General features: G+C 38.8%; 6 protein-coding genes across 52 annotated transcripts in view; 3 read left to right on the top strand and 3 right to left on the bottom strand.

The window, feature by feature from the left end:
• The window catches only part of LRIT2 (leucine rich repeat, Ig-like and transmembrane domains 2), a 24,051-nt gene extending 15,330 nt beyond the window's left edge, over positions 1 to 8,721 (bottom strand). The window contains exons 1-2 of the mRNA XM_074284869.1: positions 8,600 to 8,721; positions 3,218 to 3,684 (exon numbers count right to left, since the gene is read on the bottom strand). Coding sequence (XP_074140970.1) covers positions 3,218 to 3,684; positions 8,600 to 8,721 — 589 coding nt within the window. The remainder of the gene's footprint in view (positions 1 to 3,217; positions 3,685 to 8,599) is intronic.
• A 10,155-nt stretch (positions 8,722 to 18,876) lies between these two features.
• Positions 18,877 to 27,755, bottom strand: TMEM202 (transmembrane protein 202). The gene is made up of 5 exons (XM_074296230.1): positions 27,596 to 27,755; positions 27,020 to 27,275; positions 21,481 to 21,627; positions 20,485 to 20,616; positions 18,877 to 19,925 (listed from the first exon to the last, which is right to left on the bottom strand). The coding sequence occupies exons 1-5, from the start codon at positions 27,746 to 27,748 to the stop codon at positions 19,696 to 19,698; spliced, it is 918 nt and encodes a 305-aa protein (XP_074152331.1). The 5' UTR covers positions 27,749 to 27,755; the 3' UTR covers positions 18,877 to 19,695.
• A 3,372-nt stretch (positions 27,756 to 31,127) lies between these two features.
• HEXA (hexosaminidase subunit alpha) lies at positions 31,128 to 48,651 on the top strand. 2 transcript variants are annotated; one of them, XM_074296228.1, is made up of 14 exons: positions 31,128 to 31,538; positions 36,561 to 36,650; positions 37,627 to 37,692; positions 39,134 to 39,180; positions 40,162 to 40,272; positions 40,845 to 40,946; positions 41,471 to 41,603; positions 42,290 to 42,470; positions 43,519 to 43,602; positions 44,068 to 44,140; positions 45,607 to 45,790; positions 46,065 to 46,155; positions 47,128 to 47,232; positions 48,236 to 48,651. In XM_074296228.1, exons 1-14 carry the CDS (start codon positions 31,256 to 31,258, stop codon positions 48,315 to 48,317), a joined length of 1,632 nt encoding a protein of 543 aa, XP_074152329.1. In that variant the 5' UTR covers positions 31,128 to 31,255; the 3' UTR covers positions 48,318 to 48,651. The 2 variants fall into 2 exon arrangements, with proteins under 2 accessions (XP_074152329.1, XP_074152330.1); XM_074296229.1 differs by lacking the exon at positions 39,134 to 39,180 and having other exon boundaries at positions 31,444 to 31,538.
• Positions 48,652 to 90,425: 41,774 nt separating this feature from the next.
• Positions 90,426 to 189,383, top strand: CELF6 (CUGBP Elav-like family member 6). 27 transcript variants are annotated; one of them, XR_012487113.1, is made up of 14 exons: positions 90,426 to 90,945; positions 107,256 to 107,338; positions 168,490 to 168,538; positions 171,610 to 171,738; positions 172,085 to 172,164; positions 172,434 to 172,631; positions 172,878 to 173,019; positions 173,405 to 173,554; positions 173,791 to 173,853; positions 174,245 to 174,325; positions 174,678 to 174,821; positions 176,846 to 176,998; positions 177,812 to 177,891; positions 188,515 to 189,383. XR_012487113.1 is itself a non-coding variant. In XM_074296205.1 (13 exons), the coding sequence occupies exons 1-12, from the start codon at positions 90,627 to 90,629 to the stop codon at positions 176,971 to 176,973; spliced, it is 1,566 nt and encodes a 521-aa protein (XP_074152306.1). In that variant the 5' UTR covers positions 90,426 to 90,626; the 3' UTR covers positions 176,974 to 176,998; positions 188,794 to 189,383. The 27 variants fall into 27 exon arrangements, 26 of the variants coding, with proteins under 26 accessions (XP_074152306.1, XP_074152304.1, XP_074152305.1 ...); XM_074296205.1 differs by lacking the exon at positions 177,812 to 177,891 and having other exon boundaries at positions 188,794 to 189,383; XM_074296203.1 differs by lacking the exon at positions 177,812 to 177,891.
• A 12,357-nt stretch (positions 189,384 to 201,740) lies between these two features.
• PARP6 (poly(ADP-ribose) polymerase family member 6) lies at positions 201,741 to 227,166 on the bottom strand. 14 transcript variants are annotated; one of them, XM_074296180.1, is made up of 23 exons: positions 226,543 to 227,120; positions 222,072 to 222,262; positions 221,435 to 221,512; positions 220,674 to 220,768; positions 220,127 to 220,187; positions 219,723 to 219,813; positions 219,241 to 219,307; positions 218,190 to 218,339; positions 216,842 to 217,052; positions 216,190 to 216,243; positions 214,140 to 214,235; positions 213,609 to 213,701; positions 213,333 to 213,458; positions 212,131 to 212,196; positions 211,043 to 211,110; positions 209,382 to 209,430; positions 208,988 to 209,100; positions 207,531 to 207,669; positions 206,595 to 206,664; positions 203,775 to 203,854; positions 202,809 to 202,872; positions 202,467 to 202,551; positions 201,741 to 202,137 (listed from the first exon to the last, which is right to left on the bottom strand). In XM_074296180.1, exons 2-23 carry the CDS (start codon positions 222,072 to 222,074, stop codon positions 202,035 to 202,037), a joined length of 1,962 nt encoding a protein of 653 aa, XP_074152281.1. In that variant the 5' UTR covers positions 222,075 to 222,262; positions 226,543 to 227,120; the 3' UTR covers positions 201,741 to 202,034. The 14 variants fall into 14 exon arrangements, 11 of the variants coding, with proteins under 11 accessions (XP_074152281.1, XP_074152286.1, XP_074152285.1 ...); XM_074296185.1 differs by having other exon boundaries at positions 216,902 to 217,052; XM_074296184.1 differs by having other exon boundaries at positions 208,988 to 209,097; positions 226,543 to 227,116.
• Positions 227,167 to 240,618: 13,452 nt separating this feature from the next.
• Positions 240,619 to 269,230, top strand: PKM (pyruvate kinase M1/2). Of its 7 annotated transcripts, none has more exons than XM_074296192.1 (12): positions 240,619 to 240,744; positions 251,183 to 251,299; positions 254,429 to 254,589; positions 255,293 to 255,384; positions 257,648 to 257,779; positions 258,069 to 258,255; positions 258,856 to 259,126; positions 260,288 to 260,464; positions 261,118 to 261,298; positions 264,258 to 264,424; positions 267,374 to 267,555; positions 268,241 to 269,230. In XM_074296192.1, exons 3-12 carry the CDS (start codon positions 254,430 to 254,432, stop codon positions 268,345 to 268,347), a joined length of 1,656 nt encoding a protein of 551 aa, XP_074152293.1. In that variant the 5' UTR covers positions 240,619 to 240,744; positions 251,183 to 251,299; position 254,429; the 3' UTR covers positions 268,348 to 269,230. The 7 variants fall into 7 exon arrangements, with proteins under 7 accessions (XP_074152293.1, XP_074152294.1, XP_074152300.1 ...); XM_074296193.1 differs by having other exon boundaries at positions 240,623 to 240,744; positions 260,288 to 260,438; positions 261,146 to 261,298; XM_074296199.1 differs by having other exon boundaries at positions 240,623 to 240,744; positions 260,288 to 260,438; positions 261,146 to 261,298; positions 267,374 to 267,603; positions 268,183 to 269,230.
• Positions 269,231 to 270,095: the final 865 nt, after the last annotated feature.

The raw sequence follows: 270,095 nt of genomic DNA, 5'->3' as shown, positions 1-270,095 counted from the left end.
AATGTATTTGTTGAGGGACAACTAGGTGATGCAGTAGATAGAGCATCAGCCCTAAAGTCAGGAGGAATTGAGTTCAAATTTGATCTCAGACACTTAACACTTCCTGGTTATGTGACCCTGGGCAAGTCACTTAACCCCAATTGCCTCAGGGGGAAAAAAAAAAGAAAGAGAGAGAGAGAGAGAGAGAGAGAGAGAGAGAGAGAGAGAGAGAGAGAGAGAGAGAGAGAGAATGTGTTTGTTAAATGGCCATATGAGATTAGGGTTGATTTTAGTCTGTGGAATATGTGTGTGTGTAAATATGTAAAAACATATACACATGTGTATGTATAAATGACGATGTAAATTCTATATAAAATATACATATGAAAATATTATTATATAGAGTATTATAAAAGAGTGAAGTTTTAAGCTTTATTAGCATGTGTGGGCACACAGACACACACATCACCCTACCTTCAACCCATCAACCCAAACCTTCACAGCACAAATTTTTATTCTTGGAGGAAATCAAATTAAAATCGACATTATAAGTAGACTTAAGAGGGAAAAGAATCTTGATATGGCAACATCCTAACTAAAGAGTTCAAGAGGAAGCGAGAAGTGGGGAATGTTTTGTCTTCATGATGGTAGTTGATGTTAGAGGCTGATAGGACATAAATGAGAGCTCATCTATCAATGATTAAAATAACCTCGGTCTGCTCTCTTGCCAACAGTTTCCCTGGGACACTGCTCCTCTGCCAGCCAGGGATCTCACATATCACCTTTTCACCATTTTCCAGAGGTGACTCTTCATGGAACCCAGTAGCTATGGTTTTACAAATATCATGGTCTAACCCATTGAGCTAACTAGCCCAAACACGGAAACAAGAAGTGACTGAAAAGAACCAACATTCCTCCCTAATACTTTTGTGCTCAAACTGACCCAAGCAAGAAGAGAAAACTGAAGCAAAAATGGATAAAGTAATCCACCAGGGTCACACAGGTAATAAGTGGCAAAACTGGTCTTTAAACCCTGTGAGAGGGTATAAATTAACATTCCAGAGTAAGAACTAGTGATAAGAAAAGTCATAATGACTATAGAATTGTGGGTCTAAATCAAGCTGTTTTTCTTTCTGTTTGACTTTTTCTATCACAAAGTCATTTCTACAAATCCTACCCCTAAACCACTCAAGGCTGGTCTGTGTCTTCCATTATGAAAGTTTGTTGCATTCAGAAGTATTAAAGGTGCAGCCTAGCATTTCCTAATTCTTAGGGTCATATCCACAGATCTGACCTCTAGGTCCCAACTTCTTAAATTGTGGTTTGCAATTCCATATGGGGTATCGGAACTGAATGTAGGAGCTGTGAAATTGTGCATTATTTCCAGTAAATGTTTGATGCATATGACCATATTATATACCTACATACCCAAGAGAAGTGAAAAATTTCTCAGGTAAAAGAAGTCACAAGTAGGAAAAGTTTAAGAAGCCGTGATCTAGGTCACATACTAGAGCAACTGACCCTTTTCAACATGTTCTTTGACGCTTCTTTCTTCCTGGTTACTCCAGCACAAACTATAATCTCCTTCCTCCAAATACCTCCAGTACAGTGATTCAAGCTCCCTAAATTAATTTAGCACTTATTAATAGATTCTTGGAGAAGCCAGTGGCACAATGGCTAGAACACCAGCCTTGGACTCAGAAGGGAGAGAGAGAGAGAGAGAGAGAGAGAGAGAGAGAGAGAGAGAGAGAGAGAGAGAGAGAGAGAGAGAGAGAGAGAGAGAAAGAGAGAAAGGAAGAAAGGAAGAAAGAAAGAAGAAAAAAGAAAGAAAAAAGAAAAGAAGAAAGAAAGAAAGAAAGAAAGAAAGAAAGAAAGAAAGAAAGAAAGAAAGAAAGAAAGAAAGAAAGAAAGAAAGAAGAAAGAAGAAGAAAGAAGAAAAGAAAGAAAGAAAGAAAGAAAGAAAGAAAGAAAGAAAGAAAGAAAGGAAGAAAGAAGGAAGGAAGAAGGAAGGAAGGAAGGAAGGAAGGAAGGAAGGAAGGAAGGAAGGAAGGAAGGAAGGAAGGAAGGAAGAAAGAAAGAAAGAAAGAAGAAAGAAAGAAAGAAAGAAAGAAAGGAAGAAAGAAAGAAAGAAAGAAAGAAAGAAAGAAAGAAAGAAAGAAAGAAAGAAAGAAAGAAAGAAAGAAATAAAGAAAGAAAGAAAGAAGAAAGAAAGAAGAAAGAAAGAAAGAAAGAAAGAAAGAAAGAAAGAAAGAAAGAAAGAAGAAAGAAAGAAAGAAAGAAAGAAAGAAAGAAAGATTGTGGAGGAAAGGAGAAAAGGAGAGAAGGAAAGAAGGAGAGGGGAGCAAAGGAAGAAAGGAAGGAAGAGAAAAGAGATAGCTTCTATGAGACTCCATTCTCTAACTAGATTGAAGCCTGTTAAGATTGACTCTCTGATAGTGCTATAATAGAAAGGCTACTGGTTTAGGAGTAAGGGAACCTAGGTTGAAATACGAGCCCTGCACAGGCAGTAAATATACCACTGGTGTGACCTTGGACAGGCCAGTTACTTCTGAGCCTCACTTGTCAAAATAAAGGAATCAGACTAAATCATTTCTGCAAGCCCCTTCTAATTCTAAATCCCATAAGCCTGTGAATGAGAGGGATGCTTTCCAAGAGATGACGTGATGTAGGGAGAAAAACATCTCAAGTCAAAGTTCCTGCACTCGGTTAAATAGCTGTATGACTCCCTTAATCACTCTGGGACTCAAGTTCTTCCTCTGAAAAGTGAAGGCTTTTGGTCTAAGTCAAAGGCTCTTAACCTGAGGTCTGTGAACTTTAAAAAAAAAAAAAAAAGTGATAGCTATATTTCAATACAGCTGTTTTGCTTTGTAATATTGTGTATTTTATGTTATGTATTTAATAGCACTTCACCCAGCTGTCAAGAGAGTTAATGACCTACTATAAGTTAGGAAGTCTGAGACCTCCAAGTCCTTTTTCTTATTCTAACTTGTATGAGCAGTGATTTTGTTGTATGTTCTGCCCGCATCCCCCGAAGCACCTGGTATAGAGACATTCAGTGATAGGTGCTTTATACAGATATGGCAGTGGACTAATTAAGAAAGAGCTTCCTGAATTTGTTCATTTATCAAGGGCCTACCCAGCACAATGTGTTTTCCTATCCTTTCATGTGTTTGAAAAGCCCTGAGAGCCTCTGGATGTTATTCTCAGGAGCTGAGCCAGACAACTCGACTTCTCTTACCCAGGATGATCTTGGAGTTATCATTGGGGGAGAAAGGACCAGCCTGTAGGTGAGACCAGGTGGTGAGGAGCTGCTGGGGGAGATGCATCAGTTGATTGCTGGAGAGGTCCAGGAAAGTAAGGTTCCTTACATAGCGAGCAGCTTCTGCAGATACAGCTGAGAGGCGGTTCCCATGCAGATCCAGCAGACACAGCTGTGGAGTATCCCCCAGAGCTCCCCAGGGAAAGGATACCAAGTGATTCCCAGGGAGGCGCAGCTCTCGAAGGCTCCACAGGCCCCGCAGCATGATAGAGCTGACACTGGTCATGGAGTTATAGGGCAGCCACAGGTACTCAAGGCGAGTGAGCTGCTGGAGGGTATCACCTGGCACTCTCCTGATAGCTGTCTTCTCTATGCGGAGCTTGGAGGTGTCCGATGGGATCATCATGGGAGGAAGGGTCATCTCAGGGTCATTGCATATGACCACCCTAAGTCAGATATGAAAGAGAAGGCCAAAATACCAACATTTAGTGGTAATCCTGTGCCATTTAGTTTCATATGCCATCTTAATTTTGTATACTATTGCCTCCAGCTTCCAATGATACAGCTAATATTTTATACTCAAACTCATATTTTTCTCATAAGTCTATACAAGTATAAATAGTCTCAACCATTCAATAAACTCCACAAAAAAAATTATAAAGTACTTACTATTTGGTAACTGGGTAGGATTCAAATAAATAGCATAAAAATCTTTCCCTCAAGGAGCAAATAGTCCCTCTAGAACTAACAGAATCAAAACTCTCAGAGGTATAAAGGACATCCAAGGACATTTATCTTGTCCAAATCTCACCTGTATAGAAAGCCTTCCACAGCAGCCTTCAAAAAATCTTGACAACCTCCCAAGAAGAAGAAATCACCACCTCCAGAGGACCATTCTACTTTTGAACAGCTCCAAATATTGGAAACTCTTCCTATCATTGATCTAAGATCTGCCTCTCTGTCATATCTGGCCATTCTCAGTTCAGTCTCCTAAGGCCAAACAGAATAAACTAAATCCCTTTTTCCACATGGGACCCTCCAAATACTTGAAGACAGCTATTATGTCATCCCTAACTTCCCTTCTTCCACACAAGCATCACCATCTCCTTTGGCCAACCCTTTCATTGCATTCTGGTCACTTTCTTTTGAATGCTGTCCAGACCTAAAATATATTGGCACAAGGCTGATTTGAGAAAACCCTAGGCTGACTTACATGAACTAATGCTGAGTGAAGTGAACAGAATCAGGAGATCATTGTGCACAGTAACAGTAAGATTATGTGATAAGCAATTATGAAAGACTTAACTGTTCTCAGTAATGCAGTGATCCAAGACAATTCAAATAGATTTAGGATGGGAAATGCCATCCAAATCCAGAGAGAGAACAATGGAGACTGAATGTAAATATCTTTATATATATATACTTCTTTTTCTCATGATTTTCCCTTTGATTCTGATTTTTCTTTCCCAATATGACTGATATGAAAATATATTTTAAATGCTTGTACATGTATTATCTAGATCAGATTTCTTGGTTTTTTTAGAAGGAAGGAGGGAAGGAGAAAATAACGGAACTCAAAATTTTACCAAAATAAATGCTGAAAAATAGCTTTACATGTAATTGAAAAAAAACCACTATTGGTTCTTTTTTTTTAAAAAGAATTACTGGAGTTCAGGATGAATGAGATAAAAATGTTTATTGAGTTCTTATTGTGTGCAAAATACTGTATCAAATGGCATTGATTTTTTATTTTTCCTGAGGCTGGGGTTAAGTGACTTGCCCAGGGTCACACAGGTAGGAAGTGTTAAGTGTCTGAGACCAGATTTGAACTCGGGTCCTCCTGAATTCAAGGCTGGTGCTCTATCTACTTCGCCACCTAGCTGCCCCCAATTTTTATTTTCTTAATTAACTAACTATGCTTAAAATCTTTTACCTGGAAAAAAATAATAAAATATGTTAACCCAATGCAGTCCATGGGTAGTCTGATCAAGTACATCAAGATTTTCACCTCAATCCTTAAGCACAAGATCTGAGTTGTATATATTGTATACACAGTAGATAATAAGTTTTATTGGATGAAGTTAGAAATGAATTTGTTTAAGATGTATACATGAAAAGGTGAATAATGATAAGATAATATTTAAACAACTGCCACTATGCTAAATGTTAAGTGAGTAGAACAGATAAGGTATCCTATAGGAACACCAAAGAAAAAGAAACCATTGTAGATTACAAATCTTGAAGCTGTCATTATTCTCTGTGCTTTCTCCTTTGAATCCTTTCCTAAATTGCAGCCATGTCACTTTTCAATCCTCCATCAACTGTATAATTCTCAAGAGTCACTATGCTCATATACATATTGTAGATTTCCATATCTTAGCTTTTGTTATAAAAACATAAAATCCAGCTAGGAGTAGACACAGATTTTAATTTTGGTTCTGGCAATAATCAGTTGTTTACTTTTCTGGGTCTTAATTCACTTCTCTATAAAAAGGTGTTGAACTTAGTGATTTATGTTGACCACATTCCCTTCTCCTAGAAATATTGTTTACCTCTGGTATCCATGGCACTTCTCTTTCTTGACTCTTGTTCCATCTGCCAAATTACTCTTTCTTAGTCTTCTTGGTTGGGTCATCATCCTCTCATCCACTGGATGTGGAGGTTTCTCCCAAGGTTCTGTTTTCTCTCTACCTCTTCTCCCTTGGCCATCTCATCATCTACAATAGGCTTACTCATCATCTCAAATGATTCCCACGTAAATATATTCAATTCTAAACTTTCTGCTTAACTCCAGTCTCTCATTACCAATTGCCTGTTGAATATCTCTAGCTAGACATCCTTTAGTCAAACTCAACACGTCTAAATGAATATTCCATTAGCAAGGATCTGACCATGTCATTCCCCTACTCAAAAATTTTCTCTAGGACATTTAAAATCCTATGTAAGGTGTTATTCACCTTCCTTTCCTGTCTTGCTTTAAATACTCTCAGGGATGTGTTAGTAAATGCTTAACAATCATCTCTCAAAAGGAGGGGATACTATTTGCATCTTTTAAATTTAATGTGAATTAAGATTTCCTTCATCACCTTCTTAAGTCTAGAAATTAAAAAAAACATAAACCAAACCATGATGTATAGTATTTGCCAATTTCTAATATGTATTTCTTGGAAAGAGTTTGAGCTCACTCTAGCACACCACTCCCTTTCATGTAGTCTTAGTTCTAACCAAATTGGCCTATTAACTATTCTCCATGTATAACATTCCACCTTCCTGAGCACCTTTGTACAAAATAGTTCCTTTGAGTTTAGAATGTTCTTTCTCCTCACTTCCCTCTCTCAGTCCAAATTTCCTTCAAAGCCTTTCTTGATATCCTTAGCTAATAATTTCTCCCCTTGAAACCGTTTTATACACACACTTTGTATTTACTTATCTGTATCCAGATTGCAACTCCCTGTCATCAGAAGACTATAAACAACTTGAGGGCAAGGCCTATTCCATTTTTCTTTATTTATTGTCTTCAGCATAGCGCTTTGCACATACACTAAATATTGTTGGTTGGATTGAATTGCATCAAACTAAAATCTTCTGCATATAAAATTCTGTAATCATAAAATTCCATGAAGGAAATGTCTCAGTCACGCTTCCCTAAACACCGAAGTATAATGGAAAAAACTGGGCTCAAAATCAGACTTAGTCCCAGTTCCTTCAACTCACTCTGTGACTATGAGCAAATTATTTAGTAGCTTTCAGCCTTGTTTTATTTATCTATAAAATAAGAATTAAGAAATATTTGACATGGCTAGCTCATCTTAAGTGTTCTATGTAAATATGAATGCTCAAGAGATGCAGCTTTTTGTATCTTCCAAGGGTTCACATTTGCTCATTATGGCTAACCCTTTGCAGCAAATGAATCAAAGGTTTCTTGTAAGTAGCCAGCTGTGTGCTTTTCCCTGGCCTTTCCCAGTCCATGCTGGGAAGAGTCTCAACATCATAGCTACAATTCCCCACCCCCTTCCTTTAGTTCCCCTCCCTGGTAATTTCCAGGACTTTGAAAAGAGAGGATAGTAGAGGTTTCCTAGTCCTTCCAATAATTTCCCTAAAGCAAATTAGTTCCCAAAGGACTTATATGTATAAGCAGTAGGAATTGCTATCATCAGAGCATAACTAGCAATTTTGGATCTTTAGGCAAACAGCACTATGTGCCAACTCAAATCAACAGGAAGACAGAGATTCCAGGATATGGGAGGGAGAAGGAAAAATAGTTTGATTCTCTGCTGTAGTCAATAAGAATACCAAAGCTTTATTTGTGATGTTCTAGCAAATGTTTAATTAAAGAAAATTACAGTTTAGTTTCATAGTAAAAATGAGGGTATTAGCTGAGAAATGGAATTGTCCCAAAATGGAGCAGGCTGCCTCCTGAGTGAGCTCTCAATCACTGGAAGCATTTAAGCAGAGGCTAGCTGGCCATCTGTTCAGAAAACCACTGTACAGTAGATTACTCTATGGACTGAATGGGTGAGAGACTGGACAGATCACCTCAAATACAGCTCCTGAATTTTGACATCTATGATTTATGATATTTCCTTTACTTTCCTTGCTTGAGTCGTTGATACATGTTAAAATACAATCTCAGGTCTCCAGACTATGTAGAATGTTCCTCTCAGAATATTTCTTCCTGATTGCTTCACCTGTTTTCTCCATGGACTGTATTTATGGGAGTATTTTGGAAATATAGAGATTTTTCCATGGTACCCAAGCTAAGGATGCCCAGGTTAGGGAGAGAAGAGGAGAGAAGGAAAGACTGTTCCCCTATCAAAGGGCAAAGAAAAGATCCAGATGCTTTGCTGTGTTCTAATCAGAGTCCCATTTTTGCTCAGGTCCAGGGTTCTCATATATTTGATCACACAGATGGGAGCAAGAGGGAACAAGCATTTATCAAGCATCTTCTATCTGCCAGACACTGTGCTAAGTACTTTAAAAATAGTACCTCATTTGATCACCATGAAATATGATTATCATGAAATGCTTTCTAACACCTAAAAAAGGGTGGTAGGGTCTCCCACATGAAATCAAAGATTATAGGATTTAGAGCTACAAGGGAGCTTGGAAACTTAAGAGTCTAACAACCCCTTTGTTTTATGAATGAGGAGAATGAGAACCCGAGTGATTAAGTCATTTACCCAAGGTCACAACAGAACTAAACAGAGCCAAACCTTGAACCTATCTCTATGCAAATCCACTTGGTAAAAGGAACACAACCTAGAAAGGAGGGGTCCCTCTAGTCCATCTTTTCCCAGACATAGAGCCCTCATTCTGAGAAATGAAATTAGGTATTAGAGCAGCGCCTGACATCCCACTTACCTGTTTTTGGTGCCATCGCTGAGGCTATGCAGGCTACAGGTACACTGGGAAGGACAGGAGCCAAGTGCTTGGGGAAGCTCCCTGAGAGCCAAACACCAGAGCACTCCCATGGCCACCCACATGGCTCCAGACTCCCAGACTCAGGCTGGAACAGAGGGGCCTTTTTCCCCCTATCGGATCTTCCCCTAGGTCGCTCCCATCCCTTGAACTCACAGTCCTTTCAGGCCAGCTCTTGCAGCTTCCCTTCCCCCTCCCTCCTGGCTGCCTGATACCATCGGATAAAAGGATAGGCTGTGGATTAAGGAGAGGAACTGGAGCTATTTTCATGTGGGTGCTTATTGCTTCCTGGAATATCCCAACTATGAGGAGGGGGGGTCCCTCCTCCAGCAAACTATTTCAAACAGAGATCCCCAAAGAGATTTGAAGGAGGCAAGTAGAGGGTCACTGGTTTCAGGGTTCCCCAAGAAGGAAAACATGGCATCATAGAACTTAAAGCTGGAAGGAGCTTTTAAGATCACCTAGTTCATCCTTTTTATTTTGCAAAATAATCATTCCAAAGTTTAGAAAGGAGAAATGACTTGTCCATAAAAATGCAGAGTGCTTTCCAAGGCTGGAAACTTGCACAAGTGCATAGAGATGGTGGGTCAAACAACTGCTACTAGTCCAATTTGGCTAGAACAGAGATGAAAAGGAATACTCATAAATAAGTTGGGAAGCAGGTTGGAGCCACATGGTAGGCCAGATCAAGCAGATTCCATTTTATCTTGGAGGTAATAGAGAATCACTTAAAGATTTTAAATCACTTAATTCAATGCAAAAAAAAATGATTAAGTATCTAGTAGGTATAGAGTCTTCTGCTATGAACTAAGGATTTAAAATTTTGAAGAGATATAACCAATGTTTTCCTACCAAACCTAGAATATTTTAAATAAAATTCTCCTAACTGGTGAGAGAATGTTGACACAGCATTATAGAGAATGGTGGAATTAGCATTAGAGTTTTGAATAGAAAAGTCATAGAATAAAATAATAGAATAGAATAGAAGACAGGCAAAGATATATTGACCAATAGACAGATAAATGGCCTCAACTCCCTTTAGAACTGACTTCAGGGAGATGAAAGAGAAAGACACTCTTTCACACATGTAGAGGAAGCCAGCTCTTCAATATGTCATTGATGTCTATATTGCCTCCCTAAAAAACTTTGGGAAATTTTCCATTGCATGAAGTCAGGGTCTCTTCATTCACTGATGGCCACAATATCTAGAACACCTAGAGAAAGTGTCTTGTGATATCTTCATTCCAACATTCACCTTGATTGATAAAGATGGCTTCATCTAAATAGTAAACCTCCCTGGCAGAATCATTGAGATCTACACCTAGATCTCTATACCTATTCAACATGGGAGGGTGTCCTACCACAAGCCACAGCTGTATATAGGGAAAACACATTCTACTGAATTCACAAGTTCTTAAGACCTTTCCTCCTGATATAAGACATTGGAAATGTTTTTCATATGACAAAAACGTTTTGCTTTATAAAGAAGAAAGAAATGAAATAAATAGACTTCATCAGACACTCATTAGGATATTATTCAAGCAAGACCTGGCCACAGAGACTAAGAGCTCTTCAAGTGTTTAGGGATCAGAAATATTAGTGTAAACAAGGTATCCTCTGTACTTCATATAGTGCTTTGCACACATTAAGTGCTTATTAAGTGTTTCTTGATGTACAAATTATAACTTCTTCAGGGCAGAGATGTGTCTATAACTTGGATTTCTAGCCAAGCCTAGAGCATTTTGCATGAAATTGTGAAGATGTCCATCAATTGGGGAATAGCTGAACAAGTTGTGGTAGAGGAATGTGATGGAATACTATTGTGCTATAAGAAATGATGAGCAAGCTGTGTAACCCTGGGCAAGTCACTTATCCCCAATTGCCTTAGGAAGGAAGGAAGGAAGGAAGGAAGGAAGGAAGGAAGGAAGGAAGGAAGGAAGGAAGGAAGGAAGGAAGGAAGGAAGGAAGGAAGGAAGGAAGGAAGGAAGGAAGGAAGAAGGAAAGAAGGAAAGAAGGAAAAGAAGAAAGGAAGGAAGAAAGAAAGGAAGGAAGGAAGAAAGAAAAGAAAGAAAGAAAGAAAGAAAGAAAGAAAGAAAGAAAGAAAGAAAGAAAGAAAGAAAGAAAGAAAGAAAGAAAGAAAGAAAGAAAAGAGAAAGAAAGAAAGAAAGAAAGAAAGAAAGAAAGAAAGAAAGAAAGAAAGAAAGAAAGAAAGAAAGAAAGAAAGAAAGAAAGAAAGAAAGAAAGAAAGAAAGAAAGAAAGAAAGAAAGAAAGAAAGAAAGAAAGAAAGAAAGAAAGAAAGAAAGAAAGAAAGAAAGAAAGAAAGAAAGAAAGAAAGAAGGAAGGAAGGAAGGAGGGAAGGAAGGAAGGAAGGAGGGAAGGAAGGAAGGAGGGAAGGAAAGAAGGAGGAAAGGAAAGAAAGAAAAAAGGAAAAGAAAAAAGGGAAGGAAGGAAAGAAAGAAGGAAGAAAGGAAGGAAGGAAGGAAGGAAAAAATGTTGAGTAGGTGGATTTCAGAAAAGCCTGGAAAGATTTACATGAACTGATGCTGAGTGAAGGGAGCAGAACATTGTAGACAGTAAGAGCAACATTGTATAACGCTCAACTTTCATACTTAACTCAGATCTGAGCAGTACAATGACCTAAGACAGCTCCAAAGATTTGTGAATGGAAATTGCTATCCATATCCATTAGAAAAAACTGTGGAGTCTAAATGAAGAGTGTAGCGTACTATTTTCACTTTTTTTGTTGTTTTTTGTTTTCTTTTCTTTTGGTTTTTCCCTTTTGTTCCGATTCTTCTTTCACAACATGATCAATGTGGAATTATGTTTAAAAGGATTTTATATGTATAACCTATATCAGATCACTTGCTGTCTTGGGGAGAGGGGAATAAAGGAAAAAAAGTTGGAATTCAAAATCTCACAAAAATGAATATTGAAAACTATCTTTATATATAATTGGAAAAAATAAAATACTGTTAAGTGGGGGGAAAAGTAAGAGAGGGAACAAAAGAGTAATGAAAGAAAAGAGAGGCAAGAGTGGGAGCTGGACCTTCTACAAACACAGAACTCAAGACTAGACAGAAAATGGCAAAGAAATCTGCAAGTTGTATTTTCTGTAAAATGAAATGGGAGCTAAAAGTGAAATTAGAAGCAAGGCCAGAATAGGTCTGGAAACCAAAACTACTTTGGTGAATTCATTCAAAATCTGTAGTTGGAAATAATTTTATTTTATAGTTTAATCTCAATATGAAATACCTTTATTGCTAAAGATTCTTTTATTTTTGTTCACTATTCTCAAATTTCTTCTCTTCAGTTTTATATTTGTCATAATATGATTCATTTTAAATTTTACATCATGGTTGTATTTAACCTTTTTTTTTTCTTTTCAGCCTTACATGCCTTTCTGTGTTAATCTTTTGTATATTTTTTTTTCAGAATGAAGGGTATTTATTTTTTTTTTTTTTGAGTCTAGGTCTACCTATCTCACCCAAGAGGTAAATGTGGTAACCAAATATCCTGATTCCCACTGCTGATCTGTTTCCATCCTGTAAGAGCTCTCCTTGACTTAGGCAGCTTGGTGGTCCCCATTTGCAAAGGCTCAACCTACTGGTTCCAAAATAATATATCACCTTTAGCACTTCTACCTCTTGGAGACCCTAAAGAGATCCCTCATTCTCAGCCATTCTAGGAATAGAAACAAAATGTGCTATCATCCCTGGACTCTATCTTATTATCATAGAACAACATGAGTATCTTTTTTGTTTACACTTCAGTCTCTTGATTTGGAATGCAATAGTAATTAATAAATCCTAGAACGATACCTATTTCTTTCTTTAAGCACTATAATATTTTAAACATTTTTTATGATTCCAAAAATAGGTTTGAGGGAGGGGTGTTTTATTTTTTTAAAACATTGCAAAACAGCAAACAACACCTCCCAGAAAAACCTTGCTGTACCAGGCCCAAGACTGCAAAGACAGACCAATAAAATACCAACTTTCCAAAGAAAGACCAATAACATAATCTCTCTAGAGACTGATCAAAATAATGTTGCCATTCTAAGGACAGAAAAATACTTCCTCTTTAAGAACTGACCAACAAGAAACAGTTCTCAAATGACCAACTCCTAATGCTGGGCTACAAATGCTACTATATATCCAGATTATTATATCTGGGAAGTCACTTCAGTTCTCTTGATATCAGTCTCCTCATCAGTAAAATTAGATGTTTGGCTTATGTCAGGAGTTTTTAATCTAGGGTATGGAAACTTGGTTTTGGGGTTGTTGTTTTTTCCAATATTTTGGTAGCTGCATTTCAAATAATTGATTTTCTTTGCAATTCTACATATTTTATGTATATAAAAATATCATTTTGAGAGTGGGTCCATTGTTGTCTTTGTCCTCCATTCTCAAAGAGAACCATGACTTCAGGAACATTATGCCATGATTTGCAAGTGAATTGGATTTAAGTGAGGGAGGTCTGTGCAAAGTCACCAGTCTCACTTTCTACTTTGCAGCCATCCAGATCCAGTGGCAAGATATTGATCAGGACCACTAAAGGCCAGGATCTCCCTTGCATCTGGATCCATAGACACTCCTAGATTGCAAAAACAGGTCCAGAATCCAGAAAAGAGGAAAATCAGTGAGGACTTTAGTGATGTGGATCTCCCTGGAAAGATAGGACCTAAAAATGGGTTTCCAAATGCCCAGTCCAATGCTCATGCCATACTATCTCCCTGCCTCTCTTTTAGGGCTCACCTCAATTAGGATAACTCATAAGGGGGCATGTGAAATTGATAGAGACATTGCATGACAATTATGAACTTTTTTCCCCTTTAGGTAGTACAATTATCAAAGTACTTACTATATTCCATAAATCCTGAAGGACTCAATGTTTCAGTAATATGATATAGAAATGATCCAGGATTATTTCCAGAGTTTATTCCCTTTTTGGGATCACTGCACATAATGCTATCTGAGCAACAGAATAACTACATTGCCTCCACCCAAGCTCTGAGCATATCCATCATTTTTCCTGGGCCTCATCTTTCCTATCTGTAGAATAGGGATAATAATTCTCACTTTACCTTGATCCTCACAGAATTATTACAAGAATTAAATAAGATACAATTTTAAAAATAACCCAGTCTAAAAAGAAAATGTAAATACATAAATGATTTGACTACAAATGATGAAGCATTTCTAGGCACAAAAATTACAATATGATGCCCCTATTTCATGAAAGACAACATGAAATAGGGGAATGAAAACTGGTCTTCTGTTCTTCATGTCATTGTCATTGTCCTTAATGTATTGAGAATAGTATGATGATTCAATAAGAATATATGTGTGTGTATTTATTTCATGAACTTAGAACCTCGTATCAGATCAAAGTCCATTGCTATTCTATAAGTGCAGGAAGTGATAATAGGAATTATTCCCATCTCATGACCAAAAGCAACAAGGCACAGTGAATAATGTCCTGGGCATGGAGTCAAAAATATCAGGGGTCAAATTCTATCACCTATCCTTACTAGCTAGGCAACTCCAGGAAAGTCACTTCATTTCTATGTGTGTCAATGCTCCGTGACCTATTATACCTATGTAGAAAGACCTACATAGATATTTTGCAATATGCAATGGAAAATCAAGTTTCCATGCTGGGATTCCTTCCATTCTAGTGCACAATGGTCAGTGACCAAGAGCTATAATTGGATGGGTTTCAATGGTAGAAGCCTACTTGTTTTGAAAGAGGACAGAAAGTAGAAGAAGTATCAAGTGTGTTCTGTTTCATCCCAGAGATCAAAAACCAGGTGCAATGAGTGGATTGAAAAAAGGCAATTTCATCTTGAAAAGTTTTCTGACAACCAGAGCTAACCAAGTGAACTGGGAGATCTTGAAAAGTGTTGAGTGATCCCTCCTCAGAGGCCTTCCAAAAGAAGTTGGACACGCATTTGACCAATTATGTTATAGTGAGATTCTTTTTGTGTATCAGTTGGATTACATGGCCACCGAGGTCCCTTTCAATTCTCCAATTTGGTGATTCTGGAATGACACAACTACAGAGTTCCCATTCTGATAAAAGTCTGAAGCATCATATAAATTAGGTAACATCTGTAGCTAGGATATGGGTTATGAGGCTGAAGGTCTAGAGACAGAAATCTGTGGAGACCAAAAGCAGGATTAAAAACCTGCATTCTCTAGGGTTTGGAGTCAGACTGAAAGGATCTAGTAAAAAACAAAGAATTCTCTCAATTTGTTGCAGTATCACGCAGATACATGCATGTTTTAAGATCAGCCAAGTATTTTTTAGCTTCCTCTGGGTCCAATCCACCTAAATAGCTTTTATTGACAATCCTCTCATTTGTTTCTTGGCAACATCTGCCTCTAAGCATCAGACTTGACCCTGACTTCTCACTGATGTTATCTCTATAAAAGTCTAGTGAATTCCCAGGACTGCAGAAATAACTCTTGTTTAAAGCCCTTTTTTTTCTCCTCCCTTTCCAGTGAAATATAGATTCATTTTATTCTGGCTGCACAACTCAGCCCTAATTCTTTATTAATGTGACCCTTGGACACTTGTTCTTAATCCTCTGCCCAATAGGGATAAAATGAATCAGAGTTTTTTTCTCTATTCCCATAAATAGCATATTATCAATTCAGTGAGTGTTTTCTTTCTGATCCTTCTGCTAAAGAGATGCTTTATGCAGTGGACATGTGAGTATTCCTCAGTTTGTCTCAGAGGATATCAGCATTTACAGGGCATAGAAGAAAAATAATAAGATCTAGGATTTTCTGTAGCAGCCTTTGTGCGTGGATATGAAGTATATTTGACAGGGAAGTTAGTCCTAGTATCCTGAAAAAGAAAAAGAAATTTAAGAGGGAGTGAAAAGTTAAAGAATGGGTAAGGAAGATTGTAAAATGGAAGTTAGTGTCCTGAAAAAGAGAAAGAAATCTAAGAGGCAGTGAAAAGTTAGGGAATGGCTTAAGGCAGACTGTAAAATGGCATCCTATGCTCTGACCAATGGCTTTGAAGAATTTGAAGCATATGCCTTCCCCACTCCCCTCATGGGAGAGGGTAAATATAGAAGGATATGATGGTGGTGCAAAATCGGGAGCAACAGGAAAAAATAAGGGCTTTGTTCTGATCACCAACCAACAGAGGCGAAAAAAAAATACAATATTTAAATTGAAAATCTCTTCACCTCTCTTGGGTCTTGGTTTTCTTATATGTGAAATGAAAAGGATAAATTATATCCCTTTTCATGCCATGGCCCCTTTCTCAGTATAACATTTTTAAATTATTGAAAGAAATGTTCAGTTTCAACTGGAGGTGAGTAAAAATAAAAAATAGAACTTTTTCCTCATCTAAATTCATAGACCTTTGAAATCTATCCATCATATAATCTTTAAATAAACTAGCCATTGTTGCTCAGTCATTTTAATTGTATCCCACTCTTTGTGACCCTTTTTGGGGTTCTCTTGGCAAAGATGCTGGAGTGGTTTGCCATTTTCTTCTCCAGCTCATTTTATAGATGAGGAAATTGAAGCAGTTAAGTGACTTGCCCAGGATCACACAACTAGTATGTTTCTGAGACCAAATTTGAACCTAGGAAATGAGTTTTCCTGACTCCAGGCCCAGCACTCTATCCACTATGTTGACACCTAGATGTCCCTGTACATACTTTGTGTTCCAGGGAAAGAAATGTTAAGGACATAATTTTTAAAAATAAGTAAATGGAGGAAATTATTATGAGATTTAAGATTGCATGGTCCTTAGAAATCCAAGGAATGGCATTGTCTTGGGAGGGTCTTTGCTTTTTGGCACAAGGGGAGGATTAAAGAGTCTAACCAGCCCCCAAAGAAAATAATGATCCCTTAGGGGCATCTCTTGGGTCATAGATTTTGAATATGTTTCAAGACTTTATTAACTAATAGGACTAAGAAGTAAGAGCCAATTTTACTTCCTCTTCATCTAACTACAAATTAATCAGGAGAACTTGGAGTAGGTCATCTCTAAGGTTTGGCTGGTAAATTATGGTCTGAATGCAGATAAGAAAGCTTAATTAAGCTGAATCCAATACAGGTGTCCTCAGTGGCTATCTTGAATAGTCTGCTTCTAACTCTGTTTTTTGTAAACTGTTGAATGACTTAGGAGTATCGTTTTTGTTCTAATATTATTTCTAAATTATCAGACTGAGACTCAACCCAAAACAAAGGGAATCTCAAGGACCATCTACTCCAACCCATCCTTGAATAAAAATCCTCTCTTTTAACATTTCTGACACCTCTTTAGCCTAGATCCTGAATGATGATCACTTTCCACTGACCCAGAAGCATGACAAAACATGCCAATTTCTCAAAATTTGTGGGCATAGTTATTTAACTCCAGGATGCTTTCCAGATATCCAGAAGAGTAAAATAGGTCCATTTCTCTTGATTTACCAAATTCAGAAGGAATTTACAATCCTAGACATGTTTGAGTAGGTGATTTGGAAGCATCTGAATATCAGGGATGACCTCATTTGCTCTACTTTAACCTAGGCACAAACAGGATGAGTGTCACTCCCTTAAAGTCTTCAGTGGTTCACTGTTACCTGTAAATTAAAGTACAAAACCTTCAGCATGGCATTTAAATCCCTCTATGATATAGTTCTCATTTATCTTTCCCCTTTTATTCCATGTTACTCTTTCATACTCTCTCGGTTTTAATCCAACTCACTCGCTCTCTGTTTCTCTGTATATGACATTCTATCTTGAGTTTGTAACTTGCCACAAATCTGTTTCTATGTCTAGATGTACTCCCTCCTTATTGCCTTCTCTTAGAATCCCACTTTCCTCCAAAGTACAGCTAAGTCTGCTGGCAACCTTTCCCTATCAGCCCTGATCTTAATGTTCATTCCCTCTTAAAATTATATTATGGAATTTATATTGTATCTTTTCTCTACTGAATTAGGTCCGCTTGCTACAGCTGAAGACTCCAGGTGAGTTCCTACTTTTACTACAAAAGACTCAGAATGAATGTTTAACTCAGTGTATGCAGTAGGGAAAGAGGAAAGGAGGAAATCTACTCCCAGCGACATGTATTTCAAGAATATGTTGTACAGCTAACCAAGTCTTCAGGACAACTAGATAAGATGCTACAATTATCCAATTGGCTAGATTGAAGTGATGGGATAGCAGGTCCAGAGATGTCTTCACAGCTTTCCCTTTTTGTTGGGAAAATTCCTGATTTGGCACTTGAGAGGTGGACTTCCTTAACAGAATCATTATTATGGCTTGTGGGAAACAAGGTATCTGCTTTTCCCATTTCCAAATCTATGCTTAGAGATTTTTAAGCCTAATAGTTGGTTGAGGAGTGAGCCGTATATAGAATTGGATTGTTTCCCAGTTAACCACTGTAGTGTAATAAAGGTGATGGGATCTTATCTATGATCCTAAGTGCAAGAGAGTGTTTGAGCCCACACAGATCTATGGAGTTTAGAGAAATGACTCCTTCAGAATTGAAATCAAATCCTATCTTCTGAAGAAATCATACCGAGTTCCCTCCAAATAGTAGTGCTTCTCTTTTAGATTACCTTCCATCTCTCTGTATGTATCTCTTATAAATACATTTATTTGCACACTGACTCCCCCTGTGATTGTTAACTCTTGAGGGCTGAAGCTGGGACTGGGTGATTGTCAGCAACTCTCAGCTGTCACAATTGCCTGGGTTCATGATCACTATTTGTGTGAAGTAAGTGCTGGGACACTTCCTGGCTCCCAAGGAACCTGCCGAACTTAGGGGTAAAGTCCCAGATCAGAGGCAGATTAATAGCCGCAGGGATAGCACACACACACATGCACACTCACACATACCCACACCATGCAGAAGAAAAGGAGATAAAGGTGACCCCAAGGAAGGAGGAAACAGAGCAAGATGTGTGTGGGTATGTGTGGATAGGGGTAGGAAAATATGTGAATACACTGCTCCAATATAGATTAAATCTGTGTGGTATGTTTTTGCAGATGCTCCTGTTATGTGGGTAGATCTGCTCAGCTGGCAGAGACAGGGTCAAAGGCAGCAAAGAGTGAGCAGGCGCTCAGAACACGGCCCTCAGCAAATTTCCCTTCTGGGTGGAGGCTCCATGCAAGATTAATAATGGAAAACCAACAGTTAGAGAAGTGATCACAAGCAAATAATAATCCACAGCTCCATAATGAAAGACTTTCTATAATACAAATAGCAAGAAATTTCAAGCCTTTTATAATCAATATTCTTCCCCTATCTCCAGGGTTGGTTATGTTACACATAATAGGCCCTTCATAAAAGATTGCTGAATTGAAAGAGGGTAAGGATCAATCTCATTTTCTTTGAGGAATCTAAATTATTAAGTGTTTTGTCCATAGTCACACAAGAAATTTCAACTTTTCACATGAGATCTTATTTTTATGTGCTAGAAATTCAGAAAGTCACATCGTTTTATTTTTGTTTTGCTATTTAAAAAATTTTTTTAATTTAATATTTAAAAAGTCATAAAGGAAGATGAGAACTAACCTTACTTAGCAGGGATTCTAGGACTATACTTCCCTGTCTCCCTAAAATGAGCTGTCTCTGAGGACCACTAGGAAGAAATGAGTATTCCCAGCCAACCATATCTACATACTCTTCCTCCCCATCCAACCTATATTATGACCATTAGCATCTCTTGAAATTTCTTGGTCCTCACTCCATATCTATTACCAGTCTCCACCATTCATGGCCCTGAACATTTTATCTTTGGGATAATCTTTGCTCTAATAATTTGCTTCTTGACCAATAAAGTATAGTAACCTTAGGCAATACAAATGCTATTTCATAAACATTAATGTTATCTTTTTCAGTGGGTTACAATCTGGGGTAAGATCTTTCTTTGTGACCTCAGAGTTATTTCTAATACAATCATCCTTCCAAACAGCCCCAGTTGTAAAGGGAATAGAGTATCTCTCACATCTTGGCCCCATTCCTCCACCCTTACGTCCTATCTCTAAGGTAAACTAGAATTGTATTTTCCTATCCTTATTTATTTTGGTGGCTTTGTGGCATCCTTATTCTCCAAAGAGGGTACTATGGACTCTAGTTCCACTATTGGGTCCACAACCATCTCAGATTCTGGCTCTTCCTCTTCTCTTGCTGATGTTGGCCACATCTTTGGATTAATCCCTAATCTTCTCCTTGTTAGGAGAATTTCATTGGCATCCGTATCAGAGGGCAAAACCCCAAAGGTTTTGTAGTTAAAGAAGGAGATGACTCCTAAAAAAAAAAAAGAAAGAGAGAAAAGTCAGTGGTGGTGGGTTGCACTCAATATTAGTTATAGGTGAAGAAAAGGGACTTCACAGGACCTCTGGACTGCTTTGTTACCATGAATTTTTTTTTCATTTCTGGGAATTGTGTGCCCAATTTGAAGGATCTAAAGATGAAATACTGAAAAACTCTGTGGAACTCCACTGAAACTCTGCTTCCTCTTATATAAAATGGTCACTTGGGATCTATACCTGTTTTTTGTAAAGGATCATTTATTAACATGATACAAAGGACTTGAGAATCACAGAATTTTTTTCTCCCTGCACAGGGAAGACCCACAGCAAGACCATCCCTCAGGACAGGGGATATAGGGTTAAGCATCTAGTGCATCTCCTTCATCTGATCAAGGAGGAAACTGAGGGCCAGAAGGTCACCAAGGTGCCCATGCTAAGGCCAGGTCGCTTTGCTTCTAAGGCATTGACCTCCCAGGCTACCACTAGGTGCTAACCCTCCCCAGAAGGGTTTCCCTTTTCTCTCCCTTTGCCCCTTCACTTCAGCTTTAACTCACCAGCCACAATGTAGAAGAAACTACCCCACCAGTTGAAGTGGAAGATCCATAGGTAAGATGACCCCATCTTGTAGGTAGTGTACTTTTTGACTTGCATCAGAAAAAGCACAAGGCAGAAAAACAGACTGGTTCCTAGAAGAAGAGCATAAGGATTACCCTTTGGAGCTACTGTCCGGCCATCTCTCACCCCTTCCTCCTGCCCTCCACCCCAGCCTAATGTCTCTGTGTCCCGTACTAGGGGTTGGCTGTATAGAAAAACCCAAGGAAACCAGAAGGCATAGCAGTGGCAGTAGACTTGGAGATGATCGGGTCTGGGGGCCAACGCCAGCTCTCTGCAATATACTGGCTGTGAGACCTTGGATTAGTCATCTATTCTTTTTAGACCTCCCTTATCCAGCTCTGACCTGAGGGTAGCAGCACCTGCTCTCCTTGTCCCATGGTTTGTCTCTTTTAAAGAGATTTGTGGATTTAAAACACTTTACAGATGGAAGGGATTCGTATAATGGGGCAAGGCAAATCTCTGTGTCAGAAAGCTCATAGAACTTTGGTTTGTCAGTGCAGGGAGGGACCAGAGAGGTTTTCTAGTTCAACATTCAAAACTGAGCTCAGGAGGAGCTGAGGGACTTGCCTGAGTTATTTACAGCATATTTGCAACTACAACACAGCCCAGGGCTTCTTCCCTTACATTTATTATCTCCAGGAAACTTTCCTGCCTTCACTATGACCAGAAATGGCCTTCCTGGAGTCTGAGATTTCACCATTAAATTTTCAATTTTTTTTTTTGGAAGGAACATTGTCCTCTACAGAATCCTATTTTACCATTCCAATGCCTCCATCTCTGAGCCAGGGCTAAATAATTTGTGAATGAGGTTGTTAGGGGAACCTGGGACCTAGAAAAGGCAGTTATAGCAAAGAGGGGCACAGAAAAAAGGGCCAAAATTCACAGAGGACTTCATAGTTTTGCCAGAGGCTTAGCTGGCTGGCATGGGTCTGTACCTGAAATCAAAGAGAGGATGGCTACCTCTCGATCCAAATGAGCAGTGGGCTCTTTCCCATGCCGGCAGGAGGTGAGGACCCAGCCGAGGAGAATGAAGGCAGAGAGGGCAGAGAGGAGGAAAAAGATCCTGGAGATCTGGAGGTAGTCTACAGAGTGAAGCAGAAAGCAAGAAGCCAGGCTGGAGACTGAGGGCAGGAGGCAGGAGACAGCCTGCCCCAAGGATGTGTGGGGGCCAGGGAAGAGAAGGGCTAAGGAGGACAAGGGCTAGCTCGACTCCGAGCCAGAGTAAATGGCCACTACAAGGTGTGAACTCAGGAACATCACCAAAGTTCTCCAGCATTCTCCCAAATGCTCATTAATGCCTAAAATTCCAATAATGCACTCAAAATTTGGAGAAAATTATAAAAGCATGCATACTTCTGGGAAGGGAAGCATTCTGATAAAGCCTCACATTAAGTCATGTGAAGAGGGTGACTATAAAGTAAGGAGACTGGCATTTCCGGGAGCCTGACAGAGTAAACTGGTCCTCCACAAGAATTGACCTTGCTTGGCACTAGCTGGTCACAACATGCTCCAATTAGGCTGCCATGGTTTAAATATTTAGGGAATTAACTCTTATTTGGTAATCGCCTTCAGATCCAGAAACTTTTTGATATGACACTCCCATAGTCACTAATATTCTAAGCATGAATTTAATTTTTAGAAATGTCTCTAAATAAGGAAGCACTAACTTTGGTGATGAAAGTAATCAAACAGGGTAATTTCATTTCTAATTTGTTTCAGACATACTATACTGTGAGCTGGAAGCATTACCATAGTGAGAAAAATCAACCTCTAGACTATTTTTTTTGGGGGGGTCATAGATAAATGAATGAAAAATAATCATACAATCTAAATGAGAGGAGGGGAAGGTCAGAGTAGTAAAAACAAGTTAAAGTTGGGACAAAACAGGAGTCCTCTGGGACAGTCAGAGAACATGTCTTAGAAGAAAGGTATCAGGACCAGAATTTGCCCCAATTGGGAATAAGATGCAAATAACACTGATTAGAATGCATGTGTGCCTAAGTAAGAAACGTAATATCTCTTTTGTCACTTGAGGAGGGAGGGATCTCGATTAGCAGGGGGATCAGGGAAGGCTTTATGGAGGAAATGGCATCTGAGTTTGACCAAGCCCAAGATGTCAGAATAAGAAGCAACAAACAGCATAATCTAGATCCCCCACAACTGGTTCAATAACAATCTAAGAAGAATGCTATGTCAAGGAGTGATTGGGAAATACAAGGAAACATCACAGTGGATCATCTTAATAGTCTCAGTTCACAAATTCCATCTACAGATAAGTGACCAGGATGAAAACTGGGAACAGAATTTGAGGGACAGAGGCAGATTAAGACAAAGTTCCCAGAGCCGTGAGTTAGGTCAGCAGAGTCTTAACCAAGGGCCCAGGCCAACAGCAAGGGTGGGAAATTGGGGCCAGGCTGGGGGGAAGGGGGAATCTACCAAAGGGGCTTCTAGAAAAGACTCACCAACTCCCTAGCATGGGAGTAGGAAGCAGAAAAGGCAGGTTTTGCACCTGGTCCCTTAACAAGGAGTGCAGAGGAGAAATCACCCAGAGGGGCTAGCATTTCAGGCTCAGCCTACAAAGCTCCCAACAATACCAACAGACAACTCTGGTAAAAGGTAAAAGGAAGAAAAAAAAATAGGCTTTTGATCACTGAAAAACTAAAATTTAATTTTGAAAAGTGAATTGGGCCTTAACAGAAGGAAGGCCTATGGATGCATAAAGAGATAAATGAAGGTGGAAGAAGCTAGGGAATGGTGAAGAGCTATTAGAAGAGTAGATGAAATAGAGGAATGTAATTAGGATGAGCCCTTGGAAAGAAAACAGCTTGTAAAGAACACTGAAAGTTAGACGAGAGGCAGTTGGGTAATCAAAACATTAAAGAGATAACTTTGGCAAGACTACGAAGGATAGATTAGAAAGAGAAGAGATTGGAAGCAGGAGAACCACTGGAGATTATTACAATGTGATGGGATCTAAAAAAGGAGGGAGGGAGTGGGAGTCGGAGAGGAAAGAGAGAAATGTAAGAAGAATTATGAAGGTAGAATTGATTCCTTTTAGCAAGAAAAATAGAGAAATGGGGATGAGTAGTGAGGAGTATCTATCACTTTGAACCTGATCCCTGGAAACAATGGGGATCCCATCAATAGAACTAGAGTAGGGGAAAGAAAATAGATTTTAAAAGAGAAATTAGCTTAGTTTGGGATATAATGAGAAATTAGCTTAGTTTGGGATATAATGATCATGAGATTAGAGCTGAACAAGATTTTAGAGACCATTAAGACCAATTCCCTCTTTTATAAATAAGGAAACTGAATGACGTACATGAAGGGTAAGTGCCTTGCCAGGGATCAAATAGCTCATGAGGGTCTGAGGCAGGATTTGAACAGGTCATCCTCACACACAGGAATCTAAACCATTGGATCATCTTGCTGTCTGGAAATTCAGTCGTATGTCCATGTGAAGATGAAGCACAAGGGATGGAGCTCAAGATTACTCTGGGATAGTGGTGAAATAGGGCATAACATTCTAAACTCTCCAGATTTCCCCCACAAACAAGACAAAATTGCACCTCAGGGCAAACAGAATAGCAAAAACAAGTTAGAAATGGAGCAAAACAGAAGTCCTTCTGAGACAATCAAAGAGCATCTCTTAGAAGAAAGGTATCAGGACCAGAGTTTGGTCCATGTGAATTATAAACACCTCCAGGTGAATTCCTCTGAAATGGCAAGCTGTAAGCCCTGGGGTTAGATGGGATGGAGATAGCCTCCACCCCAGCCTCAAGAACTTTCACCTCCCCCTTATATATACAAACACATGTATACATATACACATATACATACACATATATTGCATGTATATGTACATATGTGTATATATACATTATATTCATATAATATACATGTAAACAATACAAGAAAAGAAAGATTTATGTAAAAAAAAAAAAAAAGTCAACCAACTAAAACAGGAGATCCAAAATCTTAAGGAAGAAAATTAGAATTGGGCAAAAAGAACTAGTGAAGTTGTGAGACCAAGAAAGAATAAAAACAAAATATAAAAGAACAAAAAAAAAAATTTAATAGAAGAAAATGTGAGACATCGCATAAGAAAAACAGATCTGTAGACACATCAAGAAGAGAAAAAAAAAAAAAAAAAGACTAACTTGACTGCCTGACAGCTACTACTAAAAAATAAAGAATCTTTAAATAATAATATAAGAAATAATTAAAGAAAATTGTTGGGGGCAGCTAGATGCAATAGATAGAGCATCAACCCAGAAGTCAGGAGGATCTGAGTTCAAATTCAGCTTCAGACATTTAACACTTACTAGCTATGTGACCTCAGGCAGGTCACTTAACCCTATTTACCTCACACCCAAAAAAAAAAAAAAAAAAAAATTCCTAAAGTGTTAGAACAAGAATGGGAATGTAGAAACAGAAAAAATCCACCACTTATAGGAATATCATAGTTAAACTTCAATTCTCAGATCAAGAAAGAAAGGAAAAAATTCTAATATGACAGAATCATTCAAGACCTAGCAGTGGCTACATTAAAAGACTTTCGGTCTTGGAATATTATATATTGAAGAGCAAAAGAACTAAGATTATGGAAAAAATTTCAAAGCCAGCAAAGTTAAGCATGAACCTAAGCAAAAAAAAAAAAAAAAAAAAAAAAATTTAAGGAAATTCAATGAACTTCCAGATTTTCAGGATTACATGGCAAAAAGACTTGAACTTAATAGAATATTTGAAATATAAGGTCCAAGAGAAATATAAGGCATACACCAAAGATTAATTTCAAAGAACTCAAGAAGGACAAACTGTTTTATACATGGAAATATAAGCCATGTGTCTAAGATTGCCATTAGCAAATGGGTAGTTCAAAAGAAAGATTGGGATAGAACTGAATATGATATGATTCTAAAAAGAAAAACTATGTAGGAAAAGGTAAAAAGAATAATTAATTAGGTTATATGAATGAGATATAAAAGCAAGAACTGACACAGAAGAATTGGATGGGGAAAGAGGGATGGTAGTTCTAGAATACTACTCATATCAGGAATGGGTTAAAGAAGGAACAATACATGCACATATATGTATAAAAGTCTTCTAAATTTGTGAAGAAATAAGAGGGAGAAATAGAATAAGAAGGGTACAGAAGGGTTTGAAGATAAATAAGAATGAGATAAAGAGGTGGGCAAGCATTGGAGGGGAAGATGAGGGAGGGATTCTTGGGGTAGAGATTGGGGGAGGCTAAGTAATATCTATGCAAAATATCCAGTAGGAGTAAAGCAGAAGAATCATCAGGAATAGAAAATAAGAGATATATAACAACAATGATTAGTAGAATTTCTTATGGAAAAAAGTGGGGTAATAATCATTGGTCTCACAAAGTTAAAGCTAAAATATGTTTAATCAAAAGAGAAGTTTTATTATATAACAAATATAATAAGAGGATTTTCAACTTTGAAAGTATTCCTTACACAAGTAAGAATATATTGTGACACATCCCTGCTATAAAAAGCTGAAAACAAATGGAGTGTCCATCAGTTAGGCAATAGATGAATAAACTGTGATCTATGAACATAAAGGAACATTAGTGTCTTATAAGAAATAACACATATAAAGAATTGAAAGAAACATAGAAAATTGATATGAATGGATGCAAAGTGAAGCAAACATAATTAAATAACAGTCTCCCAAACCACTGCAATAATGTAGCTGATAGTAACACTAATATAAAGTTGAAAGCCAAGTAAGGACCAATCTTGACCCCAAAAAAAAAAAAAGGATGAGGAACCACCTCCCTACTTTTTCCAAACAGGTGGGAAACTATCCATTGTCAAATATAATCAGTGTCCCATGGTTTCTCTTTGTGATAAGGGAGAGCTTATTAAGGGGACAGGTATATCCCAAAATGACTGTTGTAAAAATAAAAAGCGTCAAAAAAGCTTATTCTTGAAAAGCATGAACTTCACAAACCAGTCTCATTACTTTACAACTCATAAATAGTTGATATCAGATCTTTTCCTAATAGCAGGTGAGAAGAGATCAAAACAGAAAGAAAAAAAAAATTACCTGAAAGGCATAAAGGACTATTCTAGAGGGGCAGAAGGGACATATGGGAAGAGAGATCATAGATTACAGCTTGGAAGGATCTTCAGAAGTCATCAATTCCATCCTCCTCCTCAGGAAATTGAGACCCAGAAAGTCTAAGGGGCATCAATCTGTCACTAGCCATTTGAATCCAGGTCTTCCTTACACAACATCAATCACTCTACTCACTGCCCATGCTGCCTTCTGAGATAAATGTGGCCATTTTCACAATCTGAAGAAGAAAAATGCTGCACATTGAGGAGAAGGAATGGGAAAACGTTAGAAGGGGCAATGAGGGAGAAGGAAAGAAGGGCTCTGCTGTTATTGGGGATTATCGGGGTGTTGGGTTAGGGGCCAGAGAAAACTCTGGGGAAAACTCACAGGGTGGGCTGGGCACGTGGCTCCAGCAGAGCTGGTGTTCACACAGAGTCCAGAGTCCCGCGTGGAGCTCAAGGCCATTCTTGGCCAGGAGGAACGTCACCCAAGGCATCGGGGAGATGCAGAGGAGCAGGACTAAAGTGAACGCACACAACCCAGTACAGCATGTGCGAATATAAATATGGGTCTGCTTCATGAAGTGCTGCTGCTGCCATGGGGACAACAAGGCAACCCAGTGGTTTTGGGCGGGTAGAATTGGCTGTGGAAGTGAACATCACTGAGAATGACTCATCCCTTCACTCAAATAAAATCAACCCCCCACATACCCCCATCAAGACACAGCTCCTACATCCTACAGAACAGGGCCGTTCTCAGAAACCTATGAGACTCCAGGATCCCAAGGCTTCCCATGAGTGGTTGTCTCTTACAAACCTTTATCCACCCCCTTATTCTATGACAAAGATAAAAATTGTCTCTTATGAGGAAAAAAAATAATCATCAGAGCAACCCAACCTCTATCAGCTTCTGCCCAATTTCAACTTCCCTCAAAGCAAGCACCTTCCCCAAAGGGCTTTCTACCTTCTGGTAGGAGAGATCTCCTTTAACCTTCTGAACCCGAGGATTGTGGAAGGTCAGGACTTTGGGTCCCATTAGCTCTTTTGTGGTTAGCTCAGGGCCTGCCATTGCATCTTCTAACTGACACGGAACCTGTCTGGGAGCAGAGCCGAGCATGGGTGAAAGTTCTCTCTTCCCTCTCCAGAACCATGCACACCTTAAGCTAATAGAACTCACATATCCAATCCTTAGTTCATGTTCCCACATTTACCATCCAAAGGTTACTATCTATTACACTGGTCTATAAACCTTTATCCTCCTGATCTCCCAAGTCATTTTATAAGGGACTTCCTTAATTCCAGAAATTCTTCTCATTTCTTGCCTCAGATTTTTTTAAAAGTACAGAGAGAGATTATTTCTAAAAATTCATAAAAAAGAATGAGTCTACCTGTTTTGCCTTCCAAACAACATAATGCTTGTGAAGCACTTAGTACAATGTCTGGCACATAGTACATAGTTAAAAAAGAAAATTCTCCTTTCCTCCCCCCTTCCCCTTAGTTTCTAGGCAGAACTGGCAGCCCTTGTGCTAAGTTTGACTTCTTCTCATGGCTCCTTTGAAACTGATTCTTTTAGTCCACCAGAATCACATAAGCACAGTCTCTCCTATTGGAAGGGATTTCAGAGGTAATGGAGTTATAACTTATAACAACAAGAACATCTCCTACAATATACCTCCCCCCCATGCAGACCCCCCAGTGAGTGGGCACTCACTACTTCAAGGTAGCCAATGCCAAGTCTGGACCCCAATGATTAGAATCTATCCCTATCCTCTAATCCTCTGGTTGGGTCCTCAGTGTATTTCGTGTGTGTGTGTGTGTGTGTGTGTGTGTGTGTGTGTGTGTGTGTGTGTGTACACACACACACACACACACACACACACACACACATATATATACAGAGAGTGAGAATAAATAAAAGTAATTGAGGAGGAGATAAGTAGCATTTGGAGACATTAGGAAAGAGGAGATGGCACTTGGTATATATATTTTTATATATATATATATATATATATATATATATATATATATATATATATTTTTTTTTTTTTTTTAAGCAATTGGGGTTAAGTGACTTGCCCAGGATCATATAGCTAGGAAGTGTTAAGTGTCTGAGGCTAGATTTGAATGCAGTTTCTCCTACCATCAGAGCTGGTACTCTATTGTGCCACCTCGCTGCCTTGTTTGGGTTATATCTTGAAGAAAAGTGATTCTATGAAGCAGAAATTAGAAAGGAGTAAATTCTAGGCACAGGCAACTGCTAGCACAAATCAGATATTATATTTATATCTCCTGGATAATAAGTAAGAGCTAGAATGATTGCATGCAATTCATTCTGCTGAGTGGACTGAAAAGGAGTTTTGACTACTCTACAGTTAAATCATGAGAGTATACAGCACAAATATTATGTTTGGATCCATCTGTAAAGGTAGTTGGTCCTTTAAGAGGAACTTTAGAAACCTTTTCTTCAAGAATCTATCGTCAATTATGTAACAGTCTGGTTATCTTTAATGGAGACCCGTGTGTAAAATTTGGAGCCATGGCTAATAAAATTTGCCACTCTGGGATGGTTTCACAGCACACATTAATTTGTGCATTAGTATAAAAGGTGTATATCTTGTCAGGTCTTATCCCAGATAATTGTACTGCTCTCTTAATGGCCTTTAATAAGATTCTAGCCACAAGCACTGGGTAAGGAGTAAGGCTTTGTTCTGGTTGTGCTGGGAGGTTCACCCACTCTATCACACTGTCTCCCTGGTGGACAGCTGTGGGTGCCTCTTGTGTAGCAAAACTGATATTTCCAAGGGTTTTTAAGTGACTCTTTCAGCTACATTGGATAAAGCCAGTTCAGTTTCTCTTAAAGCTTCTTGTGCTTCTTTTGTAAGCTGGCATGGTGAATTTAAAGCACTGTCTCCCCTTAAAATGTCATATAATGGTTGCAACCGATAAGCAGTGAAACCTAACACTGGACACATCCATTGGATATCTCCTATCAATTTCTGGAAGTCATTTAAGGAGTCTAGCTTCTCTGTTCTTAAGGAGAGTTTTTGTGCTGTGAGCACTTTAGGGTATGCTTCATATCCTAAATATTGAAAAGGAGCTTGTCTTTTAATCTTTTCTGGAGCTATGTTTGGGTTGCTTTGTGGAGAATGGATTGGAATAGAGACTTAAGGCAGTAAGAGCGATGAGGACACTGGAATGTGTGGGCTATTCAGGAACGTCTCTGGTGTGAGGCCTTGCCCTTTTAGGGCTGCTCATCTACCTTTAGTATCCATCTAATTCACCCAACTCTCATTTGAGGCTCCAAGAAACTTCAGTAGCATTTGCAGAGAGACGATAATTAGACTCATGAAATCTGATCAGAACCTGAAGAACAGCCCTTGGACATGAGACCAACTGTTATTGCCCCTCCTCAGAAGCAATGAGAGTTTGGAAATGCTAGCAGTGTCCAAAGTATCAGACTGGATTTAAACAATGATGCAAATGGGCCATTGGCAAAGATCCGCCGAAGTAGCGGAGAAAGGCCTGGTCCAGCACGGAGGAGTCGGAAGCTGAAGGAGGCTTCCAGGCCAGTGATGGATCATACTCATAATCTGAGTCATTCTATGGGTTTAGGGAGGCTCCGCATTACCAATCAATCAATAAGCAGGAATTCTCACCATTCCTTTCTTTCGCCATTCCTACTCTCCAGAATTTTCTTCTTTGTATCCCAGGGATGCTCTTAGCCAGGAATTCTTTCCTCTCATCGCTAAATCTGCGGTCAGGGTCATGACGTCATGGGTGTCCCGAGCATTCGCTCCAAACCACTCCGCTGTCTCGGCCAAGAAAACCCCAAATGGGAGTCGGGGGAGCTGGACATTACGGAAAAATGACTGACCCGCAGCGGAAAGACTGTGACTGTCTCATTTCGCTAAACCCCTTTTTATCCGCTTCCTATCGCAAGAAGTGGGGAAGAAGTTTGTGTTTTAGGTCTGCTTCATATTAATGTCTCTGACCACAGACCTCGTACGAGATGCGAGGATCGCAATTCTTCAGAAGGTCGTGACCCTCTTTCCTTTTTTTTCTCTGCTCCAGGAGCGGCTGTAGCCAACAAAGAATCCATCCCGTGGCCGGAACACTTCTGGCTCCAGGACAAGTGCCCCTCGTTCCTAGTGCAGTGCCGGGGAAACACGGGAAAGATAAATATAAACAATGGTTATTTATTAAGTGCATTTTGTTATTGTTGTTACATCCTGCTCAACTTTTCTTCATCCCGTTTGGGGCCACTTTGCCATGACAACAAGGTCAAGTTCATGGCCAGATGCCAGACCCTGATGGTCCCTGATATCGGCGTCAGTGCAAAGGTCCCTGTGATGAGGAACTAAACTTATTTATTTCCTATGAAAAGCACAAGAGAAGCAGGTGAGGAGACTGCCCCACCTCCAGCTGGAGACTGAGCAGAGGGGCGGGGCCCAGGCGGCGCGCAGGCGCAGTCGTCCAAGCGCCATCCAATCCGTGGCTAAGCTTGCCGGGATAGTCATCTGACCTCGGCACTCATGTGACTCTCCCAGCTCCTGGCGGGTGACTGAAAGTCTGAGGGGCTCCGGTGTCTCCCGCACTGTCTCTCCCAGTGGGCGCCCGCTCCGTGATGGCCGGGCCGGGGCGAGCGGGGGTCCCGCCGCCGCTGCTGCTGCTGCCCCTGCTGGCTGTCCGGACGCTGGCCGCGCAGTCAGAGGCCTACGTCTGGCCATGGCCGCAGGAGATCTCCGTGTCTCCCAACGTGACTTTCGCCTTGAACCCCGGCCTCTTCCGCTTCCAGTACTCCGACTCCTCGGCGGTGCGGAGCGGCTGCTCCGTGCTCGACCAGGCCTTTCTCCGCTACCTCGGCGTCATCTTCGGGCCCGGGCCCTGGCTCTCCCGCCGCCAGCCAGGTGAGCCGGGGACACTCGCCCCTTGCCCTCGGGTCAGCGCCCCGGCCCGCTAGCCCCTCCCCCTTCAGATGTCCGATACGGGTCGTCTGTCAGTTAGCGATACTGTGTGATAAACGCGGGGGACGTAAAAAAGAAACCAGAGACCGCCCCTGGGGGACTTCCGCCAAACAGTCCCACCCTAGCTACGGGCCCCAGCCCGAATGCACACTTCCCTGAGACCCGGACTCTTGCAGACTTCGGGGTTAGCGCCCTCTTCTGCCCCAAAGTTCTGTTCTCTGCTTCTTCAGTCCCTTCCCCATGTCCTCCGCCCAGAAAGACTGGCCCATCGCCTCAGGGGGTACTCTCCAGGCTACTTCTGCCTAGCAGAAGCCGAAGCGTTCTACCAGATAACTTTGGGGGACACGACTTTTAGGGGACCCTTTTTATTGGTCAAGCTCCGAGCGCCTGGGTCTTGCTTGCTTGTTGGTCCCAAGGTAATTTACAGCATTGACAATTACCAAACCTTTTGTTCTAATTTTTCCCCTCCTTCCCCCTCCCTCAGATGGCAGGTCGACCAATACATGTTACATATGTTAACGTATAAATTAAATACAATGTATGTATATATGTCCAAACAGTTGTTTTGCTGTACAAAAAGAATCGGACTTTGAAATAGTGTACAATTAGTCTGTGAAGGAAATAAAAAATGCAGGTTGATAAAAATAGAGGGATTGAGAATTCTATGTAGTGGTTCATAATCATGTCCTAGGGTTCTTTCCCTGGGTGTAGCTGGTTCAGTCATGACGGGACTTTGAATGAAGAGGTGTTAGTTTGTCAGAGAAAGTAGCTGGCATCCTAACGCTTACACTGACTAGGTAAATTTCTAGTGTTAAAACCCTACCCGGGACTTTGTTTAGAGAGGTGACATTTATGAATGTAGAGGAAAAAAAATTCTATTTTACAACTCCTAATAATTAACTATCATTAAATTAAAGTAAATATGAACCATAAAATTTTACAGGTAACATTACTAAAATTAAACATTACTAAAACTAATTTGATACTGATGAAAGGTATTAAAGGTAATGGAGTTCAAAAGAGACTTTGTAATAAGGTCAAGAGAACATTAACTTTTTGGGATATGAAAAATTCAAACATTAAGAACCAACTAGATCAATTTTCATAAAATGGGATTTATACAACTAACCACTTAGGCTACAAGTATTCCTCTTCCCTTTGACCTCTTAGCCCCCAGTGAAAAAGTATAACATACAAGCAGATACATTGTGATAAGTTTGCCAAGTAGCATAATTTGTAGTTGAGAGGGAAAACAGGCACTAGATAAATGTTTGCAAGGTTTTAGATTGAATAGTATTTCTTCTAATTACAGTTTTCCCCCTTTCCATCATTCACCCAGATGGAAAAGTTACTTAACTGTGAAATGCTACATTGTATCCTTCCTACCTACACATGAAATAAAGTGAAGTTAAAAGCTTACTTCACTTCCTATGCTATCCATTTCATTTATTAATTACTTGTTTCTCAGAAAACCATGAAAACTGATTTTAATGAGAATAATGAAGACATTGAAGCAAACGGTTCTCTAGAAAATCATAAAGTCATAATAGTGCTCAAAGGGATCTTGAAAATTCTTAAATCCCTAATTTTACAAATGTACAGACTACGATCCAAAGACGTGATTTTTTCCAAGGTCACAAGATAATACGTAGCAGAAGTAGGGATTCACATGAGACTGTTTGGTTTCCAGGGTCAGCACTTTTTCCAGTATAATATATTGCTATGACTGTTTCTACTAATTTTCCTTTTGAATATAATTCTTATGTTAGTTTTCTTCTAATCTTGCAAAAGCAGCTGTCTATTTCTGCAAAAATTTAATTGAATCAGCCAAGAAAAAAAAATATTTCAATAATTTCCAAGTAAAATACAAGTAGTTAATCAAAGCAATTGCATGATCATTAAGGTATTATAATCTCAAAAGAAAAAACATGATAATAGTTGTAATAGGTTAGACAGTCCTCTGAAACCAGTCCACCATCTAGTTTGTCTTTGTTCTTTGCTCTTCTGACTTATGAGTTTGCCACTCTTGTCAATCCCAGATGAAAGTTATTTCATGAAATGGCAGTTGAGACAAAAAGAAATACACCTTCCTCAGAAAACCATTGTAAGGGCCTCTAGGTGGCACAGTGGATAGAGCACCAGTTCTGAAGTCAGGAGGAGCTGAGTTCAAATCCAGCCTCAGATATTTAATACTTCCTAGCTGTGTGACTCTGGGCAAGTCATTTAACCCCAATTGCCTCAGCAAAAAAGAAAGACATTGTAACGCCTTCCATATAATCAAAGAAAATTACTGTGGTAGAAATGTTAAAAATACAACTTGATACTTATCACTTATACAAATAGTTCACTAAGAGGCTAACATGTAGTCCAATTTCCTTATCAGTGGTACCCACATTTATAACAAGCCATTTAGTTAATGCTCCATTGAGCTAATTCTAGATTACAAAAGAAAAAGAAGTACCATTTGGGCCTTAGCTATTCTGTTTTCTGGATGTCATCCATATCCTGCTATCCTCTTATTGGCTATATTCTCCAAGCTCTTGGAGAAGTAGAGAGATTTGGAAGTCCAATCCCTAGGCTTCCTCTCCAATCATTTGTTTTCTACCTTCCATATGCTATTTTGAATTTAGTACCTTTTTTCATTGGTCTTTTCCCCAGGGAAGATGGATTGTTTAGTACCTAGCAAAAGAGAGTAGTTGAGAGAAGAGGAATATTTTGTTTTGCTATTCTTCTGACCCATCACCTCCAGCTATATCTTAAATTAGAGATTAAGCATTTCATGAGTGTGATCCTTGACTCATCTTCCCATTGTTCTTGTACTGCCTGATTCCTTATATGCTTTCCTATGGTTTAATCTATTCCATTCTATATTCAGTGAAACTCCCCCACATCTTTCTTCATTAGCCATCTACTAGCCAAAGACTTCTGGGAGCCAAAAATGGCTTGTTGTGTCAAGTCTTTACCCTTTCTTTATCTTTTAGCCAGCCCAACCTATCTTCATTTGCTTTGGGCAGTATCTTTCTTTCTCTAGTTTCTGTAAGTACCTGTCGCCTATTTATAATATGATTGGTATGGGACTAATTATCTTCTACAATACTGTTTTATTTAGTTGGTTCCACAAAACCATGAAAAATAATAACAATTGCTGACATTTATCTTGTACTTTACCATTTACAAAACACCTTATTGTATTCTTTTTTAGTCCTCACAGCAACTCCATAAAGGGTTATACAAGTAATTGTATTTTACAACTGAAGAAATTAAAGCCCCCAAAAGTTGAAATTTGTCCACTGTTAGCTATAGAGCCAGGAATGAAACACAGACCCTCTGACTTCAGATTCACTGTTTTTTTTTCAAATTAATGACATAAGCCAGCACTGTTTACTCTTGTAGTTAAATGGGGCATGGCAAATTTAGGCAAAATCCTTTTCCTACTATCTTCTGAGTAAAATGCTTTTGTGTCAGATATCCTGTATTTATATGTGTATGTGTATAAATCTCTTCAACCCCACCCCTGTCACTATAAATTCATATATATGTATGTGTGTATATATGTATCTGTTCAACCCCACCCCTGCTACTATAAATTTCCTGAGAGCCGATTCAGTCGTTTTTATTATAAGGCCCTGTGCTGCTCTCAATCTGTGAACCTTACCTGAAAAAAATCTAGAAACTAGAAAAGGGAAGCTCAATGAAAGCAGAAACAGAAGTGATATACTACCCTGACAACCCCTCAATAGAAAGAGGTGCTTAAAGGGTTTGGGAAAACAAATCATAAACCAAAAATGGAAGTGTAATATGGTATGTGATAGGAAACCTTCAATAAACCAAACATTCCCTGGAGTCCCCTATCTGGCAAAAGCAGAGCAACTAATATTTCACAATTTGCCTAGTAATAATTTCATCCTTCAAAAGGTAGTGAAAGCACCAAAGAGAATTCCTACTATGGACCTGATCTCATCAAGGAAAAATTGCTTGTTGGAATGGAAATGATGAAAGCAACATGGGGAAATGACCACTCAATTTTAGGATTTGTGATAGACAAGCAAAATTCTAATTAAATTTGGAGAAAGTCACTTTCATAGAGGTCAGAGAAAAGATAGATCGGGATTCCCTTGGATTAAAATTTAGTAGAGAAAATAAACTTTAGGTGTTATGTACAGGGATATATGTCCTACCTCACAAATGAAATTCTGAAAATAGAAAGAGGAATTATTCCAATTTGAAGAAAAAAAAATTTGTCAAAATATACAATATGAATGTACAAGAAACTCATTAACAAACTTAGATTTTTTTTCAAAGATACTAGAAAAAGCAATGTGTGTGTGTGTGTGTGTGTGTAAGTAAAATCATGACTAACAATAAACAATATAAGAAACAAACATATACAGCAATACCGCTATGGGGGTAGCATCAACACTTAAGAGTTTCTTGACTGGGGAATCCCATTCACAAACTAGAAGCCTACAGGCCTGAGCTAGTCACAACAAAACAAATAAGACCCCTGCTAGAGAAATTTCCTTCCAGACCCACCTGTGAATTAACATCATAATTGACATTTGTTTAAGTGCTTTAAAGTCCACAAAATACTTAATGAATTCTCTGAGTATATGTAAAAACTACATAGCTAACAGGATAAAAAGAATAAGTGCATACATCTGATCAGTGAATAATAAGCATGGTCCAAGACTAGGTGCTGCTCTTTTATTGAGGAACATGAGCTCCTTATTGAGCAATGTGTGCCTGGGTGGTAGGTCTCTTAATCTCCCTAAACCTCATATTTCCTCATCTATAAAAAATGAGGATATTAAATTAGATGATCCCCCGTGTGACCTTTGGCAAGTCACTTAACCCCAATTTCCTCAGAAAGAAAAAAAAAAAAAAATAGACGGCCCCAAAGACCCTTCCTATTATATATATTATGTTGGTGGAGGTGAGATTCCCGAATTTCTTCTCTCTTTGCAGGACTGAAGCAAACAGTGAAGAATTCTTTGGAAGTCTTTGTGAATGTCCCTGGATGTGACCAATTTCCAGAAATGAATTCTGTGGAGAATTGTAAGCACAGCCTTGGGTTATAGCTCTTTTTTGTGAATGTGAAAGTTTGACAGCTCACCCCTGCCCCTAAAGGATTTCCCCAACTATTGAACCAGCTAGCCATTCCCCAAGAAGATCTTGAAGCACTAGAGGTGCCACAGCAGGTTCAGGGCAGGGAAGTGTGTCAAGGCTACAAAGTATATCCTTACAGTCTTCAAAGGTTTACGTCACATGCTTATAGTCTTAAATACCAAAGACCCAATGGGTAGTGGACTTAGATGCTACATGAGGTTTAGGCTTAGTCTTCCTGTGCAGAAGAACTGTAGCAGAGAGTTTCAGGCTCACTCAAATGAAATTATTTTTTGTAAAGTAATGGCAAAGTCTATGTAATGCCTCTGAGCCTTAGGAGTGTTTTCAGTTCCTAAATTAAGCAAAAAGACCTGATCTCCCATTAAACAGCACCCTGTGTTGAAGAAGAAGTGAATTGGAAAGGTGGAGACCGAGGTGATTGGAGATAGCATGAGAGCACATTCTCAACCCCTGTCATCTATTATAATATTAAGCCTTTTTATATTCCATGATGAGGTTTAGTAGGAACAGTGTGTCCACAGAGGAAATTAAGGAATTATTAAGCATCAGAACTTGTCAAAGACAATGGAAATTAGAATAGAGCTTACAATTACACACACATACACCTCTGCCACTTACTCTCCCGAGGCTATCTGAAACTGTTGTAGCAGATATTTACAATTTGGGGCTAAATATTTCTTTTGCCCATTCTTGTGACACCATCTTGTTTCAGTTTCCCAAATGCCATGATCCTACCATGCCCCCCAAAAGTTCCCAAAAGCCCAGATGCTGGTCCATAACTGCCAGCACTAGAAGCTTCACCTTGAAAAACAAAACTGGTTTTATTTTCATTTAAGACTGGCGTATAAAGTTCAGTTTTTCCAAGCCCTAACACTGCAGACTTTTTTTTTTTTTGTTTTCATTTCAGACACCTTGACCCTCAGTGATCAACAGTTCATCCTGAAAGCTCATACTGTCTGGGGAGCTCTCAGAGGTAATGGTATAGGGGCTCACATGAGATGGAAGGTTAAGGGATTAGATGACCTAGGTTTTTCATTGATTTGTTCTCATGGGAATTTCTCTAAACCTGACTGCTAGGTCTGGTGTTGGGAGGCTTTGAAATGAAGGCCTTGTAAAAGTAAAGCAGATGAGCCAGCTCTCCTCAGGGAACCAAATGATAAATCCACAGGTTTCCTGTCTGTTGAGATGTGTTCCTTTGTGTACAAAAATCAGACACCATAGTAGCGGTTTCTCTTCTAGAAAAACTTTTTATGGAAACAATTGAGGATTGTTTGGATGGAGGAAGCCTTAGTAATAGTGAGATAATAAAAACCCATTTATATGAGCTAATATGTACAAAAGTTCCAGAGCACATACAGTTCAGTAGTGCCACCATTATTACCTCCTTTTTACAGATTAGAAAACTAATTAGCTGTGACCATGCCAGTCTGGAAGCATAGAATGAGCCTCGTAACACTGAATCCAGTACTTTCTCAGGGTGCCAGGAAGAAAGGCCCTTTACAAGAATTCCAAAAGAGTTCCTACTCTTTACAAGAAGCCACCTGGAGGCTTACCTCCCATGACTTGGAGAAACTGGGCCTTATAATGCCTCTGATGTGATTCTTCTTAAATCTCTGGGTGAGAAACAAACATCTTTTTTAGTTGATTTGAGAAGAAAAATAAATATATAGTGAAAAACAAGACTTCTAAATCTATGGCATTAAAGAAACTAAGTGATCTTAACTCAGAGTCATTCAATGTATATGTACATTTCCTATTTAGATGCAAGATCTGACACTAGGCATTATAGGAGATAAAGAAGTGAAGAATACATATAGTTCCTAATCATCTCACAAGGATCCCTTTTAGCTCTAAAAATCTATCCTTTTAGTTCCCCAAAGAGGCAGTTTTTTATTACCTTCTTCCTCTTAGCTGCCTTCTTCTTTCTTCACTAAGAGCTCAGATCTGGGAACTTACAGAAATTCCAGGCAATACAAAACTTTCTAAGGTGGCCAGCCTTACAGGCTAAAGAAAAAATATTAGCTGGCTACCAGATCTGCATAAGGGAGAGGCTACAGGCAAGAGCTGGAGCCTTTTAGAGACCTTCCCAGTGTCCTGTCCCCCACAAGCATTCGGTGACAGATGGTGTCTGACAAAGAAAAAGTAGATAAAAGGAATGGATAGATGTCTTTTGTTTCAGTTAACTTTTCTCAATTATCTCACTATGGATCAACCAAATATCCCCAAAATACATTAGAAATGCTTCTTGAATTCTTTCTCCCTGAATTTTCAAGGAAAAATGAGCATTGATCTTGCCTATCTCTCTTTCTTTGCTCACGCATCATACCCTGCAACCACCAGGCATCATTTTAGGTTGGGGCAGTTTCTTCCCTCACTTCCCCCAGACCTCACCCTGCCCCTCTGGTTCTCCACAGGCCTAGAGACTTTTAGCCAGCTCATTTGGAGATCCGCAGAGGGCATGGTGAGTGTGTGTCCCAAGTGACTGAAGGAAGTTTACAGTATAATACCTTTTTTCTGTCATAAGTTCTCTCTGGATGTCAAAAGTGGTATAAGACATTCCTGGCTAGCTAGGATTTGGGAGGAAATACAAAGGTTGGGGATGTGGTTGGATTGTGACTTAAGGTTCCCTGGTTGATAGAATGAGGTTGCATAAAATAACTAGAGTTCACTTGCACCCTAGAACATAATAAGCCATGTCAGCTAAAGAAAATAGAAATGAAAGCATTCAAAAATAAATTTTAAAACTAGAGTGCTGTTTTGCATGATGGTAATTTTTGTATAACCTACATCAAGTTGCTTGCTTTCTCAAGGAAGAAAAGAATTTGGAATTGAAAATTACCAAAAAAATAATAATAATTAAGATAGAGCACCAGCCTTGGACTCCCAAGGATCTGAGTTCAAATTTAGCTTCATACCCTTGACACTAACTGTGTAACCCTGGACAAGCCACTTAAACTCCTCCTCTCTCTCCCCAAAAAAAGTATAAAAATTTTGTTTACATGTAATTGAACAAAATAAATTTTATATAAGCTTTTTTTTTAATAGAGTGAAAAGCTAAATAGTGAATCAGCTTTTTTTGTATGTGGCCTTTGAGTACAGGGTATAGCTTTGTAGTGATTGTTCCCTGGAGACAGTTCACAGGATGTAGGTTTTAGGGCCCCATGGATATATCCCTGGAAAATTTCAGATATTAGTACTTATGGGATAGTCAGCCAATGAACATTAAGTTCCTATTATGTGTCAAGCCCTATACTAAGCATTGGAGATAGAAAGCACCACAAAGTGAATCAGTCTATTAGAGGGACCATGGAAAGACCAGGAAGGTCAGGAATGTGTTATTGTCCAAAAGGGGTTTGCATTTAGCCACTGTCAACAAATTTCTTAGACTTTGGGAATAGGAAATGAGTGTCATTGACTAAACTTTCATGTTTTTTCTGCTCAGTTCTATGTCAAGCAGACCAAAATTGTAGACTTTCCTCGATTCCCTTTCCGAGGCTTATTGCTGGATACGTCTCGACATTACCTCCCACTGCAGAGCATCCTGGAGACACTGGTATGAAATTATAATTCTCCACTTCAGGACACCAAGGAATTAATGTGGCAAGCTTTAACTCCTCTTCCTAAGACATTCTATTTTACGATTCTTTACTGATCCCAGAGAGGTGACCTACCTGGAAAACTTCAGAGTAAAGAAAGGACAAAATTCAGACTTTGGTGTCCATTAGGTTCCATGTTCAGATCATTGAGAAAAAGTGTCAAGTTTGAGATCAATCAGAACTTGAAGAGTCTGATCCTGACAGAAATATCTACTTGACTGACCAGATTTTGGTTGGGTTTTCATATGTAGAAAAACTTCTCTTTGCCCATTTGGGCCAAGCTGGTTCTTTCCAAGTCTCCTTTAGATGGTATTTATTTCAGTGTTACAAAGTCATAAAGTCACCTGCTTTGACCATAAAAGAGAGGGCTCTAGAAACATAAAATACTGGAATCTAGCGGCAAGAAGCTGTATTTTCACACTTCTCTCCAACTTTAGGGGGAGTAGAGAGGCGTTATCTTTGGATGTTTGTGTGTCTTGAATCTTACCATGGAAGGAAGGGATAAGTTTATGTATGTTCTGCCCTCCAGGATGTCATGGCATATAACAAATTGAACGTCTTCCACTGGCACATAGTTGATGACCCTTCTTTTCCATATGAGAGTATGACTTTCCCTGAGCTTAGCAGAAAGGTATGTATGTTTTTTCTTGGTCTCTCTATACTTGTGAGTGGGAGGCACCTGGCTTCTTTGCAGGCTGCTGCTAGTGGGAACAGGGACCACATAAGAGCCACATATAGCTTTGATTAGTGAGGAAAGGACTGGACTGCACCTTCAAGTCCTCCCTCTGTGTTTTTGGACTACATTTCATTTTTCTGATTCTCGGTTTCCTTATGTTTTTAAAGGTACCAATAATCCCTGCTCACCTCACAGAAATGTGAGAGCCTAAAAAAATAAACACTTTGGAAAAGATCAGGAACAATAAGGATATGAGATATTATTTTAATTGATTTTGTCACTAACCAGTGACTCTTCTCTATTGTCCTATTTGGCATTCTTGTCTTGAGTACAAAGCCTGGGGAAGACCCCACGATCCTGTCCAACTTGTGCTGCTCAGGCAGTTATAGTGAGGATGGACTAAACCTATGTGCTGAATATTGGGAGTTCATCTTCCTCTACTGGTGAGAGTATGAGAACGGACTGTTTGTGTCTTTCAGGGATCCTACAATTCTGCCACTCACATCTACACAATTGGGGATGTAAAGAGGGTCATTGAATATGCCCGAATGCGAGGCATCAGAGTCATAGCAGAATTTGACACACCTGGGCACACTTTGTCTTGGGGAAAAGGTAAGAAAGAGAAGGAGGAAAATCAGGAGGAAGCCAATGTCTTCTTTTAGGATCTTCCTTTGGCAGCATCTCTTTAACATGTAACCCATAGACAAAAACATACCACACTCCAGTTTTTCTTCTTGAGAATAGCCGATTTTTCTGATGCTTTTTCCCACTTGGGAAATTGGAAGGGCAAAAGAAAAAGATAGGGAAGAAATTTGAAATTTATTTGGATTTGGATTCATAAAAGTCTCCTGATGCTGCTAGCAAAGCCCACTTGGATTTCCTTACTTAACTGAAGCTTTGATCCCTTTCAGAATTCTCAATTCAGTTCTCAAAAGAGGAGCTATGGAATGTAGATTATATCCTAACATTCTTTTCTAAGAACCCAATAGATTTGGACCTCTTAGGAAGGAAAAAGGGAAATGAATAACCATGTATCAAGCACCGACTATGTGCTGGGCACCAGGCTTAGCACTTTACAAACATCTTATTTGGAGAAAAGCAACAGGTGAATTTAGTGCCCCATAATGTAAGTCCTAAATAGGTTCTGATTTCCTGCTTAAGGTAGAAATAAGCTATTGCAATACAGTCTCAAATCGTTAATCAGTAGAACTATTCTCAGGCTAGACCTGGTATTAAGTCTATTACTGTGGGGGGATGATTATTTCTGTCTGACTGTGTATGTGTCTCTCTTGGACTAGGTGTTCCTGGACTGCTGACTCCTTGCTACTCAGGCAGCACTCCTTCTGGCACTTTTGGCCCAGTAAATCCCATCCTCAACAGCACCTATGAGTTCATGGCTTCATTCTTCCAGGAGATCAGCTCAGTTTTTCCTGACTTTTACCTTCACCTTGGAGGGGATGAGGTTGATTTCACATGTTGGTATGAGCTCTCAGTTTATCCCCATTTCCCTTTTGATTTAGAGTCAAGAATCTGGAGTTCTTAGAGGGGGAAGGGGTGTGTGTGTGTGTGTGTGTGTGTGTGTGTGTGTGTGTGTGTGTGTGTGTGTGTCTAGACCGGGGATTGAGAGTAGAAAAGAAGGAAATAGAAGACTGCCTAGATTCTCTATTCAGCCTTATACTCTTCCCCAATCCAGTACCTTCATTTTACTCTAGTTTACCTTTGTCTCAGTCCTCTTCTACCCTCTACAAATCTTAGAGCAAGAGAGATCAAGCAAGGTATTAATGAAGCTTCCTTCTCCCATTCCTAATGCTTTGCTAACCAAAAAGGAGCAAAAAAGATCTATTATTAGTATAGTTGAGATAAAAGATCTAACAAAAGCCATTGCATATTTCAAAACAATGTTATAGGATTTAAGAGAACCAAAAGGAGAGCACTAGTTGGAAAGCAGTCAGGAAAAGTTCTGAGGAAGAGATTTCAAATGGGGCCTTGCAGGGGAAGTAGAATTTGGATGGTGGTGGGAGACAGGCATTCCAGATTCAATGAATTCTGAAAAAAAAAGTAAAAGAAGGCATGAACATTACTGAGAAGTAGCTTGAGAGTCTGAGGATCTAGGCTTGAATCTCAGATCAGCCACATAATACTCATATAGGGCAAGTCACCATCTCCCAGGGTTTTATTTGCTTCATCTTTAAAAGAGGGAGTGGGACTAGATAGTCTTAGGTCCCTTCAGTCTCTTAACAGCATCTGATCCTCCCTTGTGAAAGTTAGGGAAAACTGGAAAGGTTGGTGAAGTCCTGTTTGAGAAGATCTTAAATGCTGTGCTGAAAAAGGCTGGCCAAAGACTTTGGGCACAAGACCAGGACATATTTCTCCTGCAATCTTCACTTCAGGGCTAGTGGTTGCTTTTTGGTTCTCTTTCAGACTGGAGAGAGAAGTAGCAGGAAATTAGGTGACTGTTCCCTATCTCCCCAGGGTTCTGAAGTCCTGGATATGTAAGAATGGGAGAAATTAGTCTTCTTTCTTGCAGGCAATCTAATCCAGATATTAAGGCTTTCATGAAGGAAAGAGGTTTTGACTGCTTTGAGGAATTGGAATCTTTCTACATTCAAAAGTAAGGATGGGGATAAGTTTACCTGAATAGGAAATTGGAATATGGGAGCAGGGGAGAATGGTCCCGGACCCTCCTACACACTGTGTAGTACCGTTCTTTACTTTAAAATATATAGTGTCTCCTAATATAAATTACATTTTCTAGTCTTTACCCAGTTGAAAATGAAAAATCCTGCTACTTTCACCGCTCCCCCATCCAGTAAAGCAATTCACCCAGGCTCTGCCTCTCACCATCTTCCCAAGCAGTTCCCTCTTCCACTCCAACACATTATTGGCCTAACCTGAAGCAAGGAGAGAAAGTTGTGTGTTGTGTAGCTCAGATTTCATAGGAGACCTTTTCCTCCATTGTCCAAAAATGAAATCCCAGGATGCTGGGTATCGGGAACTCCAGCCATCCACAGGATTGTGGCCTATTCTTCACCTGTTGCAGCTTCCAACTGGATTTGTTGATTTCTCTCTTCCTCAGGCTACTGAACATTGTATCTTCCTATAGAAAGGGCTACATAGTGTGGCAGGAGGTGTTTGACAATAATGTGAAGGTAAGAGAAGTATTGTGAAGGAGAAAGAAGGAACAGTTTGCTGTCTTGATCCTATAAACCTTGGGCAGGTGTTGGTGGTCCTATCATTCCAGCCCTTCATGCCCCTTGCTGCTCCCCAGGAGTACTAGGGGCCCAAAAGGCTCTGCAGAGAGGAGGCCTTAACTTCCATTTCAGTACTACCACTAGGGCCCAAAAGGCTCTGCAGAGAGGAGGCCTTAACTTCCATTTCAGCACTACCACTACAGGGTTGATTTTCCCCAGATGCCCTGGAGTTCATTTTTAATGGGTCAAAGAGAAGACCTGGAAACCTTTCCCATGAAGGAATCTGCCCCACTTTACTTTCTCCTAAGGTTTTTCTAGAGGTGAGATTCCATTTGACCTAAACCTTGGATTTCAGAAAAGTGGAACAGCATTTCTGCCTCCTTTTCCATCTACTCCTTCCCAACTTGAAGGACTTTCTGTCCTTGCAGAGCCCCTCAGAGTTGCTGTGCTTTGCTTCTTGCAACTGAGACCAAGGTTTCCGATATCTTCAGAGATCAATAAGTGATGTAGTGAATAGCGTTGAATTCTGCACTTAGGTTCAGGCATACCTGAATTCAAATCCAGCCTCAGAGATTTCTAGCTGTGTGACTCTGGGAAAGTCACTTATCCATTCATCTTCAGTTTTCTCATCGGTGAAATTTGGGTGATAATTTTAGCACCTGCATCACAGGATTGTTGTGAGCATAAAGTAAGATAACATTTAAAACACTAAATGTGAGCTACTGTTTTTATTGTTATTATTATTATTCTCACAAAGCCAGTCGGTTAAAGTTCTCTGTTTAGCCCAGAGAGATGGCCACCTATCTTCAGGAGCATTTGGAAACACTTGGACATTTGGGCTACCCCATGGTAGGGGCACACCCTTTAACTTTTTCCTGGCTCTCTTGTTCTGGGTGCAGTTGGCCTGGCTCCTTGGCCTTTAATTTTGTTTCTTGAACTCCATCACCACTACCACCTGCCTTCTTTCCCCACACACCCTTGCCCAAGTTCTAGACAGGAGGAGGGACAAAAAAATGTGGTTCAGAGTCCAGTGCCTTCTATAATCCTGCCTTTCTCCTCCAGCCCCAGGCCAGTACACAGGGGCTCCTCAGCACTGGGAGAATGAGGAGTGCTTCAATGACCCTGGGTCTGAGATTTGGGAACGAGAGATGCCTTACCCTCTCTGTCGGCTGACAGAGGCCCAGGGCACCCTGGAACTCAGGCCTCAGGAGGTACTCAAATACGACCCTTTCTTGTGGTTCTACAAGGAGGGGTAGAGGTAGGGACAACAAGGACATTGAATAGGTCCCATTTTTTTTTTTTTTTTTTTTTTTAACGGTTCAGCCCGCGTGAGGCCATTAGTTCTGGTGAAAGTGCTGAAGCTCTTTCCCCTGGCATCAGGTATCCTTCGCTCCTAACCCACCTTATTTTGTTCCTTGTCACAGCTGAAACCAGATACCGTGGTGCATGTCTGGAAAGAAACGAAACCTTTACCATACACCTTGGAGATGGAGAATGTCACCAAGGCAGGGTTCCGTGCCTTGTTGTCTGCACCCTGGTACCTGAACCGCATCTCCTACGGGCAGGACTGGCAGGAAATCTACATGGTGGAACCCCTGGACTTTAAAGGTTCGAGGGTGTGGAAGGGAGGATGTAGGCCCCTCCTTCTCTGTGCCAGTCCCTGGAATTGACCCACAAAAGAAAATCTGAATAATGGGAGTTCAGAGGGTTTGATCCTGAAAGGAGTTTAGGAAGTAAAATCTTTAGTCTTTCTTGGAGCTGACCACAAATACATCTTTTCATCATGCCCTGATATTTGGAGCTGTTAAATAACACTTCCTCCTGCTGGACTTGTCCTGAGTCCCTGGTATTACCTTCATGATGCCAGCTTGTGTTCCCTCAGGCAGCCCTGAGCAGAAGTCTCTGGTGATTGGAGGCGAAGCCTGCATGTGGGGCGAATACGTGGACGAGACAAATCTGACCCCCAGACTCTGGTAAGCAGCAGGTGGGCAGCGGAACTGGTCAGAGGAAGGAAGGAAATAATGGAGGCAGTAAAGAACAGCTAGCAACAAAGCAGGAGAGAGATGGAGCCCAGCACAGCAGAAGCCATGGCTTCCAACTGGTCTACGCAGACCCAGAGTTATTTCTGATGTCCTCCGGATATTTTTTTTCTCCTCCCCTCATCTTCTGGCCCAATGGCCACACCAAGTGTTAGCCTCATGATCCCTTCAGTTTGTATAATCTCTCGTGTTAGTCTCATCCAGGGCTGGTAGTTAAGATAGAGAGTGCACTTTATTTTTTCCATGAAGACGGGGTACCAAGGGCATAAGTCAGTTGCCGAGGGTCAGGCCCTGGGCACTCACTACCTTTTGCTTTTCCCTGCCACTCCCAAAGTCTGGGGCATCATGTCTCATGCCCACTTAGCCTGCCCTCAGCTACAGCTACCTGCTGCTGACCCCAGAGCCATGTTCCACCTCTCTCATCCCTGCCTGTGCTCCGTGACCCCAAGAGGGAAACATCTTAATGCAGGAGAAAGGTCATGGATTCTGAAAACAGGAGATCTGGGTTCAAATCCCACCTCTGGCTGTCTGATCTTGGCAACTCCCTTGAATTCCTTCATTTCAGTTTCCTCATCCATATTATGCGATGGCCTTTGATGTCCCTCTCCATGATTCTCTAAAAACCCAATATGCCATTTATTCCAAGACCCTTTTCACAATTGTAGCCTTCTTAGGGAGAGAGAGAGAGAGAGAAAGAGGGAGAGGGAGAAGGAGAGGGAGAGGGGGGGCAGGATTTGTTAGATGAAATCACCAAGTCTAAGTCACAGTATGGTAGTGATTCAGCCATCAGACTCTCATCCCCAGCACTTTCCCAGGCATATCCACTTACCCTTTTCCTGCCCCAATCACGTCTTCCCAGCCCAAATAAGAAATCTGACCAGGGGCTGGATCTATGTCCCCATCCAGGCCCAGGGGAGGAGCTGTGGCAGAGAGGCTTTGGAGCAGCCAGTCCGTAAGGAACTTGGATTTGGCATATGACCGACTGGCCTACTTCCGGTGTGAGCTGCTCAGGTAGGAGGGGCAGGGATTGTGCTCTAGATTGTTATTTCCAGCTTTCTCCAAGGCAAATTATTGTGGGATTGGGAAGATGATATTTGTAAATTTGCCTTTTTAACTTTGGCTTAAGTCTAATGATATGGATTAGGCATAGTATCCAAACTCCTTAGAGCTTTTTTGCGGTCTATGCAGTCTTTCTCATTAAACATTGTTAAGTTTAGCTGTTTCTAAGAATTTTTATAGAAGGAGAGAGGTTCCTTAAAGCCAAGAGCTAGACTACAGTAATTTGTTCTCTCCTGAATTGATTGCACACCTAGCTAGACACATGATCATTGTAGAAAGCTCACTGAGTTAGGAGTAAGATTGGAGAATCCAATCCAACTGCTGTGATTATGAGCACTTAACTCGTCCCTGAGCCTGTTTTTCACCAAATGAAACAAGGTGATTAGACTAGATCTTTTAGGTCTTTCAGCTTTAAAATTCTCTGAATCTTTTGTATCTGATACTGAGGCCCTAAGATTTTAGATCACCAAGCCACTAGAATCTGTGGCCCCCAACTTGGGTTAGTTGTGTACCCTCCTGCTCAAAGCTGAGACTTGTAGTGCCCAGAGATGTAGGGGATGACTCAGGCTGGCCTAAGGTTGTCCATGGTGTAACCCCTGACCTCTCCATCCCAAAGCCCTGGTTGTGAGCCCATACCTTCCCATTTCCTGTGCCTCCAATGCCTTCCCTAAACTGGAGCTCTGAGAATCTTCGACTTGCTTCCATCCTTAGCCTAAGTGCTCTGACCTCTAAGCCTAGATAGGGCTCAGTCAGTCCTAAAATTACCTTGTTCTTTCTTTGTGTACATGTTGTATCCAACAGTAGAATGTGAGTTTCTTGAGAACAGGAACTGTTTTAGGTTCCCCAGGCTGTTGCACATAGGCACATAACAAGTGATTTTCTGTCAGTTTCTCCCCATCCCTAGCTCTATCCTCTCCTTCCCATGACCTGCTTTCTCCTTTTTGTCTTCTTACAGACGAGGTATCCAGGCCCAGCCTCTCTATGTAGGCTACTGTGAGCATGAAAATTTCCATGGAATGGAGCAAAATCATCCTTGAACTCACCCTAGATGTGTTGATTACTCAGGAAACTTGGGTCATGTCAAGCTGGCTCTCTAGCTTAACCCAAGTGGTGAGCAAACCTCCATGTGCATGCCTGAGGACCCCCTGGTGGGGAGGGGGCTGGAGGTTGTGCTGTGATTCAAGTCCATTAAAGAATTATGTGACAAACTGCTTTTGTGAGCCCACAACTGTGACTGACTCACCAAACAATCATCGTAACTCCAGTCAATACAGCAGCAGTTCCTACTATTTCTCCTCCAATCCCAGGAAAGCATTTAACAGTACTTGCATTTGAGTGGTTTGATGCTCCAAATAAATCTCCTGAACTTTAGCAGTCCTCTACCTAGTTTTTGTACTATCACTGTCCAAAGGCTAACCCCTGAGACAAAGGAACTTCAAGAACTCTGGGTAATCTCTAGGGAGAGGAAGGGACAGTGGTTAAAGGATCCCAGGCTCCTGAAGAACCACAGGACCTCAAGTGTGTCCCTGATACATGCTGTAGCAGATGTGCCCACAGCCCACAAGCCTAGGGCTTGCCTGACAACCCAGTAAAATAGGTAACACTCCAACCAAAAAGAATCTTAGCCCCCTGCCTATCAGAATGCCTTCAGTTTTACCATTAAAGATTAAGCCTTTTCAAAATGCAAGTTATCTTTGATAGAGATGTACAGAGTTAAGGTCTGAATATCTGGTAAGATTCCAGTTTTGGAATTTGTCTCAGCTGAAATGTGGCAACTCCAGTATAAAGTCTAATCTTGAAGGCAGACTTACTTGACTTTCCAGTGCAAGGCATTAGGGTGATATATTGGGTGATTGAATATTTCACTCTCTTCTGTCCTGGAAGTGCCCAAGTATGAGGCTTTTAGTGAAGACTTTTAATGGGCCTGAGCTTGGGAAGAAGAGGAAAGGGGTAGCATTTGGCCTCTGGAGAGAGACCAGCATAGATGAGACGGGAAACCCTTGTTCAAAAAGATGAAACCACCTTTAGTTGTTGGCTATGGAGTGCCTAATGAATAGTAGGGAGGTCAAAGAAAGCAATTCCTCCTTCGGTGGCTGGGGGGCAGCATCTGCCCAGCCTGAATCTTCCATCAGTCTCAGGACCTTAGAGGAATGAAAAGGGTGGGGGAGAGGGACTAGAGGTGGGAATGGAGTCAGTGAGAATGCTAGAATGCTAGTGATCCCTGAGCTCATACTTAAGGCTCTAATCCTGCCTCTGCCCCTTACTAAGACTTAGATGAAGATAAGATAAGGCCCCTTAGTGTCTTTGGTCAGGGGTAAACGCTCCAGCCCATCAGAAGTAGCTCTACAAGTATTTGTATTTGAAGGATTTCCCATAGAAGAGGATTAGGAAATGCTTGGATCAGAATCCTTGACTTGCTCCTCTGAGACCTTGGGAAAGGCACTTTCCAGACCAGATTTGCAGAGACAGCCATCTCCCGGCCAGGCATGTTCATGGGCTGGCCCCCTCACTTGGAATTCTCTCCCTCAACTCTGCCTCCTGGCCTCCTTGCAGGTCGTGGCTTCTCACCTGATAAGGCCCTGCCAAGCTCCCTTCCTGCTAGTGCCTTCTCCCCAAGGTTTCTCTCCCAACTTCTCCTGTTTGTGCAAAGTCATTTACCTGCTGCTTCCCGCATTAGACTCAGGTAGAGGCTGCTTTTTACCTTTATGATGGCAGTGCTTAGCAGTATTCTTGGCACAGATGGTGCTTAATTAATGCTGCTTTCCGTGACAGGCCTGAGCACAAAGGGGCATGAAAGCTAGAAATGGATTGGACCCCTTGGGCCCGAAGGCAGAAAAGCCTCCTTCCAATTCCCAGCCCAACAGGGCTGACTACAGACAGGGGAAAGGGACTATCTCCAAAGGGATTGCTCTTATTCCCAGAGATGCCCGTATGTCGGGGCCGGGCATCAGGATCAGTGTCATTGATCTCTGCCCATTAGATCTGAGTTCCCTTATATTTAGCTGCCTTCTGAAGGGCAGCCAGTAGGGGGCAGTGCCACTCCAGACATCCCACAGCCCCATTATGGGGGCCAGGGGACGAGCAGCTTAGACCGTTCTTTCTAGCCTTAGAAGGAACATGAAAGTGATGGGTGCTGTTAAATTTGGAAGTCATCAGACTTCCGAGGCAAGACCCTGACAAGCAGGCTTCTGACCTTTGCCTAACAGCCAAGGAGAATCCACAAGCCTCGGGATCCCACCCTAACCCAAAGATCCCTGCCTCCAGGTGCTCTCATACTCCCTCACTCCTTATACTCGGCTATTCCATCCCCACCCCTGGGCCATGGTAACCATCCGGGTCTACTCTGGGAAGGGAGGAAGCCCCAGTGAACACAAGGATCTCTGGCCATCTCAGAGCCGCTCACCTTCAGGCCCAGGTGCTAGAGATCTAGAGAGGGAAGGTCTAGGAGGAGAAGAGAGGCTCCAGCTGGGTGGGCAAGGGCAGGGGGCCTCCTGTGGCGCTCAGGATCAGAATAACTTCCATGAGAGAGGACCCCGAGTATCCTCAGTAGTGAGGAAAGCAGAGAAAATGCCGGGTGCGGGAACCATCATTTCTAAATCCAATTTCCTTTTCATGTACCCAAAGGGTATTGTACATTCTGTGTTAATGACTACAATATTTTTTTTTTAATTTCAAAAGCCCTCACTGATTCCTATCTGACTCTCACATCATCCCTGGCAAATTGTACGCTATGGTAAATGAAAAATAAACAGTCTGGAAAGAGTCTGATCAAAGCACCGATGCATACAAGCAGCCGAGCATACAGGGAAATGCTCCAGTCCCTTATCTAGAGGAGACACTTTTAATAAATGTTAATAAATAAATTGAGAAATATCTACAAAGGGTGGGGGAGAGGGACTAGAGGTGGGAATGGAGTCAGTGAGAATGCTAGAATGCTAGTGATTCCTGAGCTCATACTTAAGGCTCTAATCCTGCCTTTGCCCCTTACTAAGACTTAGATGAAGATAAGGCCCCTTTGGGTCTTTGGTCACGGGTAAACGCTCCAGCCCATCTGAAGTAGCTCTACAAATAGATAACCTACCTGCTTTTACACTACCTGAAATTCCACTACTAATTACTTATTTTGAGAGGGGGAGTTTGGGAAGGTTGGAGGATTTTTTTGGTGGGGGAGAGAGGAGTCTCTAAAAGTTCTTTATTAGAGTATAAATTGCTCTTGATCAGAGAAAAGGAAGGAACCTAAAACCAAGCCTGTGCTGGAGCCAGCTTGGACAGGCCTGAGAGAGCTACCTAATTGAAGATTTTTTTCAGTATGAGCATTTACATCTCAGAAATTGGCAATCACTACAAATCAGAGCTTTATTTATGGCTTTCTTGATTGTCTAAAATTAAAGAAGTGATGGAGAAAAATATCAGTAATGCATATTAAATATAAAAGTGACATTTGATTATTTTTTCAGAGAACTAGTTGTTAAACATTTACCAACAGACCCTTCCCTTCAGCTATTACCAGCCAAATGTGCTGGGTCAGTAAAAGTATCTTTGATCTGAATTTAGAAACAAAGGACCTAGATTAAAATTCTAGTCCGGCCGTACTTTCCAGTTGTGTCACCTTGAAAGGAAAAAAACTAGCAAGTATTTAAGTGCCCGACACTTTACAAAAATTATCTCATTTGTTCTTCACTATGATGCTAGAAAGTAAGTACTGTTATTATTCCTACTTTACAGATAAAGAAACTGAGGCAAACAGGGGTTGTGATTTCCCAGGGACAAGTGCCATCTAGCTTACTCTACCAAATCTCCCTGGGTTTGTTTCCTCATGTATAAAAGGGATGGGGGTGATCTCTAAAGTCCCTCCTAGCTCTGTCTATAAACCTGTGTAAAGCTACTTTTTTTTTTTTCATTTTAATGCATTATACTAATATTTAATATCAGTAGTCCTCACCCAATGCTTCACGAATACCAGGAATTAATGGTCAACAATTTCCTAGCTTCACAATCTTTTTGATGTCTTCCTGCCATCCTGGGAGAAAAACTCCACACACCTGAGTGGCCAAACCAGTATACTGCACTTAATTTGGGGAGAGATAAGGAGGTGGAAGTCACAGAGACCACTACTGACATGTTTACTAAGGTTGTCCTGAAAAGCAAACTAAAGCCAAAAAAATGGCCCAAGCAGACATGGCCCATTATCAGCAGCTCTAATTAGCCATCATTTTAAAGGCTCCACCATTGCCATTGTGGTGGCCTTGAGGAATTTATCTGATTACTGAAACTATCTCAGGAAGATACATAGGAATGGAAAGGGCTGGAAATGGAGCTGTGAAGTTGGTGGCTGAACTTCTCCAAAGACCCCCATCCCTCTTCTTTTTCTCCTTTGGCAGGACTAACTCCCAGCTGATTGAACACAGGCCTATTATACTTCAAGGGCCTTTCCACTGTGATTTTCTCTAATTTCTCTTGATTGTAGCTTGTTTATACATAGCTATTAGTCTTCCCCATTAGACTGTGATCTCCTTGAGAGCAGGGACTCTTTTGGTCTTTCTTTGTATCCCTTAAGATACTTAGCACAAAATGATCAACTATGAAAGTCGTGATTCTTCTCAGAAGTTCAGTGATTCAAAAGAATCCCAAAAGACTTTGGACAGAAAATGTCATCTGACTAAGAAAGAACTAAGGAGACTGAATATAAATCAACACATACTATGTTCACTTCTTTGTTCTGTTTTTTTTTTTTTTTTAATCCCTCCCATGGTTTTTCCTGTTTGCTTTGATTTTTCTCTCCCAACATAATTCGTAAAGCAGTATGTATTAAAAATAAATAAAGTTGTTTTTTTTTTTTTTTTTAAAGGAGATACTTAGCACAAAGCCTGGCACATAGTAGGTGTTTAATAAATTAAACTACTCATCTCCTAGAGTTCAAATCCAATCTCCAAGCCCTTAGCAAATTACATAATCCTATTTGTCTCAGTTTCCTCCTCTGTAAATGGGCTGGAGAAGGAAATGGCAAATCCCTCTAATAATATCTGCTAAGAAAACTCTAGGACAAGGCTGAAATTGGAACAACTGAATACCAACAACAAACCACTTAGTTAAGAGGACAGTTCTAGGCCTCCATTCTAATCAGCATTAAAAACAGAATGAAAAGTAAATAGCCCAACTAGAAAAAAATGAAGCAATATTTACATTCTCTTGAAATCACTTTTTTATATTATTTTGTTTAATTGAGGGGTTCTTTTTGAGGAAGAGGGCTTTTGTTGGGATTTGGGATTATTTATATTTTTGTATCTGTTTATATTGCCTTTAGTTCTTGTTCATATAAATGAATACTTATGTGTCAATAAAAGTTGGGATGAAAATGTATTTGTAAAAATGTCTTAAAAGTAAAAATGAAATTGCAAGATCATTCCCACCCCAGAATCTGGCAGAATTATGATCCAAAATAGATTTTCCCAAGGGTCTTTTCCTTTCCACATTTTGTTCTCTGGGTCCTTGAAAATGATAACTCTATAATGATTTTTTGTGAACTGAACTAATTTGCCTATTCAGAAAAGAAACAAAATGCAAGGCTATGCTGAGACAGAAAGAGATATGATAAAAGACAATCTTTCCGTGGGAAAGTAGAAGTGCCAATAATAGCCTGGGATTAAAAATATGTAGACAGGACTGAAGGCAAGAGCTGGAGGAGGCTTGGAGAGTGCCAGGAGGACACATGGGCTCCCTCTGAGGGCCTAGATAAGATGTTTGCAGAAGGAATGGAGAGGAGGGGAGAGATGGGAGACTCTCGAGATAGAGTCAATAATAAATGATCATTTTGGAAAGAGCATTCAAGATGGCCACCAAGAATCTAAATTTAAATTCTAACTCTACCATTTACCTGCAACATGATGTTAGGCAAGTCATTATCCACTCTGATCTCCGGTTTCTCGTCTGTAAAAGGGGTTGGACTAAATGGTCCCTAAGGTCCCTCCAGCTATAAGTCCAGAAGATCAGAATCAAATATGATGAGATTAGGAACCTGAGAGGATAATGGCACCATCCACATGGACATGTTCAGAGGCCACTGGAATCAGAGCAAAGTGTCATTCTCAAGTAGGCCAGAAGGGGTACATCAAGTCCCGGAGAAGGGATTCTGAGCTTAGTGAATCATGGAGACAATGCAGGGCTAGGTCCAAATACTTCATCTAGGAACAGTTACGTAAATCTGGAGACTGTCTACTAAATACCAATTTGTTTCCTTGTGTACATTACACTTTCTCAGTTTCTTACAGCCCCATATAAATATATATAGTGGATAGGTGGGTGTATGTACACATATTTCCCCTTGTGAATAAAACCCTTTTCCCCCAAAAAAAAAATTGTATATGTGTGGAACCCTAAGCAAGAAGGGAAATAGGAAATAGCAGGAAAAAAAGGACATGCAATAAGCCAATGGGTACAACAGATCTCAGAACTCAAAGAGCCAAGCAGATATGGGGAACAAAAGGTTGAGCTAGAGTTTAGATAGAATTGGACTGGATGACTCTTAAAGTCTCTCCTATTTCTAAACTTATGATAGTATGATATCCTCCAAGCCAAGGGCTAGTATTTGGAAAGCTGTCCTGTAATGTAGGGTCTTATCCTTCAAAGGGGTGATGGATTTCTTTTTTAAAAAAAATGGTAGTGGGAGAAAGAAACTGCTAAAAAGGACCTTAGTTAACCCAATGACACCTCCCTTTCCCTATCTCCAGACTGCACCCTAAACTTAGCTACAATGAAACCTGTAAGCTCAATGAGACCAATAACAAACAAGTATGAAAGAATCAGAGCTGATTAACTGATGGATTACTACTCAGGCCTTTCCCCTTCAGAAACAGGAAGCTCTATGGTCACAAGAAGGAATTTGAGGAAGGGGCTCATAGTTTTCTAACTAATACAGTTTTGGGACTCCAGGCCCAGACAAAAGTTACTATGCTACCTTTGTTTTCTTTTTGGATTCCCTAAATAACCCACTTACTCTTTTTCTTCCCCCATCATCACTAACTACTGTCTCTAAAGAGTTTTCTTCCCCTGGTCAAAATGAGATAATGTTTGTAAAGCACAGTATCAAGCACATAGGTAAGTGTTTAACAAAAAATTATTCCTTTCCCTTATTCCCTAATCCTATGGCTGTTCTAGAAAGTAAACATTTTCAGCAAACTAATATCCTTAGTAGTTCATTGGAGTTTGTTGAAGTATTTACCGGTAGAAGCTAGTAAGAGAGGAAGACTAATGTAATAAAATATATATACATATATATATATATATATATATATTATCTTAGGTTATGGAGGTGGTTTGAAATTCCTAAAATGGGCTTACAATGTTTGTTCTGAATCACAAAGAGCACTTATGTTCTTTTGACACAGTCAGAATCTGAATCATGGAATCTCCCATTTGGATGAGACCTCGGAGGTCATAAAACCAATAAGGCCTTAAACTAGAATCTTCTGAAGGACATTCTCCAGTGGACTCACATGTCCTTCGTTTGAAGACCTCTAATATTCACTTTGACAGAAATCAAGATCAAATATTGGAAATAGGAAGTATATACAAGAAAGAGAAAATGTACTCTATTTTCATTGGAATGGGAAAGAGTGAAATCATTGAGCCTTTCAATTATCATCTTCTCTAAAATAGGAAAGGATATTCAGGGTTCCTCCCTGAAGGAGGTTCTTAGAGGAACTGAACTTTTACAATTAGGTTTAGGATTTCCTTCAAAGTTTCACATAAGGATCATACATAATGAGCTGATTCCAAGGACCACATACTTATACTAGACATGGTGGGCTAGAAATAAGTAAGGAAGAATACATACAAAACAACTGCAGGCACTTTGCGAGAGAAGACACTAACAGTGAGAGGATCAAAAAGGGCTTCATTTAAAAGTTAGTATTTGGAAAGTGAGCTACAGAGGGACTCTGTGAGGCAGAAGTAAGAAAAGAGTACATTTCAGGTCTGAGGAATAGCCAGAGGAAAAATAAGAAATAGAGTGAAATGATAGAGTGCCATCTGTGGAGAACAGTTAAGTTAGTTCACCTGGACTATGGTATGTGAGAAATGGAAAATATAGAATGATCCAAGAAACAGAGGAAGAGGGTTATGAAGGGGCTTTAGAGCCAAACAGTAGAGTTTATCCTATTTTATCCTGTTTCTCCCTAATGAGAGATTCTCTGTCTCACTCTGCCCCACAAATTATTCCAAACTTTCCCTCCCTATATCCTCTCTGAACTTCAGTCCTGAAGTACCAGATGCCCTTGGAGATTTCAGTCTAGATGTCCCAGAGATAGCATAAATTAACTTATCTAAAACTCATCCAAATTTCCCAATTTCAAAGACACCATCATTCTTAAAGTCTCCTGGTTTTGTCTTAATACTCTCCTTCACTGCAAATATCCAATAAGTTTCCAGATCTTGCCATTTCTATCTACAACATCTCTCTGATCCAACTCTCTCTGCTCACATAGCTTTGAATCAGGCTCAGGTCCTTATCATCTCTCTCCTGGATAATGGCAGCAAATCCCTGATCAGTTTTCCTAACTCCAGCCTCTCACCATTCCAATGCTTCCTTCATACACTGAATGCAAGCTAGATATGACCTTGTCCCTCCCCAGCTCAATTCTTGTAATTCCTTATATAATTCCTTATTGTCTCTAGGGTTATATATAAACTTCTTTGTTTGACTTTTAAAGCCCTTTACAACCAGACTTCAAACTAACTTTCTGATCTTCTCCATTATTCCTCTCTCCATACTATGATCTGACTTTCTCTGTCCCTCATACAATACATACTATCTCCAGTCTCCTTGTCCTTGCGACCCTTTCATTTCTGGAATTCAGTCTGTCCTTGCCTTTACCTCATTAAATTCTTCTCTTTCCTGAAAAAGCTGTTCTAGCATGATTTTCAATAGTTAAGCTTTTTTTTTCTTCCCAAATACAGATGTCTTCCTCCCTATCTTTTTTGTTTCTATTTATTATTTATGTGTATTTTTTTTGTCTCTTCCATTACAATGTAAACTCTGTGAGTGTAGACAGGTAGAAGGGAATAAATGTTTTTAAACTCTAAGCACGTTACAAATATTATCTCATTTTATCCTAACAACAACCTTATGAGGGAGATTTTCCTCATTTGCAGTTGAGGAAACTGAGGCAGAGTTAAGTGACATGCCCAGGGTCACATAATTAATATAGGCTGGATTTGAACTCTGGTCTTCCAGACTCTAGATCCAGAACTCTATTTCCTTCACCATTTGGCTGTATTTGAAACCCATCACTTAGCACAATGCCTGTCACATCAGTAGAGGTTTAATAAATGCTTGTTGATTAATCAAGCTTGTACTTGAGGCTGAAGGAGGATTAAGATCAGGAAGCCAGGAGGACATTTATTGTCCCCAAAAGCCAAGTATAGAATTCTTGAGAAAAAAGGGGTGCCAGAAGTCATCCAGACCAGCCCATGCCCAAAGGTGCCTTTTTCAAAATCCTCACTAAGTGGTCTTCCAGTCTTTGCTTTGGGCCTCATGCCTTTTCCTTGCTTTAGGATGGCCAGGTTAAATAGATTGTCCTTTTCTCTTATGGATTTTATCTCTCTTTTTCTTATATCTCTGTGGGTCTCTGTCTTTCCCTATATTTCCTCCATTTTACCCATGGCCCCCCTTATCCACCTCTGTTCATTTTTCTTTTTTGTCTTGGTCCCTAGGTTTCTCTCTCTCTCACACTTCTCAAAATGAGAATTAGGAGTAAAAGGAGTACTTTTCTGCTTATGTTGTCAACCTCCTGCCATCCCTATCCCTCCAAAAACCCAATTTTCACAGATGGTATTAACTCCCCCCCCCCAGACTCTTTTCACATTTGGCTGGAAACAGAAGGGAGCTGTGCCCTAGACTAGATTCATCAGATGCAGAGATGTTAAACATTTCACAGTGAGCACCCATGAATTAGAGTATGCATGAATGTATTCATTCCTCTGCTTCCTAAATCTCAGATCCTAACAATCCTCATCATGGGAAAATATGGACCTCCAGTTCCCTCCTTTGCAATATATAGCAAAACTCCAGCTGTGGGCATCTGGGGACCTCGAGGAGGAAAGAAGAGGTACATGAGCATCTGAACCTTCTATTTCCAAGTCAGAGCGTCCAGACTCTGATCTTGGGTGCAGAAAGAAAATCCCTGCTTTTCGAGAGACTTTTCCATTGGGGATTCCCCTCCTGGAGCAGTTGTGTTTTTGCTTAATCTTCCTAAGGTGCCCATTTTCTATGATTGGCTACCCTGTGGAGGATACAGAAAAAAAGGTCTTCACCTTCCTGATGAACATAGCCTAGTTGGAAAGATATATTATGAATATGAGAGAAATGACAATGTGTAGCAGTAGAGCCAGCCTGAAAATCAAGAAGCTCTAGTCTAGTGTGTGAGCTCTGAGTGTGAATCACGGGGAGCCACTTAATCTCTCAATGCTCTAGGCAAACCCTCTTTGGCTACAAATTGCAAAAAAAAATTAAGTGCTCACCTGCACTGATAAGATCAGTTCTGTTTATCATTGAAATCATAGATCTAGTTTTTATTTCCTATGCCTACCTACAAATATGTAGTAAATAGCTCTTAAAAGTACTCCTATGATGTCTCTTCATGGAATAGAGATGACCCTGGGTCATCTTGAAGGTGATACTATCTAAGTATAAGCTCTAGAAGGTCCTACAAGGCTGGAAAGGCTTTGAGCACAGGCCCATTGATGGATTGCTTACATTTGTCATCTGATGACAAACTCAAAAGGAGAAGGCTGGCCACCAGGTGATGAATATTTCCCAAGACCATTTACTAAAGGCATGAAGGAATCACAATCTGGTTTAATGGAGACAATACCTTTACTAGCTCTTTTTGATTATTGAATTATTCAGTAAGTGACAAGCAAATCATTAAATGCATTTTGTACAATAAGAGCTGCTAGAAGGAAGAGATCTCTATAGAAAGGAATGGTGTAGGGTGACAGCATGGGGGAGGTAGATCTGAGTTGGCCCTTGAAGAATGAATAGAATTTGGAATAGAGATGGTGGAAAATGCAGTGGAGTGGAGGAGGGCAACCGACATTATGAGTAATGTTATGGAGGAGGAAATGAGTAATGAGCATGATACCTGAATGGGAAGGAGATTTGGGGTGGAGGATGGGGGAAAGAAAGGCAAGGAAACAATTTGAGCAATCTTCCTTTGTTTTCAAAAGGCACTACCTCTGCAAAGTACCTAATCCCTCATCCTGGCACTTCAATGATGAAGGTAGCGGCTCTCTCAGAGTGTTTCCCACTAAATATATCCTGAATGGAATGGAATTTACGCTTTTAATTATGTTCCTATGCCCAAGTCTCTGAACTCTTCTGCCCCGATTGTTTGTGGCAAACACTGTATAGGGAGGAAAGAAATTGAGTATCGCTGTTAGAAATACCACTGGATCTGAATTCAAAGGATCTGGATTCAATTTCTACCTCACTTATTTACTAGCTTTTAGATTAAATTCATTTGTCTGGGCTTCAGTTTTCTTAACTGTCAGATAAGAAGTTTGGACTTAAATGCCACTCCTCTCTCCCCACGGGGTAACTGTCAAATGAGAGGTTTGGATTAGATGTCCTCCCCTTCTAGCACTATGATTTCTATATCTTCAGTGAAGTACTGATGATGACAGCAGGAGACCACAAAGTAAATCATTCTCTTCAAACAGAAGAGAAGCTAAATACCTACATTCCAGCCTAGGGATCTATCATTTTAAATGTAATGATATGATTTAGGAACACTTCCATTCCTCCCCTAGAAATTCATGATTGTTGAAATTTTCATGAGAATCTGGAGTAAATGGCAAAAATAGAATTAGGGTTAGAATTTCAGCCTTTGGACTTGGTCATTTATTGGACTTAGAAGATGTCAATCATATGGTGCTAGATAGAAAGACAAAAAACTTGAGTTTAAATCTTGTTCCTTCTACTTACTGTTTGTTAGTTTGGGTAAGTAACTAAAATAACCTGATCCTCAGTTTGTTCATCTATTAATGAACAGATGATCTCTGGTGTCCAAATGACCTCTAAATTCCATGTTCCTCTGATCTCTGTTATGAAAAAAAAAAAAAAAAAAGACTCATGCTATCTTTATGGACAGATGGAATACTATGCCTTTATGATAGTACAATTGTGTGGAGTTTAAACTGATTGAATGATTGGACCAAAGGAAGTCTTTAGTGGGCCAGTGTTGACTTGGAGTGCCACAGATAAGTCCCTAGTCCTATGCTGTAAATATATTTAATCAGTGATTTGGATAGAAGACCAAGCAACAATGAGGGGCCAAACTGAATATGAAGAAATGTAATAAGGATAGAGCTAAACTACTGCTAAACCTATGCCCTAAAAAAAAAAAAAGTTCAAAGAAAGAAGAAAACATCTTATATATACAAAAATATTTATAGCAGCTTGTTTTGTGATGTCAAAAACATGAAAATTAAAAGGATACCCATCAGTTGGAGAATGACTTAGCAAATTGTAGTAGGTGAATATCATGAGATATTTTTGTTCTGTAAAGGAATAAGGAAATTGATTACTTCAATCATGGAAAAAACTTGTATGAATTGATGCAAAATAAAATAAGCAGAAACAATATATAATATAATTATTAAAATAAATAATTTTGAAGACTTTTACAACATGATGAAGAATGAAATAAGCAGAATTGGGAGAACAATTTATGCAATAACAATACAATGAAGACAATTTTGAAAGTTTGAACTATTGTAATGGTGAGCAAGATAGAGATTAGAGAGTATTTAATAATTTATTAAGTGGAGAGATATGCCGGGATCAGATGGATCCATGGTTTGGTCCCAGGGCTGAATGAGACTATCATCTCCAAGAATCCAGACAACAGAGTTCTCAATGACCTGTATACACATGGTTCAGATATAGGGGTAGAGGAGGAGGGGCAAAGTCAGGATGCTGAGAGTGGGATTCTGACAAGAGTGGGGGGTGACCCTCTGGAGAAGGGGATGACATAATAGGGGGAAGCACCCCCGGACATGGGGAGAGGCATCTGATATTCTGATAGCTTGGGATGGGGCAAGGCATTCTGATATTCTAAAACATAAGATCTTTTATCCTTATCAAATATTCTGATAAAGAGGGAGAGGTGGTTTTGCAGGACAGAGAAGCAGGGAAACTGAGTCAGGACTGGGTCAGGATAATTAGGGAAACTGAGAACTGTGGCATAACACTATAATCAATGCAATAACTGTCAATGATTCCAAAGGACTGATATTGAAATATGCTATCATCTAAAAGGTGATTCAGTTTGCAAATACATACACATATGTATGTATATGTAAATCTATATGTACATATGTATAGACACAAAGCTGTGTGCACATAAACATCCTATGTATGTACTTTTTTGCATGGCCAATAAGGGAATTGTTTTTTGTTACCTCAATTTGCTTTTCTTTTTTCCTTTCCCAATGGAATGAGAGATAGAAGAAAGAGAAAATAAAACTGTTAATAAAAACCTTCTAATTTAAAAAGAATTTTAATCAGGATAAATGTAAAGTCCCATGCTTGAACTCAAATAATCAATTTTCTAAATGCAGGTGATGGGAGGTATGGTTAGACAACAACTTTATTCGGTTTAATGGACTACAACAAATTCACCATAACAGAAAACAATCCAAAAAGCTATTACTATCCTAGACTGGTTTGAGAAGTCAGTTGTGCAAAATGAGAAGGGTGGTAGCCGTGCTGTATTACTTGGTAAGAAATGGAGAGGCCATGATATATTAGGAAGGGTCCAGAAGACTGTGACCAATAAAGGAATTGAAAACCATGTCATACAAAGAACAATGGAAAGTACTGGGAATGCTTAACCTAAAGAAAACTTAAGGAAAGGTGTGTTTAAATATTTGAAGGATACAGCTTGTTCTACTTGGCCCTCAGAGACAAAACTAGGAATAAGTTAAAATTATAGAGATAAATGTAATTGAAACTGCCTCAAATCCTTCCGGGGATAGTGGGTGTCTTCTCTTCAAAGGTTCTCTAGAGAAGCAACGTGACCTAGGTTGTTGACATGCTGTAAAAGACATTCTTGTTCAAGTATGGCTTTTGAGATCCTTTCTAGTCTGAGTTTTCATGATCCTGAGAAAATGAGCTGAGAGTTGGAAGTGTCCCTCAGACAGGAAACAGGAACTAAGTTGGCAGTCAAAAGAAAGCAAGAGTTTGAAATAGGAAAAGAGGAGAATTTACTTCTGGCTGGGGATGGAAAGTGATTCCCTACAGAAAAGCTAAAAACAAATTGGAAAATATAGAAACAAATCAGAGCAAAAGAAAGACTTTTTATCAACCACAGAAACAACCAGGAGGGATCAAAGATATTACAATTCTATGGCCATTTCCTTGACCTACTGAAAGCTCTGGGATCAGAAAGAGGGGAAGTAAAGGGAATAGCCTATCCTATGTGCTTTTTTTTCAACTATAACCTCATTTGACAATAAGATGACCTAATCAGGATTGATGATCATATGGCCTATTGGCAATTTTGCTGGCTTTAGAATCAGATTTGACTTTAGGCATGTCTGTAGGTGACATCATTTGTAAAATAGGTTGGGGGGGGGGGGGGAGAGGAATTGATTCAGGGCTGAGCTTTCAATAATTTCTCCTTGTATAGTAATTTAATTTTTTTGGTTTTGTTTTGTTTTTGGTTTTGTTTTTTTTTTAAATCTTAGTTTATTTGCACCATTTTTCTTTTGAACTTTTAAAAAATTTCTAAATTTAGCCCCAGGGAAGCAGACTTTTCTACTTATTGGTCCTAACAAGTTAGAAAAGGAATGTTTTGATAACTATGCTATCTCTGAAGCCTGAAAAAGCCCAAGGGACTGGGAAAAAATATATGTTTAATTGTATATATGTACATTTTTACATTACCAATTTTACAAATTAGAATACACATCTCATATTTTTTCAAGACAACCCTATAAAAAGGGGTACAGTTGAGAATAATGAGACTCAGCAAAGTTAAGATTTCACTATGAAAAGAGGAGGAAATCTAGCAGATCTTTCCAAAACATCAAGACTAGAAGTTTTCCATGATGTGAAGTCTGGAGTTCTGAGAGAAGAAAGGAGAACCATAAAAGATGGCACGCTTTCCTGTCTGTATGTTCATTTTGTCACAGGAGATATCCCAGGAAAGTTGAATTTAGCAAGGAGAACATAAGAAGTTGGCAGAAATTAGCTAGGTATTTCCTCGATCCTGGAGACCTCCATTACTCCCAGATTCTTCCCAATGAAACTATCTTTTCCCTTCTCAAATCTTCCAGCAACATTTTCCCTGCATTTCTCTTTGTTCCCACCACTATCACTTATCACACACAGATAAGTATAGCTTTTGCTCATCTATGAATACAAATTCTCCCTCTCCTCCCACTAGCTGATTGTAAACTCCTCCAGGACAAAGATTGTATCTTTCTGTCTTTGGTACTGGACACAGTACAGTAACTTCTAGGTATTTAATAAAATATTGGATTGAAATTAGCTCTTTGCTTTGCCTCTTTTAAAAAGGCTGTGACCACAGGTGCCAGGTTTTGAGTCCAAAATCCAATTATAAGACTGAGTAAAAAAAAAAGAGAGAGTGAGTTGAATTTTGATGGTGTCCATGAAAACATGGGGTTCATTCACCCTTTTCTCTCCGGGGATGTTTTGGAGTCTCTTGGCAGGCAATCTGAAGTCACAAGATATCTTTCCGTCTCTTTTCCAGACAAATTCTGTCTCTATCTCTGTGTCTCTTGTCTCTCTGTATGTCTCTTAATGTATATGTATGTATGTATATATGGATTTGTCTATATGTGTCTCTGTCTTTCTCTTTGCATCTGTCTCTGTTTCTGTCTTTCCTGCTGTCTCTGTCTGTGTCTCTGTCTCACTGCAGAAGTGGGGACTGAACTGTGGAAAGCTTCAAAGCTGATCCCCTCCCCCCTCACCACTCCATTTGCCAGCGTCTGAAGCTGTCAGAGAAAGGAGCATGTCGGGAAGAAGGCCTCAAAAATGAGGGGAAAAAGAGATGTGGGGAGGGATTAAAAATGAGTATGGAAAAGAAAGGTGCTAGTAGGGAGTGAAGGGTGCTGATGCTGAAGGGTGCGGGAAGTGCCCTGGGAGATAAGAGGTGAGAACTCTCCAGGGAGGGAGGAGATACTCTGGAGGGTGAGGGAGAGCTCCGAAAGGTGAAAGGTTGGGAATTAAGGGGATGGGGGGGGCGAGGGGGAGAGGCTACTCGGAAGACACGGGATACTCAGGAGTAAGAAGGGGGTGCTCTAGAGATATCAGGAGCTGGAGAGACGCAGGGGAGGTGAGAGGCTTGCTCAAAAGAGGTGTCGTGTTCGGATAATTCGAGGTGGACACTGAGGGTGTCCACTAGGGTGTAGCCCCCCCTTCCCCGCCTCCACTTAGCCCTGCCCACGGCCACGACGTAGAGCTCTCCCCTCTGCTCCCCTCTGCCTTCGCCCCTGCAGCAGCAGCAGCTTTCCAGGTAGTAGTGCCCCATCCTCCACTCCGGCTCAACCCCAAGCCAGCTGCTGGGAGGATCTCCCCGGTAGGTAAGCCTGGGCTCGTCGGGGAAGGGGCGCGACCACCAGACACCCAGGGAAAGGGGGAGAGGATGGACCTGGGGAGGGAAGACAGGGTGACTGGCTACAGGTGGGTGTGGTTGTGGCCCCGCCCCAGCTCCTCCATTGGCTGGTACCCCAGTGTTCTAAGAGGGGAGGGGTCTTTGCTTGGCTGTTTGAGTCCCCGAGTCCACAAAGCGAAATGTCTCCTGCGTCAAACTGCGCCCCCACATATTCCCTCTCCCCCGCTCACTCTCTACCCTTCCCCCAGCCCTGATATCCATTCCTGGGGCCCAGCTCCTCCCCCTACTCGCCGGGGATGGGAACGGGGCTGGGGGGAAGGGGAGAGGTGACAGAGGAGGGAGGGGAAGGGGATAGTCCTTCGGCCAAGAGAGTCTTTGGGGAATAGAGGTTCTCGGGCTGGGGTCAGGGATTCGGGCCTCAGCGGTGAAAGGGTATGATGCTGAGTGGCTGATCGGGGAACCTCGGGGGTCCCTCAGACTGGGAACTGCAGCAGGTGGCATCTGGAAGCTGAAGGGGATAGGTTGGGGCAGGGGCGGGGAGAGACAATGGAGGGACTTAGAGACCCTCCTGGGTGGGCGGATGACGGACTTTGAGAAGCTGCTGTGGCCCTCGGTCCCTTTCCCACGATGGTGAGCAAGTCGTGTATGTGTATGTGGCTCCCGTGAGTGTCTGTGGATATATTTGTGTGGTGCAGGTGTATGGGTATTTGTGTTTGGGTGTAATTGCACAGGAGACAATTAAGACCGCTCTTATTTCCCGGGCACCTATTTGGAAGGCGAGAGCCTTGTCTCCTTATATTTGCTCTTCTTGGTAGAAGGTATCGCCCTGTATTTGTGTACCCAGTGGCTGGCATAGAGGAGGCGATTGATAAGTGCTTGCTGCTTCATTCAAAGTAAATAGAAGCATCCTAAGGAAGACCTGGAAAAGAGATGTAGCTGTCCACGTTTATCATTCGCCTCCTCCTATGTCTGACTCTTGGGAGTGTCAAGGAAGATGCCCTGTCTAGCTGTCCCCTTCTAAGTCCACCCCATGTGGGCCAGTTGGGTGAGTGGATCTAGGCTCTTTGGCCAGGCAGGAGGCCAAAGCTGTTGGCTGGCTGCCTGGTCCAGCCCAGGGACCCTGAAGCTGTAGAGAAAGGGAGGCAGGCCAAACACCAAGCCTGTTACATAACCTGGCTCCTGGACTGTCTCTGGGTGTGTCTCTATGAGTGCTGGAGAGGAGAGGAAGCAATGTGTTAAAAGAAATTAGAAAATGCAGAGTCAAAGAAAATGATAATATTTGTCTAAAAGTCCATTATTATTTTTTTCCCAGACCCTTAAATGTCAAAAGTCAGATTAGAGATGCAATCAACAAAGTCTGGGAGGAAGGGAAGAAACAATCTAAGAACAGGAAAAATTGGAACCTCCCAACTTCAGTTTGGTACACATTACCTTTGAGGTTGTAGTCAATAAGCTGATGTCTCCTTGTGTACATTAATTTATGTTTTCCATATAAAATCACTAGTCCTTCCCTGCCTTGGAAACACTTCAAGGTCAAACAGATCCAGAGAAACAGTATTTTTTTTTTTAAGGAAAGCACTCCCATTAGAAAAGAAACATTTTCCCCAGAAATCCCTATGGCCTTCCAGCCCTGGAGGTAGCCCCCAAACATTGGCCACAACAGGGCAAAGCAGTGGCACAAGAACCCAGTTATAGATCTTGACAAAGCCACATATGAATACATGTGGGCAAAGTTGCACACATGGCTTACCCCAGCTTGATGTAAAAGAGGCTTCTATTGATTAATAAGAATACAAGCTAACATTTATACATCACTTCAAAGTTTACAAAGGATTTCATGTAGATTTCCTCATTTGATTCTCAAAGCTTTTTGAAGGGAGGAAATTGTGTATACATTTATTATTATTCCCATTTTACAGATAGGAAGTTGACTAAACAGGCAGAAATCAGAGTATTGCCAATTTGAATTTATTATTGATCCTCATAGACCAAGTCTTTATAAATAAGAGGCCCTAAAGGGTTAAAAGAAATAAATTTGTCCCTGGTTCCAAGTCTAAACTGAGGGCTTGAGGGGAATTGAAAAAAAGTAGCTGAGCTAGTCTATGGCTGCCTGCAGGAGGTAAGTTATCTTCAGAATGGGAAGAAGAAAAGCATGTTCAGAATTGGTTAGGCTAAACTGGGAAGACCCATTGCTAAAATCAAAGAGGGAAGTAAGTAAATTGTATATATTGGTTTCTCTTGGTTAGAACAGAATCTTATTACAATGGAGGAAGAAAGATAAGGATGAAGAAGCCAAATGCCAAATCTTGGTCAAAGCTGGTAAATCTATCCTCTTTCCCTATAGCAGCCCAGACAGGTCAGGGCCTTATCAATAAGTCAGTCTTATGGATGGGCTCCCAGACTGCAGTCCCCAGAGCTGCCCCTTTTCCATCCCTTCCTAGCAGCTACCCCTTGTTCTTCCCTTTTTGGTCTCCCACAGGTCCCTGCTTTGATGAAGGCCTTTGGTCCTTTCCCCCCACAATATTAACTCTAAACACAACTCCCCATAACTTGAGTGAGAGCTCATTGGCTCCAAGACCCCATTAAAATTCTGTCTAAACAATCCTTTGGCATATAACCTGGCCAAAGGTGCTCTGGGTCCATCCCTTCCCCTGGGGACAATATTCTAAAGGAGAGGAGGGGGAACCCAAGTACAGACCCTATGACTACATGGACTGCCAAATGCCCAACCCTACCACCTGGAAAGAGGGAGATACTGTGATCTCAGGAGCAACAGGCAGCATCTGTTCCCATCTGCCCAATTTACATGGGGAACCTTATTGACTGAGAAGGAAATCTTGGATTAAAACCAAGTGCTGGATCAGCCATCTGCCCAGAGCATAGAGCCCAAAGTTGGAAACAGACACACATAAAGGACCATATCAACAAAATCCCTTATAGACTAAAGTGTCTACTATATGCAGGCACACAGGTATTTAGCTGCAAATGCACTGATTCTGCTCTATCATGTCTCCTATCTGAGGAGAGTTAGCCTTTATAATTGCTGGGAAATTTTTCTTATCACATGATTCTACTTGGAACTTATAACTTTTAGACAGCAACAATATTAAGAACTGCATAGAAATACAATGATATTTCATTTGAATATCACAAAAAACCAGGAAGATAGGTATGTACTACAGACTTTTTTTTTTTTTTGTTTGTCCCCAAAGACCTGTAATTTCATTAATATAGGAAACTCTTGGTGAGGAAAGCCAGCCCACCAAAGCAGACTGGCCCACTTAAAAACGTATTGTTTTTGAGAACTACCTGGAACATAGAGTGGTTAGTGATTTGCCCACGGTCACTTAGTCTATGTCAGAGGGGGACTTGAACCAGGTCTTTCTAAAATAAACCCTATGCCATCAGATTTCCCCTCTGCTGGTCATAGGCATCGAGGGCTAGCCAGGAAGTCAGGAACATCTGGATGCAACTGTGATTCTGAATAAATCATTTAACTGCTAAGTAGCCTCAAAAATTCTCCAGAACTATAAATTGTGGAGGCAATACTGCCATTTATGGGTAGAGGGATCTCTCTACAGCAATGAAATCATAGATACGGTCTCACAATAATTTATAGACAATAAAATTGAAGTCGGAGAAGGTATGTTGTCTATGATCACACAATAAAGAGCACAGGTGAAGTCTAGCCTAGATCTTTGATTCAACATCCCAAGAAGGGGCTGTATGACTTTGGGGTAAGAGAAATTTTTATGAGTGGAAAGTGGGAAGAGAGAAAGCATTGTTACCTCCCCAATCAATCAGATCCATCTCTAGGAGCTCAGAACTCTCTTGTCTACTGTTCCATCCAATACCTTCACAAAAGGGTCCACGATGCAGGGTCCCCCTCCCCAATTTTAATGTTTTTGTTGTTCTGTCATGTCCAACTCTTTGTGAGCCTATATTTGGCATTTTCTTGCCAGAGACACTAGAGTGGTTTGCCCTTTGTTTCTCCAGTTTACTTTCTAGGTGAGGAAACTGAAGCAAACAGAGTTAAATGATGTGCCCAGGTAGGAAGTGTCTGAGGTCAGATTTGAACTCATGAAGATGAGTCTTCCTGACTCCAGAGCTGGCACCCTATCCTCTGTGCTGCCCAGCTGCCTTTGTACAAGTGCCATCGTTCTTGAGAAGGAAAAGTATTAAAGGCATAATTAAGAAAATAATGAAGGAAATTGTTGTGAAGTTTAATTCAAAATCACAAGATGTGACATAACCTCTAAATATTCCAGGTAGTTTGTGGGAGTGAGGTCTGGTCTTTAAATGCAATAATTTAGTTATTAAGATGCTAGGCGATGTATTTCAAACCTATAATGCAGGGTAGGAGAAAGCACTGAAGTTATACAATAGCTGTACAGGTTAAGGGATATCTAAAAAGCTAAAAGGGTCCTACAAGAATAGGGAGAAGGCAGAGATCTAAAGAGAGATGACTTGAGAAATCTTTGTTGCTTACCCTCAGATTAACAGACACAGTTTGAATGATTTTTATGGCCTCTGGTAGGGGGCAAGAAAGGGGTGGCAAATGGAGGGAGAAATGGATCCTTAAAATTTTGTTTCTGGGAGGTGTTCTGTCACAGGACCCTGAAACCTAGGAAGCAACATCAAGTATTACCAGGGTCAGCAGCAGTGTATTTCCATAGTTTAGGATGAAATATTTAATAAGTTAAAGTTTAATAAAGCTTAATTGGAGTGAATGAAAAAATAATGGCTCTAATTTCCTCAGAAGTAATTGAGTTCAGAATGATACCTTTTCCACCCTGAGGTGAGGGGACATAGCCCAAAAAAACCCTAGTTTTCTGTTTTTCAGGTTTGAAGGGGGGTGGGGGGAGGGAGGCACACATTGCCAAGCCTTAAATGAACACTAACTTCATTGCTCTCCCCCCTTCTTTTTCCCTCCTCTTCCTTAAGACTCATCTATTCTATAAAGCTTTCCCTATTAATCTTATCCAGTGGAAATCTTTCATGAATTTCTGTAGCATTTAGTGATACAGCCTGGACCACATTATCTCCCACTTGATTTTATGTCCCCTTAAAATTGTTTTCTAGCTATTTCATGCCATTAAGTCTCAAGGGCAGAATGCATCTTTCTTATCTTGTAACTTCTGACTCTATGAATCTTCCTTCCTGTCTACTCACAAGCCAAGTGGTCATTCTGATTCTGCTTGGAGACCTCCAAGTGTATGTGTTGGGGGCCCACTAACCCTCAAAGCAGCCCATTCATTAAACTTTTGGACAGCTCTGATTGTTAGGAAATTTTTCCTGACATAATAGCCTCAAGTTGTCTCTTGACAACTTTAATCCTTTGTTCCAGGTTCTACCCTCTAAGGCAAGCAGAAAAGGTGTTAATCTCTCCACAATATGACAGACTTCCAAATAACTGAAAATGTCTATATATCCTTTCTTAATTAATATTCTCTTCTTCAAGCCTAACATCCCCAAATCTTTCATCTACTCTTTATATAACATGCTTGACAGTCCCTTAATTACCCAGGTCACCTTCTTTTGGACATACTTCTCTTAAAATTAAGCAAATGTAAATTACACCAACATAATCAAGAATATAATGAATCAAGGTACTCCTAAAACAAATGTAAATTATCTGGGAGTTATTCATCATTTTACATTTAGCTCCACCCTTTTTGATACAATGGGAGTTAGTTCTACTAGTGTCTGATTAAAGTGATATTTAAGGAGGATTAATCTGAGAATAGAAGCCTGAGATAGATTGGAAGGCAAAATATGGAAATCAAGGAGTCTAGTCCAATTAAAAGATTACTGTGAAAGTTCAGGCAGAAGGTAATGTATGAAGGCATAAACTATAATAGTGACCAATGGAACAGAATGAATTTCAAAAACATAATGAAAGTAGAACTTCCAGTTATGGGTAGAATGATGTTAACATTATCAGAAGCACAGAGACCAGAATAGAGAACCAGCTTGGACAGATGAACAGAACCAATCACATTTGAGACAATGACCAAAATTGTAAAATTATTTTTGTAAAGAATGTGAAAAGAGAGATAAGGCCCAATATGAGCTAGTTTACCATAAATTCTACCAATAAAAATGTTGGGTTTCATTTTGTTTTGTTTATTTTGTTGGGGTCAAGAAAGGAAGATCAAGGAAGGAACCTTTCCCGGTCAGAGAAGGGTAGGAATATGATAATGAATAATGAAGATAATTATAGAAATACTTAATTCCAATTTTGTTTTTTTTCTCACCAGAGATTGATCATTAGACTCAAAAAGAATATAACAAAAATGCTTTATAAGCAATCGAAATTCAAGACAAATAAGATTATTCTGAGATCCTCTAGTTGCTCTCTCTGAGCAAAAGTCACTTGGCCCACAAAAATTACACTCCTGGGTATGGGAAAAAACTGTAGGTTTCATTGGTGAGAATAGAACAAACTCCTGAAAATTTTCAAAGAGAGAGAGAGGTTTTTTTCCTTTAAAACTAGAGACCATGAATTTAATATTCTAATAAAATTTTAGGATGGATTACTAAAGGCACATTTTGCAATAACTCAAAAGGAAAGATGGTGCTCTCTAATAGCCAAACTAGAATTATTAATAATAAGAAATTCCATAAAACTCAAGGAGCTAAAAGATAGAAATGCCTCATATGTATCAAAATATTAGTAGCAATACTTTTTGTATTAAAAACTGGAAAGAAAGTAGATGCCTTTGATTGAGAAATGGGTAGATAAATAATTGCCAATAAAATAAATAAATGATAGTACATGAACATAATGGAATATGTCCTATAAAAAACAATGAATATGAAGAATTTTAAGAAGAATAGGAAGACTTACATGAATTGATGCAGAGCAAAATAAATAGAACTAGAAAAACAATGTTCATAATTATTACAATAATGTAAATGGGGAGAAATAAGCAAAAAAAAAAAAAAAAAAAAAATCCAAACACTTGAATTCTATGCAATTATAATTACCAAGGAGCCTGGCCTAGACAAGAGTTGAGAAAATACACCTCCCTCTTTTCTTTCAAAAGAAGAAAGACTAGATATGGAATGTTGCATATGCTAAGACTGATGTGTTGATTGGTTTTTCTGAACTACTTTTTTCTGTATTGTTTGTTATGAGAAATGGCTCCCTAAGTGAAATAAAGGAAGATATATATTTTTTTAATGAAGGCAATGTAAAGACCAAACATAGCACTTAAAAAAAATTTAAACACTGTATGATAAATGATGTGCATTGTCTTTTGACAGGATTATGAAGATCAAGAGAATGCCAAGGACAGAGTATATATGGATTTTAGCAAAGCATTTTGCCAAATTCCTTCAGTGATATCTTAGTGGAAAAGATGGAGAGATAGGGACTGTGTGATAATCAAATTAGATGGACATAGAACTGGTTGAAGGACAGGATCCAAAGAATGGTAGTTAATTGAACATTATAATCTTGGAGGAATGTCTCTAGTGGAATACCCCCAAAATCTGTCCTCGCCCTGGGTATTTTAAGCATTTTTGTCAATTATTTGAATAAAAATATTCAATATTTAACAAATTTTTGAATGCCAGAAAACTGGCAAGGAGAATTAATAAATTGAATGATAAAATTAGGATCCAAGAAAAATGTAACAGACTGAAACAGTGGACTAAAAAATCTAAGATGAAATTTAATAAAGAGAAAATGAAAAGTCCTTCCTTTAGTAGTTGTTGTTGTGTTTTAAATCTACCATATAAGTACAGAATCAGGCAGAAAATGGGGGTTGGGACAGAGATAAGGAAGAAGGTAGATGTGGCTAGAAGGCATTTTATGTAACAAAAAAGATTTAAGCTTTCCATTGGTCTGTTAATTCAATATAAGCCAAATGTATGATATAACAGCCAAAAAAAGCATAGGCTTTTGTGAGCTTAAGCTACATTAATAAAAATAATGTTTTGAGCAAGAGAACTGGTATTTTTCCTGTATTCTGTCTTAGACCCCATCTGGAGTATTGTATCCAGTTTAAGCTCCCACATTTTAGAAGGGATATTAACAAGAGTGAGAAGAAAATACTAATAAAAATATTAACAAGATAGGGATAAGGATCAGGCCTCTGATTTTATTAGTATAGGGAGCATTCAGGTGAGGGAACTTCCTCTACCAATGCAACTCAATACCTTCACTGCAACTAACAATCTCGAAGAGATCCCTCAGTTCAATAAGCAATTAATTTTCCAGGGTCCCACAATCAGGATGTGTCAGAAACAGGATCTGAACCCAAGCCTTCCTGATCAGCTCCCATATTGATCCAAAACCTAACTAAATAAATACAGAGCCAAATATATAACGTAATCTCTGTGCAGGAGAGAATATAATTTGAAAGAAACTAAAGAATCACTTTTTAAGAACTATTTCTTAATAAAGTCTACTCTACTTTAAAAATTCACAAAAAATGTCCATCCAGCAGCCATGTAAAAATCTCCAGTGAAAGAGAACCTTCTACTACTACCAAAGGCAGATCATTACATTTCAGGGCTGCTTTAATTGTTAGAAAGTTGTTCTGGGCCATGTCTAACTTAGGCCAGTGGTTCAGATACAGGATAAGAAGTTTCCTTTATCAAGGATATGAAACATTAGTTCAAATAGCCACAACTGCCTCTATCCCCAGATGAGCCATATGAGTTCAAAGGCTGAAACCATCTTGAAGATGATTTCATTGTCTGCAAGAGGCAACCATTGCTCCACTGACAAAAGTTCTGATATCTAATATCTGCCTTTCTGCTACTTCCATCCATGGCACCTTCTAGAGCCAAGCAAACAGACCAAATCTCTCTTCATATGAGAGGTCTTCAAATACTTACAGACTGATTTTTATCTCCTCATGGGTAAACATCCTCATTTCCTAGAATCAGTCCATATATATACATATATATATATATATATATATATATATATAAACTCTCTAATCCCTTCAACATTCTGCTGGCTTATAACAATCTCTGTATATGTGGCCCCCAGAACTAGAGATTAGGGGGCCACAGCCTCTGGATGTGATCTAACCAGAAGAGATAACAATCCATCACTTCCCTCATTTTGTCCATTACTTTTTTTTTTTTTTAATTTACCTAAGATTACATTAGCTTTAGGGGCTCTTATGTCACCCTATGGCTTCATATGGATCTTAGGGTCAGCTATACTTATGCAGCTTATTTTTTTAATCCAAGTATAAGACTTCACATTTGTCCCTATTAGATTTCATTTTACTCATTTTAGCTCATTGTTCTAGACTGTCAAGTTATATTTGGATCCTGATTTTGTCATCCAATGTGTTAGCTATCTCTTTCTACTTAATGTCATATGGAATTTTGATAAGCATTCCCCAAAATGAAAAATATCACAGATGGTACTATTACCCAAAAAAGGCAACTGAGAAGACATCAGCAACTACGAACCCATATGCTGGCTTTCTCATCTCTAAAAAGTCTTTATGAGAATTATCCTTATGCATATGGAAGATTTTCTTGATGAAAATATTAGAATGGAACAGAATGGCTTTCACATATGATGTTCCACAGCAGATCACATCTTTGCAGCTACACAATTGATTGAGAGGTGTAGAGAACACAGGATATAACTATTTTTTGACTACCAACTTGATAAAGACATAACAGCTCTCCTCTAACAAAGAATATTCTGCTTTTATGATAATATCATAAAGAAGATCTTAATAGATAGAACCCTAGAAGCCACCTTATACAATAATCTCCTCTGATTATAAACATCAAATAGAGTGTAAAACAGGAAAACAGATGCTTGCTCAAGATGTTTGGGAGAATCATGGAGAATAGATAAAGTCTAAATGGAAGAATAATTTCAAATAGATAGTGAGGTTCTTCAGATGCTCCTTTTTGCAGATAACATGCTAATTGCATCAAACCTTAAAATACAATCAGGCCATTTTGATGAGATTTATTATGATTCAAAAATATCAACCTACCAATCCACAATGGGGTAAAAACAAGAGGATAAAGAATGAATATTGTCTAGATTATAAGATGTGATTGAATGGGCAGATCAAGATCACTGCCCCTTCCTGGGTCACTGCTTTGTCATGGTGGAGGAGTTTGTGTAGCTCAATGAAACTCTGAACTGGGCCATACAAGGTAACCTAAGATGGATAGGTCACACTGACAAAAGATGATCCACTGGAAAAAAAATGTCAAACCACTCCATTATCATTGTTAATAAAAACCTATGGATAGTATTAAAATTAGCCTGGCGTGCTATAGTCTATGGGGTCACAAAGAGTCAGATATAACTAAACAACTGAGCAAGAACAACAAAGCACTATAGAAGAACAATACCTTGATCAAGAATTGAAGGGGAAAAAAGGTAGATTTTATCCCAGTTGGGAAATTATAGAACCTCAAAATAAGAAGGAATCTCACAGGCTATTTAGTCAAATCCATACTTAAATAAGTTTTCTCTACTATGTACCAAGCAAATGATAATGCAGGTTTTCTTTGAATACCTATAGTACAGAGAACCCACTACCTCCTGAGGAAGCTTGTTTCACTTTTAGATAGTTCTAATTATTGGGATGTTTTGCCTTTTATTAAGATTAAATTGCCTCTTGCCAATTTCCAGCCATTTCTCCTAGTTTTGTCTTCTTTAACCAAGCAGAGTAAGTCATCCTTATTCTATGTTCTACCCTATCAAATACTTAGAGACAACTATTATGTTCCCTTTCTGTTCAGTCTTTTCTTCTCAATATCTCCAGTTGCTTCATTTGATTCTTGTATGATATGATCTCAAAGTCTTTCAAACATGGTAGTTGCTCTTTTCAAGATACTCTATAGTTTTTCAGTGTCTGCCCTAAACAATGACACCTCAAATAAAACACAATATTCCGAGCAAAGTCTACCAAAGACAAAGCTTATGAGTTCTATGATCTTCCTAGTCTTTAGTAGGATACCTCCCCTAAAACAACCTAAGATCTAATTAGCTTTATCAATTGCTATGTCACACAAAGTTGACTCATATTAAACTCTTAGTTAATTCACTAAAATGTCCAGATCTTTTTTGGACAAATTGCTATTTCACTTGGATTTGCCAAATTGGATTTTTTTTTTAACCCCACATGTAAGATTTTACATTTATTCCTATAAAAATTAACCTTATTTTGTTGGTTGGAAGCTAGGTGGCACAGTAGAGAAGACCTGGATTCAAATTCAGCCTCAAACACTTATTACTAGTATGGTGTCGGGCTAATTTCTACATTTAATAAGCATGCCATTCTTTACCTTTATCCCTAGCCATTGATTAAAAAATGTTAAAAATCAGAGGACCACGAACAGATCTCTGGAACTCCACACTTGAGAGCCTTTTCTGGATAATCAATTGTTAATAGTCAAATTGTAAATGATTGCTTTTTAGATAAAGTCATTCTATCAACTTTGAATCTCCCTAATCATGCTGTAATTGAACTCTTTCCATATTTTATATAAGAATAATATGAAAGACTTTGTAAATTACTTTTTCAAAATCTAAGTAAATTATATCTGATCTACCAGTTTAGTAAACAAATTTTTTTTAAAAAGGAATAAAATTTTATTATGATGTGTACTTAATCTTTTTTGTGATCATTATTTATTAAAACTAGATGTTTATTAACTATCACTTTGACCATTTTAGTATTTTGTCAGAAATTCCTTTTTAAAAATCAGTACATTTCCCCTTTCCTATTCTCTACTAAAAGGTCTATTTTTAAAATGTATTTCACAAATTTTATTTTGACAAGTCAATTGCTCACTAATAAATATACCCATAGTATGTTACATTAATCACATTCATAGTGTAGGTCTGGAGCAGACCAGTCACCACAAGTCCTCATTTGCCAGCTTCAGCTATAGGATCAATGGTTTCAAAGTTGAACAAAATAGGAATACAATTAGTTTATCAAATAACTGGAAGCCAGTGAGCCAACCATTGTAGCAAAGTTCTATCAAGCCACAGCTTACTTAATAAGAGTCATCATCAAAAAAATAATATGGCTCTGTTGGATTGGAGTTGGCACTTTTGATTTGGGAGGACTCAAGTATCAACCAAAGGAAGAAAATCTATTTTAACCTGTCATTTGGAAACAACATTGACCACTATATTTGACTGAATTCTTATTGCTTTCAATATTGTCTTCCATTATATTGCTGTAATCATTGCGGAAGAAATAAGTCTGTAGCTCAGATCTCACAAAATTAGGATGCTTGGGTCCAGGTCCTTCCTATAAGTCAACAATCTTCTCTAGGAAATTCTTGGATTCTGAAAATTGTAGACTAAGTCTACATTGGTAGAGGCAATTTCTTCACTGAAAGTTCCCTGGGCCAATAAACTCAAAATCCTGGGATGTGTGTATGTATATGTGTCTGTTTTAAAATCACTATGTTGTTCAGTTTTTTTTTTCATTTTATCAGTTCAAATAAGTTTTCCCATGCTTCTCTGAATTCATCATATTTGTCATTCTTTATATTATTACTTTTATTATAGTGCACTGAGACATGTCAAAATAATAGGTTGCTAGACTTAGAATCAAAAAGACCCAAATTCAAATCCCAACTTTCACATTTATAACCTTTATGATATTAACCAAGTCACTTGATCTCTCTTATCCTCATCTATAAAACGGGGTTATATCTATGTAGCCTACCTCACAGGACTTTTGTGAAATTCAAACGAAATAATGCATCTAAAATGCTTTGCAAATCTTAACTTTCAATATAAATGTTTATATAAATTTTCTTATAACTGTAAGTTATCATAATAATATTCCATTGCATTCACATACCACAGTTTAATTTGCCTATTCTTAAATAATGAGCCACAAAATTTTTTTCTAATGTTTTTACTATGAAAAATAGTGCTGCTATGAGTACTTTGGTACATGTAAAATTTTCCTGTCACTACCTTCTTTGTGGTATAAACCCAGTAATAGAGTCTCTGGATCAAAGGATAGGGATTGTTTAGTAATTTTTCTCACAAAATTCCAAATGGTTTTTGAGAACAGTTGGACCAATTCACAGCTCTACTGACAGTGTATTAGTAGTGCCTTTCTCCCCACGGTTTCTCCCACATTTACAATTTTCATATTTTTACCATATTTCCAACTTGATAGGTGTGAAGTAATATCTCAAAATTATTTTAATTTTCATTTCTCCTATATTGGTGATTTGGAGCAATTTTCAAGGAATGTTTTCATTTCTCTCTTTCTTGTTTTTTTTTGTTTTGTTTTTGCACACTGCTCATATCCTTTGATCAGTTATCTACTGGGAAATAATTCTTAAGGTTTGTATCAATTACCTATAGATTTTTGTATACAAAGATGTTTGATACAAAGATTTTTTTCCCAAGTCAATCTTTTCTTTCTTTCTAGTCATATTGATTTTATTCATGTGAAAACTTTTTGACATTACATAATTGAAATTGTGTCTCTGTTTTTCATAATCTCTTTTATCCTTTGGGTGGTTATGAGATTTTCCCTTAAAAGAGTTTTGAAAGATATGGTTTTCCATTCTGTTTATGGCCTTTTATATTTAGATCTTTATTTGTTTCTTATGAATCATGATACATGGAATGAAGTGTTAATATAAACCTATCTTCTACCAAACTGCCATCTAGTTTTCCTAGTAATTCTTCCCCACTATTTTATGTTACTGGATTTATGAAAAACTAGGCTGCTGTACTTGTGTTTCAATTTACTGCTTTTCTAGTCTTTTTTTTCCCTTTTTTGTGCTTAATTTATTTCATTATTTCCCCTAGAGTTGTTGAAAATTTTTCCTTCTCATATGAATATTGTTTTTATTTCATAGGTCTCTAATGTATTCTGTTGAGTTTGACTGAAATAGTGCTAGATCTGAATATTAGGTAGTATCATCATATTTATTATTAAATTAACATGAGCCAGCCATAAACATTGAAGGCCTTTTTTTTTTTTCTGCAAACAGTGGTTAAAAACTACATTTATGTAAGACCCATATGCCTTTGTCAATTAAGTCCAAGAGATATTTTGCATTCACATTATAGTTTTTTTCAAAGGAATTTATCTTTTTCTCCCAACTTTTGTTCTGATTGGTTTTGTGGTGTTCTGATACTTTGCTAAAGCTAAGCTAACCCTATTAATTTCTATTTTGATGAGGTAGGATCTTCTAAGTAAATCAACATATCCTCTAAAAATAAGAATAAAAATGTCTCCACTTTGCCAATGCTTATCTTTTACTATAGTTAGCATTAGTAGGACTATGTCAAATAATAGTTAAGAGGGATCATTCTTCCTTTACCCATGAATTTACTTCCAACTTCCAGCAATTCTGCATTACAAATAATGCTTGTTCTTGGTTTTAGATAAGTATTTTTTCGTTATATTAAGGAAATACTTTTACATTCCTATTTTAACAGAAATGAATTATGTATTTTGTGGAATATTGTATCCATCTATTAACATAATCATGTGGTTGTTTAAGCTATTTTTATGTTTAATTATGTGAAACAATTTTCTAATAGTGAACTATTACTGCATCCCTAGCATAAATCAAATTTGAGCATGCTGAATATTTTTATGTATTTCTAAATTCTCTTAAAATCCCATTTGTTTGCATCAAAATCCATTAATAATGTTGATTTATAATTGTCTTTCTCTTTTTTGTCTTTCCATGGTTTGGTTATCAGGGACATATTTGTCTCATATAAAGAGTTTGGTAAAATACCTTCTCTCTTTGTATTTGAATCTATATGATCTTTTAAAATTTCCTGACAGTCCTTGGCAGTCATATCTACTAGTTTGTTCAGTACTCAAGGATATAGATCATTTGAGTTTAACAAATCAAGGGCACCTGAATGCTTTCTTATTATCTCCTAAGTTATCTTAGATATCATTCCTCTATTCGGCCATTTTTGTACTGTCCTTCTCAATCCAGAGATCATTTCCTTGGCAGAAAAAAACAGAAGGAAAATAACAAATAAGTATTATCTCCAGTGATTCATTGTCACTATCCTGGTCTTCCAAGGATTATTCCTATCCCTATTTTGAATATTTTATTTTTCCTAATAATATATTTTAAAATCTTCAAATCTTTTAAAATTATATTCATCCTTCCTTAACAGTCTGACTTAATTCTGAGTTACGGCATTTTTAATACCAATTTTGTGATACCTTGACATAGGATCATCATCCACTACTTATCTTTGTTTACATTTTCCCTACATCCACATAATTTTCTCCTTGCCACAAAAGCTTACTTTTAAACTCAAGTATTCTCCTGATAATATGATATACTTGCAAAGCATTGAACACTTTAATCTCCAGAAAATCAATATTACATATAACTCAAACATTAATGGAAACATGTAAGGTGAGTAGGATACAGGATATTACCAATAATAACTTTCACAGGGGAGGCAGCACAGGAGACACAATCAATGGTATATGTGAATAGAAAAGGTAAGCTGATCATGTTTCCAGGACAAGAGATAATAAATAGACAGCACAAATATTGCACTGGTATTTACAAAAAGTTGAAATCCTAGAAATCCTCTAGCATTTTTGATAGATCCTTGATTAAATTTATGGAAAGAGATAAAGAAGGATTGAATACAATGAGATGGTATGTAAAAGTTATAGTCTGTACTGGTGGAAAGAATGCTTACATCCATGGGATCAGATATGTATTAGAATATCAAAGCATTAACTCATTACAGCGTATCCTCAAGAGAGTGAACACGATGGTGAGGAGACCCATTAGGGTCAGTTGAAAAAATGGAGGGTGTTTAGCTGGAGGAGAGGAGTTTATGCAGTGTCATAAAGACATGCCTTGTTATAGTAGATGGATTAGACTTATTCCACGTGAGTCCTGGAGAACAGAACTAGGATTAATATAGAAGGTATGATGAAGAAAACAGATTTTTATTTCAACATAACCAAAACTTTTCTCAAGGTCAGCTACCACACTGATAGTAAATTATTTAACTTGAAAAAGCTAAAATCTAAGACTAAAGTGAAGGGAAAGTTGGAACATGATTTTTTAAATTTACAGATGACTATGTATTCTGAATGAATGAATCAATTTTCTGCTGTTTGTGCTAATTTTGACCAAGCAATTAACAGCAAGAAAAAGCAGGTTTTCCACTAGCCATCACCACGCCACCATATGTAGAACCATTGGTTACAGCAAACAGAGAAATATTGAGTGCTTTGGACAAGTTCACTTTCCTTGTCAGTATACTTTCCAGGAATGTCCACTTAGTTGAGCTTGATGAACACATAGATGAGGATGATTGCTAGAGCTCATTCACTGTTTGGGAGGCTCCAAAAGAAAGTGTTAGAAAGAAGAGGTAATAGACTGCCTACCAAACTGAATATCTACAAAGTTTTTGTGATAAGTATGTCTGTGAAACCTGAACAATATACCAGCACCATGCTGGGAAACTGAATCATTTCCATTGGAATTGTCTTAGGAAGATGCTGAGGATCACCTGGCAGGATAAGATACCAGACACTGAGGTCCTTTCTCAAGCTAACCTGCCAAACATTCAAACTCTAATGCAAAGAGCTTAACTCTGATGAGCTGGAAATCAAATAAAGAAAGCACTCACATGGAGGTTAGAAGAAGCAGTACAAGAACACTCTCAAGATCTCTCTAAAGAACTTTAGAATGAATTATGTGGCATAGGAGACACTGACAAAGAGGAGTTCTATGTTCTATGAGCAAAGCATAATTAAAGTAGCTCAAAAGAAGTGTGAGATGTGCACATTTAGAAATATCTTCAATTCAAATGTTCACATGGACAATTTGTGCCCAATCTGTGGTAGTGTTTTCTGAGCTCATCTTGGTCTGATTAACCATAATCGGGCACAGTGTACCTTGATTCCAATATAATGATATCATTTTGGTCCTCTTCAAGAATGAAGGATAATAACCATGAGTTATATTATATAATTTGCAGTCCCTTCCAACACTAAAATTCTATGATTCCAAGAGATTTTAGTTTATAAATAAATTAAATATGTAAATCATGTTTAACAAAAATGTTTTTATATGTAACTGGGGAAAATAAAATTTTTTTTTTAAATTTAAAGAAAAAACAAATTAAAAAAAAGACATAGATTCTCTCCATCTGAGCTATGGTCTCTCAATTTCTTAGTGATGAGAATCATGTCCTATTTTAAGCTGGGATATTATTGTTCAACTTTCACATATTTAATAAACACATTTGCAATCATTCACCAAAAAAGTCTAAAATATAGAGTCATAAGATCTTAAGTCAATACAGCATAAAGGTTATTAGTAACATACTCAAAGCATAAACAAATACAGAGGTGGCAAAAATCTAGACTTGTTGTGCAAGGAACTCCAAATAGAAACCACAATGTTTAATCTCAAATCAAGTACTTAATGCTTATTAAGTATACCTACTATATACCAGGCATTGTCCTAGAATCTGGGAGTACAAATATATTGTCTACCCTAAAGAATCTTGCATAATAGGGACAACAAGATGGCACAGTGGATAGAGCACCAGCCCTGAAGTCAGGAGGACCTGAATTCAAATTCAATCTCAGACATTTAATATTTACTAGCTGTGTGACCCTGGGTAAGTCACTTAACCCCAATTGCATCACCAAAAAAAAAAAAAAAAAAAAAAAGAATCTTGAATAATAATGAGAAAATCTCAAGTACATATATAAGTTCATACAGAATAAAAATAGTCAAATATGAAAAATCATAAGAGGGAGAGCACTAGCAATTGAGGGAAATGAGAAAAGATTTCAAAGAATAGAAAGATTCTATAAGACAGGAGTGAAGAGGAAATCCATTCAGGCATGTGTCAGCTAACGCAAAGGTATGGAGATGAGAAATGGAAGGTTATACACAAAAAACAGATAAAAAGACTAGTTTGGCTATATCTCATTGTAGGAATGGGAGTAAAATATAGTAATTCTGGGAGGAAACAATGGAGTAAGGTCAGGAAGGTTTTTAAAAACTAAATATCAGAGTTCATATCTTATTTGAGAGGCAATAGGGAAACATTAGAACTTAGTGAGTAGATCAGATCTATGCTAAAGGAAATCACATTGGTAGCAGTGTAGGGAGAAATTTTGGCAAAGAGTCAAGTTAAGAAATCATTTCAACAATCTAGGCAGAATATGATACTAAGAGGGTAGCCAAGTGAGTAAAGAGAAAGAGTTGAATGAAAGAAAAGCAAGATTTGACAAGTAAACGTATATATGCAATGAGGAAAAATGAGGAGTCAAACATAATGCCAAAATTATGGATTTAGCATTTCTGCCTTTGACAAAAATAAAGAAGTTTGGAAGGGAATAGACTTAGTGGGATGAGATCTATTTTGATCAGGGTTGAGTTCAGGATATCTCCAGGACATTCAGAGAAATATCCAAAATTGGTGCAATAGAATGAGGATTCAGAGAAACTGGGACTTGATATATAGCCCCATGAATCCTCAGCATAGAGGAAGCTAGAGAAAGAGAAGTATTGGGTATGTAGGATAGAACCTGGTTAGTCAGTAAGTAAATAAGAGAGATATAGATGATAAACCAACAAAGGATACTGAGAAATGGTTAGACAGGTTGGGGAAAACCAGAAGAGACCTGTATCATGAAAACTTAGAGAGGAGAGAATATCCAAAAGTATATGTTGAATGCTGTTGTTGGTGTTCATCCTTCATTTTGGAAGAGGATCAATGACAGGTGATGTCTTGATGTCTTGACTTGAAAGTGAATTGTATTTAAGTGAGGTAGAGCTGTACAAAGTCATCAGACTCACTGCTTCCTCCAGAGTCATCAGAGTTCAGTGGCAAGATGTAGGTCAAAATAACTGGAGATATCCCCCTTTGTTGAAAGTATTAGAAAAGTAAAGAATAAGAACTGGGGGAAAAAAATCACATTTCACAATCATTGGTAGCATTAGGAAAAGCAGTTTTAATCAAGCGATGAAGTTAGAAGCTACATTGTAAAGGGTTGAGAAATAAGTGAGAAGAAATGAAGTGGAAACAACTAATGTACACAGCATCTTTTAGAAATTTGATTGAGAAAGAGAAATAATATACAGGAAGAAAGTTTAAGGAACTAATAGGATCTAGTGAAAGTATTTTAAGGATGAGGGAGATTTGGGTATTTGGAGGCATGTTTAACAGCAAATAGGTGCTGAATCAATCCACTGTATCAAGAGAGGGGTTAACAGAATTTACAGTTAAATTGCTTGTTCAAATGACTCCAACCTTCCCTAGTTTTAAAAATTATCCAATCATAAGGCAGAAGCTACTTCCACTGCCCAGCAATGGAACAAGAAGGAGTACAGGAAGGTTAATGGAGACAGAGCTGAGCAGGAGTTGAGATTATTCTGTTGTGATTAAGTGCAGGTTTTTCCTAAAATCACCCTTTTGGTGCTGTCCAGGAACAATCTCAGGAAAAGGGAGAGCACTTAACCAAGGTAAATCAACTTTCCTTCTTTCTTAGTGAGTCCTGCTTTTCCTAGGCACCAGCTGACAAGAGCACCATGTTCCTTCATGGAATTCAAGATGAAACAGCTCTGAGTTTGGGTTCTGTTGATCACTTCTGCTGATTCCAGTCATCACTTCTGCAGCCTGAAATAATTGAGAGCCAAGAGCTGACCAGGGTAAAGAGGAAAGACATTCAATTAGGCTATCTGCCAATAAACATTTGTTGAATTTAGTTCAATCTATTGGGAGATTCAAATCAGTGAATTGGATGGGTTATTGGAAGTAATGAAGAAAGGAGCGTTTGATGGATATGTGTGGGAAAGCAAAAGGACACTAGGTGTATTTGCAGAGGCAGACATATGTGATCACATAGATACAGAGGCACAGAGACACACTTGGAACAATCATAGTTTGGCCCTTGATTCTCAGAATTTAGAAACTAAAAGGTATCTAGTTCCGTTTGTAAATATGAACTATTTTTTTTAACTAATGTGTAAATAAGTGAATCCTGGATTCTATGACACTCAGTTGTCTAATCATTTCACTAATGAGAAACTTATCCTTATTGAGTTCTGCCAACACCCTGTTGATCCCTAATATTAACGTCAAATTTGCCTCACCAACAGCATGAGATGCTTATGACTCTAAGCATCTATTCCTCTTAAGCAGGCAGCTCACATTTAAGGCTGACAGAATACTTTCCTCCCTTCAAACCTGTGAGGCAAAAAGTATATGATCATTATTTTCATTTTACAGATAGATTAACTGAGGCTTAGAGCTTGTTATGGAGTTGTCCTATATTATTCAACTAGTTCCATCTCATCTAGGGATGAGACATAAGCCTAGATTCTTTTTTTTTTATTCCAAGTGGGGTTTATTCAATAAGAAGGAAACAACTTGGTGTAGTGGATTAAGTATTTGGTTTTTAATCAAGAATTATTGTTGTTGAGAAATTTTTCAGTCATGTCTGACTCTTCCTGACTCTGTTTGGGGTTTTTTTGGCAAGACACTGCAGTGATTTGCTATTTCCTTTAAAAAAAACTGATCAATGAATTCTTTGCCAGCCAGGTTAGAGTAAGTTCACTGACATCATGAGGTGTTCTGGAGAGTTTTACAGCTGAGGAAAGTGAGGTTAAAAGGGTTGTGACTTGCCCTAGGCAAGGGCCTAGCTAATTAGTGTCTGGGGCCAGATTTTGACTCAAGCCTTCTTGACTACAGACTTAGCACACAATCCACTGTACCATAATCAGGAATGCTTAGATTTAAATTCCCTATCTGAGATGTCAGCTATATGAACTTGGGCAAATCACAGCTTCTATGTACCTCAAAGTATAAACAGAATTTATCTACAAAATCATAGACAAGTTGCTATTTGGATAAGAGAAGGTATTTCCACTCCAGAAGTTCCCTATGCTACTGAAAGTATAGATTGTTGAGTGCTCTTGAATTCCTGATGAGTACAATTTTACAAAAATGTTTCTATGGAATTATAAGTAATTGAAACCATAAAAAAAGTCTACCCAGGTCACCATGGATGGTTTTATTTCTTACCAAACCTAGTTTAAGATAGCTACATTAAATCATCAGGTCCCTCCCCAAAGCCTTGCCTTAAAAAGCTTCTCAAAGGAAAGTAGCTACCAAATTATCTAAAGCAATACTCCAGAATACCTCATGATACCATGGAACTTACCCTAATCTGGCATCCTGCATAGAATTCAATGATTAGCTTTTTAGACCTGCTTCAAACCTCAGCCAATCTGAATAACTGAAAATTTTTGATTGAAGTCTGGCACTCCAGCTACATATCTTTAGTAAATTAGTAATTTACTAACTCATCATCCCTTCTGTCAGGAAAAATATGGAAACATAATATCAAGAGAAAAAATGATTCATGTTCCTATGGAGCTTTAAGCCCTAGAGAAATACCTTCCTCATAATAACCTTATATGAATTTCCATTACTATTTTACTGATGAGGAAACTGAGGCTCAGAGAGGTGAAATGTGTTGCCATGATAAGACAACTTAGAAGGAGCAGGATTCAAACTTAAGTCTCCTAAAAGATTCCAGGACTATATCTAGGACTGATATATGACCTTTCAACAGTCTTTCTATCTACCAGAATGAATCCTGAATCTCCCACTCATTACACACATACAAAAAGGCATAGTCCCAGTGACATGGTCTTCCCCAAAAAGGACCATGTGGTCACCTGGTCTCATGCAAAGTCACACACTCAACGTTAGTGGTAAAGGGGACAGGGAGGTCAGTGATATATTTTTACCTTAAGGGAATATTTTGGTTTCCAGTGAACATTACACAGCCTCTCAAGTGAATATAAGATATATAGTTATAACAAGACACAGCATACAGTGATAGACAAACATGGTTCCTTACACACAATCTAAATTGAGACTGTTCAAATTGAGATCCAGGGAAGATAGACAATTGAGAGGAATGAGACAATCCCATGAAGATTAGCTGAAAGTCAGAAAGACCCGCCCAAAAAAATAGCTATGTATAGAGAACAAATTTAGTGAAAATTCCTTTCTATGCCCCCCTTTCTGTCTCTTCAGAAGAAAAAGATACTCAAAGCAAGAGAATTAAAGTCAAAAAGAGATGGATTTAAATCCCATTTTAGCTTTATTTAAATGTTTGATACTCAAAAAAGTCAATTAACATCTTTAAGCCTCAGTTTCCATATCTGTAAAATGATAGTAATAATATGAGATACATCATAGGATGATGTGAAGATCAAATAATATATAAAATGATTTGTAAACTTTTTTTAAAACAATACATAAATGTGAACTATTTTTATAACATTATATCCATCTAAGCAATTTATTTGATTAACAATGAAATCTACATATCCCATTATGGAACGGTAATCCACTGGACAAAGCTCTGAATTTGGAGGGCCTAAACTCTAATCCTGCATCATTTATTATCTAAATTACCTCGAGCAAGTTATATAACCTCCCTGGGACTCATTAAGGAATAGGAAGAGATGACTGAGGTCCATTTCATGTCTAAATCTAGGATTCTGTGGTCCTTCCTGCACCCATTCTAGCATCTGGGGACTTTGATTTTTTTTTTTTTTGAAGGAATAAGGGGAAAGAGAATAAATGTGAGGGGTTAAATGAAGAATTGGAATCGAGTGGTGGGTGGGCACAAAGGAGTAAAGATGTGGTGGGCTGAGAAGAGAAAACTTTGCAAAAAGACAGGGGCAGCCTACCCCAATCATGAAATCCAAGATGCTTTACACATATCTTAAGAAAGTAGACCCCAGGTTTAAGGATTTAGAGCTAAGGGAGACCTCAGAGGTTGACTGAGCCAACCCTCTCATTTTACAGATAAAGAAACTAAGCCTTGGGACTTGTGTGACTTGCCCATGGTTAACCAGGTATTAAGCATTAAATGCAGGTCCTCTGGCCCTACTCTGCTATCCTGCCTATCTCTATCCCATAACTTACTATATCCCACTTTCTCTTTTTTAGGGAGCCTTGACTCCAAAAGGTCCTACTTTCCAGCATTATCTAGGGGAGCCTTTTACAATGTATCTCAATTTATCCTGTGATCTATCTGGGCCAATTCTTTTCTCATGAGTACTGTAATTTCTTTCAAGCATTTTGCCTTAATGTTCCACTGAATCTTCTTTTTACATCCAGATGTGATTATTGGGACAGTTTTCAACTTTCCCAGGAAATTCCTTAATAAGAGAGTAAGAAAAGGGCTAAATAGAATGAACAACTGGTCAAGGACTCCAGAAGCTTGGGAAACAGATCTCTCTTGGTGTACTCTTTCCTTAAAGCAGGGGTTCTCAAACTATGGCCTGCGGGCCAGATGCGGCCCCTCTGAGGATGTTCTTTTGTGGCCCCGCCGGTTATGCCAAATGGGCTGAGGGGCGGAGACAAAGTGTGAGCTTTTGTTTTTACTATAGTCCAGCCCTCCAACAGTCTGAGGGACAGTGAACTGGCCCCCTATTTAAAAAGTTTGAGGACCACTAAGCAGCTACCTGGCGCTCCCAATTTTATGGACAGTGGGTACACACAACCTAATCTCTTCTAGATTCAGACTAATTTCTCTCATCTCTGGATGTGGAGGGCGGAGCTAATTATCAAATTAGAAGGTCTTAAGAGAGTCATGTAGTCTATAAACCTTAGGATCTGACAATAGATCAGTCTCATCTTCCTCAATTCTTTCTTCTTCCCCTCACAGAGACTGACAGAATACCAAGGGCTCAGTATAGCCTATTGCTAGGATTAGAAACACAGCTCACAAGCCCATGAGCTATGGATAGGGTTCAGGCTAGCCTCTCTTTATATAAATAACAATGTATCTAATGTTAATGACATGCATTTTCTCACGTGAAGTATAGGGGCCCAGAATTATAGAACATGAAGCTTGCAATCACTGAGTCTAAGCAGTGTCTTGAAGAAATTCTCACTACCACAAATGTTGCAAATGCAACATATACAGTTTCTTCTTGAAGACTAATGAGGAAGGAAGATTCCCAGTCTTTTAAAGGCAGACCATTCACATCATGATCTCTCTAATTGTTAAGTTTTCCTTACATCAGATCTAAATTTACTTCTTTGCAGCTTCTACTTTTTGGTCCTGGTTCTGTCCTCTTGGGCTAAAAGAAGGAGTCTAATCAAACCTCCACAAAACAGCCTTAAATTACTTTTAGTCCGCTATCATGTACCCCCCCCCCAGAATTCCCTAGTTTGAACATAACCAGTTCTTATAGGACATCAACTCAAGGCCTTTCATCTATGTAGAATGTGAATTCTAACACCTGTTCATACACCTGTGGGTGAGTCTCTGAACACAGTACTATGATTATATCTGTTTGTGTGTATCTGTTATGTGTGATATGTGTTTTTTTTTCCAGTAAATCAGTAAACAAGCATTTATTAAACACTTACTGCATGCCAGACATTGGGATGAGCACTAGATACAAAGAAAGGTTTGTGTGTCGCCACCAAAGATCATTCGACATGTTCCTGCTTCCCTTTAGAAGTTAACATTTTTACTGCCTTCTCCATAGCAACCGTTAAACCCAGTCTATTCTTTCCCCTTTTTCCTTTGCCTCAGTTTCTCACTTCTGTCTGCCCTAATCAGCAGATCCCAGAACTTTTTATCGAATAGATGCTGTGGCCACTTCTCTGTCTTGGGCGTTTCTGCTCTGAGATGCTGCTCTTTTCCTCCTGAGCATCCCCCTGTCCCAGGTAAACGCCCCTAGGAAACGGCCCCTTCCCCTGGATTTGTTAAGACTCCCTGGGTTCCATGGGCTCGGGCCCATTCATCTCCGCCCCTCGCGCTAAAATTCAGTCTACTAGTTTGGAGATTTTGTCATCTGGAAGTTCCTGGCAAATGAAGGGGAACCCACAGGTGACTGTGAATGTAAGAGATGGATCTCCAAAGCAAGGCGACCGCACGGAGAGCAAAAAGCCAGCGCCGTGTGCGCTGGGCCCGCCCCGCGGGGCTGCGTGACTCGGTGGGACCGTCCCCGGAGACGTGCAGGTTGTTATTCCTCCTGAAGCAGAGAACGTGCAAACGGGGACCGCTCCCACTCTGCCGATGTCCCCTCGCCCCCCAGGGCACACCACCACGTACACACACGACACTGTCACAGCACTCACGAAGCACTCACAAGCTCTCTACGCACACCGCCCTCCTCCCCTCCCCGCGCTTCTGTTGCCATAGCAAGCGTCGCGCCCAGGCGGCTCCCCTCCCCATACCTCCTCTTCCCCACCTCCCCACCCGCCTCCCCCGCCCCGCCCCGGACCTGGCCCCTGCCAGCTTCCCTTCTGATTGGACGAAGCTCCCTCATTATGCTAATCGCTTGCGTTAGGGTCCGGGGCCAGCAGGTGTTGACGTCATCAGGCACTGTGGCAGCGGCAGCTGCGCTGAGGGAGGGAGGGGGGTGGGGGGAGGAGGGAGGAGGGGAGGAGGCGGGGAGGACTAAGAGCGAGCGAGCGACAGAGAGAGAAGAGGAGGAGAGGGGGGCTCGGAGAGAGCACGGGAAGGGAGCTGGGGGAGAGGAAAGGAGCCAGAGAGAGAAAGCGAACACAGCGGGACCCGCCCCCCTTTTCCTCTTGCCCCCCCCGCCCCCCGCAGCGAGGGCAGCAGGACCCGGTGGGCGGGCGTGTGGCCCCCGGGCAGCTGGGGGGGTGGGGGGCGGGGTCGGGGAGGGGGGAGGGGGGACATGGCCGCGGTGCCCAACGGAGTATCGGCGCCGCCAGCCGGCCCCGGCCCCGGCTTCAGCACCACGGACAGCGGCGGCGGCGGCGGCGGTGGTGGCGGTGGTGGCGGCGGCGGCGGGGGCTCGGGCAGGATGACCGGGCTCAGCCCTGGGCACGGCCCCGGCCCCGTGATCCCCATGAAGGACCACGACGCCATCAAGCTGTTTGTGGGGCAGATTCCCCGGAACCTGGACGAGAAGGATCTCAAGCCCCTGTTTGAGGAGTTCGGCAAAATCTACGAGCTGACGGTGCTGAAGGACAGGTTCACGGGTGTGCACAAAGGTGGGCTGCCGAAACGGACCCCGACTCATTCCGGAGCCCCCCACATCAGACCTCCAACCTCCCCCAACTCCAGCTCCCTCACCACCCTGCCCACCCTCCACTCCAGACGCCGGACATCCACCACCCCAAACCCCGAACTTCCCATTCCGTTCCTCGGATCACACCCACTCCAGAACCCGTCCCCCACACTCCGGACGTCCTACACGTGATCCCTCACCCCACTGCCGTTACTGACACCCTGGAAACCCCGTCCCCTTTCTCAGGCCTTGGAGCCCTCGAGGCTCTCCAAATCTTGCCTGCACCCTCCACGCTGGATTCCACAACCCCCAAAAGTCTCTGCTGAATACCCTGTAACCGGGTTCCCTAAATCCAGAAGCCCATACTCAACCTTATTCTAGCACCCCTTTGGATCTTGCCACTCTCTAACCCCGCAGCCTGTTCTCATCTCCGGTCCTAATATCATTACTTAGTATCTTAACCCTTCCTTCCGAATACCCCAAACCCTGTTTGAAATCCAAGTACAAACCATTTCCCCGAATATCTTGAACTTCAATTTGAGACAGTTTCTTTGATTCTCAGACCCCAACTCCAATTCCTTCAGTCCAGGCCCTAAACTTCCTCTTCCAAACAAAACATGAAGATGACAATTTCCAAAACCCAAGGCTCCCACTTTCAGATTGATGGGGCCTAACCTAACTAACCCTTTGCTTCCCAATGCCTTTTTTTTTTCTTTTTTTTTTAAGTTTAAGTTCCAATCCCCTTTCAGGACCCATACATACTCCTGACTGAACCCCCAAAAGCCCTTTGCCCAATGTCCTCAGACTCCAATTTGGAACACTGATCTGTCAACTCCACCCCCTACTGCCTTCTTAATCCCAACTCTATCAACTGTCCCCAACTTCCCTTAAGCCTACTTCACTCACTCATACTTGCTTTTATCTTCTAATCCAGTCCTTGAATGCCTCCCTTATCCCCCCTTCTCTATTCCTCTTGTGCTTTCTTCCCTGCACCCCCCCCTTGCTCCTCCTTCTGCACCTTCTAAATCCTCTTTATCTCTCCCTGATTCTCCCTCTCCCCTCCCCCACTTCCCTCAGAAACTCATCTGGAGGCTGGATTTGGGGCTGGGAAAAGTGGAAGGAGTTAGCCTGAGTGGTTTTGATTGAGAAAGGGGGTGAGCTTAAAGAGAAAGCAGATCGTCTGTGTCTTCAGACACCTGCTCATCTGCTAGTCACACCTAATGCCATTTCCTCTCCCCCCCCCCAACTCCTTTCCTGACCCATCCACAGACTCCTGGGAACTCAGCTGGAATGGGTTGGGAGAGGGGGCTGGGGCTGTCTTGCTGGCCACACCCCTTCATCTGGGTGGGGTATGTGGGAGGGAGGGAGGTGGCTTGTTTACATCCAGGGAAAAAGTCAGCCCAGGGAAGTGACAGGAAACAAGTTCGAGAAGCCAGCGCAACACTGAAACCGAAGAGAGGGCCTAGAATCTGGGAGGCATGTTGTTGGCATCTGCAGCCTTTGAGTTCTGTTGTTATTGTGGGAGGGAACCTATAACACTTCCTAATCATTTTCTTCAGATAACATTTAAAGTGGAAATGTTTTGAGTTATTTTTCTCTGAAAAGCCCAAGAGAAAAGAGGCTAAAGGGTGATAGTTGAGCCAAGAGCAAAGGAATCTTTGATATAGAAGTTGTACCTAAGAGCCCCCTACTCTACACCTTCCCCCTGCTCTATTTAGGCATCTTCTCTTGGGAGGAAAGCTTCCCTTAGTGAGAAGATTCCTGAGAAGTAGCAGTGATTTCAGGACAGAACAGGAAAGGGACATCTCTCACTTTCCTTTCCTCCCAAGGAAGCGACTTCCCCTTTCTGTGCTGCCCTAGGTTCCAAAGAAAAAATAATAATACTGTGCAATAGGACAAACCCCTCCTCATCCAAGCCAAATTCCTTCTAAAAGCCACCATATAGCTATATGACCCTCTGCCTATCTTCCTGTCCATCTATACCTTCTTTCTTCTTTCCCATTCTTCCCCCTTCCCTCCATTCATCCATACTTAACAGTTTTCATCTATCAATCCATTTAATTCTTTCTGCCTATCCATTCCTATTTCCCTCCATCTATCTCTCTGTCTGAGTCTCTTCCATTTGGCTATCTTTCTATCCATTTTTCAATATGCCCAATTATCTTGCTATCTAGCAGTACTTTCAGCTTGTGTTTCTGGCTGACTCACTATATATCTATCTATTGGTCTGCTTCCTTAACTGACTATCTGGCTATCTGTCTTATGAATCCACCTGTCCATATCTGTTTCTCTGTCACAGACACAGACACAGACACACACACACACACACACACACACACACACACACACACACACAGCCTTCTTTTCCAAAAGGGAACTTAATGTCTAGAAGTCCTGATGAAACTTAAATTCAAGAGCTTGCTTCAATCAAAACATAGGAAAAACCCTTTGCTTTTAAAATGTTAAAGGGGGCCATTGAATCTTTTCTGATATCTGAGATAATGATCATGGAGGTAGCTAATACACATTTGATTAGGACTAGGGATTCAAATAGTATTAGACCTAAAGTTCATTGGTCAAGCAGACTAATGTAGGGGAGCTTTGTCTGGGAAGATCTTGCCTGACAGACTCATTCAAAGGGACCTCTTGAAATCCTCATCTTTCAAGAACCAAAACCCTTACTAATTTTCTCTTAGCCCCTGAAGTAAAATGGTTATATAAGGAAAGCATCATGGTATAGCAGAAGAAAGTAACCTAAGAGTGAGGATTTCTGGACTCTGGCATTGGTTTGACCACTCCTTTGCCATATCATCTTGAGTGTGTAACTTCTCTCTCAGTTTTCTCACCTATAAAATAGAAATCATAATCTATTGCCTTTCTTTCTCAGGAAAACTAAGCTTATTAAAGGTAAATTGGGCTTTTACTAATTTTTCATATTTCATATGAAAAGCATTTTGAAGAATGGCAAAAGACTGTGTGAATGTCAGTTATTACTCTTATTAAGAGCTGTGCAGTCTCAGGCACATCTTTTTTTCTTTCTGGACCTCATTTTCTTCATCTGGAAGCTGAAAGTTTAGATGACTTCTAAGGCTCCCAAAGTTTTAAGATTATTTCAATTATTTAACAATTCACTCAACAAACAATACCTACTTCCAGTAAATACCTTTACTTTCAATAAAGGACTTGGCTAAATACCCACAAAGACACAAAATTTAAATAAGATAAGGTTTCTGCCCTCACAAAGTTTATAGTTCTTTAACACAAATGATTATTCAGTAAAATATGTAATTAGTGCATTAGAGAAGTGTAAAACAAAAAAGCCAAACAGTGAAAGTCATTCCTAATCCAGAGAGATCACAGCAATCTTCATGGAGGAGGCAGCTTCGAATTAGATCTTAAAATATGGGTAAGAACCATTAGGAGAAGACAGGAAGAAAGCATATTTGATTCACTTGAAACATCATGAGTAAAACTTGGTGGGCTTGAAAGCACACAGTATGTTCAGTAGCCAGAGTGGGGTCCAATTTGTCTAGAGTACTAAACTGATGTAGGAAAATTTAATAATGAAATGACCAGAAAAATAAGGTGGTGCTGACTGTGGAAGATTTTGTATGTCAGGAAGATTATGAACTTTACCCAAGGCAATGGAGAGCCACTGAAACTTTTTGAACAGAAAACAACACGACCAAATAGATTTATCACTTAGAAATATTATTCTGGCAGCTATATGAAGGATAGATTGTGTAGTAGAGGGAAGAAGACATGTGAGAAATCTATTGTTAACAGTTTGCATGAATGGTAAAAAGGGCCTTTTCTACATAATGACAGTGGGAGGAAGAAGAAAGGATGAATATTTCAAGAGTAGAATCGACAGACTTTGGTAACTGAATAGATATGAGACATGAGACAATGGAAGAATTGAAAACCAAAAGCTTTGATCTTAGGAAATGGGGTAAATAGTGACACACGCAGAAATTTTAAAAATAGGTTTTAGGGGGAAAAACATAAGGTTTTAGACATTTTGAATTAGAGATGCTGGTGGAACATCTGTGTAGAAATGCCTATTAAGGTCTGGGTTTTAGAACTCGAATTTCCAGTATCAGAGTCCTTTATACAGGAAGAGAAGAAGGCCATGGGTAGACCCTTGGAGAATAAGCACATCAAGGGATCCCTGTGCCATTATACCCTGTCTTGAAGAGAAGAAGTAATATTTTGATCTGAAATAGTAAATTGTATTTCTGAAAATCAGAATAATGTCATTTAATATCATCCAATCTGCAAGATCCAGTTTGAGAGTTTCCATTCTCTTCCCCATGATTGAAAAAAGCCAGACATGCTAATGATTTTCCCCTCAATCCTTGGCTGAATGAAATAAATAAGCACAAAAGTCTAAAGATTGTTAAACAAACACCAAGTTAAATTGTTGCTGGTGGTTCATATGTATTTGGCTTGTTTATTAGTTCTGCTCAGAACTGCCCTTATCTCTCACCTCTCACCACTGAGTTCATTCTATTTGAAGTTGACCTGATTGCACTTATTTAGAGTCATTAATACTTAATCATCCAGCAGTTTTAATTGTGCCAATATTAAAAATGCATCCATGTCAATTTAATTCATTAAATATTTAGCTTTTCCTAAAAGGAAGTTGTTTGCTGTTGTTAATATCACTTTAAAAGAGTCAACATGTGACTCCATAGATCATGGAAAAGGGAAAATGGAGCCCACATACTTCAAGTGTCAAGGATGACAGGATCAGGCTATTTTTGAGACAGCATTGAGAAAATGATGTGGCTAAGTTGAACCTGGGAAGAGAAAGTATCTTTGAGGTAACTTCCTAATTCCTTTTCTAAATATTGAGTTCCTTAGTTTGAGCCGCCATTCTTCAGGATAAAATATAGGGAAGCAGATCCAAGAAAGCCAGACCTCACCTGAGAATGCTTGATTGCTATCCTTCCATCTGCCTTTCTCAGAGCCTGCCACAGGATGTCCAGCAGATCTCCAATCCCCAACCTAGACTTCATTTTTCATTGTCAGAAAGATTCTGTCCTATCATGGAAGTAGGAAAAACGCAGTGAGAGGAGGAAAACTTAACCTTATCACCGCTAACTGTTGCAATGCAATTTGATCCCAGAATGAAAATTCTGACGTGTAGTTTCTGGAACAGATCTGGTTAACAGAGCAGAGGCAGTGAAGAAAGTGAGTGAAAACATCTAAAAACAGAACAAAGAGAGATAGATGTGAATGGAGGGCAAGGAGAGAGAATATCAGCACCTGCTCTTTTCACTTCAATGTGAGCAAAACAGAGAGGGAAATGATAGAAATTCTCTAATATCTGTAAACACACAGTATCAAAGATGAACACATACACACACATAGGCACTTACTAAATGCTTGTTGACTGAGAGATATATATGAAATCACAGGTACACAAATATCTTCATATGCAGTCATACAGAGTACAATTGTGCATACACAGCTGAAGAAATATACAATTGAACTTTCTCTTACACATTTTCTCATACACATATGGGAAAGTATGTGTGTGTGGGTGTGGGTGATAAATAAGCATTTATATAATATCTGCTATCCTCCAAGCACTATGCTGAACACTTTTTACAAATACTAAGACTCTAAGACCAACCTTTTAACCACTATCCCATCTAGCTACCCTTAACCTAAAATGGTTTCATAATAAACCTTATTTTTCTTATCTAAAAAAAAATTGGTTTCATAATACCTAGACTTAAAATATTAAAGCAAAAGGTACTTTAAAGATCATCTAATTTAGCCTTCTCATGAGTTAAGGAAACTGAAGTCCAGAGATTGGAAGAGACTAAAAAAACCTATGGATGATAGAGAGGTTTTCTTTGACAAAGAAGTTAATAGCAAGGTCCAAGAAATGTTGACAATTCAATCACCTTTGATTCTATAATCCTATGACTCTTCTCCCCAGTCCGAGTGGACACCTTTCCATTTATCTGACAAAGTCACTTACAGACAAAAATGTAAGTACACTCACATTATCATGAGTAGTTACATACATGTATATCCATCACACACACACACTGCAGAAGTTAGGAAAGGAATTGAAATACCCTAAGAATAAAAAAATAGACCTAGTCAGTCATCCATTCCATGAGAATGGCCAATACAGATTCTCTCCCCCTATTTCTTTACTCATTCACTCCATTCTTTATTTTTTTTTGCTGAGGCTTGCCCAGGGTTATACAGTTAGGAAGTATTAAGTGTCTGAGGCCAGATTTGAACTCACATCCTCCTGACTACAGGGGTAGTACTCTATCCACTATGCCATCTAGCTGCCCCACTCTATTCTTTATAATATGGTTTCCTCGTTATTCTACTGAAACTGCTTTCCTTAATATCACTACTACACTTTAACACTAAATCAAATGGATTTTTTTTGTCCTCATTTTCCTTCCATTCTCTGAAATATTAGGCATTGTAAACTACCCCCTTCTTTTTGACACTTCTCCTCTCCCTGATTTTTGAATACTAAATTATGGTTCTCTTTCTACTTCTCTGATTGCTTCCTCACTTTTTTTTTTTGATGGTTCCATATCCTTCTTTCATCCTTTAAGTATGGTATTCTCCAAGGTAGTGTACAAGAACTTTCTTTTCTCTTTATATTTTGACCATTGCTGATCTACTCCTCCCCCAGGCCTTTAATAATCATCTATATGCTCTTGACACTTAAATCTGTAACTCCAACCTCACCCTCTCAGAGCTCTAATACTGAATTTAAGCCTACTTATAGATATATGGTATATGAAAGTAATGGAATATTATCATTCTATATGAAATATTGAACAGGGTTATTTTAGAAAGACTTGGAAAGATTTACATGAACTGATGCTGAATGAAGCAAGCAGAACTAGGGAAACATAACAGAGCAAAAGCAAAATTGTGAGATGATCAACTATGATAGACTTGGCTCTTCTCAGCAATTCAGTGATCCAAAGCAATCCCAATAAACTTTGGTTGGAAAAAATTCCATCTACGTCCAGAGAGAGAACTATGGAGACTAAATACAGGTCAAAGCATACAATTTTCACTTTTTTTCCCCAGGTTTTTCTGGGTTTTCCTTTTTGCTCTAATTTTTCTTAACCAACATGATTCATATAAAAATATGTAAAAATGAATGTATGTGTATAACTTAAAAAAAAGAAAAGAAACCCCCCAAAAAGCCTATTTATTGGACATCTCTACTTAGATGTCCCACTGACACCTCCAACTTAACACGTCTAAAACTAAATTCATCATTCCCATTTTTAAAAATTGCCTTTCCCCATTTTCTCTATGTTGGTGGTGATGCAATTTCCCTAATCTCTCAAGCTTCAAAGGTATAACCTTGGATTTTTCTTTGATCCTTCAAAGAATCACATAATTTGAATTGAGAGGAATCTCAGTATCCATCCAATTTGACTTATACACGAAAGGAATCTTCATTATGGCATATTTGACAAGTGATGTATCCTCCTCTTTAAAAAAAAAAAATCTTATTTTTTTCAATTATATGTAAAAACTATTTTAAAATTCATTTTTAAATGTTGAATTCCAAATTCTCTCCCTCCCTATTGAGAAGACAAGAATTTGACATAGGTTATATGTTATATAAGTTATAATGAAATATATTTTCATATTAGTTATGTTATAAAAGAAAACAGATTAAAAAAGAAAGGATTTTTTAAAAAATGCTTCATATATTGAATTACTTGCCATTTAGGAGAAAGGATGGGGGGAAGATGGAGAAAATTGGAACACAAGGTTTTTGATGAAAAATTATCCATGCATATGTTTTGGAAATAAAAAGCTTTAATAAAAATGTTTCAATCTGCATTCATATTTCATCAGTTCTTTCTCTGGAAATGGATAACATTTTTCATAATCAGTTTTTCAGAATTGTCTTGGATTATTGTATTACAGAGAATATCTAAATCATTTAAAATCAATTATCATACAATATTGCTGTTACTCTGTACACTGTTCTTCTGGTTCTGCTACTTTACTTTGAATCAATTTATCTAAGCCCTTCAGGTTTTTCTAAGAGCTCATCATTTCTTATTTACAGTTGTATTTTATTGCAATCACATAATCATAACTTATTCAGCCATTCCTGATCTGATAGGTATCCCTTCAGTTTCTAATTCTTTGCCGCCATGAAAAAAGTTGCTATAAATACTTTTGCACACATAAAATCCTTTCCCTTTAAAAAAAAAAAAAAATCTCTTTAGGATATAGATCTACTAGTAGTTTTGCTGGCTCAAGGATATGCATGGTTTTATAGCTCTTTGGGCATAGTTCCAAATTGCTCTCCAGAATGATTGGATCAATTCACAACTCCATTAACAATATTTTAGTGTCCTAATTTTCCCACATCACCTCCAACATTTATCATTTTTCTTTTCTGCCATATTAGCCCATTTGATAGGCATAATGTCGTACTTCCAAGTTGTTTTAATTTATATTTCTCTAATCAATAGTAATTTAGAACATTTTTTCATATGATTACAGATAGCTTTAATTTCTTCATATGAAAATTTTTGACCATCAGTTTCGGAATGATTTGTATTCTTATAATGTTGACTCCATTTTCTATATATTTGAGGGTTAAGAACATTATCAGAGAAACTTGCTGTAATTTTTTTCATAATTATGATTACTGTGTAGTTCTCCTCAACCTATTTCCTCTCATTTATCCTTCTCTCTCTCTCCTTTTATCCTTTCCCTCCTCAGAAGTGTTTTGCTTCTATTTCCCTCCCAATCTGCCCTCTCTTCTATTAGCTCTGTCCTCTTTCTCCTATGCCTTTCCTCTCCTACTTCCATATAGGGTAAGAGAGATTTTTATTCCCAATTGAGTATGTATATCCTCTTTGAGAGTAAGAGTCAAGCCTTGTCTGCCACAACCCTTCTTTTTTCACTTTATTATAAAAGTTATTTCATGCTTTTTTATGAGACAATTTATACCATTTTACCTCTTCCTTTCCTCTTATTTCACTGCATTCCTCTTTCTTACCCCTTAATTTTGTTTTTTTTGTAGATATCATTCCATCATAGCCAACTCAGACCTCTGTCCTCTGTCCATGTATATTCCTTCTAATTGCTCCAATAATGAGAACGTTCTTAGGAGTTATAGGTATCATCTTCCCATAAAACAATGCAAACACTTTGACTTTATTGAATCTCTTATAATTTCTCTTTTCTCTTTACTTTTTTATGTTTCTCTTGTCATGTATTTGAAAGTCATATTTTCTGTTCAGCTCTGGTCTTTTCCTCAGAAATACTTGAATGTTTTCTATTTCATTAAATATCTATTTTTCCCCTGGGTAAAATTTTGCTGGGTAGGGGACTCTTGCTTGTAATCCTAGATCCTTTGTCCTCTGGAAGAGCTTATTCCAAGTCTTTCAGTCCTTTAATGGAGAAGCTGGTAAATCTTATGTGGTCCTGACTGTAGCTCCACAATATTTGAATTGTTTCTTTCTGACTGCTTACAATATTTTTTGACCTGGAAATTATGGAATTGGGTTAAAATATTTCTGAGATATTTCATTTGAGGTCTTTCAGATGATTGGTGGATTCTTTTAATTTCCATTTTATCTTCTGGTTCTAGGATATCAGGGCAGTTTTCATGATTATTTCTTAAAATGTGATGTCTAGGATCTTTTAAAAATCATGGTTTTCAAATAGTTCAGTAATTCTTTTTTCCCCCGAGGCAATTGAGGTTAAGTGACTTGCCCAGGGTCTCACAGCTAGGAAGTATTGTTGGAGATCTGATTTGAACTCAGGTCCTCCTGACTTCAGGGCTGGTGCTCTATCCACTGTGCTACTTAGCTGCCCCAGTTCAGTAATTCTTAAATTATTTCTTCTTGATCTATTTTCCAAGTTTTTTCTGTTTTTTCATTCTTTTGATTTTGTTTCACTGTTTCTAAGTGTCCCGTGGAAACATTACCTTCCGCTTGCCCAATTCTAATTTTTAAGAAATTATTTTCTTCAATTAGCTTTTGTATTTCCTTTTCCATTTGACCAATTCTACTTTTTAAGGACTTGTCTTAATCAGTGAATTTTTGTTCCTCTTTTACTTTTTAGCTTTTTCTGTTTTCAGTATTTTTTGTAACTACTTTACCAAATCATTGACTCTTTTTTATGATTTTCTTACATTACTCTTACTTATTTTCCCAATTTTTCCTCTACCTCTCTGATTTTTAAAAAAGCTTTCTGGGCTCTTCTAGGAATTTGGGGGAGACAGGTCTGAGACCAATTCACATTTTTCTTTGAGGCTTTGGGTGTTTCTGCTTTGAGTTTGTTGTATTATGCTGAATTTATGTTTTGATCTTCCATGTAACTTTCTATTATCTAGCCATTTATTTTTGTGGTTTTCTCATTTCCCCAGGCCATTGTTTTTACTTTATGTTAAATCTGGATTCTGCTCCTGAGGTGAAGAGGATGTCAGGTTTTTCGTGCTGCTGTTTTCAGAGTTAGTCAGGGGCATTTATAAATTTTCAGTTCTTCTAAGGTTGTTTGCTTTAAGAAGAAGTGTGGTCACTGCTCTCCTGGACTGTGCTCTGGTCTGTAAATGACTACAAGCATTCTTTTCTATTCTGAAACTATGATTAGGGTTCCTATTCTCCTATGTCTGCACATCCTAGTGTGCTATTATTACTACTTGATTAACATTCATAATGCACCATTATAATTATGTATCATTCTTCTATTCACAAACCATTAGTGACTTCCTATTATCTACAGAACAAAATATGAAGTTTTAACTCTTGGCATTCAAGGCTTTCCACAATATGGGTTCAATCTGCATATCCAGTGTTTTACTATTCTCTTTAACATGTTCTGTGTTCTAGTCAAAATTGATTACTCTTCTTCCCCAAACTCTATTCTTTCCCTTTATCTCTTTAGCCTTTTTCATGCTGTTTAACATACATAGAACTGATCCCAAATCAATTTTCATCTGTTACAAGTCCTTGCAACTTAGACATCACCTCCCCAATGAAGTTTACCCATAATTATTTGCCTCCTCCAGATCCATTAGGTTGCATACCAAGGGCAGAACACATATCAAATCTATCTGTAGAGTCTAGCAAAATATTTTGTGTATGATGTTTACACATGTATAATCCATATCAGATTGCTTACCATCTCAGAGAGAGGGGAGGGAATTAAGAGAGGGAAAGAATTTGGAACTCAAATTTTAAAATAAAATAATGTTGAAAATTATTTATACATGTAATTAGAAGAAAAATAAAATGCTATTTTAAAAATATGTGTATGATAGGTACTTATGCATTCAGTCAACAAACATTTATAAAGCACTTATTATATGCCAACACTAAAGACTCAAAGAAAGACAAAATAAATTCAAATGATGATATAAATAGTTCTGCATTAGGAAGTTTAATCAAGAGAGGCAACCTGAAATGAAGAATAAAGTGCTGGTCTTAGCATCAAGAAGACCTACATTCAAGTTCCACTTCTGAAATATATTGACTATGTGACTAAACAAATCTCTTAAACTCTCAGTGCTCCAAAATTTTAAAAGAACTAAGTTAAGGAGAAGATGTTAGTCTGTGTTAGTAGAGAAGTTCATCAAGCCCTCTGTACTCCAAATAAATCAAAAACCTGATTAATTTTTAGGTGCCTTCTGAATGTAGAGTAAAATGGGAAAATGCTTAAATCCTTTTCACAGATATGAGAAGGTTGAGTCCCTTATTACAAGTAGTCTTTTGGACATTGTGAATTGAATATCTTAAAAGCATCTCAAATTCACCATGTGCAAAACAGAACTCATTATTTTTTAAAAAATTTATATTCAGTTTATTTCAGTTTTATTTTTTTCTTTTTCCCATCACCTCAATAAAGAAAGAAATAAACTCATATCAAATATGAATAGTCAAGCAGGAGAACAGCCTTCTATATTGGTTATGTTTCAAAAATGTGTGTTTTATTCTGTATATTGAGTCCATTGCAGCTCTGTTAGAAGGGTGGGTAGCATACTTCATCTTGGACTATGAGAAGTCATTGTGTTCATAACAGAGTTTCTAAGTCTTTCAAAGTCATTCATTTTATGAACTTGCTTTATTACAAATTTTTCTTCTGGATCTGTTCACTTCAATCTTTTCAGGTTTTTCTAAAACCCTTTTTTTAACTGTTTCTTATAGTGCAATAACATCCCCTTATGTTCATGTGCTATAATTTGTTTAGCTATTGACAAAAAAAAATCTTCTTAACCATCAGGTCTTTACCATCACAAAAGGACCACTATAAATATTTATATATATATATGGCTCCTTTTTCTCTTACTTTGATCTCTCTGGCAGTATAGACCTAGTAATGTTTATTTTGGGTGGAGAATATGCAAAATTTAGTACCTTCAGGGGCACAATTCCAAATTGCTTTCCAAAATGGCTGGACCAATTCACAGATCTGTTGATGTACTTATTCCCCCACCCCCACCCCCAGTTCCTCAAACATTTGGCAATTTTCATTTTTGGCCAACTTTGTTAATCTAATGAGTTCAAGATAGAAATTTAATGTTGCTTTGGTTTACATTTATTAGTGATTTGGAGCTTTTTTTTTTTTCCTCACATAGCTTTTGATAATTTGGATTTCTTTCCTTGAAAACTGACTTTATATCTCTTCATCATAAATCATCAATTAAGAGATATATGTTATTCTTATAAATTTGAATCAGTTCTTTATTTATCTTAGAAATGAGAACGTTATCAGATAAAATTACTACAAAGATTCTTTTCCTCAGTTACCTTTTTATCTTATAACCTTAACTGTTAGGTTTTTGTGGGGGAAAAAAAACAACTATAATTTTATAATAATTTTTTTTTTATTTTCTGTGATTCTGTCTCTCATTTCATTACAAACGTTTCCCCATTCATATATTCAAAAATCAATTGTTTCTCTACTCTTCTAATTTGTTTGTGATGTGTTATTTTATATCTACTTCATAAATCCGATGAAGCTAACAAAACAAAAATTAACATGTTCATAGCTACAATGTTTGCAAGTCAACTTTTAGGATATTCCTCAATTACTATGACAGCAGTATATGGTATAAAATGATCTAAACCTAATTTCTGTCAGATTGTTTTAGGATTTTCCTAAGTTTTTGCCCATTAGTGAAGCTAGAATTCATTATCTTTCTCTTCAAACCCTCCTCTATTCCCAATTTTTCTATTACTGTCTGGTACTATCATCCTACAGTCACTTGCACCCTCAGTCTTAACTCCTAACTATCATTCTATATATCTAATGTTTTAACAATAATAAAAATAATAATCACTAGCATTTAAAGTTTATAAACTACTTTACAAATATTATCTCATTTTATCATTACAACAATCCTCTGAGGTAGATTTTTGCAAGCTTATTTTCCAACCTGGTTAATATTCTTAATGTACCATTATAATTATATCAATTCTCAAACCTCAATAATTTCTTATTGCCTATTGAATAAAATATAAAGCCCTAACTCTGGCATTCAAGGCCTTCCACAATTTAGTTCCAATCTACCTGTCGAGGCTTTTTACTATTCTCTTTCACAAATTCTGTATTCAGTCCAAGTAGACTATTCACCATCCCTCATCCTCATCCTGCCCTTTCTCATTTCTTTAGCTTTGTTCATATTCTCTCTCATACACAGAACTGATCCAGGCCCAGTTTTTACCTGTTAAAGTCCCTCCTTTCCTTTAAGACCCAACTCACATGCCACCTGTTCCTTGATGCTTAGCTTGATGCACATCACACATAAAAATGATTTTACATTTTCCAAAGACTTGCCCAGGGAGGGTCACACAACTAGGAAGGGTTTGAGGCAGGATTTGAACAAAGGTCTTTTCTGATCCCAGATAGGGATCTAGTGCATCACCTAGCTGCCTCAAGTTTTCTTTAGTGTTGTCAAATCTTGGTTTGTTTCCTACTTTCATTACATATGTTCCCTTCTCTCCATTCATATAACAACCTAATCCAATATAAGGCTTTATTTCACATGTCCCTAATGCCTATTCAAATATCCTCCTAATTGTATTCCCTGCCTTAATTCTCCCACATCTTCACATCCTCTAGCTGCCCAAATGATTTTTCTAAAGCATAGGTTTAACCTTGTTACTTCCTCCTCCCATACTCACTAAGCTTCAGTGGCTCCTCAATATCCCCAGGATGGAATAAAAAGTCCTCAGTTTGATATTTTAAGCCCTTCAAAGTCTTCCTACTTTGAATCTTTTTGCACTTTGTTCCCTTCCATCCCCTTGATGATCTGGCCTACTGGAAGCTCTCTGTCTCCCAACTCCATGCTTTTCACTAAGCTGTGCCTCATGCCAGTTCCCCTCCTTTCTCATCTCCACCTCTCAGCTTCCCTATCTTTCTTGAAGACCCATTTCAAATTCCATCTTCTACCGAAGACTTTTTCTTACCCCATTTCTATTTCTTCTAGTGTCTTACCTCAATATATCTTTGTATTTATTTTGTATGTATATAAGTATTTATACATGGTCTCCCACATTAAGATGTGAGCTTCTTAAGAGTAGATGCATTGTTTTTGCCTCTCATTTTATCCTCAGACAAGGTTTGGTGTAATAGCTTAATAAATGCTTGTTGATTAATTAACCTGGCAGATAAGCCTTAGAGTGCCTACTTCTGGACACTAATTTGTTTCAGGAAAAGAAAGAATAGGGACAGGAGGAAGTAAAAGGAAATTAAGAGTAAATGGAAGTGAGCTTAGGAGACAATTATCTATATTCTTTCTGGAGACAATTATCTATATTCTTTCTCAGAAAAGTAATCATTCTTTTGCCAGTGGAAATCTCAGACTGGAGATTTCCTCAACCATAGTTTCAGAGGTTTATCTAGCCAACCTCCACCTTCCTCTTTCTATTGTTTTTCCATCAGCATCCCCTTTTGCTCTCCCTAGTCTTCCCTTCCCCTTACTTAATTCCCACCCTTGGGAATCAAGTGTGATAATGGAGTTGGATCATCATTAAAAGAATCTCAGAAGACACAAAAATGGAACAATTATTAGGAAGGCAATGATGTGTTATGGAGGATTCATAGACATGAAAATGAAGCTTTAATAGCAATAGAGTGAGTGGCCCAGGAACCAGGGGGATTTCAGCAAATTTCAAGATTTATGTATAAGTGTATTGGTGAGAGAGCAAGCATAATGATCCTTCTGGGGTCCATCATCACAGAACTTCCAGATGTCCAACTTTCCTCTTCAAAATCTCTACGTTCAGCTTCTTGCACTGCAAGTATTGGAAGAAAAGGGGAGGTATGGAGGAATAGGGTAAGGCAGATTCTATGATGGGACTGGCTACCTGAGTAAACCCCCTAGTCTAAGAAGTAGGAGACAAAGAGACTGGCAGTAGGAGAGGCTACTGGAGAAAAGAGAGAGAGGAAATAAAACTTAGTTTTAGAAATTAACTTGACAAACCTTGTGATCTTCAATAAAATATGTCATAAAAGAGAGAGAGACCTGGTAATCAGGAGTTGGTGTTAGGGGCACTAATAGTTCTGGGTTATTTAACCCCTATTTGAATATCTATGTTTGTGAAGGTGCTGGGTATACATATAATGAATATGCACATTTATAAATGTGTTGTAGCAGGGTCAAGATATGAGAGGAAAGGGTGGGTTTTGAAGTGGAAGAACTGGACACAACTGATATCCTTAGGATGGTACCTGGAGATTCAATTCAATTTAACAAGCACTTATTAAGTGCCTTCTATGTGTCAGGTTTTATGGTAGGTATAGGGATACAGGAACAAAAGTGAAAGGAAGAAGAAGCACTTGAAATGATCCTTGAAAGAAGTTAAGTCTAAGAGGCAGAGGTGAAGTGAGAGAGCATTCTGAACTTAAGGGTATGGAGACAGGAAACAGAAGTAGGTCAGTTTGACGTGGAATGTTGAGTGCACAAGAAAGAGCAATGTGAGACAAATGAAGGACCAATCACTGTAATATCTTAAGTGGATATGCAGCATCAAGGAAGGCTTTCTAAAGTAGGTGGCCTTTTGTTTAAGAGACATAACATTTAGTGACAGTGCCTCCAACTGCTAGAGGAAGCTGATTAGATTGAATGTATTCATATGTCCTGGAGGGTCAGATCTCCTCTGTTGTGAGATAGAAGTATTGAAGACAAATGTGACTCTACAAGCCTAGGAAGATAATGAACTAGGGTTTTCACAGAGGCATCTGTGGGAAGGGAGGTGGGGGGAGGGGAAACACTATGTTCCCTGACATGTTCCATCCTTTCCTCCACAGGCTGTGCCTTCCTCACATACTGCGCCCGAGACTCAGCCCTCAAAGCCCAAAGTGCACTGCATGAGCAAAAGACCCTGCCAGGGGTAAGTCATAAATAATTTTGGATTGGGAGAGGGAAGTAAAGAGTCAAAGAGGCAATTACTTGAGGGTAGAAATGTCCCCATCCTTGAACTCTTGGGTGTAGATGATGCATGAGCCTTGAGAAGACTCAGTACTTGTTCTGAGTCAAGATGGAGATGAAAGGCAGGGTAATGGGAAAGGATATGTTGGTCTCTTCTGAGAATCTGGAGATGGTGTGTGTGCTTGGCTTTCATTCTTCAGATCAGGAGTTCTTTACCTTTTTTGTATTATGAAACCTTTTTAGCAATTTGGTAAAGCCTATAGATTCCATCTCATAATGACAAATGTATACCATAAAATGCATAGAATTACAAGGAAAGGAAAGGAAACCAATTATTCTGAAATACAGTTATCAACAATAATTTTAAATACTTCTTTTACCCCAAGTTAGGAAACTCTACATCAGAGATTTCTCAGACCTAGTGGCCTAAATATTGTTTCCAGGATTTGATCTCTGTTTATAAAATAAAAAATCAAATACATTCTGATTTCCTGGTGATAAAACAGCAGCTGGGGTAAGAAGGATGGGAGATGGGAAGAGAAAAAGTGAAGTAGAAAGGATGAAGGTTGATATTTGTTTACTTTGGCTTGGGAGTAGGAAGGAGGAGAGAGGACTTTCAGAATCTTAGGGCTTAGATCCAAAATGTTATGTTCCCTTGGAAGAATCACCTGGTGGGTAGATGTGCAGATCTGATTGGGGCCTTAGAATTTGCTCAAATGAGAGCTTCCCTGGATATATTCCCCATACTACCAACTTTGTTTGGCACCCCATCACAATTTGCTCCTCCAGTGAAAGTGAATGTCCCTTTGCCACAGTCTGAAGAATGATGGATGCCTTCTTTGTGGAAGGCAGTGCTTGTGTGTTTTATTAGTGATAATTTCGTCAACCATGAACATACATTAAACAAAATACAGAGAATGGCCCAGGTTTCAGGTAGCAGGGAAATAATGTTCCTCATCACCAAATTAGGCATCTCATTTGTGGAGATCAGGAAACTGCACTGATTCACACTTAAAGATAACTGGAAGAAGGAGAAGAATCATGGAATCAAGATCTAGTGCTGGAAAGTACCTTAGAGATGCTTCTAAATTCTTCATTTGAAATATTAAGAAACCAAACCTCAGAGAGTTAAAGTGACTTACCTACAGTCACACAAATAAAAAGTGGCAGAGCTTTGATCATCAGTCTAGAAGTAAGAGAAACCTCAGAGCCCATCATTTTACATCTGGAGAAACTAAATTTGAATCTATGTCCTCTTGCCTCCGATCTTACATCCTTTCTATTATACTAGGGATAAGTGTAGAAAACTAATGAGTCTGGGATAAGAATATTCCCTTCAAGTAGGGGTGCTAATTGAATACTAGATTCCAGGAAGTCTGGCTCTAGCTCCATGAAACATTCATGTGCCCGAGTTGCTGATGCTAAGTTCAAGAATTTATATTCCTGTCTTCTCCCTAATATGTGCCTTCTCTCTCAGATGATGTTTCCTCCAGAATGAATTTTATCATTTATTTGTTTGTTAATTGTGTCCCCAGCCATGGGCTAGCCACTGATGGGGAAACCCAGAAGAGAAGATGTGATCCACTTCTTTAGGGGGCTCTTGTCAGAAAAACAAAACATACATATAATTAAGGTTCAGCAAAAATTTGTTAAGTGTCAGACGCTATCTGTATGACATTGCTTGAGCCACTTAACTCATGACCTCAGTTTCCTTAACAACAAAATAAAAGAATTGGACTAGATTACCTCTAATTTTCATTCTACCTCAAAGTAGATAATTCTATGATTCTTCAGCAATTTAAACAGTAATATTGTAGGAAGTCAGAACAAAAAGAGGTCAATGTAACCTAGAGTAGGGGAGGTTGCTTCCAAGAAGAATTTATAGGAACTAGATGGAAAGGACATTTCAAGTTTATTAAGTATCATGAAGAAAAATGCAGAGAGGCTCATGAGAATATAATGAATGGATTAGCCAAACTGGAATAAAAGGTGTTGTATAAGAGAAGTGTAAGAAATAAGGTTTGAAAGTTGTTCAAATTCTAGAATGGAAAGGAACTTAGAAAGCATCTAATCTAAATTTCTAGTTTTAATAATTAAAAAACTCAGATCTAGAGAGGTAAAATATTTTAAATAGATTTATCTTACCTTATCTTGTTAGGGTTCATTCCTCCCTGTACTTGTGGAAGCCTTGAATGTCAGGCTAAGAATTTGGACTTTGCTTAAAAGGGAACAAAAAAGAATCTTCATCACAGAACTGACCTGACATAGAGAAGATAGGCATTCATGTGATCTGTGAGAAGTGCAGTGATGCTCAAAACCATTCCTGGCTCTGATCCTGAGACTACCCTAGTATCATAGATTCAGAACAAGAAGGAATCTTAGAGGTCATATAGTCCAACCTCCTCATTTTAGAAATGAGAAAACCTTAAAAAGGTAAGGGACTTAGCCAAGATCACACAAATGGCAAGATGCAGAATCAGGATTCGAACCTGACTCTGTATCTGTTATTCTTTGCATTGTCACATGATTGGACACTTGGTGATACCAGCATAAACTATAGCTTCGTTTCATCTATAGGGACCCCAGGATGGGATTGGAGAAGTGTGGTTCTGGCTGGGCAACAGAAAACTTTAATGATTAATAAAGCAACAAAGAACCCATGGATTTAGGGTTAGGAAGGGATGTCCATTGCAAAGTAATCACTCCCAATGAATGAAGATATAGGCAGAGGGGAGGGGTCCAGTAGTGAGAACTAACTTTCTTTTAAGATTCCTTACTTTCACCACTATCTATTGTGTTAGGAACTTGATCTTTTGCCAAAAGCAATTTTTACTGTATCCTGAAGCTCCAAGAAAATGGATCCTATACAGGAAGCAGTTAATGTTGATTTGGGGGCAACTTGGCATGCAGTAATGGAAAGAGCCAAGAAGTTGATGTTAAAAGACTTTTTTTGAGCCTTAGCTCTGCTCTGAGCAGCTTTATGACCTTAGGGAAATCACAGCCAAGGACTCAATTTCCTAATCTAGAACTTAGATGAACTCTAAAGCATTTAAGTTGTCTTCTAGTTCTAATATTCATGATTTGGGGAGGCATGAGAGGAGGGGTCAACTTGATAGATGCATCCTTATGATTCTCCTTTTCAAGATCATAATTAACATATGTCAGCACTCTCACAATCTGAACTGAGGTACTTTCAGCTAGGGCTAAGACCTTAAAGTCAGTAGTTTCAATGAATATTTATTGTCTACCTTTAAATTTTTTAGTCTAAAGTTTGTCACTTTCCAGTATCCACCAAGAAACTTAGACCTGGAGTCCTAAGTGCAACAGAAGCTTTTATCTTTGTATCTAAAGTACCAAAATTTATCTCAAAAACACAAGGAAACAGAATCTGGCTGAGTCTACCTTAAAAGACACCATCTCCCCAATAAAGCTATGCAGACCTGAAGGCCTCTGTTCTCCAGGGCCAAAATGTAGCATTGATTCCCTCTGGGTTCCACTCTACTTGGATTTATCTGGGTTTCAACCTTCTGAGCTTAACAAAGTGAAAATAAATATTTAATTATTCTCCTAAATAAAAATCGATGGCTCTGCCGGCCTGCAGAGTAAATGGTGTGGGCTATCAATCTTTCCCAAGCTTGGCCAGAGGAAAGGCATGGGAACAGGCAGAAACTGTACTAAGCCATGCCCTAGGAAATCAAAAATTAAACGTGGGGAGGAAGGAAGGAGGGAAGCACCTGATCCCTGAGAAGACCCCTAGCCCAAGGCATTTCTCCAGCTATTGTCATTGCCAATCTTATATATACCCTTCAGATTTAACTTCATTTGGAAGGTGACATCATGAACTATCTATATTCATTAGCTTACAGACTTTGAACATGTTGAAGACACTTTAGGGCAATGGATGGGAAAAGATACGTGAATCTGAGGGACATATGTGTTGCTAGTATGAGAGATAGTGTATGTGTATATATATATATATATATATATATATATATATATACACACACACACACACACACACACACACACAAGTGTTGGTGAAGAGATGATGTTTTAAATAGATGGGTAAGAGAATGACTGAAATGTACAGATGCCTATATAGAAGTCTATAGGTAGTATGGACTTCCCATTACTTTCATAGCAATGTCTCCTAGGTGAAGAGGAGGGAAGCAGGCAGGCCAGTTTGATATTCAGGGACTACTTTACCTCAACCAGGGCCTACCTTCCTGAATTCAGAGCAGTCTTTCCTCCAGAGTCAGAAGCATGTCATCCCTTTGCCTTCTCTTTCTGGCTGTTCACCTGTGACCTGAGATAACCTTGGGCAGCTCAACTAACTTAGCTAGGGGATGCTTGATTGTCAGCTTTTGCTATTTGACAGACATAGCTGCTGAGGCTCAAAGCTGGGATTTCTGGAGCATGAGAATTCACAGTTCTCAGAGACACTGAGTCCAGATGGACCATGGACCCTTTTGCTCTTTGTACTTTGTGTTCATGATAGCAGTCAGTCAGTGACACAAGATCATCAGATCAAACTCTACTCCATATCACCAGAAGCTATATAGTTTTAGCGGGCCAAGCCCTTAGCAGAAAAGGATCAAGAAAACATTCCCAGAAAGTTTTATCCTCTACTCCCAATGACCTAAAAATCCCCCAAATTTAAACTCCTTGTCACATAACCAAGATATTTTCTACCCTAACAACACATTTCTGTAATATCTTTTACACAAAAGTTTCCTCTACTATAGTGCAACCAACTCAAATTAAGCAGCATCACTGGGGATCCTATGAATATCATTCAGATCTGGCTTCTACCCACCAGGAAGATGGCAGGGGAAAAATGTGAATGTAATCTTTGGCTGCATAAAGAAAGGTATAGTGTCCAGGACTAGAGAAATGATAATCCTGTTCACTTCTAAGACATATTTTGGGAAGTAAAAAAAAGCAGCCAGGAAGTTAAAATGTTTTAAGATTATATCAATAGAAGTCTTTCTTTGTAGGGATTGAAGGGGGATTAGAAAGGAAGAATAATTGTCATCTGCAAATATTTGATTGGAAGAAGGATTAGATTTGTTCTATCTGGTCCCAGAAAACAGAACTAGACACAATGGGAGAGTTAGAAGAGGTGAATTTAGGTTTTGTGTAAGAAAAAACTGCCTAATAATTTGAACTCTCATGAAGTAGAATGGGCTGCTCCAAAATGTCATCAATTCCCCCAAACTGGACATCACTGAGCAATGACTAGATGACTAGATAAGAATTTTTGTAGAAATAATTCTTTCTCAGAAATAGGTTGGACTAGTCTCTGAACTTCCTTTCTACTCTATGATTCTGTCTGTAGTGAAAACTTGAGAAGATAAAAAGGAGAAGGGAGGTCTTTAGAAAAGCTATAGTTTATAAGGAAACTGAATGTAAATCAACACTTGTTATGTTCATTTGCTTTTTCTGTTTGTTTGTTTGTTTTAACTCTCCCATGGTTTTTCTCTTTTGCTCTGATTTTCTTCTCCCAACATGATTCATAAAGCAATGTGTATTAAAAATAAATAAATTTACTAGAAAATAAAAAAAGCTATAGTTTAGCTGAAAATAGAGAATAGAAAGAGTTATTAGAGAACTATTTAAGGTAATATATGCCATCTCATATTCTGAGAATCATCAAAGAATAGAAAAGAAAAAATGGAATATAGAAGAATTTTTAATAGACATGACACTTGACCTGAATATTGAAAGATTTTGATGGTGAAAAGGGAGATGGAAATTTCAGAAAGGGGAAATAGTAAAGACAGAAAAGTAGTAATTGAGCATGGTGAGTTCATGGAAAAATTAAATGACCAGCTTCCTGGGAGTACAGGATATCTTTTAGGCCCAGCTTCTTAAACTGTGATTTGTAAACTCATATAGGGTCTCATAACTGAATGTGAGTTAGTCACAAAATGATTTATTATCAGTAAATTTTTTATTTCTATGCCTATTTTATAAACCTATGTACATATGTATGAGGTCACATAAAATTTTCTCAGGCAAAAATATCTCAAGATTGTATCAAGAGAAGTCTTGGGGGGGGGGTAGGGAATTGAGGAAAGGAACATAATGATTATTTGCAAGTATTTGATTGGACGTAGGCTTAGGCTTAAACTTGTTCTGCCTGGCCCCAAAGAACAGATCACAAGTGAAAAAAAGTTTAAGAAGTCCTAAGAGTTAGAGAGTAATGGGAGAGCAGATAGGATAGTTAAGTGCTAAATGTAAAAAGTCTTGAAAGTTAGTCTGAGTCAAGGTAGATTCTTATGTATTAAAAGTTCAGCATTCTAAATTTTTCTTCCTTCATCCCTACAAACTTTTAAAATACTTCTCTCATTCTTCCCAGTCTTAGAGAATAAGATGACCCTGCTTATTCTCAAAGCTAACCCTCTATCTTATGACCTTAATCTGATCCTTTCATCTCCTCCATGACTTTGTTCCATTAATCATTTCCCTCTCTGTCAAACAGCATCATTTCTTCCTCTCTACTAATTTCTTCTCTTCAATTCAAAAACATGGTATGGTCTCCACCATCCTTAAAAAAATCAAAACAAAAGTAATTGACTCTGCTTCTCCCAAGATCTAGGATCATATTTCTCTCTCTCTCTCTCTCTCTCTCTCTCTCTCTTTCTATCTCTCTCTCTCTGTCTCTCTCTCTTTCTCTGTCTCTCTCTCTCTCTCTGTCTTTGTCTCTCTCTCTCTCTCTCTCTCTCTCTCTCTCTCTCTCTCTCTCTCTCTCTCTTTACTACTAAACTTACAAAAAAATTCTGTTAATGTCCTCTTCATCCAGTCACTTCTCATTCTTCTTTCTTATTTTTATCTCCAGATATCTCCTGGATAGGAGACTTTTTTAAAATCAGCTTCCTTAATCTCTCTGAAACATTTGATACTTTGGATGACTCTTCTCCATCCTTCTTTATATTCTTCTTTTCCTTGGCTTCTAGTGCACTACACTGTACTCTCATGAATCTTCTCCAATTTCCCTGATGACTCTGCTGCTTCTCTATCTTGCTCCTAAAAGGTGAATTCCCTCAAAAAATATCCTCAAATTCTTTACCCTCTTTTCCTCTGGGATCTTTCCACTTCCGATCAAAACTATTTCCATGCTTTCATTGATCACTTACATACAAATTAATTCTAAATATTTATCCCCAGCATCTCAGAGGTTCAGTCACAGATTTCAAACTTCTACTTAATTATCCCTACTTGGACGTCTTTTTGGCACCTCAAACTCAGCATATCTAAAACAAAACTCATATTTTCCCTCCTTAGCCTATTGATATCACCACTATTCTCTTAAGTATCTCAGATTTATGACCTTACAGGCAACACATCTAATTAGTTTCCAGGTGTTGTCATTTCTACCACCCTAATATATCTCCCCAAAAATCCCCCTAGAATAGTGTATTTGAAGTCATAATGAGCCTTAGAATCCTTAGACCAACTTCCTGAACATTGCATTATCTTTTCTAAAGCATTCCTTGAAAGGTAGTCATTGGGGGCAGCTAGGTGGCACAGTGGATAGAGCACCAGCCCTGAATTCAGGAGGACCCGAGTTCAAATCTGGTCTCAGACACTTAACTCCTAGCTGTGTGGCCGTGGGCAAGCCACTTAACCCCAGCCTCAGAAAAAAGAAAAAAAAAAAAAAAAAAAAAAAAAGGTAGTCATCTCTTCTTGAGCACTTTCATTTTAGGGAAGCTCATCACTTTATGAAGTAACCTTTCCCTTAATGTGGACAATTTTTAACTATCAGAAAATGTGTGTGAGTGTGTGTGTGGCAGCAGTGAGTCAAGAGAGGGGGGAACTGGGGTTTGTGTGTAAGAGAGGATATCTGGATTTCCTTTTTTGCTTTTCCACTCACCTTTCTGAGTCTTCCTTTCTCCTTTTGCTAATGTCTTGAATCCCTGGGAATTATCCTGTCACCATTAGATATATCCCATTCATGAGTCTTTTGGCTAGGCAATAGAAAAACTAATTGTCTGCTTGGGGTGTCTCCTTTGATAAAGACAGGAAAATAGAGAAAGAAGTTAGCTAAGCAAAGCCTTGGAAAACACTGATGGGGAGTTTAACCAGCTCTTAATGAAGTGAGGATGCCTGCCAGGAAGAAATCATTTAAAAAGTAAAATGAAATCGAAGAGCATCTGTACTGAATGGTAGGTCATAATAATAATTCATATTTATATAGTACTTTATGGTTGCAAAGCATTGTACACACATTTTCTCATTTGATTCTCACAAAACCCTGTAAGAATAATGCAATTATTATTACCCCCATTTTACAGATGAAGTTGCCCAAGATTGCATACCAAATGAGTGGCAAAGCTTAGAGTCAAACCTAGATCTGTAGTGTACCAGAACTCTCACTCCATGCCAGGATTTCTACTATACCAGGAGTGTGCTGAAACCAGTGCTTTACATTCAAGTTCACTAGGGCTTTCTGGTGAATGCTGAAAATTTAATGATTAAATGATTCCTCCCAAGTATTTTACAAACTGACTTACTATAATTTATCAGATGTTATTTCAAAGCCATGTAAGTGTTGGAGATCCCAACTTTCCATTATGTCCACCTCACCAGTGTCCATTTGTGTACATGAAATATTTGTGGAAACCCCTGTGGGTTTACACATACTGATCATTCTACTCTGGCAATGCAGATCCACAAATGAGGGGGTTGTTCCAATGGAAATGGACTTGTCTTAGCTTTGATTATTAGATTTATAGTTCTGCAAAGTATTTTTCTGTCTCTAGAGCTATTTAATAATAATATAAAGAAATATGGTATAGATGGAATTATAGTTAGATGAAACTGATTGAATAGCCAATCCCAAAAGAGTAATTATTGGTGGATCAATGTCAACTTCAAGGAAAATCCTAATGGAGTGCCCCAGGGATCTGTCCTTTGTGCTTCACTAGATTAAGGGAATATGATCAGTACCATGGACAGCTGAATTAATATCTGACTTGGATTGACACTTTGCTAAAGAAAAGCAAGAAGCAATTATTTCAGTGCCAACTATATGCCAAATGCAGTAGTAAATGCTTTACAAACATATCATTTGATTGTCTCAACAAACTATAAAGTAGGTACTATTCTCCCCATTTTATATTTGAATAAACTGAAGAAGATAAAGATGCTGAAGTCATTTAACTTTAGTCTTCCTGACTCCAGGCCTAGATCTCTAGCCAATGTGCCATTTAGCTGCCTCAAATTTTCAGATGATAGGAAATTAGGAAAGATAATCAGCACATAAGATAAAAATCAGAATTCAAAAAGAAAAAAATCAAATCAAATAAGATGATATTTAATAGGGATAAGTGTAAATTCTAAATTTGGGATCAAAAATTCAACTTAATAAACACACAGGATGTGGGGAGGAGGAAGCCATGGCTAAGTGACATTTCCTATGAAAATGTCCTGGGATTTCTAGTACTTTGAAAACTCATTGTGAGTCAACAGTATGACATAACTTCCTTAGGAGTTACTACAAGAATTGATAAGCATAAAGTTGACTTATTTGATCATAAAGTGATTGGATGAAGGGGACATGAACAGAATATTTTTCTGTAAGTTTGGTAGTTAAAAAAAGGAAGAGAAATAGGATTCTAGATGTTGGGAGAAGCAGAGTCAATGAATTTTGTTTTGATTTTTTAAGGATGGTGTAAGTTGAAGAGAAGGATAATAGAGAGGAAGAAATGATGCTGTATGACAGACAGAGGGAATGATTAATGGACAAAGTCATTGAGGAGATGAGAGGATCAGATTAAGGTCATAAAATAGAGGTTAGCTTTGAGAATAAGCAGAGTCATTTATTCTCTAAGACTGAGAAGAATGAGAGAAGTATTTTAAAAGTTTATAGGGATGAAGAAAGAGAGTTAATAGTTCTGCTACACTCTATACTTAGTGAGTCACATTTAGAGTTATGATTTCTACATTTTAGGAAATATGGGTAATAAATCTACACAAGAGGAAGAAAAGGATGTTGAATGGATGAGTGAGCTTACTTTATGAGGTTCATTGGAATGAATTGGCAATATTTATCTAGCACAGGCAAAGAAGAAGAGAAAAAAAAAAAAAAAGACAGGCCAGGAAAAAAAAAGGGCCATTATGTGAAAAAAGGATTACCCTTGCTTGGCCTGTTTGGACTCAGAGAGTAGAACTAGGAGTAATTTGTCTAAGTTGCAGATATAGCAAATATTGGTCCAAGGAAGAGCTGTCCAAAAGTAGAATGATCTGCCATGGGTATTAGGAAGTTCCTCATTATTGGAGATTTTCAAGCAAAAGTTGTATGATTTTAAAGGTATTGCAAAAAAGGAATTTTCTCATATATGGATTAAACTAGATTGCCTCTGAAGTCTCTTCTAATTAACAGAAGGGATAATATCAGAGGATTTGGAGCTAAAAGGGAGCTTTACAGAATACCTGGTCCAACTCCCTCATTTTTAAATAAGAAAACTAAGGCTCAGAGAAGTGGTTTGCCTAAAATTACACAAATACAAGGTAGCAGACTTTATATTGAAATCTCTTGATTCCTTTCCTACCAATTTTCTTTTCTTTTTGTTGTTGTAATATTTCTTTTTTATAGCTTTTTATTTACAAGATATATGCATGGGTAATTTTTCAGCATTGACAATTGCAAAACCTTTTGTTTCAACTTTTCCCCTCCTTCCCCTCCACCCCTTCCCCCATATGGCAGGTTGACCAATACATGTTAAATATATTATATATATTATATTATATATTATAATATTATATTAAATATTATATATGTATATATGTCCATACATTTATCTTGCTGTACAAAAAGAATCGGACTTGAAATAGTGTACAGTTAGCCTGTGAAGGAAATCAAAAATGCAGGCGAACAAAAATAGAGGGACTGGGAATTCTATGTAGTGGTTCATAGTCATCTCCCAGAGTTCTTTCGCTGGGTGTAGCTGGTTCAATTCATTACTGCTCCATTAGAATTGATTTGGTTCATCCCATTGTTGAAGAGAGCCACGTCCATCAGAATTGATCATCATATAGTATTGTTGTTGAAGTGTATAATGATCTCCTGGTCCTGCTCATTTCACTCAGCATCAGTTCATGTCAGTCTCTCCAGGCCTTTGTGAAATCATCCTGCTGGTAATTTCTTACAGAACAGTAATATTCCATAATATTCATATACCACAATTTATTCAACCAATCTCCAACTGATGGGCATCCACTCAGTTTCCAGTTTCTTACCACTACAAAAAGTGCTGCCACAAACATTCTTGCACATACAGGTCCCTTTCCCTTCTTTAAAATCTCTTTGGGATATAAGTCCAGTAGCAACACTGTTCCACCAATGTTCTTTTCACTGTTTTATGATCTCACTTCCTCTTCTGATCTCTTTTTCCCTTTTGCTTATATAAGATAAAAGATTAAGGAGTTCTACATTTTCTTGTTTTAAGGTACTCATTCTTTTCATATGCATATTATTTTGTTTACATTTTCTCATGTAATTGTGCTCCTTACACTATAAACCCAGGTTTCTTTATATCTTTGAAAGATTCTGGGACAGCCCATCCTACCTCATCTTTGCATTAGGGATAAAAAGATTGAGGAAGATAGAATCACCTACTAATATATATGTGATAGATTAGACCCAAACCTCTAGGACTATATTTTTCATAGTGAACTTGACAGCACTCACCACACCTTTCCAATTCTGTGGATGACGCCAAGCTACCATGACATATAGTCAATTATTTCAATTCAACAAATATCTATTAAGTAAGCTACTCTTGCAGAGAAGGCTGGGCAATAAACTATGAATAACAATTGTATCCTGGTTAATTGTTTCCTATTCCTTAATGAACTTTAATTGTTTTTTATTTATAAAAGTCTGTCTTCCCTTGAATTAGGGGTCTAAGCCAAAGCTGAGGAGAACTACTCCAATTTTGTTAAGCAATTGGCAGGTGTTACTTAATAAATCAATATGCTAGGAACGTTGAACCTTTGTTTCCTCACTTATTTCATCTTTCATCTACCACAAGATTCTAAACCTACTCTTAAGGAACTTATAATCAAATAGTAAGGGAAAAAATTAGGACAATACTAAATGGAGAGGGATTCAGGTTCCTCAGGAACCAGGAGAGTTTAGTATTTCCTCAGGTCTTATTAGGGAGGAGATCCCATCTGCTTAGTCATTCCCACTGATAGAGTCATGGGAAAATAAATTCTAAACCCTAGTAGCCAGAGTGGCAAATCTAACCTTATGAAAATTGATCATCTGTCCTAGCCACTCCTCAGTAAGAATCTCCCTCCAGTCTCTAAGCACATGAAAATGGATCATAGGATTTAAAATTAGAAGGAATTTGACATCTCATCTAGTACAACCCTTTCATTTTGCAGATGAGAAAACTTAACTCCAGAGAAATGAAATGAATTGCCTATGGTCACATGGACAAGTTGCAGAATCAATATTTAACCCAGGACTCCTGACTACAAGTCAATCATGCTTTCTATTACTTTATCAACTATGAATCAGTCTTTTTTCTGTTCCTATTATATCTTCAGCTGTGTACTAGTAAGGAACTGTGTGCTCTAGGGAAAACAAAAAGAAAATATAGCCTCTGTGCACAAAGAGCTCAAAATCTCCTTAAGGAGACAAAGCTCTTACAAATTAAATAACCAAAGAAGAATATAAGACAGGACAAAATTCAGCAGATTTTTTTTATCATATACTTTAAATGCTGAAGAGATTTTTGGGGGGCCTGAAGTAACTATGTGCAGGGTAGCCAACAGAAGCTTCATGGAAGCTGTAAATTTTTCTATGGACACTAAAGAATTTATAGTATTTGTATACATTGAGAATAATTAGCATCCTAGATGAAGGGAGTAGAATAAGTAAAGTAATGCCAGTGGGTTTAAGAATAGCATGTATAGTACCTGAATGCAAGGAGATAGGTCTTTCAGGAGTAGAAATTCTTTCTCAGGGGGTAGATGGAGTTATGAATAGTTAAATACATAGGGCATTTGTGGAAAACCCTGAAAGTTAAGCAGAGGAGTTTAGACTTTGTCTAATGGATGATGAGGAATCATAAATCTTGAGAAGAGCAACTAACAGAGATAATTCAAATAAGCCTCTGAAATTATTGTGAGCTATATGATCCTTCCCCTTTATTCTTCAGTCACCAAGCAAAGATTCCAAATACTGGGGTTACCTGGTAAAATCTTTTGCCTCTACTTCTACTACTATTATCCCTCTACTTATTACTCAAATCTTTCCCCATTACTAGTTGAGCTAGAGCTCATAACTCCTCAAGTACACATAATAAAGGGGGAATCTAGGTTAAGAAATAAAGAAAACTGAGTCCAAAACGGTTCCTGGTTTCTCTTACTTCTAGAAAAGGTCTCTTAATTATAAGAGAAGAAGCTATGGAAAATGATGAGCCTATAATATTACAAAAGTATTACAATCTAGGCTGGTAGTCCCCAAACTGGTTGACACTGTCTAGCTGGGTAGCAATACAACTTTCATTACTTACATCACTGAGTTGTTGCTAACTAGATGGAGCTCTATGAGCACTCTGTGTGCAATTGGTTGTAGTTATTGTCATTGTTGTCAATAATAAATAAATTGTGATCTTAAAACATTTACTTAAATGTCCTGGGATTCAATTTCTCCATTGTCAATTGAGTATGATAATAGCTGTACAACTATTTCACGAGGTTTTATCTAATGAGACAAAAATGATCATGAAAATTCTTTGACAAATACAAAATAAGCTCAAGGAGTTATTCAGTTAAACTTAATCTAGTTTAACAAATGTGTATTTAGCACTCACAATGCACAGAGCACTGTTAGTAGTTTAGGTAGGAGTGATAGTATCCATATTTATTTAGAGCTTATAGTCTATTGAAAAACAGTCTACTGTTAACTATAATACAAAATTATACATTTATTATAGAGATGTAAGCAAGATGCTATGGGAGGGCCAAAAGTGTAAGTGCTGACCAGGGAAATATAGGCAAAGCTTCCTAGAGAAAATGGAATTTGAGGTGCACTTTAAAAGAGAAGTAGGGATTTAATAGGCAGTGGAGGAAGGACATTTATGACAGAGTAAACAACATGAGCAGATTCAGGGATGTAAAGTCTTATTGTTTAATTAGAATTTAGATTAGCTGGGGAGGAGCAGAAATTGATCTTTGATGCAGGGTCCACGAAGTTATGGAAATTTGATACAGAACAGGAATTAAGACCAAGAGATTGTGTTGGGGAAAGACAAGGAAGGGGAAGGAAGGGAGGAAGAGGTTGGAAAAGAGGAGAGAAGGGGATAATATCCTTGAGGACCAAAGAATAGTCATCAAACTCTAGGGAAGATAGCAAAAAATCAGGATGATAAAGAGACACCTCAATAGTCCCTATTTCTTCCCACAGATTCTTTTCCATATATATATATATATATATATATATATATATATATATATATATATATATATATATATATATAATTGTAGAGTATCGAAAAGTGGAATTATAGGTTCCATAACAGGGCCAGTAGAAAAGATATTTTTGATCACTCTAACAAGGCTTTGTCACATGTCTTCCTATGATGTTCTAACAGAAGCTACAAAAACAAATATAAAATAGTACCATTCTGGGGCAGCTAGGTGTCGCAGTGGATAGAGCACCAGCCTTGAATTTAGGAGGACCTGAGTTCAAATTTGGTCTCAGACACTTAACACTTCCTAATTTTGTGACCCTGAGCAAGTCACTTAACCCCAGCCTCAGATTAAAATAAATAAATAAATAAATAAATAAAGAAATAAAGAAATAAAGAAATAAATAAAATAGTACCATTCCCCAACAAACATCTTATATTCTTTTGTTTCCTGAGGCAATTGGGGTTAAGTGACTTGCCCAGGGTCATACAGCCAGGAAGTATTAAGTATCTGAGGCCAAAATTTAACTCAGGTCCTCCTAACTTCAGAGCTATTGCTTTATCCACTGCTCCACTTAGCTTCTCCCAGCAGCTTATATTCTAACAGAAAAGACAATTTGTATGGGGGGTTCACTAGTACTTGAGGGGGAATAGGAAAGACTTCCTATACAAGGTCAGTCAAGCTGAACTTTGAAGGAAATCAGGGATTCCACGAGGAAGAAATGTGTTCCAGATATGAGGAACAGTCAATACAAAGGCACAGAGGTGAGAGAGTTGTGTGTAAAGATCAGCAAAAAAAAAAAAAAAAAAAAAAAAAAAGCCAGTATAATTGGATTGAGGAGTGCCTATAGAGCTGCTATTTATGAGAAGATTGGAAAGGTAGGAGTTGGGTTATGGATGCCTTTGGATTAGGTTGAGAAAAGCTTTGAAAGACAGACACAAGAGTTTCTCTTTTTTCCTAAGGTAACAGGAAATCATTGGAGTTGGGGATAGGGATAAAGTGATTAGCTCTGTGCTTTAGAAAATTCACTTTAATAGGTTGTGTTAGGGATGGATGGGAATAGGAAGAGGTTGAAAGTAGGAAAATCAAATAAGCCATAGCAATAATCCAAGCAAAAATCTTCTCATCTCTCTACTTATCACATCTCATAAAGCCTGCGTCACCGTGTGATGACTGGAGGCTGGAGAGTTGGGCAGGGTATTCCTCGAGGGTGAGATGCAAAGGGAAAAACCAACAGTAAGATCAAAGGTTCTAGTTAGCTCTTTCAGTTCCTAGATGATGGGCAGCTTGGCCAGATGGATCTCTGATTGCCTGAGCTGCCTCTGGCCCTTAAATTCTTCAATCTGTCTTTATCCTGATATAAAAAGTAAATCATACTGTTTGTGATTAATTAATTCAGGGAACAAGGGTCCAGAGCCAGGCTGACAGTCAGTAAGGAGCCTCTAGCCAGGCTCTCCCACTCAAGAGCTCTTTCTCTCTCTCTTTTGCTTTTACTTTCTCTTTTGTCTCTCTTTTTCCTCTGACAATACATCTATATCAACATTTCTCTGCAATTCTCTCTCTGTTTCTAGCTTTTATTCTCTCTCTTCCTTTTCTCTTACTTCTCTATTTTCTGTTGCTCTCTTTCTCTTTGTATAGCTCTCTCTGCCCTGTTTTGGGTCTACTTCTCTGTCTCCCTCTCTTTTTCCTTTCTGTCTCCTTTGCTTCTATTTCTGCCTCTCTCTCTTTATCTCTGGGTGTCTCTATTTCTGTCTTTTTCTTTTTCTTCCCAGCCCTGCTCTCCTCTTCTCTCCTCTCTCCTCTCTTCTCTTCTTCCTCCTTTTCCTCCCTAGGACAGGTGCCACAAGACATTAGCCTCAGGCTTTTACTCTGCCTGGAGGAGCTCCTTCCCCTGAGGCTCGAGTGTAATTAACACTACAGTCTCCGCCCCTCCCACCCTGGGGCTAATTAATAATGATGGCTTGCCTCTACCCAGAGGAGCATCTTTAGTCTGAGGATATGAGGATTTATTCTGCTACAGACTTCAGTCATCTGGGGTTATGGGGCCACTCAGCCAGGGTGGTACAACCTGCCCAAGGTCGCATAACAAGTGCCTGGCGTCTGTGGGGTGTTGGAAAGCGTTAGATTTTAGGGTCAAAGGACCCCAGCTTAGAATACCACCTCTGCTCTCTGAGACCTATATGTCATGTATCACTTACCTTTTCTCAATCTGAATAAAAAGAGGGGTTTCTAAAGTCCCTTCTAGCTCTGAATCTATAGCATCATTTTTCTATTAGTGAAGTGCACTTAATTTCCACACTCCCCTGTGGTATCTTGTGTCTAGGAGGTAGAGCCATAACTGACAGGGATAACAATCCTTCCCCCTCCTCAATCCCCCCAGCACCCTTCCCCCAACAAATATAAAAAAAATTAATACATAGACTCCTGAAGAGAAGAATGTAAAGGGAGTACCTGCATTTTGGGTAAGGACAATACAAGGAGGCTTTTGTTTAAAAAGGAAGAATTCTGTTTGAAGGTTTTGTGTAAATAGTATTATATATTCTTTAAAATTGTATCAATTAATATCATTTATTTTACATTTTCCCCTTGCCTACCCAAAAGCCATTCCTTGTAACAATTTTTTTGAGACAAAAAGCAATTCAGTAAACAGAATTCATCAACAGAATATAATAGTTCCACAGCTATAGACTGCAACCTCTACAAAGAAAGGAGAAAAGCCTTATTTTCTCATTTCTACTTCTGGTCCTAGCTTGATTGTTATAATTACACAACATTGTTTTAAATTTTTGTCCATTAAATTATGCAATTACCGTGTGTTTTTTTTTCATGATTCTGTGCACTTCACTTTGCATTAGTTGATACATCTTCCCTGTAATGTTATCAGATACATTAATTTCAATGACAGATAATATCCCGTTTCTAATTTAGAAGATAAATCTTTAAAAGTTGTCTGAAATGATGAGATTAAATGATTTGTCTATAGTCACAGAGTAATAAGCCTTAGATATGGAATTTGAACCTACTTATTCCAAATCTAGCACTATGTGCCTTATATTACCAAGTTAATAGATAAGTTTGTTCTTATGTTATCCATAAGAAGAATTATCTTCAGTTAAGGAAAAAATAGGACAAGGATGGTTTAAAAAAATTGAAGCCCAAGATAGATGAGATTGCAAAGGGACATTTAGTACTTCAAATGAATTGAGGACTCCAGATTTAAATTAATTACATTCCAGGTTACTAGAAAAATTTATAAAGATGACTACAGAACCACTGGGATAATATGGGGAAAATCATGAAGACTTAAAAAAGTTCCTGAAGATGAGATATGGGCAAACACTTCACTTTTCCAAAGAAGGAAAGAGTAGATTCATACCTGACAAAATTCTAAAGAGAACTAAGTGATTTATGAACACTTAGAAAACCACTAGGATCCAGCATGGATTCATTCAGAATGAGTCACAGTACACCTATATCCTTATCTTTTTAGTGAGACTACTAAATTAGTAAATTTAGAAAATGCTATAAATTGTTTTTATTATACCCTTAAAGACAAAATTCAGTCATATGGCATATATAATATGGTTAGATGGATTTGTAGCTGATTGAATATTCCTTAAAAGATGTAGCAACACAATAAATTTATTCATCAATCCTCTGGACATTAATTCAAAGCAAGGAATAAAGCAAAACAAATCAGAGCATTTATTAGGCACCAATGGTGCTGTATACTAGGGTAAGTCCTAGTAAAACAAATGCATACATTCATCAAAGGTGCTTGCCATTGTTGTAAAGAAGATTCAACACAAAGTTGAAGACAAATAGGGATTTCCTATAAATGTGAGGTCCTCTAGTTGCTCCTATTTGCAGATGACACATTACTGATTGCATCAAGCTGAAAAAAACTACAGAGCCTCTGAAATGTAATGCATAATTAGACAAATGAGGTTGGCCTGACTATCCACTCATAAGAAACAAAATAAATGAAGAATGCATATTGCCCAAAGTATGTTATATAGTTCTATGACCTACTTGTGTACTTGTGTGTGTGTGTATATATATATGTATGTGCATGTATATAAATGTGTCTCTGTAATATATGTATATATATGAACATGTACAAATATATATACATGTATGCATTGAATAGTTATTGCAAGTGCACAATAAGATGGGCCCAACATTAAATTGGAAAAGACACAAAATTCTTTTAATGACCTCAAGAATCTCTACAACAAGGTCCATCTTTTTAATGTTAGTATTTTCCCAATGATCTTTTATGACTTCAAGTATGGAACACCAAAGTCTCCGAAAAACTGAAGTTGCAAATCCTCCAAAGGTCAGTGTATAGAAACATGGTAGGTGTGAACACACTATAACATATTACAAGTAAGGAATGATACAGAGAAGTGGTCTGCAATATATCATCAAATAATGTGTAATCAAAAATAAAGTAGGCTGGTGACAGAAGAGCAACGGAGAAGGAGGAGGACGAAGAAGAAGAAGATAATATATCCCTTTTTCCCATGTTGATGATATATCCCTTTAAAATGGGGGGGGGGTTACATATGTTATCTCATAAATGATAGAAATACCAAGTTTCTTATTAGGTATTTTTGAGATGTCAAGAAAATATGAGGAAAGCCCTGAGCATATTGGGTAAGTTTATGAGAAGACATGAACCATAAAAAGGCATGGAGGAGTTGCAATTTTCATCACTGGAGGGAAATGCCCATATTGATCATATCATAAACCAATTGAAGGATTTATCCATTTAGCCACATCCAGAAAGAAATGTTATATATAGGAAGCCATCATGGTCTTGTGACCTTGCATAAGCATTTAATAAATACTTGTGTCACTGATTAATTAACCCTACTAAAGATAGAACCTAGCAACATGCCCTCACTCTTTGTATTTGTTCCTATGCAATTCAATATTTTTAAGTAATGATATGAATGAATGACAGCTCAAAATTTCAGCATAAATTTAGACAAAACATTGTATTGGATGACAAAAAATAAAAATTCAAAAAGATCTTGATAGAGTAGATCTCTGTACTAAAATTTATATGAAAATTAACAAAGATAAATGTAAGGTAGTACATTTATGTTATTAAAAATAGGCAAGCTGGGGAGGGAGGTGACCTGATTTAATAATGCTTCCTGTGAAAGATACCTAAAGGCTTAATTAATTACAGACTCAACGAGGACCAATAGTGTGATGTTGGGGAAGAGGGAAAAAGTGAGTATTTTCTCAGACTACATTTATAGAAATATAATGTATTATCAAATGAGTTCCACTGTGTTCTATACTCACCAGACCACATCTATAATAACATGCCCAATTCTGGATGCAATATTGGTTTTTTACATTCTAACCACATGTATGTGTATTTATAGGTACAAATACATATAAAGATAGTTTTCAACATTCATTTTTGTAAAATTATATGTTCCAAATTTTTCTCCAGCCCTTCTTTACAATCGTCCTCCCCCTAAGATAGCAAGCAATCTAAAATAAGTTAAATAGGTGCAATCCTTATAAACATATTTCATATTTGTCATGTTGTACAAAAAAATCAAGCCAAATGGGAAAAAAAAACCACAAGAAAGAAAACAAAAAAGGTGAAAATGCTATGCTTCAATCTACATTCAGTCTCTATAGTTCTCTCTTGGGATACGGATGGCATTTTCCATCTCAAGTCTATTAGAATTGTCTTGAATCATCGAACTATTGAGAAGAGCCAAGTCCATCACAGTTGATCATCATATAATCTTGCTGTTGCTGTGCCCAGTGTTCTCTTGATTCTGCTTATTTCATTCACCATCAGTTCATGTAAGTCTTTCTAGGTTTTTTCTGAAATCAGCCTGCTCATTATTTCTTATAGAACCATAATATTCCACTACTTTCATATACCATAACTCTTCTAGCCATTCTGATGAACATCCACCAAATTTCTAATTCTCTGCTCCTACAAAAAGAGTCACAACAAATATCTTTGCATTTGTCAGTCCTTTTCCCTCTCCCATGATATAGACCCAATAGTAATACTGCTGAATCAAAGGATATGCACAATTCTATAGCCCTTTGGACATAGTTCAAAATTGCTCTCCAGAATGGTTGGGTCATTTCACAACTCCATCAACAATGAATTAGTATCCCAGTTTTCCCACATCTTTTCCAACATCCATCACCATTGTTTGTTGGTTTGGAAAACATGTCATAAAAGGTATTGCATAAAGGAACTAGTGGTATTTAGCCTGGAAAAGAGAAAAGTTAGGCAGAAACATGCCCATTAGTCTCAAATAGTTGAAGGACTGTCATTTGGACAAAAAATTAGACTTATTCTGTGTAGCTCCAGAAGGCAGAACAAAGACTGATAGGTAGATGTTACAAAGAGACAAATTTGAGCTGAACAAAAACAACAAATGTATTTCTATTGAACAAAATAGTAAATTCTCTGTTGCTTGGAAGTGTTCAAATAGAAGTTGAATGACCACCTGTCAGAAATATAATAGAAGAGATTCCTGACACCAGTGGGAATTTAGATTATTTCTAAAATCTCTTCCAACTTTAAAATGTATCAGAGCTTCTTAATCCAACCTCATCTTCCTCTACTTCTCTATTTTTATCCCACTAGCCAAGCCCATCATATTCTCATTGTATTTGCTCACAGGTGCACACATGTATATGCACATATACACATATACACAATACAACACACATATAAACCACACAACCACATCCTACATTCAGATCCATAATTACCAGAACAGTCTTAATCTGGAATTGTTTGATTTTTAGGGGTCACCTGGTAAGGTAGTCAATCTTTTCCCATCCAACAGCCAAATTTGCCTTCTAATTAATTAAAGGAACTTAGTCACACTTTATAAAGGGGGGTTGCTGGGTGTGGCCACTTCTTAACAGTTAAATATCTCCTTCTTTGCTTTTCATTTTTTGTGATTATATTCTAGGATGTCTGGATTGGTTTCTGACCAACTCCTCTACATCAATATTGTACCTCTAATGGAATGACTTTCCCCTTTGACTTTGCCTATACAAATCTTACATACTGGTAAAATTCCACCTCTTCCATGGAGCCTTCCCTCCACACTCTAGACCTCATTTATATCTCCTCTCTCTGACTACAGCATTTTGGATCTGAGCCATACAATCTAACACCTCATCATATTCTGTCTTCTATTGTTCTCTAATTCTCTCACATGTCATGTCTTAGTTTTTATCTCTCTAATTAGACTATAAATCCTCAAGGGATCATATTTTCTCTTCTTTTATCCTTCACAATATCTATAATAAGACTCTCAGGAAAACTCAAGAAATACCTGTTGTTGATTAATAGATGGATAGCCAGCCAGCACCAAAGAGTCATTTCACAGACTTTCCAGGTGCGCTCTCTCCATCCCTCCTCCAACTCCCAAGCAACTACTTGTTCTAATATTTTCTTCCCCATTAATTCATTTCCTGCTACATTTTTTGGTTGTTCTATCTATTGCTTCTCTGTTACCTCCCCCAAATAATTTTCTCACTTTTAAAAAAACAATGATTTCCCTAGTGGTTGTATATATCACTATTGAATTTTAGAAGGGACTTAGAGAGGTTCTGTTTATAGTCCACCCAGAAATTAGATTGATATTAGTGTTTATTTTCTTAAAATTTGCTGTAATGGAAAAATTCAGTGCACTGAACTTAGAATATCTAGGTTCAAGTCCTAAATCTGCCATTTAGTAACTGAAAACTTGGGTGAAAAATTTAGCCCTCATAAAGAGCTTTATACATTTTATATGTTGTGGTTTTTTACATCACTATCACTTACCTATTATTTCACCCTATCAGAATGCAAGCTCCTCGAGGAAGTTTTGTATCTGTATCCTCAGTACTTTTTAATTATATTACTTGGTTCCTGACATGTAGGTACTAAAATAAATATTTTTTTCTTCAACTCAAAGAAAATAATTAAAAATGACATCAACTATGTCAGCACAGTCTGCCACAGTCAGTGTGCCCCTGAGTCTCAGTCAATTGTCCATTAATAAACATTTATTAAGTATCTACTACATCCCAGATACCGTGCTAAGTACTAGCAAAAAACAAGTTCTGCCTTCAATAAGACAACATCTAATGGGGAAAACAATAAGCAAACAAATACCTTCAAATAAGCTATATACTGAAAAAATAAAAATAATTAAAAGAGAGTAGGTAAAAGGTTTGAGAGAGGCTTTTTTAAAACATAAAATTTTAGTTGGTGCTTAAGAAAGCTTGTAGGTAGAGATGAACAAAGTATGTCAAGCATGGGTGATACCTAGAGAAATGTCCAGAGGTGAGATATGGATATGTTTTTGGTAGAGCATTAATAAGGTCATTATCACTGAACTGAAGAGTACATAGCAGAGGAGGCACTAGGTTATTGAAGAGCTTTAAATGTTAAACAGAAAATTTTATCCTAGTGATAATGGGGAAGAGTTTATTGAATAAGGGAAGGGTGACATGGTTGGACCTGAATTTTAGAAAAATCACTTTGGTGGCTAAAAGGTGGATAGATTGATATAAGAATCAACTTATAGATAGGCTGTGGCAACAGCTTGGGAGAAGATATAGTGAGGAGTCAAGGATGACATGAGTTTGTGAGCTTATGGGACTGAGAAGGTAGTAGAACCCTCAAGAGTAAAGTTTAGGGGAAAAGATAATGAATTCAGTTTTGGCCATGTTGAGTTTAAAATGTTTCCTAGTCATCCATTTCAATACATTTGAAGCAGAGCTAGACATGTGAAACTGGAGGTCAACAGAGAGATTAGATCAGTTTAGAGATAATCATTAAATCTTTTGGAGTTGATGAAATCACCAAATAGTATAAAAAGAGTAGAGGATCCAAGACAAAGTCCTGTGTGACGCCTTCGGCTAATGGATATGACCTGGATGAGACTTCAACAAAGGAGACTAAGACAAATTGGTCTAACAGGTAGGAGAAGAACAAGGATAGAGTTGTGTCCCAAAAAAACTAGAGAGAAGAGCGTATCCAGAAGAAAAGAGTGATCAACACTATCAAAGGCTGCAGAGATGTCAAGAATAATGAGAACCAAGGAAAGACCATTGTATTTAGCACTTAAAACTATTGGCAAATTTGGGAAGAAAAGAAATGGAAGTAGAGGAGCCTATTATGGATTGAATTTTGCCGGAAAGTAGAGATATAGAATAGGAGTAAGTTGGGGAAAAGATCAAATGAGGGCTTTTTTAGGTTAGAGGAGATATGAGCATGTTTATAAGCAGTAGGAAAGGAATCAGTAAAAAAAAAAAAAAAAAGGCAGTGAGATTGATTCAGTTAAGTAGGATAACCAAGTGCATTGTGGTATCAAGGACCTTAGGAAAAAGGGACTGGTTTTAAGAAGGGCTTCAAATAAATATTCTGAAACAACAGGGAACAGTAAAATAATGAGAATTCTGGGAAGAGAATTCTAAAAGTTGCATAAATGACTGTGTTCCATGTAGGGAAACCTAGCAGTGTTAACTGCTCCTGAGAAAAAGAAAAGAACCAAAGGTTCCTTCTAGCTGGATTTTTTGAGAACTCTGGTAGTCTATACCAATTGTAGTCTGTTGGTAGATTGAGTTTATGAGAACCTTTTGTTTCATAGGGAGTTCTGAATTCTAGAAAAAGGAGATCTAATGGCCTCCCCTTAAGGTGATAATGTTGCTGAAGGGGCTCATGACCAATATGAGACTTGCCAACTGACTTAAAAGAAGCCAAAGATACATAGAGGTAATCAGAATGAATATCAAGCTAATCTTGGAGAGACATATAAAAATGGAGAGCTAGATCTTCTAATAGGACTGGGATATATCATGTAACCAGTGATTTCTGGGCCATAGAGCTTTATAAATATCAGCTATATCAATAACAGGAGTTTTTAAACTGATCTTGAGGACCCTATTCTTTGTAGCCTTATACTATACCTACTCTCTCATGAAGAGTAATTCCTTCTTATGATCAAGACCTTGCAGCTCCCTTATTTGGCAAATTCCAATCCTCCCCAGCCCCATCCAAGAAATGAGTAATGGGAAGGTACTCATCAAAGAGCTATATGCTTTTCTGGGGAGTCATATTTTATTATAAAAGGGGAGGCCAAGGCAGGAAGGAGTCAATGTCCATAGTCAATCCTGATTCTTTACCTATTAGATTCCACTTATCATCATCCTCAGATGATGATTTTTCTTGAATGAGCATGCTCACCATCACAACCATCCATTAAGAATATACCAACCCCTTAGGGTTTCCCCTTGGCTGTTTCATTGTCCTAAATCACTCTCATACTAATAACAAATCTCATAATATAATATTGAGAAGTAGTCTGATGTAGTGGAAGGTTAAACAGCCCCAAAAAGAAATGATCAAAAAATCTGGATCCCCATGCCAACAGCAGAACTTTGAACAAATCTCTTCCCCTCACTGAGTTTCAGGTTTCTCCCTAGTAAGTTGAGAGCATTAGACTAGATCAATAATCACTGTTCTAAGCATTGAATATATAAATATAAAAATGAGACATTCTTTTTTTATTTGTAATTTTTTCAATATCTAAACATTTATCATTTTTTTTTCTCCTTCACACCACCTTTCCCCATTATTAAGAAAAAAAAAGCACTCATAAAAATATGCCTAGTGAAGCAAAACAAAATCTCATATTGGCCATGTGTGAAATATATACATATATGCCATATTCTATATCACCTCTTTCATGAGATGGAACATTTTTCATCACTGGTTTTTTGAAATCATGATTATCACTGAGTTGATCAGAGATCTTAAGTCTTTCAAAATTGTTCATTTTTTACAGTTTTGTTGTTATAAATTGTTCTTCCGAGTCTTTTCACTCTTCATCAGTTATATAAGTCTTCCCCATTTTGTCTAAAATCATCTTTTTTCATAAATTCTTACAGCAAAAATAGTATTATATTACATATACATGCCATAATTTGTTCAGCCACTCCCCAAGTATTGAGCATTCCTCATTCTAGCTTCTTTTTGCCACTATAAAAAAGCTATTATATATTTAAAATAATGTTTTTAAATGTATAAAATAAAATACATAGGATACCAAAGGAAACCATTTATATTGGTGGAATGTCCTTTCTTTACTATTTGAATGGATTTCTTGGAATATAACCATATATTTCTTGGGGGTCTGCTGACCCAAAGTTAAGGACTCTAGTAATAGGAAACAACATACATAGGGGAGTAGTGGTCAGAGGTTATTTTGGCCCAGGAAATCACAGGAAATAAGTTCAGCAAAAGGATTGACCAACATAATTTTTCCCACTTCATAGGATTACAGATTTAGAAATAGAAAGAACCTTATAAGGAAACTGAGACACAGAAAAGATTTTTTGCTTTCCTAAGGATTATACAAGTAGTATATAGCAAAGTTGAGATTTGTTGTCAAATTTTCTGACTCCATAAACAGAGCTGTATAGTTCCTTCAAGTTTATAAATCACTTAATCCTTATTTTTCAGTCTAGAAAACAGAAATAAAATACTTGCTACTCACCCCAAAGGGTAGTAATGAGGGAATGTTCTGTAAATTATTGATCCCAGTTCTGCCACTAATTTGTCTTATCTAGAAGAAACCATTTCCCTTCCTCTGCCATAGATCCTTTAGAGACTAGATTATCTTTAAAGTCTCCCTTCCAGTGCAACTATCACATAATTCCAAGGCAACTAAGACTGCCTTCTAAGAGTAGTTTATTTCAATCTATTGAAGACTATTAGCAGTTGGAGTCATAAGACTCCAGATACTTATCTAGCTTATTGTTAATTAGTCAGTCAAAAGTGAGACTAGGGTACAATTTCCCAGAGTAATCTCAAGAATACCTGGACTTGTTTCTTTAATTATAACCCTTCCTGTCTAGGTATGAGAACCATACATTCCATAGATCAGAATTGGTAGGATCAAAGGTGGGGAGCAGAGAGAAGAGATCATCTGAGTACACCACTTTTAGTAACCTGAATTGACACTTCATTGTTAACCCTACATACTGTATCACCCTGAGGACAGATTGGAGATGTCCCAGATGCAATTCTATATCTGGACCAAAAACAGCAATGTCATCTATATATACACACAACTACAAATTTTCCAGTCCAATCAACAAATTGAGGGATGTGCCAGTCTTCAATGCTTAATAAACAATCTAAAGAGGAAAATCATAAATTAATGCATCTTAGAGGCAACAAAAATAGTGTTTGACCCAGCCTCAAGAATCTGCTCCTTTGCCAGTTATCCTTTATATAATCATAGGTAGAAATAGCCTAAGCAGACACTGATCACTCCAATAGATCACCCATCTGGAAATGGAATGGGCATTAGATTTAATAATTTCCCTTAACCTCCTAATGGCCATACAAAAATCTGATACTAAGTTGTTTGGGTAGCAGTATATCATGAAATGGTTAAGAATGATTGGAGGAAATAATTTAGAGGAAAAATAAATGAATGTGTAGAGCCAGGAACAGCATTTTATGAAATATAATCACTTTAAGAAAATTCAAATATCTGGATGGGATCCATATCTATTTTGTAAATAAGTTAATTTGTCTTTCCCAGAGAGAAGCTTCTAACTCTACTCTAGCAAAAGGTGACTTTTTCTTCAGAGACTCAAGTTCATACTACAACTTTCAGTTGATTTGCTCATAGATATACTCATAACACTACTAAGGCACCTTTCGGTTAGTCTCAGGATCTGGAAGCTCTTAAACCACATCTTGTTTCTCCCAAGGGATAAGAGATCTGTGAGTTCACTGGAAAGAAGAACTTCCAATTGAGAAAGCTCCTTCTACCAAAATAAGACAGCACCTGCAATCATGCAGCCTTCCCTTATAAACTTAGAGAACTGCCAGAATACTAGGAGGTTAAGCTATTTGCCCAGAGTCACATAGCAAATATATGTCCAATGAAGAATATGAATCCAGGTCTTTCTGGCTTTTAAGCTGGTTCACTAACCACTATGCCATATGGGCACATTGCCTTGTTTCTACCAAATGGAGAAGAAATTTCCAGCACAAACTATTTCTATATTCTTTCACCTGATACACAACACTGTAGCTACTATAAAAGTTTTGATCCTTTATTCAAACACCACCTGATGGATCCTGACCTGGGAGTCAGGACCCTTTCAAAGAGCTAATAGAGAAAAGTGATGCAGAAAACATGATAGAACTCTATCATTTCATTTTGCCTCTCTTTTGTCCTATGGGTTCTAACTAAACTTTTTACCAGCCCATTGATGTGCAATATGGTTGTCTTACATTCCATAATATTCCCAAACAGCTTTTTTACCAGCTATTTTTCCTCCAGCTAGACAAATATCTTATGAAGAAAATTAAATTTATAAAAAAGACACTGAAAAATTTGGTCATGATTTGAGTCACAGATCATTTGTGGCCACAGTATCACAAGATCATAGTTTTAAAGCTGGTAGGAACTTAAAAAACCATCTAGTTCACTCCCTCATTTTAACTGTGGCAAAAGAGATTTAAAGTGACTTGTATATAGACATTAAATCTCTCAAGCAGTAACAAAGTCTTCCTGACTCCAAATACAGTGTCCTGCCCACTTGCTACGTCCTGAATAAGCTAGACATGTCAAGAACTCCTGACAAAATACACATGGATGGGCAAGCACATACTAAGCATAGAAAGAACAATGCTGTAACTAAAGGTCAGAACTTTTTGGAGAGTTTAGATGATGCCTGAATGGCTAAGTTCTGTTAGGCTTTTAAAATCTCACTTTTCTACCATAGGTAACCCTTACCTCACTTAGCCTTCCCCTACAAACTGCTGTTGGTCTATATCAACGGGAGCTGTCCCTTCAGCACTGTTGCCCTGGAAGGAAGAGAAAAGACTGCCTCTTCAAATTTCTCAAGATCTCCTTTGTCTCTTGACCTAGTAGAGGAATTATTGGTTTTGAAGCCTTGACATGAGGTAAAACTCATAGGAAAGGAACAGAAATCCTACTGGGTTAGGGGAAGAGAGGAGAGAATTGAGAATCCACAGGATTCAAAAGGTATTCATGTTCAATTTCCATTGAAGAAGTAACAGAGGGATTAGATTCAAGATCCCTGGAGCCCATTCCATTTCCTGCTTATGAGTTAATCACCTACAGCTGCAAGGTCTGTATCCCACAGGTCCTCTCCCAGGAGGCATGGCAGATGCTTCAGGTCACTCAGTGCAGCTCTCGATTTCATATGTTCCTTCTGTTCCAGCCTTTAAGTGGGACTTAAGAAGGCCCTTCAACTACACCTCCTTTTCAGTAAATATTGCTGATACATTTACCAGTTACCGTCAGTGACAAATATCTGCTCTAATATCTAGCCCAACATTAGATGACCATTCTCCTTGGCTGCCTCCCAGTATTTATAAAATCCTTTAGGCCACCTGTCAATTTCTATGTTGGCCATAATGAACACTGTCTATGGATTCCACTTCTGCCAGTTGTAATGAGGAAAACTGGGTTCCTCAAGAAATCTGGTTCTAATCTATTTTGTCTTCTAACAACTGCAACAGGTGTGGTATGCTCTCTTTTCCCTCAATTGTCTGACCATTTCACCCCTTACTGTTTAAAATATCTACAGGGAATAGTCCCTGAAAACAAGTATTTCAGAATGTTAGGGGGACTTAAAGCTTTCCTAAAACATATTTGGTTCCTTTCTTACTCCAAAATTTATGAGAGGCTTCCCCTGGAGCCAAGTTCTACCTTCCTGCCCAAGTCCCATTGCTATATTTCCATAGGGATTCTTCCTTGATCAGGACAGTCTCAACTATCTCCTGTATTAACAGTTCACTAACTTTTCGATCTCAAAACCTCTTTACATTCTTGAAAATTACTGACGACCCCCCCAAAAAATCTTCTATTTATATGAGTTTTCTAAACATTTACCATTTTAGAAATGAAAATATCTTTAACATTATTATCAAAATAGTTTTGATCTCACAAATCCCCTGAAAAGATCTGGGGACCCCTATATGTCCTCAAACCCATAATTTGAGAGCCACTGTCCTATAGTATTATCTAGGTTCACATATTACTTCACAAAAGTCCTCTTCTGATATGGGCAGCAAGCATTTCTTCTTCTAAAGTAACTGATAAGGATCGTGTTACTCTTCTCATCCACCACCTAGAAATGGAATTTCTTCTTTAATCATTTTCTTCATGTTAGTATGGTAATAATACTCAGAGAAGGAGAGGAGGCAAACATAGAGACAGTTTTATACTCTGCCTACCTAGGGAAAAGTGTCCCAGTGTCTGGAGCAAAATTAAACTTTCAGATTATAGTTAAGTGGCAGCAAGTAGTATGGTTAGAATAGTGAACCAAGCAGATTATCGCATCATCCCCCCCATGGTTTTTCCAGTAAGGCGCAAGGGGATCAGGATTTGATGCCCTCTTTTTTTCTATTTACAAATATGTTAGGAAAATAATATTATGCATTAGAAATATTGTTGAAAAAATTGTTAAGAGTTTTAGAGGCATGATGATTAGGTCCTGTATTCCCAGGAAGTGGACACTGAAAAACTCAGAACCAATAGGCTTCATTAGAGCAACAGTTGACAGTGTTTCTCTCCCTGTATCTCTCCAACCTTGTTAGAACCTAAGCTCCCTAAGTCAAGAACTGTTGTGGTTTTTTTTTTCTTTTCTATTGTACCAAATGCCTAGCACAGTAATTTATACTTTGAGGAGGGAACCGAGAAGCTTGACTTGTAATTTCATTGATGGAATTCTTTCTATGTGTAAAGATTGTTTATTTCTAAGGATTTGGGATGGGGGAGGAGGTGGACTGAGAAATCAGGTGATATCATGGTCTTTCAAGGCCAAACTTGAACCCAGTTCTGTCTCCAATCAGTAGCCAGTAAGAGGAATTAGATATATTTGCAATTCATCTGCCTGCTCTGAACATGTATCTTCTGAGAGAAAGATGGGCTGGCCCTCTAGCCACTTTACCCTGCTGTATCTCAAAACACCATAATACCTTGCATATAGTTAATATTTAATCAATGTGGTTTTTTTTTAAATTTAAGACCTATGGTGCCAAAGGACAATAAGGATACTATTCATGGGAGCAAATATAGAGCTTTATAGCTGTCTTTCAGCTAGAGATGCCCTCTCAAAGAGGGAAGCTGACGGAAAGCATTTCTCCTTCCTTTTCCTCATGATAGAAAAGTTCACTTGACAAGCACACTTTAGCCAGAACAGTCAAAGGCTCAGAGCAGTTCTTCAGGGAACTAAAGAGAGAAACTGGAAATTTTCTACCTTCTAGCAGGTGATTGCATATGTATGTTACCATTATGATTCCCCAGTAAATTAGAACCAAGAATATATGTTCATAATTAAAGGTGTTAAAGATGCAGAATATCAATGAAGATATATTCTTTTGGACTTCACACCAGGGAGGAGGGAATTTGTTTTGCTTGATGATGCATAATTGCTACAAGGTTTTGTTTTTCTCCTTTTTTTTCCCTTTGGAGAGGAGGAGGATAAAGAAGAAAGAAAGCATAAGTGCTTGTTAACTGAAAAAAATAAAAGTTCAAAAAAAAAAAACCCAAAACAATTAAAGGCATTCAAAACAGAATCACAAACTTTCTGAATTTCTGAGCTACTGATTCTAAAGTAATTTTCAACTTCTCCTCACCTCCTTTGGTAAAGTTGTTGTTCATTTTAGTTGTGTCCAACTCTTCATGAATCCATTTCAGTTTTTCTTGGCAAAGATGCTGGAGTGGTTTGCCATTTCTTTCTCCAGCTTTGGTAAAGTAAACCATTACAATAATTGTCAGATTCTTCTAGTGAAAGAGTCCTCCCCAAAAAAATGTAGATGAAATTAAAAAAACAACCAGATAGATGATTACACCAGCCAATGCTTCTCACCTTCTTTGAAAATTCCCCTTCAACCAAACTTCTTCTAGAGTTGGAGGAGCTATGAAGATGTGTCTGCTGCCCTATTACACATTTACTTACCAGATGTTGGGGGGGGTCTTGCTTCTACCTCATTCTGTTCTCCCATTAGGCTGTGTTAGCTGAAACTCTTCCACCTGATAGATAACCTAAATAGCTAGCATATATGTCACACTTCAATGCTTGCAAAGTGCTTTGCAAATAGTATTTAATTTGAGCCTCACAATAATCCAGAGAGATAGGTACTATAATTATGTTCATTTTACAAATAAAGAAATTAAGGAAAATAAAGGTTAAGTATCTTCCACATGGTCATGCAGCAAATAAATGTCTGAGACAAGATTCAAATTCAGGTCTGCCTCATTCCAAGTCCAATGTTTGGGGTGTTGTTGTTGTTGTTGTTGTTGTTGTTGTTGTTGTTGTTGTTTTTTAAATAGCTTTTTACTTATAAAACATATACATGGGGAATTTTTCAACATTGACCCTTGCAGAACCTCTATTCCAACTTTTCCTCTCCTTCCCCCCCCAATTACAGGTAGTCCAATACATGATAAATATGTTAAAATATATGTTAAATCATATATATATATATATATATATATATATATATATACACACACACACACACACACACACACATATTTATACAGTTATCTTGCTACACAAGAAAAATCGGATCTAGAAAGAAAGAAAGGAAAAAAAAACCTGAGAAGGAAAACAAAAATGCAAGCAAACAATAACAAAGAGTAGAAATGGTATGTTATAGTCCACACTCATTTCCCATAGTTCTCTTTCTCGGTGTAGCTGATTCTCTTCATTACTGAACAATTGGAACTGGTTTGAATCATCTCATTGTTGAAGAGAGCCATATCCATCAGAATTGATCATTACATAGTCTTGTTGTTGCCGTGTATATTGACCTGGTTCTACTCATTTCACTCAGCATCGATTCATGTAAGTCTCTCCAGGCCTCTTTGAAATTATCCTAATGATCACTTCTTACAGAACAATAATATTCCATAACATTCATATACCATAATCCAATATATGTATACATATTTATACAATTATCTTGCCACACAAGAAAAAAAGAGAAGCAAAATAAAATGCAAGTAAACAATAACAGAAAGAGTAAAAATGCTATGTTATTGTCCACACTCAATTCCCACGGTTCTCTCTGGGTGTAGATGGCTCTCTTTATCACTGAACAATTGGAACTGGTTTGAATCATCTCATTGTTGAGGAGAGCAACGTTCATCAGAATTGATCATCATATAGTCTTGTTGTTGCCATGTACAATGATCTACTGGTTCTGCTCATTTCACTTAACATCAGTTCATGTAAGTCTCTCCAGGTCTCTCTAAAATCATCCTGCTGATTGTTTCTTACAAAACAATAATATTCCATAACATTCATATACCATAACTTTTTCAGCCATTCTCCAACTGATGGGCATCCATTCAGTTTGTAGTTTCTTGCCACTACAAAAAGGGCTGCCACAAACATTTTTGCACATTTGGGTCCTTTTCCCTTTTTTATGATCTCTTTGGGATATAAACCTAGTAGAAACATTGCTTGGTGAAAGGGATGTATAACTTTTTGAGCATAGTTCCAAATTGCTCTCCAGAATGGTTGTATCCATTCACAGTTCCACCCAACAATGTATTAGTGTCCCAGTTTTTCCACATCCCCTCCAACATTTGTCATTATCTTTTTCTGTCATCTAAGCCAATCTGAGAAGCATGTAGTGGTATCTCAGAGTTGTCTTAATTTGCATTTCTCTGATCAGTAGTGATTTGAAGCACCTTTTCATATGACTAGAAACAGTTTCAATTTCTTCATCTGAAAATCATTCACATTCTTTGACCATTTATCAATTGGAGAATGGCTTGAATTCTTATAAACTTAAGTCAGTTCTCCATAGAGAAGCCTTTATCAGGATCTTTGAATGTAAAAATGTGGGAAAATAATTTTCTTAAAGCCCAGGTTATATTATAAGCTCTGGTGGTTCCAGGATCAAATATTATATCATATTTATCTCATTCATTTTTAATTTCTACTCACAATTGTTTCTCTAATAGTAAATGTATATGTTATAAATAAACAAATATCCATATACTGGGAATATGTATTCAAACTTCTTTTTACTGATAAATTGTATTCTCAGTTCTACATGAAGGTTTAACAAAAATTAATAATGTATTAGCACACTGATGACTTTTTTTGGGGGTCAGTACATTCCACCAGTTTCAAATCTATCCAGCTATATTATTATTTAGAATAGTAGTCTCCAAAAATTAGTGATTTTGAGATATAGTTCTTCTTGTTTTATCTTTCTCTAGTTTAAATTTTGTGACTATTTTTGATTCATAAAAAAAGTCTGACAGGATGCTTTATTAACTTGTATAGCATTTGTATTATTCTTTTAATGAGTAGATTCTCTTATTATAAATTTTCTCTAATTTATCAGGACCAGAAGAGTTTTTTTCCTTTGTAACTTTCTTTATATCTAATTCTATTTCCTTTTCTGAGGTTGTAACCTTTAAGATCTTTCATTTTGTTCTGTGAATTTAGGTATTTCATACTTTTGAAGGTATTCCTTTATTTCTTTTGTGTTCCCAATTATGTTGCCATATAACTGTATACAGCAGGTTCTAATCATTTTTTTCTTCATATTTCTTGTGATTTTACCTTGTTTGTTTTTTATTTTGTTGATTTTATTTTTTTCTCTTTTTTGTAATCTAAAAAGTCTATCAGTTTTATTGTTGTTTTTTTGTTTTGTTTTGTTTTTAAACAGCTTTAGTTTTATTTACCAGGTCCACCCACCTTTTGGTTTCCAACTTATTTCTCCTCTTTGTCCTTGACTGGAGAATAGCAAATACTGTCTCAGTTTTCAGGAAAAGGGAAGAAAACAGAGTTATCAATTTTAAGCCAGCAAACTTGGCTTTGATTCCCAGCAAAATTCTAGAATGTGTTATTGAAGGGATAGTTAGTGAACATCTAGAAATGGAAACAGTAATCATTATGAACCAGCTTGTCTGCTTCTAGAATAATGAATATCAGACTAACCTTGTGTCTTTTTTGAAAAGTTATTCAAATTGTAGGTCATGGAATGCCATAAATATGTTTAAGATAGATTTTAGCAAGATATATGACCAAGTTTATCATCTTATTCTTTGGAAAATATGAAGAGATACAGGTTAAACAATAGTATAGTTTGATGGCTTTGGAAATAGTTAAATTCAATGTCAGCTTCAAATGAAGTTTCCAATGGAGTATTCCTAAAGATTTGTACTTGGCTTTGTGCTGGTTGACATTTTTTCTCAATAACTTGGACAAAGTAAAGCTTATAAAATTTGCAAATGACACAAAACTGGAAGATATAGCTAATGAATTTGGATGACAGACACAGGATTTTAAAAGGTCTTGACAAGGCAGAATGTTGAGCTGAATCTAATAAGAATTCTAAGGCTCATTCCAGCTCTCAATCTGTGATCCTAAAATGAAATTTAATAGGGATAAATTCTTACATTTAAGTTCAAAGCAGGCAGTGATGCATGAGGGAAAGACCACCAGTCCTAGATTCAAAGAACCTTGGTTCAAATCCTCTTTTTTGACATTTACTAACTGCATGACCTTTCAAGTCACTTAATCTTCCTGGGCTTTATTTAGTTTTCTCAACTGAAAAAAAAAGCACATTAGAATAAATGGTCTCTAGGGATTCTTTCAACTTTGGAACTATGATCCTATGAACTTAAAAAAAAAAAAAAAAAAACCTTTATAATTTTAAAATGAGGGAGTTGTGCTTAGACAATATTTCAGCTGGAAAAGGTCTTGATTTTTTTTTTCTCCACACTATACTCCCAATAAGTCAATTGTATAATATGGTAGCCAAAAAAAAAAAAAAGAATTTGGGATATACTAAAAGAGGTATAGTTTGTGGTATAAAGACACTCCATTCTAGTTAGACATCTGAAGTGATAGATTCAAATCTGGATGCCACATTTTAAAAAGGGTATTGTAAAACTGGATAACATCTATGGAAGCCAAAGAATAAATCACACAAAAAAATAATTATGTAAAAAACATTATCAATAAGGAAATACCAAGAATTTTAATATGCCACTAAAGAAATCTCCAGGAGAAAAATTATGTTCCTAAAAACATACGTTAATAAAATAAAAAGGAAAGGAATAATGAATTGCATTCTTTAAAATTAGAAGCCCAAACTAAACAGAGGAGGGAACTACCTTAGGATCTTTCCATATGATAACTGGTTAAAGCAGATGGGGATGTTAAGCCTAAAAAAGAAAAAAACTTGATGATCTGATCTGTCATAAAACAGTTGAAAGCTGTCAAGTGGATGAAAGATTAGACCAGAGGCTTTTAAACTGGGTTTCCCCCCCCCCCCCCGAGGCTAGGGTTAAGTGACTTGCCCAAGGTCACATAGCTAGGAAGTGTTAAGTGTCTGAGATCACATTTGAACTCGGGTCCTCCTGAATTCAAGGCTGGTGCTGTATCCACTGCGCCACCTAGCTTCCCCTTAAATTAGGTTTTTAAAAATATATTTTGATAACTGTATTTCAATGTAATTTTATTCTTTCATAATTCTACATATTTTACGTTATGCATTTAAAGACATTATTCTGAAAAGGCTCTATAGGATTCATTGGACTTCTAAGGATCTATAATACACAAAAAAGATTGAGAATTAGTGGATTCTGCTTTTTCTGCTTGGCCCCAAAGAATAGTGTAAAGAAAATGAGTAGAAGTTGCAGAGAGATATTTATCCTTGGTGTAAGGAAAACCCTCCTAAAAATCAAAATTATCCCAAAGTAGATCAGTGAGATTTCAAAGTTTGGTGGTTCTCCATCACTGGAGACCCTTAGGGAAAGAGTAGATAACCACTTGTCAGATATGTTGTCCCAGGGATTCTTATTCACCCACAGGTTGGACTAAATGTTCTCTGAAGTATCTTGTAAATCTGATTTCACATATATAAATATATATTCAAACAGGACTCTATTTTCCTTTACCTGAAAGCAGAGAGAGAAAGAAAAATGTCCTGTTGCGGGGAGGGGAGAGGATGTCTAAAAGCTCAGCTCCCAGATGCTCATACACCAAAGGCACTTTGTGCCAAAGGCAGAGGCTCCCCAGAATTGCAAGAAGCTCTCCCCTCTCTATCTTGGCTCCTCTTCCCTGTACTGATCTGTGTTCTTCTTCACTATCGCCACAATTTAGGGAAAGAGGATGCATAAAAATGAGAAGGTACAATTGTGGGTGGGGGGCTATGCAGGTCCAGGAAGTAGACTTTGGAATCCTGGGAATGAGCATCTCTAGCACTTCAGGCAGAGACAATGACAACCCACAGATTGCCTGTTCCCACTCCACACATCCCAGTACTCCTGGAACCACTCCTAGTCACACCCTGTCTCTCACCCACCCCCATGCTGTGGGTGCCAAATATCTGACATAGAATTTAGAACTAAAATCAATGTCTCTATAGATAAGGAAACTGAGAGTCAGAGAGGGAGGAGTGTGATTAGCCCACAACTAGGAACTGGCAGAATGAGGGTTCTGAATGAAAATCTATGTCTTCCTGCTGATCTCTCTGATGACGCTCAAAATAGTGAGTCTAGAAGAGGGGTAGGATAGGATTCTAGCAATGTTTCTATGATCCTGAGAGAAGGGAGAGGGGAGCAACATAGAAATCATGTAGCCAGAAAGGGGATTGACACCTCCTTCCTTTTATCAAAGAGATGGGGGCTTCAAGTGTGGTATTTAGGTCCGTGTCAGATATAGCTGATATTTTCATTCATTTGGCTAAACAGCTTTTTTTCTTTCTAAATATTTATTATAAGGGATGGCTCACTGAGTAAGAATAGGGGAAAGATGTGATAGAAAACCAAAGCATTCACTTTGAGTAAGCAAAAGGTGAGAATATAACTGAGGAAAAAACCCTGTATTCTTCTAGATCACTTCTCTCTTCACTTAATTGCTCTCTGTCCCAGTATCCTTCATTATAAAATGAGAGGTGATAACAGTAGTTATCTACCAGGATCAAAAGAGATAATTGTAAAATATTTAACACAGTGCCAAGCACACATGGTAGGCACTTAATAAATGTGTATTTCTTTCCTTCCAAATTGAATTCTCATCCCATCATACTGAAGAGCTGCCTGACCCTGACCCTTCATTATGCCAGTCCTGCCAGAATGGTCAGTAAATAGCAACTAAGCCTGGTGCCCCACCCTTCTCTCTAAACATAACATGAAGAAGGCGAGCGTTTGATTTTCCAAGACAATCTGCTCTCCTCCTGGTGCTGTCAGAGCATCAATCCCATTTCCATTTCTTTTTCTCATAATAAAAGTGACTGAAACACCTCCTTCTGCTCCAGAATGACAGCAGCTAGTTCAGTCACAAGCAACCCACTGTAACAGGATCCCCTGCTTTCTCCTTCCGTGAGTTGAGTTACCTACATTCTGAATAATAATTCCAATGAGCTTACACAATCCTCCTAAAGCCCACTGATCCCACTCACTGTATTAACCAAGTATAGGGCCATGGAAGTTAGGAGGGAAGAAACCAGCATCCCAGGACCATATTCCCTTTAGAATGAAACTGTACTTCTGTGCCCTAGAAAGTCATAAAATTTGGCCATGTCCTAAGTTATTTGGATTGATTTGGAGTATTAAGAACCTAAAAAGTAAATGCACCTTTAGCTTACTTTAAGCAGTGGTGTCAGAAAAGATCTGCATTTGATAGAACTGCCAACTTGTAGAATCTTTTTTGAGAACAATCTGGTAGAACATGAAAAAATTTTAAAAATAAGCACTCTTGACTGGAATGAGGGAGGGAATTTGGAACTCAAAAAATGTTTTAAATGTTTAAAATAAATCATATCTTTTGACCCAATAATTGCGCTATTAGAAATATACCCTGAAAATGTTTTTTAAAGAGTTATCTGTTTAGGAATTATCATAGCATCATTGTATGTAATTTTTTAAAATGAAAACTGTCTCCATGATCAACAATAGGATAGCTAAATAAATTGTGGCACATGAATGTAATGAAATGCTAGAATACAATTAAGATAAACAAGACTAAGGAATACAGAAGATTTTCTGTAAAGACCGTTATGAAATAATGCAAAGTGAATTACAGCAAAAGAGAGAGATAGAGACAGACAGACACAGAGAGACAGAAACAAGACAAAAACAGAGACAGAATGAGAGAGAGGCTGGGAGAGAGGGAAAAGCAGAGGGAGAGGGAGAGAGCAAGCAATAGTAACCGCAGGGAATCCTTTATTGACCTTTTCCCACCCCCAAAGCCAGCCTGACATTTGTGCCCATCAGCCAGGCCCAAAAAATCAATAACATTTAATAACTACAGCACCAAGGAGAGAAATCTAGTCACTTGGGAAATGTTATTCTGAAGCATCTTCCCTGAATTGTCATTACATTCAGTGTGGCAAAGTAAAACTGGGATAATGTGTCCTCTCAAGGGCTATTTAAATGGACAATACAATGGGCAGGACAGCTTTGGGAAAAACCTCAAGTTGTCTTCTCTATCTGAAAACTCAGTGGATTTGTTTGTCTATTCAGACTCCAGACAACCTCAGCATCTTCCTTCATCAGATCAGAAGCTCCAACATAGGCAGGAAGCTTTGTTTCTTCCACTAGATAAGGCATTTCATAAGATAAATGCCATTTCTCCTCTTCCCTTCATCTCTACTCAGGATTCTAGTCTTAGACTCAATTTTCATTCCTCCTCTTCAAAAAGAATATGTATAACTGGAAGGATGCCAAATAATGATGAATTCAACCACTTGAGATTTGAAACACTTTGGAGACCTTTCTCTGTGATTTATAATGTAAAAAAAAAAAAAATCATAACACATATGGAAATGAATATAACAGTTTTTTTAAATAAAAGATGTTTTATTCTATTTTTATTAAAATTTTGATTTATGTTTTAAATTAAAATCTGAACAAATATCTTAATACTACTATATATACTAATTTTAGAACATAACAAGGGATAACAAAGTTGTAAAAGCCTTTATCTGGAAAATCCAAAAATTAGAAAGATTATAAATTGAATGAAACTACAAAAAATGTCAAATCAAAAAGAACAACCTTAATACCAATAATCATTAAGTGAAATTTTAAAATCTTGGAGTGGTTTTTTCCTGCAAAACAACATAAAGATAATAACCTTGAACAACAGCAACAACACTAGGTTTCCCAATAGAGAGCATAACATAAATAGGGAAAACCATATATATGGTTCCAGGAGAAAAACCAACTAGAAATTATACTTGGGAACCTTCCATGATCCACCCTAAATTTCTTCAGAAAGGGACAATCTGCAGAGAAAAAAAAAAAATCTCAATTCATGAGTGTCCATAAGCAAGACATAGAGTTTGTACAGATTATGAGGATCAATTACCAGAGTTACTAATGCAAGTGGAAATGTGAGGCAGGAAGCCTGCCTAGATATATGAAAAAAATAATAATAATAATAGGTCCACAGTTCAGTAGTGAAAGAATTTAAGATGGGGGGGAGGGAGAAAAACAATCCAAAAGTTACCCTAGCGTTCAAAGAAATTGGGTGTCTAATTAGGCTTGAGTTAAGTATTGAATAAATGAATGAAAAGACATTTTTAGTGTCAGATATTATGCTAAGCACTGAGGACAAGATACCCAAAAAAGATTATTCTAATAGGAAGAGACAACATATTATTATATCAAATTAACTACAGCAAAGATAAACTATCCATTTTTATGTGAACATAAGGCCATGCAGAATGGGTTGAAATCAAAAGGTTTTTATCTCCTAGTATTTCATATACGTAAGGAAATAGTAGAGAGGAGGCATTCTAGGGATGGTTAATTGATCTATAGAGCAATCAATTAATTGAGCATCATTTCCAAAAGCAATGGTACTATTGATTTTGTTATTGTGCTCTCAGCAAGATTTGTAGAAAGTAGATGGGAGGAGGAGTAGAATGACCCAGGTAAATGATCAGATGAGATGTGAAAAGCAAGACACAATCTAGTCACTAACTAAATACAAAAGGTTAAATAAGTTTGCATTTAGTCATTCTTCAATCAAAAAGACTTGAGGAGACCAAAGGAAGTGGTGCTAGGTAATATTAATAGGTGGAAGATAGCTTTTTAGACTCTTAAGCCCCAAGCTGGGTGGGGTCAGTCTCTGTCTCTAATCTTAAATCAATGTAAAATAAAGAGATTACTTGAATATCCTAGAGATTTGCCTGGAGTACATGTGATAGACCAAATGGAAGAAGCACCTAGTGATACATACTAATGCAAATATATTTTCCATGTCAGACACCTGTGGGTACCTTTATTCACTCTCCTAGTGATGTTTGTCACATGCAGGAGGCAGGAAGTATAGTAGCAGGTGGAGTTCTAAGGGGTTGTCAGGATAATAGGTTTTCTCCTTCCCGACAGGTGTACCCCAGAAAAGGTGTTGAAGTGAGAGAACAGATGGGGGACAGCTCCACCACCACCCTCCCAATCTCACTGTCTTAGTCACTCTCCCAAAGAGACATTCTTTGTCTCCCTGGAGACGGACCCAATGTGTGAGGAAGTTGCCATGGAAACCGCTGCTCCCAGAAGGGGTGGCTGTAAGCTTGTCAGAGCATCATAGAATTTTAAGCTAGAAGAGACCTAAAAGATTATCCAGTCCAACCCTACTATTTTACAGCTCAGGAAACTGAGTTCTACAGACTAGAGGTAATTTTCCCCAAGATCTTTCTTTTCAGAAAATATTACCTGCCTTTGCATCCTGGGGAATGCACAAATCAATTTTCACTTCCACAGATCTCTGCTGTTATATAACAAAGTACATTCCTAATTCCTTAAAATAGGTTATCACCTGTATTAAAGAAAACATTAACTATATATTCTTTCTGTGATCCATTTCAGAGTCCCTCAAATATTTTCAAATGAGATGGGCCAAGTTAAATTAAGCCTTTGCATTCCATTTAGTTAATTTCTGAAAAGCACCGAATTTGTGTTCAGATGCTATATTAAAATGACAAAATGAGAACCACAGAAGCTCTCAGTGTTGGAAGGGACTTGAACAGCCATCTAGTCATGAAATTGCAGATAGAGTGATGAATTTGAAATCAAGAATATGTGAGTTAAACCCTCTTTTAACATTTTCTACCTATGTGACAATGGGTTAATCCTTTAACACTCATAAACCTTACTTTTCTAATCTGTAAAATGGAGATATTAATACCAGCAGTTCTTGCTTCCCAGCTCAAAAGAGGTAATGTATGTTAAGAATTTTACAAACTTTAAAGTGCTATACAAATGTCAGTTATTATTATTACTTTAAAATGAATCTCTTCTACAATATTCTTTACAAGAGGTCATCTTTTATGTGACGGTCACCTCTAGTAACAGGGAATTTGCTACCTCCTGAGACCACCCATTACACTTTAAGCTGACTTCATTGTTAAGGGATTTTCCCTTAAAAGAATCAGATCATGCCCTCGAAACAATATAACACTCATTTTCCCCTGTTCTAAAAGCTCACATATTGAAAATTGGTTGTTTTAGAAAATGGCTCCAATTAACTAGAGCAAGATGAGTTACCCATTTTTATGAGAACAGAAGGCATTGCCAAGTGGGTTGAAGTCAGAAGGTTTCTACCTCCTGGTATTTCAATTCTTATCTTCACTTGAACAAATAACTTAATTTCATCTGTTCCAGTACAGATAGGCTTTTTTAAAGTTTGCATTTAAATTCAATTTCAAGAAGACAACAACATTTAGCAACTGGTAATCAATTTATTGAAATAAATGAATATAGCTCTACAATGGTGACTGTCCCTCCAGAAAGAAACTTGCAGTGATTATTTTTAAATTCATAGGCTTCATCACTGTTGACCAGTCTCTCTCTTTTATCATCCTTACTGGCTACACCTTTGCTCCCACCTAAGAGTTCCTTCTCCTCTCTTTCTCATCCCTGAGCCATCCATGGATGGGACACTCATTAATGTCCCTCTCAAAATCCAGACATAATCTGAATATTTTAAGACCATCTTTGTCTCTATATCTCTGTCTCTACCTCCTTCTTTATCCCTTTATCTTTATCCCTCCATCTTTATGGGTGTCTCTCTGTCTCTGTCTCTGTCTGTCTCTCTATGTTCCTCCGTATGTTTCTGTGTATATGTGTGTCTCTGTGTCTCTGTCTCTAGTTCTCTCTCTCTCTCTCTCTCTCTCTCTCTCTCTCTCTCTCTCTCTCTCTGCCTCTCTCTCTCTGCCTCTCTCTCTCTGCCTCTCTCTCTCTGTCTCTCTCTCTCTGTCTCTGTGTGTGTGTCTGTCTTTCTCACAAATTATATCTTTTTCCCCTTATATTTCTCTAGTTATAAAAGAATAGGATCAAAGAATTTCAAGTTATAAAGGACTATAGAGAACATTTGTTCCCACCTGCTGATCTTACAAATGAGGAAACTGAGACCTGTGGAGGTAAAGTGACTTATTCTCCTGCTAATAAGCAGCAGAACTGCCATTTAAACCTAGGTTCTCTGACTCCAAACCCAGTCTCTTGTCCACTACAACATAATTTTTTCCCATATACTGAGTTTTCATTCCCATATCCTTACCCCATTTTCTAATCAAACAATTAATTAGAAAGTATACATGGAGGGAATTTTATAGCTCCCCTTCCCCTTCCATACCCTCCTTTGGGAAGGGCAAGACTAAGATAAATGGGAGATATTCAGCAAAACCCTAAGATAAAAGGCAGGGCTGTGACTTAAAGCTACCATGGTCTTAGCTATTTAGAGATGAGAAAAGTGACCACTGCCCCCTCATTTCTTCATAATTTAGTCATGTTTCCCTATTTCCACCACAAAAACTAAGAATGAGCTGATTAGCACAAACAGATTCAAGGTACATTCATGACAGGTTGTAGATGGGTAAGATCTCTCTGGGATTAAGGGTGTGGGAGAGGTTTGAAATAAAGTGCATCCTTGCCAGTTTTGATGGTATTCTCAGACACTGGGTATATCGGTGTAGGCAACAGGTCAGAGATAATTAGTGATGATGTGAGATGATGGGTCAGGGATGAGGAGGTAAGAGATACTATTGGTCAAGTACCCATATGGCATTTGGAATTGGAGGACAGATTAACCCCCAGCAGGTAGGTGTGTGTTGAGAAGGATTTTGGGGGGGAAGGGCACAGAATGAAGATATCACTACATAATCAGATATTCCAGTGTATCTTCATATAAGCCAGCTGTCTATACTTATGAAGTACATGTATGTGTTTCTATGCACATAGGGGCATTATTATGTGGTTGCCTCTGGGGATTGTAGTCAGGTCTTTCTTTTTTTGTTGTTTTGTTTGGATCAGAATCATTTTTCCCTGCCACCCCCACCACTTATTTGGCTCCAAAGTAAATTGCTCATCTGTGACTGCCAGGGCATTGCCATGGTTACCCCATAGCACATGGCCTGTCACTATGGTAATAGGGAAGCTGCTTGTTGTCCTGGCAACCAGCATAATTGTAGAGCTAGAGAAGGAGGGGGTGGGCAGGGATTGGTGCAGAAACGGTGCATTTGAAGAGGGAAAAGGGGAAGGTGAACACCTGCAGAAAAACATACCCCTCTTCCCAACTCTTTCCATATGGTTGGGTGTGGCTGCAGCCTAGCAAAGAACAGAGAGGGTGATCTTTCAGCATTAAATAAGTTACACACACACATATATACACACACACACACACTCCATCCCTTTGAAAGCTCCTCTCCAAACCCAACAACTTTGGTCCCTTCCTTGATAGGAGAGATAAGTTGGACTTATTTTGCTGGCCTATAAAGAGAGACATCCTGCCTTCTTAGGGAAAGCCACTGGCTATCTGTTAACTGTTCCCTTTCCTTCCATCCTTAGCTTGCTGCCCCAAAGCAAAAGATACAAATCCAATGGAATAAAATACTGAACTTTGGACCCACAACCAGAAAACTTCAAGATATGAAATGCAAGCTATTTGAGGATAGACTCTATGGCTCACCTAAACATTTTCCCAGCTCCTGGCCCTGTGCCCTGCAGAGAGTAGTACTCCATAAATAGTTGTTGAATGAATGAATGAATGAATGAATGGATTCATGGATAAGGTGCTTCCTCAATATCCAACTGCAGCCAGTGCCCCAACTGTCGGACAGTGCTCTCAAGATCTGATTCTAGCTTCAGCGACCAAGGTGCAGCAAATCCACTAATTTAGTGGTTCTAAACCCCAGTATATGATGTAGACAAAGTTGCTGGTGCTCCACTTCTAGCTCAGTGTTCCCCTTCCCACATACTAGTCCCCATGACTAAAATGAGACAGGGCTTGGAGCCCACAGACTCCATAATAGGAAGGGATCTCAGAGATTATTTAGCCTATGTAATCAAAACATGAATCCCACCTCTATCTCATCTCCTTGAAGACCACCATTGATAGGCAACTGTCAACTAAGGCAGTCCATTCCATTTCTGAACAGCTCTAATTATTTTTTCTAAAGCTTTTCGTTATATTAGAGTTGCTTCCTTATAACTGGCACTCCACTTTACTCTCTGTAGTCAAGCAAAGCAGATCTATTCTTTCTTCCATGCAACAGCCCCTCAGATATTTGAAGATAGCTCTCAAATCCCCACATTAATCTTCTTTCTATAGCTAAATACTTTCAGAGCCTTCAAATAATTATATTATGGTCTGGTTTCCAGACACCTCACCATTCTAAATACTTTAGTCCTTCCTAACACCATCCTCTGGACAGATTGGCAATGTCATTCTTAATATACAGACCCCAGAACTAGACATGGTCCTCTCGGTGTGGTCTGCACAGGGCAAAATACAGCAGGTCTATCACCTCCTGTTCTCTTATCCTTGTAGCCTAAGAAAACATTAGCTCTTTGGCTGCCACATGACAATGCTGACTCATTCTGAGCTTGAGAGGAGGCTTGATGTAGTAGATAGAGAGGGCAGACCTTATAGCCAGGGAGACCTAGGTTTTATTCCTGAATCTGACAGGTCACACACTAACTGTGTGACTTCAGATGAGTCACTTAATCTCTGCTCCCTGGGTAATTCTCTAAAACAATAAATTACTGCAGATTGTTGATTATCATTGGTGGGGGAAGTTTCCACACCAAGGTATCCTCTATACCATTCCAGATCTGCTCTCAAAATGGGAGCTTTCAGTGGCCTGAAATTTCCAGATTCTTATACGTGAAAGTCTTCCCGGCTATATTTCCCCAGCACTGTAATCTTTTGAACCCAAGTATAGGTTATTAGATAAACTGCAAATTACTACCCTGTCTATCTAATCTCTTTATCTAATCTACCCTCAAACTGCAAATGTTCCTCTCAGATTTGTGTTATCTGGAATTTTGCTAGGAATTTAGAAAGCAAACCATCTATGCCAAGTCCCAAGTCACTGATATCACTGTGGACTAAAATAGAGGACAGGATGGAGTCTTGAGACACTTCATTGGAAACTTCCCTCCAAATTGATTAATTAGAAATCAACCCTTTTTGATTTTGGTTCCAAATCTTTCTATCCCTCCCATCATCCAATGCACACACACTCATCTTAGTCAAATCCTTCTGTTTATCTTATTCATACAATCCATATCCCACCACCTTAGTCATCAATATAACAACAGATTTTGCAAAATATTTTGCTGTAAATAGCTCTACAATTGTAATAACTTTGTTGAAAAGTATATGAGGTTAATATGAAATGGTTTCTTCTTGATGAAATTATGGGAAGCAATAATTACTGCTTAAACTTTTTAAATGTTCACATACCACCCCTTTTTTATTCCATTCTGGGGCTTTACCTAAAATTTACACATCAGGCTTACTAGCCTATAGTTATGAAGTATTTATCCTCTTCCCCTTTATGAAAGTTGGGGCAATGTTCATTAATCTCTAGTCCTGTGGTCCTTTTTTAATCTCTACAGTTCCAAAAGATCACAGCAACCACATCCCCCAGTTGTATCAGGACCTTGGAATGAAATTATCAGTCTTGAAGGCATCTAGGCAGTGTGGTGGATAGAGCTCTGCACTTGGAGTTAAAAAGAGCTGAATTCAAATCCAGCTTCAGGTACTGAATAGTTGTAATTACCATGAGCAAGTCACCTAATCTGTCTGCCTCTATTTGCCACGCTAAACTGCAAACTGCAAAGTGCTATATAAATGGAAGTGATTATAATTATATGGTTCATAAGGTCCCATTGATTTGCTCTCATTTCAGAAAACCATTTCTTCATCTAAGGCTTGAAAAGACAAGTTCTTTGCCTTTCTGCTGACTTGCTCAGTTAGAAGGAAGCTTTTCTATATATTTTGGTCCTTCCCAATACCCCAAGCCAAGATTTTATGTCTTCGCTGGTGACAGATTCAGTAGGAGCTCAGCTTCATTTGTAAGTTCAATGAAAAATCTTTCTGATTCTTCCAGATTGGCCCTTGCTGATTCACCCTTGGCTTAGGCTACTCTGATTTCCCTTGATCCAGTGATCTTCCTTCCCTGTTCTCCATCTCTGATTCTGTTTCCAGCTCCAGTATTTGACTTCATTTCTAGCTCTGAGCTGCAAATAAAAACATGAATTCCTCAGTGAAGTTTATGTAGAGTCATAAAGTTTCTTCCATCAGGCACATATTTGGTCTTTTTTTTTTTTTTTTTTTTTAAGGAATCTGGCATTTGGCATGGGCAGCTAGAACTACCTAGACATTCTGGCTTGTCCCTAATATTATTCAGCTAAGTGGTATAACAGATAGAATGTTAGACTATCTCAAGAAATTTGCCACCTATGGGACCCACTAGATTGTAAGCTCTTTGAAAGCAGGAACTGTCTTTTGTCTCTCTGGTATCCCCAATTGTTTGCACATGCCTATAATATAGTAGGTGCTTTCTAAAATGGTTAATGATTGACTGATTGGCCCTCAATAAATCACTTAATCAGTCTCAGCTTCAACTTTCTCTTCTATAAGTGGAGAAACTATTTCATAAATTCCTCATATTTCATAAATGAAATAATATATGTGAAGTTTCTACATATTTAAAGGCTGTGACAATGAAATTATTATTCTTATGGCCCTTCCTATTTTCTAGAGGCAGATCCACAAGTTCCACTTTTTAGCCCTTCATCACTGGTACGTAAGGAAGCCTTGGGCAATGACTAATTGATCAGAGATATGTCCCCTCCACTCAAGCCTCTCAAAAATGTAAAAACTTTCTTCGATGATTCATCTTACCTTAGCTCAAAATACAAACTCTTCCCTGATCTCACTTGCTTTCAAAACCTATGTAGCCTCTTAAGGAATTAGGGCAACAGTTACTCTGTCCCAGGAGATGTCAGTAAAATTCACTAAAAATTTGCTTCTTCCACTTCAAATCAGGAAGATTCAATCTAGAATTCTTGCTTTTGGGAACTAACATTTCATTCCCTTTACCCTTCCTTGATCCTTATGCTTCCACATCTCTTACAACAAGTTACATCTTCTCCTTCCCCTTCCCCAAATTACTCTAGCCCTGAAACTCCTCTGGGGATTGTCCACTGAACCTGATACAGTTGCTCCTGCTACACTGCTAATAAGGCAGCGGACAGAACTTATTAGGGGTCTAGCATGGAGAGGAAAGGAAAAGCTAGAAGAAGATTGTTGGATTACAGATCTGAAACTGGAAGAAACCTCAGAGCCCATCTAGGCCAGTTTTACTGAAGAGAGAATTTTACAATTGAGCTAACTTGCTCAAGGTCACAAAGATATAAAGTATCAGAAGCAGAATTTGGGCCTTGGGTCAGTTAGTGAACAAGCATTTTTAAGCACATACTTTACACCAGGCTGTATGCTAAATACTAAATAGAGATACAAAGAAAGACAAAAACATTATTCCTTCCCTCTAGGAACTCATATCTAATGGAGGAAACAAGGCATAAATAACTCACAAAATCTATGCAGAGTAGATGAAAGGTAATAATCTCAGATTTAGTCCCTGGTAGCTGGGAGGACCAAAAACAATGTTATTTCCTTGGTATCACCCTGCCTCTGTCTCCCAAAAAAGCATGAAAAAGAAGAAAGAGGATGATTTCAGGAAATCATTCATCATTTCAAGAACTGGGACAAGAATGGCTTGAGGTAGATTATTCTACAACTCTCAAAGAAGCATATTAAAATTGGCATTAAAGTGAGAGTTAGAGTTAGGGTTCTCCTTAATGATATTGTTAAGTTTAGGATTAAGATAATGATTGTTGTTCCTCCTTCATTCTGGAAGAGGACCGATGACATCATGAGCATGATGGCTTGACTTTTTAATGGACTGGATTTAAGTCAGAATTGATTTAGTTTGAGAAAAGTACTTCCTCCCATAGGACAAAAAAAAAAAAAAAAAAAATTAAGGTAAACATCTGCTAACATGTGAATGATTTGAACAACCTAATGTCCCAGACAATTCTGTATGTCACCAAAATACCTGACATGGACTGAAAGAAGAAACCTCCCAGAACACTAAAATGGGAGTTTCAGAGTAAGGATTTGCAGACAAAATAATCCAGAGGAATAAGCCACACCTCTGGACTGGATTCAGAAAATCTTCTCCGAGCCAAGGAGCTAAATTTGCCAAAAGTGCCAGAGGCCTACTTAGATTAAGTTGGCACGAGGATAGAGCTCAGACAATTCCAAAGCTTGCATCCTGTGGGATTTTCCTTTTCATTTATCTTTCTTGGGTTTTTCCTTTCTCTTAACATTCATAAGTTGGTAGAATATTGGAGCTGAAAAGGACCTTAGAAATCAACTGTTCCAGTCCCCCACCCCAAGTTAAATAATCTGAGGTAAAATGAGCTACCAATCAAGCTATCTATCAACAGACATGCATTTATAACATGTCTGCTATATGACGAGAATATGTTCAGAATACAAAACCAAAAATAAACCAGTTCTTTCCCTTAAGGAGCTTACATTTTGCTGGTGTATGCAACATCTTCATAGATAAGTAAATACATGCAAAAAATACAAGATGGTTGGAGGCCCTAACAACTAGGGGCATTTTTTGAAAGTCTTCTGAAGGAAGTATCATTTTAGCTGAGCCTTGAAAGAAATGTCAAAGTTCCAAGAGGCAGATGGGAAGATGGAGGCGTGAAGATGGAAAGGAATATGAAGTCAACCTGGAAAGATGGATGAGAGCCAAATTGTGAAGGACTTTTTAAATGTCAAAGTTGGGAGTTAGTGTTTTATCTTATAGGCAATATGGAACCACTACAGCTTCTTGAGCAAAGATATCACAAAATTAGATATCATTTTGACATCTGTGAAAAGCATGTTTTGGAGAAGGGAAAGGCAGATGATTGCAATAGTTCAGGAGGCAGTGAAGATTTGAGGATAATTCTAAGAGTCTGAACCTGCGTGATTGGAAAAATGACCATTCTGTCAACAGAAACATGGAAGTTAAAAGAAGTAGACTTAAGGGGGAAGTAATAAATTTGGGACGTTCTGAGTTTGAAATGCCTATAGATGTCCAGTTTGAAGCATCCAACAGGAAATAAAAGATGAGGGACTAGAGTTCAGGAGAGAGATGTAGGCTGAATGTATAAATCTGGGAGTCATAGAAATGACAGTTGAACTTATTGGATGAGCTCAATAAGATATAGAGAAAGTGTAAGAGAGCCTGGAACACAAACTCAGCAGCCATTGTTGTTGTGTTGTTCATCTGACAAATGGGACAAGAGAAAGGGAGAATGAGATGGATATAGCAAATAGAGATGTGGACTTGGAACAGTTTGAATACTGACTCAACAACTTCTTAGCCATATAACCCTCCATAAGTCCCTTAACCTCTCTCAACCTCAGTTTCTTCATCTATAAAAGAGGGATATAGGAATGCCACAAAGAATTATTATAAGAATTAAAGGATGACTTCTTCAATCACTTCTTCAAATACCATTGAGATTCATCCCTCCATACTTAAAAAAGAAATCTCTAAATAAGAAAAAATAAATCTGTGAGACAATGAATAAATTAAAGGGGAAAGTGATATAATAAAAAAATCTACAATATAGGAAAAAGAAGGGGTAATACTACAAGAGAAAAACAGACCATAATAGCATCTACAGCATCTCAAGATATATCACAGAATAATCTTCAATAGATGAAAGATACCTAAAAGGAAATGAAAAAAAGTATGAATTTCAGCTCCCCAAAACTTAGAAAGAAATAATAAAAAAATAATAATGAAAACAAAAGACAATACAGAGGGAGTAAAAACATTGGAGGCAATAAGAAAAAGCGGGGAGAAGGGAATCAAAGAACTGGAACTTTGATGGTAGAGATTGAAAACTAAGTGAAAATAATACTAAGGCATAACAAAATTAAAAAGACAACTGTTAACAGCGCCGGGGGTTAAAAAACTGATCTCAAGGATGGACCCAGAAAATCAAACTTCAGAATAATTTGTAATTTAGAAGACATCAAAAAGGCACAGAATGTAGAAGCTATATTCAAAGAAATTGAGGGAGGGGCAACTACAGAATTAACCAGAACAAACAGCATACATGGTTACATAGTAATTTAAAATGATAAATTGAATTCAGTCAATCTCCCAGAGTCCACAAAGGAAAGATCCCTACAGTCAAAGGTAGAGAGATTGGAGTCAGAAGATTTCTACCTCCTAGTTTTTCCATTCTTCCCTTCTCATTTGAGCAAATAACTCTGCTCCAGAATAGAACAAATTACAAAAGCTTTTTACTTTACATCTTATGTTAAAGGCAGCATTTTAGTGTAATTTTTAAGGAGCCAAGAAGATGTGGCAAGTAATAATCAATTGATTAAAATAAATTATCTGCTTCTATAATAGTGACTGTCACATCAGGCATCAAAGAGAAACCTGCCTGAATTTTAAAACTCACTGAGGCTTCATGGTTACTGACTCCTCCTGTCTCTCTCCATCTCATTGTCTACACCTTTGCTCCTGCTTTCAAGCATGAGCTGGGAACAGAAGGCTGCTGAGGTGCCTTCCAATTCCTAAATCCAGATAATGGGTAAAAGTAAGAATGCACTGTTCTATAAGCATTTATTAAGCACCTACTGTGTGTCAAATAAAATTAAAGTCAAACCAGAAAATATTAAAAGGGATAGGCAAAGATGGAAGAATAAAGAATTAAAAACCTCATCTAAACATTAAACTTATAGGTCCCCCAAAAAGATGACAGTTATATTTATAGAAATTTATAGCAGTACAAAGACCTATAAGAAAAACTTCCACATGCTGGTTAATCTCATTATTAACTGTAATGTTCTTCTCTTTAATATAATGTTCTCTGGGAGCCGGTTTCTTGATGGGTTTCTGGGAGCAGCCTTCATTTCAGTTCAGTGAAATCACCCCAATGCAGCCAGGAGTTAAAGTCTAAATCCTTTATTGTCTCAGTTTCAAAATCTTATCTCCTTCACTTGAGCCTCCAGCCAGCACAAAGGTGGAAAATGGAATGAGTCTGTCTCCTCCTCCCAGAGTGGGCTTGTCCTTTAGTGGTCTTCTCCTTATATATGCTCTCTTAAAACAACCATTGTCTCTATCAATTCCACTGACTTAGCACCTTGTAAGAATTCTAACAATTAACCATTATAAAAATAAGATCAATCAAGCAAAGAAATCAAAAGTTAGTAAAATTTGCTAAACAAATTTTCCCCTAAGGACAGAAGAACTTGAAATAAAAGTCAGTAATATGCTTGAGCAAAAAGCAGCACTTGATAGCTGAAAAAGGAAGAAATTCTGCCCATTGCATTTTCAGATAATGGAAAATAGTAAATTAAAATTATACATAAATTACAAAAACATAAAGTGTCTACAAATAAAGAAATAATTTATTTTATAGGATTAAAATGGAAATTTGAGAAAAAGTTATTTTGAATTCTAAAGTATAATTCTAGACATTTTTATTCTAAATAATGATTATCAGTGCAAAAAATATTAAATTTCTTTTAAGTATATACTCTTTATTTCATTGGTGTAGGGAGCTCCTGTTGTAAAAATAAGTTTTATTTCATTATAGTTAACATTTATGAAGTAATTTGTGGCTTGTAAATTATTTTACATATATTATTTCATTGATCCTCACAAACCTGTGAGGTAAATGCTACCATTATATTCATTTTATAAGTAATGAAATTGATGGAGAGAGGTATAATGACTTGCCTGGAGTCATATACTCATTATGTATTGGGGGGAGAAGGAGAAAGGTCTTGGGGATAGTACATACAGGTCTTGATGATTCCAAAGCTGATTCTCTTCCATTATAATATGCCTATACTGCCTTACATTAATAACCACAACATCAGATCTTTGAATACTGACTTCTCAAGGCACACATGTGCTCTTATTAAGATAATATTAGAAACATTATTGATATAAATAAAATAAAACTTGAGCTGCAGCCACAGTCCATGTGAAAGAACAGTACAGTTGAACACAGTAAAAATATCCATACCCCTAAAATTAGTTTATTGATTTAATTCAATGCCAAACAAAATACTTTATAAAACTTGATAAAATGATACTGAAATCCAATTTTTGGGGGTTTTTATTTATTTTATTATTTTTTTTAATTTTATAATTATAAAAAAAATTTTGACAGTATATATGTATGAGTAATTTTTTATAACATTATCCGTTGTATTCATTTTTCCAAATTTTCCCCTGCCTCCCTCTACTCCCTCCCCTAGATGACAGGCAATCCCATACATGTGTTACAGTATAATCTAGATACAATATATGTGTGTAAATCCCATTTTCTTGTTGCACTTTAAGTATTAGATTCCGATGATATAAGTAACCTGGGTAGATAGACAGTAGTGCTAACAATTTACATTCACTTCCCAGTGTTCCTTCTCTGGGTGTAGTTGTTTCTGTCCAGCATTGATCAGCTGGAAGTGAGTTGGATCTTCTTTATGTTGAAGATTTCCACTTCCATCAGAATATGTCTTCATACAACATTGACGTGTACAGCGATCTTCTGGTTCTGTTCATGAAATCCAAATTTTAAAAAGCAAACAAGCAAGCAAACATATCAAGAGATGTTTTGACCTTACAAATGAAATTTGCCTTATCACACTTTAAAACATAATATAAATGATAATTATCAACATCATCTGGTACTGGACAACAAAATAAACAAAATAAGCAATGGGAATAATCCTCAAAAGAGATTTAATTAAACAAAAGTGAAGCATTTGGGTAAATCTGTGGAAAAAAGAAATAATTATAAGTATTAGAAAAACTAGATAGAAATTTGGGGGAAATTGATTAATTCTGTATAACAGGATACAATAAAAATTGTCTGTATCCATGAATTAAGCATTTTAAAGGTTAAAATGATATGAAATAACATTTGACTTACTTTTAGAGGGAAGATAATAAATTATTTGTTAAACAAATCACTGGGAAGAAATTCAAGAAATTTGATTGCATTTTTAAATGAACTCAATCAACTAGTTATGCAACAGAAACAATTTAGAAATGACTAAAAAAAAACCCAAAAGCCGTTGATTAAGGCAAAAATTGTGAGGCACAAATATATCCACTGTTTACTTTTTTTTTTTTATTCTGATTCATAGGGAAATTATATAAATTTATAAGAAAGTGATATAAATCTATGAAGGCAATCCCTATTTCTTAAAGGACACGAATGGGCAATTTACAAATGAAGAAATACAAATGAAAAATAACCAATAGAAATATGGTCAATCTCACTAATCAACAAAGAAATACAGATTATTTTATCTATGGCACTGATGAGGAGTAGACTGAGGTTCTAAACCGAGATGGGTCAGTTCCTTTTCTCTCTCTCCTTCCTTCCCCAAAGTAACCAAGGGCGGGGTTCCACAGCAAAGGAATTTGCTACTTAATGCTGTATGGAAACAAAGTCTTTATTGATAGTAAAGGGATGGACAGGCATTTGGCCTTCAGGAAGACCCAAACTGCCTGAAAGGGGGACGTCAGTTGACGGGCATTTGGCTGGTATATACCAAATGCAAAGATTTCATTTTTCAGCCTTCCTTCATACATACATGATGACTAGAGTCATCAAAACAATGTTTGCACAGAGATGTTATCAAGAGGTTCCAGAGATATTTGTCAATAATACCAGAATTCTCTGTTGTTGTAAATAAGACAAAAATTCTCTATTGTTATCTCCTTCAGTCTCTCCCCAAAAAGGAATTTCAGATCATTAGAATGGGGGCTGAAAACTGAAACTAGCCCAAAGGAAGTTGGAGATTAAACAAGGAATATCAAAGGGGGCTACGGCCCCCAACAGCACTATTCTTGTTTCCATCCTGTGTCCTCAGTAAAAGGACACAGGTAATTAAAAAAGAATATTTTGTTTAAAAAAAAAAGTGGAGTTGAAGTCATTTTAATGAAGGGAAACTAGAAACAATCTACTCCAACAGGTAGGGATTCTGTGACCAGTATCTAAGCAATGGAACACTAGACTGATAAACATCATATACAGATAATCATTTACAGAGAATCTCAAAAGCTATTAAAGCTTTAAATTACACTAAGACTTTGAGGACACTTTAAATATAAAGAATAAAAAATATGCAAAGACAATAAAGAAATAATACAAATCAAAGAAAAAATTACTAGAAAATTAATGTGTAGATTAATTTTATATAAAATAATTTATATGAACCTATATGTTATTTGAGCAATCAAACTAAGAAAAGTCAGTCAGTCAACTAGTACTTATTAAACAGCCAGTGTGTGTCAAGTACTAGGCTAAGTGCTGATTAATCAAAAGGCAGCCCCTATTCTCAAGGTGATCACAGTCTAATGAAGGGGGCAATATGCAAACAACTATGTAAAAACTGAATCTATATAGGATAAATAGGGGATAACCTTAAAAGAGAAAACCTAATGATTAAAGGTCATAGGAAAAAACCTTTTCACAGAAGATAGGACTTGAAGGGAAGTTGGGGGAAAGAAATAAGGGAGCGAGGGGGCAAGTAAGTGATGTGGTGAATAAAGCACCTGGTCTGGAGTCAGGAGGACCTAAGTTCAAATCCAGCTTCTGGTTCAAGTCACTTAGCCCCGATTGCCTAAAAAAAATTTTTTTAAACATACAATAAGGTTATTATTTAACTAAAAGCAAAGGAAAAAGCAGGAGGACGAGAAAGTTCTAGGCATGAGGATAATCAGTAAAAAAGCCTAGAATCAGAAGGTGGAGTGCTACATATCAGGAACAACAAGGAGGTCAATGCCATTGGATCACAAAGTACATAGTTGAGTGGCTGGGAAGATAATCATAATACCCTGCACAGTATAGGAAAGTTTGGAGAAAAAAAATGAGTTCCATTGTAGATACATTGTAAATACAGAATACAATACATTGTAAATACAGAAAGAATTGAGAAGTTGAAAGATTAGCGGTCATGGGAAGAACAATGAACATGTTTTGAGTTGCAAAGCATAGATAGAGATAGAATGGCAGACTCTGATCACATAAAAAAAAAATTGAGTTTAAAATATCTACAGAGCATCTAGTTTGAGAGGTCCAGGAGACAGCTAAGGATGTCAGTCTAGAGGTCAGAAAAGAGGTGAAATTAAACAAATACACTTGAGAATCATCTGCATAGAGATGATAGTTGAATCAATGAAAGTTTATGAGCTCTCTATAAGGAAAAAAGAGGAAAAAGGAAAGGGCTTAGAATAGAGCTTTGGGGAAACAGTCACAGTTGAAAATAGAGAACTAGATGAAAATCTAGCAAAATCTTCTCATAGAAAGAATCATAAGAATCTACAGAAAGTATCAAGGAGAAAAGTTCCAAAAGCACAGAGAAGTCAAGAAAGGCCATTAGATTTAAAGAGAGTCATTTTAATTGAATGAAGAAATTGGAGTCAGAATGCAGAGTTAAAAAGAAAATGAAGGGGCAGCTAGGTGGCTCAGTGGATAGAGCACCAGCCCTAAAGTCAGGAGGACCTGAGTTCAAATGTGACCTCAGACACTTAATACTTCCTAGTTGTGTGACCCTAAGCAAGTCACTTAACCCCAGCCTCAAAAAAAAAAAAAAAAAAAAAAAAAAAAAAAGGTAGGTGAGAAGAAAAGAAGAGAAAATATCAATTGTAGATCATCATCTAGAACAAAATAACCCAAAAAGTGAGAAAAGATATAGGAGTTAGTGGATGGATCAAGAAAGGATTTTTTTTTTTTGGAGGATTAGGGGAAACACAATAATTTAGGTTTGGGAAACAGCCAGTAGATCAATACTGAAGATAAGTGAGCAAAATAGAAGGGAAGCTAAAGATAGTATGGACTTGTATCACTTATGCATGTAAAGAAAGGGTTTGGCTTGGCAAGGAAAAGTCCCACCTCTTTATATAAGACAGGATTGAAGGAAATGGTGGCAGAAAGCATCTGGGTAAAATGAGGAGGAGAAAAAAATTAAGAACTTCCATTCATTGTCTCATTTTTTTTCTTCAGCATAATATAAAGGATGGTTCTCAACTGAGAGAATGGGTTAAAAGGAGAGCCATGAGAAGTTTGAAAAAAGTTGAAAAAGTCTGGAAAACCTACTGTAGTAAGTTGAATAGTTAGTCAGTTAAGGAGGTATAAAAAATATTACTTTGCAGGAGTAAGAGCCCAATTGAGATTATGTAACTTAAGTTTGTATTAGACTTTGCACAGTTTCATGATTTTTCTCCATCTTCATTTAGCAATGTGTAAGCAGAAGAAAAAGCAGCAGATGGTGGGAATAATCTAGGGAAGAGACTTAACAGGCAAAACCTTTAAGAAATAAAGGGGACAAGAGACTCAACAGTAGGAGACAGTATAAAGTTAAACTTATTCTCCAAGAGATAAAGATGGAGAACGAAGGAGAATATAGCTAGGCATAGGAATAATGGTTTGGGAAAGAATTGAAGGTTAGAGGTCATGGGAAGAACAATAAACATGTTTTGGAATTGCAAAACAGAGAAGGAAGTAGAATGGCAGACTGATCAATTAAAGGAATTTCAGAGCTCCTGAATATAAAAGTAGTGCATCTGTGTAGGGCTAGATCAACAATATAACTTACCGTATGTATTTGAGGTGAGACTATTGTTCATGGGAATGATTTAAGTTGAGGAACTAGGATTTTAGGGTATTTGAGAAAATATCAAAATGTATATTGAATTCCCTTAGTATTTTAAAAGCAGGGAGAAAGAGGGGGGGAGAGAACATTTGTGAGCCAGGCACTATTTTAGTGAAGAAGGGAGAAAGGAAAACAAACTGGAATTTGGTTAGACAGTCACCAGAATCCCAATTGGGTGACAAAGATGGATTGAAATAAACCTCTAAGGAAAAAAAGCTACCAAGTGATGGTGGTAGAGAAAAATCCTAGAAATGGCAATAGGGAGCAAAAAGTATTCCAATTCTTCCACCACAACCAGTAGAAGGTTGGGGGGAGGAGATTTTGAGTGAAAAAAATATAAGCACTCTTGAAAAAGGTGCCCAGGGAAACTGTGTCAGGAATCAGGACTTAGGGAGCATAAGAAGTTAGGAGTGGGAAAAGCAAAGGTTTCAGATGAAAGCTCATTTGTTACCTAAGAAGCAGGTATTCTAAAATAGAATATTAAGGGAAAAAGTAGCTAAGTTTTTGTTAAAATATATTTTAGTATAGCTTCATTCAATGTTTAATTTGGTTCATAATAAACATTATATAAAGAAAAAAGTAGTTCTTCTCTAAGAGTTATTTGAGTGTCCTGCTTTCTTCAGATTCTCATTCTATTTCTTAGACTGTAGACATTTAATAACTGACCTGTAGTAAAAGCATAGCATCTGAAATAAGGACACATCGGAAGAAATATAATTTCCAAAACAAGTCTCATTTTACTTCAACCTCATGTGAATGTTAGATTAGTTCTAAGAGATATATCAACAAGTTGTGTTATTTAGAAGTTGACCAGGATGTTGAAAGAGCTTGGAAACCACACTACCAATTATTGTAACTGGTGATATATAACCTGAAGAAGAGAACATGTTCACAGTTTTTAATTATCAGAAAAGTGGGGATTGAATTAGATGTATTCTGCTTGGCCGAGAAGAATAGAACTCGGTGAAGATTTTAAGGAAAGCAAATATTGGTTTAGTATAAGGAAGAGCTTCTTAATGATTAAAATCTCCCAATTGTTTAGTGGATTTCCTTGAAAGATAAATGAGCTCTCCACTGTTAGAAGTATTCAAGCCAACTGGTCCTCTGAGATCCCCTCCACCTCTCACATTCTATGGTCCCTCTGCAATGTGAAAGTTGTCCAATTGGAGCTGTCCTGCAATGTCCCCAAATCCTCATCATTTTGTTGTCTCTTTCAGTTCTCCCAGTTCATCCATCCTCTCAAAAAGAACACAACCTGGGCCTTCTCTCTGAGGGCCAAGAACTCCTTGTTCTACATGCAAACATATTAAATCTATCTCACAAGCAGACAGCTCCTGCCGCCTGTCTGTGGATTAAAGGAATGATCACAATGAAATCGTCACAGTTCAGAAACTCAATTTCATTAGTTCACCCAATAGCCACGAGACACTAAAGAATTGATTTGTGCTAGACAAATTCACAGTAAACAGATTTGTAAGCCAAAAAGCCAATTTATTAATTTATAATGGGAGGAGTACCTTACCAGTGGCCAACATCTTCGTGTTTATGGTTCAAGGCACTATCTTCCCTGGATCAAAGTACTGGGGAAGTAGACACATTGATCAGAACCTGGATTCAAGCCCTGGCTCTCACCTTCCCGTTCAGTCAGTCTTAGGAGAGTCATTTTATTCAATCATTCAGTCATTCAATGAGCATTAAGTGCCTACTTTGTGCCAGGCAATGGGAAAACAGTGATAAAACACAGTCCTTGCTCTCAAGGAGCTATGCAATGGAAACCTCATATACACAAGTAAGTTAGATAAGGAAATACAGAAAACATGTGAAGTAATTTCAGAATGGATCAAGGAATCTAAAAATGAAGAAGCGGGTTCAAAGGAAGGGGAGAAATTGAGAAATACCTCCAGAAGGAGGTGAACCATGAGAAGAGCCTTGAAGAAAGGTATAAATTTCAAGAAACAGATGTAAAAAGGAAGAATATTCTTTGCAGGTGGGCACCCTGTGCAGAAATGAAAATGGGAAAGGGGATGTTGTGAGGAACTACAAGTAGACTAATGTAGCTGAGCTACAGGCTGTGGTATTTCAAAAAGAGGAGCATTGTGTGAGGCAGCCAACAATGGAGCCAAGAAGATCTGAGTTCAAATACAGCCTCAGAAATTTGCTACTTGTATGACCTCGGACAAGTCACTTAACCCCAGTTGCCTAGACCAAAGAAATAAATGAGGAATACTGCATAGTAAGACTGAAAAGGTAAATTGTCACCAGATTACAAAGGGTTTTGAATGCCAAAAATGTTTGTCCCTAGAGAAATAGAAGTCACTTCTATTTCTTCTAGAGAAGGGGAGTAACATGATAGAACATTTTGAAACCTCAGTTTTCACATCCATGAAATGAGGACAACGGTATCTGCATTGCCTACCTGGCAGGGTGATGAAGAAAGTATTCTGTAGACTCTCTTTATAAATCCATATTACCAGACTGCCTACAAGATCTGGAGTTGGATCAAAGAAAATGTATAGCCATCATAATCTTAACGAATGTTTTACCGAGGATATGGGTGAGGGACTAAATCTCAAGTCCCTTCCTCTGGGAAGCCTCCATGCTGATTCCCAACTCTGGTTACACATTCCCTTTATTGGACATTCAGCAGAGACTGTGTGGTATCATTTTATCTCGATTGTGGGTTTTGTCTCTCTACCTATACAGGGAACTCCTGGAGGTGAGAGTTTGTGATTTCTCCTCCTGTCTCTTCAATAGTACCTAGCAATAGGGCCATCCAAGCATACGTTGGATGCTCTGTTTAATGATGGCAGTGACTTATGTCTGCCAAAGGCAATGTCTCTCCCTGGATAGGACTGGAAAAAACACCTAGGACATAGGAAGTTGAACATTTTTCCACCCTGACCCTGACTTAGGCAGATGCCTCTGTTCCCCCAAGGTCTGGGACTGGCTCTTCCTAAAGTAAGGAAAAAAGCCAAGAGTTTCTAACATTTCTTTTGTCTGAGAATCTCAATGTTTATAGCCAGCTTATTCCAGGTGAGATGGCATGGACTCCATTCAACTCATAACCCTCCCCTAGCTTCTGCAGTCTTGGTGGGAAATCCTTAAAGCAACCATGCATGGGCATTCTCCTGGGGGTGGGACAGGACATTCAATCTAAGGAAGAAGTTTTGTGGTCACTAAGTCCTACAGTATACAGGGTAGGAAGTTGTAGAGGGTCAGAGTTTGTCACTAACACTGGTCCCTATCACCCCATTCTGAAGTTGAGATAAAGAGAATATTAGATGAGATAGAATGTATATGAAGGACATACTGTGTTATAAGCCTGGAAAAGTAGTCTGTAGTTAGATGATTAAAAGCTTTTTAAATGCCAAGAGAATCAAAGCTTTATCTTAAAGACAGCAGGAATCCACTGGGATTATTCAGACCCAGGTTTCAGCCAGCCTGAAGGGTCCAGGACAAAAAGGTCCAGGGATGCTGAAGAATCAAGAACACTGGATTTCTCATGGGTCAGTGGCTGGGGGCTGGGCTCTGCTAAGGGTTCTTGGGAAATAGGGCTCTTTTCCTAACTGGATGTGTTCATCTTTTGTTTTTCAGATGAACCGCCCTATCCAGGTGAAGCCTGCTGACAGTGAAGGCCGAGGAGGTAGCGCGTTGCCCTTTCCCATACCCTGGGATTGGGAGGGTGGGAGTGGGAAATAGGGGAAAGAAGAACCTTCCCTTTGACCCCCAGTCCAGGATCTGTGTGCCCAGTGAGGGTAGAACTAGAGGTTTGGGACTTGTTGGCTTCCACTAGGATGTCTCTGAGGTCAGGAATGGGGTGGAGACAGGCACCTCAGAAAAGCGTAGGAGCGCCTTTTGGGGAAGCCCAAACCTCAACTTCCCCATGAGGGCGGCCCCTGAACCTGTGAGGACCTGACTGTGTCAGCCATCACAGCTTCCCAGGGGTCTGTCCTCCACAACAATTTTATGCAGCCTCTGGGAAGAGAGAAAGAAGGGAGGATGCTCTCCCAGAGCAAGGGCAGGCTCTCTAGGCCGGGAAATTACAGAACGGCAGGAAATTACAACAGTCCTCTTGTAATTCTAACATCCAGCCAGGAACGCTGTAACATTTCACTAATTTTGGTTTAGATTGCTTTCCCAGGGTTGCCTGATAATATTATTTTCAGGTCCTTCATTTGCAACTTGGGGAGAGAGGGAAGAAAAGCAGGAAGAGAATATACATTCTCTGAGTCTCATTCAGACTCTAAATCTAGATCCGATAATCCATATTGAAAGGTGGGGTCTAATACTAGAGACCAGCAAGGTGGGACAGTGGATAGAGTAATGGCCCTCCCTGGAGTCAAAAGCACCTGCCTCAGATACATATTAGCTGTGTGACCCTGGACAAGTCTCTTAACCAATTGCTACTCCCCTCAAAAAAAGCAGTGTGGAACAGTAGGGAGCACCTTAGAGATAAGAAGACATGGATTCTTGTCCTGTCTCTGACACATCCCAATGCTATGACCCTCAATGAGGTTATTTAATTAATTTCTCGATATCTTGGGAAACTCTTTAAGACAGGGATTCTTAAATTTTTTTTTTTTTATTTTTTTTGGTCCCATGAATTTCTTGGACAATCTGGTGAAGCCTTTTCAGAATAATATTTTTAAATAATTAAAAGAAATTCTAAATTTCAGTTAAAGGTTAATAAAAACAAAAATAAAGATCTGATCTGTTTCCCATCTCTGGAATCTATCAGGAGTCCATGGACCCCAGATGAAGAATCCTTGCTGTAAGACAATAAGATCTAGATCTCTTGATGGTCTACTTTGGAAGGAATTTGTTCATTGGAAGCTCCCTTTATAAATTAAATCACCCCTCTAAAAAAAAAAATAGAATTCCTTTAGATGTGAAAAACAGGTGTTTGGAGGGAGACATGAGCCTTGAAGAAATCTGCCTTCACTGAGATAGAGGATGGTTATCTACATACCTTACTCTTTCCCTATCTAATCTGAGTCAATATGTAATGTTGGTCAATACTGCTTTGATGAACAATGTGGTCTTTGTACCCTCCCCCACCAACTCATTCTGTCCCTCCTCACCCTACACTAAAGTACCTCTGAAGTGAGGCTAGACTCAGCCCACCCTGAGAACTTTGAACTTTAGCACTGACCACTAAGAAAACCGCCAATCACCAGACCCCACAAGTCCCTGTTAGATGCTCCGCTTTCTCCAGTCTGGGAAGGAACTTGAGGAACAGTCAGAGGATGAGGGTCTAAGACCAAAGAAAGAGCATGATCAGAGGGAAGTCCTCCAATCATGAGAAAACCCATCCCCAGAGTTCTGCTCACCTCAAAAATGACTCCCAATAGTTTGCTGGTGGAAAGAATATGGAGCCTGGGGAGAAACTATCTGTGTGCTGCATCTGTTGTAAGGGGTCACCTTCTCAAGCCCCACAAGACCCTGGCCTTTACAGGCTGCAACAAGGGTCTGCTCCACTCTGATGGGCTGAAGTACTTTTCTCCCTTGGACCCCAGAATCCAGCCTGCCTGCCTTCTATTTCCACAGGCTGGGACACCACTATCAGCCACTAGCATTTCCTCTTAACCTTAGAATCTTCAGCCCCTTGAAGCATTTCATTTTGTTGTGAACAATAACTGGTAGATAGATCGCTGTTAGGGCAGCCAAAGGGGAGGAGAAAGGGCTATCAAAACACACAAACTGTCTGGTAAGAGATTCAAAGAGAATCTCAGATGAGCTGACTCATAACCTCATCTAGATCCAAGAGCTTCAGGTTCTAGCCCTACGACCTCCTGAAAGAGCCGATGTTGTCCATCTTGCCTTACCACCTTACATTGCCCTTTCTCCCCTCCATGGCCGGCCTTCCTTTACAAATGAAAGGTTTCTCATGGGACTTCCTCCCTTCATCCCCTCCATATTCCACCTTGTCTGGAAACTGCCTTGTGCTAGGGGAATGACCAAGGGCACTTAGTAAAAGGTAGGGGTCACCCCAGGAATTGGGCAGCTTCAAGGTCATTATATGGATGGATTCAAAGCCCTCAACACACTAGAAGAGGAAGTTACTTCCATCCCAGGCATAGGGAGGATGGATGGAGACTCAGAGCCAAGGAAAAAGGTCTCTGGGATTTAATTCAGCAAACACATGCTGGGCATCCTGCCAGGCCCGAGGACGGATGCATAATTTTGATAAGGCAGTGACTGCTCTCATACTGGGCTAGTGTAAAATAGGATCAGTGTTAGAGACAGGGAACTTGGTGTTAGGGTCTTAGTGATGGAAATGGATGTTTAAAAGTTAGGGACAGGGTTCAACTGAGAACTTCAAGAAGAGTTTAGTTATGGAAACGGGAGCTGGGTGGAAGAAGCTTAATGAGGGAAATGCAATCTCTGTGTTAGTGATAGAAACTAGGAAGGCAGGGAGAGGGGCATTTGGTGAGGGGCGTTCGGTGAGGGGTGTTCAGTGAGGGGCATGGTAGGTCAACTATGGGGAGCAGGGTTCTGTGTTCGACAAAGGTTTCGTTCATTCAGGCCCTGTTTTATGGGCTGCATGGGAAGAGCCTGGGCTGCAAACTAGAAGGGGACCTTCACTGGCCCCAGGGTCCCTGGAAGAGTAAGAGAAGTGGGGAATTTGGACTTTGTAGTCAAGGCTAGGATTCATGAGAAGGGCTAGGCAGGTGGGACTCAGCCCTAGGGTCACCACATGGGGCTTGCCTTCAGAAGACAGGAAGCTCTTCGTGGGGATGCTGGGGAAGCAGCAGAGCGAGGAGGATGTCCGGCGGCTGTTTGAGCCTTTTGGCCAGATTGAGGAGTGTACCATCCTCCGGGGCCCTGATGGAACTAGCAAAGGTGTGGGCCCATTACTCTGTGCTGATCCCAACCTCGACCCTATAACCTCGTCCTAACCCTGAAACCCCATCCTAATCCCATGGTCCCATGATCCCAACCTAATCCCATCCTGAACCTCATGACCTCTCTGACTGTACCACTACACAGCCCTTTGGCCCCAGACTGACCCAATAGACTGGGTCTGGATCCTGTGATCTAAGCTGACCCTATAATCCTGACCCTGACCCAACAACAACCCAATTTTATCCTGAAAATCATCATCATGTGGTTTGATGATGAGGATCTAACCCCCACACATGATCTGCGTTCCACAATTTAACTTAACTTCAACTTTATCTTGCTCCAGGCTGCGCTTTTGTGAAATTCGGGAGCCACGCGGAAGCCCAGGCTGCCATCAACAGCCTGCACGGCAGCCAGACCATGCCGGTGAGGAGAAGTCCCAGGGGCAGGGAGGAACGGGATTGTCCAGAGACACCCCCCCCCACGTGTTAGTGACAAAGATCCTGGGGGGAGGTGGGATCCGTTTCTTGTCCCCATTCCACTTTCCCACGGGCTTCCTTGGTAAACCTGCCTCCCAAATTATGGATCTCCTCTTAATCCACCCTGCCTCAGTTTCTCCCTACAAAAATAGAGAGAGTTACAAACTTGGGAAATGGAGGCGAGGCAGGGGTTCAAAGCATGAACGTTCTCCCAAGGGGAGAGAGCGCCCGGGATCCTCCAATCGCTCCCTCCGTCCTCCCCCGCCTCAGGGAGCCTCCTCCAGCCTCGTGGTGAAGTTTGCTGACACAGACAAGGAGAGGACCCTCCGGAGGATGCACCAGATGGCTGGGCAGCTGGGCATCTTCCACCCAATGACTGTCCAGTTCGGAGCCTGCGGAGTGTACACCCAAGCGGTAGGAGAGCCCCCTCTGACGGGTCCCTCCTTCCCCCCCACGGGGCCTTTTCCCTTGGCTCTCCCCGGTAGTGCCTTTGCCTGCATTAACTCCCACAGGAATGGCTGCCCCTTGCTCGGGGGATCCGTGGGGTACTTTCATCCGTAACCAGCGTGACCCACCCTTTCTCCTCTCCCCCTTTTCTTCTCCCGCCCCTGCCCCTCTCCGCCCTCGCTCCCCCCTGCAACGGCTTCTTGCACCTTCAAGATAATGCAGCAGCAGGCGGCTCTGATGGCAGCTCAAGGAACGTGCCTCAACCCCATGGCGGCCATTGCCGCCGCCCAGATGCAGCAGATGGCCGCCTTCAACGTCAGCGGGCTCATCGCCACCCCCGTGACACCCTCATCAGGTACGGGTCCCCCCCTTAAGCGGGGCAGGGGACGGTGGGGGCGGGGTGGCTGGGAAAGGAGGGTGATTGTCAGTCAGCACCCCGCAGCGTGCCCAGAATTAGCCAGGCCCCTCTAAAGACCAGGCTGAAAGGCGAGGTTTCAAGCGAGGCTCTTGCATCACGACCGCTCCATTCCCTCCCATCCTCTCATCCCGGGCAAAGGTCCGCAGGGAACCTCCTCCCTGATAGGCTCCACCCCCAGGGGAGTTCGGAGCTAGCCCTACGCTTTTCCCCGAAGCCTGGGGCCTTGACCTCTGCTTGGAGGGAAAAGGTGCCGGCGCTAGCGCCAGCCACTGCCCGCCCCGTCCGGGCCCAAGGCCTGACTTGGCTTCCCTATGGCCCCTAGGTACGAGCACACCGCCAGGCATCAGCACCGGCACTGTCCCCAGCATTGCCGCTCCCATTGGGGTGAATGGATTCAGTCCCCTCACCCCCCAGACCAATGGGCAGCCGTCCTCGGACACCCTCTTCACCAACGGTCTCCACCCCTACCCAGGTGGGCACCTCCTCCCCCGCCCTCCCCGCCCACAGTCCCCAAACACCAGGCCCCAGAGGCCCAAAGCCCGCGACCAGGGAGGAGAGTTCTCCCACCCGCGGCCTCCGCCTCCTCCTTCACACTCATAGCTTCTCTCTGTCTGTTTCCTCCCGTGTGTGTCTCTCTCCCTCCGGCTCTTCTCCGCCCCCCGTGTTTCTCTCTTCCTCGCCACTCTGTCTGTTTCTGTCTCTCACCAGCTCAGAGCCCCAGTGTGGCAGACCCCCTCCAGCAGGCCTACGCAGGAATGCAGCACTATGCAGGTCTTGCTTCAGACTTCTCGTGGTCTTTTCCCTGGTCCCTCGTTCCCGCCTCCTCCCTCTAGGCTGGGTTGGGGGGGAGAAGGACAGGAGAGGGGCTTGGCCGGAGGAGCTCCTGGATCTCCCTCTGGTCGCCTAGGGGAGGGAGCACCAGCTCCCAACTAGGGGGAGTACACAGAGTGCCCCTCCTTGGGGAGTCCCCACATAAATACAAAGTCCTCACCTTCGGGAGTGCTCAGTGTTGTGGGAGAGACAATGCTACACATAGACAGGATTTATAGATAGAAACCCAGAAATGACCGGTATGTGCTAAGAGAAAAAGAGCGGGAATGAGACCTGACTAGGCTATGTGGAAAGGGCTCCCGGCCCCCAACCTTCTTTCCTCTGTTTCCAGCAGCATACCCAGCCGCCTATGCCCCTGTGAACACAGCCTTCCCCCCACAGCCCCCGATCCTGCCTCAGCAGCAGAGAGAAGGTGAGAAAGGGCGGGGCCAGGGCGGGAAACTTCCCCACCCGCACTGGGCGGGGGTCTAGCTCCCCTTCTTCCTCCTCCCGCCCCTGCCAGGACAGGGAGGCGAAATCTCGCCTTTTCCCCAAGCCTGCAGTGTTGCTCAGATCTTGTCAGTTGAGGCTAACGTGGGATCCCCTGAATGGGGATCTGACTGGGATATGACAACACCAGGAGGGGGGGGGATGAGACCATTCTCCTAGAAGCCTTTGAGTTCCCGGAGTACCGAACTGTCTCCCAGACCCCAGACAAAGCCTTGCCTCCCTGAGGGCCAAAAGGGAGGTTTCCTCACTGATCGGCCCTTTCCCTCTGCCGCCAGGTCCTGAAGGCTGTAACCTCTTCATCTATCACCTGCCCCAGGAGTTCGGGGATGCCGAGCTCATGCAGATGTTCCTGCCTTTCGGCACTGTCATCTCTGCCAAAGTCTTTGTAGACCGTGCCACGAACCAGAGCAAATGCTTTGGTGAGTTTCCTATTCCTGTGACCTCGGGAGCCCTGACACCCTCCCTTCCAGCACAGTGCCCATGCCCTCACACCCACCTGTTACCTCTGATCCAAAGGCCAAGGCCTGTAACCATGACACCCCAGTCCCAAGACAATATCTGACCCCTCATCCCGAGGCCATAACCTTTCTCTTCTTTTAATAAAGCTTTTTATTTTCAAAACATATGCATGGATAATTTGGCAACACTGACCCTTCATAGCCTTGTGTTTAGAATGTTCTCCTCCTTCCCCCCACTCCTCCCCTAGATGGCAAACAATTCAATATTATGTTAAACATGTTAAAATATGTATTAAATCCAATGTGCATAAACATACAATTTTCTTGCTGCACAAGAGAAATCAGATCAAAAAAAGAAAGTAAATGAGTAAGAAAACAAGATGCAAGTGAACAAGAACAAAAAGAATGAGAATTTTATGTTGTAGTCCAGGTTCAATTCCCATTGAGTGGGCTCTCTCCATCACAAGATCATTAGAACTGAAGGCCAGAAACTTTCAAATGAATTTTTAAAATGTGTAATCTGAGGAACTTCTTGAAATTTGAGCTGCCCTAAAATGGAAGAGACTGCCTCCAAACATGAGAGTTTCCAGTGGACACTCCCTTATCAGGGATGTTTTAGGGAGAAATCCTATTCAGGTATGTCTGTGATAAGATGAATTCTGAGTTACTGACCAACGTTGAGGTTCTGTAGAACTACATTACAAGTAAGGGCTTAAATTAGGTAAAGATGCATTCGATTCATGTAAGAGAGATCTAGAATCAGGACTGGTGCACTAAAAGCTCTCGGTGATCAGAGATCCTAAGCAAACAAGTACCCTTTAAGGGAAGACAATAGTACAGGATTTCAAAATACCTATTACTGGGACAGACCCTGGTTTAGGAGCCTGGAACTTAGATGAAGCAAGATACTAACCTCTGTGTTCTAAGAGGAAATCTGATAACAAGGCAAGGATGATGTATACTCTCCAAGTCTTTTTATATATTAACCTGAATATGGGCAACCCTGGCTCACAATAACCTGCAAGTGCTCCTGAAACCATTTGGAAAGAATCTCCGTGGGTATAATTGTACTCTGATAATAGCTAAGTAAGGGTTAAAAGAACTGAGACTATGGTGGTCTTCCTGGAGAAAAAGAAGGAATGGGAGAAAAGAGAAGAGGAAAGAGCATTCAGGGAGGAACTAGACAGATCAGTGTGGGATGGAACACTGAGGAAAAATAGACTCCAGTCAGCAAATTCTCACTCCTTTGAAGTCTTCTTTGGTATAAGATTCACTTCCATCCCAATCAATGAATCAGTCCAGGGTAAGGCATTAGTGAACCAAGACTTTCAGGATAAGGTAAACTTGGTTCTATATTCTCTCTTTTTCTCGCTCTATCTGTATGTGTCTCTCTGCCTCTCTCTGCCTCTCTCTCTCTCTCTCTCTCTCTCTCTCCTTCCTTTCACTCAAGAACTATTATGAAATTTGGGCATTAGGGACCCATACTGACGTATGATTGGAGAAAAGAAGGATTGGAGAATTATATTATTGATTTAGAAACATTTATCAGGTTGAAAAATTGTGAAAATATGTATAGAAAAATTACACATGTTTAACATATATTGGATTACTGCCATATGGGGAAGGGAGGGGAAAAATTTGGAACATAGAGTTTTACAGGGGTGAATGTTGAAAATAATCTATGCATAGATTTTCAAAATAAAAAGCTTTAATAATAAAAAATAAAAAAGTTAATTGAAAACTAAACAAAATTGCTAAAAAAAATTTTGAATGTAATTGTAAAAAAGAAATTAAAAACAAACACCTATGAGATTGTAAGGCTGGAAGAAAGGGACATGAGATTATGAACTATGAAGTTTTGTGGGAGGGAAAAGAGTAGCTATGGGGCTTAGGGACTTGTGGGAGAATGGCAAGGGCTTTCTTGTGGGATGACATAGAGAGTTAAAAGGGTGGAAATGATTATCATCTCCCTCCCCACTCCTTAGGGTTCGTTAGCTTCGACAATCCAGCCAGTGCGCAGACGGCCATCCAGGCCATGAATGGCTTTCAGATTGGCATGAAGCGGCTCAAGGTTCAGCTGAAGCGGCCAAAGGATGCCAACCGGCCCTACTGATCCAGCCGTGACTGACTACAGACAGGTGAGATGGGCAAGGTCAGGGTCAGGGAGCAGGTGTCTAAAGCCACCCTCGCTGCAGGTCAGATAGTGCCCTGGCTGGTGCTGCCTTGTCAGCTGGCTCACCCCCATTTCTGAACTAGAGTCCCCAAGTCTGAAGTTGATCAGATCTTGTCAGTTTAGGCTAACATGAGCTGAATGGGACCTTACCAGTTTTTGACAAAACCAGGAAGGGGGGGGGGAATAGTCCTCATGGGGATGAGACCATTTTTCTAGAAGCCCTGTCCCTTTGAGTTCCTGAAGTACCAAATTATCTCCTAGATCCCGAAACAACCTTGGACTAGAGTCACCATCACCCTAAGTCAGCAGAGTGCCCAGTCCTCCTCAGAAGCCAATATTGGTTCCAGCCACACCAGCCGTACATTTTGACACAGCCCAGTATTTGAGTAGGGCCTGGAGATTTGTAGGAAAGGGAATCCTGTGATGGAGGCTCTAGTCAGTTGAGTCCCAGAAGGGAATGATAAGAAATAACATCTCAGCACTTCTCAGGAAGGTTCAAGTCACCTCTCCTGCTAGAAAAGAGCTCTGGATTTTATGTTAAACGGATACAAATGTTCTAATGATATCCATCAGTCTAGTCTCTTCTGTACTGGGAGGTTTGATGAGTTAGGTGCAGAGATGGAAGGGCCAATTTTAAGAGCTACAGTGGGTGGGAATTTCTGGTTTAAAAAAAATTTTTTTAAGATAGATTGAACATTCTTTAGAATGAGAAAAGGCCATCAAACCAACTCTTCTTCTCTTTATGTTTTGTTTTTCCAACCCAATCACCACCCACCAGACCAGATGGCCCCACAGTGGCTTTCTAGCTGTTATGGGAGACCCCAAAATACCCTATCCCTCCCCAAATAACCTGAAACTGTAAGTCACTTAAGCATGGTGTCATCTGTCCACTGATGACGTCATGTGGCCAGTTGTGAGGTCGTTGCATGATGTGCCTTTAAGTCCTCAATCTTGTGCTCTCAGTTCTCTACCCTTCCCCCACCTCTTAGGGGTCTTTCTCTTGGGGGATTGTGGAGTGCCGTACTTAGTGCCCATGGTGGAGAGTTATTGGAGTGTTGGTTGATCTGTCTTGATTAGTTGTGACTTTGAACTTTGCTTCTTCTTCTTTTTCCTCCCCCTCTTCCTCCTCTTGAGTTCCAACCTTCCTTCTTTTCTTCCCCCTCCTCTTCCTCCATTTCTTCCTCCTCTTCCCCATATCTTCTCTTATATTTTCTTCTCTTATCCTTCCTCCTCATATTTCTCCTTCTCTTCTTTTTTCATCTTTTATCTTTCTTTTCCTCCTCCTCTCTTACTTCTTCCCACTCTTCCCCCTTCTTCTTGTGTTCTTTCCAAACTTACCATTCTTTCTTGTGTTGTAATGTGACAATGTATGCTTGCATTCGATGTCCTGTGTGATAAGGATGATTTAATAGTATATTGTGGTTCTTGAAGTGTTCTGATGTTGATTCCACTTGGAGCTCTTTCAATGGCATTAAGCTAAAATGTGGTTTTCCCTAAGGGACCCTGGAACAGTACCTGTATCTCCAGCTGTATAGGTCATTCTCCAAGCACCAGAATTCCACCAGAACCAGAGTGGCCCAAAGTCCTGGGTCTGCCCCAGCTGAGCTTTCCCACCATCTCTCTCCACACTTGTTTCTCATGTCTGCAGCTTCTAAGCAATGAAAGAAAATCTGAGATATATTAAGCCCCTTCGTAGCCTGAGAGCCCTGACTCACAGAGAGGAGTGAGAGTTCAGGCAGAAGTAAAACAATTTGAGAAAATATGAATAGAGAGTAGATTTCAGCTCATTAGAACAAGACCCTTCAATGGCCCTCTTGAGCCATCTCCCTCCTAGGAAGCACCTACAATAGGGCTTCTCTGCCCTAAAGTATGTGTTGCCTTGTCCATCCAAGAAGAAGGGAAGACAGTATCTTCCATCCAATCTATTCTTCCATCAAAACATAAAGTTCACTGTGTCAAATAAACAAGTTCTTCTTAATCCTGGGAAGCCCAGCCTCAATGAGGTCTTGGCTGGGATCAGACCATCCTCAGCTGAATCCTTGATGGAATCCAGGTTCTCACCAGTCTTGTGTCAGCATCATCTGCAACTCATAGGAAGGTGGGTGTGACTTTAGCCGTGGGTGTAATCAAATGTCATCTTTACCCGCTCCTCCATCAGATCCTGCTTTGGCTTTCCTCCCTTAGAAATGGTTTCTACTTGAACGTCTGATTTTAGATGTCCCTCAGTTACTGGTGCCTCGAACTGTTTTCCTCTCCCTGAATGGAACCTTGCTACCTTGCACAGTAGCATTTACATTGCTTCTTAAATTTAAGTATTACCCTACTTTATGCTGTTCACCTGTTAGCTGCAAAATATTCCCTTCTCTCCCAATAAGCAAACTATCCCTATGCTTTGTCCTTTACCCCAAGCCCTCTGGCATTTGCCTGTCATTCCTTACTGGATTGGGAGCTAGCATAGCCCTAAGCTCAAGCCACCATTTAGAAGGCTTAGTATACTTTCCTTAACACCCTTCCTCAGCCTGGCACAGACCAGGATATTATTGTATTTCTCCATTCTCCAAGACTTTGTTTTTCCAAGCAGTGAAACATCCAGAGGGGATCTGCACTGACTTTGAAGCAAAATCTGTTCACAAAACCAAAATGCTACCTTTCAATAGCAGCTCCTAGAATCTCAGGCTCTGGAGGATGCCATATTCCTGGAAACAATCATCTGCTTTTGAGAGGAAACCAAAGGGTTCTGGGAACAGTTAGAAACTTAGTCATCTTCATTTAACAGAATGCTTCTATTAGAAAAGTTATTTGACCAACTTGTGGAGTTCCTCAGCTTTCTCACTAAAGCCAGGGTGCTGATGGACTTTTCCTTAAGCATTCCATTTAAAGCAGGTAAAGGTGGCCTTCCTGAAATTTCATTTAGGTTCTACTATCACTGGAAACTACTCTACATCTCTCCTGAGAATAGCTCCCTGCTTCCTGCTGTGCTTTATTTAGAAGCTCTTTTCATGGCCTGCTACAAGGGGAAACTACCAATCATCAGCTCCCAGTAGTAGAATACTCCAACATCTTCAGGGTACTTAGGCTGAGAATTTCTTGTACTTTGAAGTGAGTGACCCTCACTAACTACTCTTTGGAGGGGCTGATTAAGGCCATTTGAGACAAATTGGTCCATAGAGAACTAATTTCATACCCTATTGATGGACATCATATCAATTCTGTATCAAGATTCAGTTTTGCTTCCAGCTCAGTCTGCTATAGCATTGGATCCCCCAATGACTCAGTCACCATTCATGCTGAGGAACCCATGCATCAGTGAGGATGCCAGTCACAATTCATCCTAATCACATAACTCAATTAAAAACTAAGAAGGCTATTCCTGTACCATGGACTGCCTAGACATTGCTGAGCCAGTTGACCCATCAACAAATACCAAAACTAGTAAAAAATACTTAAGTCTCATCTACACAGAGTTGATCCTCCTTTGGACCCATGTTCCCTTGGGCCTATATCATGCAGTCCCTTCATAAGTCCACTTTCTTCCCTTACCCTTGGTGCTAGAGCTCCTGCTCTTATAGACTGAAGCACCTCTGAGACTTTATGTGACTTCCATTGCCACCTTCCTCACTCCCTTTGCAACAGAGTACCTTTGACCACTGACCTTTGCAGTGTGAACTCTACCCGGCTCGCCTCCTCTGAGGCCTTCAAAGGTCTCTGGCCACGATCTCTAGAATCTATAGTTTACTAACCGGTAGCACACTCAAGAACAGCCACGTGTAATCTTAAAAGCCTTTATTATACCTACTCACATAATGCCCTGACTGATGCCCTGACTTGTTGGTTCCCGAGTGAACACCTGGTCAGAAGACCCACGTGTTCACTACCAAAATCCTTACCTCTTTTGGCTACCCATCTTGGCTTCCTTCAATCCCACCTGGTTTTCAGAAAGAAAAATGATAAATTATCATAATGGTCCTGACCAATTAAGCATAAACCTAAATCCTTATTGAGTAGGAAACAATACAGAAGTCTTCACCTTGTCTCTTGTTAGATGTGGTCTTCCCTATTTTCTTGTTTTATTGGAGATCAAGTTATTGGAACAACACAATTCCAAACATTGGTTGGAGTTCTAATCAAATTTAACTATACTACTATAGAAATATATTTCAAGGAAGGACTGAGTTGTCCCTAATCATTAGCCCCCAATTTGAAATTTCTACCCTAGTGCAAAGATTATAAAGACATCTTTAATATAGGTAAAGGAGACATATTGTTCTCTTACCAATATTGGATCACACTGTTAATGGGGTCCCAAGGGCCCCTCTTCCAGTACTCTAGCAATGCTTTCTAACAGGATAAAAGACCTAGAATCTCCAAAGAGTCCTAACTACATACATAATTGTTTGTCTAGTCTTTAGCCTCTGTTCAGGCTCTCCTATTATCCATTCAGAAAAAAAAAAAAAAAAACCCTGATGCTTTTGTTATAATGGTTCAAAATTGTTCTTCCCTACCTCTGATTTCTAACCTCCTGGATCAAATAGCCCATACTTGCCCTGTTCAACAAATTGGATTTTCAAAGAACCTACAACCCTGATAAAGATCAATGGGGCAACGAATAGAAAATAGCCTTCTAGATAGTGTCAATGTGCAATGTACTGTCTGTCCAGCCATTTGGATTGTTGAATGCCCCCAGTGGCTTTTTAACATCTATAAATTTTATTTTCACGACTTGATGGAATACACAATAGTAGTTTACTTGATGATTCTCTGACTTACCCCATACTGCACACAGCACATCCAATTAACTGATCGACAATTCCCTTGAGCACTTGTGCCAGAGCTGATTATTTACTAAGCAAGGGGAAATGCCAATACAAAAAAAAAAAAAAAAAAAAAAGGAGAGCCAGGATTCCTGAAGCCTCTCATGGGCAGTCTAGAGTCAAAAATGGATCTGTATTAGGGGGCTGCTGCTATGGAGTGGGAGGAAGGGAGAGGACTCTTGCTGCCATCAAGGATCTCTATCTATTCTAACACTTCTAAGGTATTGCTTCTTATTCACACATAGGCGTACACAAGCCGCCTTGACAGGCTTCCTGAGATATCTAAAGGCATTCCACTAGAAAACTGTGGTTGCTTTTGCCAAGTTTGAGAATAAAGTAAGTTTTGTCCTAATCTACATAGAACCATGCTGGTCCTTCGTGGTAAACCTCAACATTTTCAAAGTCATGATTAGAGCCATTCTCTAGGAAACCAATGGTTCCTGTCCCAGTTGCCAATCCTCCTTCCAGCTGGTATTACCTAACACCTGAAAGAGGAAACTTTCCAAAAGACTTTCGCAATAGTACCCCTCTACCCAGCCAGTGACTCAATCAAAGGGGATCTGCCTATGTCACAAAAGCTTCATTATATATAAAATGGGTTGTCAATCACCATGTGGGTGGAACTCTGGACTTCTAGGGATCACAGGTTCAAAGTAATGTCAAGCTGCTTCACGAGATCATTGTAATAGTTGCCTCTTGAGGAAATTATCAGGATTACCTTGGCCATTCCCATCACCCCTATGGCTCTCTGAACAGCAATATCTTAGACTCTGTGACTAATTTACATTGTCTCAAGGACAAGAAACCCTATGAATAGTCATTGACAAGTTGAAAAAGTTGGATTACTTCATATCTTGGATCAATCTACTCTCAATCTCTAAAAGCCGCTCTCCTATTATTTAAAAGGTATCTTTACTCATTGCCTCACTTCATGTCTCATAAACTTGACTTTAGTTTAAGATTCCATTCACCACCACATATTACCCTCACTCCCAAGAAAATGTGAAATAGAAAATCATACCTTGGAGCAGCAATTGTTATGCTACATTCACTAATCAAGATAAACAGGTTGGAATTATTGTCTTCACTCTGTTCATCAACCCACAAAATATCATTCCATATCAACGATCCTTTTAATTCCCTACCCTACTTTTCTACCCCTATATGTGCGTCCCTATTTCCTGAAGATCTCATAATCAATGAGTGGCTGAGAGATTTGGAAACCAAGACTGATACAGTACAAAGTACCCTGCTGTAATGAGAGGTCAGAGCTGTGACTAGGGGACTAGGTCTCATTAATGATTCAGAACCCCTGAAGGATACTGCCTGGTTCTGAACTTAGGGCCTTTCTTAGGGGGCACAGTGACTGCCATGGTCTAACAGGTAAAGCTTCCATCCTCCCTCTCGATCCAGCATATTTTCGTAGATCACAAAATACAGAATCTCAAAGCACTCAAAAGGTAATGAACTCTTTTGAATAAAATAATTCATGAAATATCCAATGTCTACTAAAGCTGCCTCAGTGGTAAGAGTACCCACATTAATGAAACTTTTTGAACTAGAATGGTAGCTATCTCAGAGCTGGAATGGGTCTCAGAAGTCATTCATCTGAACCCCATTCTGATCAGGGATCCATTCTACAAAATCTACAATGGCTTATAATGATAAGGAACTAGTTCCTCAGATCCATTCCAGCTCTGTCTTTTCTTCTCCGGGATAAACAAATCCCATTCTTTCACCCAATTCTTTTATGGCAAGTTTTCAAAACTTATCACGATGCTGGTTTCACTCTTCTATACATATCCTATCTTGTCAAAGTTCTTCCCAAAATGGAATACCCAGAACCACACAGTACTATAGCTGTGATATAAGGACAGAGAATAGAGGAAATGTCATTTCCTCCATTCTAGGTAATACATTTCCAAATGCAGCTTAAGATCATATTAGTTTTTTTGGCTGCCAAGTAACACTGTTGAATTTTACTCCACTAAAAGCGGCATGTTTTTTCACATGATTCATCACCCCAATATATTTCCTCCATCCTGTACTTGTACAACTAACTTGGAGCCAGTCTTGGAGAGTTCACTTTTTTCCTTATTAAATATCACTTAATTTGGTAAGCATAGCATTAATGCCTTCATTCAGATCATTGAAAAAATATTTGACCGAATAGGGCCTAGGGGAGATCCAGATGCCCCTCTTCAAGATGACATGTATCCCATTTATCAAAAGTCTTTGCTTCTAGTGATTTGACAGGTTCTAACCCCGTATAAACTATACATAAAATCATCCATCTCCATCCCCATCCCAAATCTCTACAACATCTGCAAGTATATCATGAAAGATTTTGTCAAATATCTTATTAAAATTTACCTATAGATTGTTTACATATTTCCCCAGATCTACCTTATCTATCTGTCCAAAAAGGAAGTGATGTTAATCTGGCATGATTTATTCTTGATAAACCAATTTTGATCTCCCTCACAAACCATCCCTTATTCAAGGACAAAATTTTAGCAAGAAATAAAAACAAACCTATTGGCCTGTAATTTGAAGAATCCATCTTCTCCTTTTTGAAAACTGAGACAACATTCATCCATCTCCAAGCCTAGTACCTCCCTCTAATTCTTTATATTTTATCTAAAGATACCAACAGCAGCTCAGCAATCACACCCCAGACTCAGGGTTGTAGTTCAGCTAAATTTAGTGACTTGAACTCATTGAGGGCAGTTTGTTATTCTTTTACTTTTTGGTTTACTTTTACACTAATTATGAACTTCAGTGCCCTGTTAAATGCCACCATTTTTGTTCCATACTTCCAAGTCTGAAGATCATCTTCCTTGGTTGGAAAAGAAAAGTATGATAGGCATTGAATAGTTTGCCTTCTAACATCAGTAACTAGATCTAATCAGATTGACCTAAAATGATCAATGTCAATCTAATCTAGTGCTCTTTTCTTTGTGTGTATCCTCCAATCCACCTCCAGCTTTTGACATTGTTGACTGTCTTGTTCTTAATCCTATTTTCATTCTTGACTTCTCTGTTGCTGTACTATTTGGTTGACCCCCTTCTTCTCTCACAGTTCTATCACTTCTTCAAGTTAGCATGATGTAATTGTGATGAAAAATTCTATCAATGCATCTGCTAGAGCCTATTCACTCCTAAAAGCAGAGCAGCTAATAAATTTGCGATTATCAGAGATGATAATTTGATTTTTCAAAAGTTTGGACCATAAAATCTTAAAATTTCTAATAGATAATGAAGGAAAAACCAGGTACTGTCTCATCGATATGTTATATTTGGGAAGTGGGGATTTCATAGAACTCAAAAAAAGCATAGATTGAACTTCATTTTCTAAGTTTCTATGGGGAAAGTTGGTTTACGAAAGATGGGATGATCTCACAATCAAAATTCTGACTATATAAATGTGATTCCAGATCAAAAGTGATGGGAACCAGTCTGAAGAGACTAAGGTGGTTGCTCAGGAAACCAATTTAATTGTTGGGTTTTTGTTTTGTTTTGTTTTGTTTTGTTTTTAAGTTTTACATAAAAGAAAAAAAGGAAGGATAGATAAAGAGGTCTGAATACAAAGTGGCAAAGTCTTATAATTAACATCTGGGATACTAGAGCCCAGAAAAAGAGGAAACAGACTTGACTGGAAATGAATACTAAGAAAAAACAAAAAAGGACATTTTTTTCCCTTAAAGTATATTACAGGCAAAGAATTGAAGAAAGGATAGAACCCTGTTGCCTGAGGTGGATGGGATAAAAATAAAAGTAAGTGAAGGAAGAAGAATTGACAAGACTTGGCCACTGACTAGATGAGGACATAAAGAAAAAAGAAGGGGGATTAAAGATGCAGGTTTTGAGGCTGGGTAACTGGGAATGTGGTGAGACTATGAGTAGAAATAGGGAAGTCAGTCAGAAAGAACTGTTTAATGGAGAAAATAATGAGGTTCACTTTGGACATGGTGACTTTATTACCAAGATATTATCAAAACATTAACAAAACAAGTAGAAAAATTTAGTGCACAACTGAAATAGGTTTTTGAAGCTCAGACAATGGTTAAATATAAAGTTTGAAGAGTCATGAAGTTGCTATAAAGTCATTTTTCAGTCATGTCTGACTCCTCCTGACCCTATCTGGAGTTTTCTTACAAAGATACCAGAGTGGTTTGCCATTTTTTTCTCAGTTCATTTTACAGATGAGGAGACTGAGGCAAACAGGATTAAGTGATTTGCCCAGCAACACCTAGTAAATATCTGAAATCAGATTTTAATTTAGGAAGGTAAATCTTCCTAAATTTTTGAAAGATAAATCTTACAGATCTGGCCCTCTATCCACTGCACCACTTAGCTGCCAAGTCATAAATATAGAGAAGATAACTGAAACCATAATAATGCATGAGATTGCTAAGGGAAAGCACATAAAAGGAGAGAAAAAAGCCAAGGACAGAATTTGGAGAAACATTTCTATTTAAGGAATATAAGGGAAAGTAATAGTGAAACAGAGAAGGAACATTGTTAGAGAGGAAGGAGATCAACTAGACTGGTACAACATCAGAGAAATCAAGAATGAAAATAGGATTAAGAATAAGACAGTAAGCAGTGTCAAAAGCTAGGTTGGAGGACACAAACAAAGAAAAGAATACTGGAATAAGTTGTCAATGGTCTCCTTTGAGAGTATTATAAGTGGAGATTTAGTAGCAAAAGGTTACAAGAAACTGAGACCTGAGTGAATATAAAGAAATAGAGGCAGTCAACATAAACTACTTTTTGTATAAAGTTAAACATGAAAGATGGGAGAGTTTGGACAGTAGCTCTACAGGGTAGCAAAATCACAATAAGGGTGTTTTTTTGGTTGTTGTTGGAAGTTGATAAGACTGAGTACATTTATAGACAAAGAAGAGTGGGAACCCATAGAGTGGAGAGATTGATGATGTTCAAAAGAAATAACATCATGGGTGGAGTAAGGTCTCCAAGCAGGTGGGAGGACAATGAGATCATGTCCAGATAAAGGAGGTGGCCTTGGTAAGAAGGAGGCTCTCATCTTCCTCTTAAATCAGAAGGGAAGAGAATTTTTGTGGTCTAGAAGCTGAGGGAGGGAATATTAGATGGTCTCAATCTTCTTAGCAATCCAGGTAAGGTATCTATTAAGATTGAAAGAGAAAAGGCAGAGCAGGGCTTTCAGGAAGAGCTTTGGAACAGTGACTAAGGGGAATGTGATAGTGAGTCAGCAAGACATGATTATAACGATTTTATGTGAATTCAGGAATCAGACCTCTGATAGAGCTAGAAATATATGCCTGTACTGACAGACTCACTCCACCCATTCTTCCCCCACAAAACTCAGACTCCCTGGGCACGACCACATGCTAGTAACTGGGGGTTGTTCATTGCCAGCCCAACTTTGGATCTGGTACATGTTTTACATATTGCCATGTAAACACAAAATCTGTCTTTTCTAAGGATTTTTACTGCTAGTACTAGTCATGGAATAGATGGGTTAAACAGAAGGGAAATCCAAACATGTCAGTCAACAAGTTGTTTTGTTGTTTTTTTTTTTTTTTTAAGTGCTTATTATATGCCAGATTCTCTGCTAAGCACAAGGGATAAAATGAAAAGGCAAAGTCCTTATCTTTGAAAAAACTCACATTCTAATAAGGGACAAAACATACAAACATATATATATATATATATATATATATATATATATATATATATATATATACACACATATATGCACAAACACATACACACATATTTTTATATATACAGTAAGAAATAGAAATATATATATATATATATATGAAATATACAGTATAGGGGCAGCTAGTTGGTGCAATGAATAGAATGCCAGCTCTGAAGTCAGGAGAACCTAAATTCAAATGTGGACTCAGATACTTAATACTTCCTAGCTGTGTGACCTTGGACAAGTCACATAACCCCAATTGTCTCAGAAAAAAAAAAAAAAAAAAAAAAGCATACACACACACTCACACAGCATAGAGAGAAGGGACTAACAGGAAGAATTAAAAAGATCTTTTGCAGATGGTGGGATTTAAGCTGAGTTTTAAAGGAGGCAAGGGAAGCCAGGAGGCAAAATGGGGACATAGAGAATTCCAGACATGAGAGATAGCTAATGAAGAGTCAAGAGATGAACGCTCTCCCCCTCCCCAAACAAAAAAAAATCAATTTAAAAAAAAAATTTCAGCTCAATTTCTAAAGTTTCAAAGTTATTGTGAAAGCTCAAATTCTTACAAGGTTGAGACTCTTGGGTCTTCAATGGATTGTAACACTCAACATCCTTCTCTCTCTTTCAGGGACTCCTGAATTTCTAATCTAGGAAAGAATTATAGTCACACATCAGCATTCATATTCATGCCTCTCTCCCTCCCATCTCCCTTCCTCCCTTCCTCCCACTTCTCCAGGATGTCAGCCTTGAACCTAGCTAAGGCAATGAGCATCCTCCTTTTCGGTCAAATAAATAGAGATGCAATTCCAGGGATTGGGAAAAAAAGAACTAGTGAAATTTGGGCCTGAAATTAGGATTTGCTGCCCTATACCCACCCGCCCCCAGCCTTCCAACTCTTCCCCACAGCGTTTTCTAGGAGCCATGGCCTTGCCCCTCTTCCCCACTAACTTTCCTCTGACCTTTGTTCTGTTGTAGGCTGGAAGCCCTGCCCTGTACGAAGAGTGTCCCCCTTTTCCCACGTACAGTATCCAAACTTGTAACTCTCTTTCTTTGCAACATATCACACTGGAGGAAGAGGAGGAAGCTCCTGTCCTGGCTGCACTCAAGAGAGAGAGAGAGAGAGAGAGGAGAGCAATTGAGAGAGAGAGAGAGAGTGTGTGTCGGCCTAATTGTGTGGTAGGGCCTTTTTTTAACTATGAATTGATTTTTGCTTTCTTTCTTACAAACAAAACAACCAACAACAAAAACGTGAAGACCAAGAGGCAACAGAACTGAACCCATGGAACCAAGCAAGCCTTCATGGAGGCCAGTGACCCAAGAGTCCTTGGGCTTCCTTGAGCCAGCCAGAGCTGTTGGGAAGAGACAGCTTGGAGCACTTGCTGCCCAGTAGTGCTGGAGGAGGTTTTGCCAGGACCGATGGAGCAGGTATCCTCCTGCCCAGTCTTGCAAGAGGAAAAGGATCTAAACCAAAGCCAGTGAGAGGGGCTAAGGCCGATGTCTTGTGTTTTATTTTTCGAGTGTTTGGGGTTTGTTTTTTTAAGTGAGTCTCTCCACATCTGGTGGAAAGAACCGAGGCTGACAAGATGTTGAACTTCTAGAAAGAGATAAGTATTAAGATTGATCTAGCCCTCATGAGCGTGGAGAAAGGGAGGGAAAGGAAGGTGGAGAGGGGCCCGCTGGCCCTCTGGCTTACCTGTCTTCCCCTTACTGGGGAAACAGGACTTACTTCTTTCAGTCATATCATTCCTTAGAGTTTAGGGACCAAAGGACTATTGCTTTTTAAGAAAAAATATATCTATATAAATAAATTAATTTTCAAAAACAAAACAAAAAGAGAAACAAAACAAGGTCAAGTACAGAATCTCAGAAAAGCTGCATTGAAACAACTACAGACAAGGATGGCTCTGGATGAGGGGGGGAAGGTGGAACCTCCCTCACCCCCAAAGGCTTATGGGTAGCAGGAAAGCTGAAGGGGCTTGGGAAAGGGGAGGCAGAGGGAGTTTCTGCTGAGTATTTCATTCCCTGGTTATCCTCTCCCCTTTTTGCCCCTCAATTTTTACATGAAATAAAGGAGATTGGACTTGTGTACAAGTGATAGAGGAGCCATGGTAACAGTGACTCTCCCACAAATGCAGTGTCAACCCCTCACCTCAATAACCCTCCAAAGCCCAGTAAATGGACCCTTTCTATTCCCTGAGCCCTGGACCCCAAGCCCCAGCTTCCTGATTCCTCAGGACCCTGCTTCATGACTCATATGAACACAAGCCTGGGATCCTAAACTGGGCTACCCCTTGTTTCTTCCACTTGGCATTTATAGCCAGACTGGCACCAATAGCCAGATTGGCAACATGGCCTTTGCCTTCTGGGTAAAGGGAGCTGACCCAGATTTGTGGTGTACACCAGTAATAATTCCTTCTTTTATGATTATGCTTTGAGCTTACATATCCTTCTTAGTGCTCTTCCCATTACTCAGTAATTCTATAATGACTTTAACCTCACCCATAGACTATAACTCCCAGCCTGGCTGGTACATTGTGAGAAAGGGAGAACTGGCTGGAGGGAGGGACGGATAACACTTTGATTCCAATTTAAATCAACAAACATTTATTGAATATCTGCTATGGGCGGAGCACTGTCCTAGGCACTGAGGGAGAGGCAAAGAGAAGACCCACTCCTGACTGTCAGAGTTAATAATATTGTGAAAGAGTTTCTAATTTAATAGAACTTGAAAAGAAGCACAATTGGGAAAGCTCCCTAATCCCTAAGCAGGTTAATATCTGAAGGTTTCCATTCCCTCCCTTCCCTCACCATCCCAGGCACTTCAGGTCTAGCCCCACTACTGCAGGGCCCAGAAATGTGACTTTTTAAAAATTAAAAATAAAAAGGAGAATTTGCTGTATTGTTAGAAAGTACAGAATCTAGCTGGTCAAAGATGGGATATCTGTCCAAGCCTAGGTGGGTCCAAGAGTGGTCCAAGTGGCAACCTCAGTTCCTCAGTCATTTGCTGTTTTGACTCACTGACTATGCGGGGGGATAAAAATACAGGGGATGGGGAGAATTCCGAAGGATCTCCCTCAGTCATTCCCTTATTATTGGAAGTTTCTCAATTTAACAAAGCTTATTCCTTCTCTGATTCCAGATCACCCCCTATATCCCCTCCTCAGCGAAGGTAGGGAAATAAGAATGAGGTGGCAAGGAGGATTTGACCAGGAATATCTGACAAGCAGACCTCAAGCTTTGTTTAGCTTAAGTAATGTTTTTGTTCTTCTACCATGGCTCTGCTGAAGACTTAACACTAACTTACCTTCTAGATCATAGCACCCACCCTCCATTTTAGGTGGCAAAGTTGAAGCTCAGAAGGGTGAAGCCCATGGTCACCCAAGTAACAGCCAGAATTCAAACCCAGCTTCTGGGCCATATGTTCTCTCCTAGGACCAAAAAATAAGGCACAGTCTTAAGCTGGGCCATGAAGCATCTTGCCCAATCCCTTCTGGGGACTGCAGCTCTGCCTCCTGAGGGTCTCACTTCCCTCCTTTGGCCTTAATTTACTCCTGACAGCTCTCCTCTCTGGCCATCAGTTTGTCCACCTGTCATATAGGCTCAGAATGTGTGAGAAGGGATGCACCTCTGGCAAGTAAGGTTCTATACCATGTATCTTGACAGATAGGAAAATAAAATTTTCATTATTTAGATTATTTCAAAGTGGGAGTGCCAGATTACAGGAGATCCATAAAGGAAATAAATGTTTTGCCAAAATACTTTTTCATTCCTCTAAAAAAAAAAGGCACCTCTCCTATGCAACAGTGTCTCAAGGGTGCTTCTCTATGGTGCTTTTATACAGTGAGTTGCAGTACACAGCAGGTGCCATCTGTTTGCTTTTATATGGTAGTGCACTGTATATGCAGCAGGTGTGGTATATAGCTTATTTACAGCCTGTGCCATCTGTCCACTTATCTAGAGCAGTGTAGTCTGCAGCTTATGTACAGTGAGTGCCATCTGTCTGCCTATATGCAGTGGTGCTGTCTGTCCACTTAACTGAAGGGGGACACAGTATACAGCTTATATACGACAGGTGCTACTGTCCGCTGATTTAGAGTGGGCACTTACATGGGAGTGCATTTAGCCCCAGTGCAGCCTCTTACCCAGGAGAAGACCCAGCTCTCCCAGGCCGTCCGGTATTCTCTGAACACTGAGGTTTGCCTGCGAGACTTAGTTCCCCCCGAGATGGAGCCCCACAAGAACGGTCTGCTTAGTCTGACAGCCGAGGTGTCAGGACGTGCCATCCTTTTGATCCCAAATGTTGACAAGGCTGGACAACTGGCAATGTAGATGTCATGTCAAGCACTGAGAAGCCTGACTTAGAGAACAGAGGGGCCTCTGGAGGGGAAGCATCCACAGGGGTTCCCTTCCCCCATTCTCCCAAGTTACAAAAGCTAAAGCTTATTTTCCCTTACCTATGGACCCTGAACTTTTCCTCAAAAATCTTTCCCTTTTTTCCACCAAAAATACATTTTTTTCTGCCAAAAATATATATATCTATATATCCAGTTTTCTCTATGTTATCTTTCTCTTTTTCTGTCTCTGACTTTCTCTTTGTCTCTCTCCCTTACACACACACACACAGCCCCTCTAGTATCTCCATAATGCTGGATCCCAGAACCTTCACCTCAGTCCCTTCCTTCCCACTGTTATGACCGTTGTCACTGTTACAGGAAAAGAGATTTCATCCATAACCTTGTTTGGCTTGGAATACTGAGTCTGTACAAATGCTCCATTTCTAATTGGGCCTTAAAATGGGAGAACAGGGTAGGGCATGTGGCCCAGAGGAGGAACCTCCTCTTATTCAACCCAAGGACTATTTAGGGAGGATACATGGAACCCCAGAATCTTTAATTTCTTTCATAATCATTTTTAATAGATTTTTCCCCTTTTTCCACCTGATCATGATTTTCATCAGAGCAGCAAGAAATCACTACAAAATCAAAGCTGGACTAAAATTAGGGAAAGTAAAGGACAATGCACTTGCTCATACGTATGGATAACCTAGAAATCATTGAATCATGTCCCCTCTACCCCAAAACCTCTTCTTCAGGCTAACCATTCCCAATTCCTTTAACCATTCCCCTTACAACTTAATTTTAAATTCCTTTACCAAGATAACCCACTCAGGACAAGCTCCAGCTTGTTAATATTTCTCTTAAAATGTAACATCTATAACTAAGCACAGTATTCCAGATTTGGTCTGACCAAGCACAAATACAGAAAGATTATCACTTTTGTTCTCAACATTAGACAATCTGAACTCAAACGTAACTTGAGATCATACTAGCTTTTTTGGCAGTCATTCTCAACATAATGAATTTATAGCCCATGCAAAGCCCCTGTCATGTCCCACCTGGTCCATGCAAATGAGACCAGGTGGCCAGGGATGAGTCCCTGCATGATAAATGGAAGTGAGCTTATTCTAGCTTCAGCCCTCTCTTTTGGCCTCATCTCTTATCTAAGAATGGGAAATCTGCCTGCTTAGTATTGGAATATCCCCAGGCTGGGGCAAAAGCAAAAGACATTGTCAGAGATACAACCTTGTTTGCCAGGTAAATAAAAATCGTCATTCTTGGGCAGGCGTACAAAGGAGCTTTTGATAACCAGGTAAATAAACCAGACCATTAGAAAGAGTTGTGTAGATAAGATCTTGTGGAGGTCCCTTTTTTTTTTATTCCAGGCCCATGCTTTTCAATCTACTTAAGAGATTATCATTATTTGCTCTTATTAACCCATACCACCCTCAAATCTTTTTTACAAGAACTTCTAGACACATTCCCCCCCACACACTTTAGTAAAAACAGAACTTTGCAGGACCTTGCATTTATGTCAACAAACGTAATCTTAATTTGGGCCCAACATTCTAGCCTGTTGAGATCTTTTTATTGATTCTGTCATACATTGTATAGGTTCATTTCATCTGGAAACTTGATTAAAATGCCTTCTATGTATTCAGTCAGGTCATGGATAAATATGTCAAACTGGACAGAAGGCATGTTCCTTGAGATGTCTTTGCAAATTGATACTTATCCATTGACCAATAATTTTGGTTATAGTTGTTCAACCAACTAGAAATCCACCCAAAAGTGCAACTGTCCACAAATATATCTCAAAAAACTTTGTCAAATGCCTTGCTGAAATATAGATGCACTATACTGATGGTATTTCCCTGATTATACCAGTCTAGAAACTGTTTAAAAAAAAAAAAGGAAATTGTTAGTTTGGTATGATTTGTTCTTAGTGAATCTATGCTGACTCCTAGTGATGACTGCTTGATTGTCAAAGTGCTCATAAACCATGTGCTAAATAATCCATTCTAGGACTTTGCCAGGGATTGAGGTTAACAGGGAGGATGCTGTTCACAAGCATACAAGTGTACAGACCTGCCTGCATACATATACAGAGGCACACACGTCCAGGTAACCACTGTGTGACTTTGGGGACCAGGAAGGCAGTCTACTTCCAATCACCCAAACACACATTAAAAAAAATGTTTTTTTTAATTATCTTTCTCATCTTTGCTCCAGTAGTTGAAGGTTTTAATCCTGTTTGTTAAAATCCCTGAGGAAAGCTGGGTGGCTGGGAGAAGGTGGACCAGACTTTTAAGTTGTTATCAATCATTTATTCCTGAGTGTGAGTGAATTTACCAGATTCTTTCCAGATGGGAGGGTGGATAACAATAGGAGGTTCCTATTTGCTGATGGAGTTAGGGAAGAAGGGGAGCCACCAAGAAATAAGGACACAGAGGCACCAACACAAATCCAATGTCTTCACAATTTTACCAGGGTCAGTTCTGGCATATAAGTATGCACAAAGATATCCACATAAAGACAAAAACACACAAGGGTACACACACAATTTCTTGAGGAAAAGCGAGACCCATCTGCCCAGGGATCTGTAAAGTCATGTGAAACCTTCCATTACTGCTGATCAATAGGAGACAGAGACCAAGCACCCCTGCCCTTATCTCCCAGCTCCACCTAATCCAGTCCATCAGAGGAATCCAGCTTGGGGACAAGAAGGGTAGGACATTCCAACCTATCAGTCCCTACTCCTCTCCCTGGGAATTCCTATTCATAGCCTCAGAAAGAAAGAGAGAGGTGCCCCAGGGACACCAAGGTCTCTGGTACCTGCCAACAGGAATGGCATCTGGATCCCCTACCTCAAGGGGCTTTTGTAAACACCAACAAGCTTTTCCCTGGGTTTGCTGGCCAGCCTAGGGAAGGAAGGTGGGCAAAAAGGCAGGAACCAAGGTTATCTTGTGTTATTGCCCAGAGCTGAGGGAAGTTGGATTTACCCTCTCTTTTCCAGGAAAAACAAAATCTACAACTCCAATTTCTTGGAAACTAAAGGATCCAAAAGGAGTTTAGATCTGTACTATTGATGGGAGAGGGGGGAAAGAGTCCTCCTGTCCTTGCTGCTCCTTCACCACTGAGAAGAGGGAAATGAAGAAGAGTTTCTTGTCCAACAACTAGGAAGTAAGCAGGATAGTACTCAAAGCTGAGATTCCATCTTTTATCTTTTATGCTGGGTCCTAGTTCATTTTGGAAATAAAATCTCAAAACTCATATTCACAGCCTGTTCTCTCTCCTTGGTCTCTACACAAATAAAAATTTTGATGTGAGTCCCAGTGAGGATGATGGAGGGCAGGGATCAAGGACTCCACTTGAGAAAACTTTTTGGGTAATCAATAATAGCAGAATTACAGAGAACGGGAAAAAGGGAGTGTCTCCAGCCATAAGAAGGTGAGTGGAGAGGGCACCAAGCACTATTTCTCAAACACACTATGGTCCACAAATCCATCCACAACTTCCATGTGATCTGACTACCCACTCAACATAGGTATCATTTCTATACCAACTGATCACTGCATAAACATATTTCACCTCTCTAGATTTGAAATTCTTTATGTTAAAATAACAGAATTGGAACTGATGATCTCTAAAGTCCTCTCTAGCTCTAAACCTCCAGGGAAGAGAAATTAATTATCCCCCAAGCCTCATGCATTGTTGGACAGCTCTAGAAATTAAAAAGGTCTTCATGATAGGGTAAGTATACCCTTCCCTGTAACTTTTACCCACTGGTCCTGGTACTGTCCTCTGAAGCAGGACAGGTCTACTCCTTCCATTCTATAATAGTCCTGCAAATATTTGAAGACTTTTATTATGTACCCTCATAAGACTTTTCTCCTCCAGACATATTCCTAACTCCACCCATTCTTTACATGGCATGATTTCTGACCCCTCAGCATTTAGATCACCTTTGGACACACAATTTAATCAATCTCTCTTAAAAAGTAGCATGTTCATAACTGAATATCATGCTCCAGATATAGTCTGACCAGTAGGACAGTTAGCTCCCACAATCTGCACACAATTTTTCTATTTATTGCAGTCTTACCTCCTAGCTGTATCACAATTATTTCACATTAAGTTTTCAGAAGACAAAAGATGTCAGGACTTTTTTCAAAGGTCCTGGTACAAAACCAAGGCTGCTCCCATTTTGTACTTTTACGACTGTTTTTTGGTGGGAGGATTTTTAACATTTATCCCTATTAAATTTTATCTTGCCAGTTTGGACCCAGAATTACATCCCACTAATATTATTTTGCACATATATAATCTTAACTCATGACCAAAGAAGTAAAACTATAGTAAAACATATGTAAAATAACTGCACGCTAACTATACACCTAGAATTTCTTCCAGCCCCTCACAAGAAAAGTGTTCCTAAACAAAATTCAGATGCATACAAGTATCTGCAGTGTCCCAGATATTGCTATTAACAAACATTCCCATTTTCTATTCATATTCTAAATATCTTTCCTGCCAAGATAATTTTGAATCTTGACTCTGTCATCTAGTATATTACCTATCCCTTCATTATGTATCAAAGACAGAGTTTTCCAAACTAATCTGGTCACAGAACAATTTGGGGCTGGAAATACATTTTGAGAATCCATAAATATTGGTCCAGAGAGACACTGGGGTAAGAAGACATTTGGGAAATTACAAAGGAAAACAAAGCCAGGTGACACAACATGAAGATTGAGGCCCACGTATCAGACACAAGATATGAGGAAGATGTTGAGGGATAAGTCAAAGTTTAAGAAGGTACAATTTTGAATTGTGAGAGACATAAGGTATGAGAAGAACACACAGTATAAGTCTGTCAACCACACAATGAGTGGCGAGATAAGGAGGGTGGAGTTATCTTACAATGTAAAAGGAAGTCCTAGAAAGCCTGTGTCAATGGTGGTGGGGGAAATCCATAGTGAATATATCACACACAATATGAAACAAGTAACTGAGGATGTGTGTGTTAGACATATTCTAAGGAAAATTAAAGAGAGGGGATCAGATTGATGTTGGAGGTTGTGATGATAGTAGATATTGAACGTATAAGGGGAGACGAGTGAAGAACAGGTAGATACAATATGATGAAATACAGGGCAGTGGGATGGGACAGAGATGAAGCTGAAGAATGAGAGGGATAGGAATGGTTGTGCAGCAGGCAGAGGAGTGAACATCAAATATCTTTCTCCCACCCAGGATTCAAGATAAAGAAAGCTCAATGTCAGTAATTCCCCAGTTTCTCCTCAAATCAAATCAATTCAAGTTCTATGGAATCTGTAAGAAGGAACTTGAGAAGCCATTGAAGACGATTTGTGCTTAAACAGGACTCCCTGGTATAACATACCCAATATTTGTTTGAAGACATCTAACTTGAGGACATTCAATGAAGAATACCTTCCTAAACAGCCCATTTCCCCTCTGAAAAGCTCTAATTAGTAAATTTTTCCTTCTGTCAAGCCTAAATTTTCTTGTGACGCATTGCTCTTATTTCTGTCCAGAGCAAGGCGGAACAAGTATAAGCAATCCCATCCAGGAAACAATACTTGAAATACTTTAACAGTCATCCTGTTTCCCCTAAGTTTCCATATGGCATGATTCTAAGGCCCTTTATTAGCACAGTTGCTATCCTCTGTATCATAAAACATGGGACCCACTGAACACAAAATGTGATCTGTCAAGGGTAGAATACATCAGAACTTCCCTAATCCTGCCAGCTTCGGGCCCCATGTGACCCACAACACTCCCCAGTGTAGTCCAAACCAGATTGTAATAATTGGAAAAAACTTTTAAAATAAGCAAAAATTCAATAAAACATAGTTTTAATATGTGGTTTCCTAAGTCAATATTTGACCTGCAGAAATCTTTATTACAGTTTAGTGGGCCCTGTTTCTTTTGAGTTTGATACCACTACTGAATATTTTGCCTTTCGTAATGCAGCCTAAAATTACATTGGCTGCCTTGGCTGCTAACGTGGATCAAACTGTTGATTCATGTTGAGTTTGCTATTTGTTAAAACCCTTCAGATAATTTTCAGACAAACTGCTAGTCTGGTCAGCTCCTAGGTAGCATAGCAGACAAAGTGCTGGACGCAGAGTCAGGAAGATCTGATTGGAACACAAATCACTCAACTTCAATTTCTCAGTCTGTTTGCTCATCGGTAAAATGAGGACAGTAATACTCTCTCAGAATTTTCATGAGGATCAAATGAGATGACACTTGTAAAGCACTACTGACAGTGGGCTTTCTTCATCTTGTCCTATGTGTGAGGGTATCTCCTCACCATCACCACCCACTCCCCACTTTTGGTCACTGGAGCTCCATTTCCATCCTTCTACTACTACAGATCAATCTTAAAGCAGGATGTAGCTGCTAATTCTGTCTCTCCCTGTCTCTAAGTAATTTTAGTCTGTAGTATCCTAACTATTCTTTTTTTAAATCCTTAGAAACTTGTACTTCTACATTATAGTTCTGATAAGCTCTGATCCTCTCTCCCAAAGGCAGGCTTGGTTACATCACCACTCAGGGTTCCAGTTTATAATGTTTTCTACCATATGATGATAAGATGAGCTATCATGTATCTCAGCAACTAAATCTTCCATCTGTTGAAGTCATAACTATGTCCTATGTCCCTGTGTCCTTTACTTACAGTGACTGGCTGTTAAGGAAAGGTTACATGGCCTTCTTCCCCTTCTGGTGGACAATTCTTCCTGTGTCCATTGAATCACTTGATATAGATTATCTTTTACAAAGAAGTACTGGTTCACAGATATGGCAAGAACAGATGTTCCCAGTACTTTCATAGGGTAAATTTCCTCCTATCACATTTCAGTCTTTGGGAGAACGGAGTCAAAATTTAGCTCAGTTTTTACACAGCATTGATCCCACCAAGTCCACAGCTAAAGGTATCATCAATGTTGAATAAATCTTTGTTTCAATTTTCATTGACATGGGTCAAGAAAGGCAATTCAGAAAACCATTCTTTACACATTAGAATATCCATTTTGATCTGATGGCAACCATCAGCCTTGAGTTCCAACCCCCAGATTCCTATGACTTGCTCTCCCCACTAAGTTGGAGACACCACTTCCTTGTTCCTAAAATAGAAAAGAAAAAATTGAAAGGCTAAGGATGCCCCAAGGCATCTAGTCTCAAAGGTCATATAGTCTCAGAAGGGGAAGAAGGCCACATAAGCTTTCACTTAACAACACAGTCACTGTAAGTAGAGTCCCCTTATTCCACAAGATGCAAATGCAGTGTTGAGATGATGAGATGACTGAAGCTGACTTCAGGGTTTTAGAGGATGCTATCAGTTCTACCTATGAAACCAAATTAAAAAGGTTCCACCCACCCACATGGCCAGCCAACTAGAATCAGTTACAGATTGTCCAAGTGGGTTCCACAGTCTCACCAAGGTTCTTTCCTTAACCATTTTCATGATTCTCAGAAGCCATCTCCCCAACCTCCCCCATGTGGAAAGATACCAGTTGAGCAAATTAATGGAGACCGCACATTTGTCACTGCACACTACATAGTGCACAGGGTTCATGTCAGACTATTCCTAGCTTCCTCAGTCACAAATTGTGAAATTCCCTATAAAGTTCCCAGTACTTCTTGCCCAACAACCAGTTCCTCCTTTATGGTGAGAATCAAGTCCAAAATAACCAGTAACTTTGTTGGTTCACATTTTGGAATATGAAATTAAGGCAACCCAGAAAGTTGTTTGCCTTCTGTTTTAGGCAGAAAGGAAGCCCTACAAAATACCCAAATATTTGAAGTCCCCCTTCACTACCATATCATGCCATCATGTCAATGCTGTGGTCTGTTTGTATTTTGAATTCATCTATTTCCTCTAAGTGGCCTATAATAATTGTTGACTTATCTAAATAGTATGCTTCATACTTCCCAGACTTCCTCACAAGTTTGGCCTTTAAATGTAAAGGTACAAATAACATATTCTTCCTTTTAAGCAATACACACATAGGCACTCAATGAAAACAGGACATACCTTTCAAATAGCCATCAAACCACACTAGTAGCTGTGGCAAAATTTGCCTCCTTACAGATCTGTAACATCTGTAATGCACCTCTCATATTTTGCACATATATTTATACAGACACCCAAGATCATTAATTTTATTACTGGATCCATTCTTTGGGTTTTTGCCTCTTATGGATTTTTAGGTGCCTCTATTTTCCTTCCCCTAACATAGTTTCTGTTAAACTTTGTGGGTACATGCAGGCAGTTTTTCCCCTCTCATTTTAAAACTCTTTTAATTAGATTTGTAAGACTAACCAACCCTTGTCGGTTACCCTAAATCTGTATCCAAAAGTATGTCATTCCTATTTAAATGTGGTCCAAAAATCAAAATACCCTTCTCAGTTATCTTCTAGCCAGTACCTCAGAAACTAAGATTTCCTTTGCTTCCTGAGAATTCCTCTCTGCACACCCACTACCAACATATTTCATAAGCTTCAAGATAAGCTTAGGCTTCCTTAAAATACATGGAATAGAACAACAGAAACCATGGAAGTTTGAGAAATGCTAGTCTGTGACATCATCTACTTACCAAACCTGTAACTCAGCAGGAAAAACTATTTGGCAAGACTGACCCTTAACTAGTTCCTAGTAGTAACTTCTACTTAAAATTTCCTACTTAAAATTTCCTACTTACCAAACCTGTAACTCAGCAGGAAAAACTATTTGGCAAGACTGACCCTTAACTAGTTCCTAGTAGTAACTTCTACTTAAAATTTCCTGTTTAATTATCTCATCTAACTTTTGATTGACATTAAACTTAATGTTCTTCAATCCACCTGTTTTCTAAAATGGTCACATGCATTATTTTCTAGTATCCCATATTTTATAACTTTTTAAAAATTAATGATAATATTTCTAAGATTCCATCTCATTTGGAATAGAACACAACTAATTTTAAGTGCTCTTATGACCTCACCTACATGAGTATAATTTATTTGTCCTACCTTTTCCAGTTTGAAAACTGTCCCCAATAAAAGAATTATGATTACCTTTGTCAAAAATAACGTGACCAAAAAGAAAAGTAGCATGACATGGAGGATCTGAGTTCAAATCCAGCTTCAGACACTTAACATTTACTATCTGCATAATCCTGGGCAAGTCACTTAACCCCAATTGCCTTGCCAAAAAAAATTTTAACATGACAATCTGCCATGTGGCCAACTGAATCCTATCTGTAGCTTTGTAGCTCTGACTTCTGATGGGGAAGAAAAAGAACTTGAAAAGCTTTTAACCTGCATCCCTCCTCATAAATGATTTCTCTTACTTTCCTCAAAACTTGTATCAGGTGTGTATCTGGAAAAAGGAAGAGTAGGATCTGGATGAAACAGAGATCAGATAACAATTCCACAGGGAAGGAACTCACGTCTCTCTCCCTGGACTATAGACACATTTGTAGACTGCACTGGATCATGAGCTGAGAGAAGATTGTCCATTGGGAGGGAAAAGGAGGGAATGAGAATAACATGACGTCTCAACATTTGGCCTAGCAACTCTCAGCAGTATGACCATTGCTAGGGAACAGGCTCAAAAGTTCCTTCCCTCCTGCCTCTGGAGCCGGAATAATACCTCTTCTTCCTTTTCCCAGGAATAAACTGGCTCATAAAAGGGAAGTGTGGGAGAAGAGACATATTTCAATATCCTCACTATTCATTTACTTAGTTCTCATTAACAAAAAATATACCACTCTCCTTGGGAATGGTTGTCTGTCCTAAAGTGAACACTTGGCCAAGTGTCTATTCCAGGCAGACCACATGGACAACATCCAATCCACAGCACCTTCCATTTTATTGGTTTATTTACAAATAAGGTGAAATCAATGGGGAAATACAAGGGGCAAGGGGGGGATGTGGGGTTAGACTGGGCTGTCCAGATGTGGAATGGATCCCAGACTAATTTCTCCCATGGGCTATTTCTCTCCTTTTTCCTTGCATGTCCCTTTGGGACAGCTCCTCTGGCTCCTTGGAATGGCCTCTGATGCTCCTGGGTCCCACAGTGAGAGGGGTTGGTCCTTCCTTCATATTAGGGAAGAGAACAAGAGGGCTATGAGGGCCAGGGCCCCCTCAGTTTGTGTAAACCTGAGTTCCGATCACACGCATGATTTCCTTCTGGATCTTGGGGTCCTGAGTGTTAATGTTGGCGTCACCTACTTGACCATCCTCATATCTGTCAGAAAGGGAACAATGAGAATGAATCAGTATGAATATAAGCAAGGTAGGAAAGAAATATGTGAGCATGAGGGAGTGGATTTGTGAATAAGTTCTGTGTGACGGGAAGGATAGCACATGTGAGGCACCCTGTCTTAGGAGTCTCTCCCCACTCTTTATTTTTTCTCCCAAAAGAAATGTGTTATTCTCTAATTTGATGAGAAAGATCCAAATCCTTGATCATAAAAACAGATTTTCCAAGCAGCAACTGAGAAAACCTATCAAAAAACCTCCTATCCAAAACCCTATTCTCTCCACAAACTCCCTGGTTTACCCTCTCCAACTCACACAAAGAAGAAGCGTGTACAGACATGGTCAGAGACAGGGCACACCCAGATGTTCCCATGTTTCTGGAGGTCCTTGGACGTGATTACTGTGGAAAAAGGGACCATGAATCAGACACAAAATGCCCATGGGCCATGATCTAGTCATACCCAAGAAGGCATGTAAGTAAATAAGAAGAAGTAAGGAGGAAAACATGAAAGAAAAATATCCTGAAAGACAAAACACACTCCTTCACTTAGTATGATTCCCATCATTAATATGATTCCCCATATTGCTCAAAGACTTTATCTGTGACCAAAATGAACAAGGTGTGGGGAAAACTTGGAGCGGGATACACTCACTCACCTTCACAAAGTGCTATACAATTCAGATTTCGACTCTGAAGGAAGCGGGACTGGATGGATCGGGTCTGTAAAACAGGAAGAAATTATGAACAGAGCTGGGTGACCTAGAAAGCTTTCTCTGGGAAAAAAGAACAGTACCACCAGGAATGATAGCTACACTAAATCAATCTAGGACTGAAATCACCCTTCCTCCAATAACTCCTTCTCCCCACTACTACCTTTTTAACCTATAAATAAAAACCTAGCTGGATAAGCATGTGTACATTTTACATTGCCTAAATATGCAAATGCACAATACAGCTTGTCAAATTTCATCCATATGCCTGCTATCTTGTGTTCTTGGAAAGTGCTATGTGTTTCTATAATCCAATTCAATTTAGTAAGTTTTATTAAGTGCTAGGTGCTAAGGATTCAAAGACAAAGCACTAATTTTTCAAGGGCTAGAATTGTACTCTCCACACAACCTATTCAACTTCCAGTCTTTACATTTGATGGAACAATAAACTCATCATACTGCCCACAAGATAACCACCATTTGTCCCCCATATACTTATTTCCTCAAACCTGAAATAATTGAAGTTTTTGCCTATCTATCTACAACTGTATCACTTATAAATTATAATTTTGTCTGATTTTGAAAGCTAAATAGGCTCAGTCCTATGGAAGGTTGACTGGGAATATTAGATGTTGCAGGCTCCAAAATTATGTATAATGGATAAAGTATAGGACTTAGAATCACAGAGACAATAATTACTCCCTTATTAGCTTTGTCATCCTTAACCTCTCTGGGTCTCAGTTTCCTCATCTGTAAAATGAAGGAGTTGGAACAGATTACCTCTATGGTATTTTCTAACTCTGCCAGTATAATCCTATAATCTTATAAATACTGAAGTGAATTTGCTCACTATCCAGTCCCCCACAGCCCAAGGCACCCCACTTTTGCCCCTGTAAATTTCTAGAAGATTACCTGAGGGATGGTGTTCATCCGGTTGTATCTCTGGACTAGCTCATCCTTAGAAGGCATCCTATGCTGTCCTTTTCCCATTCCTGCCACAAGCCAATATATCAGATAAAATCAACCCAAGAGAAGATGAGTGAGAGAATGAAATGAAAGATGAATTTCAGAATATCAAGTGTTAGGGTTGAATGAGATGAGGGAGCAAGCTCAGGAACAGAAGGAACAAAGATAGTCATTCTGATCACAGGATGGAAAGAAGTATCTCTGGTTACAGGATATGGAAATCTCAGATTTGACCAGCAACATCCAAAAGAAGCAAGAAGTCCAGTCCCATATAAGAGATTGTGAAATGTAAACAAATATTCCATTCAGCAGGCCTTCCCTGACTTTCCCCAACATATTGTGCCACCTAAGACTATCCTCATTGAGCATAGCATCCCAATGTTTGTCCAAGAATCATTGGAAGAAGTCTGTATATCTGAGTACTCAGATATCCCCCCTAGAGATGGGGTCCAAATCTATGGGAAAGGGACCCAACTGTCTTTGAGCTACCTGAAAAGTAGAAAAATTTAAAAAAGGGAAAAATAAAAAGGAGATATGAAAGGTTCTTGCTACAGGCCTTCAGGGTCCATGAAGAAGGGTAGGAATAGAAAAGGTGCCACTAAAATAGGTCAAATTTATTGGGAATTACTGGAATTCTACCCTTATACTCTTTAGTCATTCCAGCAGAAGTTGCTCTCCCTCTATGACTTGGCAAGAGTCATAGCTTCAGGGAAAGGTAGAGTTGTGATATAATTTTTTGGTATATTAACAGCTGACAGAATTTTAAGGCTTATGAGCTCGTGTATGTGTGTGTGTGTGTGTGTGTACACATACACACACACACACACACACACACACACACACACACACATTTTTTTTTCCTCATTTGATCCTTGCAACAACCCTGTGAGATGATACTACAAGTACTCCTCATTTTTCAGATTAGAAATTAAATTATCATATAACTAACTTCAATAAAAGTCTCATCTCTGTCTCTCCCACTCTTACCAAGATGCCTGACCCATCATGTAATCATAACCCAAGTAGAGTCTAGTACAACAGAAATCTCAATGACTGAACTAAGATGCTGTGGATCCTGATGCAATTGTCCTGCTGGACAGATATACACTTCTACCTTCTCTCTTCTCTAACTTCAATCATCTTTCATCATCCTCTGACCTTTGTTATATTAAGACCTTAACTCCAAATCTCAAAATCCACCCTGAGCATGGAAAACACTGCTGTTCACAAGATGCACAATGACAAAAGTCTGGTCACAATTAACACCCAAACTCTACAAGAGTAGTAAATAATGAACCAGCTATTCAAGTTCCAATTTTGATTCTACTAGAAAAAAATGAGCACAGTCTCTTAAGCCTTTGCCAACTATGGACCCCAGAGGTTACCAAAAACATAAAGCATGGTCACTTGATCCCTACAGGGAGTATTAATAATAATCTCTATGAGACAAGCCATTCCACCTTTTATCCTAAAGCATTCCACCTGTTCTATCCATATGTCTCAAATCTATCTATGATGTTCCTGCCAGTTTCCCCTGATTAATCTATGAAAATATGAAGGCCATTTTGTTTAACGTTTTGATTATGGGACAGGAACTGTTACAAGTTCCCCAAAAGAAATGAACATAACTACAGATAGAAAAGCACAGACCCATATATGCTTCTGTGCCATTTCTATTCCCAAAATCCCATATCAGTTCATATTTCCCTAACTTCTGATCTGTAGCATGTGCCCTCATAACAATGGCTAGATCAACAAAAGCTCCATTAACACTCTTCCTACAGTAGGTATTTTGATTTGGGCAAATGAACAAACACTCTCATATAAGTCATCTGTGGCCAACATAATCAAACTTGTGCTTGTGTGCAACAATACTGATAGGGGGAGTGGGAGGCCGAAGGGCAGTGAATAATTCTTTTCTGCAACTCTCCATAAATTAACATAATCTCATGTTATGGCTGTAATACTAGGAACCAATACTAAGAACCAGAGAGCTGGACAGAAAGCAGATGAGGTTGAACTACAGGCAGGACTAGATATAAAATACACTTCTTGGAGAGAATTATGTAGAAGAGGAACTGGTCTGAGAAGGCAATGAACTAGGGGACAGAAAAATCTAGGAACAAGGAATTGTAAATCAGATTTATTTCCTCAACTGGACACAACTGGACTCTATATCTCTTCTTATATTTGAGACTGCCTAAATGGATAGAATCTATGCCCTAATCATTTCTCATGTGTGGAAGAGAGGGATTTTGCACTGTCATAACTTGAGAGAATATGGCAATGAAGATATACAAGAAATAAAGTAAAGGGCTATGTGACCCTGCTCTGAGTGGCAGCAAAAAGATGAAAGAAGCCTATATAACATCACAAGAGATGAGTATCGCTGAAATTTGCCCTACCTGACAAAAAGGCACAGAGATATACTGATATCGATAATAGGTCTCTAGGAACAGGGCTTCAGGAGAAAAGCTCATTCAGTTCCCCATCCACACTCCTTCAAAGCTGAGCCTGTTTGGCCTTTCCCTGCCTTAGGATCAAAGGGGGTTGAAGGCAGAGTCTTCCTAAGAATGGATTCATTGGGAAGGACAGGATCTACATTTCTAAAAAACAGATAACAGATCAAGTGCCTACAGAAAGAACAGATGACAGATTGTATATCCATGGAGTAAACAGGATGACACCACAGACCATATGTCCATGAAGGTGAAACATACATGTGAACAAAGCTTAGGCAGCCACGGAAGGAGATGGACTACTTACCTGAGTATCCAAAGGAAATACTGGAGATGGGGCTCAGGTAGATGCCTTTGCCATACGCTGCTCCATGCAGCTTGCAGGGAAACACTAGGGTGAGCAACATAAACTGCACCCCCCCCCCATGACTCCAAGAAGGAATGGACCTCCTAACATAGCTGTAGAGGAGCTGTCTTCCTGTTTGTCCTTCTGTCTATCTCCTAACCAATTCCAGGCTTACAAGCACCTGCTTTGATCAGGAATTAATTGGGTTAATCCTTCCATGTTTTAAGGGACAGGAGTAGAGCAAATGAAACCACTAAGTCAGTTCATGTTGCTACTGTGGATACAGGATGTTATGAAGAAGTAAGGCCAGGGTTGGAGAAGGTGAAAAAAGAAGAAACAGAGAAACAGATTCTCTGTAACCATTTCCCAGAGTTGCTGGGAGTAGAGATTTGACCAGTCAACAAGAGATAATAAGCACACAGGGAAAAGTTCTATCACTTAAGAATTCTGTCACCTATTACAGAAGTTGAGCTCATCAATCCCCAAGTTTAGAGTGCAGGGGCAGCTAGATGGCACAGTAGATAGAGCACCAGCCCTGAATTCAGGAGGACCCGAGTTCAGATCTGGTCTCAGACACTTAACACTTCCTAGCTGTGTGACCCTGGGCAAGTCACTTAATCCCAGCCTCAAAAAAAAAAAAAGTTTAGAGTGCAGTAATATTCTTTATATATGAATTTCCCCAATAGACTCTCCTTAGAACTGAGTCTTTACCAGCTATATCTCTATATTAATTTGATCTCCCAAATCTCTTGGATAAATATGGTGAAGTATCAACAAAAATTAGGGTTCTAAGGCTTCAGTTTGGAAATTAGTGGGAACAGAAAGGAGAGTGCTGTAGAATTTCCCACACCACAAAGTAAAGATGGTAGAGGAGGAGGAGAAGGGCCCTGCTCTTACCTGGAGTTTAGTGTAGGATGCATTGACTAGGCCATTGCGCAGAATAGAATGCCAATTTTCAATGTGGGACCCACTGGAAGGCAGGAATAGAGGACAGAAACCGCCAGAGTTGTGAGATCCTAGAAACAGTCTCCAAGACCTAAAAATGCCATTTATCCTCTCTGACCCCCAAAGAGATGGAAAGATTCATATGTATTCATTGAAAAACTCACCTATTATTATGGTTTCAATTAGTACCTCTTATACATGACTCTAAAATTTATTTTTCAGACTCCAGCTCAGACTCATATGCCCCATTATCTGCTAGACATTTCCATTCTAATGTCCTATTATCACCTGAACCTCATGGGACCTAAATCAAATGCAATGTGGTGTAGAGGGGAAAATGCTAGATCAAAGACCCTGAGTATGGACCTCTTATCAATCACCACTCGGGTAATCTTGATGAAGTCACTTAATTCATCTATAAAATTAAGCAGTTGAACTCAGTGACCTCAAAAGAACCTTCTAGTTCTCAATCTATGATTTGCTATCTTGATTTCTCTATTTCTGATAATGGTACCATTCTCCCTGTTACCCAAGGGTCAAAATCTCTAAGTTATCTCTGACTCCATCTTTTTTGGATAGCCCCAAGTACTTCCCTCGGCCTTCTGCAATCTCCTTTTTATTCCCACTACTCCATCCTAATCCAGGTCTACTTTTATTACTCATAATAGTTTCTTAATTCTTCTCTCAGTCTTCAGTCTCTCCCTTTTCCAAATCCATTCTGCATACTATACTAATTCTCCCTTTTAAGTTATTATTTCTATAAAAAATTTTCAGTGGTTCTCTACCATCATCAGACAAGTCCAAACTAGTTAGCTTAAGGAATTTAAAGTTCTTCAACACTGTCTCCAATCTACTTTTTCAGTCTTATTTTCTACTACTATTCCCAAGAGAACTTCTTGGTACAGCTAGACTGATTTTCTCACTCACTGACCTTGAAACAAATTTGACAAGCTTCTGCTTATATGTTTTTACTCAAATAGTTCCAGTCTACTGTAATGACTTCACTCCTCTTGTATGCCTATATAAATCCAACCAATATTTTTAAGTCCCATTCCTTATCTCAGTCTTCAGCAATCTCTTCTTTATATAAACTCTTCTAGAACTGTCTACAGTACTCATTTAACACCAAATTCTCTAGCAGTAGAGCTATTTATTCTTATGTATTCTCAATTAGACTAAAAACTCTTTGAGAATAAGGATCATATATTATACCTTGTATTCTCTACAAAGATAGTACAGTGCTTTGCACATACAAAACACCTGACAGTCTGATTATCTATTTTGTGAATCACATGTACAGAACATATACATATATAAACAGAACCCTGACATCCATGATCCCAAGGGACAAATGCTCCCCAGTTCCTTCCCTCCCCAATCCTCCCCAACCCCTACTTCCTCTCCCTCACTGGAAGGCGAAGGTGCTGCCGTAGAGTTTCTTAGCCGTCCGAAACCGGGCCTCCTTGGCAGGGGGGCTGCTCAGCAGGAGGAACTGGTGAGAGGTGTGCATGAACTTCAGCTGCTGCCCGGGGTGGGGGGTATTCAGGGGAGAGAGAGCAGAGATTGAGATCAGGGAGGGAGGAGTGATGAAGCCAAGAAGTAAACAAGCCAGGAGCATAGACTGATCCCCAAAGGATCAATATATGTTCAAATACCAAGATGGTCAATGTGGACTGTCAACTAACCTGGAGCTACTATGGTCAGCAACAAAAACCAAACCTCCCTGGCCTTCAACTCCCTATCCCATCCTTCAAATAACTTAGAAGGTTCCAAAAAATTGGGGAGAGGTCAGGGGACACTTACCCTGCTGAGAGGTAGCTTGACAATATGTGATCTGTTGCTGGAGATAATCCTGAGGAGAAATAGAGATGAAGGAAAGAGCATGGAACAAGCATGGAGTCTGGACCAACCTAAACATAAGAGTTAAAGGAAGTATTCTCTCTAAAATTAATAGGGAAAGGTACCCAAGCAAAAGATCATCTGGAAATTCAAGTACTGTAACCAAGTTTAATGCATGTAAATAGCAGTATTTGGAGGTGCTATTAAATCACACTGAAGCTATTTGCTAGGTCACAACTAATTTAACTATTATGAATGGCAATACTCAAATACATTCATGTGTAAAAGGAAGTTATAAGCCAAGAGACTAAGAGTTATAAACCAAGGCGCTAACAATGAATGAAAGACAGACAAATGGGGCAAGGCTAAGAGGAAAACAAGAAAAAAGGATATGGTGGATTGGCTAAAAAGATAAAGTCCAAGATAGGGGAGTCCAATTAAGGGGAGAAGAAGCCTTTAGTCAGCTTTGGAAACCTCTTTATACCTAGGACTCAGAGTGAGAAGCCCAAGGCTTTAGGAACCATTCTGCTTCATTCAGTCTAAATGTTTTCTGTTCAATGTTCAATGGGATAATTACTAAATAAATAATTTAGCCCGGAAAGAAGACTGAAGAATTAGATAAATTAACGTTCCTTTATTGGCTACAAGACTGAGAGAGAACAACAGTCTAGGCTAACCAAGAGAAAGAGAAAACTAGATAGACAAAACAGATTTAAAAAAAAAAAAATTCTAAGGAGGGCCAAATTGGAAAAGAAGCCAGATAAAAGCATACAGATGGTTGATATCAAGCATATCAAAAATTTCTGAAGAATAGTTTCCTGAGTTAAATCTCACTTGACTGTTTCTGATCTGTCCTCTCAAACCAGCACCAGATAAAAGTCTCTTTATGATCAAAGGAAAAACTTCTGTTACACTAAATTATGCTACTTCTAGGCAGAGGAACAGAAAAAAAAAAAAAAAAAAAAAGAGGGAAATTAGGGGAAAATATTAAGTCACCGTAAGCACAGCCTAGGAAGGAGTTCCTAGACTTTTGGGGATATATAATTTTCCCCAAGTAGTTCTGAGTGATGAAACTTGAAAGCACCTTATTTTGTAGGCCCTGTTTTAAAAGGGAAGGAAGAATACCAGCCTGACTTCCCTACTTCATACCCATTATCTGGGGAAGAGGCCAATTAGGGGAACAGACCCTCTGTGATGAGAAGGAAGGGAAGGGAAGAGATATAAATCTCTACAAGTATGTAGAAATTTTAAAAATATGTAGTAAAGAGCATTTATTTCTATGTGTAACAAGTACTTAAAACACCTATTATGTACATAATTAGTTTCTAAAGATATCCACGGAAAACCTGTGGGAACTTAAAGAAGTATGTAAGTTCCTTGTAGGAGCTAAATTTTTGTAAATCAAGTGGAGTAAAGGTATTATTTCTGCAAAGTAGGGAGCTATTCAGTCTCAGAAGAAAACAAAGTAAATATTTTTGTTGAATCAGGAAGGAAAAGTAACCTTCATTCATATCCAAACCCACATACAGAAGAAAGGAAATGGCCATTACATCCATCCCCCCCCAAAAAAGGGAGTGGTCTCTGCTTTCGTACCCCCCAGGAGGGAGTGGTCACTGCATCCATACCACTGCAGGAGAGGGTGGGCCAAAGGATCCAGTTTGTCCATCTGTTTCTTGATTTCCAGATATGAACCCTAAAGAAACAATATCCACAAGATTAACTCCCAAAGAAAAAAGAAACACTTTCCACCAGTGAATTTCAGTTTTCTATAGGCAGGTCCCTGAGATTGACTCAAAGACAAGAAGAAATATTAAATGATAAATAAAATATATTATGTTACTCAAAAGGCTTATTTATAAAGAAATTTTCTCATAACCTTACATTATCCTCTCCATCTTACAAATTAAGAAAATGAGACTGAAATTAAATGACATTCCTTGAATCAGACAATTAATAACTATCTAAGGCAGAATTGGAACCCAGGTTTCTTGATTCTAGATCCCATGCTTTATCTACCACACTATATTACCAGATATGGTCAATATTCTAAGAAAACCATTAGTCCAAATGAAAAGGTAAGCTATACATATGAAAAATAGCTAAATGCATATAAAACATACAAATGAACTTATTTTATGTAATAATGGTGGCCCTGACAAGTATATAAATGAAAACTAAATTGAATCTCATTTTAAATATATGCTTCCTAATATATTCTGGATTTATTTGCAAGAAGAGCCATATGTAACATGAAAAAAAATTAATCTCCAAATATCCAAGCAAGGAGTTACAGATAGGAAGGAACAGATATGAAGCAGAGAGATATACAGAATATCTGGAGAGGAGTAACTTCAGGACAGAAGCTTCCCTGTGCTTCCTGAGGATGCCTGTTCCCAGAGGCATGAGGAAGGAGGCTAGGCTTTATATCTATTTAAGCCTCTTCCCTCTATCCCAATCTGCAAAATACTCTTCATTCTCACTAAATGCTCACAGGATAATTCCATCCTTCCACTCGCTATCCTGAATACTCCTAGAGTATGAGAAAAATAAAAAACATATAGTACTTTGAGGCAAAGGAAATTATAAAACATAAGAAAAACTGCAATAGAGTCAGTAAGGCAAAAATCAAGGAAAGACAAGTTGATGGCAGGAGCTAAATGAAAACAGTACAGAACAATGATTCATGTAAAAAGTCAAAGGAGCAGGCACATACCTGGGTCATCTCCCGGATGGACATCACACTGTCCAGGGCTTTCTGAAGTCTCTCATAGTTCTTCTTCTGTGGAAGTCAAGGAAAAGTGAAGAGCCACCATGGGGGAGAAAAAAAGAGAACCAACTATTGGGAAGGGAAAAGTCTCAACTATATTTAAGTTCTTTAAGGGCAAGGAAGATGTTTAAATCCTCTTCTCCCCATTCCCAAAACTGAATGCCTACATGTAAGATACTTCTAACATAACAGCATCATAGATTTACAGCTAAGAGATCTCAAAGGTCATTTAATCTAATCTCCACAGTTTCAGAGATGAGGAAACTGAAACCTAGAAAATTAAGAGGTCTTGCTTAAAATTAGGTTAGTAGTAGTAGGTAAAAAAGATGGATTTTAAATTTTGGTTTTTTGATCCAAATCCAAATCCAAATCTAAATTCTTTCCATTATACCATATTACCTCTTCAAAAAAGTATATAAGTCAAAATTATATTTCTTTGCAAGATATTTGTAATAATATACCCATATATGAGGCAACTAGGTGGCACAGTGGATAGAGTCCCAGCCCTGAAGTCAGGAGAACCCGAGTTCAAATCTGGCCTCAGACATTTAACACTTCCAAGAAGTGTGACCCTGGGCAAGTCACTTAACCCCAAATGTTTTAGCAAAAAAAATATAAATAGATATACCCCATAGACATATAACTTATACACTGTAATTGATTAGTTTAAAGAGAAGAACCAAATGTTGAGAAAACATTCAGGCTGTTCACAGTAGAAGAGGCTAAGGAAGGCCTATAATTCAAGTCAAATCATTTCCACAGTGGGATCTGTACCTCCAATCACAAGACTTCCCCCATAACAGGAAATATATGAAAGGAGCAGTCTCTTACACTTACCTATTTGCCTATTCTCTTGATAATAAAAAAGTCAAACCCTCTTCCTCACTATCCCCAAATAGCTCCCCAAGTAGCTCTAGCTACTAGGCTCCCTTAGTTCCTGTATCTTAAAAGGCAAAAATACCTTCTATCCTCAGATCCTTACACCCTGATCCCCCACATTAGGCTCCAACACCCTCTACAACACATTTCCCTCCATCCTCCTGGACAAGGAATCTCCCATTCTTCCCATCTCCATGGTTCACGATCCTTCAATCCCAATATCCTATGTCCCCTGCCCTTTTTCTCCTCCTGTTCCCAGTCACATTTACCTTGGGATTAAAGGCGAGTGTCTTGGGGTCACTGGGATCCACAACAGAGGGGTAAGGCTCAAAAATGATGCTTTTTCTTGGAGATTCTAATGCTGCCCGGCACATAGCCACCAGTAGGTCCACCACCTTAACAGAAGGGAGAACAGAGAGCCAGGTAACATGAAGAAACTTTTCAATATTGGGAATCATATTCCATTCTGTTCTCTACTTTTTGAAGGTTCAGTATCTTGTTATTCTTTAACTGAATCTGTCCCCATCCATTCCACTCTTTCCTACCTCTGCTCCTGTGGCCACCTCCTCTGCAGCTCCAGACATAACTCCCAATGTGTAGAAGGAGAAGACACAGAGCTCTCGAGTACAAACAGCTGGCTAAGGAAGTAAAGGATGGTAAGGCAGAGAGGGAAGACTAAATTAAAGGAGACTAAGGAATCTGGGATTCTTTTAACTGTCAGCAACAAGAAATCAATAAATGAGTAGTCTTATTTAAATTAATGACTCAGTCACAATTCAAAAGAAATGCAATTTAGGGCCCAGATTCATAAAAACAAATCCCAATTTAGATCCCATTAAAAATCTGGACAAACTAATTCCTCCAATAAATAATAGGCTTAGGCAGGAATAGAGAGACAATATAAAGAAAATGTGACAGCTCCAGGACAGGCTCATCTAAGTTTCTCTAGAGACTATATTCCCAAATCCTAAAGTCCTTGAGGTAGGGCTCCAGGAAAAGAAATGTTTATCAGGAGTTCTACTTTCAATATTTGTCCAAGGAGAAGGGTACAGATAGGGGAATTATAGAGATTATACCTTAAGCATAGACCCATTCTGGAAAACATGCTGCTCATCACACACTACACAGTACTCATTCAGCGTTGGAATCCTCTGTTCTGCATACTTCATAATCTGCAGGATAAAGAGAGTAGAGCCACATCTTGCCAAGGTAATATGAGATGCCCTCCTGTAGTCATATATATAATACCCATACATTTAATTTTGGGAAACAATCTGAAAAAGATTGTTTCTCTTCTCTCCACCTCAGCACATAGGACCTAATACTCAGGACACATAAGTGCAGAGTTAATTGTCCAGTATTCCTAGAAGCCCAGTTCATTTTCATGGGGAAAAGTCAATTTGTTTTTCCATCAGTTAATACTAAGGACTGAGAATTTCCATGGACAAAGAGCTATGCTAAAAACTATTACAGGAGATAAGTCTCATAACTTAGGAAGCTTACTTTCTAAACCAAAGAACCACTAGAACATAGATAAATTCCTTGCTAAAAGTGCTTCCATAAATGCTTTTTCTTCTAATATGGCTATTCTGATCAAACGCACTTTTCCCCAAAGTAGCAAACACTAATTTCCCAATTTCTGTGAAAGATTATGGTATTATGGAAAGAGAAGGAATTGTTGGATAATCGCTAGGTACCCAGCAGTGTAAGACACAAATTCTTGCCATCATGATATGTGCAATTAAGTAGGGAAAATAATATAATGTAGCAGAAAGAAGATGAAAGTTAGAGTTTAGGCTTTACTATTTATTAACTTAGACAAATTACTTTGACATTAACTTAGACAAATTAACTTAGAGAACTGAGCCTCAATTTCCTCACAAATAAAATGGAAGTAATATATTTGCAGCTCAGTGTCAAGGCAGAAAGGGCAATGGACCTGAGATTGGAAATAAATGTTTAAATGTGACCTCTGACCTTCAATAGCTGTGTGATAAGTCTCCTAACTTCTGCCTCAATTCCTTTATCTGTAACATGAGGATAATAATAGCACCTACCTCACAGGATTGTTGTGAGAATAAAATGAGATGTTTGTAAAGTGCTTTTGCAAATCTTAAAGCACTATATAAATGCTACTCTATTGTTGTTGTTATTACAACCATTTATTTAATAGGGTCACTGTAAAAATCAAATGGATTAACACATAGAAAAGTATTTTATTAATATTAAAACACTATGTAAATTCACTATTTACACCCACAGATCCGTGACATTTCTAACATCAATGAGGATCATAACTTCTTCATGCATTACTAAAAGGTCTTCATGAGCTGCTATGATTAAAACAAAATTATAGGCTGATGACAAGTCTTCTAGTGATGAGAATCTCTAAATTCTGCTGGGTTTTGAAAGGCTAACAGATACCAATCCAGCCTGAGGCACATTCTTGAAGCTCTTCCAGCTTGGAAGGACCTGAGAAAGCTTGCAGTCCACTGATAGAACCTTGATGTAGTCATGAATAATCACTAGGACTTTAGTATGGGCATATAAATGTGAGCTATTATTAAAATAAATACATAAATAACAGAAGAAAGCAGTATTTGGAATTAAGTTTGGGCAGTGTTAGGAATATTGAAGAAGAGTATGAGATCTTTTCAAGCTGATTTCCATGATGAGGAAATGGCATCTAAACTTGAACTTGAAAAATAAGTAAAATTTTAATGGGCAGAAATTGGTAAGCAGAGAATTCCAAATGAAGGGACTAGTGTGAGCAAAGGCATGAAAGCAAGAAAATTGAAAAGGATAAATTGAAAAAAAAGTACATGGTAAATAATGATGGTCTTTGGTAAAGGAAAGACACTGGAGGGCAATAAGTCATACACTAAGCTTATGTTACTTTCTATTTGTGTCACGTGTGAGTTTTGTCTCACCAGGGGCAAGAATCATGTCTTCTTTTTCATATCCTAAAAACCCAAGTGCAAGAGATAAAGAGAGAAGGAGGTATGATGGGATAAAGGGATATATATAATCAAATGATGGAGTATACAGTTCAAATGTGGTAGAAAAAAATTAATCCAACAATAAGAAGTATATGAAGAGATTTAGATGGGGCTCAAGCTTGTTTACCTGGACAAGAAATCCATATTCCAGAGTGGGAATGTTCTTGCAGTGACCACTGACCTGACAAGGAAAGAGAAGGTTCCTGTAAGTCCTTTCTGCAGCCTACAATACTTACTCTAACTCCACAGAACTCTCCTTAGAGCATCAGGCCCATAGCCAAGTTCAAATCTAGACAATTCTAAGATAAGAGAAAAAAATTCCAAAATTGACAGTCTAGAATCTTTAGGTATTTAATAGCTCTGCTAGAAAAGGTGATATGATCATTCCCTTTGTTCCTCTTCCTGAAAGGAAAAGGTAGAAAATAGAAGCCACTGACTAAGAAGCTTTCCTTCAGCCATGAAATAGTGCTATGCTATTTTATATCACCAGCCCTCAAAAGGTCTGTCCTTTCTACCTGATGGTCTGGCACTATGGGAATCTACTAAATTGAAATTAACTAGCAATAAAAATTTAACCAATTTTTCAATCTCCATGTAAATACATCCCCCTCCCTTCAACCCTCTCAACCCTCAACCTTCATCATTCAATAATTGATAGCACTTCAGCAGATATTTATGCAGGCCAAAGCCACGTAAATCTAAAAGCCTTAATCCCTGGAGCTAGTCTCCCCATTTCCACCATTCCAACACCCCAACCAATTCCTCCCCAGACCAAGTACCAAGGGAGAGGTCCGTGCTGGGGGAGGGAGGCCCACGTGCTGGGGGCAGGGGAGACCTGCCTGAGGGCTGGGAGGGTAGCCAAACACTTCTACTTTAGGGTTCTTCATAGTACAAGATATAGAACGGTTCATGAGGCGCCCAACACGCAGCTCTGGCACTCCCAGTTTGCCCTTCAGCATGGAGTCCTGGATAATAGGGAAACTGGGGGACCTAGAGAAAGGAAGCAAAGAGTAAAGTAATATAACAGGGACCTGACTGAACCCCAGAAGAAAGGCAGAGAATAGGAACCCAAGTTTAAGACAAAGTTTGGCCCAAAGCCTGAACAATAGCCTCAGTTAAGTCTGAGACAATCATATCAATGACTCACATATATCTTTGACTTACCTGACTATATACATTCATATGTCTAACACTAGAAGACCAAGATCAGAAGAGACCTGCTTCTAGGTCTCTGTAATAAATGTCCTGCCCTAGCTAGACACTGGACACTAGGAGATTTCTGGTATGCAACACCTATTGCATTCAATCAATTGTCAATACTGCCTATTATCTGCAAGGTACACAAAGAAATAATATCTCTACTGTAGGTGCAAAATGTTTGCATCCCAAAGGGTTAAATGTTAGGGTTCTCACCTAGTAATCCTAATAGTTAAATCTTTAATTTTACTAAGAGTAAGACTAGGGGAACTATATTGAACATGATACCAAGATTTACCTATTTATTCCCTTAATAGTTATTTCATAGGTATCTGGAGAACACTTGGTTTCTGGGCATCCAGAAAGTACCAGCAACAGAAACATGTGCTTGAGAACAAGCAATGTGATACTCAGTCAACTCAAAATGAGTGGTTATTATGCTCAAGAATTAAAGATAAAGGGTCATGGAAGGGGATGGGGTTGAATACCTATTCCTAAGGATCAAGGGGATAAGAAAGGGTAAGAGACAGAATCAGAAGAAAGAGTAATGGAGACTAGAGGTGAGAAGTAGGAGGAAAAGGAATAAGGGATAGAAGGGCAATGTGTCATATAGAGGTGAAGAACAAGACAGATGAAAGGAAATAGAATAGTTCCTGGGGGATAGTGGATAAGTCAAAATATAAGCTCCATGAGAACAAAACTTGTTTCTTTTTTTTGTCTTTGTATATCACACAATATGTATATCACAGTGTCTAGCATGTGGTGGATGCTTAGTATATTTTGTTTATTGATTGACAACATCAAAAAAATAAAAAAGAAGGGATGGAATGCATAAACCCACAAAATAAGGATCATGAAAAGATGTAGGAAAAATGAAAGTAGAATAAGAAAAAGCATGAGGAGGGCTGCAGCTTCCAGACTTATACTCACTTGGGAATAGGTGAAAAAATGCTGAGGCCTGCTCGAAATTTCTTGATGGTGCCACTTGCCTTGAACCAACTGTGCCGCTTCTCTTGCTGGGTCTTTAGGAAGTCGTTGCTGAGATGCTTCCATTGTTGGGATGTGAACATTCCAAGGATCCTCAGGAGAAAAGAAAGAGAATTTTTCAACAAACTCAGTAGTAAAGGGATGATTAAGGATTGAATGAATACCACAATTCAATCACATTAAGATTTCCAGTTCAAGGTCAACTCGAGCAGAAGACTCATGATCTTAACACAAGTGGTACATAGAAAATATACCTTTTACTGAGTCCTCAGTAGAAAAGAGATGGACCATCTCCTAGTGACCCCAAAACTGGTGGCTTCTACCCAATGGGATCAATTCTTAGGAGGCTATACTGTTAGAGACCCCAGGGATTTTCCTATATAAGGCATCTGGAAACTGGTATTCATACCCTATATATTATCAATGAGAGTAAAAGTAAAACATAGCCCAGAAGGGATTGCTTAGTGTCTATATAAATAATATGTATATAAAGAATAAAGATGAGGGAAAAAGCAGGAAAACTCAAGGAAAGAGACGTGAGCAAATTTTGTTATATTATTCTCTTTCCTTATTTAATCTCCCATGTCACCTCTCCAAGGGAAATCCAAAAACTGGTATATCAATCATTTGACCTCTAAGATTGTGACATAGTTTAAATAATTACGGGCCAATAAAAGAACAAGAATCTGTGAGAACCACATTGAGTACCTTGAAATGATCCAAGATATATTCTTTGAATAAAGGGATCAACATTCCCTACTGGGATCCCAATCAATGCAATTGAGATGCATTCAAGCCTAACTACTACAAAATTCACTGGCTTCAAGAATGAACAAATAGTCAATATCTTCTCAGCCCTAGTTATCTCTCAGAAGGAAATCTTTGGTCAAAAACCTATCTGCCCAACCATCTACACATATGTATATCTGCTCATTTGACTGTCCATCCACCACCCTCCTATCCTGAAATAACTAGAAAAGGTCAGAATTCTTACTTTTTCAACTGAAGACCCAGCCCGAACCCTTCTTTATTGGATGGCTGGAAAACCTCAATTGATGGTTCTGCAAAGAACAATATTGAAAACTGTATCCACATTGTTCTGAGTTCCCAAGAACATATTAAGTGCCATTAAGTGGGAAGGAATGGAAAGAATAGAGTTGTGAGAAGGTTCTCAAGACACAACTAAATAAAAAGGATTTTCTCAGTCATTTATACAAAATTGCTTCAAAGGCCTTTAGACAATAGAGAATGAAGGGAATACATTTAGAACAAAGGCTATGAATTATTTAATTATTTAGACCAGCCAAGGAGCAGGGAATAAGAGAACTAAGACCAAAAAAAGTAGGAGGGAGGAAAAACCTAAGAGATGCTCTCTCTGTTTTTAGTTATCTCAGGGCATGGAGAAAGGAAGGAAATGCTGTACACACAAAAATGTTGCCTGATCCCACTCAATAAAGTCCCAATAGCCACTTTTACCAGGTCCATCGAGGTACTGAGAGAGTGAGAACCGTAGCCTCAACACAATGGGCTCTGTCCGAAGAACCTTCCAAGCCGTGGAGACTTCCTCCTGGGGGAAAAGAGTAGAAGATTGTTTGGATCACAGCCTTGATCATGACAACAGAAGGTAATGGCTGTGGAAGGGATATGTATACATACATAAAGATATACTCAAACTTGATATCTGCTACACATACACATGTATAAATTCAAATGCAGGCACATGGCCATACCTATCATTATCTGCTTATAGTCTAAGGAATGAGAGAGCCTAAAGAACATGCTATGAAGGGAACACATAGATAACATGGCCCTCCCCCTTTCCCCTAGTCAGCTTGGGAATGTTTCTCAACATGCTCTGAACAAAAATCAGCATCACTTACATCAAGAAAGCTGATGTTGATGTGGAGGTCAATGTCCACATCATCAATGGTTCCATATTCTCTGCAGAAGCACATATGGCTAGAAGTAAGAATCTAGGAGTGGTGGGGGCAAGATGAAAAGTTGGGGCATAGGGATGTCATTGGCCTAAGAAACTAATGCAGATGGGAGAGAGGAGAAGAAGGAGGTGAAGACTAATCTAGGTTCACTACCCCAAGTCACTCATCTGATGATGACTTCTTCCAGGGCAGGAGTTCTTACCCCAGGATCTACAGAATCACAAGAAATCTATGGATAGATTTCAAGCAATCTATGAATTTGGATGGGGAAAAAATTTGCATTTTCATTTCAATATAATTGCTTTTCTTTACAGTACTACAAATTTTGTGCATTTAAAAATATTCTGAGAAAGAGTCTACAGGTTTCATAAGAATACCAATGGGGTCCATAACACCAAAAAACAAAACAAAACAAAATAGTTAAGTATCTATTCTACAGGAATTATTTGAAGAAAAGAATCCTGCCTCCCTCCAACCCCACTCAGCCCACCTGATGGACACTGAGTTCTCACTATAGATCTCTTTCACGGCTTCAATGTCAGCATCAAGCTGTGGATGTCGATATAAATCTGCCGCGCAGCTTCCCTAAATGGACGACATACAAAGGGATAATAAAGAAGAATAAACAAAGATAACTCCAGGGACGAGAATAAGTGGAAAATGCTTAACAATTTATATTATAAAGGATAAATGTGGCATACTACTTGAGGGACTTTATCAACAGATACTGGGTAACCCAGGATGCCCAATACTCTAGATGTGCTATTAATTCTTCTTTGAGTCTAAGCCTCACACATTTTAAGATTTCCTCTCCCAGCCTTAGATCATGGCTTTGGTTTTAACTATATCTCTCTGGATGACTCTGGACCAAGCCAGTGGAAGGAGTGGAAATATAGAATTTATGCTGAAGAACACAGAAAACAATTCAAGTAGGCTCTGTATAAGGAAAGTCTCTACCACTCCTATGTTTTAGACTCTATTCAGAGCAATGATAATTTTTAGGAATTTGGTAGCAGGATGATCAGTAAGCCCTATCGTGAGTGACTAGTAAGAGAAGTGACTGGCAAAACACAGATTGGTTTCTGCTACATACAACTGTACACAACTACTTCCATTAGGGACTGTTCCAACTCTTCTACAGCAGGCCTGAGTTGGAGTGAGCATGACCACATCCCCATGTTCTGAGTCTGGGATCATTAGGGTTTTTAGATGTAACCATAGTCGTGACTTTCAACCATGGGTTATCTTCACCTGTACTCCATAGAGGAATTCCTCTGACTCATTGTCCCCATCTGAATCATCATCAGTCCAATACTGGCCTTTAATGTCCTAGAATGAAGAACAAGCATACAATACTTGGGCAAGAAAAGGTGCAGGAATGAGAGATCCATACAGTAAAGAGTCACTAGGTTGTTTAAAAAAAACAAACAAACAAACAAAAAAAAACAGCTAAGGGGAAGAAGGGGGAATAGGAATTGGAGGAGGGGAAGGGGAGCAACAACAGATCTCTTTTTCTGAGGTTGATATCCAGGCTCCCTAGATTCCCATGGACATTCCTTAGATTCTCCATTCCCCCAACCAAATTAATTAAATCCCTTCCCTAATGCTTCTGTCTTTCCTCATCTTTCCCATTCTCTCCTTTGGCTCCCCTTAAGTTAAACATTCTCACCCCCAACCTAGTTCTTAAAGTCGCTCTTATGACCCATCCTACCTGCTATCTTTCCCTTCCTACTATCTACCTTCAGAAGGAGGGCGAAGGAGAGGATAAGAGAAAAGGAACAGGCCTATACAGTAGCTACTCTTCCACAGTATCCCCAAAAAATTTAGCTATAGAAATTAAACCTCCATGACAGGTATTTGCATCTGCATCATAAAAGCAATTCCTCACCATTGGGTCAGTGGCTCACACACATTTCCCGGTCAGCATTAGGCAATGCCCCTCCATGCCACCAACTGAGGTCAGCAAGATGGACATCCAGAAGACCATACAGGGAAGGGGAAGGAATGTTATCAGGAACTGACTGGATATGTGCCAGGTTTAATGGGCTCTTCTGTTACTGTGGTAATTAAGTTACTGTCCTAAAGAAGGTAGACAACAGTTGGTTACATCACTATTCCATAGCAAGATCAACATAAGCAGGCATATATAAATATAAACATACTACAAGCCCCTTTATAAATGTACATGTATCAACATGTGTACCCACAGATATACTAATATCCATGCAAACAGAACTTACTAATGGATAGAAAACCCTTTTTGGGAAGATAAAATGCTATAAAAGTAAAAAATATTATAGACTCTTTGAGTTTAAAAGGCAAGGAAAAGGTCATAAGTAGTCTCTAGCAGGTCAATATCACTATCAGCTCCACAAGCCTAGATACTGAATCCTGAGAATAAAGAATCATTGTCCTTCATGACTAACTCAAGAGCAGGGGCAGGGTGGAGGAGAGAGAGGGAGAAGGAGAATAGGAAGGAAGAATGTCAACTTTATTACTCTAATCCCTCAGTCAATGCATCCTGAGATTTCCTTGCAACTTTTTGTATCTATCCTAAAACCTATAGTTACTTCACAACTAACTGCAAGATTGGTGTTCCACATTTCTTCCCACATAAGTATTAACAATGCCATGAACCTCTTTATAATTTAATTTACTCTGGCCCTAATCACATTGGGCATTCTTTAATGAACATGAAAGGACCAGATCAAAAAAGTATTCTAAACCTACCTAAGAAGATGCTCCTCAATCTTAGGGGACCTGTATGTGCAAAAATGTTTGTGGCAGCCTTCTTTGTAGTGGCTAGAAACTGGAAACTGAGTGGATGCCCATCAGTTGGAGAATGGCTGAATAAATTGTGGTAGATGAATATTATGGAATATTATTGTTCTGTAAGAAATGATGAGCAGGATGATTTCAGAGAGGCCTGGAGAGACTTACATGAACTGATGCTGCGTGAAATGAGCAGGACCAGGAGATCATTATATATTTCAACAACAATACTATATGATGATCAATTCTGATGGACATGACTCTCTTCAACAATGAGATGAACCAAACCAGTTCCATTTGTTCAATAATGAATAGAAACAGCTACACCCAGCAAAAGAGCTCTGGGAATTGAGTATGAACCACTACATAGCTTCTCCAATCCCTCTGTTTTTGTCTGCTTGCATTTTTTATTTCCTTCACAGGTTAATTGTACATTATTTCAAAGTCCAATTCTTCTTGCGCAGCAAAATAACTGTAGGGACATGTATACATATATTGTATTTAATATATACTTTAACATATTTAACATGTATTAGTCTACCTGCCATCTGGGGGAGAAGGGGGAAAATTATAACAAAAGGTTTTGCAATTGTCAATGCTGAAAAATTACCCATGCATATATCTTGTAAATAAAAAGCTATAATTAAAAAAAAAAAAAAAAAAAGATGCTCCTCTCAAACAATATAGGATTCAACTGTAATTCCTACAAATACCCTCAAAAGACGTACTCCTAAAATGCCCATGTAGAGATCCTCTGTGGCTCTTATTACTCTCCTACCCTCTAGGGAGTTGATGGGTCAACTAGCTTCAATCTTGTTAAAACTCAGTCTAGAGCAGAAGCCATCAGTTTTTAAAAAACATTTAGAGGCCTCAACAGAAAAGTGATGATAAATAGATTTAACATGTATGGGACTCCCTGCCATCTAGGGAAGAAAGTGAAAATTCAGAACAGAAGTGAGTACAAGGGATAAGGGCATAAAAAATTACTCATGCATATGTACTGTCAAAAAAATTATAATTATAAAATAAAAAGAAAAAAAGAAAGAAAAGTGATGATAGAACTTGCCTTAGTGAAGAGTAATAATGGGTTCAGTATATTCTAGGTAATAAAGGGCTTTTTGAATCAACTTCAAAAGCTACCAAAAACATATGTCCTCTACCATGGAAAATAGCTTACCCCATATTTCTTCTATCTGTAGTGTAACCATGAAATAATATACATAAAAATACTTTTTTAAACTATAAACTACAAATAAATGTAAATATAGACTATATCTAAACAATGTCTTGATGAATGAAGTAGGCCATCTATGATATTTACAATATGAAACATCAGAAAGGCCTCCCCTGACCCAATATTTCCCAAATTATCCTTGTCTGAAATGCCACCATTAGAGTTTCCTTTGGCTTAAGGATTTTTTTCTCCATATTTCTTTTTTAATATGTAAAGAATACATTAAATTACTACCTCCATTTTTGGGGTTATATTTTATCAGGTCCAAATATTAGGCTATAACATAGCATGGATCTTCCAGGGAGATACTTAAAAGAAGGAGTGTGTATATATGTTTGTGTATAAATACATATACACACATACACATTTAACAAGCCTTGGGTAGGCCAGGATGATGTAAAAGTCTCTAGAATATTACAAGTTAATTATAAGAATCCTGAAAATTAAAAAGAAAATAATACACACTAAAGAACTGAGGAAATAAATAAGCATTTATATAGTGCCTTCTATATGCTAGGCATAGTGTGTAGGCTTTTATCATTTGATCCTTACAACTACCTTACAAATACAAAAAAAACAATTTTTTAAAAAATCCCAGAAACAATCAGGATTTTTGTTAAAGTAAAATAAAATATATGTCAAAATAATCTATATGTGAAGTTCTATATATAATTTTTAAACTGTTTTAACTTCAACAAAAATTGGTAGGGGGGTGTTAAACTACTAAAAGGGCAATTCCCCCCAAGAAAAAAGGAAGAACTCAGTATACCATAATGATCAAAAGGAAAGAACCTAGAACTCCTAGAAAAAGCAAAGGACAATGAGGGAAGGAGGAAAGGAGAGAGGAATGGGAGGGAGAGAGGGAGGGAGGAAGGAAGGAAGGGAGGAAGGAAGGAAGGAAGGAAGGGAGGAAGGGAGGGAGGGAGGGAAGGAGAGAGGGAACTTATTAAACATTGACTATGTGAAAGAATAAAAAAAGTATTCAGGTGAAGATGGGGACTGAAATCATATCAACACCAAGGTAAACCTGGAACATAAGATATGTGGAGAAAAGGGAAGTTAAGAATTCCCACAGGGAAGGAAGCAAGTTCCATCCTTGTATATATACATAGATATGTTTATAATCATATATGAGAATCCTAATATCTTCCGTTTTGTGCTCCAAGTCCCTTCCTAAGAGAGAACAGTACCTCCACTGAGGACATTAAGCTAACATCAATCAAAGCACAGTTTACAAAATGCTATACTTGTAAGGCATCTATCACTATTTTCCTATTATCAGACTCCAGAATAACATATTCTAACAATAGGTGACATAGCATTCTAAGGTTTGCAAGTACTTTATTTATGTTATCTTGTAGTAGCCGTCCCTGTAGGTTCAGGACCAGCTTTTGCCATCAGTACTGTTGCTTTTACTGTAAACATTCCCTTTTTCCTTTCAGGCTAAGACAACTAACTGTACAGAATGTTTCAGGATTTCTCCAGGAAAGGGATAAATGCAATCTCAGGCTGCCTTGGGTTCCCAGGAGTCAGGATGGTGCTCATCTGCTTATATCCATTGTATATCCTAGAAACATTCTTCCTGTTCCTGACAAGTCGAGAGAAAGACCTCCTTAGAGTGGACAAAAACTTCTCTGATTTGGACTTCTCTGGATTCAATTCAATTCACAACAGGGCTTTACAATACTTAGAGACAAAGATTTAAAATGGCAGTCTCTGTCCCCAAAGAGTTTATAACTCAGAAGAGACAAGTATGTACACAAAAGGGGGAAGGAGATACACAGAAATATAGATTTAGAGACAAAAAACAAAAACCCACAGGGCGTTGGGTCCAAACCCATTATTTCATAGTTAACTTGCCCAAGGTCACCTGAGAAGCAGGTGGCAGATCTGAGATTCGAACCCAGGCCCCCTGACTCCAAATCTCGTAATTTTTTCCACTACACTAAATATGACAGAAGTCAGAACGAGAAAAGCACCCTGAAGGGGTGCCACACAGGCGCACGGCTCTCCAATCAGAGTAGGGGTCACAAGAAGGCCTCCCGCAGGGGAAAGAGCCCGAGTCAGGCTTTGAGCAAAAACAGGGATGGGAAGAAGCCCCTTCTAGGGGGGAGGCGGCAGCGGCAAACCCATCACCTCCAGTGACCTCCTCCCTCCCGTGAGCTCCCGCACCGCCTCTCTGACCCCCTCCCCAGCACCCGGGGTCTCTAGCCTCATCCCCCCACGCTCGACACAGACAGACATACAGACACAGACACACACACTCTTTCATCCCGTCTCCATCCTCCTCTCCTGGTTTCCATGGCAACCCCCGGGAAGGCCCTCCCCCCCCTCCTCCCTGGTGCGCGCTCACCGCTCGCTCGCTCCCGACGATTCCGGGCCTCGGCCTCGCCACAGCTCCCGGAAGACGGATGGCCCGCCCGGGGGTGCGGGGGCCCGGAGGCTGGGAGCTCCCCGGGAGAGGGGGCGGGAAAGCAGCGGCGCCTCGGCCCGGCCCGGCTCGGCCCTCCCCGCCCCCTCCTCCTCAGCTCCGGCTCCAGGCGTGGGGGGAGGGGGCAGAACAGAGGGCGAGGCGGGGCGAGGCGGGGCGAGACGGGGCGGGGCGGGGAGACCGCAGAGGCCGCGGCGGCAGCGACGGCGGCCGGTGGCCGGCGGCCAGAGAAGTCCCCGCTCTCCCTCCCCACGGCCGCCCTCCCTCGCTCCCTTGCTTCGTTGTTCCTGTCACAGGCGCGCCGGGCCGGGCCGGGCCGGGCCGGGCAGGGCCGCTTTGCGCATGCTCTCAATGGCTACGCTCGGGTCACGTGGTCCCGCTTAGGGAAAGGTCAAGGCTGGCGCGAGGCCGCGCGTCGCTAGGCTGGAGCCGCCGACCTCAGCCGGGGGCTTTCGGGAGTCCTGCCAGGCTCCTGAAGTCATTCTCCTCGTGCATTAAAGAGATCGACTTCTCTTAGGGAGATGAGAGGTCCTACTTCGGGTGATGCGGATTGCGCGCGCGCACACAAAGAATATCATCCCACTAGCCTAGATTTAGGCATCTTTGTGCAGAGCGGCGCGGCAGGCCTGGGGGAGGGCCGATGCCCCCTTAGCATCCCCTAGTCTCACTACCCCTGTGAGAGCTTCCTGCCTTGTGCATCCCTCCCACTCGTCCCCACCGCGCACACGCAGCCATGGTGGACAAGGGCTGCTGCGCCGCACGCGGCCTGCAGGAGGGGCCATAACCCGGCACCCAGATTCTACGGAGTTTTAATGGCTACTTCGAACCTCCGTTTCCCACAGTCATAAATAACTAAAACAGCTTTATATTGCAGGTTGCGCAATGTTTTTCACGCCACGATCCCGTGCGTTAGGGTAGTGCAAGTATTATCCCCCCTCAACGGACAAGGAAGGGGATGAAATAGTGCCTCTCCCGGGTCACTGTCCAGAGGCCACGTTCCAATCCGAGTTCCCCGTCTGAATCCTGAGCGCATTCTACCTCGCGGCCTCTGGGAGGTGCGGCTGAGGGCAGAGGAGAAGGCGTGGTGGCGCAATCAGGCCTCCCTGCCTCTCCCTGACCAGATTCCATACATCCTCGCTGAGGATCTACTCAATTTTCTTTTGCTCGTCTCGTTTTTATTTTACTTTTTGTGGCTGTCACTGGAGTCCTTATTTGGGTTAACCATCTCTTCTCCCACCTCCTTTTCTGAATGATACGTTTCCTCGATGGCTTAAATATAGAGCAGCTTCCCATCAGGCTGCCTTCAACTTCATTTCTTCTTGAGATCAATGTACTTCAAAAATTCAGTCATACAATATTGCCAAGAGGGATGCTTTTGCTGATATATATATGTGTATAAGTATATATCAGTCCATGTAGTTTTTCCTTTGCGGTATTTTCGATGAAGAATCATGTTATACTTTGGGTCTTGGCGAAGGCAGCATACTATCACCTCCAGAGAAGAACATCTGAAGTATCTCAGCATTAGTCCTGATTAATACACGCTGATCACCTGGGGGATGAAATATGCATATTTGCGTATCTGTCACCTCACTCGTCAATAATTTGTAACTGTTGAAAAGTTATGTCTATAGTTACATTTACCAAGGAATTTTAATTTAAATAGATATGAGATACTTCTTGTTAATATCATCAAGCATGTTTTGTTCAAAGTCAAACATTTCATGTAACTGAAAAAAGCATTAAGAGGGGGATCTTAAACTGCCTTTATCTTTTAATAAGTTATGTAACAAACATTTGTTTTGCTAAAGAAACTACACTGTATACTTTTGAACTTCCAATCCCACTATAAGGCATGTATCCCAAGGGAGTCAAAAGACAGAAACAAAATTCTATTATATGCCAAAATATTCAGAGATACAATTATTTAGTAACAAAGAACTGGAAACAAAGTGGCCACTGATTGGGCAATGCCTGAACAAACTGTAATGCTGCAATGTATTGAAACATTTTTACATAGTAAAAATAACAAATATAAGGAATTCAGAAAAACACCGTAAGATTTATTTCAAATAATACAAGCAGAATCAAAAGAACTAGGATTATATATATATGACGACCTAGAACTATATAAATGAAAAGATCACAAGCAACTGAAACAACTTTAAAAATCAGATAATCAAACATCTTCATATTTCCCTTTTCTCAACAGTTGGGTGGGGCTCAGAGTGAATTTGCAAAAATAAAATGTTGCCTAAATGGACACTATATCAGTTGCTTTTCTTTGTTACAAATGTTTGGAACTGGAATGGGAGTGGGATGGGGAGAAATAATGATACTAAAAACCACAGTTTTAAAGGAACAAAATTTTAGATTACATTTTTAAATGATATCTGCTATACAGACTGGAAAAATCTGTTCTTTTCTGTTATTTTCATCTAGATACATTCATGTATCTTTTACAGAGATAATAATTAGCATTTATATAGCATTTAAAGATTTGTAAAGCACTTTGCAAATGTTATATCCTTACCACAACTTTGATATATAGGTGGTACTGTTTTCCTTTTTTCACATAAGCAACAGATAAATTGGAATTAAAAGGTTTATTCAGTCACGTAGTTTCTAAGTGAGATTTGATTTAAATTCAAGGTTTTTTTTTTTTTTTTAATGCCAATCCCTAGCTATCTCTGCATATTTACCAGAATAATACCCATAGATAATAGAAACCATGAATTGTTTATTCCATTTTATGTCCATTGGCTTTCATCCAGGCAAATTTTATCTGTAATTGTGTTGGGTGTGGAGAGACATATAAATTGAGTTTCATGCCAAATTTTCTACAGACTTTGTTTCCACTAATTTTCATTTTTATATAGGGATATTGCTTACAATCCCCCATCCTTCTCCATGTTAATTTACAAATGGTTTCACATTCTAAAACAGTGTTGCTCTTAACTACAGTGTTTGTTAGCTTATATGTTGCCCTCGTTGGGATAGGTTAATATTTTTGCTTTTTCCCATTTCCTATTTTTCAACATTATTGATTAATTTGGAATAGGTCAGAAGAATAAGGCTATTTCAATTATTCATATTGTTTTATCTTTGTGTTTGTCTACTTTGATATTATTTTGATCTTCTAATTAGCCTATAGCCTGACTATATATACAGATGATTCTGAAATTCCTTTCACATCAATAAAAAACTATTTCCTGTTAAAATATAATTTTTTGTTGTTGTTGTTGCAATATTGTTGGTATTCCTATTTTTAACACCTCTTCTGGAAGAACATATTCTTGAAATTTAGGTATAAGTCTTCTGAATTATCTACCATCTTTGGCCCCTTTTGTTTCTCAAATCTAAGCCGTATTTTCCAAAAAAAAAGTTCTTCATCCTTCCCTAGGTCCCCCTTCACATTGAGGTAGATATCACATAGTATGTATATTGGGGTTATATCAGATTACTAGCAGATCTAGCAGTGAATGCTTTCATAATTTCTTCCTTCTTTCAGTACCTGATTGATCCCTGGGCCATATACATATATCTGCAGGCATCCTCACTCCAGGACAGCAATAAATGTTGATTGACTGAAAGCTGCTACCCATCTCAGTTATAGAATCTGAACTCTATCATTATGCCTAACCAGTCTCAGGACTATTTTACCTAAGGGAAGAAGGGTTGTAATCCTTGATTCTCTACCTATTCATTTTATTTAAATTTTCTAGTCCTTGATTTATTTTTCTCTACAAGTTGCATTGATGTTATTTGTCCTTTTTCCTGAAAAAGGCCAAAATGATAATCATCATTTTGGGGTCAATGTACAGTGTGTCATGCTATAACTGATCAGTTACATTGATGCCCTTTGCTTTAAGGACAGTCATTTATCTCCACCTTCATACTGGCTCCTTCATTGAACCTTTGCTTTAACTGAAGAAAAAGCTTCCAAACAAAATTCCTAAAGAAGAACAAATCTCACTTCTCTGTTGAGAGAAGTTAGCCATATCTGAAGCTCTCAAACTGTGAATTTAGTCATTACAATTAAATAGAATTGATTGCCTTTTATTGTTGTCTTGATTTATATTATCATAGCATCTGTGGCATAATGTCCCCTAGTTCTTCTAGCTTCATACTCTCAGATCATACAAGTCTCATGTTTCTTTGAATTTTTCATATTCCTCATTACTTATGATACAACTATATTTCATTACATTAAGATCATCAAAAATATTACATTAAGATCATCAAAAATTAATCAACAAACAAAAATAAAACATCTACTATATTCCAGACATTGTACTAGGTTTTAGAGATACAAAAACAAAAATAGAATACTCTCTGCCTTCAAGTGGCTATTTATTTGTACATAAACCTCTAATTTTCTAAGTGGGTAGAGTTTATATCAGAGATCAAGATGAAAAGGGGCCTTAGATGTCTAGTTCAATTCCTTGGTCCACAAATTAATCTGAAGCCCTGAAAGGTTAATTCACTTGCCAAAGTCATATAGGTATTAAATAAATGAGAGGAAAGTAAGAATCAAGTACTATGACTCAAAGTTCAGTGCAATTTCCACTGAACCACACTGTCCCTGACATGTGCTAAAATTTTTCTAACCACTCAATACAATGAAAAAGCCTTTTTTTTAAAAAATCATCTAGAAGACAGACACTGTCCAAGGGTAGAGGAATACAGAGATAAAATGAAAACAATACTTCCTGTTGAGGATCTGAAATTCTCTTGAAAGAAAACAACATGTACCCAGATTAGGCAATACAAAATATATAAAGTAATTACAAAGTAATTTCAGAGTAGTAGTATAATAGGAGGAAGTGAAAGCAACTGTGAATATCAGGAAAAAATCAGTAGGAGGGACACTTTAGCCTTGAATGATTAAGAATTCCTATAAGCAATGATAAAAAGAGACAGTGCTTCTGTCACTGAGGACAGTCCAAAGATAGAGGTGGGCAAAGAAATATCATATTCAGAAAAGTGGGACAAACTGGCCCAAACATAGAGCATTGTGATAGCAAGTAAAGTGAAATATGTCTGGAAAAACAGCTTGGAACCACATTGGATTTTAACTATCAAGTGGCAGAGTGGCTATAGGAAGACACTGAAGCTTCTTGGGCAAGGAGATTGATCTGATCAATATATAGATAGAAGTATAAAATAATTGATATCTAGCTTTAAATATGGCTAGATATTTCTGTAAATAACTACAGATATAGAGAGCACACAAAGACTATAAGGGGCTTTTTTTGTTACCAAAAAAATTTGCTCTTATGAATATGTTAGCATAAATGGGTATATATTTTTAGAAAAAGCATTAATAAATCAAAGGTCATGAATAGTCTATTGACTTTTCTAGCATAATTCCAAATTGTTTTCCAGAATAATTGGGTCAATTCATAATTCCAATAAGAGTCTATTAATGTGTCTGCTTTTCCCAATTCCTCCAACATTAACTAGTTATAAGTTATATTTGTTGCCTTGAAATGTCAGAGGTTAAACCTCAGAGTTGTTTTAATTTGCATTGGTTATTGGCAATTTGTAATTCTTTCAAACTATTTATCTATATCTTATGATCACTTATTAACTAGGGAACTCTTGATTTCCTAATCCAAAACTTGAAGTCAATGAGGCAAATTTCTAGTTAATTGAATCCTGGAACTGAAGTTCTGCCTTAAAGAGTTTTATTATAAAGGAGGAGGGAAGGCCAGCAGAATATTTTGGGGATTAAGAGAGGTCCTTGGAGGGGCAGCTAGGTGGTGCAGTGGATAGAGCACACCAGCCCTGAAGTCAGGAGGACCCCAGTTCAAATCTGATCTCAGACATTTAACACTTCCTAGCTGTGTGACCTTGGGCAAGTCACTTAACCCCAGCCTCAAAAAAAAAAAAAAAAAGGTTCTTGGGACCTCTTTGCAATATCATTACCAATATCCTAGATAGAACTATAACTAGGTATTCTGGCACCTAGGGCAAATTGATTAGAGGTAGGGAAAAGTGCTAAAGTGTGACTATTCTTTGTATGGTTGTAGTTTAAAGATAGAAGTCAAAGAAGTAAAGAAAGCTAAGGAAATAAGTCACTAATTGTGAATTTATGGTGTTATAAGATTTGAAGTCATTTTAGACATTCCAGATTTAGGGCTCAAGATAAATTGTTACCAATGACTACTTCTCTAGCTATGATCCCTGGCATTAGCAAAATAGGAAAATGTGATGTCATTCCAACCACAAACTCCAAAACTTGGGCTCAATGTACTTAAGCAATCACAGCAACCCTTACAGCAGGATGAGACTGAAAGGAGCCTGTCTTTTTACATGATCTTCCTATCCTCTTTCTAGGCCTCCTTCTTCCCAGAATTCAAATGATAATGCAGAATGGGAGGAGTGGTGGATTGGAGAGCAGCTCTCACCGTTGTCTTTCTCCTGCAGTAGTTTTCCATTCAGGAACAATAGAATAGAGTGAGGATGACTCAGTAAGACAGGAGGGTGGGTCAAGGAGTCTCCTTTTCACAGAGCTAAATCATTTTCAAGGACCTGGGGTTCTTTTCTCCTTAAGGGAATCTGAAATTGAGGAGCTGGGAACTTCAGGTCCAGGTTTGCTCAAAATATAATGAAATACCTAGAAAGGCAAAGTGAGACCCTGATGAACCAGAGAATCTCCACAAGGAAGGAGATAGAAAGGGAAGCAGGCTTTCTTCTGCTTATATAAAAAGGTATCTGGTGTGGTTTTTGTTTGTTTGTTTGTTTTTTGGGGGGGATTGTTTGTTTTGTTTTTAGTTCACACAGCCTCAACTATCTCTAGAGTGCTTTTGCTAAGCTTTATTAGATGGATGATCAAACACATGCATCCATTAGCTCATTATCAATTAGAAAAGTCCTAAAAGGGTAACAATTTCCACTGAACCATACTGTTCTTGCCATGTCCTACAATTTGTCTAACCACTCAATTCAATGAAAAATCCTAGTAATTGATTGGGGGGGGGGGGGGAGAGGTGCTGCTTAATAAGGATCCTGGGCATTAGAGATGAGTTTGGCAAGGGATGGGGTTGATAAGAAATCCTTAAGACAAACTTGACTGATGTCCGATGCTTTAGTCAAAAATAGTATCCTATGGCATAGTAGAATAAACATGAAGCAAGGAATCAGAAAATTTGGTTTGGGATTCAGATTCTGCCACTGACTAGTAATTCAACTATGAACAAGACACTTCTATTTCTCTTTCCTTATTTATTAAATGAAGAGGAGGATTAATTTCTGAGGGCTTTTCCAGCTCTAAGAGCTTATGATTCCCCAACTAGAAATCATACATGGGAGAAAATGAAGGGATACTAAGGGGCAGAGAGGAGAGAAAGGTCAGAAGAAGGTCTAATCATCACATGAATAACTCTCCTGGTCCAAGAGTATTTTAATGCAACATAAATAAGTCTTTATTGAGATCCCTCAATACTCAATTCGCTGGGATCACAGAAGGCATCTGGGATTACAGATCCAGAAGTTTAAAAGTTGGTATATGTGTGCTGGTTGATAGCTTTAGGAATCTATGTTCACATGTGTATACATTTCCATAAGCAAGCATGTACTAAGATATGTTTTCCTATTCTATGAAGGCACAAATAGGAAAATTGAGGCAGCAAGTTGAGGTACCTGAAGTCTAGCTACATAGCATGCAAGAATTAGGATTAGAGGGGGCACTAGGTGGTACAGTGGATAGAGCACCAGCCTTGAAGTCAGGAGAATCTGAATTCAAGTCTGACCTCAGACACTTAACACTTCCTAGCTGTGTGATCTTGGGCAAGTCACTTAACCCCATTGCCTCATTAGGATTAGGAATTTCAAGAAAAGAATGTTTTATTTGGCACCATCTCCTAAATTTCTTTGTCATATCTTTTAGGCTACATAAGATCAATCCATGAATTACAAAGCATTTATTAAATACCTATCATGTGTTTAATAAATGTTCCAGGTAATAGAGATACCAAGATAAATGGTAGATTCTTTGCTCTCAGTAAGTTTACATCTGTGAGAAAGATACCATGTATATATGGGAGAAAATCAAAATAAATATAAGGTAATATTGAAAACAAGGGCAGTAGGAAGATCAGGAAAGGTTTCTTGTAGAAGGTACAGCTTACAGGGGTAATACAAAAGCCACAGAAGCTCAACTTCCTGTCCTTTGGGCGGCATAGATAGTGAATATCACACAAGAAAAGAAAACAGGAGAAATATGAGATCACTAAAGTCAAGTCATTGCAAGTTTCTGAAAACCTATCCTTTCTTCCTCCTTTCACTCTCTCATAGGTAATGCCATAAAGGTGTGCCAGTCAGACTAAAATACACAAGCCCCAAAGGCAGGGCAGGGTGGCTTTAAATACTTCCTCATTCTGTGTAGCTCCTGAAGCCCAATTCTGAAACTGTCTCAGGTAAGCCATTCTTTCCTGATAGCAGCCTTAGCTGAGTCTCAGCTCTTATTATTGCCAACTAGGCCAAGATTACAATGCAATACCGAATAAACTGAGGCAGGATAGAGATTAGAGAACATTTGAATAATTTATTTGAAAGAAAATAATTTATTTTACTGGCACCAAATGGATCCATGGCTTGGGCCCAGGGCTGAATGAGACTATTGCCTCCAAGAATCCAACAGTGAATGTCAGATACAAGATTCTTTTCTAGGGTAACAAGAACGAAGATATAATGGAGGAGATCCCTGGATGGAGATGACCTAATGAGGGGAGGCACCTAGAATGACATAATGGAGGGAGATACGGGAGAGGCTCCTGATATTTATTGTCTATTGACAATATTGATGTCTAAAATGGATAAAGAATAGTTATAGCTTAAAGTCTAAGATATTAGACCTTTATCCTATCAAACTTTAAGAGGGAATGATTATAACCTGAGGCATAGTAACTGAATATGACAATTAGGGAAACTGGGTCCGGACATTAAAAGGGAACTGTGGCACAACATTAGCAGACCCCAACAGACTGAAACTCCCCAGGGCTCCATGCTGCTGGTTTCTCCTTCTGTATTAGGGGTTCTTACTCTTTAGTAGTCTGGTGAAGTCTATGGATTCATCAGAATAATGTTTTTAAAATTCATAATCAAGAGAAATACTAGTTTTCAGTTAGAAATTAGTGAAAATAAAGATTTTTTTTTTTTTTCCCATCTCAGTTTACAAAGCCCTTAAAGCAAGTTAGATTGAAGACTCTCTGTTGTAGTTGGTGATTTGTCATCTCAGGAGTAACAGCAGCAGACACTAGCCATAGTAAGAGCCTACAGAAATGGTTTGGAGGAGAGAAGGGAGCAAAAATCAAAATGTATCACCCTTTTGACTTTCTCTTTTCTTCTCACACTCTCACCCAATGATAAAATAATGCTTAGATTTTGATAGTGACAGAAACGCTAACATATAATGCAAAATAATAGACAATTAAAAGATCATTTGATCATTCAAAAACCCTGTTCCTAATTAAAAAAAAAAAAAAAAAGTTAGAGCTGGATGCAAGTACAGTACTTCTTATGGGAGGAATGAATTTGTTAAATTGTTGTCAAGAAGGAGTGACCAAAAGGTAATTTAGTCTAATAACTAGTTCTCTTACTTTTGGTAATGATAGAATCTAAATTATCCTCAAGTGAAAATAGGCTGATTTTTTCCCCAAAAAACCTTATTCGGATAAAATATATTAAGAGTGAGGTTCTTAACCTATAATTTAATGGACTCCCAAGGGGTCTGTGACTAGATTTCAGGGAATCCATGAACTTAAAGGAGAAAAAAATTAGATCTTTCATTGCCAACTGAAATTTAGGCATCTGTAACTGCTAACTGAAATTTACAATCACTTCAATTCAATTCTGATTGTTAATTCTCTTGGAATAACACATGAAGGTTCAATTTTAGGATATTAAAGGGATTTTTTTTAAGGGAAATCAGATGGATAAAAATGTCACTCAAATGAAACTGGAAATTATTTTTCTGCTATTTATTCTAGGCTACTCACTTTCTCCCAGTTTATCTAGGTTAACAGGAACCTAAAGTGATTTAGCCCGAGCATGTTAATCAGCAACACCCTGGCTATCTGGTGCCTGATTTTCAAATCATAACTGATAAATTTGGGATTTAGGTCAGAGTAAAGGCTAGGATATGTTATGGGAAAGCATACTTCAAATATGTTACAAGTGGGAGAGGATAATTTCTACTCCCCCATTTTATAGGTGAAAAAGCTAAAGCCTAGAAAGAGATAAAGTAACTTGTCCAATGTTACAGGTTTGGTTATTAGCAAAGTTAGGCATAGAACCTGTTGATTAATGACAGAATTGGGATTAGAATATAGGTTTCCTAATTCTAATTTCCTGTTCCTTTTCTTGGACCAGGAATTAGGAAGGCTTGTTATTCAGTGGGGGGGGGGGAGGGGGGAGGAAGAGTCATTCAGTCTTTGAATCACCCTGTTAATTCTCCCATACCAAGTCACCCCTGCCCTTCCCTCCCCCATCCATATCTGTTTATACCTGATAAAAATCAAATTTAGGCAATGGGGAAGAATTAAGATACTATGACACATTCCCTTTGGCTGAACTGGACCTGTCTTACTTGTCTTTATTTGTTAGCAAAAGTTATCAGTAAAGTAATCAATATCTTGAATCCTTCCTTGTCTCCAGTGATCAGCCTATCTATGTAAGTACCCTTTTAATATAATCCTTTTAATTCTTTGTCCTGAGTTTAGCCTCCTTAATCAGTTTAAAATTAATTTTATCATTATCATTATCATATCAAATGAAATAATAATTGTAAAATATTTAACCACATTGCTTGGCATACAGTAAAGCTATGTAAAATAGTTATTGTTATTATTGTTGTTATTAATTATTCACTCATTGTACTACAAGCTGGCTCTTTTAAACTTCAATTGAATATTGTGAGTTCTGCTTTTGTTTATTCAATTTTTGATTTCTGTCTTCATTTGTAACGTGCTCTCCTGGCAGTTACAATTACTAGCTTAATAACCGGTAGCGCAGTCAAGAACGTGTAATCTTAAAAGCCTTTATTATACCTACTCACATAATGCCCTAACTGATGCCCTGACTTGTTGGTTCCCGAGTGAACACCTGGTCAGAAGACCCACGTGTTCACTACCAAACTCCTTACCTCTTTTGGCTACCCATCTTGGCTTGGCCACCCAGGCTAGAAAGCCAAGGTGAAGAACGCCAGATTAAAGAGGGCGATTGCTGCCTGCAGTGGGCTTACATAGGGCCTGTGAGGTCACACACACAGCCAATCAGCGAGAGAGTCACCCATTACGAAGCTATCTCAATATGGCCAGGATCCCGCCCAAGGGCAGTCCTAATATCCACAGAAATTACTTCCGGGCCTCAATCTCCCGATGCGCAGTGGCACCCATTTAAAGGCCCCTTACATTCATTAAATACTATTAACACATTAAATTGGATAGATTCTACTGGATTAGGAGAATGAACTATATTTGGGTTAATGACTTTTTTCAGGATTTCTTCTTTTTTATTTCCTTTGATATATTAAAAACTCTTGTTAAGGAAAGCAGCTAACTTCCTTACATTGAGAATCCATTAGAGTAATAAAAAATTAGTGCTAGAAGGAACAGAACTGTAAATGTAGGAACAGAAGTATAAAAATATTTTATAATTTACTTCATTTGATCCTTACAACAATCTGGCAAGATTGGGTGCTATTATTATCCCCACTTTACAGATGAGGAAACTGAGGCAAACAGAAGTAAAATAATTTCCCCAGGGTCATATTGCTAGTGCTATTGAAGAAAATTCTTGGTTCTTGATTTTGCCCTGATTAAGAAAGCAAAACACAGAAAGTACATGTAAAACTCAGGATACAGGTAACAGAAAATGGTATGTTGAAACCCATGCTCTGATACAGAAGTCCTAAGCAACTCATTTATAATCTCTCTAAATTTGTTTCTTCATCTGTAAAATACCTACCCAAAAATAGGGTCTTAAAGTCTTGGAAAGTGCTTAAAAAATATTGCCATTGTCTATCCTCTTTGTTTTCTTCTTGGCCTTAATAGTTGCGTGGGTTATCTGGCTCCTGCACACCTGGACCTAAGATCTCAGATCTGCTTCTAATTCTACTTTTTTCAACTTCCCAACAATGTTTATTCTTCAATATAGAGACAATAGCCTCTAGATTTTTCCTGCCTTCACCATCATTTTTTCCCTTCTTCCCATATCCCAGGCAAGAATTCCCTCCTCCTTTGCAGCATGGAGCCCTATAATGGGGGACAGAATGGGACAGCAGGGGGTGGGAGGACAATAATTAAGCAGGCAGACAGATGGGTATCTGAGATCCACGTGTGACTCATGTATGGACATGGAGTGTAAAATATCCTAAAATAAGGTCTGAAGATCCTTGGAAAGTGTTATAAATATTGTCATTATCCTCTTTGTTTTTTTCTTAGCCTTGATAGTTGTATAGATTTTCAAGCTCACCTTTGGATATCAGATCAGACCCTTTCCCAACCCCCCAGTATTTCTTCAGTATAGAGACAATAGTCTGGATTTTTCTGTTGTAGTAGTCTTCCATCCAAAACTATTCAAAATTCTTCAATCTAGGATGATACAGATGGAATTCTTAATCTGGGATCCACAGGTAGATTTCATGGAGTATGTGAAATACTCTTAACTGAAATTCAGCATTTCCTTAAAATATATAAACGTGAGAAAGCGGATCTATGGATTTCATCAAATTGTCAAAGGGGTCCTTGACACACTCACAAAAAGGTTAAGAGCAAAAGTACTGCATACGAACCAGTAACAAAGGGACCAAGTAGATTCTGCCAGTTGCCCTCTTCCGCCCTCTAGGATAATTCGTTTTGTTTACAACCTCCAATCTCAAGAAGATTGACAATTCCCCACCCCCACTGCGGTCCACTTTCCTATAGCAAAGAATGGCTATCCTCAAGATTCTAGGGTTGCAATCTCACAGTTTTGCGTAGGTACAGATACATCTGCTTTGGATTATAGGGAGGGGATCGAATACTCGGGAGGTACGGAGATCGACGGAATTAATCCTTGTGTCCTTTTGACATTTTAGAGTGAACCTCAGGATAAGATTCGGTAATGCGGGAAAATCCACCTACTGGAATTTAGAATGTGTCCATACTTAAGTCACACGTGGATCTCAGATGCCCATCTAACTGCCTGCTTAGTCATTGTCCACCCCACCTCTTCCGTCACATCCTGTCCCCCCGCATAGGGCTCCAAGCTGCAGAGGAGAGAATTCTTGCCTGGGACTTGGGAGCAAGCGGAAGAGTCATAGCGAAGATGGAAATGGGGAAAAAGTCCACATAACCAGATTCCCCAAGTCCTAAATTAAAATGAAGGGGTGGGGGGATAGATGTTGGAGAAAGAAAAGAAGCGATCTGTAAAACTATGCCCTTTATAAACCGCTCAGTGAGGAGGATGGGGGGGGGGAATGATCAGAGCCCTGGGTGTTAAACCGCGAAAGTCATCCTTGCTGATGGGGGTGCAGAGGAGAGCTGTGGTGACTCCACACTATAGAATTTGTAGTTTTGGAAGAAGGAATTTCTGAAATAGTATGTACTTGCAAGAGAGGTGACTGGAAGGACTGAAAGTAAAGGACCTTTTCCTTCTCCTTCTCCTTATCCAATCTACCGCAGGCTGTAATCTAAATCAGTACAACAGGATGGGTCTACGGGCTTAGGGCAGGGCACCCCTAGCTGGCCGAGAACTGGTTCCGCAACCCAAGGGCCTTCCTCATTGGCCAATGGGGACATAATTGTATTCGATCTGCAACATGTCCTTCCGCCAGAAAATTTAATCCCTCAGGAAAGAACTACTCCTTTACGTCCTCCCCCCTCTCGGTCTCGCCTAGTTAGAGGACACAACCAAAAGAAGATTAAAGAGGTACTGGGCGGGGACAATTGGAAGGGTGGATGGGCGACTGAGAGGGGGAGGGTTACGGGGGCGGGGATTGCGTATGAATCTGCAGTGGTGCTGCGGCAGTGGGATCACCTTGAGACTACAGCTTTGAAAAGCGGCAGAAGAACGTCGCTTCGGAGGAAGGGACATCGTCACTTAGAGCTCCTTGGAAGGGACAGCCTACGCTGGAAGGTGAGGCCCTGATTGCAATCTCTTTGTCTCAGCCTACACTCACCTGTTCAGGAGATGCATACTACTAAGAACTAGGAAATTAAGGGGAAACTAGGCGACTCTCTACATCCTCTGTGCCCCACGTTCCCCCTCACACCTTTTCTGTTACTCCTAATTTCATTTTAGTGCATCTCCCACCCTGTTTCATCCCTCTCCAGCTCTTCTGGTATATTTCTTTACCCCCCACTGTTCCTCATCTCTTCACTTCATCCACCCCATCTCTTCTAGAATATGTGTTCTTCCTCTCCTTGATTTTTCCTAGTGTGGCTCTTCTTTACCCCTTTTTTCCAGTTACTTTTGTGTCTCTTCTCCCTTTCTATCCCCTTCTATGCTCTTGCGGTGTGTCCTTTACCCCTCTCCTCTCCCCCATCTCATCCCCATACCAACTCTCTTGATGCTTGCTCTCCTTCCTCCGTTTTCTTTTAGCCTCCTCGGAACTTTCCTACTATATGCTCTTTCCCATCTCATTTCCCTCCCAGCTCTCTTGGTAGGTGCTTTTCCCCCTCCCAACTCTCGGGGCACGCTCATCTTCCTTCCAGCTCACTTGGTGCATGCTCATCCTCCCAGCTCTCTTTCCCTCCCCCATTCTTTCCCTCTCCTAGCTCTCTTGGTGCATGCTCATCCTCCTCCCTGCTCTCTTGGTACGTGTTCTTCCCCTCCCCCATTTCCCCCCTCCCAGCTCTCCTGCTTAGTATAGTGCTCTTCCCCTCCCCCATTCTTTCTCCCTCCCAGCAGTCTTAGTACGTGCTCTTCCCCTCCCCTCCCCCGTTCCTCCCTTCCCCAGCTCTCTTGGTGCTTGCTCACCCCCCTCCCCCTCATTTACTTATAGTGCTCTTCCCCTCCCCCATGCTTTCTCCCTCCCTGCGGTCTGGGTACGTGCTCTTCCCCTCCACTGCCCCATTCCCCCCCCCCCTCTCTTGGTACGTGCTCTTCCTCTCCCCTTCCCCCATTCATTCCCCCTCCCAACTCCTGGTGCTTACTCTTCCCCTCCCCCATTCCAATCCCTCCCAACTTTTGGTGCCCTTTCCACTTTTATCCCCCCTGGGCACTCCTGGTGAATTTTCTCTCCTTCCAATCCCTATCCTTTTCGTGCTCATATCCAGGGCATGCTTTTTCCTCTTCAGCTTTTCATTTCATCCCTATCCTTGGCCATCTTATAGACAGCTACTAGGTGGGGAAGGAATCCCCTTACATTCAGTGGTGGTAAAGATCAGGACTTTCCACTTTTTAGGTTTTAACAACCATTACATTACAGTAGTAGTTTGGGGGTTCTTTTGGATTTGATTGTGAGGCTTCTCTTCTCCCCCTCCCTAAATCTACCCTGTGCTACCATTACACCCACATAAAGAAAGCATCATGTCCTGGTAAAAGTTAACGTTTGGAATGGGAGGAGATGAAAAGGGAATTGCCCCTGATTATTGCAGGCAATTTAATAGAGTACAATTACATAATCCTTTCCTGTAGTAAAGAGAAGGGAAGATGGGTGTGCACTTTTTTTCTTTAAAATTTTTCATAATTTCCTGTTTTGCTCAGCTTTTGATCTCTGGGGAGAAAGACCTTGAGTCCTCAGAATCTGAGGCTTAGTCTGGTCTGTATTTACCTGGTTTGAATACTCCCTTCTCTTTAGGTAAGTGCTTGTGGAAAGAGAAAAAGGTCAGCTCCATGATGATGTAGGTCTTGGGACCTTCCCCTAAAGTCAGACAATAGGGCTTTTACATAGTGCTTGAGTAAAAGTTGGCTGGACCAGACTTCTCCATCTCTCGGTGTCTCCCATGCACGTAGCTTCTGGTAACTCAGTGACTGCCTACTGTTGACTGGCTGCCTTAGGAACTGTTACTCATAATTTATGCATCATTCTTCACCGCGTGTTGCAGACAAAAAACTCCTCCTGCTTTTAGGAAAGTAAGAAAGTTGTGAGGGAAGGTTGTCCTTTATCTGTCTCAGACATACTTTCCCGTATTCTTTTTACTTTCTCGAACATCATTCTCATTCAATATGTTCATTTAGTGCTGAGATTAACATGCTTCATTTGGGGTGGGGATTAACACAGGAGGGGAAGATGATAATGTGCTTAACCACTGAATGACTATTTCTGTTACCATAGGAGTTAAATGCCATAATTTTGTATGTTTTACTTTGCACTAAAACTGCAGATATGGGAATATGCGGTGATTCCTCATGGTATATCATGTCCAGTATAGTAGTAATTAAAGAGCATCACCATTTCCCTGAGTGCGTTACATAAAGTTAGATCTAATGTTGCTCAGAACTGAAATTTCCAAATGTTTTTTGTTAACTAATGAAGACTTGGAGGAAGTTTGGTTTTTATCTTCCTCTGATTTAGTGCAAAAACTGAAGCTTAAGCTCACTTTCTTTGAGATTATAAACTCCTTGTGGGCAGACTATTTATTTCTTACCTTTGAATTCCTTTAGTCTGGCACAGAAGTGCTTAATAAATACTTATTGGATTTAAATTTATGTGAAATAAAATTTTTTTTGGTGTTGTTTCTATTAACTAATCTCCTGGAAACTCCAGGGGACCTCAGAAAGAAAGACTAATCTCCTGGGGCATGCATTGTTACCAGGCAACTAATAATTTTGGAAAATATCTATGCAAATTCCATTGGGACAAGCATCTATTGGGTTTGGGTAGAACATGAATCAGCAAGAGTTTTTTCTCTTTTTAAAGTTATGTTGCCATAATTATTGTTTCACTTAAACTGGCAAAAGTGAATTTTACCTCTCTCCATACTCATTTTACCAATTCTATGTGTATTCTGTGGTATGGTAAATTTTATGTGTATAATAAAATGTGAATTCTTTGAGGGCAAGATTAGTTTTCTCTTTGAAGCATCCCAGTTAGATATGCTAGGTTACTAAATAAATGTTTGAATTGATTTCATAGATTTGCCTGCTTCTACAATGTATGTAATAAATACATCTGCTAGTACATAAAATGAGTAAATAGCTTTGCTCTCTACAGCTAAAATTAGAATTGTGGAGTCCTAGACCCTTCTGGCATCCAAGGGTGTGTCTGTTCCCTAGGGCACCAAAAAGGGTGGGTCTGATGACTCCCTGCTATACTGTTGGTTGCAAAGGTTTTGTTCTCTATATCACAATCACCAAAGGTGATGAAATAGTTACTTCAGAGGAAAGTGATAATTTTGAAATAAATTTGAGCTGGAGTAAAGTTTTCCAAGATGTCTCACCCATTCAAGATAACAGCTTTTGAGAGAGAATTAATTTTTGTTGGGTGAGTGAGGAAATTTTGTATTGCCCTTGCCTATTTAGAAGCTTCCCATTTCTTTTTTAGAGTCAAAGTGAATTGTATTCATCTCCCCAAATCACTTCTTGAAATAAAATTGTCATCTTAAGTAAATCCAACCTCTACTTCTAGGTTCCAGATTCCTTTCTAAATAGTAAAGTCAGTAATAAAACAGCAGAACATTTTGCCCCTTCTGGTTAAAATAGAGTGAAAGATAAATATTAATAACTTTCATGACTAGGATTTTCAAAGACCGTTTCTACCATATGAAGTAGGCAGTACAAATTATCTTCATTTTACAAATGGGGAAACTGAAACTTAGGTAGGCACTCTCTCATTTTCTACTAAGTAAAATGTCTAGTTTTCATCCCCTCTATTTTAGTGAATTTTTGAAATCTAGAAATGATTATATGAAACCTCATGCATATCTTAGATCTTTGAAGTTTTTTTTACATCCAATAATTCAACTGGAAAAGAGATGGAATTGAAGGACTTTGTGTAAATTATGGTATTTAGTTTATTAATAAAGGGATGCTTTGACATAACATTTCTTCAAGCACATTCTCCAATTTGATTATTGCATTAAAGTAAAATAATTTAATTGATACAGGAAAAGTTTATTATAGCTAAAATATGCATGGCATATCTTAAAATTTTAAGACAAAAATCCTTACCTTGAATTAGATTTTCAACACCCCTTAAGTACTCATAGCATTAAATAGGATCCAAGGAGAGAGCCTTTAACTGCAATAATTTCTTCCTTCTTTCTCTCCCTCCCTCCTTCCTCTTTGTCTGTTTCTCTTTCTGCTTCCCTCTCCTTCCCACTCCCCACCTTTTTGAGTCATCCAGTGACTTGTCCAGGGTCACACAGCCTAGTAAGAGTTAAATGTATGAGGGTAGATTTGAACTCAGAGCCAATGCTCTAGCTGCTGTGCAATCTAGCTGTCCCATGACTACATTAATTTCTAAACAAGAAAATGAGGAAGTAGATTAGATGAGATCGATAGGAGGAAAATGCCTATGCAACAACCTGCTTCAATTTTAATTTTATTTTAATTTCCCCTGAAAGAAAATCAGGGTATATTTGGCTGAACTGTGGAGAGTTGAATAAACATAGAAATAGAAAATGCTTCATTTCAAATTTTTCCTTTAGTTCACGGGTCCCTTAAATAAACCTATTTAGGTGTGGGAAAGGCATGTTTCAGCTTAGTTTGAATGTCTTTAGAAAAGGCATATAGGTATAGTGACCTTCTGAGTTTAGATCCTGAAACAACAGGTTGCTGAATTTTGCCTCCCAATGAAAGGAGAGAGCTGAGCAGCTTTGGAGGGTTATTTTTGGCAGCAGAACAGCAGTGTGGTGTGCTGAATGGCACGTAGGGAGACTGTAGTACCTACCCGTGGCCATCAAATACAGGAAGCCAAACAATCCAGAAAGAATTTAATGAGAGGGGGGAAAAGAGGGCAGCTGATCTGCAGAGGCATTAAATGAATGGTAAACTATCTGCTTGGTGGAGCTAGAAGGCATATTGATTCTACTGGGTATGGTTTTAAAGACTCATGTAGTGGACTGACTATGATGAATGGTGGCCTGATTTCCAGAAAGAATAAATAACTTTGTTGGGTTGGAGGGTAGGTCAGTTTTTAACAGCATAGGCATTCTGGGGCAAATCAATTTACAGGGATACCAAAGTATTCCAGATCAGTATAAAGTTGTCTTCACCTTCTCCAGAAACTTCTGCTCTTCTTAAGATGATTTTTTTTTTTTTTTTTTTTTGTGACTGTTTATATGACTTATGTTTTATGAAGGAAGGGGAATAGACAGTTGAAGAACCAGAGAGCTATGCCACATGGCCCAAATACTATTTTTGTATGGCCTTCAGGGTAAGATAGTTTTTGCATTTTAAAAATTTTATTTTATTAGAAATATAAATTAAAAAACTCAGTTAAGAAGACAGCCACCAGCCTCAAGCTTAAGTTTAAAGATTTTTTTAAAAATAATAATAGCTTTTTGTTTTTCAAAATACATGCAATGGTAGTTTTCAACATTTACCTTTGCAAAACATTGTATTCCAAATTTTTCTCCCTCCTTCCTCACCTCTCTTTTAGACAGCAAGTAATCCAATATAGGTTAAACACATACCATTCTTAATATTTTCCTGCATTGTCATGATGCACAATAAAAATCAGCTCAAAAGGGGGAGGAAAAAACAAGGAAGCAAACGACAAAGTTGTTATCCACATTCAGTTCCTATAGTCCTTTCTCTGGATGTGGATTGCTATCTGCTAAAGAGTTTTTTTCTTAATACACAGCCTATCCCTGTTAAACTTTACCCATGATTTAAGGACCATGGGAAAGGAAGAGGAAGACAGTACTATTTGTCTTTTTATTTCCAAGTGTTTTGGCATAATACCTGACTCACACATTTAATATCTGCCTGTTACTTTGTTTAAAAAAAAAAAAAGGCCCAAAACAAAACCAGAATGTCCATCAACTCTGATGTTGCTTATTTTACTGGTATTCACTTTTTTTTAAATTAGTGATAGTTTATCTGTATTTTGCCTTGATAAGACCCTAAAGAGGATATGATATTGTGTTTAGTTCTAAACATTAGTTTGAGGAATCATTTATAAGATTTAGGTGACTATGATAGTGAATGGCTTTTTGAGATCTTTGTCATATAAAAAGCATTTGAAATAACTGGGAAGGCTAAGATTCAGGGACCTATTTGGGGGAGGGTTCTTTTGTTTATTTGGAATCAGATCAAAATCAGAAGCAATGGGAATTACAGATAGAAAACCATAAATTTGTTATCTAATGAAAATACCAGTTTGACTCTGGATGTGCAAGACAAGAGTTTGTTAAATATTTACAATATGCCAAGCACTGTTCAAGAATAGGAAGGAAATAGTCCTTGCCCTCTAGATGCTCACATTCCAGTGGGGGAGCATAAAAATGTTATTTCATGGAGGCAGAAAGTGAAAGATCAGGTAAGAGAAGATGTATTAAAAGACTAGGAATTCCTTAAAGCACTGGAGGGGAGGGAAGAGCTTTCCAGGCATGTAGAACATCCTGTGCTAAAGGCAAGAGAGGTAGATAGGAAATGGAAAAAATGGATTGTGAAGAGCATGTAGGCAATTATAGTTTGAACACAGATTATGTGAAAGGGGGAAGTAATATGTTAAGAAAGACAGGTTGGAGCCATGTTGTGAAAGGCTTGAGCAGACAATGAACAAGGATCTGTTTATAATCTGCATTGCTGGAGAGAATTTCCAAATCAGGATCACAGGCTCATTTCTGAGTACTACATTTGAGTAAAAACTTACTAGAGCTGTCCAGAAATGAAGCTGCTTTGGGAAAAATAATGGTCCTAATATTAGAAGTCTTCAAGTAGAGACTAGATTATGACTTAACACTTATTAAAATGGAATTTGGTGGGATTACAGAATTAAAGATTGGATTGTTCAGATGGTTTAGCCTTCATTGCCACCTATATTTTAGATAAATGTAGTTTCCCACTCTTTAGAATAGTCTCTATAAAACACTTCTGGAATAAAACTGGTTCCTGTTTAAGATTAATAAGGAAAATCTGTATACACACCTACAAATGGTACCAAAGTTAAAAACTCCCAGTTTGTCTTCACTTGTCAAGGCTTTCTGACTAAAATCCAGAGCAGTTCCATTCTATTGCTGAGTATTTCTGGTTCTAACTCAAATTCTGCTTTCATCCCTTTAAGATAATAGGTTTAAAGCAAAAAAAGATGTCACTATTCAACTTCCCTTTTACAGATAAAGAAACTGAGGCCAAGGGAGGCTAAGTGAATCTGACAATACAGACAGGTTGTAAATTATTTTTATTATTACAATAATCAAGTTCTCTAATTACAAATCTGACAAATCTTTCTACTAAGTCATGCTATACCTTAGGCTTCTGAAAAGATGTCATCCTGACTCTATGGTGTCCAGTATAGTATAATGAATGTAAATATTTTTTTCCTTGAGTAACTCATTTACTGAGTATAGAACTTTTAGTTTGGTTAAAGATTTTATGCAAGTTGGAAATTAGTCAGGTATGTTGATTGAAGGATTTGGGACTTAGTGAAATTGAGTTAGAATAATAATTAGCTGAACACTTCCTACCTTAGGTTTAGAATTTACAAAATAATGCAGGATCTTAGAAGCAAAATTTTTCCCCAACTACATGTAAACACAATTTTTAACATTCTTTTTTTAAAGAAAGTTTTGAATTCCAAGTTCTATCCTTTCCCCTCCCCTCCTCCAATGATAAGCAATCTAATATGTTATACATGTGCAATCAAGTAAAAGATTTCCATATTAGTCAAAATGTCTAATTTTAAAATGTTTTATTCTTAACTGACATGTAAACATATTATTTGTGTCTAAGAACAAGGGAAGCATAAATTAGAGAACCCATGGATATTTTAAAGTGAAGTTGATCAATGGAAAGAGCACTGGCTGGGGAAGAGGGACTTTTTCAAATCCCCTTTTTCTTTGTATGACAGTGGAGAAGGGAAATAACCAACCTCTTTGGGCCTGTTGCCTTACCTGTAAAATAAGGATTGAACAAAATTACCTCTAAATCCTTTTTCCTCCCAGTTTTCTAAGTCTGCAAACCTTAAATGTATAGGATGAGAATGAGTCATCAGAAAGAAATTACAGTTCTGAACAGCATTCAAATGATACATCTTATAGCCTGGACTGAGTAATTTATATAACATTTTGATTTGAGCTTTTTTGTGTTTGTAGTAGAAAAGTAGCAAATTTTATTGGGTCTTCAGAAATCTTTAAGGCTATATGTTCTTTAAGAGGAGGAATTTGCTTTTCTTTGGACTAAGTAATTGATTCCGTATCATATAATAAATATTCCTCAATTTGTTTCTGAATCAGCAAGGATTAAAGAAAGAATCTTGGCTTTCCCTTCCCTCCCCTAATTTCTTTTCTATTCCTTTCCTGAAGAGATCTGAATTTGGTTTTGGAGTGAGTTTTGAGATGGGCAGCTGATTGAAATTTATTTTATTAAGGACCTTTTTGTCATATTCCTGGTTTAACCAGTCCCATTTTTAATATGTTGGTTTAAAATGACAAAACTGAATGTGATAAAAGCTGACTCTAATGAAGAAAACTCTCATTTTCCACAAAGGTGTCTTCCCCATGGCTTTCAGGAAGATCCTGCTACAGTGGCAAAGGCTTGGGACTAGGGCATCAGTATCAGGAAAGATTCTTTGCCAGAATATATGGAGAAATTGGATAACTACTAGCCAGAGGTGGATTGTGCATGTCTTTGCCTCTTGAGGAGGGTTCAATGAGTCAGAGCTGCCTGATAAGTCATGCTGCATGTGCTGGCAGGAAGCTATTCTCTGAAGCCTGCCTTGGTAATGGGAGAGGGGAAATAAACTACAGAGAGCCTTTCTGATATTGCCTATCTCTGGCTTCTCACAAGACTGGATGAGACCAGGGTATAGGAGTGGAGGGAGAGAGAGGAATGTGTTAAGAAACACAAAAGGCTAGTTAACTACTAAAAAATCATACTTCAGGCTATAGATAGACATATCAGGCAATCCATTTTTTGTATTTTAATCTGCTAATATGCAATGCTTGAATATTTAGTACCATGCTAAATTACATGAGATTTACTAAATATTGGGTGATGGAAAAATGAACACAGTCCATTCAGATAATTATAATATACTGTCTTTACTAATTATGTATTGCTTCAACTTTGCAATCAGTTATAAATATTACAAGCATTTGGGGGAAAGGAGTCCTTTCCAGCTTTACTGAACATCACTAAAATCCTAGAGAGCTTGAAGGTTTCAAGAGAGATGAGAACTGATAGATCTTAAATATTGATTTAGATAGCTCCTGGGAAGGGGAAAAAGGCATTCTAGATATAGATCTCAAAGTGACAAACTTCTAGACGGGTTTTAAAAGTACTAATGAAGAGTGTTGTTATGAGTTAGAATTAAAGATGTAAATAAAATTGTAAGGGAGATTGAAAACAGATATTTAAATTGGATTTAAAATAGAAGCTCTAATGATCTGGGGAGAGAAGTAGAACACAGAAATGGTAGCTGGAAAACCTATGTTTTACTCCTAATTCTGGCATTTTTTTCTTTATTGGGAAATATTTCATTTCTAGGCCTTTCCCTGTCAGATGAAGTTGATCTAGACTTCTTAAAAGTTCTTGATGTTTTTTGATCATTAGGTTTGTTATTCTCCTACTTAAATATTATAGGATGAAAATCATACCCCTCTTGATTAGGCTGGCAGTGGGATGTAGCATTGTATATATCTATATTATGGTAATGGTAAATATGGATTAGTGAGAAGAGTGGTGTGTTTTTCTATGGTGCTAAAAAAAAATCCTATGATGAAATTTATGGGATTTGTCTAGTCCCGATTTAAGAAACTTTATGGAAGTAAACTGAAAATGCCCTTTAAGTTAATCACAAAGTTGAATGCTAGGATATGTTTTAGAAACTAAATCTTAAGAAAATCATTTAGCCTGAATTCAAGGCTGGTGCTCTATCCACTGCGCCACCTAGCTGCCCCATGTTTGACAGTTCTCTTGATCCCTGGGGTGGAGTTCAAGACTTTTTTTCCACAGCATACGAATTTGGAAAAACTAAACAAAAGGAATTCAATAAATAAACAAAATTCAGTAAGTTGAATTACTAAGGTGCTTTTAAAAAAATCTAGTCCACCCTGGCAGGATCAAATTACTATTTGATATTAGTTAAAATAAACACTGATAAGCACTAATGGAAATAAGTACATTAGAAATGGCTAGATCTATGAAGGACAAAGAAGAGCTGATCACAAGGTTTGCAGGCATAATGTTGGTAGGTAAACAGTTGGCAAGGATATGTGTAACTTTTAATCAGTTGGTATTTTGACTTCTTCCTGCTACATCTGAAATAATTAGGACAAGGGATAGAATTGTAGCAAAGATAAAAGGTGACCAGAATATTTGGTGACAAGGTAATAATCCCTTCAGTTTTTTAATACCCTAGAGATAGCTCTTTTTGCAGTCAATTGGTAAAACAATTTCCTCATAATCTTAATATCTGACCTTTAATGTATTTCAGAAACTAAGATATTGCTTCTTTTTACAGCCCTTCAGGTCAAGGTTCCTTCTACTCTTCAGCATTTAGTTTCCAGTTTGAATCATCAGATTTAAGTGAATCATCAAATTTAAGTGAAAGCAGTAAGACAGTTCCAGAAGATAGCAGGTATCCATTTCTTTGCACATACATATAAAACCACTACTACATATAGGTTATTTTCTTGTCCAAGCATGGTAGCAAGGTTCCAGACAATATGGAGTGTGTGGATTTTGGGGGGGGGAGCATGGAGTTGATCTTTTAAATGAAATTAGTTTATTATCTCGTCTGGATATTAGTCATCTCAAACCTAATGAAGGGAAAAATTGTAAGATTTAAAATTACTTATCTCAAATATGTGGTCCTGATGATACTAAATCATTCCTTTATTTATCTTGCCTCTGTACTATAAAAATATTCAGGCAGGCTAATTACATCAGAACAGGCCATTCACAGAATTACATTTCACAGTTGGAAGGAATATCAATATCTGTATAGTCCAACTCATACTAGAAATACAATCATCTTTTACAACACATTGAATGGTCATTTAGCCTTTCCTTGAAGACCTATGTATAGATTGAGGCTAGGGAGGCAGTGATACATCTAGAAAATTCCGATTTCACTTTAATTTTTTTTTTTTTAAAGTGTTGGATATCACTAATTGTTGGGATCTTAAAGTCATAGTTGGTTCAGGACCTTATTATTACCTATTGCCCAGACTATCAAAATGGCCTTCCTCTTGGGTCTTCCTGCTTCAATCTATCCCCAGTCCAGACTATTCTCTGTTCAAGTGTCAGATTAATCTACCAAAGTCTATCTCCAGCCTCCACAAACACACCCAATTCAGTGACTCCCTGTTACCCCCTGGACCAAAAATAAAATCCTATTTTGGCTTTTATAGTATAATCTGGCCCCTTCTTACCTCTCCACTTTCTTATACTTCCTCCTACAAAGTTTTTATTCTAGTGACATTGACCTTCCTGTTCCTTGCATGAGACACTTCCAACTGTTGTCTTCTGAAAATAGCTTCATCAGAGATCAACTTCACTCTCAGATCTACCTCTATAGCTTTTATTTGCTGAGAACTAGTCTTGTATTATCAAGTTAGTCAATAAAACTTATTACTATTTAATAACAAAAAGAAAATAGAAGAGTTAACTTATGATTATTTCAGTTCAAGAGCACACTCAACATTAATCTAACTGATAGAAGGATTTCTATGTTACTAGAATAGTCAATTCTATATACTGTTACTCAATCTCTTCCATTTTGGTAACTCAATGTTACTGTTCCTGAGACTTTAAAACAATAGCTAGTATGTTGAATGACAATAAGAATTCCAAATGATCTTTATAAAAGCTACATTAAAATGAGAGGCTATTAAAGGAAAGAGCATCTTGCTGTCTTCCTGTTGTCAAGCCACATCAGGAGTATTAGGATCACTTATGGATGCCACATTTTAAGAATGATATTGACAATGGAGTAAGTCCAGCTAGCAGAAAAAAGAGGTTGGGAATATTTATCTTGGAAAAAAGAAGACTCAGGTAGGACATGATAACTAGATGCATTTAAAAGGCTTTGTGGGCAGGAGCTATGCTGTGGGAAAATTTAATGATATTTAGAGCTACCCCAAACTGGAATGGGGTGCCTCAGGATGTAGTGGGAGAATGGTTTTGAAGGCTCTATGATTCAGTTTCTTGATGCTATAGAAGAGAGATACAAATTGGACTGGATTATCTGAGATCTTTTCTGATACATTCTGGGGGTATAAAAAGTGTAACTCCACATCACCCACTATATATTTACATATACATGTATCAGTCTTCCTTTCTTGCATGACAAACAAGGGAAAGCAAGTTTGAATTATTTAAACATAATTGAAAGAAAAATGAAATTAACAATAGAAATATTCACAGAATATAGTCATTTCATCCTAGTTAGTCACATAAATTAATTGCTACAGCAGAGATCGCAGGGAGTTCAGAATGTGCCTTAAATGCACATGTGTTCAATGAAGCAATGAAGCACTGGTTTATTTGCTAGAGGAAGATAAATAACCATCAAAGAGTTGGCAGGATATCCAACTGTGCAAAATCCTGGGTTCATTCAGGGATGAAATTAGGACTACATACAAAAGAAAAATGGAAAAAGATAAAAAGATTTGAAAAATCAATTTTAACAAACTTCATCTAGAATAAAGTCCCAAACTAGGATTCTAATGTCCCAGTCCATGTTGAGATTTTGGGGAGAGATAGAGATGGGCTCTTGACAGAACAAAGATGGGTAAAGCAACCAGATTTGGACCAAGTATATCTAGAGCAGGCGGGTAATCAGCCTTGAAGGACCTGTGTACAATGTCTAAACAACAGGGCATAAAATTCAACCTGGTTAATATTAGGAGGAAAAAGGTCATCACTATTTTAAGTCATCTAGCGGGTACAGTGGATACAATACAGATCTGGAATCAGGAAGACCGGAGTTCAAATGCAATTGCAAGCACTGTAGCCTTAGGCACACAGTTTGCCTTTTGCCTCAGTTCTGTAATTATAGTACATATTCCTTATGGTGATTGTGAATTTTGAATGTAATTTATTTAGAATAAAATACCTTGAGTCTGAGAAACTTGCATCTCTGTAGAAATCAAGGTAGGCAGAATCTTCTGATTGTTGGAGAAACACATACTCTTCTAAGTAAATCCATATCAACTTACTCTCATTGTCTGTAATCAACTCTTTACTTAACTGGATTGCTTAGTTGTAATGAAGAAAAGGTCAGGGAGGGACTTAGTGCAATGACCTAAGTCAATTAATGAGCTGTGACAGTGAGTTTGAGCTATGCTGCCAAAAGAGTAGTTAGGATTACTAATGCTAGTAGTTAAGACTACTGGAAGATTTTTTTCTTTTTTTTTTTTTTGGAGGAAATTAGAGGATAACAAGGGTTGATTTCTAGCCTCTACTTTTAGAAAAGTTACACACAGATGAAAATTTTTTTAAAAATAGCAAAGTAACAGGGTAATAATTTCTGTTACTGGAGAATTTTGGTTCCTTGTTAATAATGCATGTAAAATACATTTTTTAAAAGCAGTGTGTAAGCTACAGAGAGGCCAATTTTTACTGGGTCAAATTGGAAAGAATGGTATGGCCCATTTTAAATTTTCTTGGTTTTTTGGCTTTTACTTGTTGGGCTGTAAGATCTGATGCCTGGATTCCTTTTTTTCTCATTAACTTTCTGTTCTGCTTTTTTATGACTCAACAGCATGGAGTTGAACAAAACAGCCAGTGAATTAGCATGCACAGTTATTCAGAACCAGCAGCTGTTTGCTGCCATGGCCGATACCTTTCTGGAACATATGTGTCGTTTGGATATCGACTCAGAGCCCACTGTTGCCCGAAACACTGGAATCATCTGCACCATTGGTGAGTGAATGTTCTATGTTCCAGTTCTATGGCAATAACACAGATGCTGCAGGCTCTCAGAGCCTACCTTTCTTTGCCACAAAGTTTGGAGGGCATATATTGGTAAATGGAAGAGATTTTTCCAAAATCAAACAAAGTTTCAAATCTGATCAACAAGGAATTTATGTCTGGTGAATGTCTGGTGAAAATAAAAGGGAATTTGATTTAGAATACTTACTGATGGATTTATTCTTCCCTTGAGTATTAAGTAGAAAGGGCAGCCTCTAGACTGTCCTTTCCAAATCTTTCTTAAAGGTCCTGGGAAAAAAAGGGTGTATTATGTACAACGGATGGGTTGGACCCAGATGTGGTGCAGAATGTAATAGAACACTGGATCTAGAGCCGAGGAATTGACTTTTAGTCCTAGCTGTGCCACTTTTTAGATGCATTACCTTGGGCAATCACTTTATCTTTTTGAAAAGCAAGTTTTCCTTAACAGTAAAATTGAAGAGTTGAACTAGATAATGTCTAAGGTTTCCTCATCCAGTGCTTTTGTTCTTACTTAAACAGAGGATGCAAAGTAGGGGGGAATGGGAGCTGGGAGTCAAAGAAAACGGTGTTCTATAATGTTAGCGAATAATAGAAATAGAAAGTTTAAAAGTGTCAAAGTTTAAAGCTTCATGAAATGTGACTTTTATATATAGTTCATGGTTTTGTCACTTAGGCCCAGCCTCCCGATCTGTGGACAAGCTAAAAGAAATGATAGCAGCTGGAATGAATGTGGCTCGTCTAAACTTCTCTCATGGAACTCATGAAGTAAGGGTCCCAGCAGGAGTGGGGAGATGGGGGTGGGGATAGTCTCTTCCTCTTGCTCATTTCATCCAAAATATCTTTTTTAAAAAGAAGAAAATGTGATTAATATAAAAATGTGAGACATTTCTAGGTGATCCCTTTTTCTTGCTTTTCTGTTAAACCTTCCCAGTTAACAAAGAAAATTAAAACTGATACAATGACTAAGTCTGACAAGTTTATATAGTATTCTGCCTGCATTTCTGCTGAGAAATGTGAAATGTGGTTCATTATCTCTTGGGACCAAAGTTCATTATTACAATTAAGAATTGAAGAGACCAATTCACAGCTTCACCAACAGTTTATTAACATAACTATTTCTGTAGCCTTTCCATCTTTTCTCATCTTTGGCACTGGATATAAAATGAATCCTTAAGACCGGGTATCCACATTCTTTTGTAATTCTCTTGTAGTTTCTTTCCTAGCAGAGAGTTAGCTTCTTTGGAATGTTTTTAGATAGTGAAATAAACAATGGTGAATTTTCAATACACCTATATTATGAGGCGATGTTCATGGAGCACCCAGAACTCATTTTAAATGTATAACTTTTGGATATCCCTGAGACTTGGAGCAACCTAAAAAGCAAACTTTTCCTCTTTCTCTCCTTTACTTTCTGGGCTCTTTGATCAGCAGAATCATGCTGACTTATGAGTTCAACACATTCTCCCTCTGGCATTTAGAAGCTAGTATTAAGTTCAAGCTAAGAATAAGATGACAAGAAATGAAAGAGTGCTCCTCCCATCTAGAAATAGGAGGCTTTTAATTGGGGGGGGGGGGGGGTCATTCCATAAACAGCTTATGGCCTGGTAAGCATCTAGCCTTTTAAAGGTCATAAGCAACAACACACAAATTGGATGAAGTCTTTCAAAGGAATAGACTGTACAACTTATCAAAGTTACTTTAGTATGACTTGATGTGAAAATCTCTTCTGTTTTTTCACTGAGCCTAGATCTTTTATCCTTTGTACTAGGATTTGCCTTTCTACTAAATACTAGAGATGTTTAGAGATGGAGCTAGAGCCTGAATTAAGAATTTAAAAGTGCTCATTTTGTAAAAATTGAAATATTCTCTCAATATAAGGATACCTAGGTTTTAAATCAAAAGGCTTTTGCTAAGATTAGAGTTTAGGATTGAAGGTGGAAATTGTGCTACACCTGCTGTCTCAAGCTCCTTTTATAGCTTATTTGACTCTCTGCCAAAGGCCTGGCACTAGGCAACAGAATATAAAGGCCAAGAAGCACACTGTGAGCTGCGCCAATTTTCAGTCCTCTTCTGAGCAGACATTGAAGTCCCTCCCCCCCTGCCTTTTAAATTAAGGAATAACAGATGTTCTGATTACATATATGGTAACATTGCATCTGGTCCCTAAATCCAGTCATTGATATGAGTAGTTCCAACATTTAGCACCCTGTTTGTTGATCTTAAGTGTTTGCTTTTTTTATAGTTAAATGTAGAATCTTGAGGAAGATATAGCCCTTGGTAAATTTCTTCCTTCTATTATTGCAAAACAAGTTAAAAGTTTTCTCTTTTCAGCTGATCAAACAGAAGAAAGACCTGAGTCCACAAGTTGTATACTGACTTTTGAGATTGATCACTGAGAGTGTGCCTTAAGATCCCTCAGGGACTCTTGTTCCCCTTAAAAGGGGATTTAATGCTCTCATTGCATTGAAGTTTTCATGAACAGTAATAGTGAAAAGGTAGAAGGTGGAAAAATACATGTCAACAGTTTCCTTTTGGCTCCATTCTCTTGAGACTTTTCCAACCTTTATCATGTCTGAGTTTCTAATCTTAAATTCAAATAAAAGATAGAGGATATAAAAAGGTACATTCAGAAGTTGAAGAAGATTGAGTAGAAAACAACTCTTAAACATATAAAATTCTAGAAACAGAATGGGATGGGGGATTGACTACTCCTTGTTACTCAGAAACCCAGATTTATGACTTTGATTAGGGTATATACTAGTCTTCCTCCCTACCTTCTATCCCTTATGCCAAGAGTTTGTTCTGGGTTTGTTATCCCTTTATCAAAATCCAGCCTGGGGAAGGATTATTTGAGAGGCAATGACAATGTGTCCTATACTAAGCACTTAATTCCTGAGATAGACACTGTCTAAAATAATCACAGCCTTTAGATCATATGATCTAAAGGTAAAATGGGGATAGGTGAGGGGAATGCATGAAAGCTAAGGAATAATTTATATTAAGACTGTATTTTTTTAATCTTTCCTAGTACCATGCAGAAACTATCAAAAATGTACGCATAGCTACAGAAGAATTTTCTTCTGATCCTGTTTATTACCGGCCCATTGCTATAGCTTTGGACACCAAAGGACCAGAGATCCGGACTGGACTCATCAAGGGTGTACGTATCCTGAGAGGCAGGGTGAAATGGGCTTCAGTAGAGTTAATGAGTAATCAGAGACAGAGGGAGGGAGGGAGAAGGAAAGGGGAGAAAGAAGAATGATGTCTTTCTAAATTTTCTGGTAGCATAGTAGTACCTGTGACAAATCTTAAAACATTTGTAAACCTGGGTGATTTAATTTACAAGTGTCTAGCTTCTAAGCATTTGTTCCCTGTTTTGGGGGAGAGTCTTGGTTTTTTACTACATTAATGAACAGACTACTGAGTCTCTTTTCTCCAACATAATGTAGAGTGGCACAGCTGAAGTGGAGCTAAAGAAGGGCAACACTCTCAAAATAACTTTGGATAATGCCTATATGGAGAAATGTGATGAAAACATCCTGTGGGTTGACTACAAAAACATTTGCAAGGTGGTGGACGTTGGTGGCAAAATCTTTGTGGACGATGGGCTCATTTCTCTTCTTGTGAAGGAGAAAGGTATGCTTTTGGGTAGAGCTTGGGTCTGCTAGGATACTGTTGCTACAAGTTCCAAAACACTCTTCTAAAATCTAGATTTAAGTATGTGAGAAACCTTTTGAGCGGTATGAAATTTATCCTGCATTTATGATTTCCTCTTTTTTTTTTTCCCCAAAAAGCCATGAGATATAACTTGATCTCAGCTAGCCCCATAACTTTTCTACTTTTCTGTGGGAAAGAATAAGAGATATCCATCTTTGCTTTTTATTGACATAGAGAATTTGAAGGAAAGCTTTCCCATAAAAGGTGTCAGTCTTTGTGCCAAATTATTGTATAAATGATGTGTTTTCATAATTGGGGAACAGTAGCAAAATAAAATCTTAGCCATTCTGTTACTAGTTTTGATTCAAAGAAGAACTTAAGCAAGCTGATTAGATTTGGGATGGATTCAGGTTTAGAATTATCTTCCTGTGTTGTACTCCTTGTTGACTAGTGCACTGTATTTACTTTTCATGTGTACATGTTGTCTCTCCCTGATAGACTCTTGGCAAGGACTATTTTATTTCCACAGCACCTAGCATGTGATAGATATTTAATGAACGTATATTGATTGATTGATAGGTCAGGATTTCCTTATAACTGAAGTGGAGAATGGTGGTATGCTGGGCAGCAAGAAGGGTGTGAACCTTCCTGGGGCAGCTGTAGACTTGCCTGCTGTATCTCAGAAGGATATCCAAGATCTACAGTTTGGATTAGAGCAAGAGGTGGATATGATATTCGCATCTTTCATCCGAAAGGCTGCTGATGTTCATGAAGTCAGAAAGGTCCTGGGAGATAAAGGAAGGAACATCAAGATCATCAGCAAGATTGAAAACCATGAAGGAGTCCGAAGGTGAGGCAAAAGAAGGAATGCTTAGGGAGCATCACTTTTTTTTTTGCTTGCTTGCTCAGAATGGATTGATAGCTAAAGAATTTGTTTGACTGCTAAGGACAATATATAAATTGCACCTAGGATCAATATTATTGTTCTTTCCACAATACCACATAAAGTCTTCGGTCCTATTTTCACTCTCCAAACTGTAGCTTGCCATATGACAGACTTGCCTTTTCTCCAAATAGGCAAAAAGAGTCAATGTTTAATGTACGAATCCAGATTCACTGCTGAAAGGAATCACAAATCTGAGATGATGCTAGAGTAATGGGGGAGGGGAGTGTGTGTGTGTGTGTATCCATCCTCTAGTTTTAACAAAGTTCAGATCACATCTATTTCAGAAGAAAAGTTTTGGTTATAATTTAAATCTGGTTTCAATCGGCTAACCTTTTCCAAACAGCTGCTATGTTGATAACTTCTTTTCTGCCATTTTGATAAACTATGGATACTTATGACTTGGCTTAGTATGGGTGTGAGGTCATTGTTTCCTGTTTTACCACCTAGTAGCCAAAAAGCCAGTCTGAGCAGTACAGTAGATAGACAGAATGATGGTAAGACCCAAAATATTGGATCTGGCTTTAGGCCAGAACCTTTAAATCCTAATAGGAAGAATGACAATCATAAGTAGCCTTTAGAATCAGCAGAGAAGAAAAATGGAAGGTGCTTTGAAAAATGGGGGTTAGAAACAAAATTAGAGGTACTATTTTACTAAGAAATCAGACTATTTTCTGATCAGAGCAGTAGGGGAGAAAATGACATGAGTGGATACCTGAAATAATAAAAGGAATGAACTAATAGGTAGTTTCACTTTCTAGAAGGATTCTGGCAGGTATATACACTTTTCTTTCTCCCTACCCTCAATTAAGGAAGGTATCCTGTAACCTTTAGGAACTTTCCTACCAAGTCACCTTTCAATATTATCTTATTCAGGGATATAGCCAGAAAATGAGATAGTTTCCTCTCTGGCTCTGGTAATAAATAGAACAGTCTTCATTGCCTTACCCAATCAGTAGGAAGCCACAGTTCTCTCACATTCCCAATTCTTACTAGTTCTTACTCTAGCATGTCACCTTTGCTTTACCACTGTGTCTTTATATTGTCCTTATAATTTTTTAATCTCAGATTTGATGAGATCCTGGAAGCCAGTGATGGCATCATGGTTGCTCGGGGGGACCTGGGTATTGAGATCCCAGCAGAAAAAGTCTTCCTTGCTCAGAAGATGATGATTGGAAGATGTAATCGAGTTGGGAAACCTGTTATTTGTGCCACTCAGGTATTTTCATTTTCCTTATCTTTTTTGCCCTTTCACCCTCATCCTTCGGTGCTAGTGAGAACTCTTAGGCATAGATACTTGGTTAAATACAGAACCTACTTCTGAGGCTTTCTTAAAGCAATAATACATTGTTGATGTTGTCTCGATCATCCCAGATCTAAATTGTTTATGATTGAAGTACTTTTTGAGTTTGAATCAGTTACTAATCATAAATAGACCAAGCTACTACTATGTACCTATTTTGAGTCCTGGGTTGACTATTTGATTCAGTCCATTTACTCTGTCCCATGATTTTCTAGATGCTTATCAAGATGGATTTCTCCAGTGGCTTAGCTCTCTGGTCTCTTTATATTCTAGACATTAGAAATAAGATGAAATAATTTAACTTATTTTACAGTATGGATAGCACACAGAAAGCCAGCTTTAGTGTCAATAAGGCCTGATTTCAAATCCTGTTTTCCCACACAAGGTAGATATTTGATCCTGAACAAGTCACTGGTTAAATGACTAAGTTTCTGTCCTGTCCAACTATAAGTTGCAGGTTGTACCACCCTTCGTTGTTTAATGATTATGTCTTCACTGTGATTCCCTATACCAGAGGAATCTCAAATGCAGTTCCTTTATTTCTCCCTTAAGATTTCAAACTTGGGAAAGGGTTTTGGGATAGGCAAAATGACAGAGGAATCATTGCTCTGGTATTTTCTCAGATGCTTGAGAGCATGATTAAGAAGCCACGGCCCACACGTGCTGAAGGTAGTGATGTAGCCAATGCTGTTCTGGATGGAGCTGATTGTATCATGCTGTCTGGAGAGACCGCCAAAGGAGACTATCCAGTAGAAGCTGTGCGGATGCAACACTTGGTGAGTGTGCCCTGTCCTTTTCAGAGCAAGGGAAGATAGAGAAGCTTTATTTAGCCATTGCCTAAGTAGCAAATCTAAGGGGGGGGGGGGGGAGGGGAAGACACTCCCTCAAGGGAAGGGCTCACATATGTTCCTAGCTCAATCCCAGTCCAAAAAACATGTTTTCTTTGAAATGTTTGGATGTTTCTTTCCTTCTCCACACCCCTGTTCCCATTCATAGTTCCTGCCCACTTCACTTCTGTGGATTCTCACAGTGCTCCTTATTGCTAATTTTCTATGTCTTCAGGACACTTGTCAAAATGGGTTTCCCTAGAGGCTTCTAATCTCCCTATTTTGGGCTTAGGCGAGCATATGAAGTTATTTTACTTCAGCTTTTTTTTTTTTTTTTTTTTTTTTTGGAAAGGCCAAACTTCATCTCTAGCTTCCTAGAGTCAATTACCTATCTCCTTTCCCCTTGATCTGTAGGGCAATAAAATTAACTCAAGGATTGTTCTTTCTGGCCCTTCCCTCCTTTTTTTTTGGTCCAAGAGTGGCTCCCTTGTCCTCTATAACCTCCAGTAAACTCCCAATCAGGGTTTAGAAATAAATATCTGCCCTCAGCTAATGATGAGAAACATATCATGTCAGGATTGCCAGGACCTGCTTTCTTCCTGGTGGACATCATATTTGTCTCATCTAATTCTGATCATCATTTGAGGGGTGAGAGACTTAGCCACAGGGCTAGTGTGGATATTAGTGGTAAACAAGGATGCAGTGACTGAAGACATGGAGGGAAGAATGTCAATTTTCTAAACTAACTTTCCTTCCCACAGCCAAGGGATTCTGGTTATTGGTGGAACTTTCTCATGAACTGGCAGTTACTGTGTCTGCCTCTGAGGCCTTTTGACTATAATGCCATCTGGCAGCCAGTTGCTTTCATGGGCTTGAATTTCAACCTAGACCATGTACCAGTTATCAGAATGGCAACTACTTGTATATTCTAGTGGTCCCTCACTGTCTCTAGCTCACAAGCTTTTTTCCAAAAGTGCCACTCAGATTGTGTATAAAGAATTTTGTTAGGCAGTCTTTTTTTCACTTTGATTTTTCAAAAGGGTGAAAGAATTAAAAAGCAATAACATCATTGTTTGGGGTCCTTTTATGGATGTGAATTAGACTACTAATTATCTTTACTCACTTGTAAATGAGCTGCTAATCTAGAAATTGAGCTTTCATGGAGAGTAAATGTAATTTTCACTCAGTATTAAATGTTACTCTTTCTCCTTATCTAGTTATTCACGGTTAATGACACATGAGTAAGGACTCAGGGTATGCCAGGTGTAGTTATATTCAGGGGTTTATCTTCCCTGTTTTGGGGTTTTCCTGTTTCATTCTTCATGCAAAATGAAACCTATCAATCTTATAACTCTGATACTTCTGCTTGCAATGACCAATTAAATTAGTATAACTGATTCTTTTTTTCTCTCCATTTCCTAAGTCTTTCTAATTATCAGCATTATAATCTAATCTGCATAATCTAAAATGTACTTTTTAATCCTTGATCCAGCCTATTATTTAAACTAGAACTTCTTTTTCATTCAATACTTTCAGACTTGTTAATCATTTGATAAGAATTTAAAGTTAAATGGAATATTAAACTTTTGCATGCTTTACTACCATAATGGCTCCACAGGTGATTCTTTATATGGTTGTTTATTGATTTGCTTCATACTAAAAAATCTGAAGTACATCTGTGAGTCTGCCTAGCTAGTAACTTATGATTAAAATAAGCAGACTTTGCACCTCACCAGTGTTCCCTTATTGTCTTTTTGAAAGCAGACTGCCCTTATTTAATCTCAGACTTGCCAAGCCTTATGGAATCATAAGAAAACATTTAATAATTTGTTGGTTTTCTAAAGATTCTAGAAAGTAGCTTGCCAGCCAGAACTGAACAAAACAAAACAGCCATATAAAAAGATCCTGTTCCTCTTAACTATGCTTTGTCTTGAAGGCAATGTGGTAAAACCTCCACTAAGAAAAACACTCACCCAAGATCTGGAACTCATACATCTCTGATAAATGTATACACTTTCACACCAGCAAGAAGTCTGGCTGTATCTTGGTTTTGGGAGAAATAAACCAAATTCCTAACCAAGTGTCCATTTTTTCCCCATCTACTTCCAACCCCCCCTTCAATACAATTTGACTCTCCCAATCTTTGCCACATTTTTTTTATTGGTCCAGTGAATTATTGAGACTGTTTTACCACTCTGCCTCTTGCAATTTTAAGAATCAAATTAGCCAATTAACTTAGGATTGCATTGTTTTCCTTTCTAACTCATTCTATCTTTCCTTCTGTGGTTTCTTTTTTTGTTCTCTTTGTTCTCCCCTCCTTTCTTTGTCTCCTTTCTCCCTCCCAATCCCCCTCTGGCTTACAGATAGCTCGGGAGGCTGAGGCAGCCACATACCACCGCCACCTTTTTGATGGACTTCTCCGATGCTCGACATGCACAGACACTGCAGAGGCCATGGCAGTGGGTGCAGTAGAGGCTTCTTATAAGTGTTTGTCAGCAGCTTTGATAGTTCTGACGGAGAGTGGCAGGTAGGGCCCAAAGGGCAAGGTAGTAGCTATAGATAAGTTTTTTATTCCTAAGAATAAAGTCTTCAAAAGTGATGGCCATGGCTTTCAAAAAGTCAGGAGTTTGAAGTAGGGCAAGAATCTAAAGGACAATTCATTGATCTCAGTAAAGGAAACATTATCACAGGCACAATAGGAGCTTATTCTGGTGGTCTTTGATCTGGGTCCATAATTGCCTCTTCTATGGACTCAGATATGAGCCCCCTTAAATGTAGAACACTAATTCTCACGGGCTGTACCAGTGTCACCATGTTTCCCATCCTCTGCCACTGAAGCTCTGACAAAGATGTGGTCTGTTCCTCCCTTCTTCTGTCCCCTTGGACGGGATGGGTGTTGCTCTTATAGATTGCCAGAGAGGCAGAGGCCGCCATCTTTCACACGCAGTTGTTTGAGGAGCTTCGCCGCCTAGCCCCCATAACCAAGGATCCCACTGAAGCTGCTGCCGTGGGTGCCGTAGAGGCTTCCTTCAAGTGTTGCAGTGGGGCCATTATCGTCCTCACCAAGTCTGGAAGGTAGGAGGTGGCAGGTCATTTGGGGAAGGTCAAGATGAAAGGAAACAAACTCCTCAAAGCATTTCAGAAGTATGGTAACCAATCTATTAAGAGCCAAGCTCAAATGAATGGGAGGTAAGATAACATCTGAGCTGCTTCCTTGGAAGACTGATCTTCAACTCAACAGGTTTGAAAAGCTGAAACTTGATTGTCCTTTGGGCGATATGAGAGGTTGCCTGTGGTGAGCAATTTTGTGACAAACCAATGGATGGGATATAATAGTCCAGAGAAAAGAACACTGGGTTTGTTCAAGGCTGTTTCTTGTGTTTATGTCATTCATACCTCCCACTGTATCCTTGCCCCTAAAATGTAGTTTTAAGCATCTATTTACATAAAAGCATCAGATAAACTGATGATTATAATTGGTTCCATTCTCTTCCTTTAAAGCAGCCTATTATCAGGCATTCTTTAATCTGAGAGTATCTGCCTACTTACAGATACTTAAGGGAAGCTAGGATACAATGGATAGTTCAGATTTGGCCTCAGACACTTAATAGCTGTGTGACCCTGAGCAAGTTATTTTATCCTGTTTGCCTCAGTTTCCTTATCTGTAAAATGAGCTAGAGAAGGAAATGGCAAATCACTCCAATATCTTGAACAAGAAAACAGCAAATGGGGACAGAGCCAGATAACAACAAATTGTATACTTAAAATTTAGCTGTACTTTGAAAAAATGTTTTCTAATGTGCACTTCATTTAGATTAGTCTTTTTCTCTTTCACCTTGGACCTACAGGTAGTCTGAAATATGAAATATTGTGATAAGACTGGTCTCTCTTGCCCCAGCATTCCTGAGTCAAGGGGCCAGAATAGGTCAGGAAATCTGGGCAGAGTCATTTCTTCATTGCTCCAACTGAATATCAGGGAGTAGTTGAGGGGGATGCAGGAAGAGAGCACAGTGTTGTCAGGTTTTTCTTTCAGTCATATGATTGGTGCCTTCCCTTTTTTTACTGAGATTCTAGCCATGATTAAGTTAGATTTGACCTTTGTTGAAGAGGCCTGAACTTTGCTATTTGACTATTTTTAGCTGTTAAATCTGAGATTTCAACTCCAGCCACTCCCTGGGCTCTTAACTGATGCTTGCTTGCATCTTTACAGGCTATATTTAGTCTAGTACTACTGAGCCTGCTTAGGAGCGGTGATGGAATTACTTTGCTGTGTTGACAGTCCTTGCTTGAAGGAAAAGCTTTGACTTCTACCACTACTAACAAATTTCTATTGTGCTAATGGAAAGAAATTCCCATAGAATAGGGAGCTGTCTAAAGGTACTAGAATTGCTGCTATACATGACTCGTAAGGCTACTTTTTAAAAAATAAACCATAACCCAGCTTGTGGCACTCTTTGATCCCTTGGATATACTTGTGCTTCTTCATAAAATAGTTTATAAAGGGTGAGATACTGAATATCTTACTGACTGAGTAAACTATGTAACACTGGTGCTTTCAGTCACATTTAAGCATCTACTATGTATCAAGTATTGGCCTGAGGGAGCCTGAAAAAAAAGTGTTTTCTTCCCCAATAGCAAGAAAGTTAGATCTATATGTAGATATATCACAGAAACAACATAGAGTAGTATACTGCAGACCAGTGGTCCTCAAAACTTTTTAAATAGAGGGCCAGTTCATTGTCCCTCAGACTGTTGGAGAGCCGGACTATAGTAACAACAAAAACTGTCTCCACCCCTCAGCCCATTTGCCATAACTCAGTGGGCCGCATCTGGCCCGAAGGATGTAGTTTGAGAACCCCTGCTGTAGACAGTTATAGAGCGGGTAGCGCCAACTACATCCCATATATGCCATGTGGACAGGGAAAAGAGCAGGGAACTTAAATGAAGTACTTGAGTAAAGATAAATATTCTTTTACATACATATATGATATCCACAATATATACAGGCAATGAACCCTGCATGAGAATGACTTCAGTCTTTTCTTACCTGAAGGGACTGTTCATATATCTTGTGAAGTACTAAGCTGAACTGTAGCAATTAGGTTCCATTCCAGCAGGTCACAGTTAGGTTAGTTCTGCCTGGCAACTACGAGGATGAAAGAGTGTGGTGAATGAGGCTACTTGTGAAAATGCATTTTCCAGGCTGCCGCAATCTGAGATTAGTTCCAAACATTCCTCCTCCTGCTCCTGACTGCTGATTCATTGGTTTGTACCAGGGAAAGTTTCAGGAAGATCAGGAGAAGATAGAAAGAAGAGCCGAAGATGGGCCTAATCTGAATTCTCAGACTTGCAACATCTGAGGACTTTCCTGCTAACCTTCATTTTCATCATATGGATTGAAAAAGAATAAACACATTTAACCTTATTTCTCCCTCTCACCCCCAACCTTACATTTTAGTAAGAGCTTGGTTGGGATGGCCTCACAAAATGGACTGATTCACCTAAAGTTTAAATGACTTCTCATTTTGAGTACAAAAACCTATGTAAAGATAAATCAAGGAAAATTCATTCCTTAAATATATCCCATATTGTCCAGGCTTAAAGTATGCCTACCAGATACACACTTAATCCTATTGCTGATCAACAGAGGCCATTTGACCTGCCCCATTTCTCATCCGGGCTCACTTGCCTTTACTTAGGTAGCCTGGTTATCCCCTCATTTTGGTGAGTGATTGGATCTTACTATGCTGGTACCAGATTTAAATAAACACTCAATTGGTTCAGCACACAAAATTTTGGCTCTCAAGCTGAAATACTACATGCTTTGTACCCAGAATTGGGTACAGTACTGTCAGGGAAGGTGAGAAAAGGCAGCATCCCTGTCTTCAATAAACCTGTTTAGAGATAAGGAAAATCTGTATTCAAATTGATAATAGCAAGATCAATATTGGAATGCTTGCTGAGGGGAAATTGAGGTAGCTTGGATTTGTTCCTAGCACCCTAATTAACTTTTTCTTCTCCCAGGTCTGCTCATCAGGTGGCCAGGTACCGTCCTAGGGCCCCCATCATAGCTGTGACTCGTTGTGCTCAGGCTGCACGCCAGTCCCATCTTTATCGAGGCGTCTTCCCTGTGCTGTGCAGAGATCCTGTTCATGAATCATGGGCTGAAGATGTGGACCTCAGGGTTAATTTAGCCATGAAAGTTGGTATGTAAAAGGATTTCTCCTTGTAATGTAGAGTCAGACTTTTTTTATGTTACCAACATAATTGATATGATTGTTGTCCTTAGTATAGTTGTGTGTTACATTTTTGTAACAAACTAACTAATTTCAGATCTAAGAAAATTTAAGGTGAACAGTTCCTGGTCTCAGGAAGACTAGTTATGACAGCCACTATCTCTATATGGCTTTGTAATTCTAGGCTTCTCTTTCCCTTGGAAGATAAAGGTATTGGGCTAAATGGTTTCATGATCCCTCTTACTTGAATAGAGATTTCTTCTAAAGAGGAAATATACTCAGTAAAAATTATGTAAAGAATATGTTTATTCCTAGCTGTGTGACCCTGGGCAACTCACTTAGCCCAGCCTCAGAAAAAGAAAAAGAATATGTTTAGATTTTTTTATAAACCAAAAAAAATGTCATCTGTGTGCTCTTTGATTTTGACTTAGCCCCAGACTTAATGTCACCGTGTGGCCAAAAAAATATTTAGTTGGTAAAGGAAACATTTTAAAACTATGAATACTAGTCCTTGCTCCCTGAATTACTGTGCAGCTGGTGGGATGGCAATTTTACTGTGGGATCTGAGTGGGCTACTTAAGAGTGGAAGGGATTGAGTTTTACTTTCTGTTTTGGAAATTCAATTTATGATTCTTTCTCTAATCCATTTTCTTAGGCAAAGCTCGAGGCTTTTTCAAGAAAGATGATGTGGTCATTGTCCTGAATGGTTGGCGTCCAGGTCCAGGCTTCACCAACACTATGCGGGTGCTGCCAGTGTCATAAAAGAGCATTTGAAGATGTTCTTGCGGGTGACTTCAGCACGGTCCCTTCCCTCCTCCTGCCTGCATTCATTAGATCTGCAGCTGTTACTGGTGTTGTCCATACCTAGCTAGTAGAGGCTTTACACAGCTAAAACACTCCTAAAAAGAAACCCACAACAATTAAAGTCTCCTCTTAAAGAAACTTAATAGACTTACTTTCCTTCCTTCTCAACTAGAAAAATCAGTATCAATCAGTTTAGCACACTTCTAGTGGGAGTAAAAATAGAGCAGCTGTGGCTTAGCTTGAGGTACCACAGACCATTTTTGACATGGGATTAAAGTACATGCATCAGTATTGTGTTTTAAATTGATCTAGATGTCCTTTGTACACATAAGTAAACACTAGCCACAGTCCCTCTAAGTACAAGTTATCGATGTATATGGGCCTCTATTCTAACCAGAGGAACTCCTTCCTTTCTCCACCTCAATCATATAAATAAGAGATTCTTGGTTTCATACACTTAAGTTAAAAATTAGGTAGAAGTTGAATCCAGCTGCTAAAAACCAGTATAGTTTAATGAATAATGTGATCATTTAGCAATGGTGTCCTCCAGTTTGGCACTCCTTCTTGGTGGGGAGGAAGGAGCTTCCAGTCATGCCACTTTTTCTCTCCAGTTGCAGAAGGGAACCTAGGATGGGAAGGAAATTCTAACCAGAATTTCTCACTGTCCCAGGCAGCAGGCTTTACCACACTCCTTGCCTAAGACCCAACCCTTGGCTTTCTCACGTTGTGTGAGTGTACTTCCAATATTTTCTGTTTTCAATCTGGAGCAAACATACACTCCTGTTGTCCTGTATTTGACTGTAGAGTACATCATTTGTCAATAAACACGAGCTGAAGCACTGCTGGACCTCTTTTGTGTTTTGATTCCATCCTCTGGGTTGGAGGATGGGGGTGGGGATGGGAGCGGAGGAGATTCAGAAGGGAACTTGGATTCATAACTATAGTGACTTGCCACTCTGATAGGATCTATTTCATATGTCTGACAATGGGACTAGTTTCTAACTAATTCATAAACTTGTCACACACACACACTCCCTAGTATATACTTTCTCCATTAGTGTCATGAATGATTTTCTCTTAGTCATTATCATAAATGTATAACATCTTGTGTACTATTTTATTAGCAAAGCAGAAATCAAATTTGATTATGTTGTGGGTTTTCCATGTCACTGCCTGTTTTCCTCCTCTAAGATCTGTCTTTACCCTTTTCCCTCTCCATTCTTTACTATACTTCTGTAAATGATTTGAATATGGCAGGGGATCTACATGTAACCTGGACTGAAGCTTGAGACTTAATGTACTTTCAAGGATTGTTCACAACTTAAAAGCGTTAGAGGGTGACAATTATTCCAGGCCTGGTCTAAATATAGACAAACTTCTCTTTTTATCACCTAAATGAGGCAGTTCTTGTGGTTTTGGTTTTTGAGAATTAGCATTTAAGAGAAAAAGATGAGTACAAAATCTATTGAAGAATCAATCCAACCAATTTTAACTTAACTTTCATACCAAGTTTTGACTTCATTGTCCTTTTACTAAATTAGGGAAAGCATCACAATTAGATCTCATTCTCGCCCAGCTGAAAATAATCCCACCACATCATACCTTGTAAGTGACCTTTGTTGGAAAACCTCTAAGAAGGGCAACATGCTAACAATCCATTCCATTTTGTTGAAGAATTGCTAAATTTCCTCTTGGCAGCTATCAGC

The sequence above is a fragment of the Sminthopsis crassicaudata genome, chromosome 2, assembly GCF_048593235.1.
Source record: "Sminthopsis crassicaudata isolate SCR6 chromosome 2, ASM4859323v1, whole genome shotgun sequence".
Lineage (NCBI taxonomy): Eukaryota > Metazoa > Chordata > Mammalia > Dasyuromorphia > Dasyuridae > Sminthopsis > Sminthopsis crassicaudata.
Note: the sequence above shows the minus strand (reverse complement) of the source record. Positions and strands in the feature narration are given on the sequence as shown.

Coding starts and splice junctions, on each gene's coding strand:
- TMEM202 (XM_074296230.1), bottom strand. CDS start 27,748: ATGCTCGGCTCTGCTCCCAGACAGGTTCCGTGTCAGTTAGAAGATGCA. Junction 20,617..21,480: donor CATCCTCTCTTTGATTTCAG/GTACAGACCCAT, acceptor CTCTTCTTCTAG/GAACCAGTCTGTTTTTCTGC. Junction 19,926..20,484: donor TTTCTTCTACATTGTGGCTG/GTGAGTTAAAGC, acceptor TTTTTTTTTTAG/GAGTCATCTCCTTCTTTAAC.
- HEXA (XM_074296228.1), top strand. CDS start 31,256: ATGGCCGGGCCGGGGCGAGCGGGGGTCCCGCCGCCGCTGCTGCTGCTG. Junction 40,273..40,844: donor AGAGCATCCTGGAGACACTG/GTATGAAATTAT, acceptor TCTGCCCTCCAG/GATGTCATGGCATATAACAA. Junction 47,233..48,235: donor TTCCGGTGTGAGCTGCTCAG/GTAGGAGGGGCA, acceptor GTCTTCTTACAG/ACGAGGTATCCAGGCCCAGC.
- CELF6 (XM_074296200.1), top strand. CDS start 90,627: ATGGCCGCGGTGCCCAACGGAGTATCGGCGCCGCCAGCCGGCCCCGGC. Junction 168,539..171,609: donor TGACAGTGAAGGCCGAGGAG/GTAGCGCGTTGC, acceptor GCTTGCCTTCAG/AAGACAGGAAGCTCTTCGTG. Junction 173,555..173,790: donor CGGTCTCCACCCCTACCCAG/GTGGGCACCTCC, acceptor GTCTCTCACCAG/CTCAGAGCCCCAGTGTGGCA.
- PARP6 (XM_074296180.1), bottom strand. Junction 213,702..214,139: donor AGAATGGGTCTATGCTTAAG/GTATAATCTCTA, acceptor TTACTTCCTTAG/CCAGCTGTTTGTACTCGAGA. Junction 202,873..203,774: donor GGATGAACACCATCCCTCAG/GTAATCTTCTAG, acceptor CCTGTTTTACAG/ACCCGATCCATCCAGTCCCG.
- PKM (XM_074296192.1), top strand. CDS start 254,430: ATGGAGTTGAACAAAACAGCCAGTGAATTAGCATGCACAGTTATTCAG. Junction 261,299..264,257: donor CTGTGCGGATGCAACACTTG/GTGAGTGTGCCC, acceptor TTGCTCTTATAG/ATTGCCAGAGAGGCAGAGGC. Junction 267,556..268,240: donor TAATTTAGCCATGAAAGTTG/GTATGTAAAAGG, acceptor CCATTTTCTTAG/GCAAAGCTCGAGGCTTTTTC.